The sequence below is a fragment of the Ammodytes marinus genome (genome assembly GCF_949987685.1).
Source record: "Ammodytes marinus genome assembly, chromosome: 2".
Lineage (NCBI taxonomy): Eukaryota > Metazoa > Chordata > Actinopteri > Uranoscopiformes > Ammodytidae > Ammodytes > Ammodytes marinus.
Genome location: NC_137231.1, coordinates 2,368,810 through 2,584,940, shown reverse-complemented (window position 1 = coordinate 2,584,940; position 216,131 = coordinate 2,368,810). Strand labels below are relative to the sequence as shown.

General features: G+C 41.3%; 1 protein-coding gene across 2 annotated transcripts; it reads left to right on the top strand.

The window, feature by feature from the left end:
* Positions 1–90,612: 90,612 nt before the first annotated feature.
* Positions 90,613–196,767, top strand: arid3c (AT rich interactive domain 3C (BRIGHT-like)). Of its 2 annotated transcripts, XM_080049027.1 has the most exons (9): positions 90,613–91,423; positions 91,772–92,329; positions 113,703–113,783; positions 161,223–161,295; positions 184,801–184,984; positions 187,234–187,478; positions 192,266–192,499; positions 195,696–195,785; positions 196,615–196,767. In XM_080049027.1, the coding sequence occupies exons 1-9, from the start codon at positions 91,307–91,309 to the stop codon at positions 196,758–196,760; spliced, it is 1,728 nt and encodes a 575-aa protein (XP_079905153.1). In that variant the 5' UTR covers positions 90,613–91,306; the 3' UTR covers positions 196,761–196,767. The 2 variants fall into 2 exon arrangements, with proteins under 2 accessions (XP_079905153.1, XP_079905154.1); XM_080049028.1 differs by lacking the exon at positions 113,703–113,783.
* The last annotated feature ends 19,364 nt before the right edge of the window (positions 196,768–216,131 follow it).

Here is a 216,131-nt window from a genome sequence, read left to right as displayed (position 1 = left end):
AAACATGAGGTGGCACTGCATTACAAAATGACATGATTTTATAAATGATATCACTACATGGGCCATTAGTCTAGGTGCTGGGAAAGTTTTGTATGCGCTTCATTTAGCGGAGATTATCTCAACTGTTATAGACTAATATGAGCCCAGTGAACAACGTGGGATGTGTGACAAAATCTCTATCCGGGGCGAAAGTCCTGAAATTGACCACAATAGGTGACACTAGTATCACACTAGGGGATGGGACTTTTTTTTCCTTTATAGATATCTTCATACATTTCTACCAGATTAATCTTCATATTAACAGAAATACTTTTTGTATTACACTTTGTCTAAAAGATTTAATAAAATATGCAAATGAGGCAATGTCTCATTAAATATGCGTAGCCTATATAAACCCTTTAGTATAATTCCTGGATACGATTGGTATGCACTTCATTTAGCAAAGAATATCTCAACTGTTATAGACTAATATCACCCCAGTGAACAACATGGGATGTGTGACAAAATCTCTACCCGGGACGAAAGTCCTGAGAATGACAACAGGTTACACTAGTATCACACTACGTGGTGAATGGGACTTTTTTCCTTTATAGATATCCTCATACTTTTTTACCAGATTAATTAATCTTCTTATTATGAGAAATACTTTTTGTCTAAAACATTTAATAAAATATGCAAATGAGGCAATATCTCATTCAATATGCGTACATACAGTATGTAATAGGTTGACTGTTTTTTAGCCATTTTCATTATATATCAAATCAGAATGTTTACACTCTTCTATGACCTTATAGTCATTGTCATTGTGAACATTGTGATCCCCTCAGAAAATCTGTAACTTCAAGGGTTTATATGAACGCATATTCAATGAGATGTTGGCTAATTTGCATATTTTATTACATTTTTTAGACAAATTGTAATACAAAAAGTATTTCTCTTAATATGAAGATTAATCTTGTAGAAAAGTATGAGGATATCTATAAAGAAAAAAAAGTCCCATTCACCACGTAGTGTGATACTAGTGTAACCTGTTGTGGTCATTTTCAGGACTTTCGCCCCGGATATAGATTTTGTCACACATCCCATGTTGTTCACTGGGGTGATATTAATCTACAACAGTTGAGATATTCTCTGCTAAATGAAGTGCATACAAATCGTATCCAGGACCTCTACTAAAGGGTTTATATATAGGCTATGCATATTGAATGTGATATTGCCTCATTTGCATATTTTATTACATTTTTAGACAAAGTGTAATACAAAAAGTATTTCTCTTAATATGAAGATTAATCTGGTATAAATGTATGAAGATATCTATAAAGGAGAAAAAAAGTCCCATTCACCTATTGTGGTCAATTTCAGGACTTTCGCCCCGGATAGAGATTTTGTCACACATCCCACGTTGTTCAATGGTGTCATATTAGTCTATAACAGTTGAGATCATCTTCGCTAAATGAAGCGCATACAAAACTTTCCCAGCACCTCCACTACATTGAACACTTCAGAAAACCATTGCCGGTAAACACAGTTCGTGGCTATATCCACAAATGCAAGATTAGACTCTACCATGCAAAGTGAAAGCCATTTATCAACAACATCCACACATGCAGCAAACAAAGAACAAAAATAGAAATAAAAACTAGTTATAAAAAGGAAACTTAACTTAAACTGAATTAAATTTAACCTTGAAAAAAAATATATACACTGTATATAGCAGGGCTATTCAACCTCCTTAACAAGTGGGCCGAAAAGGAAAACCGCTGGGGGTTCATGGGCCAAACATACGGTAAAACTAGGGCTGTCAAACGATTAAAATTTTGAATCAGATTAATCACAGGATTCTGTGGATTAATCACGATTAATTTTTACCATTTGAAAATATGCCCGAAAAATTTGAATTTTCTCTGTATATTGTTGTATGAACGGAAAGATAAATGACAGAAGGTGGATATGTGCATTTAAAATTAGTATTTTTATTAATTGAAAATCCAAATGATGGTTTTAATACTGAAAATAAATTAAAATCAAACTAAAATATATGCCTACCTACCACACCATAATTCAATTGGTCTGTCTCTTTACTATGTCTTTGGGCAAATATAGGATAGGCTATATAATGGCATTTATTTGGTGAATCTATAGGTTGTGCATTCTTGAAACAACTTGATTACAGTCTGCGGTGTGTGTGTGTGTGTGTGTGTGTGTGTGTGCGTGTGTGTGTGTGTGTTTGTACGCGCGAACACATCCTAGGGACTGTTCATGTGTGCCAGGAAGCCGGCGTTATGTTGATGTCTACTCACACACACCTCTGAAAACTGCAGACGTTTAAAAAAACAAGAAGGGCCGTATTCGGCCCACGGGCCGCTAGTTGAATAGGTCTGTTGTATAGTATACAGTATATATGCGTCCCTTCCAGCACAACATGCTTTGAGAGGTTGGTCAACCACTGCACCACGAGTGCCCCCTGGATTCCCACTGTCTTATTAACGTATACATCAACCTGCTGCCTGAATGAAAGTTCAGGTTTCACATTATGATGTCATTAATAAAACTTTTACACTTGCATTTGGTTTGTCATATCCTGGCATATCATTAAAACATAATCTAACAAATCTATGAGATCATTTTCACAATTATATTTAGATTGTTTTCCCCCCACGCAATGTAAAATATTTTACTGCAATGTTCCAGCCTTTACACTTCATGTGTTTTAGTGTTTCAACAATGATTAAGATGATAAAAAATAACTAAACATATATTTGAAGCAACAACAATAGTTCTTCAGTGACACTCTGAGTGTGTAGTTACATTAAATCAATGCAGTGTGGTGAAGTGCTCACTCTGCCAGCACATCCATTATCTACTGACCTTGAATTTCTAGGCAAACATTTCATTGCAAACTCATCCAGCGTGGGCTGTGATTTAGCCCCTGTCTATGAGTGTGTGTGTGTGCCAATAAACTGACCATCCTTCCGGTCTAAAAACAGTCCCAGTAGCTGCGAGAGCCACCAGTCAGACTCACTGTGAGTGATAGAGAAGCAGCAACATCTAGAGGCCACTGACGGAAATATACCAAGCACAATGAAATCAAAAACTGTTACAAATTCAGTTATTATGAGATTACAGGATTATTATGAATAATTTTGAGTTGCTGGTGAAAAGTTCTTATCAAACTGAAGACATTTTAACTGATAGTCAGACTTGTAGTCACATATAGGGGTGGGGGTGGGGTGGGTGTATGGTTCAGTTGTATGTGCCTTGTATGTTTTCTTTCTTTTTACATATGTATGTGCTTGTATGTGTTTTAATGTGGCTATGTGTTGTTGTTTTTTTACTAGGGACGGGCATTGGAAATAAGCAGTAGCTATAAATGCTGTGATGCTGTACATTGTAGTTTTGTTGTAAAAGGGTCTATATGTTAGCATATGTCCTTATCAAATAAAAATTAAATTAAATGTTTTAGAATACAGTATGAATTTTAATTTGTCTCTGTCTCAGCACTTTTCCTCTGTTGATGCAACCCACTTTTTCATTCATTCATTTATTTTCCCACTTCCCCCGTGCTATATATATTATGCTATTCAAACCTCTTTTTGGGGAGTTGGTTTCCTTTTACCTCTTTGGAATAATGCTAAAGGAACCCTTAACATTTGATTTGGCTGTTCATGTTGAGCTTGATTTTGTTCTGTTCTGTTACTTAAACATTAAAGTGCTTTATCCTAAGGTTTCAAAAAAATATTATATTATATTGTAGTATTATTATTATTATTATTATTATTATTATTATTATTATTATTATTATTATTATTATTATTATTATTATTATTATTATTATTATTATTATAAAAAAAAGAAGCTGCTCAGCCAATCACATTGCAGAAAATCAATGCATTTAGCCATGTAGACGTGGTCAAGACAATGTATTGAAGTCAAACCGAGCATCAAAATGGGGAAGAAAGGGCAGTAAGTGACTTTGAACATGGTTGATTGTACACAGCAGGATGGATCCATGCTTTCATGTTGTTTACGCCACATTCTGAACCTGCCATCTGAATGTTGCAACTGAAATCGAGACTCATCAGACCAAGCATGATTTTCCAATCGTCTATTGTCCAATATTGGTGATCCAGTGAGAATTGTAGCCTCAGTTTCCTGTTCTTAGGTGAAATGAGTGGCACCCGGTGGGGTCTTCTGCTGCTGTAGCTCATCTGCTTCAAGGTTGGTAGTGTTGTGCGTTCAGAGATGGTATTCTGAATACCCTGGTTGTAACAAGTGGTTATTTGAGTTACTGTTGCCTTTCTAAATATAATAAAGAAGATTAAAACTGCGAGCAGTGATGACCGGGCCCTCGCACTCTCGTGCTGGACGCCATCCCGGCCGGCCTCGGCGCTCCGGGCCACCGCGTGAGAGAACGCACCGCAGTCTCCTCCTCTTCGGAGCGCGCGGCACAGTAATACCTGTCACCAGAAGTGCGGAAGTTGCCGCGACGCGCTTGATACGGATGCGAGGACGTCCTCAGGCCTGGGCTCTTACCAGGCGGGTGAAGTTTGGAGCACATGGGACGGTGCAAAGCGAAATTACAGCGACTTCCTGTTTCGTGGCGATGACGCCGAGAAACTACGAAGGCCACGGAGCCGATAGAACCGGCTTCCCGTGTTATCCTTGTCTCTAGACCTCCCTGAGCTGCTTTGAGGTAGCCTGGCATTCCCAGACCTGCCACTAGGCGCTGGCAAATTAAATTTGCTGCGCGTGTTGGTCTGGACACGCTCCGTTGAAGCTTTATCAAGAAGACCAGAAATCTGGGCTCACGTTTCAATTGGATCTATCTAATATGGGCGCGCCAGAGCCCTTTATATGGTACTCTGGGGAGGACGTAACCGGATGACGACAGTGACGTGCATGCGACGTCGAAGCCGTGATAGTAAACATCAGAGATGGCTGCGGATATGTTGTGTGAGTTTGAGACTGCTTTGGCCTCGACCCTTAACGATTTGGAAGACGGCACTCAAATCTTTCATTAGCAAGTAAGTGGAATGTTCTATTTTGCCGACCGACCACGGCAAACGTTTAATTTAACAGTTTAACAGCTGTTCGCTAAACGAAAGGGGCTTACGTCGCCTTGTGCATCGCTCTGATTGGTTGTAGTGCTATCCAACTGCGTGCAGTGGCATTTGAAATGCACGAGTAGGAGCCGCCCCTTGAGTTGGAAATTACAATTGATCGTCGCCAGACCCTCTATCGTTCAAGATATCAGGGTCTGGATTTCCAGGCTAGCTTTGAGGTTGATTTGATCAAAGTTTGTCTGACATCTAGCTAAAGACTTTTATTTAATAAAACAACTAAATAAAATATCAGAAGATGTGTGGCTTATCTCCACTGTTAGAGAAATAAAGTCCCATTGCATTAACCATTACCCAACATAGCATGAAAGGCTAAGAGAAGTCTTCAGTCCCTCTATTTGTAATGCAATTCTGCCATCTGGTGGGCAGCCCTGTAAATAAGGGAGAAGAAAGTAGAAAAAAAGAACACAAAAATAGCTGACTTTCTGTGGGTAGAGGTCAGAACATGATGATGCTTTTCTTTGTAATTGTACAGAATCAATTTGAGAATATTTTGTGTTATAGTATTTTAACTTACTGCAATGCTTCATTATTGAAAAGGTTTAGTTTAAGCTACAGTGTTGCTACAGACGACTGAATATACTGTAATTAAGTTAGAGCTAATTCCTGTTTAGTGGCGTTTCAGCCAATGGAACCAGCTTCCCGTGTTATCATGGTGGCTGTCTAGACCCCTCTGAGCAGCTTTGAGGTTGATTTGATCAAGTGTGTAGGACTTGGAGGTAAATAACCAACATACAATATTTACTTTGCCCAGCGGGTGGCTGGGCACCAGTTTGTAAACGCTGCCATACTGAGAAAGACGGACAGAGTTTTGTGGAGCTGAGAGGCTTAATCAACTTTGTGTCAACTCACTTGGCAATGGCTTAAATGTAACTGAAATGTATTTACAACCCCAATTCCAAAAAAGTTGGGATGTTATGTACAATGTGAATAAAACAGAATGTGATCATTTCCTAATCCTTTTTTGACGTGTATAGTATAAATAGTACAGGTAGAAAATAAATAGTACTGATTGGTAAGTCAGAATTTTCTGACATAGTTAATGAGCTCCAATGGATCGTGTCCAGACCAACACACTGAGTACATTTAAATTGGCCAGCGGCAGGTCTGGATGTCCAGGCTAATTAGTTGCTACATTTTGGGTAAAAAATTATTATGTTTTGGGCTCAGCATTTTGTAATAGTTGTTTTTCGTTTTTTCTTACATTTTCTTTAAACATTACTTTTCCGGTCGTTGTTACATTTCAGGCTCTTACAAGGCTGCCACAAGTGCTTAGACACTCCTGAATTACAATCAACTTGTCTATTTTTTTAAGATATTTTTTGGCATTTTTCATGCTTTATTTGACAGTAAGAAGAGACAGAGGTGAAATGGGGCAGAGAGGGGAGTGACATGCAGAGAACGACCCGGGCGGTTGTCGAACCCGGGTCTGCTGCTGGGCCCGGCCCGGGGGGGCGCCCTACCTACTGAGCTAAGGATAATAATATTTACAAAGTTTTATAGTAGCTATAGTATTCTGTTGTAGCCTGGCTCCGCCCGCCTACCTACTTTCCCCCCAAATTTCATTTTCCCTTCAGTAGTCAGTCTGGGGCTGTGGTGAATTCACGTGTTTGAGCTCAGGAAAATGTTCGACCGTCCAATCAGCGAACAGAGCGAGTGGCTGAGAACGATGACGTCGAAGTCGCGCTCCAGTTTCAGTTGGATGCTGCGACCAAACGTTATGCGATTGGTGGCTGATCCAGAGTGGCACTGGGCAGATCCAATAGTTTTAAACTTCAACAGACACCCGCCTCTTAAGTGAGTGAACGTTTGCCAAATAGAGCAGTTCCAGACCTTCTGTACAAATGAAATGAGCTACGATGGTCTGGTAGGACCAGGCTAATTCTGTTGTGGGTGGTGCTCAAAAATGCCTCTAACATGGTAGGCTCAAATGTGCGCGCAAATGTTGTCCCGTTTGCAAGGCTCCTTGCAAGGCTCCTCATATGCGACCGAGAAATGCAGCCTTCGTTTCACGGTTTTGAAGGCTGCATCAGATGGATCCTTCGTGGCCCAACATATCCCGAGATTCATTGCGTTTTTTTCCGAGATGGCATAAAATAAAATAAAAAATAACAAAATAACAAAACATCTTCTTAACTTTTATCTTCCTTTCTTTTTTTCTTGTCCATCTTTTTTCTTGTACTTTTTTTTCTTTTCGTCTGGTAGGCAACTTCTTTTTCTTTTTTCCTCCGTTGACAAGGCTGTTTCCGTTGGCAGCAATCAGGGATGCTAGGCAGCACAGGAGCGGCGAGTCGTCACGCAAGGTAACGGCTTGTTACGCACACCGGTAATGCTCGTAAACAGACCGTCTCGTTTAATCGGCATTCACAGGCTATAGCCTTCATAGATCTCTGTAATGGGATACTGCTCCCGTCTATGAAGGCCATAGCCCGTGAAGGCCGAACCGAAGGCCGAACGAGAGTTGTCCTGTGCTGCCTAGCAACCCTGATTGCTGCCAACGGAGGCAGCCTTGTCAACGGAGGAAAAAAGAAAAAGAAGTTGCCTACCAGACGAAAAGAAAAAAAAGTACAAGAAAAAAAGAAAGGAAGATAAAAGTTAAGAAGATGGCGCAACACGTTGCTGTTTTGTAAGTTTTTATTTTATTTTATGCCATCTCTGAAAAACCGCAATGAATCTTGGGATTTGCTGGGTCGCGAAGGATAAATCTGTTGGACCCTTCAAAACCGTGAAACGAAGGCTGCATTTCTCGGCCGCATATGAATATGAAAGGAGCCTTCGAAATGGGACAAGCCTTGATGCGCCGCTATGACGCAATCGGTCTTCAAATGCGGCCGCTCGATTGGGACATAGATATCCCATAAATAATATAAAATATATAAAATTTAAGTGCCGACCTTGCTGGACACATCACCGCTGGGCGCATGTGATGTGTCCAGCAAGATCCCTTTTACAGTCTAAGCTAGATACTATTTGCGCTGCAGCTGCACACACACACACACACACACACACACACACACACACACACACACACACACACACACACACACACACACACACACACACACACACACACACACACACACACACACACACACACACACACACACACACTTTCTGTTTCCCATTCTGAGCAGAGGAAGGGGAGGAGTTGTCCCACAGATCCAGTCGGCAGCCCTATGATTGGGTAATCATAAGGTTGCCTGCGTGATCAAAGAGACAACACAGCAGCATGGGGAGAGGAAGGACAAGTTATATATCTATAGCAGGACTTCTTGTTTCAGTTTATGTGGTGGATCATCGAAACAGAGGATCCCTAAATAATATCACAAATAAAAAATAAATATAAAAACAACAACATAAGAAAGTGAAAATAGTGGACATAAAGTGTTGTAGTATTGTGAACTCCTGAACCATGGTGTTTCCTTCATTCTCTCATTAAAGATCTCCTATTATACTACTTTTCTGGTCTTCATTTCTTGTTAAAAACTGCTAGAGCAACCTGACACGAATCACATCACAAAAAACTATGTAGATTTTCGGGAAACTCTTCCTCTCATCTGAGCGAGCACAACAGTCTCTCTACACTCGGCTCTGTGCTTCTCCGCCACCCCCCCCCCCCCCCCCTCCTCCTGCAAACCCCACTCCGTTGTGATTGGTCACCTTCCTTGCGGAACACATTCAGCAGCTCGCGGGGAGATTTGAGAGCAGGAAGGTGGGGGCATGGCCGGAGCTTGCCTGAGCAGCATTACCATACATGGAAACATCCGCTTTCGTGACAACAAGAATATCAGGAAATTCTGAACCACTTTGAACACGTGATTTCTCGACCGGCTGCCCTAGTGTTTAGCGCTCTGCACAGCCACCCCAGACGGTCAGCAGGGAATACGTCTAAATGCATGTACGTCATTATTTGATAAGCTCGTATGGTTACAACGTTTATAGGTCATAAAAGTCAAAAAGTATCATAGGTCCTCTTTAAAGGTCACATATTATGCTAAATGCACTTTTTAAATGTGTTCTAACATATCCATGGGGCCACGGTGTGCCTAGAGACTGCCAAAATATCAAAAAAAATAACAATCTCTCCTTTTCTCACTGTCCCCCTTTCTGAAACCCCCACCTCTCCCCTCCCCTCCCCCCCAATATACTCCAGTCAGAATTCTCGCCGACTATTACGTAATAGTCGGCACAGCCACATCCCCATATTTTCTTTATATGTCCATGCTTCCGATGCTTCCCCCCCACATTAGTAACCAGAAATTTCCACCGTGCAGTGGTCTATGATAACCCCCCCCCCCCCCCCATTTCTTATTGGTCCACGGCCCCGAGATCCCGTGCCCGAGATCCCATGAGATCCTCTTGAAAATTTTCCGAGCGACAGCCATGTTGCTTTCCCCGCTAAGCGACAAGATGCCCATAGCCTACAGCCTGAATGTTACATACACCAACACAGAATGCTTTTGCTCATACTCCAGTAATTTATCTTAACCACAGCAGTATATGCCTACAACGGATAGGAAGCTACTTGTGGGTTTTTGCAAACAGTGAAACTGAAAGAAATGTTTTTATTGGTATTTTGGCCTGACTGGTGTATAGCTATATAGCTTTGGGACAAGCATTCAGCTTTTGCTCATAAAAACATAATTCTATTACCCAGACCAGTCTGGAAATGCCTCGTTTTTAACAGGACAAAGGATTGTAACTTAATAGTGTGGAAGTCAATTTTGAAGATATTTTTTTCACTGATTTGTGAAAAAAATTATTTATTATTTATTATTATGTTTTTAAATCGAGTTTTAATTTTTTTTTTTTTTTTGCTTCTTTTATTCGCTTTTAAATGTTTTATAATGTGTTTTATGTATTCTAATCTTGCCCCTGTAAAGCACTTTGAGTGGCCTTGTGTCTGAATTGTGCTATATAAATAAACTTGCCTTGCCTTGCCTTGCCTTGGTACTTTTAGTTTATTTTATCGTCTGAGTCTTATTTTTAGCGTTAGCGCCCATGTAGCTTCTGTTGTAGCACCAAGTTTTGCTCATAACACGACTCACGTAGTGTCTCTCTAGTATCGCGAGAGCACGGCAGAGACGGTGGGAGAGCCCCATGGCCATATAAAGAAAGCCCGGCAGAGAGGTGGGAGGGGCCAGCCAGATCGCACAAATATAGGTCATCCTGAGACCAGAGGACAATCAGGGTATAGAGGCTTGCTACAATACATGATCTGAACGGGTTTTTCAGCAAACATCTAAAAAATTAAGTATTAGGGACTACTTAGACCATATAAAATTGACAGCAAAGTGCATAATATGTAACCTTTAAGCAGATCAATGACTAATTTCCCCTCATTGCATCATGATGGAGGCAGAAACCTCACATAAAACTCAGGAGTAACAGGATATTGATAGCCAGAGATCATGGATCCCCCCTGCAAAAAAGAAAGTTGTCCTCAACTAAATATGAATTATGTTGGATATTTTTTTGTACGTGACATGTATTGTACATACACAAGATAGATGGGTTGTACTGGAGGTAAAGCTGACAGAAAGTTTGAATGAACCAGGTCAGCTCAATCCCCTACTTTGAAGATTTAGATGAAATCTGACTGCACCACAGTTATGTATGTGTGCCATTAGACATCAGAAGCAGTGGAGTGTGTTGGTGGAATACCTGGTGACGAGTGTGAGTGTGCTGGGAGAGCAGGCACTGTGTGTTTAAGCCATCCCAGCACCTTAGCATAGATAGCTCTGTGCTATACCACTCCCTACAAGGAAACACCAAGGTCAGCATGTCTGACTTAATGCTGCACACACACACACACACACACACACGCACGCACGCACGCACGCACGCACGCACGCACGCACGCACGCACGCACGCACGCACGCACGCACGCACGCACGCACGCACACACACACACACACACACACACACACACACACACACATAGATGGACATTTACATGCATAAAGATGCTTCATCACAGAAACAGTAAATCAATAAATCTATAAATGTAAAATCCTGACACAGGACAGAACGTGCATTAGACAGCTTTATAGAAGATGGGAGTTGTATTTTTGAATGTTGTAAGACAGCAACTATTCCTTGGTAAATTGATTTGTCATGTTGCTTTGCTTGAGTTGAGTTCTAAAATATTGCTTGGTTTGGGCGATGCAGCCTCAGATTTGCCTAGAAAGGGAAGGGTAAATATAAATCCATATTTCCCAGCAGACCTTACCATTGCTTTACTCAGACAGTATTTGAACTAAGTATTAAAGTCTGGTGTTGAATTGACTTACACATTATTACTCCCTAGTTGAATCAGACCTTTGTAATAGACACCAATGAAACTAGCAACATTCTATTTTCTGTTGCAGAGCCAGACATTAAAGATCTCCTATTTTACTACTTTTCTGGTCTTCATTTCTTGTTAAAAACTGCTATAGAATCATATCACAAAAAACTATGTAGATTTTTGGGAAACTCTTCCTCTCATCTGAGCGCGCACAGTAGTCTCTGTCCACACTCGGCTTTGTGCTTCTCCGCCCCCCCCCCCCCCCCCCCACCCCCTCCTGCAAACCCCACTCCGTTGTGATTGGTTACCTTCCTTCCGGAACACTTTCAGCAGCGCGCGGGCAGATTTGAGAGCAGGAAGGTGGGGGCATGGCTGGAGCTTGCCTGAGCAGCACATTGCAGCACAACTGGAACGACAAGTGCAAAACTCTAACAACAGTATGCAGAGCAGCGGTTCATTCGGACCAAACTCTAGATCATTTTTCATTGCTTAAACACAATTTGCAAAACTCTACACACCTATCTCATGGTTTAACCACAGCCTGCACAACACTGTGGATTTCCAGTACTTTTTTCAAATGCTAACACACTGCTGCCACAACTGTAAACCACACATTCAAAACAGAATGAATGCCTTTCAAACATTGCGGATTGCAAGTTCAACTGAAACACTAAGATGTCTTGTTTTAGACTTGTTAGTGAACATATACAGTATAAAGGGAAAGCTCAAAAATATATTTTTTTTTTGGAAATGGACCAAGGAAGACAGGTTGTTGGAGGGAGAAGAGTGGCAGTGAGAGTGTGGATGTGTGGAGGAAGACCTAGAAGACATAGAGCTGTAATGTCTGATGAAATACAGTAAGGGCAACACTGATAGACCCTGTTGTGAATCATGGTCTCGCATTGAGAGAGGCAGGGTTGAGAGTGCAACCCAATCTGCAAAAATCTAAAGTTGCATCTGTAATACGAATTTTCCAGCAAACAAACAGCTTAGGGTTGCATCCTTACAGTAAATGACAACATTACAGGAATTGATTTCTGTATTACAATTATAGAATATTTACACAGATAAATACATTTGGAAATGTTTTCAATAAAATATACAAAATGTGTATCTATTGAAGCAAACTTCTGATTTTCATTTATTTTAGTTTTCCTAAAAAAACTGGTATGTTATAAAATAAACAATTTCATGTGAAAGAATTTCACCCTTTCATCAAAGAAAATATTATGTAATTTGTGTGAAATAACTCAAATTATTCAAACTGTAAAGATTAAAAGTTTGTAATTTGTGTATTGGGGTTTGATGCTAGTGTTTCTACTCTGAGTGTGTTCTGAGTGACAGTGTGTGTTATCTCAATGAGGCTGGTTCATAGTGTTTGCTGCACTGAGCCTATTTTGCAGGTGAAGTGAACTGTTCAGCTCCAGTGACTGTTGGTAGTGCAGACTGTAGTTAGAGATTTGCACATTGAGCTACAGTTGTGCCCATTGTGGTTTAGCGATCGAAAAAAACTGTAATCCCAAACTGCTCCAGGGGCCCTGTACTACGGCCGAACCTGCGCTATGACCCCCTCCGAAGTGTGGTAACTTGAGAGGGGATATGCGAAAAGACAAATTTCAATGTAACCAACCATTGACAAATAAAGTAACTTAACTGAATGTATGATTATTTATATGAGCCTGCCAGAGGGCAGACTCCAGAGAAAAGCAGAGTAGAGGACTCTGAAAGACAAAGGATAATCCTCATTCCTCAGAAGTATTTTTGTTTCTGTTCTGTCTGCATCTATATCTTAAGATAGATATACTGAAAGCAAACCAAGTCTGGTGCAATACAGTGGTTGTGTAAATGTGGATAGAACTGAAACAGGCTAGAACATCTATCATACCACACCATGGTTTAATGTAAAAACTGCATTGTTTCTTGTGTTAGCAACTGATGTCTGATCCGACTCCATAATAGTTACAATTGTGCAAGTAAATGTAATTTGAGGAAATTGGCAAATGATAAGTCAACTGAAAATACTATGACAGGGCAAATACATCAATCACTTTTAGTTAGGACGAAATAACCTCCCTTCACAAAAAAAAAACCCAACAAAAAACAACAATTATTATAAATACAATTAATGTATTTTCATGCACATGTCATTGTGTGCATTTGTATATGCCAATTCAAAAACCTTTCAGGCTAAAAAGAAAACATCCCAAATCCATCATGTTTTCAAAACGTTGTTCCATCATTTGAGCTTTGACTGGAGTTCTTTTTATTAAATAGATAAGTCCTATTCTTCATTAATTGTTTACTGGGATCCATGTAAAGTGTAAGTTTCTTTTAATTTGTCAAATAATACACACACACACACACACATGTTACTGAAATTTTTGTTTTTGCATAACGCATATGGGGTCTGCCACCACTTGTGTGACAACTAACACCTTCTTGTCTGTGCGTGTGCGTGTGCGTGTGTGTGTGTGTGTGTTAACAGATAGCTTTATCTATCTTAAGAGATGGACAACATTTAAAATTATTGGGCTGACGTGTGTGGGGGGAGACGGACGGTCACTACCACTGACAACTGACTGATCCCCGTTAGAACATCTACATACAGAAAGACGGCAAGTAAGAAGAGCAAGAATGAAATAGGTGGCACCGATAAATAGAAGTAAGATTAGAGAAGATTCTAGGAAGAGAGGAAGAGGACAACGTGACGCAATAAAAAGAGTAAGAACGCCCTGAGAAAAAACACAATCACACATCTCACTAGTCTATGTGATCAGACAGCCAACTCAAGCATAACTAAAGCTAGGCTGAGGCCACCCAGGACTAACAAAAGGCACAGCAGCCCATGGGATGGACAGAATAATGGAAACACCGGGTCAAAAGGGACTTTATAGCTAAAGCACAGTTAGAAAAAGCAGCAGGCTGTGAGAGGTCTGACAAACGCTTTCATGTATGAGATCAATTACATATTGTGCAATTAACAAGGTTTATACTGTGGCTAGATGTTGGGTAGAAAAGGGTAGCTTTTGTAAAGTAAAGGATGCATACTAAACTTGACAACGTGGGACAATATAGAAGGTAAAGCTCATTTGTGCAAAATTTGAAGAAAATCTGAGTTCTAGATGTATTGCATTCACATTATGTGAGGTCACAGTGAGCTGGACCTTTGATCTTCTAAATGTAATCAATTCATATTCTAATCAAAGTGTGAGTTTCTGCCAAATTTGAAGAAAAATCCCTCAGAGTGTTCTTGAGATATTGCGTTCATGAAGCATGAGGTCAAAGTAACCTCGACCCATGACTTCAAAATCTATTCAGTTCATCTTTGAGTCAGAGTGGACATTTTTGCAAAGTTTGAAGAAAATCCCTGGAAGAGTTCATGAGATATTGCACTCACAGAAATGGCCCAGACGGACAACAAGAAAAAACATAATGCCTTTGGCCTTCGACTATCAACCGGCGCAGAGGCATAACATAATAACAATAAAAGAGGCTGTGGGCAGGGAATGAAAGAGCTGTAATAATGAAGAACTGAACCAATGGAGGTGAAGCTAGGCACGGGAGGAGTTCTCACAGTCCAGTACCTGGTGGTCAGTACCTGGTGGTCATGTCTAGACACCAACCTATGCCCAACACCAGGCCAATCAACTGCCTGATTTTAACCCCACAAATATGTTATTGTTTGACTTCAGTTAACTGAGTCACCAACTGTATGAAACACCATGTCTGATCAGAGGTCATACATTATAACAATAATAATATTAAATGTATTTTATATAGCCTTTTACAAGTTACTCAAAGTCACAAAATCAAATAAGTACACAAGCAAATTAAGGGTGTATTCACACAGGAAAAGTCCGCTAGTTCACTTGCTTTGGTCCAGACCAAATAGAGTTTAGATTTTTTTTGTTTGGTGTGGTCCACTTTCATATTGCCCCTTTTGTAAGTGAACCAGCATTACGAAGCAAAACCACACGTGATCTGAGGTCATTCATTCATTGGACAGACATTCTGGGGTGGAGAGAAGCAGGAAGAACGAAGTAAAAACTGCAAAATATATCATTGATATAATATGGGGTTAAAAATAATAAAAATGCCTACATCTAGCCTATAAATAAAGAAGAACAAAATCAAATTATTGTTGTTTCATATGGTTATAATTAGGGATGCACCGAAATGAAAAGTCTGGGCCGAAACCGAATAAAATTAAACAGTTGGCCGAAAGGCCGAAACCGAATAGGGGAGAACGGGGTAAGTAGGCACACTTTTTACTCTAGTGAGAATTGCTCATCACCAAAACATCTTTCAATAGTCATTCCTACATTAAATTGAAGCTTAAGGTGTTGGCTTGAAATGTGTACCCCTCACTTTTTCTATCTTATTGTAATAAAGAAGAAATTAATCATCAAAGACACCCTTACACATTGTGACAACCAACCCCATCAAGGGGTCGGTTGTCACACACTATGGGGTTGTTTGTCTCAATGTTATCTGGGAATAATCATAAAAAGAAGGAAAGAAAGTAAAACAAAATTTGAACATCTAATTGCATTGTCAAGTTGACAAATAGGCCTACATAACTTACTGTAGCCTTGGCAACTGGTCTAGTTTGGGATGCACTGGGTTGTTTTGATTTTGTTGCCCTTTTTTCTTTTGCATGCTAGCTGCCTTTTCCTGCTCTATTCTTTCCTTCTCTGGGGTGTCAGTGAGGATACAGCTTGCCAATTTCTTTCATTATTGGGTTCCTTTTCTGGCTGTAGCCTTTGGATAACATGTGACAACCAACCCCCCAAAATATGTGACGACCAACTCCAACTTGAATTTCTTGCTAGCATCAAGGCCAACAACCATCTATCTAGGCCGACAACTATTTAGCTTGCTAACCACAATCTAAACTATAATTTACCCTTCACAATTTTTATGGGTAACAACTGTTTTGTTATGAACCCATTGTGTAAAAGCCTAGAAGAAAAATACTGAGGAGCTAAATATTTTCAATTTGACATGAAAAACACAAACAGTCGTCTCACCTCAACTTCAGCAGTCTAACTCCAAGGAAGACTATGTAGGTGACCTCTGATCCCAATTCTGGATATTTACATACCAAAATTTCACAGACAGCGCCTTCTGGTTCCGAGATATAACGATTGTGACAACCAACCCGTGTGACAAATTACCCCGTTCTCCCCTACCGAAAGAGGCTTTTGCAGTTTTGTTTATTATTTAGTCAATTATTTCAACATTGCATACATTAACTCCCACATGTTCTCCTCAAACATAGCCTACAACTAAAAAGCAACCCTAAATAAATAAATAAACAGTAAAACCTTCAAATCTAAGAGTAAAATTAACATTTTACTAGGAATTAATTTGTGAACCACTCACTGATTTTTACCTTGACTTATATGAGGATGTATCTACAACAAGATCGACTTATTGCCCTTTTGAATTTTTTGCAGTGCAGGTTGAGTTGCTCTAAAAAAAACTGCACCAAAGCTCCCACCGTAATGTTCAGACTTCAGAATTTGCATCAAAGCCCTGATCATAACAATGAGAGGCTTTAAACGATGTCCATGCTTAGGAGGTGATTGCAACTTTTTCGGGTGTAGATTGAAACTAACAGGGGGAGGCGGCTCGCTGGACATATATTTAGTCACGCTGTCAGTTTGCCGACATGGCTCTGTGTATTCAAGCTCGAGAAATGCAATCAGATCGTAGGTGCCTTTTCCCCCCAACAGCGCTAACGGACAGGATATCTCCGGTTATCATTTTAGTTGTCAAACTAAAGTTTTTTTTGCACGGCGGCCCTCACCGGCGAGGTGTCACTGTGAATGACACCGTTACCAACTGTCACACTGTCACAGAGTTTCACCGGGTGAATCGCTGCTTCGCTCGTGCAAGGCATTTGTGTTCCTAAGGTGATAAAACATCAGTCTTGGACGAGTGTTTTAACTTTATGCTGCATAAAGCATTGCACTGTCTGCGCCGTGCTTCATCCAGTTTGAAAAAATGCTCCCACACTGGACTCTGACATTTTCATGCACGCACCAAACTGCCCCTGCTGCGCACTCACAAACAGACGTGGACTCGCATACACGGTTACGTCTCTCTTTACTGCCATTTCCTGGTTTACAAGCACGCAGCTCTTTTAAAAACATATTTCCTTAGTGTCATTTAGTTCGCCAATTTTCGGTAATGCTGTTCGGCTTTTTAACTGTTTCGGGCCGAAACCGAAAATGACTTATTTTGCCATTTTCGGCCGAACTTTTTCGGTGGCCGAATGTTGGGTGCATCCCTAGTTATATATGTAGCCCTTTGACAATGCCACGTTATGTGGCTATAGGCTAGCCTACGATGTGAAACATAATTCTTACTGTATTTTTGCTGCTGGACGTGCGGCTCGTGAGAAAAATAGGCTCACGCCGACACTCAGGTGATTAAGCTGTGTGTCAGCTGGGTATCAGTTCGGCGCAGTTCAGCTCCAAACTGACACGGGGATAGTATTGACGTCCCGTACATGGGAAGCAAAATAAAAACACACTCTTCTTGCGCAGCGTGAACCTGTTGGCACTGTGCGGGAGACGCTCCCCTCTCCTTCATCTGATCGCTGAACACATTCAGCATTTTTACGCGTCCTCTTGATCAAATATAGCCTAATATATTGTTCTGGGCTCCCGGTCAAACCACAACTTATCGTCCTAACAATGGCGACAACAACACTTTCCCATAATGTGAAGCTGACGGCAATTTATTAAAAAAGAAAAGGCACAGTGCTTCCTGCATTTGGGTTGGATCGAGTCCGGACAAATTCACACCACAAACGAACTGCAGCAGAGTGCGTTTGGAAACGCACCGAGACTACCTCTTCAGCTGGGTCTCGGAGCGCTTGTTTGGTCCGCCCCCGAGTGCGATTGCTGTATTCTCACCTGCCTGAAAGATGCGCACTGAAGGCAGAAGTGTCAGGAGCTTCTCCCTCTGCCCTGTTAACAGCACTAATTGCTGCCGCTCCACTCTGCTCAGCCACACCTGTATCCACTCCTGCCCTAATTAACCTGCCAGCTGCACTGCATTCCCAGCTCATTACCCTCTGTATATAAACCCTGGCTTTCAGTCACTCCTTGTCGGATCGTCTGCTAACCAGCACCAGTTACTCTGCCTGTTTCCTTACGCTTCTGACTCCTATCTGCAATACCGGACCTGCTCTCCTCGTTCTCTGAACATGCTCATACACTCCCTTTCCCCCAACCCTTTAATAAACTGTTGAACGTGACGCTTTTGTGGTCCTCGCCTTGTTTGGGTCTGACAGAACGATCCGACCAAACATGGACCCAGCGCACGTCTCACCCAGCATGGAACTCGACAACCCTGGACAACCCGCCGCCATGCAGCGCCTGGAACATACAGAGAGTAAGGTTGACCGCATGACAGATGACGTCGCCTCTCTGCTCCAGGTCAGCCAGCAGCAGCAACAACAGATTCAGCAGCAGCAACAACAACTTGCCATGGTTATCCAACTTCTCACCAACCTTACTCCTCCGTCAGCTTCAGCCAGTCTGCCCACCGGCCCAGCCCCCGTGTCCTCTGCCCCGGTCACTGCCGCCGCAGTTGTTGCATTCCCCGAACCCAAGATTGGCAATCCTGAGCGGTTCAATGGTGACCCAACTCAGGTACGAGCATTCCTGACGAGCTGCCGTGTCCAGTTTAGCCTGCAACCCCGAACCTTTGCCACTGAGGGGGCTAAAGTAGGTTATGTGATCACTCACCTGACGGGACGGGCTCGACTGTGGGGAACGGCTGAGTTCGAGCGCCAGACCCCTGCATGTGCTGCCTTCAACCTGTTCGCCGAGGAGATGCTTAAGGTCTTCGACTTGGGATCCACAGCAGCTGAGGCATCACAGACCCTGATGAGTATTCGCCAAGGCAGAAGGACCGTGGCGGATTACTCCATCGATTTTCGTACCGTGGCAAGTCGGAGCCCCTGGAACATGGAGGCGTTGGTGGTTGCGTTCCTCCACAGCCTAGCGGACTACATAAAGGATGAGTTAGTTTCCCATGATCAACCCTCCACCCTCGATGAAGCCATGGCTCTGGCTGTCCGCATCGACCGCAGGATCCAGGCCCGTCGTCGAGAGGGGGGGCGCAGCAGTCCATCCACCAGCACACGGAGCAGCTCGACCGCTCTCCCGTCTTCCTCTGCCACACCATCTTACCAGCCAGATCAGCCTGAACCGATGGAAATCGGCCGCGCCTCACTAACCCCTGCAGAGCGACAGCGACGCATCACCTCTAACCTGTGTCAGTACTGTTGCGGTGATGGGCATCGAGCCGCCACCTGTCCAGTAAAAAGCCGGAGCTCACCGGATGTAGGAGGAATCCGGCTGGGCTCATCGAACATTCGGTCCTCCACCAATAGTAAAACCCTGATCCAAGTCTGTCTTTACCTGTCTGATACAACCCACACTCTGGCAGCCCTGGTGGACTCTGGTGCAGAAGCAAACATTATGGACACAGAACTTGCTCGTCAGCTGGGCTTGGGAAGCCACCGCTTGTCCGCTCCCGTTCCAGCCCGGGCCCTGGACGGTCACATACTTGGCACAGTTACCAGCATCACAGCCCCCATCTCCATGTTGGTGTCAGGCAACCACCAAGAGACCATCCGCTTCCACCTACTCTGCTCCCCGGGCCAACCCTTAATCCTGGGTCATCCATGGCTCCGTCTCCACAATCCTCACCTCGACTGGGCCTCCGGAACTGTCAAAGAGTGGGGAGATGACTGCCACCTGACCTGTTTGCGTGCTGCCTCGCTGCCCACCAGCTCTATACCCCCCAGCACTGCCCCTGACATTTCTAACCTTCCTGAATGCTACCATGGCCTCCGGCAAGTGTTCAATAAGACCAAAGCCACATCTCTGCCCCCACACCGTCCGTACGACTGCGCCATTGACCTTCTTCCGGGATCTACTCCACCTAAGGGTCACCTCTACTCACTGTCTCCTCCAGAAAGAAAGGCCATGGAGGATTACATCAGGGACTCCTTAGCAGCTGGTATCATCCGCCCGTCTTCTTCTCCTGCTGGTGCCGGGTTCTTCTTCGTGGGAAAGAGAGACGGTTCTCTTCGGCCCTGCATTGATTACCGAGGTCTGAACGACATCACTGTGAAGAACCGGTATCCTCTGCCCTTACTCACCTCTGCTTTTGAGCTGCTTCAGGGATCCACAATTTTCACCAAGCTGGACCTTCGTAATGCGTACCACCTAGTGCGCATACGAGAAGGCGACGAGTGGAAAACAGTATTTAACACCCACACCGGCCACTACGAGTATCTGGTCATGCCATTTGGCCTCACCAACGCACCTGCGGTATTCCAGGCTCTGGTGAATGATGTGTTGCGGGACATGCTGAATAAATTCGTCTTTGTGTACCTGGACGACATCTTGATTTTCTCCAGAACCCTGTCTGAACACACTCGTCATGTCCAACTGGTCCTCCGTCGTCTCCTGGAGAACTCCCTCTATGTCAAAGCTGAGAAGTGCGAGTTCCATGTTCAGTCTGTGTCATTCCTGGGATACATCGTGGCTGAGGGAAATATCCAGATGGACCCCGCAAAGGTCTCGGCAGTTTCTTCCTGGCCAGTTCCGGAGAATAGGAAGAAGTTGCAACAATTCCTTGGCTTTGCCAATTTCTACAGGAAATTCATCCGGAACTACAGCACCGTCGCCGCTCCCCTCACCACTCTGACCAGTACCAAACATCCCTTTGTCTGGACCCCAGAGGCTAACAAAACCTTCCAGACCCTCAAGGCCCGCTTCACCACGGCACCCATCCTCCTGATGCCGGATGCAGACCGACAGTTCATCGTCGAGGTGGATGCCTCGGACATGGGAGTCGGGGCCATACTTTCTCAACGGGCAGAGGAGGACAACAAAGTGCACCCCTGTGCATTCTTTTCCCGCCGGCTTTCGCCTACAGAGCGCAATTATGACATTGGAAACCGTGAGCTTTTGGCCGTCAAGCTTGCCCTGGAGGAGTGGCGTCACTGGCTGGAGGGGTCCACGGTGCCGTTCCTGGTCTGGACAGATCACAAAAACCTCGAATACATCCGCACTGCCAAGCGCGTCAACTCCAGACAATCCCGCTGGGCCTTGTTTTTCACCAGGTTCAACTTCACCCTGTCATACCGCCCAGGTTCACGTAATACCAAGCCGGATGCTCTTTCCCGCCAGTTCCAGAAGGAGGACGGCCCTTCCCAGGAACCTGCCCCCATCCTGCCTGATCCCTGTATCATAGCTGCCTTGACTTGGGATGTCGAGGAAGAAGTTCAAGAGGCAATCCGTGACCATCCCGGCCCCAGTGCATGCCCTGATGACCGTCTCTTCGTCCCTGAGAACTTAAGATCCCGGGTCATACAGTGGGGACACAACTCCCGCCTTGCCTGCCATCCGGGTTCAGCCCGCACTTGCCATCTCCTTGCCCAGCGCTTTTGGTGGCCCTCCTTCAGAAGGGACGTCAGAGAATTTGTCCGTGCTTGCCCCACCTGCAACCAGAACAAATCCTCCAATCAGCCACCCGCTGGATTACTCCAGCCTCTGCCGGTGCCCTCACGACCCTGGTCCCACGTCTCCCTGGACTTTGTAACAGGCCTGCCCCCATCGGATGGTATGACTGTCATTCTCACTGTGGTTGACCGGTTCAGCAAGATGGCGCACTTCATTCCCCTCCCGAAACTGCCATCTGCTAGAGAGACAGCCCAGAGTGTTGTAGATCATGTCTTCCGTCTACACGGGCTGCCCAAGGACGTGGTCTCAGACCGAGGCCCACAATTCACCTCTACATTCTGGAAGGAGTTCTGCCATCTTCTAGGGGCCACAGTAAGTCTCACATCTGGGTTTCACCCCCAGTCCAATGGTCAGTCAGAGCGGGCGAACCAGGAACTGGAGAAGGCGCTCCGTTGCATGGCTTCCCGTAAGCCCCAGACTTGGGCGCAACAATTGACATGGGTAGAGTACGCCCACAACTCCCTCACCTGTTCTGCCACCGGTATGTCTCCATTCCAGTGTGTATATGGCTACCAGCCCCCTCTGTTCCCCAGCCAGGAAGGAAAGGTTTCCTGCCCGTCTGCCCTCGCCCATGCTCGCCGGTGCCGCCGCACCTGGTCACAAGCCCGTGCCACACTACTCAAGTCAGTAACCAGCTATGCCACTGGGGCTAACCGTCGGAGGACACCAGCACCCACTTACTGTGTTGGCCAGAAGGTGTGGCTGTCAGCCAAGGACCTGCCGCTGAGGGTGGAATCACGTAAGCTAGCACCTCGGTTCCTCGGCCCATTCCCTATCCAGAGGATCATCAGTCCTACCGCAGTCCGGCTCCAGTTGCCAGCTTCCATGAAGGTGCACCCCACTTTCCATGTTTCAAAAGTCAAACCAGTGCATGTAAGCCCACTGGTCCCAGCGGCCCCTCCTCCCCCTCCTCCTCGCCTCATTGACGGAGGGCTGGTGTACACCGTTCGACGCCTGCTTCAGTCCAGACGGAGGGGTAGGGGCCTCCAGTATCTCGTCGACTGGGAGGGCTATGGGCCTGAAGAGAGAATCTGGGTGCCGTCCAGTCGAATTGTGGACCGGACTCTTATCGTCGACTTCCACCGTCTGCACCCGGACCAGCCTGCCATCCGTCGGGGTCTTCCTAAGGGGTCCCGTCGCTCCTCCTGCCCAGTTCCTGACCCTGCCCTGGCCCCTGATGGCACCTCTCAGGTCCCCTCGGAGGATGAGGCCAGGGAATCTGACCGCTCAGAGGAGTTCTGACCCTCCGCCCGCCCTGTTTGACGTTTTTTGGGGACTTCTGGGGCCGTCCCTTAGGGGGGGGGTTCTGTCAGGAGCTTCTCCCTCTGCCCTGTTAACAGCACTAATTGCTGCCGCTCCACTCTGCTCAGCCACACCTGTATCCACTCCTGCCCTAATTAACCTGCCAGCTGCACTGCATTCCCAGCTCATTACCCTCTGTATATAAACCCTGGCTTTCAGTCACTCCTTGTCGGATCGTCTGCTAACCAGCACCAGTTACTCTGCCTGTTTCCTTACGCTTCTGACTCCTATCTGCAATACCGGACCTGCTCTCCTCGTTCTCTGAACATGCTCATACACTCCCTTTCCCCCAACCCTTTAATAAACTGTTGAACGTGACGCTTTTGTGGTCCTCGCCTTGTTTGGGTCTGACAAGAAGTGCATCTGAGTTCGTTTCAACCGAACTTAATCGTAAAATGAATCGTGATTAATCCACAGAATCCTGTGATTAATCTGATTAAAATGTTTAATAGTTTGACAGCCTTACTTTATTTACTTTAAATAAACCTTAAATAAGTGATTGTCTAATGGATTTGTCTTGCATTACAGTTGATGAGATATATATCAATGGCACAATTTACCCCATGGTATTCTCTCTTGTGGCACAACTTACACCACACTGGGGGCAAGTTGTGCCACAAGACAACTTTTTTTCCGAAAGCTTTACTTCTTAAACAGTTTATTTCGGATACAAAGTTATTGTTGCCGGGGATGCACAGCACCCTGAAATATATGTACATATTTGAGTTGGAGACTTTACTGTCAAGGCCTCACTTTAAAGTCACTTTGTGTAAAAAGTGGCACATCTCACCCCACTCTCCCCTACCCCAGCTTTAATGAATTTAGGGATCTGCTAAAGCATATTGGTGACAGACTAATCTTTATTTGTATATGTTTACCTAAGTTAGCATTAGCCTATTTATTCACTCAATCAGAATGTTAGATCGAGTTATCGTTTAAGGTTCAAACATTTGCTTTCCTCGTTCCAGGCTGACACAGCATCAACCTAACCTGAACCCAGACAAAGCTTCTGTTTGTGAGTAGCTAGCTAACTGTTCGGATAATAACACACACACACACACACACAGACACAGACACACACACACACACACACACACACACACACACACACACACACACACACACACACACACACACACACACACACACACACACACACACACACACACAAAAGGAAGCGTGATGCTGGATACCTCAGGGGTTAGGATGGTATTCTATGCAGCAGATCCACTGTCAGGGGCAGAAAGCTAAATCACCGCTGTGTTATAAGGCAGAGGAGAGTTTCGGATAACACTATGGATTATTTTTAATAAACAGATATTGTTATTTATTGGAGTGGTCTTGTATGAATTGGGAATTGTATTGCAGTAGACACACCCTTTGCTGTGCTGTGTGTCCCTTAGAAGCATAAGTCAGCAGATCTGAGTTAGAATCCCCTGTCCACACTCTCCAAAGCTCATATCTATTCATGAGGCCTTTGACATTTAGGCACTGCCTAGATCTGCAGAAAAGTCATTCAAACTCACTATCCAGTATAGCCCACAAGATATACTGTGAGAAGGACATTCACATGAAGAGAGCCTGATTTCACTAGAAACTAGGCTCTGGCTTCTGTCGCTTTTCTTTGCACGTTAATTCTTTCTCATCTTTAATGACAGTAATGGCTTGCATAGGGGCATTCAGGTAGATTTACGTTATCGGCTGGGCTGTGTGATTCTGTTCTGTGAGCTTTAAAGAGCACCTATTATGCTATTTGTGTGGTTCACACTGGCATTGCAGTATAGCCTCTCTGCAAAAAAGAGCCTAAACAGAACTCTCTTTACAGTTTTTTTCGATTGCTAAACCACAGTGGGCACAACTGGAACGACAAGTGCAAAACTCTAACTACACTATGCACAGCAGCGGTTCATGTGGACCAAACTGTAGCTCGTTTTTCATTGATTAAACACAATTTTCAAAACTCTACACACTTATCACATGACTTAACCACAACCTGCACAACACTGGATTTCTAGCACTTTGTTCAAATGCTAACACACTGCTGTCACAACCGTAGACCACACATTCAAAACAGAATGGATATCAGCCTAGTGCATTTCAAACACTGCGGATTACAATTTCAACTGAAACACTTAGAACGTGTCTTGTTTTGGACTTTTTAGTGAACATATAGGGAAGGCTCAAAAATACTTTTTTTTTTAAATGGACCAATGAATGTTGTTGGTTGTTGGAGGGAGAAGTGTGGCAGTGAGAGTGTGGATGTATGGAGGAAGACCTAGAAGACATTGAGCTGTAATTTCTGATTAAATACAGTAAGGGCTACACTGATAGATAGACCCTGTTGTGAATCATGGTCTCTCATTGAAAGAGGCAGGGTTGAGAGTGCAACCCAATCTGCAAAGATCTAAAGTTGCATCTGTAATACGGATTTTCCAGCAAACAAACAGCTTACAGTTGCATCCTTATAGTAAATGACAACAGGAATTGATTTCTATATTAGAATTATAGAATATTTACACGGATAAATATTACATTTGGAAATGTTTCAAATACGTATCTATCGAAGCAAACTTCTGATTTCTATTTATTTTGTTTATACATAAACATAACTGCTATGTTATATAATAAACAATTTCATGTGAAATAATGTCAGTCTTTCCTCAAAGAAAATATCACGTAATTTGTGTGAAGTAACTCAAATTATTCAAACTGTAAAGATTAAAAGTTTGTAATTTGAGTATTGGGGTTTGATGCTAGTGTTTATACTCTGAGTGTGTTCTGAGTGACAACATGTCTCAATGAAGCTGGTTCATAGTGTTAGCTGCACTAAACCTGTTTTGCAGGTGAAGTGAACTGTTCAGCTCCAGTGACTGTTGGTAGTGCAGACTGTAGTTAGAGTTTTGCACATTGAGCTACAGTTGTGCCCACTGTGGGTTAGCGATCGAAAAAAAACTGTAAGACCCCCCATCTGCCCTCTGTCCCGTCTGCCCTCTGCCTGGAACCTGGCCAATCAGAGCAGACCGGGTCGCAGCATTACCATACATGGAAAATCTGTTTTGTTCAACGTCACGCAATCCAGGATATAAGGCACTAGGGTGCCGCACACGGCATCATAGTTTTGTGCGCTGTGCACATCCACCCCAGACAGTAAGCAGGGAATACGTCTAAATGCATGTACGTCATTATTTGACAATTTGGTATCGTTTAACATGAGTACAAAAATAATAACAACATTTATAGGTCATAAAAGATGAAAAAGCATAATAGGTGCTCTTTAAGCGCTATATAAATCCTATCAATTATTATTATTATACACACAGGAACAGAGGTAAATGAGGTAAAACAAACAATAAATCAAAAGAAATTTGGATTTAGTGTTCTCAAGTTGCAACATTACGCACACATCTTTCATTACTGTACAACAAAATGATTCAGTGCATCAATGTCTTGTATACTAACAGTCAAAGCAGTGCACTTATTATTACTATATTTACACATCATCGTCATGGGTCACTCTGCACATGTAATAACCACTAAACCTGCAGCAGAGGTTCTGTTACCAACAGTATTCCACACTATACTATAACTGCTCCAGATCTAACCTTGCAATTACACTGCTTATGGTAAATACTGCTTACGCTGATTCTGAATCTGTGATTAAGAGTCAAAGAGCAACTTCTGCCTCTAGCATGTGCCATTGCTGTCTGTCAAGGTCACAGTGTCAGTGTGTGTGTGTGTGTGTGTGTGTGTGATTATGCTTATGGGATAGTGGCAACCTGCTGAGAAAGCTGAACAGAGACGTATAGAGAGGAAGAAAGAGAGAAGGAGCGAGAGACTACTGCAGTGCGTCTAAGCAGAGAAAGTAACATCATGAATATTGAAACCTGACTTTACCTCCATGTCCACCTTTCACTCTCTCTCTCTCTCTCTCTCTCTCTCTCTTACTCTCTTTCGCTCTGTTTCTTTCTCCAAATCGGTTTCTTCTTTCTTTTATTTTTGAAGATGTTTGATAAATGGCTCTCTTATAGCTGTGTCACCCTGAGAGCAACTACCAAAATACATTTTACCAAGGTACCAGAAATAGATAAAGAAGTCAAAGAAAGGGACGTCAAAAAAAAACATCTATGCAGTCTAATAATCTGCAGACAGATAGTACAACACTTCACTTTTTGACCAAAAATAGATCTGACTGTAAATAAGGGCACATCTGCACTGCACTGTGTTTGGGTTATGTAAGCCTGTGTGTGTGTGTGTGTGTGTGTGTGTGTGTGTGTGTGTGTGTGTGTGTGTGTGTGTGTGTGTGTGTGTGTGTGTGTGTGTGTGTGTGTGTGTGTGTGTGTGTGTGTGTGTGTGTGTGTGCGTGTGCGTGTGTGTGTGTGTGTGTGTGTGCGTGTGTGTTGGGGAGGCACGTGCTGGATAACAGTGGGAGTGGCGTTGCAGAGGGTATCTAACACGCCATCACCTCATCCATCTGGCCTCTGCTAATTAACATTGCTGCAGGAGACGCACACACATGCACACACACACACACGCACACACACACACACATCTATCTGACTCTGAGAGCATGTGCAGGACAAGAAGCTGAGGATTGGTAGAGAACAGGACAAAAGATAAAGGAACACCATTGGACACCATTGTAAGTTGTAAAAACAGGAGAAAGGTGGCCAGGAGATTTGTGTGTGTATTATGATAACCAATATATACATGTAAAGAAATGACTTAATAGAAAAGGTCGCAATTATTGTATTGCTCATTATGTGCTTGTCTGGTGTAAGGTAAGACGATAAACACAAGTCAAGCTAAGTCAACTGTGTTCACCGATTCAGGATTTATGCTTCACTAAATTATAGTATCACAAACCTTTTTATGACAAAATTAAGGGTTGTGTTGTCGGCAACGTTTTCAACATAAACAAAAGTATTGTTACGTTCTGGCCGTTCATTTATACGGCAACAGTGTTTTGGGAGGCTGCAAACAAAACGTTTTAAAACTGGGTCCCAGGGGTTTTCTATTGAATATAACTCCAGGGTCGCCGAGCAAAACTGGTTGCTGTGAAAATGGCGACTTCACAGCTCCACTTGGCACATGCATATGAGGTCTATCTATTAGACATCAGCTACACATTTCTATAGCCAACAATTGGCCTAGCATGCATACTCCAGCGTTTTAGGTAGAGATCCACTATTTCTCGGTGCGATCCCATTCCGATATCTGGGATTCGGATATCGGCCGATACCGATTCTGTCCGATATCATAATTATTTTACATTTCTCTGTTGATGGTGATGTTATGTGCAAGGTTAGGAAGGCTTAAGCAACACAGCCATTCTAATTTAAAAGAGCAACAAATATATACAAAAATGCAAACCCTTTAACTGCCTGCTCAACCGTTTGGTAGAGCACATTTTGAGTCACTATATTTTATTGAGAGGGGTGCTCGATTTAACTCAACCTGATTGGGCCATCTCTACCATTCGGCTAACGTATGTTATCCTAAAAAAATTCACTAGATGTCACTGTGTCTTTAAATGGTATGCCTCTTAGGTCCCCTAAAACTTGAAAATCGTAAACAGGAAAATCACTCCAAACATGTTGACAGTTTATGGATGAAATTTTGAAAGGTAAGTAGGGGAGAACTAGCCTGGCTCCACCCGCCTACCTACTTCCGGCCAAATTTCATTTTCCCTTCAGTAGTCAGTCTGGGGCTGGGTGGTATTAGTGGAATCTAGCTGGGGAAAATTTCCGGCCGCCCAATCAGCGAACAGAGCGAGTGGCTGAGAATGATGACGTCGAAGTCGCGCTCCAGTTTCAGTTGAATGCTGCATTCCTTTATACTCGGAAGAAGGAGATTTCCGACTTGGTAGTTACGAGTTCCGACCTGTCTGTGTTCCAATGCATCTGCAGTATGGGCGCCGACAACCTTTCTCGTCCAAATAACTAAACGTTAGGCTCTAGCAAGTTACCGTTGCTAGGTACCGGTAGATCCATAGACCACAATATGTAGTGAAGTCAGAAATTTCCGAGTTCCCTGTCCAACTTGAACGCACCGTCAGAAGCCGGCTCATGACACACGTGACGACCAAACGTTATGCGATTGGTTGGCTAATCCAGAGTGGCACTGGGCAGATCCAAGTTTTAAACTTCAACAGACACCCGCCTCCAAGTGAGTGAACGTTTGCCAATTACAGCAGTTCCAGACCTTCTGTACAAATGAAATTAAGTACGATGGTCTGGTTGGACCAGGCTAGGGGAGAACGGGGGAATCTGAGGCATCGGGTAATGTGAGCCACCCCCTGTATCTAGGCAACAGAAAACATTTGTGGTCATGTGAGATATACTGTATGTTTTCAAGGCCCTTTCATTTCCCCATGGCCCTGAAAGAGAGGACCTCATGGTGCTGTGGTAAGCATGTTTTTTTCACCAAAATAGGTATTTTGCATGTAAAAGTAAATTTTCTGGCTGTCAACTTAATCAACTGTTATGCCAAAGCAAATGTATTCACGTAGAAAAACTTCTATCATACGTGTTAATGAACTACCAACATATGAAACCATGTGATGCTGATAACTGAAGATTAGCCTGAAATGCTAAGAGAGGTAGTTTTTTCTCAAATTGTGGTGGTGGGGGAAAGTGAGCCAAATGCTGTGGGGGAAAGTGAGCCACTGTCTCACTTTCCCCCACCATGAGCCACAAGTTAAGTTTAGTCTTAAACATATTTTAATGTAATATTACATGACATATGTTTTATTTTAATGTCATACACATTGCAGAAAAGCCATCATGCCAAGGAAATACACCAGGAAGACGACCTGGGACAACCACACGGAAAGAGCACCTTCTCATCTTTCCCTGTAACCTTCAGGGCTGGAATGTAGAGTAGGCCTAGTTGTAGAGTATGACAGGCTGATGTTATAATCCAGTTGGGTCTTCTCCTGCGTTCTGAGTCCCAGGCTGTTCTCGCTGGTTCTGATTTTCCTATGCTTTGACCCCTAGACTGTGTTTTAATCTAACTGGTTCTATCTTTAATTTGAATCTTATTAAAACCTTTTGAATTATAATATGTTGTATTTGATTTTGTTCAGAGTTACTTTCAAGTGTTTAGAAAATTTGCTTTGCTTAATTGACCAAACCCCATCATTCTTTTACTAGTCCGACATTAGTTCTGGAATGTGTGGCTAGCTTTCAGGATTCTTACTGTTACAATATGTGTTGTAATGGTAGTTTCAGAGTGGAAAAAGTAAGTGGATCAGTTTACCCCACAGCTGGGGTAAAGTGAGCCACATGACAACTTTTTTTAAAACAATCATATTTTCACTGCCCTTTGTCTTAAAGAAATTCTGCTAATGCCCATTTCTAGGAAACATCCTGAATTAATGGGAAATGTGTAAATTTGAGTGATAAATCATTTTAGCTCCCTTATAGGGGAGCAAATGTAAAAAGTGGCTCAGATAACCCCGTTCTCCCCTATATTTTCAACAAGTCATATTGTCCAACGCCCTAATGAACAGAATTATGTAAATTGATACCACAAAAAAGACTTAAATGAACGTATAACATTTTTTTTAGAACTACCTCAACCAAACGGTTGATTTAGCACTATATGGTTAATGTAGCAAAGTGCATCTAATGCCATTATAATTTAATATGTGCAATACAAATCAATACTTCTGATCATTCATTGCTGTAAATATGAAACATGTAATGCTATTTCATCATAAATACGCTAAAATAATTTCTTATTTACGTCGTTTTTGTCACTTTCTGAGATTTTTTCAAAATTCAGCCATTTATACGTTGCCCATCCACTTATCCAGGGTTGGGTCGGTGGGCCAACGGCTCCATCGGACCTCAAACTTCCCTTTCCTTAGCCACATTAACCAGTTCTAACAGGGGGGTCCTGAGGTGTTCACACGCAAGTTAAGAGATTGAATCTCTCAATCTAGTCCTGGGTCTTGGTCGTGCCTGGAACATCTCCATAGGGAGGCGCCCAGGGGGCATCCTTTCCAGATGCCCCAACCATCTCAAATAGTACTTTCTTTGTAAAAGGAGCAGCATCTCTACTCCAAATCTGTCATGGTGACTGAGCTTCTCACTATATCTCTAAGGGAGCAACCAGCCACACTCCTGAAGAAACCCATTTTGGGCACTTGTATCTCGTTCTTTCGGTCATTACCCAGCCTTCATGACCATAGGTGAGAGTAGGAATGAAGATCGATCGGTAGATCAAGAGCTTTGCCTTCTGACTCAGCTCTCTTTTTGTTTCGGTAAAGCGAGTGCAAAACTGCCCCCTGTGCTCCGATTCTCTGGCCATCTCACTCTCATTGTTCCCTCACTCGCAAACAAAACCCCAAGGTAGGCTACTTGAACTCCTTCACTATGGGGTAAGGATTCATTCCATATCTGGAGTTGATCCATCAGTTTCCTACTGAGCACCATGACCTCAGATTTAGAGGTGCTGATCCTCATCCCAACCGCTTCACACTCAGCTGCGAACCGATCCAGTGAGAGCTGAAGGTCACAGACCAATGATGCCATCAGAACCACATCATCTGCAAACAGCAGAGATGAGATCCTCAGCCCACCAAACTGCAACCCCTCCCCACCACGACTATGCCTTGATATCCTGTCCAAGAATATAACAAACAGGATGTTTTCCGATTGAATTTGGTAAATATCTTAAATGAATATGTGGAAATCGTAACTAAATATGTGGAAATCATAACTATCAAACATTATCCGATTTCAACCAAATGACTAATGTTGATAAGACATAAGTCATTGATGCAATTTTTTCCTGTGTTATGCAATGTTTTTTTAAGTATTAGAAAAAGTCAGGAATTCAAGAACCTCTGGGCCTTGTTTGCAAGTGAGCGGGCAATGGAACATGAGACTGCCTGGAGAATCGGAGTAGCCATGGCACTATGGCAATCACTATACTGCAGTATTTTGACGACAAGACAGCTAGCATACAACCAAAAGTGAATTCAAGTGGAGTATATTGGGCTGTTACACCTCAACACAGATGAGGTCAAGATGAAAGTTGGAAATGCAAAGTTTTCTTGCTCGATTCAACATTTTAGTCTTTTAAAATAAAAAAACAGCAATTTTTTGTGGCATACTACAAGAAAAAAAACTTGATCCAATGCCCACAAAACATATTTTGTTGTTTATTTCATTATACATTGGCGTTATAATTTACTTTTTTACTGTTTTTGGTATTTTTAGGAATTTTGGTACTTTAACCATGAATCGACATCTCAACAGCAAAAAAAATATCTGATTGTGTTTATTATTGACCCAAGGGGAGACAAAATGCAAAATAATAATTTTTTCATTGCTTTTTTCCTGGTGCAGCAGTTAAAGGGTTAAAGTTTATCTGAACTGCTTTCAACAGTTTGAACAGAAGAATATCAGAACTCAACTTTCATTGCTTGATTCCTTTTAACGTGTGCTATATCACATAGCTATGGTCTTAAAATTCTCATTTCGTTCATAGTTAAAATTATTTAGATTTCTAATTTTCTTATTTTTTTTCATCGGAGTGGTCAGTCCGATATCCGATAATAGATTGCAGCCATATCGGAGCCCATACCGATATTGGATTGAATCACTAACATACACTGACACCAAACTCACAAGCCCGTTTGTCTGATAACTGACACAAAATAAACACAGGTAGGACACCGATAAATAGTTACTAACAGCTTGAACTTCTGACACTTGATCGAGTATGGTGGACAGAGCATCTTTTAGCAGCAGTTTAATTAGAGGCTTGTCTTCCTACCAACCCATGTTGTCCTGTGTCAAGTGACGTGAACTAACGCACACACAGGTTTTTTCTCTCCCCACTACTGCCTGCTTCTTGGCCCTTTAAGAAGGTTAACTTAAGTTTTGAAAATCGGAGGTTTTGGCAACCTGGAGCCATTCATAGTTATCATCAACCCAACACTAACAAATCAGCAACCAAATAAACAAGATTTGCAGATGGTGTCTGGATTCCCAAGGAGGAGAATGATAAGAAAATCCAGCAGTTCAGAACCATCTTTCTGCTCAGCGTTGAGGGGAAGATTTTCTTGACCATCCTATCACTCAGTTTATCAGAGAGGCAAGGGATAGGAGACCTAGCAGTGCTGTGGCTCGATCTCACCAATGCTTATGGATCCATTCCCCATAAGCTGGTGGAAACAGCACTGGATCGGCCCCATGTTCCAGGTAAAATCAGGGACTTTATATTGCGGGTTGCGTAGAGGTCCAGAAGAGAGGGGAGTGGGGCACCGCTAATCCGTCCAGCAGCCATCACTGTGCGCAGCAGGTTCTTGCGGTTGGCAGCAGTGCAGCTTGCATACTAAACAGTGATGCAGCTGGTCAGGATGCTCTCCATGGTGCCCCTGTAGAAGGAGCACATGATGGATGGGGGTGGTCGTGCTCTCTTCAGCTTGCGGAGGAAGTAGAGGCGCTGCTGGGACTTCTTGGCCAGTGATGTGGTGTTGGTTGTCCAGGAGAGATCCTCACTGATGTGAACCCCCGTGGTGCTGCTCACTCTCTCCACAGCAGCACCGTCGATGCTCAGTGGGGGTTTAGAAGTGGGGACTCTCTGGAAGTGGACAACGACCTCCTTGGTCTTGTCGACGTTCAGGAAGAGGTTGTTCTCTCTGCACCATGTGGCCAGTTGGCTGAACTCCATCCTGTAGTGCGTCTCATTGTTGTTGGATGACCCATCCAACCAAGGGGGGCAGTGGGACTCCTTACAACTGAACCGGACTGGCAGATGAATGCCGACCTGGGGAAGCAGCTCAGATTCCCAGAGCACATAGTGGAAACCATCCTGAGACCATACATAGTTCTGTTCTCAGATTCAATAAAACAGGTGGTCCTACTGGAGCTGACAGTTCCCTGGAAGGTGCGCACGGAAGAGGCCAATGAGAGGAAGCGTGCCATGTACGCCAACTTAGTGGAGGAGTGCGGCAGACGGGGGTGGCGTACCCGGTGTGTGCCTATAGAGTTGGGCTGTAGTGGCTTCGCAGCGCGATCTCTCTGCAAAGCATACAGCTTGCTAGGAATCACAGGTAAACGCCAGAGAAGGCCTCTAGATGGATGTGGATTCAAGAGGGGCGATCCGTGGGTACATGCTATTTACCATTAAACAACTGCATTGTCCCTGTATGTTGTTGTCTAGTTGTTGTGCAGTGCCACACTGCACAACAACATACCAAGCCAAATAATGTTTGTGTGACTGTGGCAGCTAAAAGTGCTATAGACAATTTCCTCTCCGCAGTTATTTACAGCTTCTGATTAGCTTAATGAATACATTATGCTAATCACAATGCACAATGTGGTGTTTGTATTGTATGATAAAGGTTGCTGGGTTGTAGAATGAGACAGCAGAATGCAGAGTGGAGGATTAGATGCTAGGGGAAAGACAGGGTGACCTCCCGAACACCAGGTCAGAGCCATATTGATTTTCACCTTAAACCGTGTCTGTAAGTCTGCGTGGCTGTTGAAAATGTGTCATGATAGCAGAAAATATGCTTGTGTGTGCTTCCATGTACATGTAAAAAGTGGGTGTGGCATTGCCTGCTGTGTGTTTGCAGTCCCTGTGTGTGTTTGCATGTGTATCTGCCTGCTGGAAAAAGATCTGTACGGTGTTGTGAGATGAGTCTGCAGGATTCTCTACTGTAATGCCTTTTTAATGAAATGGAGGAAATAAGATGAGTCAAAATACTGAGCTGCCAAATAGACAGAACTGGACAAAATCTGGCAAAAGTATGTGCTGGTGTGTGCGTGTGTATGTTTAAGTGAAATAGCTACAAACTGCAATCTCCTCATTCAAAATGGCCCTCATTTATCAACTGTGCGTAGACCAGAAAAGTGGGTGAACTCACATTTCCACGCAAACCTCGGCATTTATCAATATGGACGTGAGAAAATCCCACGCCAGCTCTCAGCTTATGTACGCAAGTTTGTTAACAGCATGGATTCGCAGTGCTGGCTGTGCCATGTAGCCGATGACTTTGTTGGACAATTATTAGAAGATAATACAAATGCAGTGTTTGCTCAGACCGAAATAAAGATATTAATCACTTAAAAATGTGCAGCTTATGGTGTGCAACTGAGTAGGAGCTCTGATTCAATAGTGCGCACACCGGTCACTTAGGAGCGCTGCGTGGGACTGCGTAAGGGCAGTTATCTCCGACTTGGAGCAGCTGGGGGGACACTGAGGGGCTGCATTCATTAAAATGTTAGTCTAAGTATTAAATATGTAGGCTATGCAAGTAGGCTAGTAAGCTGCTCTTTATGATAAAAAATACACGGCACAACATTCAGCTTAACATTTTATTTATTTTACGCACTTTTGAGGTTTTAGTTCCTCTTTTAATGTGTCATTGATCGCTAAAGCAAGCGATTAATTTCCACCATTAACCGGCACGTTTCGGCTTGTTTTTCCGATCTGCTGGTGGAGCAGGACGGTGGGCGCTCTCACAGCTGATCGTTGCCGGGTCGGCTTGTGCAGCTGACGGCCGGGCTGACCACTCGTGCCAAGTCAGGGCTGTACGCTTATTTTTTTAGGTGGTAGCACTGGTGCTAGCAAGCAAAAAAATCAGTAGCACAAAAATAAATTCCTAGTGTGTGCAGTAATAATTGTAGAAAAATTAATAGGGGTGCACTGATTGCAATTTAGACAAAAAAATCTAACCTGCCAATTGTAATTTTTTGCTGATTCAGAATTATTTCTCCCCATAAAATTAATATCTATATATTTTCTGTATATATACATATCATTATTATATTCATAATAATATTTTTTTTTGTTAAATGTCCTTCTGTTAATTCAAACCAAACTTTAAAACATTAAACATAGCCTATTAAATAAATAAGTAGGCCTATACATATTGGTACAATTTGGAATAAGTTAAATAGGTTGTTGTGAATGTGTTGGGAGTAGTTCTTCAGTGGCTTATCAGTTATTTCAAACTTTGTTTAAAAAGACTACTGTTGACTGCTCTCTGCAGCTGAAGCAGTTGATTTTCCAGCTAGCGCACTGCAGGGCTGTGAAGCGCTAACTTCTTGTTCTTACCGGCTTCAAAATAAAAGTAAACTCACGTTTGGCTAGTAACAGACTTTTAATGTGAAGGCGCACAGGAAATGTTCTGTTTGCACACGCGCTAACTTAACTGTGTGCCGTCTCCTTCCGGTTATTACCGTTGGTGAAGTGTATTAATCGCCGCACAAGCACAGGTCCCGAGCACACATCTTTCACCAGCCAAAGTGGAGGGTGGACTCAATAACTTACTTGCCTAAGACTACATTTACCCGAATTTGGAGAGTGTTAATGTAGAGCCCTCCAAGCAGTGTTGTGCAGCACTCCTCTGTGTCTCAAACAGACAGCATCTGCTCATTAGCAAGCTGTCGCACTCGTGCGAGTGGAATTGTATTCATCATCGCACGTGATAATTTCAGTAGCAAATGCGATCAAAACTGTCGAACTGTACAGCCCTGCAAGTGCATGCTGTCATACAGTAAAACGCAAAATGTGTTATTTTCAGTTTTTAAAACCCTTTTGAGTAGTGCTATCTAAAAGGGCCAATACATTCTAATCATTAAAATCTCTGCAGACGTGTATTTCTTTCATGGGGACCAATATCGGACAGTTGGTGCGTCTTTTTCTCCTTTACCACTTATATCATGCCCGCACCTCCAGTTGGTTGCATTTCAGAGCATGCAACACACTTTTTTAGTGGCGATTTTTGAGTCAGACCACTTTTTCTTCATCTATGTAAAGAAATGGTGACATATTATTGTATATGCTGTTTTATAGCATTTGAGCGATACTGATGTAAACCTAAAATGCAAAATCCTCAGCTGGAGGTAGTTTGTCAACACCAACGCTGTTGACCGCAGCAGTTATTTCCTTCCTAACTGCTGCCTTCTGGCGTTCTTTGATGCCGCTTGTAATGCTCTGAAATGAAACTCCTTTTTTTAAAACTTTCGCTGTTATTCTGTAAATTTCTACTCCCGAGACGTTCCTCTTCTTTGCCGTAATGCGCATATCCATGTCGTAAAACCTCTGGACGAGGCCTCTAAACTGAGAAAATAAAGGGGCGTGATATTAAAATAACGATTGTTTTCAGCCGCCGAATTTATCAATAATGGCCTGGCGTACGCTGAGATTGGCGAGATACGACTGTTTGATAAATCCCACGCGATACCTGGCGTAGGGAGGTATTTGCGCCAGAATCTGCACCAGTTTCCACGCAAGTTTGATAAATGAGGCCCAATGCACCTGCACAGGCCAATTGAAAGACAAACAGCTAAAGCCCAGTTCAGAGTCTATAGTGTTTTTTTTGGCGGCCTGTTTTAAGTTTAGTTTTAGTCTAGTCTTTGTGTCAAACTGTAATTTTAGTTTTTATTAGTCTTAGTCACGTTTAAACTCTTTTTAGTCTAGTCAAGTTTCAGTTGACTAAAAGTCTTGAGTTTTTAGTCTTCTCTTTGTCAGAATGATCTGTGACTATTTTCGTCTAGTCTTAGTCAACAAAAACTGATGCCGTTTAAGTCTAGTTTTAGTCAATGACATTTGTATTTTAGTCTCTTTTTAGTAATGCAATTATATTTAACCCAGTTAATTTAGTACAAGTACCTTTTTTTTAACCTTTATTTATACAGGTAAATCCCATTGAGACCGAAGACTCTTTTTCAAGGGAGACCTGTTTTCCATTCCCACGTTACCATTCACACACATTCATACACCGATAGCAGGCTAACTATCGACATTCACACGAGGCAAGGTGGGTGAAGTGTCTTGCCCAAGGACACAACAACCATGACACAAGTGGCAGGGCGGGGATCGAACCGCCAACCCTTTGATCATCGGCCGACCCGCTCTACCAACTGAGCCACAGTCGCCCCAAACCTAGTACCTAGTATAGTACAGCCAAAATCAATTCTTTAAGTCCCCCATTTCACAAGTCAAACAAGCTGTGAATGCTGAATATCAATGCTGTGAATGCTGAAAGCATTCACAGCATTGATATTCTGCGTATTTATTCCATATTATTATTCCGCCATATTCATGGCGGGCCATATCTTCAACATGCTTCATTCCACAAACTTCCTTCACATTATTGGATTAATTCAAAATTTTCAAAAAAATTCACAACTTCATAATTAATAAACAATTTAACCAAAATTATGAAAAGTTTCTAATCTCTTCTTCTCCCATTCCAGACAACAATTATTCAATACAGTTTTTTCATAAAGTCCATAACTTCAAAGAAAATCGACTTTTTATGAAATTAATATTTCATACAAATGTATGATTCCTCCTACTCGTTCATACTTCATCGTAGAAACTTCATTCAAAGTTTTTCATGTTCGTCTTGCACAGGAGCTTAAGTATGAGCTTGCTTCTTCTCTGATGTTGCATGAGCGAGTCGAGACTCAGCCAGGTGTGTTTGGTTACCAACGGGGCGTCTTTATTTGCCAATCAACTGCCGAGTTTCTGGCGAGCTTTCCCGTGGGAGTATAATATGATAATGAAAAACGACCAATTTCGTCATCAGTCAGTGTATTTTGGAACAGACCATCAAATCCCCCCTTTTTCGAAATAAGTGTCCCAGAAGAAACTGACATATTTGTCTTTTTGAAGCTTGTGTGTGCTGGTAGGGATAACCTAAAAAGTGTGCCCAAACACCGGAAATGTTTGGTTTTTCATAATATGTCCCCTTTAATATAAGTGTTAAATAGCTCTTTATTTATACAGTGACCACTAGTGTGTGCGTTTCATAAAGCCGATCTCTCAGTCACCCGCTCTGCATGTTATCGGCAAATAAACTTTTCGGGGATCCCACTAGTGATAACCAATCAGAAGAGAGAACGTTACAAACCTGCACCCGTCTCAATGCCGGTGCATGTGCAGAGCGACAGATGGGTGAATGTGTATGAGCCTACAATGGCGGAGCAGGTAAAAATCCTTCCCAATGTCTGTTTTGATGTTTTATCTCACTTAGGGATCTGAGATGATGCTAGATAACTAGCTGCTTGAAGACCGCAGTGCATTAATGTGGTGACGTAGGGACGAGCGAGGGGACTGCTAACTGCAGTCACTGACAGGAAGTTAGCTAAACTGACCATCCCACTTACTGAACCTTTAATTTGTGAGATTTCGACATGTCCCTTACATGAACTGAAAGAAACCTTATAGGCACCATGTCTTTTAAAGCTGTGTTTTTACCCAATGTATTCTGCTAAGTATGATTTTTGTCTGAAATCAATACAACCCGCCGATTGTTTTGTACATTCAAACGTCCTGCCACTATCATGTCTCATGGTGTGCATTGGTAATGTTAACCTTTACTTCACTGTATCTGTTTGCTGTGTTTGGTGCCCTGTCAGGCCAGCACAGCTCACTGCTGATAGTGTGTCGAGAGCAACAGAAGAAAGCTCTGATTGATTGTCAGGTTGCCAGCCACATGGCGGCTCATGTCTGCTAACTCAAGGCTCTTTGTCTAAATAAACCTTCTGATTTCTTAGTTGGAGTTGATGCCTGGAGGGTTTTCTTGAGTTCCTGTTTTTTCTAGGTTGATGTTTTATCTCATGTATTCCTTGTATTTGGTTTTTAGTACCGTTGTTTTATCCATCTGTAACTATTGCTTTGTTTGTTTATGTCCACTCAACCTGCAAACTGGACCCTGCCTCCGTGACACTTATAAGTTGTGTGTTTGTGTACCCCGACCCAAAGTATCTAGGCCATGTTCCAAACCAAAATTCAATAAATATGTAAATAATGTTTTTGTCCTGGCTGAAGTTACAGAAACATTGACCATTTCTGAAAGCATCTGGGTGACATCACCGTCCCGGTATTATATGCGTGTGTTTTTATAAAGTAAATAGCATGAAACAGTGTCTCTCTCTCTCAGACTGTTTAACATACAGCCAACTGCTGATAATCCCTCATGGACCACACTCTGCTACTCTTATGAGTTATACCTGTGTGTGTGTGTGTGTGTGTGTGTGTGTGTGTGTGTGTGTGTGTGTGTGTGTGTGTGTGTGTGTGTGTGTGTGTGTGTGTGTGTGTGTGTGTGGCAGTATTATGGTAGCGAGTCTGAGTGTGCAGCAGTGTGTGAACACAGAATGATAGTGGACACATACTGCAGCCTGTGGGTCACCTTAGGGTGCCATCTATCCACACATAGCCAAATGGATCAATCAATAGAGGAACATTAATCTGTTGGAGCGCTACCCCTATAGCCCCAACAGGACAGCACTGATTAGAATAAGAAATATGGATCCACCCACCCCTGGCTAATGCATGCACTTTGGCACAAGCATGAGAAGGAACACACACACACACACACACACACACACACACACACACACTATAAACAACACCGCTCTCCTCCCATCTCCAGTCTAGGGTGACACTGCTGACACATACAGCCTTCAGCTACAGAGAAACTGTCTCCACTATGAGCTATACTGTCTACCACAAGGTGTGAAGATCTTAACCCTCACACTCTTTTAATAGCTGAATATGTAAGTAATGATGTTGAGAGAACAGCGCATCAATGTTTTTTAGGGTATTGTTTTACCTTAAATAAAAGGCTGCATTTACTGTATGTGATGTTGTTCCTCACGCTGATGCTGTTAAGAGTTTCAATGATCGTTTCCTTTTTGTGCCATGGAATTCTTGTCTAAAGTTATTAAAACACATCACTGTTGCACTGGGTGACATCCCCCTTCATTACCACACACACGCACACACACACACACACACACACACACACACACACACACACACACACACACACACACACACACACACACACACACACACACACACACACACACACACACACACACACACACACACACACACACACACACACACTGTACTTTATTTCAACTCAATCTAACATAATAGAGCTCTTGACTTGCTTAAACCAGTACCTGTGCCCATTCACAACCAACATGACCAAGCCGTACCTTGTACTGCTCAATTTGGGACCAACTCAAAAAGAAGTAAAATAATTGAGCAGACAATGGCAACAGATGTATTAAATAAATCCATAGCATAGGTTGATTGTCACGATATAGGGTGGTTGCAGGTGAACACATGGTTGCCTTTAGCTATCTGTATGTTGGCAGTGTAAGACACAAGGTGACACGGCCACACTTAAGCTTTGGCTGAATGGCCACCTTCTGGCTATGTTACAGCACTGACTAGCAGATAGATTTTGGATGCAGGATTGAGACACATCTCTCCAGCTGTGTGGACAGAGTGTCTGCTGTAGTGTTTGATAGCTTTATCAGCGACAGATCTGCAGCCCCCCCTCCCCCCTCTCCCCCTAGCACTGACGCCCTGCACTGAATCTAATACTGCTCCAGTCCAGGGACCAATCCATTACTCTAACACACACACACACAGACACACACACACAGACACACACACACACACACACACACACACACACACACACACACACACACACACCAGGAGCTCTATCTGAATAACATTGCAAGCAGCAGTGTCTATTGCATTACATCTAAGATTTCATGACTCGCTTTTTATCTCTCTCTCTCTCTCTCTCTCTCTCTCTCTCTCACTAAATCTTAGTCAAAGCCAAACAATGACTGTCAGTGTAGAAAAAAAAACAAGTAATCTCATTATCTTCTTGTCATTGTTATCTTACACACACACACACACACACACACACACACACACACACACACACACACACACACACACACACACACACACACACACACACACACACACACACACACACACACACACACACACACACACACACACACACACACACACACACACACCATCTGTTCTGATACACTCCAATACGGCTGATCGGGCCGAGTCAAGCACAGGTAAAAAAAATTAAATAAAAATGATTTTACAAAGTGTGCACATGAGTGGACCTGAACAACTCCAGTTGGCATTCATGTTTAAACCTAAATGAGAAATGTACCTGACAGTCAAACAAAGCCAATCATCTTCTATTGAAAAGAGGATATATTTCTGCCCCATAAAGTACCACTGACCAAGGTCCTTCTGCACAACAATGTTATATCCTTAAGACAAGTCATTAATAATAAAATATATTGAGAATCTTTCAATTTGTGCAATGATACAATTTCATTTCGTTCTGAATTAGATTGATGTTAACAAAGTGCACAGCCATGCCAGCAGCCATCTGAGGCTGGAAGATCAGCGGGAAGTGCTTTCCATGTTCTCCACCTTAGTTTAGCATGTTAGCATGATCATTTCTTCTTATTAGCAATAAACACAAAGTGAAAGCTAAAAGTAATGGCCTTACAGTGCGTTTTCAGGTTATTCATCATAAACCAAATGGTTATCTACAGGATCATCATAGGTTCACAGCATAATTGAATGGGAATTCATCAAGCAGTTTGTTGACCAACAATGGCTGGATACATTTACTGCATGTATCATAGAGGTTGCCGCGAGTCCAAACCCACCCCAGGACCAAAACCAGGCTATGACCTCTATACAGTTCCTCTCCAGCAAAACTTTTATATTGTAATATATTGTAATTCCACTCTACCAATCCAATAGTAAATACCGGAGCAAGCCAAACTTGATAATAATGACAAATTCCTACACACACACACACACACACACACAGACACACACACACACACACACACACACACACACACACACACACACACACACACACACACACCACTGTGCAGCCCACAGCCAGCAGCCCACTGGAACATCATGTGACCAGCATGTCCCCAGCAGCACCCAGAGGCCCTTGAGCCCCTGGGTGCCTTGCTCCAGAGCACAGCAGCAGGGCGGTGTGTGTGCCCTCCTTTACCTTTTCCTCGTTCCAGCAGAAGCAGATGTTAGTGGATTGGCTCAGGATATCCGTAATGAAAGAGGAGATGCCCAGACGCATGGTGATAGACTGCCACAGCCCAGATCAACACACAGAGAGATATGTACAGATAGAGAAGAGGAGAGATGGAGAGAGAGATGCAGGAGCTGCTGACGGAGCGGACACCGAGCAAGACTGGAGAGAGGGAGAGAGAGAGAGAGAGGGAGAGGGAGAGAGGGAGAGAGGGAGGATGGCTGTGCCGCTACTGCTGCTGCATGCAAGATCTTCTGTGAGTGTTTGCCTGTGTGTGTGTGTGTGTGTGTGTGTGTGTGTGTGTGTGTGTGTGTGTGTGTGTGTGTGTGTGTGTGTGTGTGTGAGAGAGAGAGAGAGAGAGTACCTGTGTGTGTATGTGATGCATCTAAAGCTCAGCCTCGAGATGACAAAGAAGAGCAAGAACACTTTATGTTTTTTTTTTTAATCCCAACACATCTCACTACTTTTCCAGATCTCTTCACACAGAACGCACTACTAAAGTCAACAATACACTGCATGACTTCCCATTGCTTTGTCACAGATTGTAGACAATTATAACACGTCTTTCCAAATGTCTTTTCTCAATAAAAAATGTACTAAAACTATTGTATATTATTGTAAAACTGTTAAATTCAACTTTAGTCCCCACTCTTCACGCCCATTAGAATGTATTCTGCTAACCTCTGCTACCCTTACACCTAAAAGGTTAAGTAAAAACGCATGGACTCCTAACCTAACACACTCAGCACCTGTGTTTACTCATTGATAAAGGGATAAAGTGAGGCAAAATCCACAACATTTTGTAACTGTATGAGATATCTATAACTCTAACTAATTTTAAGTGTGTATAGCAATCTGTGTAGGTTTTAATGAACTATATTGTGTTGAGTTCAACTCTGGTGAACTGTGAAATGCACCTGAACAAGGGCATGGGCCAGTTACTCCTATTCTAAAACCATCTCTCAATTAACTTTACAGGTCTGTGCGACGATGCAAGGCAAGCAGTCTGAGCAGTCTGTCCTCCAATGCGTCCCATGGTACCATGACATATGACATGTAATCCCTCCAGTGTATTTATAATCTGTCCCATCATTGTCTCCTCCCAGTTGGAGGTGCCTGGAACACCTCCACAGGGAGATACTGTCTGCTGATCCAATGCATGTATCACCTCAACTGGCTGCTATCTTCAAGAAGAAGTCTTGATTCTAAGGTATGTGACTGTCTGAGGTGTGTTCACTCTCTACATGTGAGCCCAGTTACCTTTGGAAAGAAAGTCATTTTTGAGCCATAAGTCAATAACTGATCTCATGGCCTTAGCTGAGGGTTGGAACACAGATTGGCTAAATCGTAATAACAGTCCGGTACAATGTTACTGCACCAAATCAGACTCCATCTTACCCTCATTTGTGAATGAGACACTAATGCCTCGTTTCCACCGAGTAGAGCGGGTCGGATCGGAGCGGCTCAGAGCGGGACAGCTCACTTTTAAGAATCTCTGTGGTGTTTCCACCGCTGACCCTACCCTTACTGGTAGGGCGGGGTTTAGGCTGGACTGCGATAGCCGCCGCCAAAATATGGGTCAAACTATCGGGCTGTGGAACAACTGTGGTCAAGCCAGAGGTATCTCGTTTTTGCTAGGCCAAACCGGCCGCTTATATATTTATCCCCTCCGTGTTGATGTGAGCGTATTACGCCGGTAAATTTATGCACAGAGACGGCTTGGTGCAAGCCGACAGAGACAGCAAGGTGAGCGAACAGTGCTGGCCGCGGCATACAGGCTGAAGGCCTAATTCCACCGGCTGCCTGTCCGGTCCTTCTCCGCTCCAGCACGGCATCGGAGTGGGTGAGCGTCCACCACGTTCGCTGCTCCAGCTGTCCGGTGAAATACGCACTGCTTCTATTTCTGCCGGATGCCTGAGCTTATCGCATCATAAAATCATATAGGAGAATCATATTATCAAGAGCGATCGCCCGTCACTTTTATTACCGCGGGAACTACAGCTGTTCAGCAGAGCTGGCCGTGCCTGCTTTGAAAACGGAGCCGGTGGGTGTTGATGGGCGTGGGCGCACGGAGCAAAACCGTTGGACAACGCACGCGCAGCCAGTGGAATTCCGGGGTAAGTGGTGACATTGTAGCAGGGGGACACAGTGTAGCTTTTATAGGTCTGTGACTGTAGCCCACTGATTAATTTAATGAAGAGGAAAAGACTCTCCTCACTCTTGCCGAGGTGAATACACCATGGACCTATAAAGGAATACACACAGCGATTTAATGCGGAAATTATTCTTTCGACCAATCAGCAGACGGCAGTGTGTAGCTCCACCTTTTCGGCACCCTTTCAGACGGCTGGTACTCCAACCGAGGAGGACCGAAAATAGGAGCGGCTTAGAGCGGTTTTGCAAATGAAAAGCCAAAATAAGTGAACTGAACCGTTCCGAGCCCGACCCGCTCTGCTCGGTGGAAACGAGGCAGTAAGCCGCGTTTCCACCACAAGAACTAGTTCTAGAATTCTGATTGGTCGCTGCCTGCTCGCAGCGTTTCACCCGCCATGTTTAAATCTCCGCATAGCGAGCGTCTCATTTCCTGGTTTGACTTTAATCCATTTGCGATCGTTTGCGATGTAATAAAAAGCTACCAGCAACAGCACAACATAAGCGTCCTCTGTACTATCACCCGGGCCATACGTCATGCATCTGCTGGACTTGCGTCTGCCTTTTCGGATTAGATCAGCCTTTTAGTCTGTGGAGCCGAAACACAGAGCACATCGGCAGCGATACAACACTTCAGCTGAGGTCATTGGCCCTTTAATTTTTCTTCCATTATTCCCCGCCAGACGGCTGCAGTTCTCCGTATTAAGTATACAGAGAAATAATCTTTCCGGTGCCTGTGTCAAAAGATCAGATCAGAGCAGCCACACAGCGCCCATCTGCAGTGACACTATTTAGCTCACTAGTCAGGTCTTTTATCTTTTTTCCACCAGATGTTGATAGAGAGATAATCTGTTTATCCCCTGATCATATACAATCAGACAGGCCAAGTGATTCTGCGAAACTCAACATTAATTAAGTGTGTCATAAAATGGCGTGCAGTGCAGTTACTTTTACTGCTTGTCACTGAATTGCATAACCTCCCCGGGACTCCAGACGGCTGTGGAAACACAGACAACAACGGTCACGATTGACGTCAGGACCGCTGTCCATGCGCGTGCTTGTGTCGGCTCATTAGCATCTGTACCGTGCCCAAGCTCACCTCTCCCAGCTGTGACGGAGCCGAGGAAGTGTGTTGTGCCGGAGTGCAGAATGGAGACTCACACTGGTCAAACCAACTGGTCAAACCAACTGGTCAAACCAACCTTTAGGGGGCAAACGTAATTAAGCCTGGTACGAATGGCCTAGTGTGAGGTCGCCCTAATACACTGGAACTCCTTCAGTTGGTATAGTGACTAACTCCAACCACTATCACCCATTTTCCTGCCAACAAGTCCTCAAATCAGACGACAAAATGCATTGTTTGTGAAAGCCCATTTAGAAGTACATATAGCAGTGTTCTCTGATGTGACACATCTATAAACAGAACAACATATATGTTGTCCAAACCTGTTTTAAATTACCTTTGAAAATAAATGTAAAGATGTATATGATGGGCTTTGTCACCCTATTACTATCTCACATGAATTCCTCTTTTGCTTCTGCCATAATTCTTCTTTGTCACTTGAAAGTAGACATAGGCTACAGCATGTTGTTTGAAACTTACTGAAATGATTTTTGAAAATCAACAGTTAGCACTGCCCTCATACTTCCATGCGTCCTTTAGGTTGGAATGGACATTACACAAAACATCCGTGAGAGGGCAGTGGTGCAGCTCCAAGTCAAAAGTCAGTCCAATAAGAAGAGTCAAACAGCGATGATATAGCTTTAGCGATAGTGCCATGGCGAGGACATTAAAGATCTCCTATTATATGGCCGGAGCGTGCCTGAGCACTTTGCAGCATTACCATACATGGAAAAATCCGGATTTTCTACGTAATAAATCCCGGAAATTTGAACAAGTGAATCGCGACCGGCTGCCCTAGTGTTTAGCGCTCTGCACAGCCACCCCAGACGGTCAGCAGGGAATACGTCTAAATGCATGTGTCATTACTTGACACTTAAGTATGGTAAAACATGACTATAAATCAGGGCGCCTTTAGCTCAGTTGGTAAGGCGTCCCCCTCCCGGGCCGGGCCCAGCAGCAGACCCGGGTTCGATTCCCGCCCGCGGTCGTTCTCTGCATGTCAGTCCCCTCTCTGTCCCATTTCCCCTCTGTCTCTCTGCACTATCAATAAAGCATAAAAAAAATGCCCAAATAATATCTTAAAAAGAAAAACATGACTATAAATCATTATAACAACGTGTATAGGTCATACAAGTTGAAAAAGCATAATAGGGCCTCTTTAATTACATTCCGACATGTGGAACAAACTATTCTCACACGGACCTCCACTTCTCTTTGGCTGCGGTCCATCTGACATTCAAATCCCCGCCCAGCTGTTCTGTCCCTGTGCCCAGGCCACATCATAAATATGCATATCATTTAATACCCATTCAAACCACCTCTCCTCAAAATGTTCTGCCATTTTTAAAAGTATTCTTGTGTTTAGTGTGTGTTCTTGAGCTTATATACAGTCTATGCTGAAAGCTCTGTTTGTACTGTTGGCTACACTGCGCCCATGATTTTCGTTGGTACTGCAACGTCAGGTCCGCACGTTCATAAGGCTCGGTCTGTTTCCATATTTGTATATAACGTAAAGGATAAATGTGCTTTTGATAAGTTGTGGTAGAAATGACTGATGCTGATGTTTTTCCAGAGTAGCACAGCCTCAGACTTAAAGATGTAACCACAAAAATAATCCATTACAAGGAACAACCATGGTAAATGTAATGCCCCTTGAGAATGGGCTTGACTTCCTGCAGAGTATGCAGACACAGCTCCATCCTTGATCATGCCTTAATGGCCCATATATCAATATTAATATCCATGTCAATATACCAAATAGAACACACTTACTTGCAAAGATAGGTTATTTCAATAGCAACGTTAAGGTACTAGACCTTCAGGCAATGTCTGTATGTTTGCCTGATGAAGGTCCAGTACTGATACGTCGCTACTGAATGAATCTATTCTTTACAGTAAAGACAGTGTGCGGGAATACACCTTTTTGGGGGTATTTACTCATCCCTCTGCCATGCACCTGCCTTAAGTTAAGGATGTGCAAAGTACTCGTCTGTTTTTTGTTTTAATGCACCAAATAGCAAATGATCATGCTTCCTCTAATTGTGCCAGGAAAAATTGCAGCATTGCTAATGAACTAACATGATAACTTAATTACGACATGTTACTTAAAATGTAGTAAGTGTTTCCTCACAATCTCCAGTGTAAATAATAATGCCCAACAAACAAGAATTCAGCCCTTTGAATCTATTGATTATTCATATGTTTACTACTCTGAATTAGTAATGTCATGTGAAACAACTCGCGCACGCACACACACACACACACACACACACACACACACACACACACACACACACACACACACACACACACAAATGCACACACACATGCATGCATGCACGCACACACACACACACACACACACACAGGGGCTCGTCTTAACTCAATGTTTGCCCTCTGGTCGCAGAAAACATTTGCTATTCTTATGCTAGGACAACCCAACAGCAACAGCAAACCAATACAAACCTGTGACAAAATGCCTCAGGTCCATACCTTGCATCGTATTAAACCGGAAATAAAGCCATACGCATTGGCAAATAAAGCATATGGGGTTGGGATTATATCAGATCAGATTAGAAATATATAGAGATAGAGATAGAATCAGAAATACAATTTCAAGTAGATTTGGAACATTTGTCTTGGCTGCATTGGCCCTTTAACCCAGTATTTATATTGGGATTTTCTTGAATATTTTGCTATATGGTTTTGAAATGGCGTGTATGGATTTGTGGTGCGCTAATCAGAAAACTATTGGCACTTTTGTCACACTGGTCACTATGGCAATGGGTCAACAAATGACTTAGGCTATCTATTTGACCAGCTGATATCACTCTCTATAACTTCATTCCAATAGTAGTTGCACTTCCCCTCGTTCATTTACCCTCAGCCCTTGGTATGACGTAACAGCATACGTTGCACGGAGGGAACTTGGAGAGCGGAGGGAGACTGGGCGGGGGAGGAGCGGAGGATTTAAATGGAACCCACTTGCCCTTGTAGTCGCAATGGACCATAGGTAAATCTGAATGCAAATAATACAGAATTATAACATTCTGCTAAGGTAGCCTATGTTGCAGAAAGCCATTTCCATAGCATAACAAACATTGAATTTCGACACGGTAACTCAGATTATCAAGATATTGTTACTTACACATGTAAATAGTTTGCTCCGACATATTTTCTTATTTATGTTAGTTTCAACCAAAAACATTTGTTTTAAATAGTCCTCTAATTGGCAGCCATCGGTGTTATAGCAGCAATGTGTAAACTGCAATACATTCACTGGATTGTTCGTATAGAAATAGGATAGCCTAATTGAGGCGTTTTGGAATATATTTATATATATATATTTGTCCTGCGGGTGGCCGCGATGTCCCTAAAAGCATACAGTCTACCGGAAAATAAAAGGAGAAGAAGAAGAAGACAAACTGCAATGCACTGTGGGTGATATCCACCTCGGAGTGACCATGGATGTTCACTTGATCACTCAGCCCTCCGAGGGTCTATATCACGAAGTTCACTTCAGTTTCCAGACAATTGGAACGACACTTAAGATGGTGGCGGGGATTCCCCCGAGGGCAAGTGAACGAGGGCATGTTGAACGAGTAATGGAACGCAGGGCCAAACTCCACTACTGCCTAGAACAATACAAGTTGAAGAGGACACATCAGTAAGCAGAGCGGAAAGAAAAGAGGAAAGAACATTTCAACTGCTTCCCCCCTATCTGGGGCCTCATTTATACAACTTTGCGTGGGATTCACGTGGAAGCTGGCGTACGGAAGAAACTCAGGATGCATGTGTGAACAAAAATATTCTGATTTATAAAACAGTGCGCACTCACGTCCTACGCCTGTTTCCCTTTATAAATCACAATCAACTCTAAATGTGGCGCTGCCTTTGCAGACTTCACGTAACGCCCATATTTACCCATACATCATTGAAACGCCCGAATTAATATAATTTACTGAGTGCAAAAAGGCGATCGTAGAAAACGCCGATGGAAAGGGAAATGAAAAAATAGACTCCACACAGTGTGGATCACCGCGGCCACGCCGAAGTTCCCGTTGGGGTGGTTGCCACCAGGCAAAATTTACCCTGTGTTCTGAATCGCATACTTTCTACTATTTAGTATGGTAGAATAAAGATTTAGGAAGTCCCGATTTTTGTGGCCAGATTTAGGATGACGTGCCCTCTTCTGCTCGTACGCCACGTTTATAAAGCAACAATCAGCAGGAGGAGTACAGTGGCTGGCTCCGCCCGCCTACCTACTTCCGCTCAATTTTCATTTCACTTCAGTAGTCAGTCTGGGGGTGGGGTGTGGTGTGTTAGTGGGATTCTGCTCGTCCAAATTTTTGGCGGTCCAATCAGCGATCAGAGCGAGTGGCTGAGAACGAGGACGTCGAAGTCGCGCTCCAGTTTCAGTTGAATGCTGCGTTCCTTTATACTCGGAACTCGGACATTTTCAAATTGGTAGTTCCGAGTTCCGACCTGTCTGTGTTCCAGTGCATCTGCTCGCGAAAGTATGGACGCCTACAACCTTTCTCATCCAAATAACTAAACGTTAGGCTCTAGCAAGTTACCGTTGCCAGGTACGGTAGATCCATAGACTACAATATAGTGAAGTCGGAAAGTCGGGAGAAATAGGAAAGACTGATCGAGCTTGCATAATGTATTTATTTATTTATTGCTACACACTTTATTAAACTGCTAACATCTGCTGCTGCTGCTGCTTCTTTTTAAAATGTAACTATTTATAAATATAAATCTGTACTTACTTTTTTACCATGTCTATTGGTGCATTTTAGCTTGTGTTTTTCTTACTTATTTATGTATCTTGTCTGTACTACCGCTGCTGGAATTTTGAATTTCCCTGAAGGAACATTCCCAAGGAATCAATAAAGTATCTATCTATCTATCTATCTATCTATCTATCTATCTATCTATCTATCTATCTATCTATCTATCTATCTATCTATCTATCTATCTATCTATCTATCTATCTATCTATCCATCCATCCATCCATCCATCCATCCATCCATCCATCCATCCATCCATCCATCCATCCATCCATCCATCCATCCATCTAAATGAGGCCCCTGGTGATGACAATGTGGAGGTCCCTGGGGAAGGAGAGCTGTGGGCTCTGATGAGGACTGCAGTATCAGGGATGCACTTCACCATGTTGAACAGAGACATGACAGACACTGCAGGCAGAGTGTGAAGGAGAACGGTGGAGGAATTGTCAACATGGCTAACACTAATAACACAATAATGGACTGGAGGAGAGCCTCTGCAGGCTGGCAGTGGACTCTGAGTTTTCAGAGTGGAGGGTTGACATGTGCTATCCTTTCTGCTGTTTACATCCCTCCATCAGCTGTTACAGTGTGACATGACCGGCTCATCAACAGAGACACTTCAAACACAACACACAAATGCCTTCACAGCTGTCTCTGGAGGGCCAACATTTCAAAAATTACTCATTTGCCTCACCAGAGAAAATAAAATGCTGAATCAAATATACAGTAAGGGATGCATACAGCTCCAATCCTCGTCAACATCTCCACCCGAGTCAGCCTACACTGAGCACCCCTCTCACTCCCTCACCAGCCGTATTTTTTAGGTCACTCTGTACTTGTCTTACTCCTCTTCATCCCCTATGGGACACTTGGCTTCAATGAGCTCTCTCCCTGGGCTGGGACCTGGGCCCGGTGGAGAGGCTTGCACACTTCTAAGACCCTGAGAAATACGCTGGTTCCAGGGTGAGAAGCCAGACCAAAGTGAGCACACTGGCACTCCAATTAGGGGTGAATCTGAATGTGTGTGTGTGTGTGTGTGTGTGTGTGTGTGTGTGTGTGTGTGTGTGTGTGTGTGTGTGTGTGTGTGTGTGTGAAAATAAAGCAAAGGATAAATGTGTATGACAGAATGGTCTGCATCATTTAGTCTAATATAGCACTGCACCAATTGAACAAAGGTTACATGTAAAACAAAATATCTTTATCAAATCAAAGATCAGTCATTCTTATATAATAATATAAGCAGAACATCTGAAAGTACTTACATATCTTCTAGAACGCACACTTTAAAACATAAAGAGGAAAAAAAGGTAAGTCCACTCCACTGCCATTACTAAAGTGAAAGACAAATGTTTGCTATGGTAAATGTGGGGTTACATACAAGAAGCAACATGATATAACCAAGCATCTCTGTTTTGAAGATAATATTTAAGAATTTATGAGGCAGATATTCGAGTAGTTTTTAAGAATTGCACTTAAGACAGATCTTACAAAATTCTTCAATAATTATTGAGGATTACTTTCATGATTGCGCCCCTTGGAGCCCTTAGAGTTGGTTGTGGAGAGAAGGATGTAGCACAAGCTGCTAAAGATATTTATCTATCTATCTATCTATCTATCTATCTATCTATCTATCTATCTATCTATCTATCTATCTATCTATCTATCTATCTATCTATCTATCTATCTATCTATCATCTTATCCACCAGGCAAATGTCCCTAGACCTTCAAGAACCCAGAAAGCCCTTAATTTAATTTAAAATAATTTACTAACAAGTGCGTACACACAGATTTGTGCCTAAACTGTGCATACAAAGTTTCACTCACACATCGGTGATTTATCAATATTTTTGTACCCGAATTTCTTCGTATTCTGACATTTTTCTTTAGAACTTCCTCAGACCATGCGTACAAACAAATTATACATGTTTGACTGTCTTAGAAAATGTAAATACAAACTTTAACTAAATGTATAGCATATTAAAACCACATTAATTAAAAAAAACGCTTATAGAATATGTTTTTAACTGTTCATTTAATGGCCAAATGTCATCGTCCTTAAATGATTGTATTACTATTTGTCATTATTAAAATATTCAAATAATAGCTGAGGTCCCAGTCCAAGACTTGCATTGCAGCATGATTAGAATTTCCACATTAAAATAATACAGTTTAGTTTAGTTTTTTTATTGTTTGCATCGCAACAAATAAAGTGACAGTCCTTGCTGGAATTCATCCCTCTCTCCCTCATTGGCAAAATGCAACTGATGGAGGTTTGAATAATGATTCCAGTCATTCTTTCATTATGGACTGACAGATCCCTGTCCTCCACTGGTTTGACTTGTGTGCTTTGATATCAGACCATCTATTTTTCACCTGAGCCATGTATCTCAGGCGACACAACGTTGAAAGGAGAAGTAAATTAAATTTTTTTGTCTCGCAGTCAATTAGCTTTGCAGTAATTGCCAGTTAAAATTTTGAGTATCCCGCTTGTTTATCCTATCAGGAGACAGAGTGCTATAAAGAGGCGGGTCTCTGTGCCTGTGAACAAGGACTCGCTGCTCTCCATCGCGGCACTAGCGACTTTAAGCAGCGGTGTTTTGGCGACGGCTACGGCGTCGGGGAAAGATTCCAACGGGCTCCACTATCACCTAGCAACACTTAGAACGGCTACTTGCTGCAGTTGGTGTAGCGCTCACAATGTCAAAAACCCGTTCTGCCGTTGTAAACAGACGGACTACGGCTCTGACTACAGCGATAGGAGGTGATGACATAAATTCACGAATGCTAAAAATTCTACTCGACCGCCGTAGCCGTCCTCTCAACCGTCGTTGCTTAAAGTCCCTACTACTATCTGATGAAGACGGCTGTGTGTTCATGTGGTGGTGACGTAGGGATGAGGGAGGGGACTGCTAACTGCTAGTCACTGAGAGGAAGTTATAGCTAAAAGGACCGTATCACTTACTGCTCCTTTAACGTTTACCACCTCTGTTATTAATCCTCAATATTTTTTGCGGCAAGTAAGAACGTTTCCACGCACATATTAGTAAATGAGCGCGATTGTGATGCAACAATAAAAAGGCCTAAGAGGATAGCCCTGCACTTTCTCCTCTTGTTGGTTCGCTCTTGTTTTGTTCCTTTTTAGTAAAGAGTAAAAACCTTTATTATAATACTTTATTTTATACATTGGAATCATTTGTATTTTTAAATTAATCTGTATTTAATGGAATCATAAAAAACTGGGAGTGACCTTTTCTATAGTAAAAGTTTCACTTTGACACAAAATGTATATCAATATCTCATTCTATTATCTTTCCAATAATTACACATACTTAATTGTGAGTATTCAAAACATACAACTATTATTCACTCATATTTTGTCAAAATAAAATATGCTTAAAGCATCTATGTAAATTCCTTTTATATTTTATTTCTTATGTTATTATATTACAATATCATACTGCAATGCAACATTCAGCGACAAACGCTTTGCTGAAAATGTATCAAATCATTTAATGAAATAAATTGGTAAGCCTGCAGGGAAATGAGGCATCATTATCATAAACAGATTTTCTTTGATTTTACATTGATTTCTTAAGCATCCCTCTCTGGCCTGTTTCCCATGCACTCCCACACATTCATAATTGAAATATTCCTACGAATAACACATATGCACACACACAACAACAACAACTCACCTTGCATGTTTCCAGAGTTTGCGTGGCGCTGGGATCAGGTCTCCCTTGTTGAGAGGGATGACTCCGATAGCTGCCTGCATGATGGTGATGAACTTTTTATACCTCATTTTATCGACACTCTCGCAACACCTGTCAGTCAATCTGTTGCCTTGACAACACCTGTGCTTGCCTACAGCTGACCCACCCTTCCTATCAGTGGGTGTTTTCTGCAGACAGTGCTGAGGAATGGAGTGCTGAAGAGAGGAGACAGAGCAGCAGTGGGCAAAGCCAAAGACTAAATACCCGTGTACTGATTGGTTTGGAAGCATTGCCGTTACATAATTCAGACAGAAAATCCCACCACAGGAGGATGACAGTGGCACTAAGCCTCTGGGTGCTTAAAGTGGTAATCCACATCCATCCCCCATTTCTTTTTTTTTTTTTGCTTTTCTTTTAAAATTGGCTTGCAGGAATAACTGTTTAGTGTTTTCATTGAAAAATGTGTGATGGTGAGATTGTTTGAAAAGTAAATGTGAAGATGGAAGCAACTGGACGCTAAGAGTGGTGAGTTTGCCTTATGCAACAGAAATCCCTGGTCTGGGATCATTTAGATTCAGAGATGATACATTCCCAGTTTGCGCATAATGTTGTTAGCAAGCTACTGATTTTGGGGTGAAATGTAAAAACATGTTCAAATCTGCTTGAATGAAGCAAGGTAAATTGCCCTTATTGAATGGATTATCCTCAGTTGACATTCATTGCAAAGGTATCATTATATTTGTGCTAGCCAACAGTTTCAAATTATTGTAAATTATCGGTTGTAATAATTCTTAGTGGCTGTAGCTTTTGCAAGGATTTCTCATCAAGAATCTGTGGGAATCATACAAGTTTGCCGGTGTCAACACACTGGCCAAATTCCAATCCCCCCTACACCCTATCCCTATCCACTATCCCTCCGTCTGTGCGTTTGCGTGGAGGGCCCAACATATTGAGTGCCTAGAATTGTGTAACTCAGATTACTCTCCTTCTACATTTCAGGGATCTCTGTACAAGGCTGGGCCCGTGGCGACACATGTCTAAGCTTTCTGTGGTGGGACTGCACGGTTTGACACTTTATGTATTGCTAAATGCACATTTTATTATTTATTTCTTGTGTTACATATTTAGTAGATACTGCATGCGTTTTCCTATTGTTTGGTGTTGGCTTTTGGTTCTTAAGTTTCTTTTGTCCTCCACAGCGGCTATTCAGCGTGCACGTGTGGACCAGACCTTTTTATACCTTAAAGAGAGTAAACTGTAATCCAAGACTGCTGCTATTGCATCCGTCTTTTAAAATGTTTTTAATCTAGTCATCTTCAATAAATAAGATATATTTTTGCACCAATTCATGCCTCGTCATTGTTCATGTTAAGGGAAGACACATCGGTAAAAACGACACACTCATAACTAATGTAAACGGGTTCCTCCTGCCCATCACATTGGAGGTGGCGTTGTCAGGCCTAGAACGTAATATCTTACCTATGGTTACCACAAATATTTTTTCTTCATTTGATGTATATGGATAATTTTTTTTTCCCTCAAGGTTTATTAATACAATCCACTCGTGGATGGACCATTACATTCCAGAACAAAGTGTATATTTGCTGAATGGTTTCAGCAATAGGTATATTTATAAAGCAAATCTGGTGGGATATATACTGTATATTGTTGAGCAGGAGCACTGTTCTGTTACCTCTGCCAAATATATGAAAAAAGTGATATCACTGTAATAATCATATGTGTAAACATGAAGACAGTGGCACATTTTAAGCATGGCCTAATGCTTACAACTCAGGTAATTTGGACCAATAAAGTGAATCTGCTTCTGAGAGCTTTTAGCACTGCTAAGAAACAGTAGAGGAACAAGGTTGAGCCTAACTACCAGGGCGTATGTGGTCTGGCCTAAGAACCATAACAGACTACTATTAGGAAACCAACACTGCTGAGAAAATGTCTGCAGCTCTGCTAGATGAATGAAACGCTTTTGATGCACACGTTGAGATGACCATGACGATGGAGTTACTATGGAGTCAGTTCAGTCTCAATAATAATGAATGCACAGAGAAGAATTTACAAATGTATTTTGTGATTTATAAATGAATTACTCTCTTCTCACAAATACATTTCGATGCACACACAAATGGATATCGTTATGTATTAATGTAAAATAAATCCGTTAATTAAAAGAAAATCACAAACACATTTCCATGCCACACACAAAAGTTTCTTGTTTTAAAATAAATAGAATTTAAATTTAAATCCATAAATATATGAATTTAAAAAATATTTGCAATTTTCATCAAAAAAGTATTAGGATGTTGATACATTTATATACAAACTAAGACTTGAATTTACAAAAAGCTTTTCAATTGTGAACTTGTTTACATTTGTGAGTGAACTGGTCTGCATTTATCCTCAATCCTGCAGTATGACTGCTAGGGATGAGCCCGGATAAGCACGGATAATGAGTTAGATACTGATACGGATAATTTCCAAATAGTCCCGTTATTATTCGGGGATTGAATTTTTTTTATACTATGCGCCTAATTGACGCAGCGCGTTCCGCCACAATGACGCTACTGGTAGAATGACATTAACAGCTGTTCTGCGGTGGACACGAGAGGATTGGGCGTGTCCCGTGACCCGCGGTCTCTCTCTTTTTATCCACTGATAAATGCAGCGCGTTCGCCCTATCCCTTGAATAGAGGGTTCTACCGGTCGCATTCGCTGCAGTTTTTATTTGAGTTTCCTCAAGTTGGTGGAGAAGAGACGAACCGATGGAATATGCTGCACCCCGAGTCACCGTCAGCCCTTCCCCGATGTATTTACATTCACTAGGCCTACTGCTTAAACTCTATCAAACACCACAACGTTTCCATCAAACTGATGTTTAGGACCTGTACTTTTTCAGCTGTCAATCAATGCGTATACGCCTAGGCCTACTTCAGGACCCATACAATAAAATCGGAAACTGCAAACTTGACACATTAAAATCACATATGGCTTTGTGGAAAGGCTAAGATATTATTTAGGGTTTATGAGATTGGCACGTACGTTGATACAGATTGTTCCTAAATCTTAGTTTAGTAAAACAAATGTAAAAAAAGAGGGAGAGGGAGAGATAGAGATAAAAAGAAATCATGAAATACAGCTGTATTTCCCCCAGTTAAAGGGGGATCTTAGTTTAGTTAAAAGTAAAACACTGGCCCTCATTTACTAACAGTGAGTAGCCTATGCGCAGATTTGGGCTGTTATTTATCAATATTTTCATTCCCTGAATTTCTTCGTATTCTGAGAACAAAGAAGAGAGAGAGAGAGAGAGAGATGAAAAGGTAAAAATATATCTGACTTTTTGACTTATATGTCAACATTACATCAATGTGATGCTTTGAAGGGACAACAATTGCATTAACAATGAATATTAGTTTAGAAAATCAATTTAGGTGTGACTTCCTTTAATGTAGGCTAATGTAAAAGAAACTTCCGGTATACGCCACGCCCACTTCTTGTTGTGTATCCGGATACAGATACAGATACAGATAATTTTGTTGGTTGAACAGATACAGATACAGATAATGACGTCTCCGCACACCCCTAATGACTGCTCTGATCCTCTCTGAGATGGCATCTAATCACAATGGCCGCGTTTCCCAGATTCGTTAAGAGCCTCTTTGGGCTAAGTACTTCTTTGGAGCGCTGATAGAACGCTGTGAAAGAAGAATGTGTTTCCCAGAGTCTTTCTTAGCGAAAGATGGAACTGTGAGATGGAGCTGACCCACTCTTACAACCTTCTTAGCGACCAAATCGTCAGTGATCATGCCGCGTCAGGGAAATTTAGTTTTTAGGAACATATCAACCTCTTCTGAGGTCCAACAACCCCAGCCCCTACCTCTTCACCACCAGTCACCAAGCACTGAGCACTAAACCATAAACCCCCATCACCCATATCAACTCTCAGGCCTGAAGGCTGAAATAAATAAACAGAACTAGCAGATGTAGGCTACATGTAACGTCCTGCACACTATGATTATTGCTGCAGTGTCCGGGTGCTTTACCTGAAAGTCTGGCACTGGAATGTTAAGGAAGTATTGTTGCATACAGTAGCCTATGTGGGAGTATAGTGTCCACGTTTCTGAGGTGACCATGTAACAAGTGGGAAATTAGCGGAAAAACATGCTGTGCTGAAAGGGCGCACAATGCGCACACGTTTTGATCCTATACGCTTAGATAAATTACAAATTGCCTGGGACTTTTTGTTGCTAGGTTTGACACCCTCATTTCAATGCAAAATGATCCACACAATACATGGTTGAAAAGGAAACCAAAGTAGTTTATTGAAACCATATGGGGGAGGGGTTACTCCGCGCTGTCTTTACTGGGCGTCTGCATCACCTGCAACAAAGGGAGATTGATTAGTGAAACCTTCGCACTCTTCCTTTTTGTTTGGTTCTGGAACTCCTGCCACTTCTTCCTCACAGCACGCCAGTCACGCAGGCCACATGTGCTGGAGGGGGACATCTTTTCGGCTATGGCCTGCCTAACACGGTTCTTCACCGTGATGTTCTTTTTGCCCCTTGTTCCCCCGAATAAAACATCCCGGTGCGCATACCCGTCGCTATGGGCGGGCCATAGGGGGCCGGGCCCGCCCCCAGAAATGCTTGTGCCCCCCTTTTGCACAAAAAAAAAAATACTTTAATTTTTATTTTATACTATCATAGCTAATTTTGTGTTGATAAATACTAATGTTGCATTCTTTATCATCAAAACATTTAAAATATAAATAAACAATGGTGTGATTTTGCTTGATTGATGGGAGTCTATCTACACTGCAACAGCCTATCACGGCCTTACTGAAAAGAAAGTAAGGCTACGTAACTACGTCAATGCAGCCGCTCAACAGTTACCGCGCATTTTTTAAAGTGAAGCTGGATGAGTTTTCGCCGGCTTACTATTTCATTTCTAGTTCATCATAATCGATATTCGGTAACGGTTGAAAAGCCCACCAACAGTCTCCTCTGCCAAATCGGATCGTCAAACTGTTGTCACTTTTCGAGCCGCACAACAGACTACTACAAGCCGAAATTATGGACTTGTTCAGTGCGGTGACACTTCTGATTGCGTGAAGCCACAGTTTTGCACTGTGGGAACTCTGCGCTCCTCCAGCCACGGCCATCGAGGGCGAGGCTGTGTCGGAGACCGGCCGAGAAGACGCACAATTTACAAGAACCTCCGCGGATTTGCAGTTGAGGAAACAGTTGGTCCGTCACAAAGTGACATAGACGAAAAGACTGAGTTCAAGAGTATTTTACAGTGTTATTGATGCTGTGCAAGGAGAGATGGATGCGCGTTTTGGAGAGCGCAGTAGCGAGCTCATTGGCGCACTGGCTGCTTTGAACCCGGAGGCCGAAAGATATGTTGATGAGGAGGTTGAGCTCGGAGAAACGCCGCCTCCCGCTGTACTGATAGAAGGGACTGGAGAGAGCACAGCCCTGCCTCCACTCAAAGTAGGCTACCGTGTGTGTGTGTGTAATGGCAATGCATATCCCTCTGTTGACTGCTTTAAAATGTAATGTTTGAGATATGCGTCTGGTGTTAGGCTACATCTAATATGTTGAATAGTAAGTGTTTTATGGATATTCATAACATTGCTTCTATGTAATGTATTGCTTTAAATTATGAGGACTGATGTTGTAGGCTATAGGCTACCGCTGTTGGTTAGTTTAACGTGATGATTACGTGCTGCGCGAATAGAGTATAGGACTATTAAAAATATACGTACTGTAGGCTAATAATAATTGTGCCCCCCTATGCATTTCATATGCCCCCCTTAAGACTGAGGTCTGGCGACGGGTCTGCCGGTGCGGCCAGTCCTCGCCCACTTAGACGCCCATCTCCTCCACAGTAAACACCTGTTTATTTTGCTGCCGGTTTCTTCCATTCTCACATGTGTGTGCCTTTATCCACGGGGGTATATATGCGCTAATGGGCTTGATTACTACTTGTTGCCACACACACACAGACACACACACACACACACACACACACACACACACACACACACACACACACACACACACACACGATACATGCGTAGTCTAATTCCACCTGTGTGGGAGGGACAACGGGGCACTGTGTGTGACTTATGCGCTGATAAAGAGGTGGGTGATCGATTTGCCTGGCATCGATTTATTCAGTTTCAGCACCACCGCGGTGGACAGCTTCGACTAAGAACCTTCTTTCGCTTCATTTTACGGCTCTCCAAAGAAGGGACTTAAGAAGCCATCTGGGAAACACCCGTATCTTAGCGCTCCTTCCTAGGCGATCCCTTCTTTCGAGCCTTCTTTGGTCCCAAAGAACGATCGAATCTGGGAAACGCGGCCATTGTGATCACTTTATTGACTGAAAATATAAATAATTAAAAGTTCTGTTTGGCAGCACTGTTGAACATGTGTTCAAGCTGTTATACCTCCTGCTTTATGCTGCATCCAAGTACATCTCCCTACCTGATGTCTGACAGATCAGATATTAACTAGACCAGATGCTAAATCATTATGAACCTCAGCCTTTGCTTCCTCTCATGTGGCAGTGGTAGTTAAGTAACTGCTTTCAGCTTATGGTCATGCTCTTCAATGGAACCGCATCCCAAACAAGCCAGTCATTAATCATATCTACAACACAATCCAGACCTTCACTCACTTGTTCCATGGCCTTTCAAAGCACAGATGAAATCCCAGATGGCGAGCAAAGGAGTCTTAGGGCGTATTCACACGTCCCAGTTTGGTTGAAACAAACTCAGGTTGGTTTCCGCCCTAGGTGCACATCTCCTGCAGAGTGCAGACAGGTTAACACTATGTGCTTAATGAGGCGTGCATGTTTTTATTTAGCTTCCCATGTGGACTCAGCCTGCTCAGCAATTACTTCCATTTTTTCCATGCCCTGTTCATCAACTACTCTGTCACTAAACCTCCCTGGAGCATGCACAACAAATGTAGCTTTGTGGTCAATCTGTATGTAATGCCGACTGGGTGAGTAGCCTAGTCCATTGGAGAAATCATCATAGTCTTAAAGAAAGACCTTTTGCTTTTTAACATCATGCACCTTTTCATTAAGCCTAGTAGTTTCAGACTATTTTATCTCTCTTGCCATCTTCAGAGTCTCAAGTGTTGTATAGTTACATTGATGGCCTCCTCTTCGGCAAAATTAAGGTGCAACGAGGAACTTTTTAATTTTTCGGAAACAGACAAATTTTTTTTTTTTGATGATCCTTAAAGCGACTCTTACCTTTGGTGCATTTTTACACTTTTTTTGGATTAGGTTAAAATGGTATTAATAAGGTAATTACACTCTAAAATATAAAACAGACCCACCAGGAGTAAAAACAAACAATGATTTCAATCTCATAATATTATGAAAAATATATATAAAATTCAACCAATCAAATCGTTCGGACCGAAACATTTGATTGGCCGACAGACCTGTCTGTTTGCGGTCTGCTTCTGTATTGCGCATTCTCAACTAGAGGGTTTGTTTTGATTCCACAGCAGACAGTAGCGAGTAGCGACCATTGTAGAAAAGGCCCCAATGTTCATAAGTTACAGTGTTGTTATTTCTTACAGTGTGTTAAAATGTGTTTTGTTCAGTGTGGATAGCAGTCAGTTAGCGCCGTGACGTCAGTCGGCCAGAGAGCCTGTTTAGTTTCCGTTCTCTTCTCCCTCGGTCAGATGTGTGAGCGTTGCCGCAGTAAGCGATCATTCCACATGGAAACGTGTTTATCTGAGTTTAAATGTGAATCACCCGTGAGTGAGAATGTACATGCAGTCCCGATCGCTGTTATAATATAGTTTGCATGCGATTCGCGGGTCGCAACAGCTGTTGTAACGTCTCCTCACGAGCGGAGTTTAAACCTTTGTTCTTTTCCCGCGATCTATAAGCGACTGTGCCTGTGAAAGAAGGAAAATAAAGAGCGGATAAAACCCTACTCCTCCTCTTCTAGTCTCATGCTTATAGTCTGACGCCTTTGGCCATAAGTGGTATTCTGGCCGACACCTCTGAAGTGAAACCAGTGATAAAAGCATGGAACGAGGGTGTGGGGGCATTGGAGGGAGGCGGGATGGTATGATAGTGCTGTAATTCTCAATTGCACGATGGGTATGAGTCCCTTTAATGACATGTAACAGCAAACTAGACCATCAGTGCAAAGAATGCCATTTTTATACAGTTTTTCTTGATGCCTTTGTCATGGGTACGCTCACCCAGGAACAATATCTTGCGTCGTAAAAACACTACCCCTTTTGTCCAAAGGGGGTGCTAGAATTAACACAAACTGATTGATCATCGGGGCACCTTTAAAGAACACTGTTCCCTACACCTGATTTTTCTGCAGTGTTCAATCCAGTTTCTAGAATTTCTACAAGATTGGCTGGCAGACTGAAACCCAGGGAGGCAGAAACTGTGCCATACTCTTCTCCTGCCTAAACTTCCAACACCATGTTATATAAATCTATGGTTCATTGTCAACCTAACTTTATGCTTTACGGCCACCGACAATGGCCGCGTTTCCCAGATTCGATCGTTCTTTGGGACCAAAGAAGGGTCGAAAGAAGGGTTTGCCTAAGAAGGAGCGCTAAGATACGGGTGTTTCCCAGATGGCTTCTTAAGTGCCATCTTTGGAGAAGCCGTAAGATGAAGCGAAAGAAGCTCTTTAGTGGGAGCTGTCCACCGCAGTAGTGCTGAAACTGAATAAATCGATGCCAGGCGAATCGATCACCCACCTCTTTATCAGCGCATAAGTCACACACAGCGCCCCGTGGTCTCCCCCACACAGGTGGAATCAGGCTACGCATGTATCGTGTGTGTGTGGGGGTGTGTGGGTGCGGGTGTGTGTGTGGCAACAAGTGTATCCAAGAAGTTATCAAGCCCATTAGCGCATATACCCCGTGGATATAGGCACACACATGTGAGAATGGAAGAAAGCGGCAGCAAAAGAAACAAGCGGGCACCGTCGTATACCGCGAGGTCTGGCAGCACCGGGGAGTTTTATTCGGGGGAACAAGGGGCAAAAAGAACATCACGGTGAAGAACCGTGTTAGGCAGGCCATAGCCGAAAATATGTCCCCCTCCAGCCCATGTGCCCTGCGTGACTGGCGTGCTGTGAGCAGTGTTAATTTTGGCAGCAAATTCTGATTTAGTCTTAGGTTGCGTTCCGAATCGCATACTTTCTACTATATAGTATGTAGAAAAAAGATTTAGGATGTCCCGATTCTTGTGGACAGATTTAGGATGGTTAGAAGTACCCGGATGTCCTACTTTTATTACGTAACATCGACGAAGCCTCCATATGAAAACAAATGGGGATGCGACGGATAGAAAAGCAAGAGGCAAGATCAAAGCGCAATGTTATGATGAAATAAGAGAGAAAAGTATGTCCCAATAGTATGCCTACTGCATCCTAACTAGATTATTTTTATCGTCGGATGTAGTATGTAGAATATAAAAAAGAAAGATTATGCGATTCGGAACGCAACCTTAGTCTTAGTCTTTTGAATATCACACCATTTAGTCTTAAGGCTCATTTATGCTCTACGTTAGATAAGCATACGGATACAGACGGAGCCTTCTGTCCGTACTCTGCGTACATTACGTGCGTATTTCTGCACGTATCCTGCAAGCTTGCGGATGCGTACCAAACGGACAGAACGGAGCATTACTACAGAAGATCACGGGGGGCGCATAGCCAACAGTTCACTTTCACTTACTGTACATTTGTTTACAAACACAAACGAAAGACATAATACTTTAGAAAATGTCTTAACTTTTGAGGAGAGGTTTGTGTGAGTTAGTACGAAATTACATACACATTTATATATCTATGAAGTTACACGGCCGGGGCACAGGGACAGACAACTACAACAGAGCAGCATGAGCGGGGATCGCACGGGGAAGAATGTCAGCTAGACGGGAGGCTGACGGCAGCAGTAGAGAAGTACCGGAGGTCCGTGCGAGACTAGTTTGTTTGACATGTCGTGATTGATGTCCTCAGACCCCGCTGTCTATAATACAGCCTCTAGTTAAGCCTCTTCCATTGCTACGGTAGTATATCGCTAAAGCTGTTTCTTCCATGGACCTATTATAAAATATGTATTCCAGTTAATTCACTGTTTGACTCTTCTTCTTCCTATTTGAGTAACTTTTTACTCTGAGCGGCGATGCTGCCCACTAGTGGTTGATTTGCTTAATGTTCATTCCAACATAAAGGACGCATGGAAGTATGAGGGCAGTGACGGATATAACGTTGTAAACGTACGTCTCTATTTACGCACGGAATTGGAGCATAGAGTAGCCTTAAGTCCTATTCTAGTCATCTGACATATTTTAGTCTTAGTCTAGTCTTAGTCAACTAAATATAAGCAGATTTCGTTGACTAAGTGTTTATTTCTTAATTGAACGGTATTAAGTTTTGAATATGCAATACAGAGACAGATTTAATGGTTGTAATACAAAACATGTATTCTATTTCATTCGTAATAATCTCACATACAATCAGTGTACCTGACTGGATGGGGGGAGGGGGGGCTTTAAGAGCCTGTGCCCCGGGGCCCATTATCTCATGATCTGTCTATGAACCAACTGGATTCCACAATATTTTTTCTTTTTGCGGGGAGCATGCACAAGGATTAGGGGAGAACGGGGTAAGTAGGCACACTTTTTACTCTAGTGAGAATTGCTTATCACCTTAACATCTTTTAATAGTCATTCCTACATTAAATTGAAGCTTAAGGTGTTGGCTTGAAATGTGTACCCCTCACTTTTTCTATCTCATTGTAATAAAGAAGAAATTAATCATCAAAGACACCCTTACACATTGTGACAACCAACCCCATCAAGGGGTCGGTTGTCAAACACTATGGGGTTGTTTGTCACAATGTAATCTTAATGGGAATAATCTTAAATTTAAGGCAAGAAAGTAGAACTAAAGTTGAAAGTTTAATTGCATTGTCAAGTTGACAAATAGGCCTACATAACTTAATGTAGCCTTGGCAGATGGTCTAGTTTGGGATGCAATGGGTTGTTTTGATTTTGTTGCCCTTTTTTCTTTTGCATGCTAGCTGCCTTTTCCTGCTCTATTATTTCCTTCTCTGGGGTGTCAGTGAGGATACAGCTTGACAATTTCTTTCATTATTGGGTTCCTTTTCTGGCTGCAGCCTTGAGATAACATGTGACAACCAACCCCCCAAAAAATGTGACGACCAACCCCAACTTGAATTTCTTGCTAGCATCAAGGCCAACAACCATCTGACAACTAATTAGCTTGCTAACCACAATCTAAACTATAGTTTACCCTTCACACTTTGTATGGGTAACACGTGTTTTGTTATAAACCCATTGTGTAAAAGCCTAGAAGAAAAATACTGAGGAACTAAATATTTTCAATTTGACATGAAAAACACAAACAGTGGGGGGCCCCACACTAGGTCTTGAAACGGGCCCCGAGATCGTTAAGGCCGCCCCTGGGCAGCAGCAGCACGCAGTTGAGGTGCTGATAAAACTGAGCAACTGAAAAAAATACCAAAACCATACTTAAAAATAAAGCAGTTTATTCATAGCCAGTGAAATGGAAATATAAAGTGTACATATCAAACAGAAGCAAAGCCATAACTTGTATGTAACTGTCCAGTTGTTGCTGGTGGGCCCTGCAGAAGACCACCTGTCCCACCCAGTGAACAGTCTCCTCTGATGGAACAGATAGTGTGACGGTCCTTGTGGGTCAACGCTCCGTCAGGTCACTCATATCTGTAAAACATGACACATCCTAGCCTAGCTGACATATACATCATACATCTGTAGTTATGGCAAAGCTACAAACTAATGAAAATATATATTTTCTTCGATTATTAAATAAGATAGGCTACTAATAAGTTCAGTATAGCCCTTGCTCAAGAAGCAACGAGTTCTGAGTGATACTGAGTGCTTTTTGAAATATAATTGACTGGAAACAAACAGCAGCAGAGGCAACTTACAGTAGGCTATTCCTATCTATTATATTGTACATAAACTGTGATGGATTAGTCCAAAGGCTGTTGTGAACAGATGGGTTTTTAGGATTAATGTATAGTGATGTCTGAATGCAATATAACATACAAAATAAGTATAAAATGTATTGTAATTGCTGATGTGTGACCTCTGTGGTCAGTCTCTCGCACAATAACGTGTTAGGACCAGGTTTTGGCAACAGCAGTTTTTAATGGCTCTGCATCTGCATATTTTATGGAAACAACAGCGTAGAGAATCATCAACGTGGGCACGGACATGTAGTGTGTTCACTCGTGGAATTCTCTTAATGTCTTTTTAACTTTTACAGTGTGATCGTGTAGTGGTATTTGGTTCAAAATAAATAAAGCATTACAGAAGTCTCACTCTTCTTTTAAACAATAAAGAAATAAAAGTTGTCCTATATAAAAACAAAAAATACATTCTTAATTTCACAGACCTCACCCTCTTGATCCAAGCCTCCTCAGGCTTCACTGTGCTCCAGTCTGAGAGTGTGAGGCTGGACCCACACACTCTGCAGGGGAACACTGCTGTCTAGTGGCCGGTCACCCATCATGCACCATAGTCAAAAGAAAGGCACTGGATTCATAATCATCCCATGTCATTTATAACGACTCATGCCTAATATAGCTATAATGAGTTGAACATTTGGCTTCTACAACAACTGAAGGGAATATTTGACATGCCTGGTGTGGATTTTATAAAAAAAAAACATGGACAAGTTACAGTTTATTGTTCTTGACAGTTGAATCTGAAATTACAATACATATTATTGAATTGTCTATTATTTGTTTCATATGTGAAATCAATCTGCAACACACCTATTACTTGTCAAACTAATGCTGTAAAGTGCAATATATTCCTTTTTTAGATGTTGCGGAGTCAAAGAGAAAGTTGAAGAACTAATCTGTTGTATGACGTCATATCACTGTGGTTAAGGTTTGGTTTGATTTAATCAAGGTGCAGGGTTTTTGTGGTCATTATTGAAAATACTTCACTTGTCACCTGAATTCTTCCTCCGCTTTGGTCATAATCACTGAGGCCACTAGGGGTGCACATGACCATAAAGCACTGATTCTGCCAGTGTAGAAAGTTAAGTCTCTTGCCATTGCACATCATTTGGAGTTCTGCAGCAAAGTCAAATATTGACACTGTATGAGCCTAAATGCATATTTGCTTTATTTAAGTAATTTTTTTATGATAATGTTTGAATTTTTACAAGTGGATTAATATAATAGTTAATTGTGGTCATTTTTGAATAGGGGAGAGTGGCCTGAGTTGTGCCAGTGGGGAAGTTGTGCCACCCCTTGTTTCTAGAAAACCGTGGAAGAAATTGGAAATGTGACAATATATTTAAAAAGAGCCATCCATTTGACTCATCCTGTAAAGAAGGGAGACACAAGGAATAACATATAAGCACATCTAAGCTCAAAAAACGGTGTTTTGCCTTTCAAAGTAAAATTTCCATGATCAAGGTTTTTTGATTATTGTGTCTGAACAATTATCAGTGGCGTGGCATGGGGATTTTTTTTGAGGAAGCCAATTGAGACACCACCTTTAATCTACATGTTTATTGGAAGGTGGGGGAAAGAAAAGAGTAGGCTACGTCGCAGCTTGTATTTAATGTAACTACAAGAGCTATTTTAGCGCCTGGTCACTTTACCAGGATTTACACACGCCTGTAATCTGTCCGACACCGCTCGTTCGCTCTCTCTCTCTCTCTCTCTCTCACTCACTCACTCACTCACTCACTCTCTCACTCACACACCTCCTAATTGTCTTATTAAATTATAATTTTTATTATAAATGCACCCCCCACCCCGACCGGAATGCACAACTAGCCGCTTAATGCCCAATACAGATTCGAATTCATTCACAATATAATTGGGGGACGTTTTAGGCTATTTTAAGTTTCACGTTCACGTGAGACACGACTCACACAATCAGTTTTATGTGCTTGGCATACACACATACTTTCTATACATCCTTTTCATTTAAGAACTAGGCCAAATATTCATTATACAACACTACTTAAAACAACCCAGAACAACTTCAGTGGATACCAATGCAACTTAATCCAGGCAATCAAGGCACATTAAGCAATAAAATAACACAAAACATAACACACATAGCTACACGGACAGTTAAGGGAACAGTTAACCTGCGCCGGGCGAGAAATGCAGCCTTCGTTTCACGGTTTTGAAGGCTGCATCAGATGTATCCTTCGCGGCCCAACATATCCCAAGATTCATAGCGTTTTTTTCAGAGATGGCATAAAATAAAATAACAAAACAGTAACGTGTTGCTCCATCTTCTTAACTTGTATCTTCCTTTCTTTTTTTCTTGTACTTTTTTTTCTTTTCGTTTGGTAGACAACTTCTTTTTCTTTTTTCCTCCGTTGACAAGGCTGTTTCCGTTGGCAGCAATCAGGGTTGCTAGGCAGCACAGGAGCGTCACGAAAGGTAACGGCTTGTTACGCAAACCGGAAATGCTCGTAAACAGAGCGAAACGGAGACCTGCGGAGACCGTCTTGTTTAACAACGCTCGTTGGCCTTGGAATCGGCCTTGGAATCGGCCTTCACAGGCTATGGCCTTCATAGACCGCAAGACCGCGTCCTTCCAAGGATGCGGTCTCTGTAATGGGATACAGCTTATTTGTAGAGGAAGGCCATTAGCTGAAGATTGCCGCTACCAGCTAGCCACTCGGTGCGGCCATAGTTCTCCTCACTGAAAGTGCGATAAACTTTCTTTCTCTCCACACGCATTGGCCTGCCGTCAGATTCGATTTTTAATGGCTCCTCAATTGGCAGTTTGGTCAAATAATTGTTTACTAAATACTCAAAATCTCCACTCTCATAACTGTTCTTGCTAATATGATAACAATGCAAACATGCTAATCTCCCGCTATTGTTATTGTTGTTAAATTTCAGTGACGTTGATAATGATGCTTTGATTTGAGTGGCTTCCCTTGGCACCCTCATGACACCCTCCTGACCAATCACAGGAGGGCAGTGTCAAGACAATAGCCTCACCTGATTGGTCAATCCTTCTTTCTTTTTTTCACTAAGGGATGCCAGCTTGGGCTGGCTTCCTCGCGGACATACAGTGTGCTGTAGGGCTGCTCGATTATGGCAAAAATTATAATCACGATTATTTTGATTGATATTGTAATCACGGTATTAAAGACGATTATTCATTGTAGGGATGCACCAAAATGAAAATTCAGCCAATTCTTTCAACATTACATAAACAAAACTCCCAATTGTGCTCCTCAAACATAGCCTACAACTAAAAAGCCACACAAAATAAATAATCAGTAAAACCTTCGAATCTAAGAGTAAAATTAATATTTTACTAGGGATGTGATTGTGAACCATTCATTGATTTGTACTTCGACTTATAAGAGGAGGTAGGCTATGAATCTACAAAAAGATCAACTTATTGCCTTCTTTTTTTGCAGTGCACGTTGAGTTGCTGTAAAAAAAACTACACCACAGCTGACACCGTAATGTTCAGACTTCAGAATCTGATCATAAAAATTAGACGCTTTATTTAAACGAAGTCCATGCTTAGGTGCTGGTTGTAACTTTTCGTCTGTAGACTGCAACTAACGGAGGGGGTGCGTCTCACTGTATATTTGCTCTTGTTGCGCAGATAGTTTGCCGACATGGCACAATATATTCAGGCTCGAGAAATGCAATCAGAAAGCGGAAGCCTTTCCCCTCAACAACGTTAACGTGCAGGAATCCCCGACTATCATTTTACCCGTAAAGCCACAGAGCTTTTCTGCGCGGCGGCTCACACCGGCAAGTTCTCATGGTGAATGACACCGTTACCCACCGCCATCACAGTGTCTCACTCACACCATGTTTCACCGAGTGAAACGCTGCTTCAATCACGCAAGGCTTTTGCGTTTCGGTGTAACATCCTGGACGAGCGTTTTAACTTTATGATGAATAAACAATTGCACTGGAATCGCTGAAAGCGACAGTGTTCGGGCGGGGCGGAGCGCAGGTGGAGACAGAAGGGTGCGCTGCATTTACTACACATGACCCGGCGTGCCGCGCAATAACCGTTTTATTACGATTATCTTGTTTTCATGATCGAGGGAAGCCAAAATTGTAACCGAAATCGAAATTCAATTAATCGCCCAGCCCTAGTGTGCAGTATCTTGTTTCGCCGCGTCTTCAGAATGTAACTGTAAAGGGTCGCTGTTTCGCGCATTGTGAAATGCTCAATGAGAGGAGAAAAATGGGGAAGAAATGACAGCAACACAGCACCAAAGAATTACCGAAACTGTTAATAAAAATATTTTTATTGGATGACAACTACAGCCTAAAAAACAGGGAAGCCTGGCTTCCCTTGGCCTCCGGGAGAAAACGCCACTGACAATTATAGACAACTTTGAAAACATTTGACACATGTTTTAGTGCTTTAGTATGCTACACTTTGAGTCTATACAGTTAGCACAATGTCAGCCCTAAACTGCTGCATCATGCTAATTAGCCAAAATTCTGGGATTGGGGTGATTTGTGCCAAAGGGCCTAGGTGAGTTATAAGTAAGTAAGTAAGTAAAATGTATTTATAAAAGCACATTTATAACAGTTTGCACTGTCCAAAGTGCTGTACAGTGCATTCAGTAGGTAAAAAATGAAGGTAAAATAACAATAACAAAAATAAAAGACAGTTGGTAGGGCGTCCCCCCCATTGGGCCTCGGCCAGAAGCGGACCAGGGTTCGATTCCAGCCCGCGGTCGTTCTCTGCATGTCACTCCCCTCTCTGCCCCATTTCAACTCTGTCTCTACACTATCAATAAAGCATAAAAATGCCAAAAAATATATAATTGAAAAAATAAAAGACATAAAGCCCAGACATACACATATAAACAAAGATAGTAGTGCAGAGGTAAGATAGTTAATGGGGAGGAAAAGCCAGGGTGTACATATGGGTTTTGAGCCTTGATTTAAAGGCAGAAACGGAGGGGGAATTACATTTGTCAGGTGGCAGTTGGTTCCACAAGCACGGAGCAACTAGTGCAAAGTACATTTCTGAGAGTTGTGCCAGTGGCATGGCTGTATACTCTGGTCACCAAAAAGAAATTGATCGTCTACAGTAGCTCAGAAGAGACTGACATCTCCATTCCACTGAACACCACCACTGACAAGAGTTCAGATGGCCAGAAAGATGATGATGGTGACGTTGTCATTGTGAGCTTTGCAGGTAAAACCATTAGATCTGCTAGGCCTTGTTTAAGAAAACTGACCTTCAATCTTTGTAAAATATTTACTTTATTTACTTTAAATAAACCTTAAACAAGTAATTGTCTTATGGATTTGTCTTGCATTACAGTTTATGAGATATATATCAATGGCACAATTTACCCCATGGTATTCTCTCTTGTGGCACAACTTACACCACACCGGGGGCAAGTTGTGCCACAAGACAACTTTTTTTCCGAAAGCTATATTTCTTAAACAGTTTATTCCAGATCCAAAGTTTTTATTGCCAGGGATGCACAACATCCTGAAATATATGTACATATTTGAGTTGGAGACATATCTGTCAAGGCCTCACTTTAAAATAACTTTGAGTAAAAAGTGGCACATCTCACCCCACTCTCCCTTATATTGTATTTTATTCTAAATTAATTTGCATTATTTTTGGTGTAACTGACATTTAATTACTTTATTTTGAAGTGTTAGAGGAAGCTTTATTGTGCTAAATACCTGTAACAGACAGTCAGGATTAACAAGCGTGGAGCCACATAGTTTTTTGACCTCTCTCTTTATTTCTTTATCCATATCTCTCCTTTAACCCATTTAATCCCATCGGTCACAAAAGTGACCGTAAAAAACATTTCCAGTTTAAAGGTCCTAAAAATGTTACTGAATGGAGAATCAACCTATTTCCAGAAAATACTGATGTTAAAAAAACTCCCAAACACATTTGTGCAGTTTCATATGTTTAGTGTAAATTGTCACATGATCAGAGCTGATTACTTCCTGGTTGCACCATCCGAGGAGGATGGCTGCATCAAAGCACCAACAAAAGAGGTCAGTAAAGAGGGTTAACATAAAGATGAGACAAATATTTTTGGTACACATCATCTTCAAGGTGTCTAGTATTGACAGGTCTATTTACCTTAACTCAACTATGTTCAGTATGGTCACAGCATGAGTAAAGTTGTTGATGGCAACAATAGTGACCGGTGGGATAACACAGTGTAGCTAGCTAGCTAACTTTCTACTCTGTTCTTCCTTTTAGCTTAACTTTGAATGAAATTCTCTGTATGTTGGACCTTGTGGACCCTTCAGACAAGGCATGCAACATTACAGTTGTCCCTCAAAGTGAGAAAGACGCTGTCGTCAGTGACTGTGACAGTGATGGGTCAGACATGGACTTTGAGGGTGAGACAGGCCATTTGCCCGCTAGGCTGCTAAACGCAAGTGCTGAACTTATGCAAAGAAATTATGAAACAGATGTTATCAGTGATGATAACTCCCTCCTCACCACTACCCCACTTCCACCTCCTGTTGATTCTGAAGAGCCATGTTCATCTACCCACCAGACAGACAGGGTGCAGACAGACGAGCCAAGGACCAAGTTGCAAGTGGTCAAAAATAAAAACCGAACCTTCAAACGATCTAAGAGGCCTGTCACAGCAGGTATTCCAAAACACACAGTATACAGCCCAAATGCTGCAGAATGTGTTAAACAAAACTGCCCCAGCCCAATGGATGTTTTCCTACTAATGTATCCACCCACCCTTAGAGAGCTAACCCTTGAAATGTCCAACCTCTACTCCACCCAGACCAAGGGCAAGCAACTGAGTCTAACAATGGATGAACTCTTAACATTCTATGGAATACTGATCACATCTGGGTACAGCTCTGTCCCAAGAAGACACATGTACTGGTCACTTGACAATGATGTACACAATGAAAGCATTTCCGATACAATGCGAAGAAATCGCTTTGATGAAATAATGGCATCAGTTCATGTGGTTGATAACACTCAAATCACTGATGATCCATTTTTTAAAGTCAGGCCCATCTTTGCTGAGCTCAATCAGTCATATAAAATCATGCCATTTCAGGAATGGCTGTCAGTGGATGAAAGTATGGTCCCATACTATGGCCGACATGGATGTAAGCAATTCATAAAAGGTAAACCAATCCGTTTTGGTTACAAGCTATGGAGCCTTGCCTCATCGAGTGGTTACATGCATCACATGGAGCCATATGGTGGTTCCCACACCCTCCTTCCTGAGACTGGGTTAGGTCAGGGACCCAGCGTAGTTCTTGGCCTTGCAGAGCAGGCTGAATTGCCTCAAGGTTGCAAATTCTTCCATGACAACCTCTTCACTTCGCTTGCACTCCTCGGTGAAATGACAAAAAGAGGGTATGGGAGCTGTGGAACAATGAGACAAAATCGTCTGTTTGATGTCCCATTCACATCACAGAAAAAATTCATGAAATTCCCCCGGGGAACATCTGAAGTCCTGACTGAGGAAGAGAAGCTGTTGGTCCGTTGGAAAGACAACAACATTGTCACAGTGGGGACAAACATGGAAGATAAATACAGTGAGACCTCTGTAAAGAGATGGAACAAGCAGCGGCGTGCATTTGACACAGTCAAACAGCCAAAATACATCAACCAATACAATGAGCATATGGGTGGTGTTGACCTTCACGATCTACAGGTTTCAAGATACCACATCTCGATCAGGTCCAAAAAATGGTGGTGGCCCATCTTTGCATGGTCCCTCAGCAGTGCACTAACAAACAGCCATCTCTTTTACAGAGATGTCATAGGAGGGACCATTGACCTGCTCACCTTCTCACGTACAGTGGCACAGTCTCTTATGCAAAGGTTTGGCAGAAAACCACTGAGCCACGGAAGGAAGTCTCTACTGGCTGCTTCTGTAGAAAATCAGGGAAGATTTGACAAAACTTCTCACTGGCCAATCAACACCATGCATCGATTCCAGAGATGTCGTCATTGTGACAAACGCACTACTTATGCATGTGAAAAATGCACAGCACCACTGCACATTGAATGTTTCAAGGCCTACCATGGGCAGTAGAAAAAGAGATCGGGATAGATAAAAAAAGGGCTAGAAAAGCCAATAAAAGAAAAATAGAAAAGTCTGCAAGAAATAAGGAGTAAAACATACTATAGGATGAAATGTTGACAAAAAAGAGGTTTTTGAAAAGGTCAGTTCATATCAGTCAAGCAATGACCATAGTTGTGATGCACATGCACTTAGTTCTGAGGCCTTTATGTACAGTAAGTAAAGTTTTGTTTAGTGCAGGCTTCTACTTGAATGCAAGTTACCTCTATTCTGAGTGGTCCGTTTAGTTTTAAAGACGCATATGACTACTCCATAGTGTTCAGTGAATGTTGCACTAAAATGTTACAATTACAATGTTAAAATGAATTATGCACTAAAATACTACTAGTATTAAACAAAAGTGCAAGGTCAAATGTTACAACAAAGTTACCATATGAATGTTTTAATAAATGTTAAGATAATAATGTTAATGCTGATGGGTGTCTTTTCGTTTTTGCTTTCATTTGTCGTATTCATGTTTTTCATATGTGAAACAGTCACACTAACATGTGATAAAGAACACTAGCATATTTTAATACATGCTGATACTGGTACTGCCAGTAACAAAGCTCTATATTCCAACCCAGATATAATTGAGCTGAACTATGAGAAATTTGATGACTGGAAACAAGAAAAACATAAAATCAGTATATACATTATCCCACCGGTCACAATTGTGGCCGACAATAAAACACACTTTTTAACCTATTTTTCCATGAAAATTTCCCAAAATAATGATAGACTATTTCAAAGGGTTACCAATAGCACATGATTTGGATATTTTCATGTCTGGAAAAAATTTGGGATTAAATGGGTTAATTGTAATATTGTGGAAAAAGATTTTTGTTTGTTGCTTTTCACAAGTAACCTTTTAAACGTCACGTCTTGGTCCCGTGGATTTCTTTTGGATAGTGGATGAGGTATGTGTTCAGGGGAAAATGGAGCGTCATGCTGGAGCTTCACTATTTAGACCAATTGATCCTACAGACACGTCAAAGTCAAATTCTGGAGCCTTTCATGTGAAACATACGAGCCAAGACATCAGCTCCCTAACCAAGAGAGCATAATAGAGAATGTACTGTCATCCTGCCAAGGTAATTGTTGGATTCATAACACGTCATATCAATGTTAGTATCCACATACTGTATGTCTTGATCAATGAAATGAACACACATCTCTCTGACTTTTTTTAAAGTCATCATACTACAGTATGAACCATTGCAAATATAATTTGGTGCCCAGGCTCTCTCGAACAAAATGCATAAAGAAAATCACACAAGTGAGAAAAATTATCTAATTGTCACTGGTTGTGCTGGTGATTTGATTTAGCCTATGGCCAGCCTCTTGAGGTGTGAGTGCAAAAATTAAGTATAAAAATAGAAAAACAAATAATGTTTTATAAGAGTTATAACAGGGTTAAAGTCAGAGTTTGTAAACCCTGCTTCCTGAAACACCCCCAGGGTTTTCCTTTTGCTGTGGTGTAGACTTGAATACAGACAGGCGAACAGAAACAATAGTGAGGCCACAATTATCCACACACCCAAGAAGATCCCTTCTGAACCACAGGACAAAGTCATTATACTTCTAAGAAACAGAAGAAATGCTAAATAAATGATTGAGTTGCATTGAGAAGCAACTAATTAGCTTGTTATCATTAGTGGAAGTGGTCAGTGGGTGACAGTGGTGAAGCGATTGATTGCACCCGGTGTGTGGCCCATCCCTAGAGGGTAATCATTGACAGGATGGAGGGGTCAACCTCTCCACGGCTCAGGGCACACGCAGTCACTCAATAACACTTGGTCTGCAACTCACATGGAATTTGTCTTAAGAGCCACTGCTCCTCAAATCACCAATATCTCCCAACTTCATGAGGAGATTACAAACAGCAATGGTCTAGAATGAAGAGGGAGAGGGGGCAGGTGAGCAACACCTGCATGTCTGAAAACTATAGAGACAAAAGAGTACATATTAATACGTAGAAAACATCACATTCAAGGCGAGATTTAGAAGGGAAAAACTCATTTTTTCAAGTACTGGTACAATTTTGAGATTTTTGTCTATTTTGCTTCAATAACATGTCTTCTTTTATACTAGTACAAATCAAAAGGTCCAAAATGTACATTCATGTGTTTTTCCGACTAAACATTGTCTGTTTGCATATATTTCACTGCCATTTAGGTTTTTTTTCCAATATTAGTCTGAACCAGAAATCTCAACTACAAAAGCACCTAAATCTACTAAACTTTCCATAATAATTCTTAGCACTATTCTGAAGGTTATTACAGAAGGTTATGTTCATATGTTGTTCATTCTTTGATCTACCTCACCTATCTCCTTATCTCAGTCAGAGATTTCTGGTTCAGTGTATTGAGAAAAAGTAAATGGCTTTATTTAATGTTGGTTGTATAGGAGAAATATACATATGCAAACATAGTCATAAACACCTAAATGTAAATTTTGGACCTTTGATTTATACTAGTATGAAAGAAGACATGTTAATGTTATGGAAGCAAAATATACAAACATCTCAAAATGGACCATTTTCTTGAAAAACATTTTTTTACTTGCTATATCTCACCTTAATTGTGATGTTCTTTATGCAATAATAGTATTATTTTGTGAGGCAGGGAAGGCTAGCTAACTGAGGGAGTTGATAAGGGAAGTGGAAATTTGGCGAAAATGGGTGGGTCATTCAGGTGATGGGGAAAGGTAGGAATGTCCCATAATGGATGGGACACTGCATATAGGAGACCTGGGGACAGAGAGACACACTGTGACAGCTCCCGCACAATGAGCTCCATGGTGTTGCCTTCACGTCTACAGTATATGTGTAAGAAAACATTTCTGATTGACTGTTCGAACCTGTGACATACGCCAAGGCCCAGTGTTTTTCTATGTTTCCATGTCAAAAGAAGTCAGTCAATATCACTGATCATTATTGACATCTGCCTCTGCCTTTTCTCTGCCTTCTATACGTCTTCCCTTCTCCCTCAATAAATCCATTCATGTGAAGCCATGAGTTCAAAATCACCTATCCTCATCCCAATATCCTTTAAAAAAAATTTAAACAGACTCTTTGTTCTTAGTTTTACTTCCTGTTCCAAATCATTCCACAAAGTCAGCCCACAGATTGTTATGCACATACTTGTTCTGGAATTGAGTTTTGTTTTAATTAGGTTCCCCTCTCAAATGATACCATCTTTCCATAAACAGTTTCAATGTTTTTGTATATTTCCTAGATTATTTCTTGCTTTGTACATGATTTGATTTAATGATTGATTAAATTAAATAATTAATAAGTCTTGGAATAAATGAAGGTCCTCACAGGTATAGGAAGCCATGTGTGTTAGTTTGAGTGTGTATTTTAGAACTTACACACACACACACACACACACACACACACACACACACACACACACACACACACACACACACACACACACACACACACACACACACACACACACACAACAACCAAAAAGTAATGGACATTTTAAAACATAACACATAGACACACACACACACACACCCACACAGACACAGACAAAGAGACACACACACACACACACCCACACACACACACACACACCTAACTACATTTACTTGTAGTTAGGTGTGAACTTATATACTTTTACTGTGGAAGTTCAATTTTGTGACTACATTGAATAGAAGAGGGTTATAATATTATGCTTTTTTATTGCATTGCATTGATTTTACAGCTACAGTTGTTATTTTCAAAATAAGGTTTTACACTCAAAATAATATTACATTTTAGAAAATAATTTATTTTCATAGACATAGTGTTATATAACCTCAGAAAAATCTCTAAGTTCTTGTACTTTATTTGACTAGAAGAGAAAGTGTGTTCCAGAACTATAAGAAGCATGCTGTAGCTCAGTTTGGCTCCTTTTAAATACCTTTCAATTTAGTGACAATATAATTGGTTAAAGGGGCACTGTGACATCATTAAGAAAGTTCTAGAATGCAACGCTCCCTGGGTAACCCCACCTCTTTTGAATAATAACAGAAGCTACAGTGGCCTTCAAGGACAAGAACAATTCAAAATTTTAAACAATGCACCTGATGACATTCCAAAAACATGGATGCCTCCATAAGACTTGCCTGCTCAATGTACAAAATTTAATAATAATAATTGTAATTCTCCGCTCAGGAGGATTATTCAGATTATTGGCAGAGGTGATTTTACACCAATGCGGACATATTTATGAATGAGGATATTGATTTTAGCTAATAAATTACTTAAAATGTTACACAGTGCCCCTTTAAATATTTGGGATAAAACTTGATAAATAGATGTATGCATATGTGTAGAAGATAATTACCAAACGCCATCCAAAATGGTTGAGTATTTTTTCAGATTAAAGTCTGTGATTTGACAAATAGCAGAGCCATTTAAAAGATGGATAACAGGTCTATATGTCTCTTCTCAATCTTCTTTAAAGGTGGAGTGTGTAATATGACATCATCAAGAAAGTTCTAGAAAGTTCAAGAATGCAACACTCCCTGGGTAACCCCAACCCTTTTGAATAATAACAGAAGCTACAGTGGCCTTCAAGGACAAGAACAATTCTAAATTTTAAACAATGCACCTGATGACATTCCAACTATGACACTTTCAAGATGGCGGCACTAGGCCTTGGTCCAAAATATGCCGAAATATGGACATATATGAGACCCTTTCTAAGGGAAAAAATTATAATTAAAAAAAAAATCAGCTGTTATGCACTAAATTAAATTTACTTGTGGATATTATAATTACTTTTTACAAAATCTGCTAGGAAATAAAACCCAAAATTCTACACACTGCAGGTTTAAAAGTGAGACTGACATCTTCTGTATTTAAAGAATTTTTTTACATGTATTGATGAATCACAACTTTAGCTAATAACATTATTTTCATGAGTTTTTACATGAATAATGTATGATTATTATTATAAAAGCATTATAATTATTTAAAACAGCATTTTCTAAAATTGTTATTTATAAACCAAAGTATGTTACCATGGTAATCAGGATATGAACCAACAATTGTAAACATTCTAAATATTTTAAGAACAAAACAAAAACAGAATCATATCACTATGATGAAAATGATGATCCATGATCAAAAAAATATAAATTATATAAAAGGGAAAAAAAGATATCACAAATAAAATACAAAATATAATAATGTGAAAGCTGCTGCTTGCTGGGAGTTCCACATACACACACACACACACACACACACACACACACACACACACACACACACACACACACACACACACACACACACACACACACTCACACTCACTCTTACACACACACACACACACACACTCTCTCTTTCTCTCTCTCTTGGTTGTCCATCGACTTCGAGGATGACGTACACTTTTAACCTTTTTGTAAAAAACATTTTAAATAAACAAAAACATACTTCTTCACTTACTTACTTTACTTTTCCTATCCTATCATATGGCTACCACAGCCCAACCAGCACAGCCACCTTCAACAGACCCAGGCTCCGTACAAACAAGCTCCAGGTAGTGTCAATGCTGATTCTACCTATCCTATCCTACTACAAGGCTATCACAGCCTAAAAACAGCAACGCACCTTCAACAGACCCAGGCTCCGTACAAGCAAGCTCCAGGTAGTGACAATGCCCATACTACCCATCCCCATTTTTCCACATCTATCTATGAGATTTAATGTGGCTATACAACCCAATCCTAGACCTACATAACTTCTGACAAGTAGGATATGTAAATGTGTCTGTAGACACTGTGGCCTCCACAGGAGTTTTCCTCCTGTCCCTCTTCTGCTGTCTCCTGGCTGTCCTGTCCTCCTCCAGCCTACGGGTCCCCTCCTTACACACCTGCCGCCATGTGGTGCGGTCAGCAGCAGTAACTTCCAGGTCTTCAGGGCTGATGTTACATTTCTTCAATGTGGTCTTCATCTGGTCCTTGTAGCGCTTTTTCTGCCCCCCAGCCGAGCGTTGGCCATGACTTAACTTGCCGTACAACACTCTGCGGGGCAGTTGGTCCTGGGTCATTCTCACCACATGCCCAAGCCATCTAGGCTGGTGCTGGGTGACCAGAACCTCAATACTTCTACAGTTGGTCTTCACGAAGATTTCAGAATGAGGAATATGATCACGCCAAGTGATGCCAAGGATACGCTGCAGACAGCGCATGTGAAAGTTCTCCAGGGACCTGAGGTGGCGGCTGTAAGTGACCCAAGCCCCACAGCCGTACAGCAGAGTGCTGATACAGACAGCATGGTACACAGACACCTTGGTGTGGAGGTTTAAGTCCTTGTTTTGAAAGACCCGGTGTCGCAGTCTACCAAAGGCAGCAGACGCTTGCCTGATGCGGTTCTGGACCTCTTCATCAATGCTGCAGTCATCGGAGAGCATACTCCCCAGGTATTTAAATGACGGTACCACTGATAGCTGTTCATCAGCAACAGTAAAGACAGGCATAGTGGAAGGGGGGCTGGCACTCCATTGAAAAATTACCTCTGTTTTGGTGGTGTTGATGGTTAAACCCATCCTGCTGTATGCTCTGGCTGCAGCATTAAGGACAGACTGGAGCTCTTCTGGAGAGTTAGCAACAAATGTGCAATCATCTGTATATTGCAGTTCAAGGACCCTTTCATCAAGCAGTTTGGTGGTAGCTTGGAATCTCCTGATATTAAAGAGGTTTCCATCCAGTGTGAAGTCTACATGCACACCACTGCTATTCTCAATCTCCTTATGGAGAAGCTGAGTAACACAGAGAAGGAATATGTTAAAGAGCACAGGTGGCAGCACACAGCCCTGCTTGACGCCTGTACAAACAGGGAAAGGAGCGGACTCTTTTCCTCCCATGGTCACCCTAGCAGTCATATCATCAGTGAACTGACGGAGGATGTTAACACATTTTTAGGGACAGCCAAACTTTAGGAGGATGTCCCACAAAAGTTCTTTCTGAACAGAGTCAAATGCTTTGGAGAGGTCGACAAAAGCTATAAAAACATCCTGATGTTGTTCCCGACACTTATCCTGAAGTTGCCGTGCTGTAAAGATCATGTCGACCAGTAGTGAAATACCCCTATTGCCACAGATAGCCTCATCACCCTTGTTCTTATACATTGTGACAATGTTGGCATCTTTCCATTGTTGTCCTCAACAATTTTCTCTTCAGTCCAGACTTCAGTGATATATTGATAAAGAGTTTTCGTACATTGGAATCCTCTCTGCTTAAGGAGCTCAGCTGGGATCTTGTCATTTCCAGGAGACTTGTTGTTCCTGAGGGAACAGATAGCTGACTGAACCTCCGAAAAGCTTGGTGGCTGATTAAGAGTGTCAATTTGGGGGCAATCAGGCAATTCTTCTAAAACAGTGAGGTCCACATCAGACTCCTGATTAAGGAGACAATCAAAATGATCGGCCCACCTCAACAGAATGTCATTTTGATCTTTCAAAAGTGTCAGACCGTCTGCTGACTTCAAAGGAGTAATAGAGCGATTTGTTGGGCCATATATAGTTTTTAAAGCATTGTAAAAATGATGCATGTCATTTATATTGGCATAATACTGCATTTCTTCAGCCTTTTTCACCCACCACTCGTTCTTTGCGATCCGAGTGGTCCTCTGAACTTCCTGCCTTGTTTTCTTCCATTGCTCCCTTGCAATACTGCAGGATGGATTTCTGAGGGCTTAACGATGCAATCTATGCATATTCTCATGCATGTCATGGATGGTGTCAGAGTTTTCATCAAACCAATCTTGGTGATTCTTACTCTTAAAGCCGACGGTTTGGGCTGCTGCGTCATAGAGAGCAGAGCTAATGGAGGTCCACTTCTGCTCCAAAGTTTCAAACTTTACTGACAACTCCATGTCCTGCAGCTTCCCAGCAACAGAGCTACAGAAATCATTTCTGACATGTTCGTTCTGAAGGCGGGTGCAATTCAGCTGCCTCCTGTTACTTCCTTTTCGCCGCATGGGAGGGCGAACTGTCATGCGTATCTTAGCCACAATCATACGATGATCTGTCCAGCAGTCTGCACCCCTCATGGCACGGGTGATGATTACATCACTGATGTCACATCGTTTAACAATGAAATCAATCAGGTGCCAGTGTTTTGAGCGGGGGTGCATCCAAGAACACACACTCACTCACTCACTCACTCACTCACTCACTCACTCACTCACTCACTCACTCACTCACTCACTCACTCACTCACTCACTCACTCACTCACTCACTCACTCACTCACTCACTCACTCACTCACTCACTCACTCACTCACTCACTCACACTCATACAGACACACACACACCCTGCTATAGATATATTTCCACTGCATTGTGCGTCAGCCTCTTTACAAACCCTGACAGAAAAGCAGTGTCCAGACTGGTCTCTTATTTTTTTTCCTGGAGCTGTAATAGTTAAACAACAGAAAATGTTTTAATGGTTTTAACCATAGATAGTATAACCAATCTTTTTCCCCCACAGAATGACTATCTGTCCCCGATGGAGGCTTGGGCAGAGACAGTGAGAGACTCGGAGCCCACGACCGTCCGTAAGAGGTGTAAGACTAAGGCTACGAAGGCCCAGGCATACCTCACTGCCATGCTGGGGGTTTTTGACCCGAATATTAAATATTCAACACAAAGAGGCTCAACCATCCAAGAAGAGGAAGAACAACTAGAGAGGTAGGGGAATTTGTACCCTGTGTGTGTGTGTGTGTGTGTGTGTGTGTGTGTGTGTGTGTGTGTGTGTGTGTGTGTGTGTGTGTGTGTGTGTGTGTGTGTGTGTGTGTGTGTGTGTGCGCGCGCGAGTGAGTGAGTGAGTGAGTGAGTGAGTGTTTGTGCGTGCGTGCGTTCATGTGTGTGTGTGTGTGTGTGTGTGTGTGTGTGTATGTGATACTTTGCCATGTATGATGCCAGTGCAATATTTCTGAGTATAACTTCTGTATAGAAAATGCAGGTTGTAATTATTTCTATATATTTATATACATTGTTTTATTTATTATTATTTGCTTGTGTGTGTATTGTATCTTGTACAGCACTTTGGTCAACTGATACTGTTTTTAAATGTGATATAGAAATTATTTTTGAATTTGAATTTGAAATGGAAAGTGAGGAATTTTTTCGAATTCTCTTCTAGACCCTGGAGTTGTGGTAGTATTGAGTCTGTGTGCTACTCATCGGACTGGGACACAGAGAGTGAGGATGAGAGGGAGGCAATGGAGCCAGCACACTGTGTACATGAGATGGACCCACCATACACAGTAGCATATCATTCAATCAATCAATATCCTTTATTTAACCAGGTAAAATTCATTGAGATTAAAATCTCTTTTTCAAGAATGACCTTTAGCCAAGAAGGCAGCACCATGATACAATAAGAACAATCAACCACAATTCTCATACACCACATTCAACGTCAGGTAAAGTACAATACAAGATCAGGGACAAGACTATATGAAGATTGAAATGAGTACAGTTAAAAATTAAATAAATAAACTGGTGACAAATGGATGAATAAACCCGGCCGTTATCAGAAAATAGCTTTACAAACAATTGCATTGACCAAGAGAACTATCTTCTCTGTCCTTCAGGATTCCTTTGAATTCTCTGAAGGTGACCAGCTCCGGCAGCTTCAGCTGCTTTTGCACAGTGTTCCAGGCAGAAGGCGCAGCATATTTAAAGGCCTTTTTCCCTAACTCAGTTCTAGCTCTGGGTACCAACATCTGTAACACATCCCTGAACGCAAACCATAGCTACATTTGTTTGTGGACATGTAAACACATAGATATGAAGGGACCAGCCCAATAAGACACTTGTAAACAAAAAACAACCAATGTGAGAGTCTGCGTACAGATAGCGATGGACATTTTGCAGTGGCATACAGGGTACAATGGTGGACACGATTTCCACAGCCAGTTAAAAATCGCAGCGCACAGTGGTAGACGTTATCCAATTTCTTGAGGTACTGGTCAGGGGCGTTTATGAACAGCAGGTCACCGTAATCTAACAACGGTAAAAAGGTTGCAGTGAACAGACATTTCCTGGCCTGCCATGAGAAGCATGATTTATTTCTAAAAAAGAAACCTAATTTAATTTTTAATTTGGAGACCAGTTTTTCAATATGAAGTTTAAAAGACAATTTTTCATCAATAATGAAACCCAGGTATTTGTACGAATTGACCCTTTCAATTTCGGTCCCATGACTAGTTAAAAGCTTTGGCAAATGGTGAGTAATCCTGTTGTATTTTGTATTTTAATTTTAAAAGATTCTTTTTAGGCATTTTTTTATGCTTTTTATTAGACATTGTGGAGAAAGAGAGATGAAATTGGTCAGTTTAAAAGGTGCTACGAGGAATTTTTTAATATTTCTGAAACAGTCAAATTTTTTTCTCTGATGATCATAAATTACATATAACAGCAAACGAGACCATCATTGCAAAAACTGCTATTTTTATATAGTTTGTCTTAATGCCTTTGTCATGGGGCATACTATACTCTCACCCAGGAACAACAGCTGGCGTAGCAAAAAACACAACCGCCTTTGTCCAAACGGGGGTCGCTAGAATTAACACAAGCTGAAAGTTCCTCTGTGTACCTTTTTTAATTCAGTGATAAATTGTTGATATCATAAAAACATTTGTTAACCATTGTTAATTCATTCTTTCCCACTTTATACACAAACAGACGCACTTCCCAACCGGCACTACACACATCCGGGTCAAAAGCCGAGAGAGTGTCAACGAAGTGGAAGATTTGAGTGATGAAAAATCTGCAGTGTCAGTCAGCAGCACAGAGTCAACGTGGGATGTTGACTACGGTGGATTAAAGGTTCAGTAAGTGATACGGTCCTTTTAGCTATAACTTCCTCTCAGTGACTAGCAGTTAGCAGTCCCCTCCCTCGTCCCTACGTCACCACCACATGAACACACAGGCGTCTTCATCAGATAGTGCCGCGATGGAGAGCAGCGATGGCCTTGTGTCTGAACTGTGCTATAGAGATAAACTTGTCTTGCATTGCCTTACGCAGTGACACAACCAAATCCTGGTGGAGAGGGCTGAGAAAGTTCCTCCTCAGACGGACGATAAGGCCAGTATCCGAGGAGGAGATGAGAGATGCTGTAAGCAGGTTGTCCTCTGAGCGTAAATGCTCCCTATCACCGATCCAAATACCATCCAACAAAGTGAGCCCATTCTGTAGCAAGGTAATGGAAAAGCAAATCTATAACGTTTAACTACATACAGCGCCGGAAAAAAATTAAGAGAACTAGTCTGGATTTGTCTTAAAGGTGCAGTGTCGGGCGCTCCGGTGGCGTGGTGGATGGAGCGCGTACCATGTTGGCTCCGGCCTTCATTGCAGTGGTTCCGGGTTCGAGTCCGACCCAGGACCTTTACTGCAGGTCATCCCCCCTCTCTCTCTGTCTCCCCATTTCAACGCTGTACTGTCAAATAAAGCTTGGAAATGCCAAAACATCTTTAAAAAAAAAAAAAAAAAAAAAAAAAAGTGCAGTGTACTGTGTAATATGAAATCATCACAACAGTTCGTCTCTATGGCTCCCGTCAGAGAAGCAACAGAAAGAACATTCCAACTGGTAGTTCTGATGGACACAGTGGCCCTCATTTATCAAACTTGCGTGGAAACTGGTGCAGATTCTGGCGCAAATACCTCCCTACGCCAGGTATCGCGTGGGATTTATCAAACAGTCGTATCTCGCCAATCTCGGCGTACGCCAGGCCATTATTGATAAATGCGGCGGCTGAAAACCATCGTATCACGCCCCTATATTTTCTCAGTTTAGAGGCCTCGCCCAGAGATTTTACGACATGGATATGCGCATTACGGCAAAGAAGAGGAACTTCTCTGAAGTAGAAATGGACAAAATAACAGCGAAAGAAGAACAAAAAAAAGAGTTTCATTTCGGAGCATTACAAGCGGCATCAAAGAACGACAGAAGGCAGCAGTTAGGAAGGAAATAACTGCTGCAGTCAACAGCGTTGATGTTGACAACAAACGATCTCCAGCGCTCATATGCTATAAAACAGAATATACAATTATGTGTCGCCATTTCTTTACATAGATGAAGAAAAAGTGGTCTGACTCAAAAATCGCCACTAAAAAAAGCATGTTGCTGTTCTGAAATGCAACCAACTTGCGGGCATAATATAAGTAGGCCTAGTAGAGGAGAAAAAGACGCACCAACTGTTCGATAATGGTCCCCATAAAAGAAATACACGTCTGCAGAGATTTGAATGATTAAAATGTATTGGCCCTTTTAGATAGCACTGCTCAAAAGCATTTTACTGTATGACAGCATGCGCTTGGCACGAGTGGTAAGCCCGGCCGTCAGCTGCACAAGCCGACCCGGCAACGATCAGCTGTGAGAGCACCCACTGTCCTGCTGAGCTGCTCCACTAGCAGATCGGAAAAACGTGCCGGTTAACGGTGGAAATAAATCGCTCGCTTGAGCGATCAATGACACATTAAAAGAGGAACTAACATCTAAAAAGTGCGTCAAATAAATAAAATGTTAAGTTGAATGTTGTGCCGTGTATTTTTTATCATAAAGAGCAGTGTAGGCCTACTACATATTTAATACTTAGGCTAACATTTTGAATGAATGCAGCCCCCGTGCCTCAGTGTCCCCCCAGCTGCTCCAAGTCGAAGATAACTGCCCTTACGCAGTCCCATGCAGCGCTCCTAAGTGGCCGGTGTGCGCACTATTGAATCAGCTCTCCTACTCAGTTGCACACCATAAGCTGCACAATTTTAAGTGATTAATATCTTTATTTCGGTCTGAGCAAACACTGCATTTGTATTACCTTCTAATAATTGTCCAACAAAGTCATCGGCTACCCGGCACAGCCTGCACATTTTTTTTTCAGCTATTATACACTAAATTAAAGGTACTAATGGATATTATAATTTTATATTATTATATTTTCTATAAAGTCTGCTATGAAAAAAAACACAAAATTCTACACTGCAGGTTTAAATCTTTATCCCTACATTACTTAATGGAAATACTCAATAAAAATGACAATATTTTTGAAGTGAATTTGGTAGAAATGTTGTCAGTAGTTTATATTGTAAAAACCAAAATGTTCATTCTACTCAAACATATGCCTCTAAGAGTATAACAAGAGACACTGAACATTTGGAGTGGTCTCTTCATTTTTTTCCGGAGCTGAATGTGTGTGTGAATGGGTGGATGGACTGCGGTATATAGCAATTTGAGTGGTAGCGTAGGACTAGCAAAGCGCTATATACTTTTATATGTAAATTAGTCCATTCACCGTTAAGTTAAGGTGGGTTCATTTGTATTTCTTGTCTCTGTGCATATCCCCTCTCAAGTACTTAGCACACTTGGGAGGGGGTCAGAGCACGGGGTCAGCCATAGCACAGCGCTGGCCCTGACACAGTGCCTTGCTCAGGGACACAATGGTAGAGATGGTGGGGGGATCCAACCAGCGACCTCATGGTTACTGGGAGTACCCCTTTATCCTCTATAGCAGGGACATCCTACCATTGCTTACCACCTTAACCTAACTGTGTGAATGTGTGTGTGAATGCGACTGCCATATACAGCAATTTGAGTAGTCCAGTAGGACTAGCAAAGAGCTATATATGTGCAATAAATGTGTTATGTTTTTATCCCCTAACCCCCTCACAATCGTTTCCCCATTGAATTCCTGTGTTGTCGTCCTTTTGGTCTATGATAAAAACACAGTGTGAGTGTGTGTGTGTGTGTGTGTGTGTGTGCGTGTGTGTGCGTGCGTGCGTGCGTGCGTGTGTGTGTGCGTGCGTGCGTGCGTGTGTGTGTGTGTGTGTGTGTGTGTGACACCCAGCCTGCAGTACCAATCTGTCCTGTCAGCTCGAGTCTTCAGTCCTCTGCAGGTCCACTAGGTGGCCCTATTCTACAGCACACTGTGTTAGGCCTCTGCAGCTTGTGCCTGCCTGCACTCCACAGATGGCAGAAACTTTCAAGTTAAATATGAATAAATAGAAGTGTTAAACAGTCCTGCATTAAACCAGCTATAGGGCATTCATGTGGAGCTGTATGTGAAGGTTTTAAAAAGTCAAATAGGTTTACTGAGGACTAACACAGCAAACAAACAAGTCATTCAAAACATCCAAGCACTGATTTCATGATTAACCGGTTTAAAGGTAACTAAATGAATTATTTATGAAAGATTAATAGCTGTCCGGAATAGTTCTCTTTTATTGTAAACTACAAAAAATTAAGAAACCGTTCCCAGAATCCAACATTTCTTAGATAACGATCCGAATAAAGAATTTATCATAAAAAGATCCAAAATAAGCCCTACAGTTTGGCTTATGTTTAAGCAAATGTCTCTTAAAAAAAATAAAGACTGAAGACATTTTTCAGAGACTGAAGGAAACCGTATTTGTTCATGTGAAGAAGAGCACTGCAACTTGGTAAAAACTAATATGTGAATATTATTAGTGGCCGATAGTTTTCTCTTATGAGTAGCCTAGTAGTCACTCACACAGTGGCATTCATTGGTATCTTACATGATTCCATTAAAACATATAGGTGCAAGCATGTAAAAAGGTGAACCAATGGCACAAAATGGCGCCTTTGGCAGTGCAGAAGTAGCACGGCTGAAGATATTTTATTTCTATATAATGAATAGCTTCCTTGGGCTGTGCTGAGTTACAAGTAGCAGCCGCTATACTTTCTGAGCATGGATGACCCTGCTGATGATATTGATTTACTTCAGCCAAATAACACATCCTACATCTGACTGACAGCCAATTGCAGGTTTCACAAAGAAAAATGTACAGTATGACACAGATATGTAATTAAATAGTCCTATACTTCAAACAGCATTTTGATAAATGAATCTATCATTTAAAGTTAATGATTTGATGTTGTTTTACATATTTTGTATATGTGTTTGTTAAAATAAAAAAAGTTAATGATTTGCCTTGAACAGCTACAGGGAAACAAGGCAAGGCAAGTTTATTTCTATAGCACAACTCAGACACAAGGCCATTCAAAGTGCTTTACAGGGGCATGACATACATCAATATTAAAAATACATCAAGTAGGTAACAGTGTGGCTGACGTGTCATTCTCTGAATCCAGACTAGTAATATCTGATAATAAAGGTTTTCAGAATATTAATATTTCTACTGTTTAGTAGCGGTCACTGATGCAAATCAATGAGCATGTGAGGAATATTTGGATTTTGATATGGCCGTAAGTTTTGCATCATCGTATCGAAGCACTTTAGTCTAGTAGGAATAAAAACACGCAAGAGTAATAGCATTTTAACAATATCATGTATAAATGAATACATATATGGAGCCTATATTTGTTTTGTTATGCCTAAGTCTTATTATTATGAGAGAAAAAAAACCTCTGCCTAGCCTATTGCTAGGCTAACATGATGGAACCTTACAGATGTTAAAAAAAAGTTTTTACACAATATTTTATTGATTTTATTTTTATTTAACCTTTATTTATACTCGAGATATCATTGAGGGGTGACCATCATTTGCAATGATGTCGAGAAACAAAAACAACAATACATACACAATATACAATGCAAATAGACCTACACAATAAGCTGGTAAAGAGAAACATTTTAGACAGAGGTGTAGAGTGGCTGAAAATCAAATGTAAGCGGAAAAAGTACAATATGGCCTAATTAAAACAGTTACAGTTAGAGTTTGGTAGATTGAAGATAGTATGTTTAAATTGGTTAAAGGATATCATGGTATTCATTTTAATTTGTTGCTGTAAGCTGTTCCAGGAGTCAGGGGCACTGAAGCTTAAAGCTGTCTTTCCCAGCTCAGACCGGGCTTGTGGGACATAAAGCATAAGCATGTCAGTGATATGATATGTTAGCCTACATGGTAGGCCTACTACAGGACAACTGCTGTCAAACAATATAAAAAGTAATCATTTCTCATTCATTTGACATGTGGCGATGTCAGCAGCTTGATGAGGTCAGTTGTATATTCCCCTCGCGCCGGACTGACGTGTTGTTACCATGGAGCAGGAGGGCTGATCTCTGCCTCCAGAGGTCATTCTTACTACCCTACAGTTGCCACTTGTTGCCAAAAGCAGCTCGGGGCTCCACCATTCAACACCAAACACAGTTGAAGTATTTATACAGCGAGCCTACCGACTACGAGACATCAGGTCTGCATATCTGGATGTTGAATGCGGAAAGTTACCAGGACTGAGAGAGGGCTCTGCTATCCGGTTGATCATATTTCGGCGCATCTGACGGAGAGAAGCATGGTTGATAACACAAGTATCGCAACTAAATCTGCTTTGGTAAGCGTCCAGGTTTCTTGTATGTTACATTATTAGATTGAACTAGGCTACTGTAGGCTACAGTTGATTTTTATTTTAACTTAAAAAAAGAAAGAAAATAAAGTCAAAGTATTTTAACAACACTTAAAAACTTTGTGGGCTATTTGGCTCGTGTAACAATCAGCCACTAAGTGCAAGTTTATGTTCGCTTAATGTGAGGTTAATCCTAGCCTACACTTACAAGTCTTAAAGCCAAACGGCGTCAGTGTGTGTTAAGAAGCACATTGGTTGAGCTTGTGTTTTAATCCTATAAAGTGCCGCTGATATGCCTAATTAAACGCCGAACATCACTCTATCGTCCCCTCGCAGCAAAGCTCCTTCTCCTCCGCCAGCAGCGCGCAGCCCGGCGGCATGAAGCTAGAGGCGGTCATGGAGAACCTGCAGCGGCAGCAGGCTGCCCGGCTCGCCCTGGAGGAGAAGCTCCGGCAGGCGGAGACAGAGAAAGACCTCCGGTCCATGGTGGAGTCCCAGATCCACCAACAGGCGCTGGCTTTCCGACACTACCAGGCGGCGATGCGGGGCGCGCTGGTCGCCGGAGTGGACACCTCTACCGCTGGAGTCAAGCTGTCTTCACACATGGAAGTCCTCCGCAGAGCCGAGCAGGAGGAAGGGGACTCGGACCGGGAGGAAGAGGACATGGAGCAGGATGTGATGGACGAAGAGGAGGAGGACGATGCGGGCTTGAGCCTGTACCAACAGCGGCAGTCCTCGCTGCATGGAGCGGCTCTGCCTCCGCACAGTGTACCGCTTCTCATGGCCAGAGTCCCGGCGGCCTTCGCCCCGGGTCGCCTCGCCCCATCTCCGTCGGCTCAGCCCCAGTGCCAGCAGCAGCAGCACGAGTGGACCTATGAGGAGCAGTTCAAACAGGTAAGCGGCACCGTAGCCTTACTCAACACGAATCGTTCTTCAACGCGCTTCTGGGTTTGTGGCTCGTCCAGTGATAATTGTGGGCTCCTTGATAGAATCTGAGAGTATTTGAAGATAAGCTTTTTTGATCTTAGAATAAGCATTCTTTGATGTAAGAGTCGGTAAGTCATTTTAGTTAGAAGGAATGACTTATTTACAGTCATTTTCAACTTTTTTGATCCACCGTCTAGACATTCTAGTTTATCTCCTGTTTGTGCGCCATCATCATAACATAACATGGCCTGGTTAACTTCACTTGATATAACTGAACTTAAAGAACACACGGTCATGAAGGTTCCGTTCATAAACGCTATTCCCCTGTGTCTCTGTGTCAGTGAGCACATAGGCTACATGTAGCCTATTTAAAGAAATTGGATTTTGACTAAGTTGATTTGAAATAGTCATTTCCTTTTGGACTGAGACCTGAACCAGGCCTATTCAAGGGACAGGTTCGAGGTTTTCTAACAAGGCATCATTTAAAAAAAAATGGTAGCCTATTAGATGTAGCCTAACTGATTGATTTTATATAGGCCTGTATATTATATCTTTATTTTATTTTTTGGATCCAATGGATCGTATATGTAATTATTAAGAACAATATTTTAATTTGTCAGTTTGTGGAAAAATCCCTTTGACGGACTGGACAATACTACCACTTTCCTTTCTGAAAAGAGCTGCAGGCGATCTGGTCCAAATCCAATTTGTTAACAACATATTGAACATTTTGATGGGTTAAAAAAACATTCATAAATGATCACCAACTATAAAAGTATATTTCCCCAGTTCTATAACATTAATAGGAACACATTTCATGTTTCTAGGTTAGAAGGTAAATGGTCGTGGTTATATCAATCCAAGGGATTTTTTTTACAACTTGGTCTTTTCAATGGCTTATAACTGATCTAAAAAAGCCTTAGTTCATTATTTGTTAACATTAATATAGCCATCATTTATTAAAGATTCCTTGTTGTTATATGTGTTACGTGCTCAGGCTATATGCTTCATTGTATGGGACACATCTGGAAGTTATTTCTCCTACACAGCTCTTTTGTGTTGTAAGCAGCTAGTTAATGACACTAAGTTATTGGGTTGATATACAGTTGTGTGTGTATATGTCCAGCCTTGCAGCAGGCAGATCTATACTCTCTGAGCGCTCATGGATGCTCCATGTCATCTTTTATTTACGACGGATCATTTGCAGACTTCCCTAAATGTGATGTGTACATTAGTGACTGCATTAGTGCTGCACATTAAAGCAAGTCAATGCATGGAAATGCAGTTTAAATAGCATGGGCTAAAACCAGTAGCCTCAATATAAAGAGACAATTATGTGTGGAGGATGGTAATGTAAGCCTGTGGAGGGAACGCAAGCAGCCCAAGTCTCTGTCTTCTATAATCCAGTAATTCTGACTTCAAATGATTGTTGTTATGGATTGTGTGTATCAACTTCATAATCCTTTGAGTGGTATGCTTACTTGACTTTTTCCCACATATCATATGATATGAGTCTTTTCTAACTTTATGTATTAGATGTGTTGAACAAGGGAAAAGCTTAAAATGAATTTACCTATTTTAAAGCCTAGATTTTTTAGCTGAAAATGATTTAACTTTTTGTTCATCAAGAGCAGTTTCCTGTGGCTGTCCATGAGTGCTCCATGTAAACCAGGCCTACACGCTTCAAAGATTCCTCAGGATGTGCAGTTATTGTGGGGGTCATTTGTATGTAGTCATTCAGTGTAATGGTCATGGGACAATAAAAGGATGCTTACGGCTGCTAGGCAGACAGAGCGGAGCCAGCATACTAAGCGTGCTCAGAGCTGCAAAACAAAACCACATTTGAAGGCAGTAAATGCATCTTTGGAAATAGGAACAAGATGTGGGCTAAATATAAAAAGCCCCCACAGAGGGGTGGAGAAGTTTTAATCTGATCTGAACAAAAAGAGACCAGCCGCTGTCTACAGTGGCTCCAAATCACTTCTGTAACCAGATGGAACAGCATGCCAGTCAATGCTGACATAAATATGCCATATATATATATAAATATATATCTGTATGTATACAATATATATAGATATATATATAAATATATATCTGTGTATATAGATATATAGATATAGATTATGTACAGTGCATTGTCATGAAGATGACGCGATAGAGAAGTGAGACACAGACACAGAGACACTGAGAGGAGCTGTTGCGTATAGTTTTGGCAGCGGCTCAGGAAATGTAGGAAACTGGACCTGGTAGTATTCCAGTCTGGCTCACACCCAAAAATGCTGGGATCACCCTGGCAGTGTGTGTGTGTGTGTGTGTGTGTGTGTGTGTAGCTGGGAGTCGGCTCGGTGCCAAACTATTACGAAACAGCAGCAGAGTTGTGTGCCGTCACACACTCGGCCATGCTTCCTCTGTAGTGATTTACACTCATGTTGGCGTGGTTACATGAGCCTGCAGGCATTTGCATTAACAGACACAGTGAACTGGGAGAGAGTAAACTGTTGTTCTTAGCTGTTTAATATGGACTTAACATATTCACTCAGTACAAGAACCAAATCACAGTGTGCACTGCTTTACCACAACACAAACATTAAACTTAACATCTAGAGCAGACATGACGTTCACTGTGGTCAAATACTCACTGGTTACCAATATCTGCAGAAATGCTGTCTGGAAGGAATGAAAAAAAGATTTCAAAAAGATCCAAAACTTATGTTATGCTTCAAATAATGTCCAGCAGCAATCCAACATCAATTGTTGCAGAACGTCTGCTAAAACATGCACACACTGTGGTGTGGTTCTTTAGGAGCTGTTGAAGTGTTTCTCCTGAAGTATGAAAGGATGTTTTAGTGAAGTAGGAAGCACATAATAACTCAAAAAGGTTCATTTAGTCTAACTTTGTAAATTAACTTGTATGTTCATGTAAACAGACTAGTAGTAGGAAGCACTTGGCTGAACAATCTCTAACCCCAACCCATCCATATATTGAAAAACGAACATTAAGAGAAATGAGTTCCCAAATCCCAAAGTGCATCACAAACCAACCTTAAACTTAAGCTAGACTACTGTACATTTCCCAGAGTGATCTTTTTTTCTTGTTTGTTGGTGCAGTCTTTGTCAGCCTGCAGTTCCCTTGCTTTGCTCCAAATCTTAAACAATGTCGATGGTAAAGCATTCATTCTCCTGACATCTTCCCTTAGTGAATAATGCCATGTAATAAACATGTCAGGTTATGGGTTTGGGTTTGGGTTTCGTCGAGCCACTCGTCTTTGGGGATTCTACCTGCTTGTTTTTTTCAACAACTATACAACATCGTTTGGGGAGGGGGGAGGGGGGTTTTGTTCAGCTGTACTGGTGTATGATTTCACTCCCCTCCCCCTGCCACTCAAATCATCCACACTGCAAAATATCCATCTTCATACTTCATGTGGTTTTACCAGCAGCAATATAGCGATTTCTAAATGTGTTTTTATTGTATTGTGATATTCCTGACCAAATGTATCATGTCTTGTGTGAAAATTACGGCGCTGGTGTCTAGTCAATTCCTTCAAACAAATTGAGTTGAGATAAAATCATGAATATAAAGCTCACTGCAGATCTATTCAGATGGTTCAATACAGTCCCATTTCAAGAGCTGAATGACAGACAATCAGTTGTGCAAATCAAACAGTCCAAAAATGTGTGCTGAAGTTGGTGTCTTCTTTGTCCCTCTTGATTAATGGACTCACCTGTTAGTGATTTATCTAAAACAATAATGATAATAAATATATTGGCTTTAATTCATTTTAAACACACAAACAAATAACATTAAAAATATTTTTTAATATGAGTGTGTGTTTACTGTTTAGCCAATATTGGCTGATAGATTGGCCTCAGACAATTTATTGGGGGCTCTAGTTTTGAGAAGCGGTTTGGATTCATGACCTGAAAGCAATAATGCATAGTGCTTGAATCAAATTTACAAGCCAAAATGTAAAAGAAATTGCATATGGATTTTACTTGTGAACAATGCAGACTTAAGAGAACATTGTACACTTAATTGATAATAATAATTGATTGGATTTATATAGCGCTTTATTTCTCTGTGACTCAAAGCGCTTTACAGGGTTCCAGGTTCAATTCATTCACACACAGTCATACCGGTGGTGGTAAACTACGATAGTAGCCACAGCTGCCCTGGGGCAGACTGACTTTACCCTACTCTATAACCCTTAAAATATGACTTAGGCAATTATGCTATTAGGCTAACGAAAAGTAGAGTAGATGTAGAATAGAATAGATGTAGAGTAAAAGTAGAATAGTAATAGAGTAAACAGTGGCGTTTCTAGGTGTAAAAAACAGGTGGGGCTCACAAAAAAAAAGGAAACATTTGAGCTTCAAAGACACTGTTTCTCACATTCTGGCGATTTTATAAACACAAAATGAGTTGTTCACATCATTGTGCACTTTCACATTTTAGCCAAAGAAGGAAAGGATTGCTCCCTTCGTCTTTACTAACAGTTAAGTAAAAAGTAGACAGGAGAAAATTCAATGTGCCGCTACAGTCTTTGGCCTCTGACAGCCAGATACAGAAATTTCAAGGTGGAGTTTTCCTTCATGTTGAGGTGATAGCTGACTATTATCGCTTCTCTTGCGTGACATAACCTACACAGTACACTTGAATGAGGACTGGATCTTGAACGATCAAAAAATGTATATAAATTTAAAATAGATTATGCAAACTGCAAATATTCCATTTTTCTCAAGTGGAGCAAAAACTCCTGGTGGCTCCAGCAGCAGCTGTGTGGAGCGTGAACCTCAAACTGCATCTTAACTAACTGAGTCAAGTGACAACACGGCATCGGACTAACTTAGTAAAGCCTCATTCACGCAGCCTTTGTGACGTTATGGTCGAGTGGACTCAATGTGGCTACACATCACAGACAACCTGCTGAAGTACTTCTTCATTTTCTGACGACAAAACAGCTCAATAATTCCTAATAAAAATAAGAGGCTTTATTTAAACGCTTTCCATGCGCAGGTGGTGGTTATATTAGCATTGTAGGCTGTATACTGAAACTAACGAGGGAGGCGGCTGTTTCACTGTACAGACTATCGCGCAGTCAGTTCGGGGACATGTCTCTGTGTATCCAAGGTTAGGGACAAGCAATCGGATCGCGATTTTCAGAGAGAAGCTTTCGTTTCAGCACTGCTATATGATTAACTATGAGCATAAGATAAATGCTGCGTCTCAAATGCCTTGGACAGCAGCGAGGATGAGCCACTCGTGATCGCTCACTTTCTGACTAAACAGCTTCATGGAAATAATATTCTAAAATTCTTCACGTTATATTCTAACGAAATTCGTTAAAGCAAGTCATTTGATGCTTTTAATGCCGTGATTTTAAACAGACAGATTCCGTTCAGTAGGTAGGTTGCGCGCTGCAGGCTGCTGCGGTGTCAGATAAAGGCAGGCAAGCATAGCTACCACTCCACATTATAGGCTATTGTCCGGTGGATCATGCGTACCAAACGGTTTTACTAGCCTACCAATTTCTCTTCCAGACTAAGGGTCTCAAACCTGTGCTCCAAAAATGATCTACTTCATTCATGTTGTCGACTTGTTTTTGTTTGTGTGCCTCTGACATCTTTGTGTTAGCAACGTTATCCTTCTCCGTCCTTCTCTTCTTCCGGCTACATGACTTTTCGCGGCGCTACTGTCACAGTAGTGGAACGAACCCAATGACCATGTATGTCCTTTCCAGTGCTGGAGGGACAGTGCCCGTTGGGGTAAAATAATCTCTGTCCACTATAACAGAGAAACACTACGAGCACGCGCATTCGCAGTTGTTCACGTGCAATACACATTGCATTGCGTTTAGGGGCAAAAGGCGAACGAGCCCTTAGCCCTTCGGCCCAAATCTGACTGGCTCACACGGCTGCCGTAGTCTGACTGCAGAGACCATGGACATGGCACATGACATGGCAGAGACACAAATCAGATAAACGCAATCTGAAGAAGCAAGCTAGTGTCGGCTAAAAATGAACTAAAAGCGCCAAACTTTTTTTTTTTATAAAGAGAGAGAGAGAGAGAGAGAACGGGGTAATCTGAGCCACTTGTTACATTTGCTCCCCTCTAAGCGAGCTAAAATGATTTATCACTCAAATGTACACATTTCCCATTAATTCAGGATGTTTCCTAGAAATTGGCATTGGCAGAATTTTTTCAAGACAAAGGCAGTGAAAATATAATTGTTTAAAAAAAAGTTGTCATGTGGCTCACTTTACCCCAGCTGTGGGGTAAACTGAGACAGACCAGAAAAATCAAAGGGGTAAAGTGAACCACTTACTTTTTCCACTCTGAAACTTCCATAACAACACATATTGTAACAGTTAGAATCCTGAAAGCTAGCCACACATTCCAGAACTAATGTCGGACTAGTAAAAGAATGATGGGGTTTGGTCAATTAAGCAAAGCAAATTTTCTAAACACTTGAAAGTAACTCTGAACAAAATCAAATACAACACATTATAATTCAAAAGGTTTTAATAAGGTTCAAATGAAAGATAGAACCAGTTAGATTAGAACACAGTCTGGGGGTCAGAACACAGGACCCTTAGAGCCAGCTTGTGTCTGGGGGTCAAAGCATAGGAAAATCAGAACCAGCGAGAACAGCCTGGGACTCAGAACACAGGAGAAGACCCAACTGGATTATAACATCAGCCTGTCATACTCTACAACTAGGCCTACTCTACATTCCAGCCCTGAAGGTTACAGGGAAAGATGAGAAGGTGCTCTTTCCGTGTGGTTGCCCCAAGTCATCTTCCTGGTGTATTTCCTTGGCATGATGGCTTTTCTACAATGTGTATGACATTAAAATAAAACATATGTCATGTAATATTACATTAAAATATGTTTAAGACTAAACTTAACTTGTGCCTCATGGTGGGGGACAGTGAGACAGTGTCTCACTGTCCCCCACAGCATTTGGCTCACTTTCCCCCACCACCACAATTTGAGAAAAAAACTACCTTAGCATTTCAGGCTAATCTTTAGCTAATATCATCACATGGTTTTTATGTGTTGGTAGTTCATCAACACGTATGATAAAAGTTTTTCTACGTGAATACATTTGCTTTGGCACAACAGTTGATTAAGTTGACAGCAAGAGAATTTACTTTTACATGCAAAATACCTATTTTGGTGAAAAAAAACATGCTTACCACAGCACCATGAGGTCCTCTCTTTCAGGGCCAAGGGGAAATGAGAGGGGCTTGAAAACATATATCTCACATGACCATACATAATGTTTTCCGTTGCCTAGATACAGGGGGTGGCTCACATTACCCGATGCCTCAGATTCCCCCGATCTCCCCTATATATATATATATATTTTTTTTTTTTGTGAGAGTAGGTGGGGCTTCGCTCCACGTGCCCCTAATGACCAGTCGCCACTGAGAGTAAATATGATTTAGGCAATTATGCTTTGAGGCTAACGTCAATCTTAATATGAGTGAAAAGGAGTTCTGTCTGTCCTCCATGTTTCTCTGACAGCATTTAAAAGCTGATTACTCCAGACGTGTTCCAATAAGCTGTTGGTTACCATTCATTTTCTATCCGCTGTAAAAAATGAATTGGCATACTCTTGAAACAGGTTGTAGTTGTGTAATGCTTCAGAGTGAACATCAGCATGGATGTAACATCATGTGACATCACAATTTATCATCCCCTCCGATCTACGGTAATAATAATTCCCTCTCCAAAATAAAAGCATTTGTGACTTGAAACATGGCGGGGAAGTCTCAAAGAACCCTCACACAAATGCAGTAATGTCTATTTGTGTCAAGCAGTTTGTGAATTCAAGTCAAACTGTCTTTTACATTTGTTTTGTTTTAAATACATATTTTGTGCATCAGAAAATGTTCAAGGTTTTAACATAGGCCTACAATGATAACTATTTATGTGTTAATTAAAATATATTATGGTTGAACAGATTCAGGAAATACAATTCTGGATTCCTCTGTGCATATTTATCAATACCAAGACCCGTCTGATTCCAGTCTGCATGAGGCAAGTTGTAAGACTCTGTTTGCTGTATTTGAATATTTAACAGAAATAAAATGTTTGGAATTTAAAAAGTACATTCACATTTCTACATGGGCATCGCATGCCATACGGATGACTGTTCATAACATACAGTGAAATGTAGCAAGCGGCCTAACATTTGCAAAGCTGGTATGTTTAGTTATAATACTTTTTTAGTTTTGGTATTTATGAAGGGCTTGTCTTGAAAAACAATCAGCCCTCCAATCTGGCCCCTCCCCCCAACCCTAAACACTTTAATGTGACCGTAAAAGAACCAGCAAGAAGACCGGCTTTGAAAGGGACACATGCTGCCGCACAGTAACTCCTGTGTCAACATTCTGTCAGGGACGTGAGAAACTCAGCCCAGTCTCATGAAGTCACTGTAAAACATATTACTTAAAACGAACCTTATGCTAACCATATACAGTACTGTGCAAAAGGTTTAGACAGGTGTGAAAAAATGCTGAAAACTAAGAATGCTTTCAAAAATATAAATAATATAGGCTATAGGGGAGAACGGGGGAATCTGAGGCATCGGGTAATGTGAGCCACACCCTGTATCTAGGCAACGGAAAACATTTATGGTCATGTGAGATATGTTTTCAAGCCCCTCTCATTTCCCCATGGCCCTGAAAGAGAGGACCTCATGGTGTATGGTAAGCATGTTTTTTTCACCAAAATAGGTATTTTGCATGTAAAAGTAAGTTTTCTTGCTGTCAACTTAATCAACTGTTGTGCAAAATCAAATGTATTCACGTAGAAAAACTTATATCATACGTGTTGATGAACTACCAACATATGAAACCATGTGATGCTGATAACTGAAGATTAGCCTGAAATGCTAAGAGAGGTAGTTTTTTCTCAAATTGTGGTGGTGGGGGAAAGTGAGCCAAAAGCTGTGGGGGAAAGTGAGCCACTGTCTCACTTTTCCCCACCATGAGGCAGCACAAGTTAAGTTTAGTCTTAAACATATTTTAATATAATATTACATGACGTGTTTTATTTTAATGTCATACACATTGTAGAAAAGCCATCATGCCAAGGAAATACACCAGGAAGACGACCTGGGGCAACCACAGGGAAAGAGCACCTTCTCATCTTTCCCTGTAACCTTCAGGGCTGGAATGTAGAGTAGGCCTAGTTGTAGAGTATGACATGCTGATGTTATAATCCAGTTCGGTCTTCTCCTGTGTTCTGAGTCCCAGGCTGTTCTCGCTGGTTCTGATTTTCCTATGCTTTGACCCCCAGACACTAGCTGGCTCTAAGGGTCCTGTGTTGTGACCCCCAGACTGTGTTTTAATCTAACTGGTTCTATCTTTCATTGGAATCTTATTAAAACCTTTTTAATTATAATATGTTGTATTTGATTTTGTTCAGAGTTACTTTCAAGTGTTTAGAAAATTTGCTTTGCTTAATTGACCAAACCTCATCATTATTTTACTAGTCCGACATTAGTTCTGGAATGTGTGTCTAGCTTTCAGGATTCTTTACAATATGTGTTGTTATGGTAGCTTCAGAGTGGAAAAAGTAAATGGATCAGTTTACCCCACAGCTGGGGTAAAGTGAGCCACATGACAACTTTTTTTAAAACAATCATATTTTCACTGCCCTTTGTCTTGAAAAAAATCTGCTAATGCCCATTTCTAGGAAACACCCGGAATTAATAGGAAATGTGTCAATTTGAGTGATAAATCATTTTAGCTCGCTTAGAGAGGAGCTAATGTAAACAGTGGCTCAGATTACCCCGTTCTCCCCTATATATTTTTTTTTATCAAATTCAAAAAATTCTAATTCATGGAACAATGTAGTTCTACTGGATAAGCAAGGATTCAGAGCAGACTTGGGTTTCTGCTCTTTAGACAAAGCACAGAGAAACAAGCAACGTTGAGGATCGTAGCAGTGGTCGGCCCAGAAACTTAGTGCACCAGGTGAAAAACTCATCAAGCTTATTTCCCTTCATAATCTGAATATGACCATCAGTTCAGAACTGGCAAAAACCAGTGGGACCAAGGTACACCCATCTACTGTCCGGACAAGTCTGGACAGAAGGGGTCGTCATGGAGGGTTGCAGCCTAAAAGCACATACCTCCAACATGGAAACAAGGTCAAGCAACTCAACTATGCACGAAAACATAGGAACTGGGACTCAGAAAAATGGCAGTAGGTGCTCTGGACAGATGAGTCAAAATTTGAATTATTTGGCTGTAGCAGAAGGCAGGTTTTTGGCTGAAGGGCTGGAGAGCGGTACAATAATGGGTGTCTGCAGGAAACAGTGAAGCATGGTGGAGGTTTCTTACAAGTTTCTGCAAATGGAGTTGAAGATTTGGTCAGGATTAATGGTGTACATTGCAGTAGATGGATGTACCTGGGTCCCACTGGATTCTGCCAGTTTTGAGCTGATGGCACTGATGGATTTAGTTCATTCACTGCATTTTTTTCATTTATAAAAAATAAACTATTAAAACTTCTGTTTTTAAAAAGCATTCTTCGTTTACAGCATTGTTCACACCTGCCTAAAACTTCTGCACAGTACTGTATATATTTTTAAATCAAACAGTACAGTCAATAGGACGAGTGCTTGGGACCCCTGCCAGGATCTTCGTCTTCACATTCATCTAACAGCTGTAGCTGACTTTAAAAGTGCTCCGTCACTGGAAATGCTTTAATAGCATTCCTGGATTCTTCTAGCGTATGTCATTGCAGTTATATGGTTGGAACCACATGGATGGGAGGAGGGAGGGGGGCCGTAAAGGGATCACAAAAGAAGTGATAAGAGTAGGAAAGCAGGATCTGAGGGGTATACTACGAAGCCAGATTAAGGGCTGAGCGAGGTCTGTTGAGTCTAGAGCCAGCGTTTTCAGTATCACGAAAGGTGGCTCTCTTTTTACCTGGCTAGATCACCGTGGTAACAGAGGCTGCACGGCAAACCTGCTCAGACCAGTTTTTGTTCCAGAGTTTGAGCTTAAATTCGGCTCTTAGAGCGCTGCCCTTTAAGGGAACTTTAAGGGAACACCTTTGTAAATCCCGCGGACGTGACAATATTGTCTGAACAATACATTCTCACTGAGTAAACTAGTTAAATCAGTATTGATCAGTAAGTGAATGAACTGAACGAAGCCGTGACATAAGGCTTACAGCAGAGTGAACTGTAACATTGCGCTGCGACTTTTTGCCACATACAGTTATTGATGCAGAAAATGTAAAATAGCCTACGCCTACTGTATGCAGTGCCACTCTATGCTCTCACCTCAAATGAGTTGACCTGGTGATCTACACACACTGGCTCTTAATGAAGCGTTCTATAAAATCACAGGTTGCAACATTATTTCACTGTGGGCTTCTTTCTCTTCATCAGTAGCGTATAACGTTTACCATATGAAAGACGCTATAGCCTACAATCCTTCAGTTTCTCTTTATGGGTAGGCCTACAGTAGCCGACATCACATCCAAATATCACTGGAACATCAGGGGAAGATGAGTGCGATGAAATTAATAAACTGTTTGGGATGTGACAGGTGACAGCTGTCACATAAGGACATCGCTGCAGACTCACAGGTTAAGCTTCTCACAGTTGATTCACATACTATACAATGTATTTAAGCTTTTTAATGTATTGGTATTTGTAAGATGCAAATATTTACAATCATTGTGCAGATCAATGAGGCTAAATGGTGCAGTGTTTAAATCCGCCGAGTTCAACGTTTAATTGCTTTATAATGTCACGTTACGCACTGCAAGAACGATCTGTAAAATAAATGAATCAATTCAGTAATTTTCTGACAGCATTCCACTCTCTCCTTATTTGCAGAAAGAGTTTTTTTCAGCTCTCTGTTTTCTGCTGTTCTGTGATCATTCAGACTGACAAACTCTTCCTCTTGAGTAAAGTCAGCAACGCACTTTTTTATTTTTTTTCTACTCAGCTGCTCTCAATCAGTCCGTTTGTGTAAAGTTAGCGGCACAAGATCAGTCCAGTCTGTGCGGAAGCAGAGTCAAATGACGCATTTAACGCCCCCTTTCATGGGGACGCGCACAGAGCCTGAAGTTGAAACCCTCAGCTCTGAGCGAGAGTATGTGTTATGTTGAACCAGATCAAGAAAAGAGAGCCATGCTGTGTTGAGTTTGCTTCGTAGTATATCCCTCTAAAGTGTGTGTGATTGTGTGTATGTTTTAGCCTATCACTGAATCACTGAAAGGCTTGGGCTTGACAAGTCTTCAGTGTGGCTATACTTATACCAGAGCTTGAGGCAGTTAATCAAGGCCATAGCCTTGATTAACTGCCCTAAAGGCCTCAGAGTCAATGTTTTTGGAAATTCCTTTAATAACAACATCATCACAAATGTTTTATATTTGAACCATTTGAATTCTGGCTCAACTAAACCTGGTTTTGGTCCTCTGACCCTGTTTTGTAGATGGCCACTGTGTCAGAATCTATTTTAATACCATTATAAATTGAGTTTATTTTGTGCTCACATGGTCCATATTCCTGAATGAATCAATCAAATGACCAAATCTAATAAATGTTCACAAAAAACCTGGGCTTTGGTAGTTTTGATACCACATAGAACTTTGCATTCAAACACACACACACACACACACACACACACACACACACACACACACACACACACACACACACACACACAGAACCTGATTCATTTGTGGAGCCTCCACTGTGCCAGGGATGACATTATTTCCCTACCACAGTGTGAAGCGAACAAGTATAGTGGCCACATAATGAGAGGGCTTGGCACAATGCACCATTGATATTTGTTTTAACTGCAAATGGCTCCTCTTTTCATTAAAACAGAGGGGCCGGGTTAGCTTGTTCAAACAGCCTCCCCCTCCCTCAATGTGGGTGTTACTTTTTAATCGCAGCAGCCTGGAATTTCTGCAGCTGCTTGCAAAAGCCCCCTTCCCTGTTTACGAGATGTGAATGTTGGGCAAACATTGCCTCACTGCTGCGTCTCCGACTCACTTTTTCCATCCTGCCATTGTTGGAGGGGGGTGGGGTGTTACCATGGCAGCGTGTTATCTTTTGATTGACTACATGTATGTATCAGTTTTCATGTTATTTGAGAAATGTAGTGTAACGCCATACATTGGTGCACTGCTTGAGGTGGTTAGCTATGGAGCCCTGAGAGGCCCTTACAGGTTGAATGATTGGGTGTGGAGAAGGCTTTCTATGAACCGAACGGTGGTACAAAAATTAGAGGGCAAATATAAATGTGATGAAGAGCTTAGGAAGTGAAACTGCGACTTATAAAAACAAAAGCATCATCAGGCGTAAACATGGTCAGTTTCTAATTTATTTAGCAGGACAGACAGCCTGCATCTTTGGATGTGTGTGTGTGTGTGTGTGTGTGTGTGTGTGTGTGTGTGTGTGTGTGTGTGTGTGTGTGTGTGTGATAACACCCACTACTGCGTCAACCCTACTTTTAAAGCAGGAAGTTTAAATTTCCCTACAGCAATGAGTAAGTCTGTACTGAGAAACACACTAATATGTATCAAAGAAGAATGTTATTTTGTAGGTATGTTAGTTTTGTGTGTTACTTGGATATAAAAGAAACTCCAGCATGCACACATACAAACCAGGCCCTACCTGCATAGGCCATAAATAACACATCCAGGGCTGAAAATATACTGATTCTTCAATATACGTGACCTTCAGCCTCATTTGCATTCACTAGAATGGCCCTTCAGCATTTTTATCAACCCAGTCTATGTAATCAAAAGCTTGTATAGTCAATGGCTGGAGAGTTGCATATGCCACCTATAGATAGTCAAACGCCAAGCTAGCAGATTAGCTGCCATAAAAAGTGTGTGTGTGTGTGTGTGTGTGTGTGTGTGTGTGTGTGTGTGTGTGTGTGTGTGTGTGTGTGTGTGTGTGTGTGTGTGTGTGTCAAGGTCTCTGTGGTGCAATGAGGAGGATCTGTGGTTGCTGCTGAATGGCTTCTTGTATGATGAGTCCTTTGAGGTGTCCGCTCATGTCATGTCACTGCCCAATTATTTCATTAAATTTACCTTTAAGTACCTCCAACATCAGCAACAATACTTTATGGTAGTTTTACACACACACACACACACACACACACACACACACACACACACACACACACACACACACACACACACACACACACACACACACACACACACACGGATCCATGTAGTGACACATGCATGTGTTTACTGTTTAGGTGATTAAATTAACTATGGCTGGATTTATTATTATCAGTGTTATAAAACATTTAAAGTGTTGTTGCTTACATTGGGTGAAATCATGTATCCTGCCTTTTAGTCTTGTTAGCTTTACTGTATTCATTTGTATATTAAGTATTTCCTCCTTTCTCTTCATCCAGACAACCAGAGTAGAATAGAGAGTATTTTAAGAGCAAAAGGACCCCTGGTTAATGAATATCTGCTATAGTGCTGGATGGACAAAACTTTGGAGGTGAATTTTTTCTTTAGTTCATTTGAAACCCTGGAAGGTCTGACTTTTGAACTGGTCCAACATGTATTCTGGAGGGGGTGGGTGAGGCTGAATGCTGACTAGCTGACGGACACAGAAAGAGATATACACACCGGCTGCATGTGTTGTACCTCCTGTCATAGATGGATATGTTTGTGCAGGTGTGTGTGTGCACATAATGCATGCCATTACATTCCTATTGAAAGCCTGAGGGGCCCCTCTCTGTATCAGTGCTCTCTCCTGTATACTGCTCTGTCAGATAGTGAAGCAGACGTGTGTGTACAGTTTAGCAGCCTGCTCTCACTGGCTCCAGATTGAGGCTAATCTGGACCTGTCAGCTCTGCTCTGTTCATTAAGACCAGGTGTAATCTAAGTCAATTAACCTCCCTATAATGCTGTTACATGCTGCTGAACTTGATTTATCATAATGCCTTAATGCCACACAGCTCAGCAGACAATGATTGCCTTGATGCCAATGGAAAATGGGAACACAAAGGAAAGAAAAATCTGTGTGGAAAATGACCATGAGAACACTTTTCTATTATTAGTTTTCTCAGGACAAATCTGTTGGAGCCCCGCCCCCTTATTGTAGCTAACCATTGGCCCAGCCAATGAGCTGGAGCTGCAGAGTGACAAGTCTCAGATCATATTTAGAATAAGCCATAACCGGGTTAAACCATGTGGAGTATTCCTATCTTTATCACAATAATGTTGCATGTGTACACCTTGATCAGAATAAATATTCCGACCGGTGCTTTTGCTGCCTTTTTCGGCGTTTGCTGCTGTTTGTGACACATGTCCTAGTTTATGGCTGTTATCTAGAGTGTGTACACATGCAGCAAAGCTCCTTAAAAAAGTGTTGTCATTGTTGGCGTATGAAACACAATGCCAGACAACGCTTAGACGTAAAGTGAGTTCATTTTCCATGGTTGGGACAGGAATTATTCCCAGTAAAAAATCACTGACTTTAGGCATCATGACGCTTCTACCACGTCACTGGTTTATTCAGATATATGCTGATTGACATGTAAACAGGAATATCCCCGTAGCTGCTGAACATGTAAACACCTTATTTAGAATATTGTCTTAACCGGAGTATGGACCTTAATCAGAATATGGTGTGCGTGTAAACGTTTTCAATGTGTTATAGACAGGAGTGTAGAAATACTGAGGTCATGAGGTCATTTTATAAAAACATTTTTTAAATATAAATTCTATACTAAAATTGCTCAACTAAATACCCACCTTGTTGATTTTAATGTAAATTGTAAACTTCCCTTGTGTTGCTGAAACTGCAAATTCTCCTGACAAAATACAGAGGACATGACCATAGTGTCCTCCTCATTGATAGCTACTGTTTTACCCTGGTTAGAGATGCTCTCAATGACTAATGTTCCATATTTGGCACTCTTAAATTTGTACAAGTTCTAGCAAGTATTATTTTATAATAGGACTGGGTTTGATCCAGACCAAAAAATCAGAGAACGGTCAAATACCACAATTGTACACCACAACTTTCTCAAATATGATGCTGATATGATCAAAATCAAATTGATCACAAAGTATTGGGGGAACGAGCTACAGATGTCCTTAAAAGATTAGTAGGATAGCTTTAAAAAAAATGGCCGCCATTGACCAAACTGTTTACACAGGGGCGGGGCTTAGCAGCTAATTGGCCATAACTCATTGACCATAGGTCCTATCATCATAAAACTTGCTGGATATGTGCAGAAGAAGTGGTAGCATGTTCCTCAAGGCTTTCTGAGCCGTAACCATAGGGAGCGCCACAAATGCGAAAACCATTTAGCTCAAAAATGCAATTTTTGACAGGCCACGCCCCTCGCCCCCTGACTCTGATTGACTTGTAATGTCTTACACATGTAGGGCTACAGCTCATGGTGCTCCACAAAAAAGCCTCTTGGCCAATAGGGGTCAGCCATGATAGATTGTACCTGATTTGCATAAACTGAAATACAGTCATGTGACATCTACTTTATGGTTTTCCAACCTCATCACCAAATTTTGTACACAGCCTAAGGGGTCCGACATACAAATGTGTATAAAGTTTAAGCGAAGTAGCTCAAGAAACATGGCTGCCGTTGACAAAAACGCCTTCACAAGAGCGGCCTTTGCTGCATATTTGCCATGACGGGGGTTCGGAAAAGCGTTTTGAGCCGGACCGACGGGGGGCCTCCGCGAATGCTGGGCTGGCGGTCGGCACCGGGCGACCTGCACTTTTAAAATTTTGACAGAATTTTCTAGTTATATTGGCCCTCATTTATCAAACTTGCGTGGAAACTGGTGGAGATTCTGGCGCAAATACCTCCCTACGCCAGGTATCGCGTGGGATTTATCAAACAGTCGTATCTCGCCAATCTCAGCGTACGCCAGGCCATTATTGATAAATGCGGCGGCTGAAAACAATCGTATCACGCCCCTATATATTCTCATTTTAGAGGCCTCGCCCAGAGTAGAAATTGACAGAATAACAATGAAAGTAGAAAAAAAATTCATTTCGGAGCATTACAAGCGGCATCAAAGAACGACAGAAGGCAGCGGTTAGGAAGGAAATAGCAACAGCGTTGGTGTTGACAACAAACGATCTCCAGCTGAGGATTTTGCATTTGAGGTTTACATCAGTACTATCGCTCAAATGCTATAAAACAGCATACACAATTATATGTCACCATTTCTTTACATAGATGAAGAAAAGTGACTCAAAAATCGCCACTAAAAAAAGCAAGTTGCTGTTCTGAAATGCAACCAATCCCCATAAAATAAATACACTTCTGCAGAGATTTGAATGATTAGAATTAGGGCTGTCAAGCGATTAAAAAAAATAATCTAATTAATTACAGGCTCTGTGATTAATTAATCTAAATTAATCGCATACTTATATGACACTTTTATACCTGTTTGTAAACAGCTGTATAGCCTACTACAGTTTGTTTCTCTCTCTCTCTGTCTCTCTCTGTCTCTCTCTCGCGCGCGCTCGCTCTCTCGTAACTTCTGTCTCCTCCCCTCAGCCAGCTTTATACATGAACTAGCGCCGAATTTTCTCAAAAAAACAAGCAGACAAAATTACGACTTTCCATCTCCCACAACAGACAGCGCTGCACTGCCACCATTTCGTAGCCTACTCATAGGCAAAAATATTGACACACACACACACACACACACACACACACACACACGGGGCGGGTGCTAAACAGCTAGCAAACAAAATTGGAGGAAGATTGAGAGATATGGCCTACTCACTGTTTTGAACCTAGCCTACATTGTTGCACCCACTAAATAAATAATGCACGGACACTGCGGAGAATTAAGTAAGATGTCTTCCTACCTTCATGCATCCCATAAACCGTCCATAGAGCCCTCGAGTCGGCGAGCTACAGGTGCAGCTCCGCACCACTTTTGCACCGGGTCAAAAGGCATTATAGAAGTGCGATTAATCTGCGTTAATTTTTTTAATCGCGTTAATTTTTCTGTGATTAATTAATCAAAATTAATGCGTTAATTTGACAGCCCTAATTAGAATGTATTGGCCCTTTTAGATAGCACTACTCAAAAGGGTTTTAAAAACAAAAAATAACACATTTTGCGTTTTACTGTATGACAGCATGCGCTTGGCACGAGTGGTCAGCCCGGCCGTCAGCTGCACAAGCCGACCCGGCCAGTGGCGTGCACAGACATTTTGGGGGGCAGGTGCTCAGTGCAAAAAAAGGGCACAATATATTCTATCGATGAATGACCAAATCATTTTAAGGGTACTTGTACAAAATTCCCCCCCTGGCCTAATGACTGTTAATACCCGGCCACACAGAGTGTTTCTCACAGGAATTTAGGACCCTGGACCTTCTAGGCGGGTCCGGGGGAATGCTCCCCCGGAAGAAAAATGTGAACCTTTTAAAGTAAAATTCATCAATCTGGTGCATTTTGAGAAGAAAACTAAGGCTAAATCACCTGTGTCAATGTGGGCTATTTAGTACTATTTTCTGGAATAATTTGGAGACACAGAATTACCAAAAAGCAGAAAGAAAAAAATTACATGTTTGAAAAAAAACAGTTAGCTTCGGATTTTTTAAAATCCCTTATCCCGAAGCTCCTAATCTCTTTGAAGTCTTCGTTAGGCCCCTGATCTCCGTACTAATAATATCCTATTAAGGTAAATACAAGATTACTGCAAGTCTTGTAACATAGAAATAACTTATGGCTGGGACAAATAATATAATTAGTTTATATAGCTTCATGACTAATTTACTACCATCAACCCACTTTGTGTAGTTAAAATAAAATGTGTGGACAGCTTTTAAGATATTTCAATAACATTTGAGGAACAGTTCAACATTCAAATCTGAGCTTTAAAAGGCCCTGAACAGTTAACATGACTCTGACCTTTCATCTTCATCTTCCTCCTTGCTGCTGGTGGATGCTTTCATCCAGGAGAGCAGAGAGCTGCTCCCCTTGGCTGCCTGCTGTAGCTCCCTTTCTTTTTCCTTTTTAACTTCTCCTTTCTAGGCATTATACTGCAATTTGTAAATAAAAAGAGACCAACCATATAAAATAAGACTGCTTGGTTACATTACAACCAGGCACAAGGCTACTTTTTCTGCAGGCAATTGGGAATTGCCTGTTTGTCATTTAGCAAATAAATTACTGCATGTGTTAATTATGTTGCCTAAAGTAAAACTAAACAACACTAAATATTCAGCATACTGATAGATTCACATGCTGTACCAATGACAAACTCCGCCGACATTAGTTGTGTTCATCACGTCATATCAATTTTTGTTTTGGGCTAGCTTGTTAAGCAGGACAGTCGGCTAATTTATGCTCAGCTGTGTGGCGCTGCATGATAGAGGCTACTTTATAACAGAGACAAATAAATGCAAGTTATATCTTGGCAACTGAGGCTTAGATGGCAAACAATACACTCTTAACTCAATTCATGTATGTGTTACCTCGCTGGTGGGGCAGGGCAGGCCGGGGAGTAGGTGTGTGTGTGCAGCTGTGAACTGCTGCTGCAACGCACCTCCGTTTGTGTCCACTCTGCGCGTTCACGTTAACAAAGGAAGTGTGTGCGGAGGAGGAGGAGGGGGGGCATATTTATTGGGGCATTATTGTCAAACGTTTTTAATCGTTGAGCATTTATAGATGATAATGTCGGCATCGGCCACATACACTGTAAAAAAAAAAAAAAAAAAAAAAAAAAAAAGAACTTTCAGATTTGTATTTATTATTATTTTTTCAAAAGGGCACTTGATTGGGCCAGGGGAAAAGGGCAGGTGCTACACCACTTTGGGTCAACCTGTGCACGCCACTGGACCCGGCAACGATCAGCTGTGAGAGCGCCCACCGTCCTGCTCCACCAGCAGATCGGAAAAACGTGCCGGTTAACGGTGGAAATAAATCGCTCGCTTAAGCGATCAATGACACATTAAAAGAGGAACTAACATCTCAAAAATGTTAAGCTGAATGTTGTGCCGTGTATTTTTTATCATAGAGAGCAGTGTAGGCCTACTACTTGCATAGCCTATACATTTAATAGCCTACTATATGCTAACATTTTGAATGAATGCAGCCCCCGTGCCTCGGGTTTCCCCCAGCTGCTCCAAGTCGGAGATAACTGCCCTTACGCAGTCCCATGCAGCGCTCCTAAGTGGCCGGTGTGCGCACTATTGAATCAGCTCTCCTACTCAGTTGCACACCATAAGCTGCACATTTTTAAGTGATTAATATCTTTATTTCGGTCTGAGCAAACACTGCATTTATATTATCTTCTAATAATTGTCCAACAAAGTCATCGGCTACCCGGCACAGCCTGCACTGTGAGTCCATGCTGTTTACAAACTTGCGTACACGAGCTGAGAGCTGGCGTGGGATTTGAGCCTAATCTCAAGTACTGTTTTGACGTTGTCAATGATACCCAACTCAGCCCAACATACAAAAATGCAATTTTTGCAATTGGCAAACTTTACAAAGATAATAGTTTAAGAGATGTCTAACATTACTCTATCTGATGGACTGCAGCCCTGAAATTGGGTCAACTAATTGAAGTGTCATGTAGCCCTACTAACACCAACACAAGAATTTGCGGAGAATAAATAGTCAAGCTTATTAAATAGCTGATCATATAATGCAGACTGATATTTTCATATCCATGTGTTTTTCTTCAATAGTTTATATGGCTTGTGTCTCCAAATTATTCCAGAAAATTGTTTTAGGCAGGACATATATGACAGCTGTTTACAGAGCAAAAAAAGTAAAATCAGATTTAGCTTCTCAAAGTGCACCAGATTGATGCATTTAACTTTAAAAAGTTAAATTTTTTCTTACGCAGGGGCATGCCCCAAGACCCCACTAGAAGGTCCATTCTCCCCCAACAGTCTCAGAAAATCCTGAGGGAAACACAAAATGTACAAACGTACCGAATGACCCTGTGCCCTAATTTGTAGCAGGCTGTCAAAAGAGGCTCCTCCATAATACGGTTACTTTTGGTCAATTTCTACTAGAAATTTGGTACGCATGCCGCGCGCATACTCTTTATCGGCTTTTACCACCGGGCCTAGGGGAAACACTGCTGATACCCTTAACATACACTTGAACATTTGTGAATTGATCATCATTTTATCATAGTCCAGTCTGATAGATTTGCATAATTGTCTTCTATTTTCTGATTTTCTCCCAGTACATTTATCTGAGAGAACCAAAGCCATCATTGTTGATTTGTGCTGCTGCAGTGTGAGAGCTGCTCCCCACTATCACAGAGAGATAATAAAGTGTTTCCCTTTTAAAAATGTCTTCAGTCGGACAGAGGCAGCGGGCTGGCACAGAGGAAGCTGGGAAACTCAAGTGGCGCTGGCCGTTCAGAGCCTCTGATTCAGGAGGTCAGTAACTCCATCACTAATCATTATCTATCTCCCCCACACACACAGAGCTGATATCTCAGATGCTACCATAGCATTGTCAAGCCCCCCCCCCACACACACACACGCACACACACACACACACACACACACACACACACACACACACACACACACACACACACATATACACTCATTTGCTGTGAGTGACAAGGCGACATCAGCCTAACAATAGCTGCTGGTCATGTTTCCTGCCGTACCCCTCGCGCACCACTGCAGCCCTGTGGAAAGACGATCCCCTCTCTGGCTGATAGAGAGGTGTGAGGTGACATTCTACTGAGGGAGCTTCCCTCAGCTCAGCTCACTTAACAGGAGAAACCATACGCACAGTGTCAGGTTACATTGGCACTTACAAAGGTGCCGGAGAGCTACCTCTACAGTACTGCATAGCATTTGAATGGAAAGACATTTGCGTTATGCTGTTACTACATACATGGCATATTTGATAGTGAGCAGCAAACAGCAGACCTACAGTTAGGTGCCAGCTGGTTAAAAGTATATCACGTATTTATCAGCTATGGACACATCTTTTTCTCTGCTGTTGGTGGAGAGCAAACCTAAAATGAGTGTGAGTGCTGTATATACTACTTGTCATTTTGGTCTGGCTTTGCGAGACTATACTAACCCTAACCCTTGCACCATTGCTCTGTAATGGCTAGTGTTTATCTGTTTTGAGGCGTTTTACTCCCTGCCAGTTGGCATCATCTATCAAAGCTGCTTCAAAGTTTTCACAAACCCTTTTTATAATCAGTCCTCAAATGTCATCAAATGTCTGGATGACTGTGTGAAAATGCAACTATGAACTTCTCCAGTGAGCCGGGATTTAGGGGAGCTGTCAAGTTTTCTTTTAAAACTAAGATAAGGGTTCATTACAGTGTGGTAGATATTAAAGGCACACATTATTTTTTAAATCGCGTTCAATCACAGAATTCCTGTAGTTAATTGCGATGAATCACATTGTTTATCTCAGGTTTACAGTTTGTATGTCCATATTAAAAATGTAAAGCAATTCTTAGCAGTGTTTCCAAACATGGACAAGCCAAAGAGGACAGATGTACAGTAGTTGGTGCTGTGAGGTGAAAGTGTTGAACAGGAAAGTGTTGGTCCAGCTCTGGCTTTATAAAACCTTCCAGGGACTGCTACTGTTTGTTTACATTCTTGTTCCTGAAGGTGGGACCCTAGCAACGCCTTCCCCGATGACATCATGCACACTGTGGACCAATGATTGTTCGGGGACTACTAGCTGTAGTTTGGTCTGGCTGTGCGACTACCCAGGGACCAACAAGTAGTCTTTCATGTCTCTGGGTCAAAATGACTGCAATAACTTATTAAGCATTATAAAGCAGTTAGTTCTGAGTAATTTGATTTGACGAGAGAGATTCCATGAGTGCTGATATAGGAGTCCAATGTCACTTGATGAATCCTTCTGCTTTACAGCTGCTTCACTCTGGATGCTGCAGGTTGGGGTTTGGACTGAGCAGTAGCTTGATTAAGAGCCACTGTCTCTTTTCTTTAGTCATGTTTACAGTGCAGCGGGGTGATAGTTACCAGACAAAACACTATATTCACTCATAGACAGGTTCACTTCCTGTTTATACGTTGCTTGGCGACACTCAGCTCTTGCTGCTGTTGCAGAACTATTTGTGTCGGCGGAAGCAAAGCAATTATGAAATGATCAAACAAATGGTGTTTTAACTTGTATAACTGCTGCAGGAGGGGCACGGATAAATAGTGCCAAATTAGCTGGCTTTAATCAAATTAACATTACATTTGTGTGTGCATTTGAATGTGTAATAGTGGGGATCTGTTACCAACAATAGATGAATGAAGCACGGTGTTTCAATGTACAGGAGGTACTCATGGTGTGTTTGTGCGCCTCCTGCAACTAAAGCTACATCAACAATGCATCTGCATTCTCTTCAATGTGTACGGGCCAAAGTATGGGGTTAAATGTGGAGAAAAGGAATGGTGACCTTTCTAGTGGTATTAGTTTGGCCAGTTTAAGGAAGTGAGACAGTCTGAAAGAGTTCTTGTTGAAAGTGTCAAAGTTAGTGGATAGAATACAGAACTGATGTACTGTATGGAAGGAGAACCTGCAGCGGTGTGGCCATTGACAGCTCCTGATTGAGAACCGTTGTGCTAAATGAAGTTTGGGTGGAAGTCAGATGCTAAATAATTAGCGGTAGGTGTTACTGTAAGCCTGTGGTCAATGATATGCTCTGTCGGTCATATGGGCTTTTATCTCAGACAGTCAAGTGGACTGTCGGGCTTGAGAATACAGGTTGAAACTGCTTATTACTAGGGCTGAGCGATGTGGCAAAAATATTATCACGATTATTTTTTCTGTATTGATCAATATCGATATAAATCACGATATATAATGTGATACTGCTGAAGCCTGAAGAAACCAGAGTGTTCATCAGTTAAACTACACAATGTTGTTTATTAGCATATTTGTGATAAGAGAACATTGAATCACATTTAAATAGAAACATTCAACTTCACAAACATGTTTTATCTGCCCCTAACAAAAAAACATAAGATAGCTTGCCTTGTAACCTATTGAAAATAAAAGCTCTAACTTCTATCTAAAACTCCTTTGGCAGGGCTGCAGCAAACATCTTAAATCTTGTAGAACCTACATAAAAACTAAACAAGTGGATCAACAAAGGCCCTGGCACATTTAAGTAGCCTACTGAACTTTAAGATATAAAATATGAATGACTGGTTTTACATGTCAGCTATTTTAAAGCAGGGTTTAGGCTGGACTGCGATAGCTGCTGCCAGAATATGGGTCAATGTATCGGTCCGTGGAACGACTTGGCCAAACCAGCCTGTTCTATATTAATTCCACAGTGTTGTGAGCGTATTACTCCGGTGAATGCACAGAGACGACTCGGTGCAAACCGACAGGGACAGTGAGCGAACAGCACTGGTAGAATGTATTCAAGACAAAGGGCAGTGAAAATATGATTGTTTTAAAAAAAGTTGTCATGTGTCTCTCTTTACCCCAGCTGTGGGGTAAACTGAGACAGACCAGAAAAATCAAGGGGGTAAACTGATCCACTTACTTTTTCCACTCTGAAACTACCATAACAACACAAATTGTAACAGTTAGAATCCTGACAGCTAGCTTGAAAACCAAATATTACAAAACTAATGTCTTACCAGTAACAGAATCATGGGGTTTGGTCAATTAAGCAAAACCTTTTTCTAAACACTTGAAAGTAACTCTTATCAAATACAACATATAATTCATATTCAATAATTAACATTCAAATGACAGATAGAACTAGTTAGATTAAAACACAGTCTGGGGGTCAGAACACAGGACCCTTAGAGCCAGCGAGTGTCTGGGGGTCAGAGCAAAGAACAATCAGAACCGGCTAGAACAGCCTGGGACTCAGAACACAAGACTAGACCCAGCTGTCTTTTTCTTTATCCTTTGAGTCTTGTTTTCTGCATTTGTTTTATTGAAATCATTCATTGAATAAAGACATATTTCTACAGAGTCTAGTGATGTTAAAGGCTCCTGTCCCCCACATACATACGTGCCAAACCATGCCCTTGCTGACACCCCTTCTGCCCACATTGTCTTTTGTCTTTTCAAACTAGTCTCCTTGCTACCTAAAATATAATGGATTCCTTAAAAGGGGGCATAGACACTGTCTCACTTTACCCCACAACATTTGTCTCACTTTACCCCACTGCCACAATTTGAGAAAAAACTACCTCTCTCTAGCTTGGAAATCCAGACCCTGATATCTTGAACGATAGAGGGTCTGGCCACGATCAATAGTAATTTCCAACTCAAGGGGCGGCTCCTACTCGTGCATTTCAAATGCCACTGCACGCAGTTGGATAGCACTACAACCAATCAGAGCGATGCACAAGGTGACGTAAGCCCCGTTCGTTTAGCGAACAGCTGTTAAACTGTTAAATTAAACGTTTGCCGTGGTTATGGTTGCTAATGAAATATTTGAGTGCCATCTTCCAAATCGTAAAGGGTCGAGGCCAAAGCAGTCTCAAACTCGCACAACATATCCGCAGCCATCTTTGATGTTTACTATCACGGCTTCGACGTCGTATGCACGTCACTGTCGTCATCCGGTTACGTCCTCCCCAGAGTACCATACAAAGGGCTCTGGCCCGCCCATATTAGATAGAACCAATTGAAACGTGAGCCCAGATTTCTGGTCTTTTTGAAAAAGCTTCAACGGAGAGTTTCCAGACCAACAGGCGCAAATTTAATCGAATGATTGCCCTACTTATGACACATATGACCATATTTCTGTCTTGTCTTGATTTTAAGTTTCAAGTGGGTTGACGACAGGTTGAGAAAAGTTCCATTTTGATCTATCATCAGCCGTGGCAACATGTAATGATTATGTAAGAAGACCTTCATACAACAATTAGCTGAAACCAGTGTCAGCATTGAAACGCAGAGCTGCACTGTGCTTACTTATAGTGTTCTTTACCTGCACTTGAATGTGATCATCGTACCATCGCTCTGAGCTGTCTTTATCCAAACAGCAGTCCTCTTTGTACAATGTGCTCTCTTTACCATATTTCCTATTTTATTCACTATTATGACTTCAGGACATAACAGCAATTCATTTATTCAGAAACATTTAATTGAAACAACAACAACAAATAGTCCTTTCATTAAAATTATTTTTTGTGTCAATTATGTTGAATGTGTTACCAGGGATTCAGACAGAAAACAGCTTTGGAAAGTATATGCTTAGTTTGTTGGACCTTGGGGGAGTTAGTTTTAAGTTGGACATTCATGTCTGGGACTCGGAGCTCCCTGATATGGAAGGTAGTGAAAATAACTGCCAATATTCTTATCAAAATATTTCATATGTAAAACTGAAATGACACATTAGAAATAAAAAAAGCTGTGCTACGTAACAATATTTTAGTATGATTATATTTAATAATAGACGACAAATAATTTTCATTAATATAGGCATTTCAGCATGAAGACAGCATACATGCAAACACTGGTGAGTGTTAAGAGTCATTTATCAGTGTGATGGCTAGGAAAGCTACAAGTGCTCCTGCAGTCAACACAGAAGATGCCACTGGACCTAGAGTAAGGTGACATTCTCATCATCTGGAACTTATGCGCCTTCAAGCTCACCAACTGTGAAACATATCTGTGAATATGTCTGCTATCAAAAGCAGTAGTGTTGGGCCATGTTGCCAATAGCTACATCGTCCTATTGGCACCTTGTCTGGATGCCCGATCCCAACCGACGTGAGCTAGCCTACTGTACTGATGCAATTCACATTAGCAATCATGTGTTATAATTAGGGCTGTCAAGCGATTACAAAAAGTTATCTAATTAATTACAGGCTCTGTGATTAATTAATCTAAATTAATCGCATACTGTTATGACACTTTTATACCTGTTTGTAAACAGCTGTATAGCCTACGACAGTTTGTTTCTCTCTCTCTCTCTCTCTCTCGCGCGCGCGCGCTCGCTCTCCGTCTCTCGCAACTTCTGTCTCCTCCACTCAGCCAGCTTTATACATGAACTTTTTTAATCGCGTAAATTTTTCTGTGATTAATTAATCGAAATTAACGCGTTAATTTGACAGCCCTAGTTATAAGCAATAACACGTGATTTGTGTTTGGTTACAATATTTATTAATTTATATTTAACTTAGCTCCAGTTGGAGTTTTTGTCAAACAGCTGATGGGCTCAAGCAGACAGCATAACCATCAGTCAGTCAGTCAGAGTACTTAAAAGTCAGAAAGCTAAATTATGAATAAAGCTCTCTTTCTCTCTCCCTCTCTCTCTCTCTTTCTGTCTGCCTGTCTTTCTCTCTTTCTCTCATCGGCAAAACAAATGGTAGACAGCTCTGTGCATGTGCGTACAATTTGATTATACTGTGTGTCCTTTGGTTTATGGGCAGGTCCCTGAGGAGGGCCACAGCTTATTGGCACAGGGACATTCCTTGAATGCTTCTTTGTCCAGGCTTCCTTCAAACACCTTAATGCAAACTCAGAGTGTTTCCAAAGACTGGGATGAAAGTTGGACAATGGCACCAAAGAAAGAGAATGGACGGCATGGACTACTCTGGCTGATAAATAACACAAAAAGACATTTTCCGTATCGTTTTAATTTGAACAAAGAGAAATAGAAAGTTGTTCTTGGTTCACAGGGTTAGGGAAACAATCAGTAAAATCAAGCTGAAGTGTAGCCCTATAGTTGAAATCTATACAAACTAGATAGAGTTCCTATTTGCTTATGGATTCCTCAGTGCCAAAAAAGGAAACAGTTGCGCTTCCTCCCTTTGTTTCCCTCAGTGGAGAATTCTTGAGAAAATGTGTTGTCCAAACAAAGGGAAGGCTAGCAAGCAGTGCTGCAAGAAGAGCTTTTATTTATGGTGAGCTTGGCGGGGGAGCATGGGGAAATAAGTGGCTTACTTTGATTCACCCACAACTAGGATGCTAATGGACATTGTGATCCTTAGCTATAATGTGTTACATGAATCCAGGTTCAATCTTCAAGAAAATATTCGACACAAGCATATTGTATTCACAGCACTTCTAAGACAGTCAGCACATGACATGATCCTATGCTTCTGGATAGATTGTTCATAAGGAGTAGTTGTAGCATTGAAGTTAATGTATGGCTACTTGCCTGATTCTTGCTGTTCTGAGTTTGTACCTTTATGGTTGAATTACTGGAAGTCGCTTTGGAAAAAAGCGTCAGCGAAATTAAATGTAATGAGATAGGTCTGTTTGACTTAGCAATGTTATCTGCCATGCTATCCCTGCTCCTGACAAATGTCTCAGGATAGTGAGAAATGGGACATGGAAAAGATTATTCAGCGCTTCTCACATCGGGGACTGAAAAGTCTATATTGACCTGATTGGAAAATAGTCAAGGGAGACCTATATAATTTGTGAGGGGGTCGACAGTAGGAAAAAAGTGGGCTTGTTTGTTTAGGTCAGGCAGGCCCAAGATGATTGTGTGAGGAAGGATGTTAGTGGACAGTGGCCTTCTGCAGGGAGCCATCACTGAAACATGCTAAGTAACAACCACAGATAAGAACAACAGTTACTTTTAACTTCTATTTAACCTCCACACTCTGTGTTGAGTCATAGGGTGAGATGTCAGTTTACATTGCTTTGACGAAGCAAAGCATATCCATAGATATCCATCATAAACAAACATTTTCAAGGCTACATGGGATCATCTCCTTTTATTATTTCATCATAAAATGGAATCTAAAAAAGAAAATATTGCCGAAGCAGTTAGTTAATTTACGTGAGAGAAAATGATTTAATAATATTGATATATATCTTAAATTTATGATTCATGAAAGTAAACATACTACAGTAATGTGTATGTTAGACTCACTGTCCATTCCCCATAATAACACATGGAATCGTGTGTGTGTGTGTGTGTGTGTGTGTGTGTGTGTGTGTGTGTGTGTGTACTCTCTTCTTGTGTGAACACAATAGTGGTGTGAACAGCCAGAGAAACTCTGTGTAACTTTAGGAATGTGGCCCTGCCATGTAATGTGATCCTCTTGAATCGACATGTACTCCTGTGGAATCTAGCATGAGCTTGCTAACACTTGGTTCCTGTTTGGCATAAGCACTATTTGATGGCCTCTGACCTAGTTGCCATCAGAACGCTGCTTAATGCTCCTACATAGCTAAGTGTGTCAGGGATCACTGAGGGGATCAACATCAGATTAAAACAACAGATTAGCTCATGAGGCTGTAGCCATTTAAACTACGGGTGTGGTGGACACACGTTAGCTTCAGAACATTTACCAGAAACATCTTCTCATAAGTTGCAGAGGGCTTTATATCCAGTCCTTAAAAGTTGAGTTTTGATGAAGCTTGGACCATGTTGTAGGCATAGGCCGGTATGATATTCTGACGGTATGATAAAACATACCACAGGACCACCGTAGCAATCCGCTGTATACTTTGAAACCAGTTATCGGCCCGACCATGCTGTCCGTATATTTATCATTACCTTATGTCAGTTTCTCAGCTTGCCATACTAATCTTACATGTCAAAGCCCCATAGGCTGGCTTCATTAAGGGAGTATTCACACATGGCGTGTTTAGTTCGGTTGAGACGAACTCAGATGCACTTCTGCCTTCGGTGCGCATCTTTCAGACAGGTGTGAATACAGCAATCGCACTCGGGGGCGGACCAAACAAGCGCTCCGAGACCCAGCTGAAGAGGTGGTCTCAGTGCGCTTCCATACGCACTCTGCTACAGTTCGTTTGTGGTGTGAATTTGTCCGGACTCGATCCGACCCAAATGCAGGAGGCAATGTGCCTTTTCTTTCTTTTTCTTTTTTAATAAATTGCCGTCCGCTTCACATTATGGGAAAGTGTTGTTGTCGCCATTGTTAGGACGATAAGTTGTGGTTTGACCGGGAGCCCAGAACAATATATTACATTTGATAGAGGACGCGTAAAAATGCTGAATGTGTTCAGCGATCAGATGAAGGAGAGTGGAGCGTCTCCCGCACAGTGCCAACAGGTTCACGCTGCTTAAGAAGTGTGTTTTTATTTTGCTTCCCATGTACGGGACGTTAATACTATCCCCGTGTCAGTTTGGAGCTGAACTGCGCCAAACTGACACCCAGCTGATACACAGCTTAATCACCTGAGTGTCAGCTTGAGCCTATTCTTCTCGCGAGCCGCACGTCCAGCAGCAAAAATACAGTAAAAATGATGCTTCACATCGTAGGCTACACATAACATGGCATTGTCATAGGGCTACATATTATAACTATATGTAACAACAACAATATGTAAACTTTATTTATGGCTAGATGTAGTCCTTTTTATTATTTTTAACCCCATATTATATCAATATGATATATTTCGCAGTTTTTACTTCGTTCTTCCTGCTTCTCTCCACCCCAGAATGTCTGTCCAATGAATGAATGACCTCAGATCACGTGTGGTTTTGCTTCGTAATGCTGGTTCACTTACAAAAGGGGCAATATGAAAGTGGACCACACCAAACAAAAAAAATCTAAATTCTATTTGGTCTGGACCAAAGCAAGTGAACTAGCGGACTTTCCCAGTGTGAATACACCCTAAGAGTAACAGAATATATTCACTTCATAGCTCGAGAGAAATTTACTTTGTTTTATTGGATGAACTCATACTATACTTAAGTTGCGTTGCTTTATTGGTCAATTAACACAAGGCAGACATTCACAAAGTACACTCACATTAGGCTACACACATGGCTTCATATTAATTGCATAGATAGTAAATAATATGGATGTAGCATCCGGGCTGACCTCAGTTATTCACACGGCATCCAATAATCCTGGTTTGTGCGCGTCGCCATTTTGTGAGATTTTTACTCCGCCTCACGTCGGGGGGAGGGAGATAGCTGACGTATACCTCCGAGGCAAAGTGAGGGACAACGGGCGTAGAGCTGTCACTCAAGAGATCGCGCCAATACATTTTAACTTCCAAAAGAATAAAAACTAGCGTGGTCCAAAAAAATTCACCCCCCTCAGTGTTGTCATGGAGATATGACCTAAACATACAGACTAGAATGTTTTTTTAATCCAGGCCTGAAATAGGTTTAATAATGCTGTGAAAACGGCATGTTTAACATTGGAGTCAATGAGAAATGGCTGTCTTCTGCATCCAGCCCCCAGTGGCACTTCCGGGTTACTACAGTTGTGGTCACTTCCTTATTGGAAGCTGGTAAAAATCGCTGAGGTTGGGGCTTGATTAATTGCTTGCAACCCTGACTATAGATTTATTTATTTTTATAGAATTGTCTTCTTTTTTACTTATGACATTTGAAATGTACTAAAATAGATAACAACAAAAAAAAGATGTCCTTGTTAAAATATATAACAGACTCATCGGTTGAGCATTAATCGTCATATGTATATACTAGTAATACAAAGTATACACTTTGTGTAACGTTGCCAGTCCACTAATCAATCCATTTTACCAATTTGACAGACAGGAGATGATACAAGTTAGAAAATGTAAAGAAAATGTAAGTAAAATGTATCAAAACATGTTAATAGTTGAAATACTCAGAGGTTTAAAAGGCAGTTAAAAGGGCTGAAAAACAATTAAGTTCTACGTTTCTTGTAAGCACTGAATAAAGTTGAAGTGTAATTTAGACAAAATGCTGATCAGTGTTGAATTATCACTATGAAGTTTTAAAGGGTTTACAATTGTTGAATGTAAGTGATAAACAACATGAAAGATAATTAAGTTTACACTGAAATATAATAGTGAATGAATACTTAGCTGGTAGTCTTTGTTGATTTTAATGGAAGTAAACGTCATTAATATTCTGACCTGTATTGTGTAGTTATTTCCTTAAAACTTGCTAGGAAATGATCATGAATAAGAACAAAATGATTAGAAAATGATCTCTGATGCGCCCAAGTTAAAAACTATTTAAAGTTTTTCCCATGCAGCTGTGTCCATCAACACAAACTCAACATTAAGTATGCCTATGGCATTTGATTAGCATATTACCATTTATTGATCCCTTTATAACACTCAAAACATAGTTATAGCTGCGTACACACCGCACTGGCCCCCTGCGGTGGTTGGCCGTGTGAACGCAAGAGGCTCGCCGCTTGATCATATTGGGCCATATATTCCTGACGCCGACGCCGTTTCTGAGATCAGACCCGTCACACTTATGGTGCAACAACAACAACAACATGGTCCAGCTGTGCCAAAAAATACAGATGTAGGTACACTATGTAACCAGCAGCAGTCATGTCACAAATAGCATTAAAACAGCATGAAGACGCACCCCGATCGCAAATACACACACATTAACAGCAATTCAGCAACATACTAAACACAATAACAACAGCAGTGTGTGCTCAACTGCAAAAATAAAGCCTACCTGAAAGTGAAAGTCTGGCGGAGGACAACACCAGTGCTTCGCTGTACTATATTTGAATTCCACACGGACACTCCCGTCAAGTTTGGGTTCATGTTATCCTCCAGAACAGCACACAGCTGGGTGAGTTTCACTATGCTAACCGGCGCTACCTTGGCTAAAGTACAACCAACAGCTAAACAGATGCAAAACACACATATTTGCAGAATGTATCAAGAAGCCCAATGTCGTCACTCCACACGCCCACCTCGGGTTGCAGACCACCGGGCAATCTCAACGCTGATTGGCTATCGCGGCGCGGCGACGCCAAAAAAAAAAATATTTTCATCTTCTGCATTCGCCGCATATGTTGGCCGCGCCGCAAATGGTAGCGCCTTCGATTCACACGCTTCGCTGAGGCGCGGCCACGCGCCGCGGAAATGCCCTCCGCTGGACGCCGATTCTTGGGTGGACACACGGCCACACGCTAGTACATTGACTTTGTAGGTAATCTCGCCGCGCGGCCAGTGCGGTGTGTTCGCAGCTTTAAGCATGCACCTGGGACACAAGATGGACTCAGCGTACACTTCTGGTGAAGTGACCCATGTTGCTCCTTTACATAATATCAAATTACAAGTCAAGGCCGATACTTATCAGAACTCAAGATTCAGATCCTGTCTATTGATTGGCTAAAAGAACACATTTATCCCAATACATGACTGCTGTCTTCATTTCACTACGCCGAGCCACAGCTCTTCTGCTGGTCAGACTTTAATGTGATTACCATAACCTAATTCATGGAATAATAGATGGATGCCAAGCAGACCATACATCAGCAGACACAAAGCAGAACTACATGGCAGGAAACAACAAGAAAAACATCTGAAATTCATACGCAACATGTACATCGTTAAAAGGTCAAAACATTGTGGCTTTACTTTACTTGAGATGAGTACAGAATAAGACGTAAGCTTGGCACACTCAAATATGAGAGAGAAGGTGAAGTAAGCAGGCTAGGGGGGATGGGGTGAGCTGACCAGGGGAGGAAGGGGAAGGGGGAGGGGGAGGGGACATTTATGGCTCAAAGTGCCACATCATCACACAGAGCTGATATTTCCTCCCAGGACTCTCCAGGCAGAGTGGAGTTGAGTTAGCAGATGGCCAAGATACTAGCAGTTCTACCTGGACAAGACACGGACTGACACACAAAGTCATGCTATTTTAAGAGTGAGTCTCACCTCCACTCTTATACAATGAAAGCTTATGGAATTCTTCTTTTTTTAAACTCAACAGTATCATTTGTTCTCAGACACTTTTTGAAAGATTGATCGTTAGACCTTGGTACGACCTACTCTGAGTTTGTTTTCACTTTACGCTGCAGCTCCGACTGAAGAAAGAGTGTGACTGTCACAACGCGTCCCTGTACAGTTTGAAGCAAAATCACTCCATAGAAATCTCCATCGGGATGTTTTTATCATTTCCTGATGATTTTACGTTTGATCGATCATTTATCTGATCAGTAGCATAGTTCTCAGCCCTCGTGTCGTTCATATAGGCGGCCACCTTATACATTGTGAACATGTTCTACATTCAGATTAATAAACCTATTTGTATTGTATGTACGTATATCATTATTTTTTTTTAATAACAGGATTTTTTTAACGTCTGTGCCACTGAACAGATTTCTGTCAGGTTGAAATGTAATCCTCGTTAAATAGCCTAATATGAATATAGAAATAATATAATCATTTAAACTGTGATCACTTGAGGACAAGGGATCTGGTAATAAATAAATCAGGCTCTACAATGGAAACTGTCACCTAATTTGTCTTATGTTAATGTCTTTCACTCCCCATTTAAAAGGAACGACAGTCTGTTTACTGCACAGTATTAGCTTGCCTACATATTATACACCCTACACCAGACTTAGGCATTTTAGTTTTTCTTGTTAAAGCAACCAAATTGTTGTCACTGCATCCAACTGCCACTGAGACAGCCTTTGAACACTTTTCATATTAGTGAACATATGGTCAATACAGGTTGAAATATTACCACCACCAATAGTTGAAGAAATTCTTGTGGGTTAATTTACAACCTGGGTGAGATTGCAAGCATCAGCTATAGAAATCAACTTCTTGCGTAATGGACAATTTTCAGAAAACCAATCAATATTTGGTTTGTTTACGGTTAGTAATATGGCGCTCTGTCTCCTGATTGGATAAAACGAGCGGGATACTTGAAATTTTAACTGGCAATTACTGCAAAGCTGAATGACTGGGAGACCTGTGTTATGAACCGCACATACTGTTTAAGTGATTGCTGTATGAATATAGAGTGATTTAACACGTATATTAACAAACTATCACTTATTTCTCCTTTAACTAAAAGTAAATATATGCTTCGTTAATGCTTAATAAGCATACACTTATATGGTCAGAATTTAGTATTCAGGAGCACAGACACAAAAGCACATGCAATGTTGATTTTCTCATCAAGTCTGTGTTTCTTCAATTTCAACAAATTGTGCATATGCATGTGCATAATTTGTGAAATACACCATTGTAACTGGGCCACTGCTGTGGTGTTATAAAGATGTTTGCACCTATAGATAGCTTGGTATTTACATATTGTGACACATCCGGCATCTGCAAAGCTAACAGTCCTGACAGTCCTGACCAAATGTGTACAAAGGAAGATTAGCTTTGGAAAAGAATTAACAATGTCATGTCATAAATTGTAAATGAAATGCTAACCCAGCATAATGAAGCGGTAGTGGAATAAGTGAGGAAGTGGTCTCCTTGCTAGTGAGGCTCCTGTGTGCTCAACACTGGTGATGTTTGTTGACTGCCCTATAAAAACAAAGGTCTCCTGGGAATGGCAGCCATTTTGCGTTGGCTTGTCAGGCCTTATAAAAGGCCAGCACACACAGGGATGAGCTGTTGATACGGTAAAGCTCCCCTTCTCTACTGCTGAGCTTAATGAGACACTCACAAACACACAGCAGGCTGAGTCAGGCAGGATGGGGGGAGTAAAGAGTTATCACAATGGTCATTCTTCAATTCAACTGTGTAGTTTTTGTAACACTGGGATGTGGCAAGCGTCAATATGGAGAAGTTGGGTTTGCATAGATGTCCTTTATAATAGGATGTATAGAAGAGTTCTAGACAAATGACGGTTATCTCTGCAGTGTCTCCAACCATCCCCCTGATAAATATTTCTGTTGACATACTGGGCTTTTATCTGACCTTACTTTACTTTTCCAGTCAGGAAAACAGTGATGTTTGTCATGTTTATTATTATTCCTAAACTATGCATCACATTTTTATAAAATACCTTTTGCAGCTGCAAAATCTCTGGGGCATAAATGAGTCTTGACGCTCCATTGTTTGTTAATCATTTTGTAAAACTCATTCATTTTAGAACAGGGTGTCCCTTCAACAAAGTTGGTCATGTTCCTCATGGACTGAGTTGATATTGTGTTGTAGTTGTGCCTATTCCAGAACAAATATCACAGTCTCATGGTCATGGACAAAATACACAATGAATGTGAGGTCTGCAGGGGCCCAATACTTGTTACAGCACAGGTCAACTTTGCTTACTTTCTGTCTGGCTTGTGTCTGGCTTTAAGGATGTCCCACGAGGACAACTATTCATTATTAGTTATCCTCTAAAGTTTTATTTAGCACCATCCATAATATTTCCACTTTTACTTCTCATATAAATTTGACTTCAGATTATACAATTAATGCATGCACAAACATTGATAGGAGTAAATCTTGAGTAAAGGAGGCCCATTGCCAGATGTGTGTGGGCGGGCCTGCATGTATCTACCATCTACTACAACAGTGTACTATTTAAGAAAAAATATATATACTGGATATACAGTATATACTATAGGCCTGTAGGGTATACGTATAAAAAAATGATCAGGTAATAACAATGTTTCAGTGTTCATAATTTAGTTTGTTGTCACTAACAAGGGCCGCGTTTCCCAGATTCGATCGTTCTTTGGGACCAAAGAAGGGTCGAAAGAAGGGTTTGCCTAAGAAGGAGCGCTAAGATACGGGTGTTTCCCAGATGGCTTCTTAAGTGCCATCTTTGGAGAACGCGTAAGTTGAAGCGAAAGAAGCTCTTTAGTGGGAGCTGTCCACCGCGGTCGTGCTGAAACTGAATAAATCGATGCCAGGCGAATCGATCACCCACCTCTTTATCAGCGCATAAGTCATACACAGCGCCCCGTGGTCTCCGTGGTCAGGTGGAATTAGGCTACGCATGTATCGTGTGTGTGGGGGGGGTGTGTGGGTGCGGGTGTGTGTGTCAACAAGTGTATCAAAGTAGTAATCAAGCCCATTAGCGCATATATACCCCGTGGATATAGGCACACACATGTGATGTGAGAATGGAAGAAAGCGGCAGCAAAAGAAACAAGCAGGCACCGTCGTTTACCGCGGAGGAGATGGGCGTCTTAGTGGACGAGGTCTGGCAGCACCGGGGAGTTTTATTCGGGGGAACAAGGGGCAAAAAGAACATCACGGTGAAGAACCATGTTAGGCAGGCCATAGCCGAAAAGATGTCCCCCTCCAGCCCATGTGGCCTGCGTGACTGGCGTGCTGTGAGGAAGAAGTGGCAGGAGTTCCAGAACCAAACAAAAAGGAAGAGTGCGAAGGTTTCACTAATCAATCTCCCTTCGTTGCAGGTGATGCAGACGCCCAGTAAAGACAGCGCGGAGTAACCCCTCCCCCATATGGTTTCAATAAACTATTTTGGTTTCTTTTCAACCATGTATTGTGTGGATAATTTTGCATTGAAATGAGGGTGTCAAATCTAGCAACAAAAAGTCCCAGGCAATTTGTAATGTATCTAAGCGTAGGTTAATGACGTGTGCGTATTGTGTGCCCTTTCAACAGCATTCCAGTGCCAGACTTTCAGGTAAAGCACCCGGACACTGCAGCAATAATCATAGTGTGCAAGACGTTACATGTAGCCTACATCTGCTGGTTCTGTTTATTTATTTCAGCCTTCAGGCCTCAGAGTTGATATGGGTGATGTGGTGGTTGTGGGTTTATGGTTTAGTGCTTGGTGACTGGTGGTGAAGAGGTAGGGGCTGCGGGTTGTTGGACCGGGCTGAAGGCAAAATTGCAGCGGGTTGCTCTGGATGTGTGGAGACACCAGAGTGATCAGCCGTTGGATTTCCGCACGGGGCAGCCGGTACTTTGCCTGGACGGCCCGGTCTGATAGCACGTCCAGTGGGGAGAAGTGCCGACGCACGTATGCATTTATGTAAACCGTCTGGCTTCGCGCACGGCGAGGCTGTTGGTTCGCAGCGAGAAGGTGTTGTATTACAGCCATGGTTTCTCACACGCGCGGACTTTGGCAACGCCTTTAGCAGGTGGGGCCGCTCTGAATGAGGTTCAGCTGAGTTCAATTAAATCTGTTTCTTTGATATCTGTGAAATGCCACAGGGTTGTTGATGTTTTTTTTTGTATGTGTAGTAGTACTATAAACTCACATGTGTGTGGAAAACGTAAACGTCTAATTCATTAAAAAAAAAATTCTCTACTATTAGTCTATGTTTCTTGCGCCAGTGGTCCGCATTGAGCATTGTTTTATTATTTCGAAAAGTGGAGGAAATAAATTTCCCTGACGCGGCATGATCACTGACGATTTGGTCGCTAAGAAGGTTGTAGGAGTGGGTCAGCTCCATCGCACAGTTCCATCTTAGTGAAAGAACTTCTTTCGCTAAGAACGAATCTGGGAAACACATTCTTCTTTCACAGCGTTCTTAAGAGCGCTCCAAAGAAGTACTTAGCCCAAAGTGGCTCTTAACGAATCTGGGAAACGCGGCCAAGGTCTCTTCAGGGATGAAAACTCCCATTTGTCTTCAGCTGATTAAGCTCACCTGGGTCCGTAGGCTTACTCTCTACCATGCTGCAGCCTATCATCATATTTTATTTGATTGATATACTGTGCATACATTATTTTATTTATTTGGACCCCACTTCTTCCTTGTTCTTATTAGATTATAACTGGACCTCCGGTTTACCTACTGTACTGGTTATCCAGCCAACCAAGCTAAATTTAGCTGATATATTCAAGCTATTGTTGTTGCACCATATGACAATGACCTCTCTGTCAGACCCTACATTTCCATGGTTGATGAATTCAATAATCAGAGACCCTGCTGTCTACCCTGATATACTTGGGGTTGTTGAGGTAGTCCATGATTCAGGATCGGTGTGAGGGTACAAATGGATTGCCAGAAGCATTTCTCTGGAAGACAAGCCTGGATGGTGTTGAAAGAACTGAAGAAGTCAGAGAACAGTAGTTGTACTTCTCCCAGGTGCCATGTCCTTGTGTGTGAGGAAGATGATAGCATCCTACAACTTAATGTGTGGCGGGATTTAACTGGATGGGTACAGGAAAGCAGTTAGAAGGTTCCTCAAGAAGAAGACACAATACCACAAGCCTGTAGTCATTGATAGTGCTGCTATGTCCTTTCGTTTGCACTGAAGACATGTGTCCATCTAAATGTGAAGCAAATTTCAAAAGGTGCACAAAAGCAAAGGTGCACAATTTTTGGACACTTTTACCAGGCAGACTAGGCTGAAGAACCAAGCTGACAACTGTGGATAGGGGATGAGGTCGGTAAAATAAAGCTGGTTAAATAAGTAGTAAAGGCGGATTTTGACATGTCACTAGCATGTTATCCATCCATCTGTTATCAGTCATGTGTGTTCCAGTTCGCTACATCACAACTTATTTGAAAAATGTGTTTCCAAAAAAAATTAAAAATTCTCCTCAGTTAAAAAACACCTCAAGCGAACACAAAAACTTTTTTGCATTTTGGCATTTCCATCAGCGTTTTCTGATGCGATTAAAATCCGGGTGATGGAAACCCAGCTTGTGACACTGGACTGGATCTCTTCCATAGTTTAGGCAACTTCCTCAACCTCAAGGAAAGGTTGGAAAGGTGCTAGGAGATTGCTCCAAGCTGTCCAGCACATGCTTTTAGCATCCTTGGGTTTCCATTGTCAGGCCCGCTGGCTCTGTGTGGAGCCTGGTGGTGTCTCTCTACCTGGGTGATGGGCTGGGGAGGGCGTGAGGTGCCCTGAGCTGGGATCCAGCATGCTGTTGAGGGGGATGGGGCATGGGATGCAGCAACATGCAGTGCAATTGGAATGTTGGGTTATGGACAAATGGATGGTAAAAAGGGGCTGTCCTCTGAAGTTTGTGTTTTTGCCGAGAGAGGGGAAGGTAGTCATCTTCTTAAAGTTTTCCATTGTGGGGAATATTGCTGAGGGATTTAAGCACATTATATAATCAGGATTTCTAAGATATTTATATTGCTATTAGATAAAAAAGTAAATAATAAATATGAGCAAAATAGATGTCAAGTGTCAGATATGCTCAGCCCTTTGATATGTAGTTACAGTCGCAAATGACTGACATAGAAGTGTGTTTACTAGACTACAGCATTGCTACTTTCACTTGACTGTTTGGCCTTACACTCGTCAGCTGAGGCCATTTTTACAGCACCACAAATATAAGGTTTTCCTTGCCCATCACGTGCTTGTTGGTGGATGTTTACCTAGTCTCTTTAGCTTCTGCTTGATGTTTAATGTCTTGATGTTACAATGTTGTCCTCATAGTCAGAGTGCCACAGGTGGCTTTATTTACCATGTCAGATAAAGACGTGACAAGTCAACCTCTTTGGAATGAAAGCTACATTTCAGATGAAATCTACTGAGCGTATTCTAACTGGCCCGAGGATGTACCCTCTCTCCCCTCATGTCACTCTCACCATAATTCATTGCTGTGTCTAAAGGGTGAGGAATACCACAAAGTTCGTATTTCATGGCAGGGAAGGGAAAACACTGTACAGCTTTAACTTGCTGCAGTGCTGTGGCATCAGCTGTGGCCCGCTTGGCGTGTGCCTTTGCAATCTCCTGCTCCTGTATGTGTGCCAGTACTGACGTCACAACACACTGTATGTGACCCTTCTTACAGCACTTACACTGCTGACTGCTTTGCCAGAGCTTGCTTTGGCCCTCGTCCAGCTGGCTGAGTTCCACACACGCCTGGGAAGCATGACAGAGTGAGATTTAGACACTCCACAACTACGGCTGGCCTGAATACCATTTTACAGGCTTCCAATACTGATTGGATTTTCCGAGTGAGTATTTGAATACTCGTTCTAAAAAAACACACCATCAAAACCAACATTAATAATCCCAATGTACTCACTGAAACCGAGTGTGTGAGCCGAGACAGCAAGCTGCGTAGTTTGTTGATGCTTTAATAACTTTCAAAGGGTAATAAAGTCGGAGTTCCTTACTTTTTCCCCGTGGAAGCGAACAGCTGTTGTTCCGTTCCAAATCAGCTGTCCTCTGTCTCTGTGCCATCGTAACGCTTTTCAATTCATCCCGGAACATGCATCTTTTCAGGGATTTTTAAATCCATACAAAGATCCAATATTGATAGTCTTTTGTTTCCATATTATATCCATTATTGGTCGCATATTCTCATGATGCAAGCAAGTCGCTGTTGATGATGGCCAATAGCAGCGCTGCATAGCTAAGTCAAAGTTAAATTAATTCGATAATATATTTTAAATGAACGTCTAATTTGTATTTTACAATTGTTTTATAACTTGTGTATATAAATATTATTTGCTGACAAAATATGTTGCAGTTTGAGCTACTTTCGCAAAAAAAAAGAAAATATATATAGGGTAATCTGAGCCACTTTTTACATTTGCTCCCCTCTAAGCGAGCTAAAATGATTTATCACTCAAATTTACACATTTCCCATTAATTCAGGATGTTTCCTAGAAATGGGCATTAGCAGAATTTCCAATTTTGAATATATTCCCAAAATTCCCGACCTTAACTTCCCATGGAAATTTACTGGAACGTTTCCGGAAATTTACCGGAAACTTTCCACCCCTTTGCAACCCTTATGACAGTGTAATGTATAATGCTGCAACAGTACAGGTATTTGTTTAGAGTTCCTGTTGGTACAGTCAGGTGCATTAAATTAGTTAATGTGCTTTCTATTATCATATTTGAATAAATTAATAATATTCCTGTTGATAAATACAGATAGATAGATAGATAGATAGATAGATAGATAGATAGATAGATAGATAGATAGATAGATAGATAGATAGATAGATAGATAGATAGATAGATAGATAGATAGATAGATAGATAGATAGATAGATAGATATATTCAGATGATCGCCTTGCTGCACATCTGGATTTTAAAAGCTGGGCCATCAGAGGAAATTGTTTAGAGATATCGTAGTGTTGACATCACACTATGCTTGGAAAGGTGGAAGGGAGGTAAGCATTAGGTTAGGAGGTTGTGCTAAGAAAGTGAAGACATAGCATGCTTGCTTGTCCAGGATAAAGTCTCAACGTTGTTGAACTGCTACACATTCTCCAACCATGTTAATCTTTAGAAATCAAGCGTACCATTCAGTCATTGGTAGGGTCATTGATGGAGAAAAGGAGTGAGGGCCTCATCATAACCACCCCATCTGAATGAGGATGGGTGGTGTCTTTTTTCTCTCATTTTGAAAGGTTTCTTCAGGTTCAGTTGAAGTGGCTTCATGTGCACACAGGGCACCTAGTGAAAACATGCTGTTGCTTGTTAGCAGGCAGAGTGAGGAGGTGTTGGCAGCAGAGTTGAGGTGAGCTGTGTATCAAATCCAACTGCTGATTGATTCTCGTTCTTATCAAATGGCTGTTAACCATGCAGCCCTACTGAAATAATACAATGATCCTACAAACCACGTCTGAGTGGAGCAAGAGATACATACCTGTTTTACACAAACACAAAGGTTTGTAGTTGATCGGTATTTTTGCTGCTGGGGGCTACTGAGTTGCAGCAGTAACCCTATATTAGTTGACATGCTGGTTTTGATAGTTCCATTGGTTTTCTATTGTGTATTGAACTGAAAGCCACGTCAGACAAGTGGTGGAGGCAGTATAAAAAGGCGGTAACACTTTACAATAAGGGTACATTAATTAACTGTTAGTTAATGCTAATGTTAATAGCTTATTGCTATTAATGGTTAGTGAATGCGTAGTTGATGCCGATTAGGCATTAAGTAAGTGTTAATTATTAGTTATTATGGGTTACTTAATGCTTCGTTAACTAATGCTTAGTTAAGCATATAAACTAAGCAAAACAGTTGCATTTATTTATAAGCATTTATTAACAGTTAGGTATTGCTTAGTAAATACTAATTAAACCCTTATTGTAAAGTGTTACCAAAAAGGCTTATCTGCTGTGTGGAAGAGGGTGGACTAGACTGTTTGTTATTCTCCTCCTGTGAGCACTGTGAAACCTAAGTGAAGTATAACCAAGCATGCAAAAGGCAAGTTTGTGCAGCTCATTGAAGCAGCAGAGGATTTGGGTGTTGGCCTTTGGTCTGGCTGTCTAGGTGTGGTTCTCAGGGTGGGGGGTTGATGCCGTAGACTGGTCCACATTGATGATGGGCTCCAGATTAGCACTTGTGGTTTTATGGCCACACAATAACCCCATCCTCTCAGTCTAAGAGCCTCAGTTTGAGCTAGCCATTTGGCTGATGAAGGCAATAACACACACACAAAACTCTTCCCATACATTGCAGACCCTTTAATTAGCTTCCCATGTGTAATTCTTTGAAGTGGATTGCTCTGGAATATCGTCCAAAGCCAAAGGAGTGTTTTAAGCTCTCTTCATTTAGGTTGAAATGTGACTCTTCTGACTTAAAGCTAAGGAAACAATGAGTTTTAAAGCTGACTTGTCTAAGATTCTTGGACGGTAGCCTCATGGATGGCTAATTACCCCCTCACCATGCATGCCTCTGCTTGTCACATGACCAGGAGGTATGCACACATTGGAACAGAAGCACAGGATTCACAGTGTCCACCAGCATGTGTACTTCAGTCAGACTAGTCATGTTGAAATGCTTGATTGAGCAAAATATATTTAGAGTTTGGAGTCTAGGCTCTGGCCTCATCCTACAGATCTGTGCACATATTTATAATGTTAACCAATCATAAGTCATCATTTACATCTGTTTATATCGCTTATACATTTTTTTAAATTTTGTTTAACATTTTTCTATTACATTTACAGTATCCTATTTCACTACATTTATGATTGAAATGTCAGTATTCTATTTAATCTACATTTAATTTCATTTTATTGTGCATTCCATATTCTACTTTATTTTTATATGGCTCACCTTATCGCTACACATTTTATCTGCACTGTGTCCTTGCTCTACTGTTGTGTTTATCTGTGTCTCAGGTGTTGCTCTCTTCACTTGTGTGTAATTTTCTTCTTCTATATTGCATTGTTGAGAGGAGCCTGGAACTTGAGAATTGCATTGCCAATGACTGCTGCTGTAATTGTTATAGCAAATGAACCATCTTCAATCTTGAATCTTGATCATATATAGGGGAGAGTGGCCTAAGTTGTGCATTTTGGAAGTTGTGCCACCCCTTGTTTCTAGAAAACCGTGGAAGAAATTGGAAATGTGACCACATATTTAAGAAGAGCCATCCATTTGACTCATCCTGTAAAGAAGGGAGACACAAGGAATAAGATATAAGCACATTTAAGCTCAAAAAACGGTGTTTTGCCTTTCAAAGTAAAATTTCCATGATCAAGGTTTTTTGATTATTGTGTCTGAACACTTATAGACAAGTTTGAAAACATTTGACACATGTTTTAGTGCTTTGGTATGCTACATTGTGAGTCTATACAGTTAGCACGATGTCAGCCTTAAATTGCTGCATCATGCTTATTATCCAAATTTCTGGGATTGGGGTGATTTGTGCCAAAGGGCCTAGGTGAGTTATAAGTAAGTAAGCACGTAAATGTATTTATAAAAGCACATGTATGACAGTTTGCACTGTCCAAAGTGCTGTACATAGTGCATTCAGTAGGTAAACAATGAAGGTAAAATAACAATAACCAAAATAAAAGACGTAAAGCCCATACATCCACATAAACACAGATAGTAGTGCAGAGGTAAAATAGTTAATGGGGAGGAAACACCAGGGTGTACATATGGGTTTTGAGCCTTGATTTAAAGGCAGAAATGTAGAGGGAATCACATTTGTCAGGTGGCAGTTGGTTCCACAAGCACGGAGCAACTAGTGCAAAGTACATTTCTGAGAGTTGTGCCAGTGGCATGGCTGTATACGCTGGTCACCAAAAGAAAGTGATTGTCTACAGTAGCTCAGAAGAGAGTGACATCTTAATTCCACTTAACGACACCACCGATGAGAGTTCAGATGGCCAGAAAGATGATGATGGTGACGTTGTCATTGTGAGCTTTGCAGGTAAAACCATTAGATCTGCTAGGCCTTGTTTAAGAAAATTGTCCTTCAATCTTTGTCAACTATTTACTTTATTTACTTTAAATACACCTTAAATAAGTGATTGTCTAATGGATTTGTCTTGCATTACAGTTTATGAGATATATAGCAATGGCACAATTTACCCCATGGTATTCTCTCCAACCACACAACTTACACCACACCGGGGGCAAGTTGTGCAACTAGACAACTTTTTTTCCGAAAGCTATATTTCTTCAACAGTTTATTCCAGATCCAAAGTTTTTATTGCCAGGGATGCACAACACCCTGAAATATATGTACATATTTGAGATGGAGACTTTACTGTCAAGGCCTTACTTTAAAGTCACTTTGAGTGAAAAGTTGCACAACTTAGGCCACTCTCCCCTACTGTATTTACATGCAGCATTGCGGAGTGATGATAAGGGAGCCTACAGGTGGATGCTGGCTGCTGATGGAGCCATGTAGATGATACAAGGAGAGGGAGAGAAGGGAAAGCCTGCAGCTTAAACAGTGCGCCACACTGGGAGAATGTGTTTGGTTGCTGGTATAAAGGGCTATGGCATGCCTGAACTAGCTCACAGGCTTAGCTCCATTATTGTGATACACCTAACATCTGTCCTACTTCAAGCTGCTATTCCACCACATATCAGGAATAGTATGAACATAAAATATGTTTACTACCACCAGTCTCTCAGCTCTATTCACCCAAAATCAAGAAACACTGGTGAAAGGAAAGAAATGTTGGAACCCAAAGACACCAAAACAGTCCTAAGAAATGACCTACAGGTGGAAGGTTGGTTCCTTGTCCATTTCCCGGACAAATCTAGATTTCAGTTTTGGATATTCATACATTGAGTGTCTTTGTAACAACAACTGAGAGCTGGTTATGGTGACTCCATGGAACTAGGTTTCCGTTCCCAACTCCAGTTACTATGGAGAAATAAGAGAAACTGTGCCAATTTACAATACACAGGACCGTCTCCTGAAATAACGGGGTGAGCCCCTTACTAACCAATACCCTCTTCAACCGATGGACACCTGGTTGGTTTACTCCAATCTGTCATCAGGCTGAACTGTGTCCAGTCAGGTAGATTAAAGGGCTGGGTGGCTAATGAGGTCTGATGGGCGGTATACACTCACCGGCCACTTTATTAGGTACAGCGGTTCAATTTCTTGTTAACACATATAACTAATCAGCCAATCACATGGCAGAAACTCAATGCATTTAGGCACGTAGACCTGGACGGGACAACTTATTGAAGTTAAAACCGAGCAACAGAATGGGGAAGAAAGGGGTTTTAAGTGACTTGGAACATAGCAATGTTGAGGGTGCCAGAAGGGCTGGTCTGAGTATTTCAGAAACTGCTGTTCTACTGGGATTTTCACTCTAAACCATCTCTAGAGTTTACAGAGAATGGCCCGAAAAAGAAAAAAATACCCAGTGAGCGGCCTTTGTGTGGACGTAAAATGCCTTGTTGAAGTCAGAGGTCAGTGGAAGATGGGCAGGCTAGTTTGAGATGATAGAAAGGCAACAGTAACTCAAATAACCACTTGTTACAACCAGGGTATGCAGAATACCATCTCTGAACGCAAAACACGACCAACCTTGAAGCAGATGGGCTACAGCAACAGAAGACCCCACCGGGTGCCACTCCTGTCAGCTAAAAACAGGAAACTGAGGCTACAATTCTCATAGGATCACCAATATTGGACAATAGCGGATTGAAAAAGCATGCCTGGTCTGATGATGAGTCTCGATTTCAGTTGCGACATTCAGATGGCAGGTTCAGAATTTGGAGTAAACAACGTGAAAGTATGGATCCATCCTGGCCGATATCCAGAACCTAGATATTGGAATCGGAATATACTGAAAAATAGTAGATCAAGGGGGCGCCCTTAGCTCAGTTGGCAGGGCCATCGGAAAAAAGAAAATAGTAGATCAGTGCATGTCTAATTTCAATGCAGAGTTCAGTGTGGTAATGGCTGATGCAGTTCCACAAGATTTAGGATGTCCCAATACATGCAGGGCAATTGTAGTATGCTGAAAATACATAAATGCCCCACTAACTCCAATAGCATTTTGGAGTATTTGTCATTATTCTTGACTTTTCTCGACAAAATCTTCCTTTTCAGATTTTTTTTTCGCTCCTGTGGCCCTAAAACTCTTCAGTATATAGTGTAGTACAAATAAAGAGTATGTGATTTGGAACGCAGGGTATGAATCCCACCTGGGTCAGCGTCATTCAGCCAGAGTTAATGTTTGATTGGACCAGAAGGTGATGACAGAGGTCAGTCAGGCAGGAGGGCAGAGTGTCCACGGGAGGCTGTTCATTACAAGTAGAATGATTAATGCTTTCACTGTATATTAAACCAAGCATTTCTCAACAGTTAAACATTACACAATTAATGAGTCTTTGTAGAGATTTTGCCCTTTTGTTTTATCTTATATAGAGAACACACACACTCACACACACACACATAGGAATTTTCAGAACAGTTTTTTCAAAGATTATGATTTCTACATTTAGCACTTTAAGGCTGAGAAGGTGAAATAAAGAGGCAGAGTTGAGGCAATGTTTTGTCTTTGGTGGGGTGCTGCCCCTTCATGTATCTTCCCAGTGCTCACATTATTTGCATTGGTCAAGCACTCCCTCACGTCCGTAGTTTGACAGACAGATCGCTAATTATGTCAAACGTTTCTTTGATCGGCGCTGGATTTCTTCTTGTGAATGTCAAAGAGGCTGACGATGAGGCAGCGGCAGCCTGCACGCACTGTGTGGTAACGTCATTACTCTTTTAGAGCTGTTCAAAATCCATACCGTAGCCTAAAGTCCTACCGGTGTACTTTCTATACTGTTTCTACCGCACACCCCTAAGCAACTGCAAATGAGGATGAGCATTTCCTGAAGTATTGGAGTGGTATTTTGTTTTGTTGACGTATCAATGTTTTTTTAATCAAATGTTTCAACTATCACACATTAATTGTGTCCACATACTTTGTTTGGGTGTTAACATATTGTTGGCTATGGAGTAAATACAAAGGTTTTATTTTGTGTTTCAGTGAGTACATGTTTAACTATATAGTATAGGTGTCTGGATTGTTGATGCAGATTCAAACAATATTGAAATGGTTCCGTTCTTTCTCTCCTAGAAGTTAACCCTTCCATGTACAGTATTTGGGCTTCAGCTGTACTTACATTGTTGTTCTCTAAATGTCCTGTCACTGGTCCACAAACACTGCCTCTGATAGTCACACAGAGTTTTGCAATCATTATGGAATTTATTTAAAGGCTAAGCCCGGGGTTTATAAAGGTGTTGTTAAAGGTGACTCAGCATGATGGATCTGTCTCTGTATCCACAGGTTATAGTGCAGATAGCGGACGCCTTAGGTAGACATTTGTGAGCCAATACAAAATGTCTCCGTTGAGCAACATTTCACTAAGTGAGTATCGGATGGTGAAACAGCAATTACACAGTAGTGACTCATTATCAAACTATAAGAGGACAAATGGTAAAGATTAGCCCAATCAGGAGTGTGCAGTGTCTCAGGTCACATATTCATTTCTACATCTACAACAACGCTTTATTTTATGTTTTTTTTTATGGCCATCATCATGTATGATTGGAATATTTACACCACATGTGTCCAGAATTATGATATAATATTAATTTAATGTAATGTTTTGTACAGAAACTTCAGCAACTGAAAATGAAATTTGACATTTTGACCCATGTATTCATCCTGAGGTTAGACATAAGGCAGGGTGAAAGGATGTGGTGACAATAATTGGTACTTGTGTGTCTCAAAGGGTGCAGCCCCGCATTAGTTGGACAGTATGAGGGATAAGTGGCATTTACAGATATCAATGACAGCCAATACAATCAGCTCCTGTATTTGTTCTGACGTCTATATGTTCCCCGTGACCCAACACGTTCATGCCTCCAACGGACATTTAAAGAAAATGTTGCAGAATGGTTTGCGTTGGTCTGATATCTTTTCTGCAACATTGGGTATAGTGTGAGTGCGCCATTCAGTCACATGTTACCTGGAGAAGAAGGTGTGTTTTACTAGTGTCTATATACTATTAAGATTCATGCAATTTATCCATTAAAAAAATGATTGTGCAGATCTTTTCTCATGAAATATATTTCACACTTGTGATAATTAGTTTAATTTGATATGTTTATGTTAATCTTACATTTTCCATAAACCCATTATAATTATACTGTAACTACACATTAAATGACTAATGGAGTGTATCAAATGTAGCCAAAGCAATCAATCATCATTCTCTTCTAAACACTGTCCTTATTGCAAAAACTTTGCGGAAAGTGTTGCAAGAAATTTATACACACAGAAGAAGTGGGTGAAGATATGGAAACAGGACTATTGTGGACAGACAGTGCTTGGTAATATGGGGTTTGCATTGCAAAACATGGAGTTCATGTAGTTACTTTATTACTCTCTGGTGTGGAAACACATTCACATTTGAATTTATCTGCAGATGTAGATAACTTGTTGAGAAAGGGACACTGGGATTGCTGTAGCTAATCAGAGGACAATGAGTTATGCTACTGTAATATAGTCCTTTAAGATTATTGTTTGACCTTCACTAGTCAGTTCTGAAGCAGTAAAGTGAAGTCAGTCACTTGGCTGACCTTATTATACCATATACCATGTTATACTATTGGTTTGTTTGGTAAATAAGATGGCTTTAAATAACACTTTTTACAATGAATGTTTTATTTCTTGAGATATATTCTTCAAGCAGCCCAGGTAGCAGATTTGATCTGGCCCTTGTGACTGCTGCTGCTCTTTGAATCCTAATAAGTTAGAATTAACAGCAGCTAATGTTTGAATGACCTACTACAGTATCACATGCCTCTTCAATGAATGAGTCTGAAAAAGAAAAACAGGTATATAAACAGAACATTAAGCTCCCGCTCATCTGACAAAGCACGGAGCAGCTATTAGCATTTAATATCAGATGTCTAACTGACTGCTTGTCTGACATTGATTAACACCTTGTCTCTGGTTGCATTCCAGCTCCTTCAACAGGTCCATTTAAGAGTGCTGGGAGCAGGACTGGCTCTGCTGGAACTCTGGAAATAGTTTAAGACAAGAGACCAGTGCCTGTGCTCTAGTGAGCAGTAAGGAGTCAATGCTTTATTCTAGTAAATATTGCAACTTCGGGCATGCCATCTTTTCCACACTGCAGTACAGATGGGTAGTTTTAGGACAGTACGACATTTGGAAAAAAAAAAATATTTGTTTGTCATCAAAGCCAGACGATGATGACAATCTGATCTCTCAATCTCTAGGCATGCTGGTTAGAAAAAGGCCCAATATGGACTTAACCACACTGCATGGAAGTTATTGGAATAACACTACGTAAAGTAGCATAAGGGCAGAGATTGCTGTGTCAATAAAGACTGGTCTGAGTTATTCTGTGGTTCTACTGAGGGCTGAACTCAGTTATCTCCCCCTTTAGGACAGACTGTTGTGAGCACTTCTCCAGTAGCCTACTTTCAAGCAGTTTCACATAAAATGTCTAGCAGCAGAGCTAACGTTAGCATCCTCGTCTCATGCACATAAATTAAATAAATACAATAAGTGTTTCAATTATTTAATAAAAAAACACTTGCTATACTGAAGAGACCATAGATAGGTGACTTCTGTTGGTATTTCACAAAAAAATGGCGCACATTTTTTTAGAGGGGGCGGGAGGTGCCGTTGGCCCTACAATGGTAGGGGAAACACTGCACATAGGTCGGCTGTTACACACTGATCACAGGTTTATACATGTAAAGTATTTGTAATGAAGCAGCCCTTATTAGAGAATCCTGAGCTCCATCAGAACAGTTTTTTCACACAGTAAACAACCCTCTTCACCCTGCCTGTAGATTTCCCCCATAATAAAACATAATATTAATTCAATATAATTAAAAGCTCACAATCTTTGAAGAGAGAGAGAAATAGAGAGAGAGAGAAAGAAAGAGAGAAATAGCGTTGGGATAAAACACGGTTGAATACGGCGGTAGATTGCAACACTATAACTGCCTATGGCAACTAGCGCTGGTCTCTGTGAATTAGGTCTTCTTTACAACAAGGCTTATTTGTATAGAAAAGGGGTTAATTTTGCACAGCATTTTGGAAAATTACATTATTTACATTCATGCAAAAGGGGATATGCGCACTGAGCGTGCTTTGTGAATTGGACTCTAACATTTTCTCTCATTTGCACAGGTTTTTGCAGCCACAAGAGCAGCACAATCCTTCGGTGGATTTGGCCCATATTCTTGTTGATGCTTTGTTTACTATATTTCATAATATCTTGCGTTTTTAAAATGTATAGATCAAGAAGGTTTTTATTTCCGTGGCATCAGCATAACATCCAGGATCAAGGACATAAACTGACACACAGGAAGTGATACTTTTGACATATTTAGTTTGTTTGAATGAACAGACGTTCTGTTGTTGGCTAATCTACATGGACATGTAAAAGAACAGAGCAACATCTGCAATAACTTAAATGTCATTGAAATAAAATACATACCCAAAATCAAAAGCTAACAATTAAATATGTTAACAATTGATATACATTGATAGAATTGGAGGGTTGCATTGTGGGCTGTTTGCAGCATGGTACAGTGGCAGTAGCGGAGAGGGAGGGAGCCAGTGATTAGAGGATGGAGATCCAGTGAATTGAGCGAGACCTCAGTGTGTCAGCAGATCATCTAACATGGAGCAGCTTCCAGCCGGCCTGTGTTGTATTGTGTTGGACACACTGCATGCTGCTCATTGACTCTTCATGCTGAGGCTGCAGTTACACTCTGAGCTCTGTCTCTTTCATTGTGATCATCTTTATCCCCACCACCCCAATTATTCTCATTGTCTATTTAGACAATTTCCCCTAGTCTGTTAATAAATTCACTCTAGTTTTACATTTTAGTCATAATTTACAGTTCTGGTTTCAATCTACACTTTTTGTGAAAATCAGCTAATATCTACTCACCATCCGCTACCTTGTTCGTAATGTGTGCCCACTGAGACAATGTCTGGTGTTTACACCCAGCCCAGGCTCTGTAAATAGCTATCTAAACACAGTGGCTCTGTGCGAGCCACACAGTCTCACTCCCAGTGCTTCAGGGATGGACGGCTGGAGCCCTCACTCTGGGCTTACATGTAATCAGCAGGAATGATTGAGTTTCAATGACAGTAGCTTAGGACTAAAAAAAGAAAAAAGACAAACAAGAAGTGATTATTAATAGTGAAATGAATGAGCACTGAGCTGTGAAATGGAAGAGGAAAGGGCTGAGGTAGTGTGTGTGTGTGTGTGTGTGTGTGGGGGGGGGGGGGTCAGAATATAGCACACCTGTTTTAGTTCGGACTTTGACTAAGGACTATTTTAATGACAATGCAGGACATGGTTTCTTTCATGTGGGGATAATTAGAACAACGGCCCCATGGGAACTCAAGTATAAACACACTATTTGTGAAGGACAAGGTCCAGGAAGACACAGCTCATCTGTCCTGAAACTGTTCACAATCGATATTAGAGCTGATTTGCAACACCAACTCAATATTAGTAGTTTTCTATTATTTTCATGTTAATTATAAGATATTTTGAATCCATCTGAATAGCTGTGGAGAATGTAGTTGTGTGTGTAATTCTTTGGTTGATTGTGGCCCTTGTCGTGTTGGTAGCCCAGTGGCTCATTGAACCCAAATGGTTTTGACTCCAAATGGAGACCATTGATGCATGATGTCATCATTCCCCCTCTCTCTCCCTCCCCACATTTTATGTCCACTTCCCCATCTATAGGTGTCCTTTAAGGGCAAAAATGCCCCAAAAATATCTTTAAAAAACCACACATAGGTGACTGCTGTGTTGAATGAGTAAAATACTTTTCACATCATTGTTCTTAAAAGTAATCTGTTCATTGATGTTCATGGATATTACCTTTAATATTTGGGACACCAAACAAGGATTGAATAAAATGCTGTAGATACATTTAGCAAAATGGGGATATAATATATAATTATTTCAATGCTCCAGAAGTATGCAGCACATTCATGCACAGAGGATAAACCCTTTTTATATGAGGCCATGACCTTTCCTCTGGCGCCCCCCTCAGGACAGAATTAACATTGTTAGCCCAATGTAAGGCTTAAAAAATTAAACAATTATCATTATGTTAAATTTGGATAATAAGCATGATGCAGCAATTTAGGGCCGACATCGTGCTAACTTTATAGACTCAAAATGTAGCATACCAAAGCACTAAAACATGTGTCAAATGTTTTCAAACTTGTCTATAATTGTTCAGACACAATAATCAAAAAACCTTGATCATGGAAATTTTACTTTGAAAGGCAAAACACAGTTTTTTTTAGCTTAAATGTGCTTATATCTTATCCCTTGTGTCTCCCTTCTTTACAGGATGAGTCAAATGGATGGCTCTTCTTAAATATGTGGTGACATTTCCAATTTCTTCCACGGTTTTCTAGAAACAAGGGGTGGCACAACTTCCAAAATGCACAACTTAGGCCACTCTCCCCTATATGTATTAGGTACTTTTATTTTATTTTTTCAGTCCGTAGTTGTGCATTCTGTACTACTAATCACATTGCAAGGTGGAATAACACACCTTTATAGTGGGCAGCATTAGCGTGGTTGATGCATTTTGAGTAGAGAAAGCAGATGCACTGTTGCATATTGATATTACCGCAGAAGAATAGATCACAAGTAAGATAAAAGGATGGGAGGGATTTGGTGTATGCAGTGATTTACTATGTCTTGTATGTGTGTGTTTGGCTGGAGGCCACGTTGGCCTTTGAAGTGTCCCAGATGAAGGGAGCAGAGTGAGTCAAACATGCCAAAGCCTCTATAATGGCTGTGGTCATTGTGTTACAGTGCAGAGGCAGAGGTGGATATGTTGGCTCTATTACCGCCAACTCTACACCTGCAGGTGTTCCTCATTTACAGCCATATACACACAGAGAGACATGCATAAAAAACACCTAACCTTGATTTAAAACATTTCACATTTTGGTTATTTGATTGTCAGATTGTTTGTAGTCTAAAACTAACAACATTGTATTGTAGTTTTCGTTAGCAAATCTTTTGCAGTTCATTTATTATTATGCTTTTTTAAGCATTGTGAGTATACAGCTGTGGCCATATTTGATGTGTACTGTTACCGTGGTTACAGGGGTCATGCTTATCGATCCCGAGGTTAGTGAAAAGGCACTGTTGACTTGTTTAAAGCAGACTGTAAGCGCTCACAGACAGTGCTGTCCAGGTCTGCTCTCATAGATACAGTGCTGTGTGAAAGTTTGTGAACCCCTTGAGCCTTTTGGAATTTTATTTATTTTAACCATTATTAATTCATTTTTATCAATACCAGTATTTTTTATATGAAATAACAGATGTTTGTTTATCAATTCAACATTTTTCTTTTACAGAAATCAACTGTTAAAACAGATAAAACAAATTATTTGAAAAATGTTGTATCTGCAAAAGTTTGTGAACCCTGAGCTGCATTGCTTAAATGGAGCAGGTAAACACAATCAGATGGGCCAAATTGAGTGATGAAATGGACCAATGTAGTGAGAGATCTTTAGGGAAGAAATTGGGCGGCACTAGATAAAACAGAGATAAAACCAGGTCAGTTTAGGCTCACCAAAGTGAACCCATACAGGTCAGACATGCTAAAAGCGAAAAAAATCTCAGAGGATCTCAGGAATAGAGTTGTGATGCTGCACATTTGTCTGGGGACAGCTATAAATTAATTTTAAAAAATGTTTGAGCTCCATCGGTCCACCGTGAGGCAAATCATCTACAAATGGAGAGCTTTTAGAGTGACTGAACATCTGCCTAGAAGTAGACTTCCGTCAAAAATATCCATAAGCACCACAAAAAAAGTTATTTTTCAGTTAAAAGCCAACCCAAACATTACATCTAGTGATTTGCAGACCTCTCTTGCAGCATCTGGGGCAGATGTGCATGGTTCCACAATAAAAATAAGAATAAGTCAACATGGCTTTCAAGGGAGGGTTGCTGAAGAAGCCTCTACTCTCAAAAAAGAACAAAAGTGCTTGTCACAACTTTGCCAGAGAGCACCTGGAGATACCTGAAGTCTTTTCTGTGGACAGATTTGTCCAAAATTGAACTGTTTGGTCATAACCAAAACCGCCATGTTTGGGCAAAAGCGCAACTCTGCCTACCACCAAGAGAACCTTCTCCCAAGTGAAGAACGGTGGGGGCAAATGGTCTGCAGAACTCCAGATGTAATGTTTGGGTTGGCTTTTACCTGAAAAATCCCTTTTTTGTGGCGCTTGAGGATATTGTTGAAGGAAGTCCACTTCTAGGCAGATGTTGAGTCACTCTTAAAGCTCTCCATTTGTAGATGATTTGCCTCACGGTGGACCGATGGAGCTCAAACTTTTTTATATGAATTTATAGCTGTCCCCAGATAAATGTGCAACATCAAAACTCTATTCCTGAGATCCTCTGAGATTTTTTCCCCTTTGAGCATGTCTGACCTGTATGGGTTCAGTTTGGTGGGCCTAAACTGACCTGGTTTTATCTTTGTTTTATCTAGTGCCACCCAATTTCTTCCCTGAAGATCTCACATTACATTGGTCTATTTCATCACTCGATTTGGCCCACCTGATTGTGTTTACCTTGCTCGATTTAAGCAATGCAGCTCAGGGTTCACAAACTTTTGCACATACAACATTTGTCAAATAATTTGTTTTATCTGTTTGAACAGTTGATTTCTGGAAAAGAAATTTTTTGAATTGATAAACAAACATCTGTTATTTCATATAAAAAATACTGGTATTGATAAAAATGAATTAATAATGGTTAAAATAAATAAAATTCCAAAAGGCTCACAAACTTTCACACTACACTGTATAAAATGGATGTAGCATCTGGGCAGATCTCAGTTAATTCAACTACATCCAATCGTCCTGGCCTATGCGCGTCGCCATCTTGTCAGAGTTTGACTCCACCTCATTTCCTCTTACCAAAAAAGGGCATAGATGTGACGTTGGGAGGAGGGAGATACGCCCATCTAGCTGACGTATACCTCCGGGGCGAAGTGAGGGCCGGCGGCTAGCTGTCACTCAAGAGACCACGCCCATAATGATTCATAACCTCCAATTTTAACCTCCAATAGAATAAAAACTAGTCTGGTACAACAACATTCACCCCCCTCAGTGTTGTCATGGAGATATGACCTAAACATACAGACTAGAATGTTTTTTTGTTCAGGTTTAATAATGCTGTGAAAACGGCCTATTTAACATGAGAGTCAATGAGACATTGCTCTATCATGAAACCTGCCCCTAGTGGCCACACAGCGAACTGCATTGTTTTGTCACTTCCGCATTGGATGCTGGTAGAATTCACTGTGGTTGGGGCTAGTGTGCTCTGCAATAATACAACAGACTGACTCTCCCCACTGAATATTATATTATACAGGTCCTTCTCATATAATTAGCATATTGTGATAAAGTTCAATATTTTCTGTAATGTACTGATAAACATTAGACTTTCTATCTTTCTTTCATTTGAATCTTATTAAAACCGTTTGAATTATAATATGTTGTATTTGATTTTGTTCTGAATTACTTTCAAGTGTTTAGAAAATTTGCTTTGCTTAATTGACCAAACCCCATCATTCTTTTACTAGTCCGACATTAGTTCTGGAATGTGTGGCTAGCTTTCAGGATTCTTACTGTTACAATATGTGTTGTTATGGTAGTTTCAGAATGGAAAAAGTAAGTGGATCAGTTTACCCCACAGCTGGGGTAAAGTGAGCCACATGACAACTTTTTTTTTAAATAATCATATTTTCACTGTCTTGAAAAAATTCTGCTAATGCCCATTTCTAGGAAACATTCTGAATTAATGGGAAATGTGTAAATTTGAGGGATAAATAATTTTAGCTCCCTTAGAGGTGAGCAAATGTAAAAAGTGGCTCAGATTACCAAAGGAAATGTTTTCACGTAGAAAAACTTCTATCATACGTGTTGATGAACTACCAACATATAAAAACAATGTGATGGTATTAGCTAAAGATTAGCCTGAAATGCTAAGAGAGGTAGTTCTTTCTCAAATTGTGGTGGTGGGGGAAAGTGAGCCAAATGCTGTGGGGTAAAGTGAGCCACTGTCTCACTTTCCCCCACCATGAGGCACAAGTTAAGTTTAGTCTTAAACATATTTTAATGTAATATTACGTGACATATGTTTTATTTTAATGTCATACACATTGTAGAAAAGCCATCATGCCAAGGAAATACACCAGGAAGACGACCTGGGGCAACCACACGGAAAGAGCACCTTCTCATCTTTCCCTGTAACCTTCAGGGCTGGAATGTAGAGTAGGCCTAGTTGTAGAGTATGACAGGCTGATGTTATAATCCAGTTGGGTCTTCTCCTGTGTTCTGAGTCCCAGGCTGTTCTCGCTGGTTCTGATTTTCCTATGCTTTGACCCCCAGACACAAGCTGGCTTTAAGGGTCCTGTGTTCTGACCCCCAGACTGTGTACTAATCTAACTAGTTCTATCTTTCATTTGAATCTTATTAAAACCTTTTGAATTATAATGTGTTGTATTTGATTTTGTTCAGAGTTACTTTCAAGTGTTTAGAAAATTTGCTTTGCTTAAAGCGGCTACGAGTAACATTTAAATATCTTTTAAACAGCCTCATGTTTCCTCTGATAATCATAAATTACCTTTAACAGCAAACGGGACCATCAGTGCAAAGAAAGACGTTTTTATATAGTTTTTATTACTGCTTTTGGTCTGGTCGCACACCCAGTCCGATTTTCGGTTCGCTCGTGCAGGCTCTATGGTCACATATCCGTATTGGTTGCAGATTTCAGTGTGGCGCTGCAGCGTGATTTGAGAAGCCTATCCCTCTAGGTGAGGGAAGGGGAGCGGGAGCCTTGTTTGAGACAGTTATTTGTCGTCACAATGACTGGTAACGAGGCTGAACCATCAAAGAAAAAAAGAGAATGCAATGAAGAAAAGCGAAAAGAGAGAGTGACTACGGGCGGGACGAGGACGTTGCCAAGCAACGTGTATACAATTTCACGAGAGCGAAACTAGACTGTGTTTACTCCTAAATGAATGAGCGGTTGGTACTAACACAACGTTTGCTTTGCTTCACCATCATCAGATAACCATTATCTGAAATAGTCATTATTTACATCAACAACACAAACACATTACCTCATCGTGATCCATACAAACTGCCGTCTCTCTTTCATTCGCTTTCTGTGAGGACACAGCTCCGTGAGAGAGGGTAGTTAGGTGACGCTGCTGCATCAACTCATTGCAATCAGGTGTGTACTGACTGGCATTAGTTGATGCAGTGTCAAAACCACTCTCACGGAGCCGAAAAGAGTCCTCACACTTTCAACACACGTACATGCACTATATTGCGCCCTTCTCAGTTCACACTCGCGCGCCTGGCACGAGCATTTGCGACAGCGGGCGTCGTAAAAATACTACCGCTTTTGTCCAAAGGGGACGCCAACGTGCCATCTTACTCGTAGTGCCTTTAATTGACCAAACCCCATCATTCTTTTACTGGTCCGACATTAGTTCTGGAATGTGTGGCTAGCTTTCAGGATTCTTACTGTTACAATATGTGTTGTTATGGTAGTTTCAGAGTGGAAAAAGTAAGTGGATCAGTTTACCCCACAGCTGGGGTAAAGTGAGCCACATGACAACTTTTTTTAAAACAATCATATTTTCACTGCCCTTTGTCTTGAAATTTGAGTGATAAATCATTTTAGCTCGCTTAGAGGGGAGCAAATGTAAAAAGTGGCTCAGATTACCCCGTTCTCCCCTATATATATACACTACCGTTCAAAAGTTTGGGGTCACCCAAACAATTTTGTGTTTTCCATGAAAAGTCACACTTATTCACTACCATATGTTGTGAAATGAATAGAAAATAGAGTCAAGACATTGACAAGGTTAGAAATAATGATTTGTATTTGAAATAAGATTTTTTTTACATCAAACTTTGCTTTCGTCAAAGAATCCTCCATTTGCAGCAATTACAGCATTGCAGACCTTTGGCATTCTAGCTGTTAATTTGTTGAGGTAATCTGGAGAAATTGCACCCCACGCTTCCAGAAGCAGCTCCCACAAGTTGGATTGGTTGGATGGGCACTTCTTGCGTACCATCCGGTCAAGCTGCTCCCACAACAGCTCAATGGGGTTCAGATCTGGTGACTGCGCTGGCCACTCCATTACCGATAGAATACCAGCTGCCTGCTTCTGCTCTAAATAGTTCTTGCACAATTTGGAGGTGTGTTTAGGGTCATTGTCCTGTTGTAGGATGAAATTGGCTCCAATCATGCGCTGTCCACTGGGTATGGCATGGCGTTGCAAAATGGAGTGATAGCCTTCCTTATTCAGAATCCCTTTTACCCTGTACAAATCTCCCACCTTACCAGCACCAAAGCAACCCCAGACCATCACATTACCTCCGCCATGCTTAACAGATGGCGTCAGGCATTCTTCCAGCATCTTTTCATTTGTTCTGCGTCTCACAAACGTTCTTCTTTGTGATCCAAACACCTCAAACTTGGATTCATCCGTCCACAACACTTTTTTCCAGTCTTCCTCTGTCCAATGTCTGTGTTCTTTTGCCCATCTTAATCTTTTTCTTTTATTGGCCAGTCTCAGATATGGCTTTTTCTTTGCCACTCTGCCCTGAAGCCCAGAATCCCGCAGCCGCCTCTTCACTGTAGATGTTGACACTGGTGTTTTGCGGGTACTATTTAATGAAGATACCAGTTGGGGACCTGTGAGGCGTCTGTTTCTCAAACTAGAGACTCTAATGTACTTATCTTCTTGTTTAGTTGTGCAACGCGGCCTCCCACTTCTTTTTCTACTCTGGTTAGAGCCTGTTTGTGCTGTCCTCTGAAGGGAGTAGTACACACCGTTGTAGGAAATCTTCAATTTCTTAGCAATTTCTCGCATGGAATAGCCTTCATTTCTAAGAACAAGAATAGACTGTCGAGTTTCAGATGAAAGTTCTCTTTTTCTGGCCATTTTGAGCGTTTAATTGACCCCACAAATGTGATGCTCCAGAAACTCAATCTGCTCAAAGGAAGGTCAGTTTTGTAGCTTCTGTAAGGAGCTAAACTGTTTTCAGATGTGTGAACATGATTGCACAAGGGTTTTCTAATCATCAATTAGCCTTCTGAGCCAATGAGCAAACACATTGTACCATTAGAACACTGGAGTGATAGTTGCAGGAAATGGGCCTCTATACACCTATGTAGATATTGCACCAAAAACCAGACATTTGCAGCTAGAATAGTCATTTACCACATTAGCAGTGTATTTCTTTAAAGTTAAGACTAGTTTAAAGTTATCTTCATTGAAAAGTACAGTGCTTTTCCTTAAAAAATAAGGACATTTCAATGTGACCCTAAACTTTTGAACGGTAGTGTATATATTTTATTTTTTTATTATTGTGAGAGTAGGTGGGGCTTCGCCCCACGTGCCCCTAATGACCAGTCGCCACTGTATATAGGCATGGGCCGGTATGATATTCTGAAGGTATGATAACCTTAAGCAAAAATACCACGGTTACAGCTTACAAATGTGTTATTTGAAATGTCTGGGTAAAATACCTCTGAACAGTATGATGGAAAATATAGGCTTTTAAACCTTGACTTCTACGTACAAACAGTGGTATACCTTGAAATCGGTTATCGGCATGCATCGGATTTGAAATTAAATTGTTCTGTTGGAGCTATTTAATAAGGGCTCTTTATAACTAACAGTTTCACCACATAAACCAGTGATCTGTGTGTAACAGTCGACCTGTGTGGATGTGATATAGATTATAGAACCATCAAATCCTGCTCTATCGTCTTAATGAAGCATCTGTGTGTTAAAGGCACAGAGCTGCCTGAAACACTGAGAAGGGATCTGCTATCTCACTTAAAGCAAAATGAGGGCAAATTGCGCTCAGCGTCCAAACTTTGTGGGTGTCTTTGCACCGGCCTATATGTAGTGCAAATTATCTTGTGGATACAGTACTAAAAGGGTCAGATTACAGCACTTTAACTACAGTTTTTGAGTTGAATACAATTTTTCAAATTAGTTCACAAATAAGAAAACTAAAAAAAAACAACATAAATTCGATAAACCAGCATTGACATGCCTGAAAAGGAGTAGGCACAAGTATAAATGTATATAATCCTACCCCTCTTAAATTGTAATTTCAGTAATTCTTGAGAACCGGGACAAAAGGCCGTCTTCATGTAACTGCTGTTATCTTTAAAAATATTTTTTTTTAATTGTAGATGTTATTAGGGATTAAGAATAGAATGTCTGGAGCACAATTATCCCCTTAAATTTAATTTTATCATTATTATGTCAAATATATGACACTTGTTATCTTCTCACGACATCCTAAACAGTGTGTCCACAGAGAGGGTTTCAATCTTTTCATATGCAATAAAACTAATAATTTTTATAATTTTAATAAAATTAAAAATGTACTTTAATGATTAAAAAGTGTTTTTTTCATCAAAAGCAACACTAACTAATCTCTCGTATCAATAAAAACTGTTCTTCTTAAACACATTCATGTTTTATATGGTTTCAAAGTGGTGGGACACTTTTTGTCAACACCATCAGACAATCCATTAAAATGTAAGAAAATCTGCCAAAATAAGGGGCAGCTGTGAAGGACCTCTTGTCACATTCTACCTCTGCAGAGTACATTAGAGTCAGACAGGCTCTGATAAGTGTTGTAGTTATAGAATATTTTACATTCCAAGTCTTGAAAGTCCTGCGTCACAACCATGATACGTCAACACCAACTTACAATTTCTGAAGAAGTTATTTGAAATGTTTCGATAATTTTATTTTCCTGAAGTAGTTCATACTAGCACCAATCATCAACAGAAAAACCAAACTGCTACTAGATAAAATCCATTTGTTATGTTTAAGAAACGTTAAATATGTCAATATATACATTTTGAAAAAAAAATGTGTGGCCTCTGTCAGTCTTGGTGAATATTTGTGATCACTATCACTATCACTATTTTGCCTAAACATAGGGTTTGTATTTTTTCAACATTGCACATGTTTTATCCCACTTCTCAAGAATCACTGATTTATTAGTAAAAAAATAACTATGAAGTCATCAGAGTTTAAACTTAAAATATGTAAATATACATGAAACAAGCCTTAAAATAAGCAGCAGCAGCTTCACCCAGCTGAAAAGGCCAGAAGGCATTTTCCAAGTTTAATGTCAGCCTGCCTCCCTGTGCTGACCCTGCTGAGTGACGGCCGGAGAGCCTCCAGGTTGAGCTGAACCCAGTTCCCCTCTGCCTGCCCAGGCCTGTTTGTCTGTCGGTCTGTGGGCTTGTCTGTCTGTCTGTCTGTCTGTCTGTCTGTCTGTCTGTCTGTCTGTCTGTCTGTCGGCTCACACGCCTGTCTCTCGTCAGCTCACACCATGGACATATAAAGAAAGGCTCACACACACAGGGGCAAACAACAACACAGCTAGTCAACTAGTCTGTGAGTTTGTCTCCTCAACTCCATTCTCTTTGCCTCTAATGTCCAAGAAAACTGTGAATATGAACGATTAAATATGAATGATTGAAGCCAATGGTAGCAGAATGTAGATTCAATGTCTGGGGCTAAATCTCACTGCCAATTGCATAGATGTTCAATATATCACCTTGTGTGTTAGGTTCTTAATGTTTTAGTCTGATTAATGAGAAAGCATGTGTAGCTAGCATGTAAAGGAACAATCTAATATGTTGAGAGTCCCTCTTCTTTATTATCCCTCTTCTCGACCCTGTATATTCTGTAGAAATACATTTAGCCTGCTAAGCTTATCAGCTCTGAAATATATCTGAATGCATAAAAGATACAACTGTTTTTCTCATTTAGACCTAAGCTCTGGGTAATGTAATGTAATATAGAGGGTTTCACTTGAACTTCTTCACAATACCAATCAACTTGGTACAGTCCCACGCAGGCTATCAATATTGTATTTCTATTTTCTAATAATGGTTGTTGTAGCACATTTTTTAAATGCCCTCAGTATTGAATAATTATCCTTTTTTAGGAATTTATTACTAAAATGTGGTGGTCATAATCACAATGTAAAAATGGTGAGGCTGAAACAGTGTTTAATTCAGATCACTGCCACTATTGGATGCATTTTGGTACAGAAGATACATGTTAATGAAGGCAGGCAGCTTAATGTTTCAATGCCATATGTTTTTGCCCTAGAATTATGGGGTTTATAAAAAATAAATAGCTATAGTATGCTCATTTTACTGAATGTGCGTTTTTGTCGTGATTGTAGTGCATGCTAACATGTGTTTTATTGTTGGCCTCTATGAGAACATGCCCATCATTGTATCTGCATACGTATATGCCTTTCCACTCCATGGGCTTCACAATTGATCCTGTGGCATTGTCATCCGCTGTGCATTTGTGCACTTAACATTTTTGCAATGGCTTGCTGTTCCTTTACCTTTCAATACTCCCTCTGCCATGGACCACCTGCAGTGCAGCACTCACAATACACTCACAACCCCCCCTTCCCCAGCACACACGCGCACACATACGCGCACACACACACACACACACACACACGCACCCACACACACACACACACACGCACCCACACACACACACACATACAGTACACAGCACCTCCGGAGCCCTTCTCCATAACGAACCCTCCTCCAGCCCCCCATGGTTTCCTCCTGAGTGCTGACCTGCACTGGTCCTTTAATATTGGTGACAGCTAATACACTTCTAAATGATCAGTTATTATCTGTGGGCTGTGGTCCACAGGGCCCCACTCATTCCAAAGGTCATCCCTCTGTCTTCCACTATTGATTAAGTTGGCCTGTTAACGTGGCTCTGGGCCTTACTGAAAGTGAACATTGCCACTAACATATTTCCATCAGCTGTGTCTGGCTAGAGAGGCCCATTTAAAAGCCTCTTTGACTGTGTCGCCGCCCCAGTGAATAGGGCAGGATGAGCACGAGCATAATGGATATGCCAATAAGCAAACTAGTGCTACTAAAATATATCCAGGGCCACAAGCAAGGCAGACACAAAGAGATATCCTGCTGAGATATTATACAGTGCATTCAAAAAGTATTCAAACCCTTGACTTTTTTCTCATTTTGTTATTTTTCAGCCTTATGATAGGCTACCCCATAATACTAATTTACAAATGTGTTGAATAGGAAAAAAAGTGAAACATCTGATCTGGTTTTAAGACTCATTGCCATGACACAAAACCTCAACATCTCAAGTTTTAAATAAAGCAGCTAAAGGACTGATTAAACTGTCGCTCCTCAATAAAGAAACAGAGTTATTATATGAATTATAACCTGACAAAGAGCGCTTAGGACCTCAGACTGGACAAAAGGAGACTGAAGTGGCTGAAGGCCTCTCCTCTGTCAATGTCCTAGCCCAGTGATTTTCAACCAGTGTGCCGTGAGAGATCGTCAGGTGTGCCGTGGGAAATTATTTAATATCACCTAATTCACCATTGTCGGGTGTCTTGTCTTTGTGTGAGGAAATGGGAGCAGAACATAAAGTCTTATTGCTCCACACGGAGGTCCGGTGGCTGTCGCGCGGTAAAGTGCTGGCCCGTGTGTATGAGCTGCGAGAGGAACTTAAAGTTTTTCTGACAAACGAGAGGTCCGATTACTCAAAGCTGCTTGCAAGTGATGAGTGGTGTGCAAAGCTGCAGGGCTCCAGACAGAGACCAAATGCTCGCAGTTTGCGACCATTTTTGAGGCAGTGCGAGTAGCCTACTATTTTCAACTAGGGGCACGCGCGCGACCAGGAAATTCGCCGAGATATGTTTTCATTATCATTATTACATCCATTATTACAACTTTCCGCCATAGCGCTAAGGCAAGTTGACCAGAGACACATCTTGCAACTTTTTTTTAATACCGCGCTCACCAGAGCCGAGTACTAGCAACGGCTGCTGTCTGCTCCTCCTCACCGCTGACAGCCCTCACTCACACGGTTGTGTGTGTGTGTGTGTGTGTGTGTGTGTGTGTGTGTGTGTGTGTGTGTGTGTGTGTGTGTGTGTGTGTCTGATAACAGCCCCCTGCTACCTGCAGCAGCCAGCAGACAACCCCGTGTCGCTCTGAGCAAGAGCTGCCAGGTGACGTTTGTAAACGTGTAAATAGTTTTATAGGTCCACATTCAATTGGCGACTGCATATCTAACAAAAGCTAACCTTGTAGTTATAGCAACTAACACAGTTTTTAAAGTTAGTTTGTAAATATGTAAAGAGGCCTAGGTAATTTGTATAGGCCTACTACCTGGTCAGCATTTTCTATTCATTTAGCCTCTTTCAGAATTGCATATTATGCAAATTAGTTGATTATGTCATCCAGCTACTACTAGTTCATTTTGGGCCAATAACTATTTTCCTTATAGAGGAGTCAGCAGAGATAGAGAAGGAAAAATCACAGGGCTCAGGTGTAGAAGGGGTTGTGGTGAAAATGGGTCAAAATCCCGGTCTTTTTTGTGTTAATCGAAACAGGCCCAGGTTTCACACTAAGTGATTATAAATACATTTAGAAACTATATTATTAACTATTTATATGTACTGTGTTAGAGTGTAATTTTGTGTCATTTTGGTTGGTGGTGTGTCCCAGGATTTTGTAAATGTAAAAAATGTGCCACGGCTCAAAAAAGGTTGAAAATCACTGTCCTAGCCACAGCTCCCACCCAACCAGATGAAGTTTGAGGATTTACAGAGAAGACTAGCAGATAATCCCTAAATCCAGTTGTGCAAAGCTTGTCCTGTCAAACCCAAAGAGACTTGAGGCGCTTAATTGCTGCCAAAGGTGAATCAACTAAGAACTGGCTTCATGCTCTGAATACCTACTTTGCTTTTTTATAAATGAGCAAATAATTCGTTATCGTTTTCATTTTGTCATTATGAAGTATTAGGCGTAGGTTTATGAGTAAAATGGGAAAATAGTCTGAAATGTCTGAATACATTCTGAATGCACTGTAGGTTAAATCAACAAAATACCACTGCAGTGGCCAAAAAATTCACCACTTTGACAACACATAAATTATTGCATTTAATATTATATATATAATTATAATGCAAAATATCAGCTTTCTGATACCTGGCATGGACAGGAAATAAAAAGGAAATCCAAAAAGCAGTTTTAGAATAATCGCATGAATCATTATTTAATTTCAAACTGAATTCATACCTACACAATAGGTATTTTATTTATTTTTTTATTAGTTTTATTTGATTAGGACAGTGCATATTAATCAACATGTCAGCAGAGCATCAATGTAAATATGCCGGAGTTAGCATAAATGCTAATTCGCATCCGTAGTCCTAAGGCAAGTCATAATACAATACATTAATATACAACTACATGAAACAATTTTACACAGTTAATTCACAACTAGCTAAAATACAGTTTTACACTGACACCCAATCAGTATAGGCGATTAGAAAAGACAAAAGAAACAAAACAACATCAGGAAGAAAAGAAGAGAAAGTTATGCATGAGAACAGGTCTGGCTTGCTACTAACCACTCTTTGAGGGTCTTTTTAAAGGTAGTGTAGGTGGTACAGTCTCTGACTTGAGCTGGTAATTCATTCCAGGACTGTGTTCCTCTGATGGACAGGACCATTTGGCCAAATTTGGTTCTTTATATTTATTTATATACACATACACATATTCCAATATGTACATACAGGGCCGTAGCCTGAAAACATTTCCAATCAAGGTTCAGCAACACCAGTGGTAGCTGGGGAGAGATTATTTGTCTGATGTTCTGCTTGTCTGCCACACCAAAGCTGTTTGGGCAGAGAAGATGCTTTTTTCTCTCCCCCCTCACACGAAATCCAGACCTGCTACTGGCAAATTTAAATTTGCTCAGCCTGTTGGTCTGGACATGATCCATTGGAGCTCATTAACAATGTCGGAAAATTCGGAGTTGCCAATCAAATCGTACTATCTGATATGGGCGGGCCAGAGACCTATGTATGGTGCTTTGGGGCGGACATAGCCGGATGACAACAGTGTCATCCGGCCTTCGAAGCCGTGATAGTAAACAACAGAGATGGCTGTGGGTATGTTGTTTGCGTTTGAGACGGCTTTGGCCTTAATGATAGCACTTAACACTTAACGATTTGGAAGACGGCACACAAATTAGCAAGTAAGAGGAATGTTCTGTTTTGCCGACCGACCATGGCAAAAGTTTAATTTAACAGTTAGCCCCACTGTTCGCTAAACAAACGGGACTGAATACGTCACCTTGTTCATTGCTCTGATTGGTCATAGTACTATCCAGTTGCATGCAGTGGCATTTGAAATGCATGGGTTGGTGCCGCCCCTTGAGTTGGGAAGGTCTATTGAACGTGGCCAGACCATCTATCATTCTAGATGTGGGTCTGGATTTCCAGGCTAATGCTGAGAGGTTTTGACTTCAAAACAAACAATGTGGTCAAATACAGTACATGCTAAACATATATCACGGTAAATTGTATTAAATTAGTCATGTTCAAAGTGTATTTGAAGAGTTTAAGCCTTCTTCAATAATAAAGGCAGGTTATCGGACGGTATTACAGTATGAGATTATTCATTGTGATGTGCCAGTGCTGGACGATTTGATTGTCTTAGTGTTTGGCTGAGTTAAATCTCTGGCTCATACAGATTTAAAATGATGATTTTAACTAGAACCAGAGAGGATAAGGTTAGCATTGCATTGCTTGAGGTATCAGATTGGGGTGGCATTATTTTCTAATTATATGAAACAATGTTATATGATATGTTTTTAATGTCAGTTTGTTATAATGGCTACTTGCTTATTAATGCAAGATGAAATAACCTGTTGGGAATATCCTACGTATTTACCTATACCACCACATCTATTACATGATTGTCTGATGCTGCTTACTCGTTGAAATGATTTCTTCTTTGTCATGGATTAGCATGCCTGCATGTGTTAGCCTTGTACTGTTGCTAAGGGGGCCAGCAGAAGAAAGGTTATTCGACGCAAACATAAATTCTTACCTAAAAAATGTATACAGTCATATCAAAAAGTTTGGGAACCCCTCTCAGCCGGCATTATAATTGACTCTGCTTTCACAAAACAGATATAAAAGTGGTATGTCTTTAATTTACCAGGAACAGCTAAGTACTGGGATGTTTTCCAAACAAAGATTTTTTTAAAAGCAGTATTTGGTTGTATGAAATAAAATAAAATTTGAAAAACTGTCTGTGCAAAAATATGGGTACCCTTGTGGTATTGTTGATTTTAATTCCTGTAACAGCATGTAAAACTGACATACCACTTTTATCTTTTTTGTGTGAAAGCAGAGTCAATTATAATGCCGGCTGAGAGGGGTTCCCAAACTTTTTCATATGACTGTATCTGTTCTAGATTGTATGCTAAATGTAAGATTATTTCACTGCTGATTTGCGGAGTGATACGCTGCACTGCACTGGCACAAGTTGGTGTAGTAATACATGGCTGAACTACAGCATGATATAAAGGAAACAGAGGGATTTGCATTTGTGTTAGTGCTTGTTGACAGTCACTGAAAAACTGCGTGTATGCCTTGATTGAATTTTATTGGAAGGCGTCTCTAATTGTGACAATCTTTAGAAAAAAACTCCTTGCACAGAGCTTCAAACTATTACATTTCACCATACTGTAGGCTTGTGCTTGGTGACTGTCAGCAAGGCTTCTTTAACAGGGTTGACTATAGAGAGCTGACGTTATGGTCAGGTGTTTAGAGCTGCCCTAAGAAACGGTAGATGTGTCAAAGCTAATCATGGCCCAAAAGCATTTTCCTTCTGATATCAGCAGTGTGTGTGTGTGTGTGTGTGTGTGTGTGTGTGTGTGTGTGTGTGTGTGTGTGTGTGTGTGTGTGTGTGTGTGTGTGTGTGTGTGTAATCCTGCACCACGCTGGTCAGGAGCTGCTGTGCTCAAGGTTACTCACAGACTGATTTTTATGAACTCTTTGTTGACTCGGCGGCCTTCCCACTGATCAAACATGTTCTGTCATTCTTATATGAACAAGTTGAATACATAATTAATGGATTTTTCTTTCTTTCTTTTTTTAGTTGTATGAATTGGATGATGATGAAAAGCGTAAAGAGTTTCTGGATGACCTTTTCAGTTTCATGCAGAAACGAGGTAAGTGATTTGTACTTCAGTCAGAGAGTTCACTTATTCCCATACAAGACCTTAAGATTCCTTTAAAGCAGTGTTACTCATTGGGCGGCTCGCCAAGCTTCTCTTGGCGGCTCGCATGGCAGTAAAAAAATACTGTGACATGATCATGCAGTTAATACAGATATTTCATAAAACCATTAAAAACAAACATATCTATAACATTAAACCTGTTAAACTAACGTGGCTGCTCTCTTACAAATACTTATTAAAATAATAAGTCAACAGCGGCATTCAGAGTATGCAGACACTTAGCAGGCGCCCCCCCACTAATTACAGACTTCCATTTTAAGTTACATATTAGAGCAGATGATCGGCTCAACCATGTCATGTCTGCCTGCACTGATTAAAAGTAAAGGACACAGTGAAGAATTGGTCAGCAGAAATTAAAACCATACTGGGCATTTAGGTTGTTGTGGCCTCACTAGTGTCAGGCATGCATACTCGTGAGACATGAAAAAGGTGATATGTCCGAAAAACAAACCCCTGTAGGGTTTTTTTGTGATTTGAACATGTAAAATAAGCAATTTGAAGAATTAAATTAATAGTAAAATGAGCCAAACAAGTTAGTCAGCCAACCTTCTTGACTTTACCCATACAACGTGTGAAGGTATTTACTAAGAAAAACGGTTAAATGGGAAAAACCAGCTTGTTGATAAAACTTTTTTTTCAAGTGAATGAGAGAGAAAAGGCATTCAATAAGACAGAAAATAACTTAGAGCCTCACATCCATCGCACCAAATTCCCTTACAATAAACTATTAAGATTGTGGCAAACAGGATTTTCATTATCATTGCTACACAACCATCAATCAAAAACACATACTGTATATCTCTCTGTCTCTATCTCTCTGTCTCTATCTCTCTCTCTCCCTCTCCCTCTCACACACACACAACTCAGTCTTGCGCTGGAACGGTGCAAAGTATGATATTAGTGGGAAACAGGTGAGTGTGTTGTTTGGGCGCTGACCTGCTATATTCACTACACTACCATTCAAAAACTGTGAAAACAGTAGGTCTAATAGTCAAACATTTTGAGTGACACGTTAATCTGCAGTGAAAATCCACAAGTCGCGGCCGATTATCAGTGTGCATTAATCAATACAATCGGCCACATAAAACAAAGGTTGGCAAACTCTGTGTACGGTGTATTTATTCATTCAACCACTTTGAAAAGCTTTTTTTCCTCCATGCAATCTTTCTCCTTCTCAATCTTCCCGTTTTCTGCCCCGCGAGAGCTTGCTCGAGGGGGCGCGCACTTGATCGCTTATAGGCTGTGTCTTGATTCAGGGGTCGCCGCCTACCTAGGCTGCATTTGAAGACCGATTGCGTCATAGCGGCGCGCACAGGCTGTCCCGTTTGCAAGGCTCCTTGCAAGGCTCCTCATATGCGGCCAAGAAATGCAGCCTTCGTTTCACGGTTTTGAAGGCTGCATCAGATGTATCCTTCGTGGCCCAACATATCCCAAGATTCATTGCGTTTTTTTCAGAGATGGCATAAAATAAAATAAAAAATAACAAAACAGCAACGTGTTGCTCCATCTTCTTAACTTTTATCTTCCTTTCTTTTTTTCTTGTACTTTTTTTTCTTTTCGTCTGGTAGGCAACTTCTTTTTCTTTTTTCCTCCATTGACAGGGCTGTCTCCGTTGGCAGCAATCAGGGTTGCTAGGCAGCACAGGAGCGGCGAGTCGTCACGCAAGGTAACGGCTTGTTACGTAAACCGGAAATGCTCATAAACCGAGACCTGCGGAGACCGTCTCATTTAACAAGGCTCGTTGGCCTTAAAACCGGCCTTAAAATTGGCCTTCATAGGCTATAGCCTTCATAGACCGCGAGACTGCGTCCTACGTAGGCTGCAACCCCTGAATCAAGACACAGCCATAGTGTGGGGAGGAGGAGGCGAAGGAGCGGGGGGCGCCTAATCAGTGACGTGCCTCTGTTATTGATCATGGTTGCGTTCCGAATCGCATACTTCCTACTATATAGTATGTAGAAAAAAGATTTAGGATGTCCCGATTCTTGTGGCCAGATTTAGGATGGTTAGAAGTACCCGGATGTCCTACTTCATGCGGCCAAGATTGTTAGTGTTGAAAAGTGCATCCTATTTGGGCGATTCTGACCCACAATCCAGTGCGCACGTGAAGTGACGTAACATCGACGAAGCCTCCATATGAAAACAAACGGGGATGCGACGGATATAAAAGCAAGAGGCAAGATCAAGGCGCAATGTTATGATGAAATAAGAGAGAAAAGTATGTCCCAATAGTATGCCTACTGCATCCTAACTAGATTATTTTTATCGTCGGATGTACTATGTAGAATAGAAAAAAGAAAGAGTATGCGATTCGGAACGCAACCAAAATCATTTACACAAACGCTGTTGAATACAGAAAAATTCCGACTCCAAATAATTTTCCCCCGATCGCTTTGGCGCCCCTCTAGTGCGGCGCCCCTATGCTCCGCAAATAGTGTATACCCACTTTTTGCGCCACTGGCGGCATTACAAGGTGGAAATACAGACTAGAAAATATATTTAAACTTGCTCAGCCCTACGCAGACTGACAGCGGGGTTGCCAGATTTTCGGTTTTCATGCATTACAAGGGAGAACGTGCTCTTGGATGGATTGGGCTACTGTCGGCAAAAAAAATAATAACTCACGGACAATAAAAATATCTCATGCATACCGTCTATCACAAGCATGCTCACGAATATGGAGTATATTAAATCATTTGCAAAAAATAGATCTCGTTTTATATCGCTAAATTGGACATTTAAATTGGAGGATACTAACAATCTGGCAACCATACGCACGGTACCGCAACAACGCTAGCTTGGATGCGATTTCAACATTTCATGCTGGCTATTTAACTGGTGTTATAAGGACTAAGATTGACTGAACATGTGCTGATAATTTATAGATTTCTAGTCATTACCAGTTGGGCACCAGGTGGACAGATACAAAGCTCCACAAACGAGGGAAATTAAGTGTTTTGGCTAAACTGCATATTGTATGTTCACTTTGATCAGGCAGGGTTCCCAATTATTCCAGAAAAATAATAGGCTGCTAAATAGCTCACATAGGACACAGTTGAATTAGCCTCTTAACTTTCCTCTCATAGTGCACCAGATTGATGCATTTACCTTTGAAAGGTAAAAAAAAAATATTCTGGGGGGGGGGGGTATTATATGAACACACCCATTTTGATTGATTATATGTAATTCATTTTTTTTTTTTTACAAATAAAAAGTAGGATAATCATGTATCTTTCAATAGATTCCATGTTATGTGACCCAGTGTCTCCAAATTATTCCAGATAATAGTACACAGTCACACAGTTCCTCATTTTCCTCCAAAAGTGCACTAGATTGATGCATTCTGGGTTCAAAAGTACCAAATTTTCTTCCGGGGGGAGCATGCCCCCGGACCCCCCTAAGGACTGTGTTCCCTATGTCTCACAAAATTCTGTGGGAAACACTGGTTCATGAATTACATATTAATTAGCAGGCGTTCTTATGTATGACTGGATGTATAGCTTTTGATACTCGATAAAAATGGCTCTCCTGTTGACTTTGTCCTGTCAGTGTGGCTCTCCTGAAAAAAATAGTGAATACCACTGCCTTAAAGGAATACTTCACCCATACTGAACCGGCATTCTATCATTACAAAATCGCTATTATAATATAATGAATGAGTTTTTTTCCCCCTCAGTCTTCCCTTGGCCCAGCTGTCCTGTTAATCCTAATCCTACATTTTTACTAGTGTATGAGTTAGATTTTATTGACAGTCTAAAGTTTAAAAACACATGCAATGTTTTTTGTGGGGACAAATCCATTCTATTCTGTCCCCATGACCCGTCGCAATACATCTAGTGAATATAATGGAAAACCAATATAATAATAATAATAATACATTTTATTTAAAGGCGCCTTTCACGACTCTCAAGGACACCGTACAATCAGAGAAATATACAGTACATTCAATTGAATTAAAAACAGTTAAAAAAAGTGCATTTCCGAGCAGGGGAGCAGAGCGGCTGAACTCTACTCCCCATCGTGGTGAGACGGGCAGAGGGGACAGTGAGGTGAACAGAGGAGGAGGAGCGGAGTGCACGGGAGGGAGTGGCAATTTGAATGAGGTCTGTTAGGTATGGGGGGGCAAGGTTATGGATGGCTTTGAAGATGTAGAGGATTTAAAATTGAATACGGAAATGAACCGGGAGCCAATGAAGCTGGTGAAGGACAGGGGTGATGTGGTGAGAGGAGAGTGTTCTGGAGATGATCCTTGCTGCAGAGTTTTGAACCAGTTGGAGTGTATGGAGGGTTTTTTGGGGCAGACCGAAGAGGAGGGAGTTGCAGTAGTCGAGCCTTGATGTGACCAGACTGTGGACAAGGATGGTTGATTGATAACATTATACTAAAGTAAGTGCTATATCTGTGGTTTTGATTTGTCTTTCTCTATTTGTCAAAATGTTGATATACTCTACATCTCATTACCATGACTATACTATCAGTAAAAGCTGTTAATAAGCTCTAAACCATATAAGAATCTCACAGTCCCCAAAAGCGCATTGTCTTTGTCCTCCTCACCTGCATGTCCCTGCCCTACAGTGCTATGATTTGGAATAGGGGAGTTTTTCCATTCTGTGATATTATTTGAAGTTTTAAAACAAGAATAACCAAACAATTGTGATCATACGAGGATGCTGTCAACTTTAACAAGAGTTTAAAAGTTTAATACACAAGGGATTTGTCAGGTCATAGGCCACATGTTACTCCCTCATTCAAATCAGATGTTGCAGCTTTTGTAGCTGGGGATAGTTTGGATCTTTGTGATGTCCACACTCTTGTGAAACCGATACCGCTGGTATTTTTATTTTTTCGACATTTGTAGTAACTGACAAACTTACTTATGTGCAGTGTATTGTGATTGCCTTTGATTTGTAAGTGGGAGTCACTAATGAAAAGAGAATATTGGGCTACCAAATAAGGACTTCCAGACCTTTAAAAAAACTGTTATGAAAAAGTTGAAGCATGTCAATGGAGAATTAAGGGGGCTGCAGGGCTGAGCTATCCCCACCCTCTTTCTCTCTTCTCTCCTCCTCTCTATTCCTCCTCCTACTCTCTCTCTCTCTCTCTCTCTTGCTCGCTCACCCAATATAGCTGTAAAAAGCCATGTTTTTTTTTGTACCAGAACCAAGGCAAGTAGCTAATCTGAAGCATCCCCGTCACCATGGAAGCATCCACCAGAAAACTTGGAAAATAGGTTAGAGGTTTTTTTGGAAGGGAAGAAATACTTAAACTTTTGAAAAACTTATACATTTTTGTGTTTTCATACTTACACTTTTACAGAACTTATACATTTTTCTGCTTCCATAAAACTTCTGGAAAGAAAAGAATTGGTAAGAATCGCTTGAGTTTGGTTTGTTCCTGAATACTTGGTTGGTTCCACTTGAGGTAAAATAACGGTGCTTTAGTCCAGCGTAGGGCTGGGGTAGGCCCAATAGGTAACTTATAGGTTCGGAGTCTTACGGCCTCCACACACATAGGGGAGAACGGGGGAATCTGAGGCATCGGGTAATGTGAGCTACCCCCTGTATCGAGGCAACGGAAAACATTTTTGGTCATGTGGGATATATGTTTTCAAGCCCCTCTCATTTCCCCATGGCCCTGAAAGAGAGGACCTCATGGTGCTGTGGTAAGCATGTTTTTTTCACCAAAATAGGTATTTTGCATGTAAAAGTAAATTTTATTGCTGTCAACTCAATCAACTGTTGTGCCAAAGCAAATGTATTCACATAGAAAAACTTCTAACATATAAAAAACAAACTGTGTGATGATATTAGCTAAAGATTAGCCTGAAATGCTAAGAGAGGTAGTTTTTTCTCAAATTGTGGTGGTGGGGGAAAGTGAGCCAAATGCTGTGGGGGAAAGTGAGGCACTGTCTCACTTTCCCCCACCATGACAGGGTTTTTCCTGCATAGAGAAAATTTTGGCGCCCGCCAAAGCGGATTTATCCAGCGCCAAAGGAAAATCAGGAGCGCCAAAATGATAAAGATTGAGAATAAATATAGCTATTGAAAACCTCTCCAAATTCAGCCCAAGTTAAGTAATCCTTCTTGAGGGGTTGGACAATAACTTGAATTTCATTTTCGATTACTATTACGGCTTCCCTCAATCATGAAAACAAAATAATCGTTATTAAACTATCATTGTTCCGCACGCCGGGGCATGCAGGCTGTTAAATGCAGCGAACCCTTTCAGCCGAGCGGTGCGCTCGCTCGGCCCCTCCCTCACCTGATAATTTTGCTATCGGCTGATCCAGAGAGTAGGAGGGAAATGTTGCGCATTGCCGGGTGTTTTGAAAAACTTCTAGATGACGAGAATAAAGGATAAACTAATTGTGTAGTCTGAAAACACTTCAGACTCACAACAAACTAAAATAATGTGCAAGATTTGTCACGCGCGGACATGCGAGTAACGTTACATACGCGACCGCGAGACAGAGACAGAGAGAGAGAGAGAGAGAAAAAAAAAGGTATACGACCTGATCTGCACCTCTAAACATCCCGACCAATTTGTTTATTCAATTTAAGTCGAATCATAGTGGTCTATGACCAAGCAATCACTGAATAAAAAACACAGGAAGTTTAAAGCTCCTTGACTCCTGCCACCACAACTGTCAACACTACAATGCAACTGCCTATCCACCCTGCTCCTTGACATAAATAAATCATGCCCTTACATTTAATGCTATCAAAAGACGTGCCCTATCAACACCATTTACAACGGGTTATTTGTATTTTGACATATTATAATTACAATTACAATACAATTATTAAAAATATGTTTCACTTATTTAGCCTATTTCTATTATCCCTGTTTTCAGTTCAATTAGGCCTTTGTTTAAAGACCAAAGTCATGGTGTTATTAGAAAAAAACCTTGTTAAAAGTAATGTAAATGCATAATGATTAACTGTCTTTAATAATCGTGATAACACAATGTGATTACTCAAAATAATCATGATTATGATTGTTTCTTTCTTCTTGCAATTGCTATGGTTTAGATCAATTAGAAACAATTAGGGCCAGTTTCACAGACATGAATTAAGCTTAGTCCTGGACTAAATGGAATTTTGAATGGAGATTGTCTATTGAAGGTACAATTTAGTCCAGAACTACGCTTAATCCATGTCTGTGAAACCGGCCCATAGGTAGGCCTAGTCATTATTAGTATTTTGACTTCATATCTACAGGTTGTTTATTGTGATTTCATAAGCGTCAGTGAGCTCCATGGTTACGTAGTGATTGACAGGCTGACTGAAATGCTCTTGAGCTGGACAGAAACTCTCCTTAACCCCACACCCTCTTAAAATACATAAATTGTTTGCCTTTACTGTTGCACATAGTCGCGACTCCAAAAAAAGTCGGTCGCGTACTGACCCCCCAAAGGCCCATTCTGAGCCAGGAAAAACCCTGCATGAGGCACATGTTAAGTTTAGTCTTAAACATATTTTAATGTAATATTACATAACATATGTTTTATTTTAATGTCATACACATTGTAGAAAAGCCATCATGCCAAGGAAATACACCAGGAAGACGACCTGGGGCAGCCACACGGAAAGAGCACCTTCTCATCTTTCCCTGTAACCTTCAGGGCTGGAATGTAGAGTAGGCCTAGTTGTAGAGTATGACAGGCTGATGTTATAATCCAGTTGGGTCTTCTCCTGTGTTCTGAGTCCCAGGCTGTTCTCGCTGGTTCTGATTTTCCTATGCTTTGACCCCCAGACACAAGCTGGCTCTAAGGGTCCTGTATTCTGACCCCCAGACTGTGTTCTAATCTAACTGGTTCTATCTTTCATTTGAATCTTATTAAAACCCTTTGAATTATAATATGTTGTATTTGATATTGTTCAGAGTTACTTTCAAGTGTTTAGAAAATTTGCTTTGCTTAATTGACCAAACCCCATCATTCTTTTACTAGTCTGACATTAGTTCTGGAATGTGTGGCTAGCTTTCAGGATTCTAACTGTTACAATATGTGTTGTTATGGTAGTTTCAGAGTGGAAAAAGTAAGTGGATCAGTTTACCCCCAGCTGGTTCACTTTACCCCCTTGATTTTTCTTGTCTGTCTCTTTACCCCACAGCTGGGGTAAAGTGAGCCACATGATTTTTTTTTTTAAACAATCATATTTTCACTGCCCTTTGTCTTGAAAAAATTCTGCTAATGCCCATTTCTAGGAAACATCCTGAATTAATGGGAAATGTGTAAATTTGAGTGATAAATCATTTTAGCTCCCTTAGAGGGGAGCAAATGTAAAAAGTGGCTCAGATTACCCCGTTCTCCCCTATATATTCTCGTAAGAAAGACAAACCCCCACTTTTACTTTCGTAAATATTCAGGTTCAGGTTCTTTAACATTTTGGATTGACCGAGAGCACTGTAGTTGTTCAATAATAAAATGAATACTCAAAAATACAACTTGCCTAAAAAATTTGCACACAGTGTAGAGCAGCCACACATCCAACCTCAGACGCGCTGCCGATGCCCGTCGGATTACTGTCCAGACTCAATATTAGACTCAATATAAATCATATGCATCATAAATGACATGAAAGAACTTAATTTGTAATGGGAACTATCTATGAAAACTCTATGTAGAAAGATAGGGCTTTTAGAAGCAGCGCTGCAGCAGCAGCAGCAGCAGCTGCTGAGACGTTCCATGTGTGGCCGAGAAAAGTCCGATAGACGCAGCAGTAACGGAACGCGACACACTCCAGAGGTAGATGCAGGATGTGTGTGCAGGCCGTTAGGCTGATAGTGGAATCAATGCAAGGATCTTGAACCAAACCCTGTTGATAAGTCGAGCAGTTCTGAAGGTCGAAAAACACCACAATGTGTGCGTTTGCATGTGTGTCATCAAAGCTGGATTCTAGAATCACATTTTAGAATCTATGGCTCATCAAATGCACACTGTCCTAAACATTCTGGATTAGATTTCACTCAAGAAACTGAACTGATGTAGCCTTTTGAAAACTAGTGAGTTTCTAAGAAGACTGAGGAATCACAAACAAAGTGCCATATTTTAAAGATACAACAGAGACGATCTTTAAAAAAGGGAAAATATAATCTACTATGAGGATAAAAAGTGAGGACCAGCTCCGGTTGTTTGTCACCTTGCTAACAGTGAGAGTGTTGACCAAGTGTCACGCTTTCCAAAAGCGCAGCCCGGAGGAGTGGGCGGCCCGCACCAAACGCCTGGTTAACTGTACCATGGAAGGTCTAGTCATCAAAGAAGGCTTATGCCTCGACCCAAAGAGCACCAAGAAAATCTCCAAGGCCGTGTTGCGAGACCTGGAGAAGAAGTTCTTTGGGAGGAGGCTGCTGCAGTCCGTTATATTGTTTCAGGATCCAGCTGTGGAGGAAGCCATCGTCCAGTGTTTACAGGAGAACATCAAAGACCTACCTACTAAACTGGTGGAGAAAGCCGGATCCAGTTTCTTGAAAGATCTGCTGCAGTTTGTGGCTTGTGTTGCGGGTTTACTCGCTGCATTTTTTTTAATTGCACTGGTATAGAGCAGTACACTGGCCGTTGCAGTAGTTTGATTACCACGAAAATGTGGGACCATCGGGCTGTGGGAACATAGACACGCTCCCAGTGACTCCCTAACTGTTTCCCTCTGTGGCCACGCGGGGTTTTTCTCCAGGTACTCCGGTTTCCTCCCATATTCCCAATTCGGACAATTAAATTTTTTAATGATATTTCTAATGCCTGTAGCATTAGATACATTTCAATTTCATATAATAATTAAATAGTACCCATAGCAGGTATATTAGCTTATGCATGCTTTCATGTATCCTGTCTATGAAAGTGGGACACAGAAACAGATGAGTCACACAGTCATTGACATGTCAGTCGTATCGCTTGTGAAGTCACTTTTGGTCTGTAATAAGCTGGATGGATGCATTGTTGGCAAGGAGAATGGATTATGTATATATTTGCCAGCTACAGAAGAAGTTTGGATAATTGTCAAATAACGTTAACATGTTATGTGTGTGTGTGTGTGTGTGTGTGTGTGTGTGTGTGTGTGTGTGTGTGTGTGTGTGTGTGTGTGTGTGTGTGTGTGTGTGTGTGTGTGTGTGTGTGTGTCATGGCCAAGCAGGCTTTGGGTGTAGATCGTTTAGCTATTGTCACGCTAACTGAAATTAGTATCACTGTCGCGGTAGTGTTTAATTATACATTAACTGTATTACAGTGAAAATAGCGTAACGTGCAATCTTTAACACTAAAGCGGACAGGTTTGAGGTGTTGGTGATGTCTGTGGAAAGGTTTAAGGACGTTTTGTTTAGGAAGTTATCGCGGCAGTCCCAGTTGAGGGTGAACAAATGAGGAAGTAACAATAGGTCTAATGGTTATTGGTCCCGCTCGTCAATGTAAGTTTTGATCGAAGCAGCCAATCAAATCAGAAGGAGGCGGGTTTCACTCTGGGATTACTTCATGCCCGTCCTCACTGCAGCCTTGAGTGTGCGCAGGTATTCACCACCAGCATGATATAAATATGATAACTTCTACATATTTCAAAATCAAGGATGCACACTCTTGTGCCGTCCAAGCCACATCCAGAAGCTCAGGCCGATCTGACTAAAAGTCCGAGAGATATATGTGAGCCACACACACACAGACAGACAGACAAACAGACATTTCTTGCTTTATAGATGGAGCGATTATAGATAGATAGATAGATAGATAGATAGATAGATAGATAGATAGATAGATAGATAGATAGATAGATAGATAGATAGATAGATAGATAGATAGATAGATAGATAGATAGATAGATAGATAGATAGATAGATAGATAGATAGATAGATTGTGTATTGTTTGAATAAAATCCCATAAACGTGAAAAGCCTCACACTGTTCTGATTATTACTGGAACAACAACAACCTTAAGAGTAGGTTTTTTTCAAAGAGATCGCGTCACCCCCGGGAGGTAAGACAATAGAATTCCACACTACTGCTACATTACTTTTTTTTTGTTTTATAATTCACATATTTATAAAATTTTTCACAGGCGGTACTTGCTTGGTTACTAGGTGACACAGTCAAATCACTAGGTGACACAGTCAAATCAAATACAGTAATATCATAAAACTGATGATAATCAAAGCTACAACATCACATGCAAAAACAGATTAAAGATGGGTCAATATAGCTTCTTTTCATATGTTTACAAATGTGATTTTTTTTACCATTACTTTCAGTGTGTTTGTTACAAATAATCATGTTTTAGGTGGCATGTTCCTATTAATGTATTCGTATTTATGAAGATTGTGGGAATATCCACCCCAAAAAAAGAAAGTCCATTTGAGTCCAGCTGTGTTTTGTGACAGCTGTAGGAAAAGACATGTTGATGAAATAATGATGTCGCTGGCTGCTCACTTGGGTTTAGAGAAGGTATGGATTGTTGTTGGAGCGTTCAATTAGAGATTGATTTTGGACTTAGTGTAGGGAGACATTGTCAGTGCAGAGCAGATCAGCAGCAGCCTATCTCCACTGACAACTGGGATCAGAGTGGACCGCTCCAAATATCCCCAATCAATGTTCCTTCAAATCATCACTGTCATTCCACACAGACAAAGAAATGTCAGCCATGCTGGCTGTGCTAAGCAGAGTTAACCCAGTGAAAGGGCTTGAGGTCTCCTGATGTTGTTCACTTACTGGCTGTCTCAATCCAAACCACATGCAGGGAAACTGAATGACACCTTCTTAAACTTTTAACAATCACAATGATGAAAAATGCATTTGGAACCTGTAGACCACTATGATTAGTTAGGTCCAGACACACAATATACGTACTTGGATGCAACCATTCTGATCCAATATCAGTATCAGGTCCGATATGGCTTTAATCTATTTATCAGATATTGGACTGACAACTCCAATCCACGTACGGATCCAGATTCCATGGTCTGTTTTTTTTTATCCAAGTTATTTTAACCATGCACTAAATTTAAATTTTAAGACCATAGCTACGTGGTATTAGCACCGCCCGCCTACGTTCTTCCGCCTCGTTTCTACATACGTATGTCACTCGTGTCCGTTTTACGGATGGTTATTCTGGTGTCCGAAGGTCTGTGGGGTCTGTGTCTGCAGCGATCGCAGGCACTCTCACTTGTGTCATTAAACTAATAAATCTGACTGTATTTCATATCAAGTACTTTTAAATCATCTAACTGACTTGACAATCAACATTAACTGAATGGAAAGACGTCGCCTGTTAGCTAACCTAGCAAAACTTCCATACGGTCTCTCCATAATCCACGTAAAAAGTAGGGCTGTCAAATTAACTCGTTAATTTTGATTAATTAATCACAGAAAAATTAACGCGATTAAAAAAATGAACGCAGATTAATCGCACTTCTATAATGCCCTTTGACCCGGTGCAAAAGTGGTGCGCAGCTGCACCGAGCTGAACCTGTAGCTTGCATACACGGCCCGCACGGGTGAAAGGGATAAAAGTGAAGAGAGAAGCAGGGGGAAAGGGCGGGGCCGAGGGCTCTATGGACGGTTTATGGGATGCTTCGGGCAAATAAGCATGAAGGTAGGAAGACATCTTACTTTATTCTCCGCACTGTCTGCGCATTATTGATTTAGTGGGTGCAACAATGTAGGTTCAAAAGTATCTCTCAATCTTCCTCCGTGTGTACAATTTTGTTTGCTAGCTGTCTCGTCTCCCGCGTAAACGGACACCCGCCCTGTGTGTGTGTGTGTGTGTGTGTGTGTGTGTGTGTGTGTGTGTGTCAATATTTTTGCCTATGAGTACGACGATGGGGAATTAATCGGCATAGGCATCTGTGGCAGTGCAGCGCTGTCTGTTGTGGAGACAGAAGTTACAAGAGACGGAGAGAGAGAGCCAGAGAGAGAGCCAGAGAGAGAGAGAGAGAAACAAACTGTAGCAGGCTGTACAGCTGTTTATAAACAGGTATAAAAGTGTCATAAAAGTATGCGATTAATTTAGATTAATTAATCACAGAGCCTGTAATTAATTAGATTTTTTTTTTTAATCGCTTGACAGCCCTAGTAAAAAATTAAACTTTTTGAACTTTTAGTACGGACATACCGGACAGAAATATTACGGAGGGGAGGAGTTTCGGAGGCAAAACGGACATTACGGAGAATCACTTAGGAATGAATGTATTTTCGGTCGGATCCGGTTGAAACGCATACAAGAATGTAAGTATGTGGAAACGAGGAGTTCCACTCAATTTACAGTTTTTTTCGATCGCTAACCCACAGTGGGCACAACTGTAGCTCAATGTCCAATACTCTAACTACAGTCTGCACTACCAACAGTCACTGGAGCTGAACAGTTCACTTCACCTGCAAAATAGGCTCAGTGCAGCAAACACTATGAACAATCCTCATTGAGATAACACACACTGTCACTCAGAACACACTCAGAGTATAAACACTAGCATCAAACCCCAATACACAAATTACAAACTTTAAATATTTACAGTTTTGAATAATTTGAGTTACTTAACACAAATAACGTAATATTTTCTTTGATGAAAGGGTGAAATTATTTCACATGACATTGTTTATTTTATAACATATCAGTTATGTTTAGGTAAACAAAAATAAATGAAAATCAGACATTTGCTTCAATAGATACGTCTTTTTATTTTACAGTTTTTTTCGATCGCTAAACCACAGTGGGCACAACTGGAACGACAAGTGCAAAACTCTAACTACACTATGCACAGCAGCGGTTCATGTGGACCAAACTCTAGATCGTTTTTCATTGCTTAAACACAAATTTCAAAACTTTACACACTTTTCTCATGGCTTAACCTCAGCCTGCACAACACTGTGGATTTATAGCATTTTGTTCAAATGCTAACACACTGCTGTCACAACTGTAGACCACACATTCAAAACAGAATGAACATGCTGTATATACAGTATAGGGAAAGCTCAAAAATAGGAAGACAGGTTGTTGGAGGGAGAAGAGAAGCAGTGAGACTGGATGTGTGTAGGAAGACCTAGAAGACATTGAGCTGTAATTTATGATGAAATACAGTAAGGGCAACACTGATAGATCCTGTGGTGAATCATGGTCTCTCATTGAGAGAGGCATGGTTGAGGGTGCAACGCAATCTGCAAAGATCTAAAGTTGAATCTGTATTACGAATTTTCAAGCAAACAACAATGTAAGAGTTGCACCCTTACAGTAAATGACAACATTACAGGAATTGATTTCTGTATTACAATTATATAATATTTACACAGATACATACTACATTTGGAAATGCTATCAATAAAATATAAAATAAAAAGATGTATCTATTGATGCAAACTTCTGATCTTAATTTATTTTTGTTTACCTAAACATAACTGGTATGTTATAAAATAAACAATTTCATGTGAACTAATTTCACTCTTTCCTCAAATAATGTTTACTTTATTTGTGTGAAGTAACTCAAATTATTCAAAACTGTAAAAATTCAAAGTTTGTAATTTGTGTATTGGGGTTTGATGCACTGAGCCTATTTTGCAGGTGAAGTGAACTGTTCAGCTCCAATGACTGTTGGTAGTGCAGACTGTAGTTGGAGTTTTGCACTTTTCGCTCCAGTTGTGCCCACTGTGGTTTAGCAATCAAAAAAACAACAGTTCATTTCCCTTTAGTAGTCAGTCTGGGCCTGCGGTATATTCTTAGGGTTTCTCAGACAGATTTTTGCCGGTCCAATCAGCGAACAGAGGGAGTGGCTCAGAAGCCGGCGCATGACATAAGTCCATGTCCAAGTATCTGGAATGAGGCAAGGACAATCAGACATGTCCCAGGAAATAGAGTGAATGGAGAGGACTGGAAGAGAAAACTATGGTTGGTTATGGAGGAAACACTATGGTGTGTGTGTGAGAGAGAGAGAGTGGTTTGCAGGTTTGATAAAACCATCTTTATAAAGCTACTACAGTATAGCCTACTTATTGAATAGTGTGTTCATGATTCTGTAAAACAGGTTGTAGTTTTTTTTCTCCTGCTAGAAGGACATGCGTGCCATATTTCCTCTTGTCAGAAGAACCTGAATCATGCAGCAGATGGTGTGAAAACCTTTTGTTTGAGCTCTGCAGTCTTGGAAGCAGAGACATGGAATCCTCTTTGAGAAGATCCCATCAAAAGTAAAGCAGAACAATGGCTCTGATGGCTGCCTTTGTGTGTTGAGAAATACCCCGGGTGATTTACTCCTGCCGGTTGGTTATTAATTGATTATTATCTCTCAGGACTACCATCAGCACTTTTTACTCGTATAAGTCAACTTTTGTCCTCCACCTAATTAAGAATAATATGTGGCAGAAGAAAAGGCTACTTAAGAGTCGCCTTTAAATAGCAGTCTTCGATCACGCTGACACTACATTTTCCTCTTTACCTTGCTGCGGCATCCTGCGCTCACCTTTCAATACATTTCTCCGTTTGAATGTTTGTCTGTGTCTTTCTATGGAGTCTTCACATAAATAGCACAGGGAAAAAACAAGGTGGCTGTGTGCAATGGTTTGTGCATTTTCTGTCATGACTACAATATGAATTTGTAAGTTGTTTTTGTTTCTGTATTTGAAGTTCCCACACAGTTTAAGGCTGCATTCTATTCAGGCAATGTTCTTGGGTGGCTGTTGTATTTAGATACCAATATGTGAGACCTTTTGGTTTTGTAAAAACCGGTTTAAATTTTTCACAGTAAAACACTGTTAAAAAGTTTTATTTAAATGAGTAGCATATGTACAGTGTTGTATCTGAACAAAAAATTAAATGCTAACTACATCGCTTATATAAATGTTTTTTCACATCATGTTTTACATAATTGTATCATTGTTCATTGCTCATTTTCACATTTCAGCAAATCATTAAACTATTGAACATTCTTCTGTTCAACGTGACAAGGACATTATGTCACCATGTTGTATTTCAGTATCACATACTAGGGCTGCACGATTATGGCCAAAACGATTATCATGATTATTTTGGTCAATATTGATATTTTACCACGATTATTCAGTAATTTTAGTGAGTCAAATATTTGTATTGGATTGTCACGTAAAAACAACACTGCTTTCATATCCATGTGATTGACAATGCAATATTCCTGCTAATGTACACATTTTTGCATAAAGAAATGTATCCTCAAGTGCTAACCTGAAATCAATGCATTTCCACAAAGAAAAATATAAATCAAAATATTGTACCAAAACTTTGCACAAAATCAAATCCACAGAGCACTGCTTTAACTTTTCCTTGTTTTACATTTCTGTTAAATAACACATCTTTGCAGACAAATAAGGTTTTTTGTCACCTGACCTCATTGCTTCTCCTAGAAGCAAACTATAAACTATTTTACTCCACTCATTGTACCTGCATGATGGATGTGTATAAAACTTGATTTTAAACTAAATAAAATTGTGGCCAAAATGTATAACTAAAATATTTATACTAGGAGCTGTGCCTTATCAAAATGAATCACAACCTATATGGCTCTACCATGCCAGAATTTAATTTGAAAGGATGGACACAGGAATGGGCAGGTAACACTCAGCAGCACAGGTTGTGTGAACGCCGGTGAAACAGAGGCACTGACTGTAGAAAAGGCCCCAAAGTTTATAGGTTACAGTGTTTGTTATTTTCTTATAGTGTTTTAAGATGTGTTTTATTTAGTGCGGATGACATTATGACTGCCAGTTATCGGCGGTGACGTCAGTCAGCCGGAGCGTCTGTTGTGTGAGCGTGCAAGTTGCCGCAGTAATCTATCATTCCACGGTTGAAACGTGCTTTTTCTGAATTTGTTTTGCATCACCTGATTGAGTAAGTGCATAGAGTTTCACGATCGCTGTAATACAGTGGCGAACTTAGCCATTTTGGGGCTCCAGGCGAACAGTCATTTGGGGGCCCTTGCATCTAATGTACCTCGCGCACACTGAGATACTCCATACAAGGGATGAACAAAAGTCACTAGCTTTTTTTCATTTTGGATGAGACTACTCAGGTACGTCGTGTCAGAGGCTTTCTTAGCTTGGATTGGTCTAAGAGGATCCCACATCACAGGGTCAAACTGAGCCATTAACTGAACCTGACCCATGACATGTCTATTGCCTAGTCCTAGTTCATTAAGTGTGTCAGAGGGGCCACGCAGAGGAAGCTTTCTCTCTGACAGGAAGTTGATGATTGCCACTAACCTGGATACAATTCTAGAGACCAATATGACTTTGCTTTCAATTAAATGTGTTGTTTTATTTTTTAAATACACAGTGAATTACAAAATAGCCTGTGTCCACAGTCTAGGCCTATTTGAAATAAAATCTTCAAATATTAAAAAAATAAAATTAGGTTATAACCCTGCCTTCTTTAAGCATGGATAGTAGTGACTAAGTGTGCAGGGGAGAGAGAAATATACACAGATAGAGGGAGGAAGAGATAGCTTTATTTTGCTTTTTTACTTAAATTGATCATTGATGGCTTTAGACTGACTCCTGCTGTCGCAAGCCTATCAGCTGTTGTTCTGAACAGCTGTTACACACGAAGGTGAAAACGAAATTGAAACTTAACTATCGCCTGGCTGGGCTGACTTAAAGTGGAGCAGCCAAATATAGCCTAAACTAATAGGCCTAAATATTGTTACAAAAATACAGGCAATGTGTTGTGTGATTTTTGTCAGTAGCCTACAGTAGACCTAGAGGCTGGCCCCGATCGCCACTAACTGTTCTGTAATACACGATCGCCGATCACGTGAACACACAGGCGTCTTTTTTTTTTTAGCATATATGCATCCAATCCGCGGTTCACATGGGTCCCAAACCGTGAGGGTTGGTCCGAATGGACCACGGATCAACCGTGATCCGTTGCACCATTAATTATCTCCATCAGTTTGTTGACACACATTCACGTCATTAGCATAGCTGCTGGCTGAGCCAGAGCCACCTGTTGGATTGACAGCTGTTCTTCTGTCTAAGGTTCCGCTGCCACCGCGCTGGGTGCTGTAAAAAAGCTTAATAGCTTCGGCAGCTTTGATATTAAGTCCTGACTTTGGTCCTTCTTCTGTTTGTTTTGTGAGCCGCTCTCGTATGTTCGCTTCATTTTGGTATAGGTAGGTTAGGTTTATCTCGTCTCTCTCTTCTCCCGCTATTTACTTTTTTGGATTTACGCGTGAACGTCTGCACTACATGGAATAGTCCATGTAGTGCAGACTGAAGGGGGGTGCACGGTTGGCAGAAAGGCCGTCAAAACGCGAGTAATTAGACATCCCGATTATACTATTGTGAAGAGATGTTTTATAAAAAACAATAGATATGGGGCAAAATATAAAGAGGGCATTTTGGGGGCCCCGGGGCTCCAGGCAATTGCATGGTTTACCTCAATGGACGGCCCGCCCCTGCTGTAATAGGTTATAATTCATGCACGTTATTAAATGGCCGCGATTCGCCGGTAGCAACAGCTGTTTAACGTGTCATCACGAGCGGAGTGTAAGCCATTGTTCTATTCCCGGGATCTGTATGCTGCTGTGCATGTCAAAGAAGAAACCAGTGATATTAGTAGCCTGGCTCCGCCCGCCCGCCTACTTCCGGCCAAATTTCATTTTCCCTTCAGTAGTCAGTCTGGGTGTACAGTGCATTTCCCAGCTTTCGCCGGAGAATCTACAGTCGTCCAATCAGCGATCAGAGCGAGTGGCTGAGAACGATGACGTCGAAGTCGCTCTCCAGTTTCAGTTGAATGCTGCGTTCCTTTATACTCGGAAGAAGGAGATTTCCGACTTGGTAGTTCCGAGTTCCGACCTGTCTGTGTTCCAGTGCATCTGCTCGCGAAAGTATGGACGCCTAAAACCTTTCTCGTCCAAATAACTAAACGTTAGGCTCTAACAAGTTACTGTTGCCAGGTACCAGTAGATTCATAGACTACAATATGTAGTGAAGTCGGAAATTTCCGAGTTCCCTGTCCAACTGGAAGGCACCGTCAAAAGCCGGCTCATGACACACGTGACGACCAAACGTGATGCGATTGGTTGGCTAATGCAGAGTGACACTGGGCAGATCCAATAGTTCTAAACTTCGACAGACACCCGCCTCCAAGTGAGTGAACGTTTGCCAATTACAGCACTTCCAGACCTTCTGTACAAATGAAATGAAGTACGTTGGTCTGGTTGGACCAGGCTATGATATTAGCAGATCAGTTTACTCTTCTACACTGACTGTATGGAGTTAGTATTGGGTTATAAATCCGGCACACACAAAAAAGAGACACCAGGGGATTTACTGTATGTGATTTCACACGCGCAGATATCTGCTTTCGCTCGCACAATAGGCAGCAGCTTCCGCTCGCTCGTGGAGTGCTTTCTATCTATGCGGGCGGAAAGTTATTCACCCTTTGGGGGCAGAGCCACTGGACTTTGATTGACAGCTCTCTGGAGCATGGACAGGCACATGATCAGCGAGTGGTTTCGGGAGTGATTGATTTGCTTCGCAGCGGAGCACACGCCCACAAATATCGCACATTCCTGTACACGTCATCGTGGGAAGCCAATATCGTCATTGTGATAAAAATTTGATATATTGTGCAGCCCTAATCACACATCAGGTAAAAATGTCAGTTTCTCCAATAGGCCTACTTTGGTTTATGACCAATACCTTCAAAAGCTCCAGCATCAGACTCAGCTGTTTGTGTTAGTTGCTAATGTTAGCATGCTAAAACATTAGTCAGGTCAAATCAGTCACTTCACCAAAAAGTATTAAAGATCTAAGAAAAAACTTCTGGACTTCAACCTTTAGACATCTTAGTTAGTTTTTTTATTTTTGAATGAGAATGACACCAATGTGTGTGTAACCCTAACCCTCACCAAGCTGCTAGTGTGGCATTAGACTCTCCTTCCCTGGATTATCTTCTTCAAGGTTAAGTAAATAATTGTTGTACTATTTAAATGTCAAAAAATGTTAAAAAACCTAATATCAACCATGTCCCTTTGTACACTGACTTTCCTGCCTTGTCCGTGGTTCTCAGGACCCAGCCCATTGGTTCCTACTGAATATGGATATCTCAATTGTCTGGGACTATTTTCAGGAGCGGATTAATCCACCTTTGGTGCTCTTGTGAGTATTTGAATGAGAGAAACATCTCACCCTGGCTCATTGGTTAATATTATTAGACAACAATTGAGCTCTACAGCACATAGGAAGAAGATATATCATGCTGTGATTTGCATTTCATACACACAATACTCAACACAATATTATTCATTATTGCCTATTGATTTGTAGACAAGAAAAAAATATACGATATCTACGACATAACCTACTTATAGAGGCCAAGACCAAGCTTTAGGCCCCGAGATGCTTTGGATATATTCTTGATGACCTTTGTCCGGTATTGATGAATGAAAGTCCGAGTCTTTCTTGCTGTTTAAAACATTTGTTTTGTTTATTTCCACTGTATTTAGCTACACGCTCTAAAACCAACATACAAAAATAGACCTTGATGTAACTTGGGTTGTGTGTAGTCAAAAAGTGTTTCAATGTCCAGGTAGCAACTGTGGAACCAAAGATTGGTTCCTACTTTATACAAGAGCGCTTATTGGCTCTTTCACTACTGTTTGAGTTGGGAGGGCCAATTGAATTGTGCTTCGGTCCCCATAACATTGTGTTGTTCATATATCCTGGTGATGTTTGACAGTGTGTGCGTTCCACCCTCTCCATTGAGTGAGTGGAGCAGCAGTAGATAAACTGTTGGGTTGTCCTGCGTCGCTGCATTAATCCTTCAGCTGACGGGTTCAAAGAGCAGGGTAGATTCTCCTCCCATTATCCATTAACACATCAGCCATGAAGCCAAGCAGAAAGATGATTAATGCATTACTACAGCCCTGATGCTTACACATTCTACCAGTAACACACTGCACTTCTTTTAGTATAGCTGAAGAGATGAACTGAATAGCACTGTGGCAAAGTGGATGTCCTCCTTCTTCCTTGTCCACCAATGGCTTATTGTCATAATGATACATGGCCTGATGAGATAGTTTATGCTGACAAAAGGCCCTCCACGCTCCACTCTTTATTCCTCATATCTCTTTCAGGGAATCACAGAGACAAATACATCACCCTCAGTATTGAAAGCACATAACTCTTCTTTTAAGAGGCCTGTCTCTTCTCAGACAAAGGCTGAGTCTTTTATTTATTACCTCAATCCTTGTTTGGTTGGCTATTGTGTCTTCACCAAAAATAATAGTTTTATAGATCAGCACAGATACAAATTATATTCAGTGGCAGGAGAGAGAAAAAGCTGTGTGTGGAAGGTGGAGGCTGGGGGTGTCTCACTTGTTCTCTGTATAGTTCAATGTTCCTGGTCTTTCACTACAGTTCATACTAGTGTTGCCACCTGTCCCGTTTTTCCCGAAATTGTTCTCTTTTTTCACCAGCTGTCCCAGGAAAAGAAAAATCTCTCCTGGGACACAATTTGTCCTGTTTTTTGGGGAAAATGCCAGAACCTCATTTGATTTTATTGGTTCAGTAGTTAAGGCCGTTTCACACGGGCCGAGGCGTTTGTTGCGCCCACTAATGCATTCTCAATGGCGAGGCGAGCGGGCAGAGAGAAAGCGCAGCGTTTCGTCAAGCGGCACGACAAGCGTGCAGGGGCGGTCTTAACGATCGCGGGGCCCGTTTCAAGACCCTGTGTGGGGCCCCCCACATTTTTTTTTCTATAAATAATGCTTGTGCGTGCTCCCCGCAAAAATAAAAAAGATTGTGTAAACCAGTTGGTTCATAGACGGATTATGAGATAATAGGCCCAGACTCTTAAAATTTAGATTTTTAGGCATTTTCAAGCTTTATTAGATAGTACAGAGTTGAAATGGGGAGACAGAGAGAGAGGGGGGATGACCTGCAGTAAAGGTCCACGGATCAGACTCGAACCCGCGACCACTGCAACAAAGGCCCGAGCCAATATGGTACGCGCTCCATCCACTACGCCACCGGAGCGCCCTTAAAATTTAGATTTAAATCAAATCTTGAGATGCAGAAGGAACATTATTTTTCAGGCAGCACTCTTTACTCTGCAACTGTAAAAACATTTCAGTGGATTGGTCTGCAGACCCATGTTATATGATGGAGGGGTCCATTGCAACAGATACAAGGTGGAAAGCTACTTTTTATGAACAGTATAGAATTTACACGTAGAAAACTTATTCCTGTATGTGTGTCCATAAGACAGAGCTAATAATGCTTTTGTTTTGCACTTGCTTTTCTATTTTTCACCTGCTAGTTGAGGGGCCATGATGATTTATTTCCTTATATTTAGGCTATTCAGTGAAGCACTGTAGGTGTGTATGGTTATTAAAGGTCATTACACTGGGCAGTCTGAACTGGTAGCCTAATAATGGCCGAGCCCCCCGCCCCAAACATCAAGTGTCCCTTTTTTTCTCCATCAACTTTTTTAATTCCTCTGAATTCTATTGTTTCATTTGTTTCAGATCAACTCACAAAGCCTTTGCCTGTTGAGAATGTCTGTTCATTACTTGCCACAATATATTTTTCTTCAGTCTAAATCCAGCTCCTCTCCCGTACTGCCTCCTCCTAAGAGCAATGCAGCTTCACACTCACTGCTGGTATTGTCTTGTGAGCAAAGGGAAACATCAATCTCTTGTTTTAATAGTGTCTCATACGTTCACATGTCAGCACTGCCAAATGAAGCCGTAATTACTGGCCTTAATTGATGTGGTTTTACCACCTCAGACGATACTTCAGAGCTCTCCCTCCCCCCTCACTGTATGGGCCCCAGTGCTGTTGTTTGCACTATATATCTGCGGCTATCGATCGCTATTATGGTAAATCCAATGGGCACACTGGAACTCTATCAGCAAAATGCAGGTTAATTATCTCAGGGTCAACCACTTTGGAATCTTCACAAAGAGCAGCCGCTCTCTCTTTATTGCCTCACATTAAATTGCAAATACAAATTATTAACCCAGCCCAATTATTTTGCTAATAAGGGAGAGGGTTGGCAGTTATTAATAGAGAAGATGACCTCCCATTTTTCTTCTGATTTTATTTGTGTTTTAAACAAGTCAAGATGGATTTATTTGTGGTTTTGTTGTTACCCTTGTTACCTAGGCCCTACTATTTTATTTCATGCCGGATATGTACATTTTGTTGAATTGTCGTGCACAAGGAACAGCTTTTAGGTTTGCCGTCTTACATAGTGAAGTGGGATGAGTTTGTTTTTTAGTTTCTTAGGAACATTTTGGAAAGTTATAATTCCTAATGTGAACAGAGCTGTCAAGACATTTAACTGGCTCCAGAGAGAGAGAGAGAGAGAGAGAGAGAGAGAGAGAGAGAGAGAGAGAGAGATTGGCCTTATAAGATGGTGCGGGGGCCTATTGATGCGAGGAAGCAAAGTTAATGGAATTGATTGTGGATATTGTGGTTTTTTTGCTTTTCTGCAGGGACTCCGGTGAATCGGATTCCTATCATGGCCAAGCAGGTGTTGGATCTCTACACGCTCTACAAGCTGGTCACAGAGAAAGGCGGCTTAGTGGAAGTCATCAATAAGAAAATATGGCGTGAGATCACCAAAGGCCTTAACCTCCCTACCTCTATTACCAGTGCAGCTTTCACTCTCCGAACACAGTGAGTATATACGGCACATGACTGATAAACCTCAACGCGCACTTTTTTTTTTTTTTTAAGTCAAAGTCTTTTATTGTATGTTCTGATATATGCAAGACATACATCAGTATGGAAAATGGCATTTATCTCTGGCCCACAGTGAAGTTGGAACAATAAAATCAAATAAAATAAAAATATAGAGTTAAATAAGATAAACAAGATAAACATAAACAATATTTGCATAAGATAAATTCTAAATACTAAGTAGTGCAAAGGAATTTTCTGTGCAATATAAAACAGTATATATAAAATAGAATAGAAAGTAAAAAGTAGATAAGTTCAATTGAAATGTGCAATGTGACACTCCTAACAGCAAGACAGACACAAGTGTTAGAAGGAGATACTTTGTTTTTTATATTGTAAATACGGTGTTATCTGTTGCTTAACTTCGTCTGCTATGATTAGAATATGATCAGATGCTTATTTGATAAGACGTGTCTAGACATGTTAAAAAGCACAGTCTTTATTTCCTGCAGCAGTGGTATGTGTCTCTACCTGCCAATCCTGCTGCTGTGATTCATGCTAATTATAGTATTTGACATGGCTTGGCACTTAATCTACAGTCTCAGGGCCTGATACACTAAACATCTGTGTGTATAAAAACTGTTAGAATGTGCACACAATTAAGCACTCTATATTTGGGCTCTTAGTACATCAGACTCTTAGGGGCCCTTTACACAGTGAAAACGTGACAGTTTTCCCGTTTTTGGTTTCAAAAGTTAAACCGTTCTGACTCAATTCATTTGAAATCTTCACTCGTACATGTTTTCAGAGGAAACGGGACGAAATCGCTGTTGTAAGCATGCCAAGCCAATAGTCAGCCGTGACACTTAGCCTAGTAGATACAGTAGCTCTTCCGGTACAATTTGATGCATAAAACCTTACTGTAACCGAAAATTAATGCCACTAACGTTTATAAAGCCTTTGGTGTAAGCTTAGGGTTACAATTATTGTCAATGACAAGCTTTCTGTCCTTTTATTTCACCGCATTGAACTTGTGAAAACAGAAGACTTGCTGATAGTGAAGGGGCTTTGTGAGCGGCTACTTTCCTGTTAGGCGTACTTCAAAATAAAAGTCAACTCACGTTTGTCCAGTGAAATGCTATTAATGTTTAGCCAGTGAAATGCTTTTACTGTGAAGCCGTAGCCTTAATGCTCCTTTTGTGTGAACAGTAACTTAACCGCTGCACGCTGATAGTGTTTTTTTAATGAAGAGAGAGCCGTGTCCCTGGCATATAGGGGGTGAGACACGTTTATTTTGCTAGAGAAACCGGCAGAGCACAAATCTTTCTCCAGCCAAAGTGGCGGGTGGTCTCAATAACTTACTAATCGCTTAGACTAAATTGGTGAGTGTTATATTTGAGCCCTGCACGACACTCTCCGCTGATCACTGATGGTGTCGCGGAGACACTGTGCATGTTATCTTCTAACTTTATAACTCGTGTGTGGGTATTTTGACATATATAAACACAGGCTTTTCGAGTCTGCCTGCTGTAAATCGTTTGGTCTGAGTTGGCGGGGAATTCTGACCCGAGCAAAAGCATTAATAATAACTATATAAAAATAGCAATCTTTTCACTGATGGTCTCGATTGCTGTTACAGGTCATTTATGATCATCAGAGGAAGAATAAGATGGTTTCACAAACATTAAGTCCATGGTAGGAGGTTTAAGCATCATTGATTGTTCATGACAGAATCATCATTTGCTGTGTTGTATTGACCCACGCTAGATGTTACACTCAGATATCTCAGTGGGTTGAGATATCTGGTCAAGACAGCTTCAGAATAGAAATGCCCCTACTCTACATATACTGTGCTTAATGTGTATAGGTTTTTAATTGGTCATATTCGGTAATACATTGTGTTAAATTGCTGAAACAATATGAGTTTATAAACAGTCAGTGTTTTTATACGCACTTCAGTACCCAGGTAACTTTGGGAAACCTGACTTGTTTGTCATGACTTTTTATTTCTTTATATTTGTGTGTGTGTGTGTGTGTGTGTGTGTGTGTGTGTGTGTGTGTGTGTGTGTGTGTGTGTGTGTGTGTGTGTGTGTGTGTGTGTGTGTGTGTGTGTGTGTTTCAGTGCAAATGACCAGAGCACATGACAGGAGGACAGGCAGACAGAAGTGTGTGTCTGAATTCATGAAGTACATGACACACAGTGTTACAGACAGAGTGAGTGAGTGAATTGTTCCTCTTCCCTGCAGGTATATGAAGTACCTCTACCCGTATGAATGTGAGAAGCGGGGCCTCAGCTCCCCCGGCGAGCTCCAGGCAGCTATTGACAGCAACCGGCGCGAAGGCCGTCGGCAAAGCTACGGTTCAGCCATCTTTAACTACTCTCCTGTAGGGACGCCCAGCCTCCTGTCCTCACCAAAGATACACATGTCCCACCTGTCTATGCCCACGTACACCACTGGCCATATGTCCCAGGTGCCTGTCATCAAGAAAGGTAACATTTTAGGACAACTACTTTTTACCTCAACTGTAGAGAGAAGTGTATTTCTTTGTTTAGTTTGAAGCCTCCCATGTTTCCTGACATGCTCCTGTTTTGGCTAATATTGGCTAATAACACAACCCCATGTTTGTCTTCAGCATAATGTACATTTCCAGTAATTCAAATACATTCATGTCAAACTCAGCACTCTGCTGCTCTGTTTTATTTTTTATTTAAAAAAAGATTTTCATTGACCAATTGCAGCTGGTTAAACTTTGACTGTTTTTTTCAGAGCTTTAAGCCACTGTCTATAAAACTCTACCACCCTTTCTGCACACATTTTTCACATTAATAACCTTAAAGGTGAAGTGAGCGATTTATTTATGTTAATATACGTGTTAAATCGCTCTTTATTCATACAGTGATCACTTATATAGTGTGCGCATTTCATAAAGCCGATCTCTCAGTCACTCGCTCCATGTAATCGGCAAATAAACTTTTCTGGGATCCCACTACTACACAGTAAATTTTGAAGTGTTAAAATAACACTAAAAGAGTTAAATTTAACACCATTTCCGAGTGTATTTGGTCCCACTCAGAATTGGAGTTAAATTAACTCTCTTCAAAGTGTTACAATTTTAGAGTTAAATTAACTCAAAATAGAGTTAAAAATACACTGTATAGTGTTATTTAAAGCCTTATAGAGTACTTTCTACACCCCGTCTTTTAACTACCGAAATTGACACCAACACTAGGAGGCATTCTACTCCAGCTGTTGTTATATTAACTCAGATAGAGTTAATGGAGTTTGACACTGCATATTTAACACTGGGGAATTTACTGTGTAGTATCCAATCAGAAGAGAGAACGCTACTAACCAGCACCCGTCTCACTGCCGGTGCACGCGCAGAGCGACAGATGGGCGAATGTGTATGCGCCTACAATGGCGGAGCAGATAAAAATCCTCCCCAATGTCTGTTTTGATGGTTTTTATCATATTTTATCACACTTACGGATCTGAGATGATGCTAGATAACTCGCTGCTGGAAGACCGCAGTGCATTAATGTGGTGACGTGGGGACGAGGGAGGGGACTGCTAACTGCAGTAACTGACAGGAAGTTTGCTAAACTGACCTTTCCGCTTACTGAACCTTTATAGTAGTTAACACTAGAACCGCCAGCATTCTATTTATACCTAGAACCGCCAGGCGGGTCAAATTGACCCGTGCATTTCTAGTGTGGTATAAAGTCATAAATTAGTTTGTTTAATAATCATCTGTGTTTTGGACCTCTTGTTTTATAATCTAAGTATCTTTAAGAACACTAATCACGTTTCGTGGCGACTCAGTAATGAAACTGAAAGTAGATATAATATCGCAAGTATAGTAGTGAAAACAGAAGGTCAAAACAGCGCCCAAATGAGCTAAAATCCTAAATACAATAAACAGTAACATGGCAAACTTATTTTTAGGTAAGCTCTAATTGATTATTCATTCATTTTTCCCCACGTTGACATGTTTTGAGGCGGAGGATCCCTCCGTCGCTCTCTGTCCGGCTCACAGACAGCACTCAGCTGTCTGTCAGTTGAGCTGCGAGCCACGGTGTGTGGAAGACAGCGCTCAGTTCTGATCTCTCGCTATCAGACTGGCATCACTCATTTCACTTAGTAATTCTAATGTTGTTAGGTATGTATCTTCATCTCTAATTTATTGTAAGTGTTTATGAATGACTGCACGTACAGTTGTCAGATCGCGGACCCCAAACAATGCCGTTGCCTAGCAACCTGCTCGAAAATATTTCATTTTCCTGTGCGGGTCAAATTGACCCAGTGTGGCAGTTCTAGGTATAAATGCCTGTTTTTTTAATCCAGTTTAATTGTGACTTTATTTAACCATAGGGAGAGCATCACAACACCATTTTAGGAAAAGTCAAAGAGTGGGGGGCTTCAATATTTCGTAAAAGTATAGTTATGGGCAGTTGAAAAACCGCCACGGGTCAAATTGACCCCGTGGCGGTTCTAGTGTTAAATTGGTATAATGGCTTAATATCTGACAAAGTAATAGTAGATCTGTTAAAAAGAAAATCTTTGAATTACCATAGTAACATTACTATGACATGACTCCGTTGAGGTGCTTAGGGAATAATGCTGCGTGAATGTGCATTGTACTGAATTTATCAGGCCATTATATGGCTAGAATGTTTGGCATATGACAAGATAACATCTGACAAGCATGGCCTAGGCAGAGTACACCATTTTGGATTACTTGTGTACCTTTTCACAAACAAAACTCTTGCACACCAGCATGGCTTTGGTCTGAAGAAACATAGTGGAAGAGCTTAATAATAGTAAGGTAAGTAAGTTCATTTTGGTCATGATGCAATCAGCTGGACCAGTCCTAAATACACATAGCATTTTCTGTCACGGTGAAGGATGATTCATTTCCTCCTGATGAATCCTTTGTCAAAGGAAATATTGCACACATTATTTTGAAAAAGGGGGTTGCATGATTACTTGGCCAACTAAGAAGAAGTCAGTGTGCTTGCATGTCAGAAATTCATTTCAAAATAGTGCCCCATTCCTGTACATTCATACTCATGCAACTTGTGGCCAGTATGGTCACTCCCCCCAAAGAGGAAACATCTTGCAGGACTTCCTCATATCAGCAATGTCAATTTCCGAGACACACCAATGCACCAGTAATATCATGGGAGCTCTTTGATTACAGGTCCTTTATGGAAGAACGCATCGGCATAATAGTGTTCTGCATAATCTGCAGACGATACAGAGAGGATTGGGCGATACCCATACACAGGTAGTTGCAGTAGTCTAGCCTTGAGGAGATTAGAGCATTGGTAACAGTCTGCATGTCTTTAAGCGAGGGATGGGCTTCAGTTTAGTAATATGTCTGAAGTGATAGTAGCCTTGGTAACACTTACCGTTTGTAAATGATTGTTCATCATTATATATATATATATATATATATACATTAGATAATGATGAAACAATCATTTACAAAACAGTAATATATATTTGTAAATGATTAATAAGTGCTATATTAACATTATACAAATGTATTTTAAGTCATCCATAGGGCTTTAAGTAAATCATGAAATTCCCATTAACAAATCATTGGTAAATTATTCTTATATCACTCTTAGACAATCCTTAGTCATATGTTGACACTGCTAAAGAATAGATTACAAACCCAGCTATCGAAATTAGTTCACCACTTTAAAATTGATTTATTTAATGGTCTCCACAAAACTTTGAACATGATCTGTAGGAGTTCCATTTTTACTTCTATATTTCCTTTTTAACAGGTGAGGAACAGTGGAAATCAAGACAAACTATGGGTGTATTCACACATGCTGTGTTTAGTTCGGTTGAAACGAACTCAGGTGCACTTCCACCTTCGGTGCGCATCTTTCAGACAGGTGTGAATACAGCAATCGCACTCGGGGGCGGACCAAACAAACGCTCCGAGACCCAGCTGAAGAGGTAGTCTCGATGCGCTTCAAAACGCACTCTGCTGCAGTTCGTTTGTGGTGTGAATTTGGCCGGACTCGATCCGACCCAATTGCAGGAAGCACTGCGCCTTTTCTTTCTTTTCTTTTTTAATAAATCGCCATCAGCTTCACATTATGGGAAAGTGTTGTTGTCGCCATTGTTAGGAAGATTAGTTGTGGTTTGACCGGGAGCCCCGAGCGAAAATATTACATTTGATAATGATGCGTGCGGATCAGCGATCAGATGGAGAGGAGCGTCTCCCGTAGCCTACAGTGCCAACAGGTTCACGCTGCGCTTTGCATGAAGTGTGTGTTTTTATTGTTCTTCCCAACGGGACCGTCAATACTGTCCCCGTGTCAGTTTGGTGCTGAACTGCGCCGAACTGACACCCAGCTGATACACAGCTTAATCAGCTGTGTTTCAGTTTGAGCCTATTCTTCACGCGAGTCGCGCGTCCAGCAGCAAAAATACAGTAAAAATGATGTTTCACATCGTAGGCTAGAAGCCACATAACGTGGCATTGTCATAGGGCTACATATTATAAACATATGAAACAACAATAATTAGATTTTTTTCTTCTTTATTTATAGGCTAGATGTAGGCATTTTTATTATTTTTAACTCCATATTATATCAATGATAAATTCGCAGTTTTTACTTCGTTCTTCCTGCTTCTCTCCACCCCAGAATGTCTGTCCAATGAATGAATGACCTTAGATCACGTGTGGTTTTGCTTCGTAATGCTGGTTCACTTGCAAAAGGGGCAATATGAAAGTGGACCACACCAAACAAAAAAATCCAAATTCTATTTGGTCTGGACCAAAGCAAGTGAACTAACGGACTTTCCATGTGTGAATACACCCTAAAGTTGGGTCTTTTAGCCCCTTTACGGGTTTGGGGGGGAAATGTGGCAAATGAGAATATGGATCAAAAAATAGCTTGAGTATGTCAATCACTTCTGTCTGGTTGTCATTCATCTTAAGACAGTTCTTTACCATCCAGCCGTATTATGCTGTCTGAAGATAGAGCCTGAGGGGAGCATTTAAAGCACAAATATGGCCCCTAAAAATCGATCCTTGAGGTACGCCACAGGTTACTGGGTGATACTGTACTGTACGCTATGTTTTTATAGAACAATATGAGCAGAGACTAAATACATGATGTGGGTACTGCTTACATTATCAGGCGCCTTTTTGGAAAGGATACAGCCACACACAGCCTATTTACAAGACATCAGGCATTCAGATGTGTGTTTAGAGACCTTTACCTTCTAAATAGTCATTGTGTCTCTCCAGAGGACTCCATGATGTCGAGCTGCCTGCCTGGCCGAGTGGCCCCCAGTGGGCATGGCTCAGCCCAGGCAGCGGCCCTGGAGCAGCTCAGAGAGAAGCTGGAGGCTGGAGAAGCACCAGAGAAGAGGCTGCTGAGGATGGCAGAGGAGCAGCAGAGGGTGATGCAGCACGCCCTGCAGCAAAACCTGCTGGCAATGGCCACACAGCTGCCCCTCAACATCAAGCTCAACAACAGAGGTCAGACACTCACCAGCAGTTTGAGGATGCTCACGAGTATGCTTCAAATGTTCTTTGGGGATTTAGCATTTGACAAAACTCTGTAATATCCATGTGTGCTTCAAAATGTCTTCATTTCATTTTTGAAGATATTCCCTGCGTTCCGAATCGCATACTCTTTCTTTCTTTCTTCTATTCTACATACTACATCTGACGATAAAACAAATCTAGTTAGGATGCAGTAGGCATACTATAGGGACATACTTTTACTTATTTATTTCATCATAACATTGCACCTTTATCTTGCCTCTTGCTTTTATATCCGTCACATCCCCGTTTGTTTTCATATGGATGCTCCGTTGATGTGACGTAACTTCAGTTTCGCACTGGATTATGGGTCAGAATCGCCCAAATAGGATGCTATTTTCAACACTAAAAATCTTGGCCTCTTGGTCTTTCTAACCATCCTAAATCTGCCCACAATAATCGGAACATTCTAAATCTTTTTCCTAGGCAAGGCAAGGCAAGTTTATTTCTAAAGCACATTTCGGACACAAGGCCATTCAAGGTGCTTTACAGATGCAAAAACAAAATACATCAAGTATAGAGTACACATAAAAAAAAGTACCATACTAAATAGTAGAAAGTATGCGATTCGGAAAGCAGGGTTAGTAACTTCTCTGGTTGTTAAACCCCCTGAAACAATCCAGAGGACAGGACCTCTGTGTCCTCAATGCTATTTAAAGTATAGTCCTTCTGACCACATAGGGAGCCTGCATGGTGTTGGCAATGGAAAATGAAATGTCAGACATTCTATAATAGGCTTACTGTAAGAGAAGTTAGGTTGACAGTTATTATGTTGTCTTTATGTTGTGATGTCATCTGTGTGGCCTTCCTTACACTCTACACACTTGATATTGCAATATATCCTACAAAGTCAAGGTATTAGACCGATAATGGTCAATGGTATGTATGATTATCAACAAAACTACTGAAAAGACCCAAACCAACAATATATGTTTCTTTTTTTTTTAAAGATATTTTTTGGGCATTTTTATGCTTTATTGATAGTGCAGAGAGACAGAAGTGAAATGGTGTGTGTGTGTGTGTGTGCGTGTGTGTGTGTGTGTGTGTGTGTGTGTGTGTGTGTGTGTGTGTGTGTGTGTGTGTGTGTGTGTGTGTGTGTGTGTGTGTGTGTGTGTGTGTGTGTGTGTGTGTGTGTGTGTGTGTGTGTGTGTGTATGAAAGTCTGATATATCGAGGGCTTGGCGCAAAAAGGGCGTAAGTGACATTTTCAGAATTTTACAGGAGAGCAAAAACAAACTTTTTATTGATCATACATATTTAATAAAAAACAGCATATGGAAGCAATCTCTACTTTAATAGAGATCAGGCTTCAAGGAATTCATATTTTAGAAACAATCTAAAAATTAAAAAATATATATTTATTAAAATAAAATAAAAAATAAAGTGTTTATTTTAGTGTCCATATTGTCTCCATCATATGTGGGTATATCAGGTTCTCCAAACATATTCAAAAACACCTTTTCTGTAGTATAAGTGTTGGTCTTTTCTGCAATCCCTCCATATTGTCAGCTCTTTAGCCTATCTATGATACACTTACGCCTTTTTTGCTCCAAACTCAACTGAAGGTTTTCACTTACGCCTTTATGTTTTCAGCCTTTATTTCAAAAAGTAAAATGTTTAGTGACGTTATTCTTTTACCATTTGATAGAATTTATCAAGACCTTTAAAATGATAAGTCATTTTCGCCAAATATGTCACTTACGCCCCTTTTGCTCCAAGCCCTCGATATCTTCTATCTAAAAACACATCAGTGAGTCACTGTGACATGTTCCTTCATCAGCATGAACACACAGGCTGCAGTTTATTTTACTTCATCCCACGGACACCGTCTTGTTGCCAAATACTCACCGGAGGACTACATTTGGAATCATCCGCCCCTGAAAATAGTCCCCAACTAATGCACTACTTCCTCCTGTTTGTTTCTGAACATACTGAGCCTAACTATATTGGTGAGGACTTTTAAAGATGTACGTCTTCGAGTGGGCTACAGAAAGTAGAAAGAGTTGGTTCAACATGTTGGTTTTGGTCTTTTCGTGGGCTTTGTTCAAATCTAGAATAATGCCAGCCACATCTTATCATTGTAACTGACTGAACGTCCTTTTATTTTAAATGATGACATTGAAACATGCTTATAATAAGAAGTGAAAGCCTGATTTTAATGTATACTTTTAAACTGTTTGTTTCTGTCATTTGGAGTAAATAGATGCCTCCAATCAGACTTAAATGACAGTGTCTCTACCACAGTGGGTGGGTGGATCTTAAAGCCTGTCAAACACAGACTATTTGGCACCGTCACCAGTTGTATTTCACAGACTCTAACGTCCAGCTGTGAGACGCCTGCACCACTAATGTGCACATAGATCATGATATAACATGTCATTTGAAGCTCAACCTCATACAATGGGATGAATAAATAGTCATTCTTGACCACAGGCAGAATGCAGCTTGTCATGAGCACAGATGCTTGTATTTCTGGGCTTTGGCTGCAGCCAGCAAGACAAGCCATAAGTCACATATGACTTAATGATAGAGGCTAAAGGAAGAAGAAGGGGCCTATCTGCTCAAGTGTGATATCATTTCTGTCTGCATGGCTGCTTCTCTCATATTAGTCATAATAGCAGGCTTTAACACTTGATACCTGATGGAGAAATGAGTGAGAATCTTTTCTCAGGTTAATTCCCGTGCTGGTCGTCTGGCCCTCACATAAAACACTGTTATTCAAAGATTATATCCAAAGACTGTTATTTGTCTCCACCCAGACGACGGATACATTTTGCTTTACAGATGGTTTAGATATGTCAGCAGTCTCTTCACTAAGACCACTCCATGTGTAGTGTTGCTATGTCTAATTCAGACATTTCTATTATTTCACAACCAGTCCCATTTATTCAGCCAGGATTTCCAACTGTGTTCTGCTATAGGATTTATCCATGACTGACATGTACAAATGACTGTAACCTCTTTAGACAGTTCTTTCTCCCCCAGAACTCTTTAATACAGCTCTCCTTATCCTGTCACTCTCTGAATTATCACCAATATTCCGCCAGGCGCTCCCTCGCTTCTTCTGTTCCCTTTCTAAATGCTCATATTGAGTTTTTCTCTCTCTCGCTCTCTGCCTCCTCTCTTGACAGATGATAGACAAGAGACCGCATTGAACCTGTCTACCAACGGCATTAGCAGCATCAACATGTCAATAGAAATAAATGGAGTTGTCTACACAGGTAAATAGAAGGGCCGTTTGCTGATGTAATTGCAGGAAGGAAATTCAATAAGTTATAGCAGCACCCTGGTGCTTAGTCCTCCTCGCAATTTGATGTCTTTGCTATAAAATCCATCGTAATGAAGTGGCAGTCCAATAGAGTTAAAAAAGTTAAACATCTCAAGATTGGGCCTGTGGATTTGAAGTTGATGGGGCTTATTGTCTTATGTGTCTGCCTAGAGTGTGTGTGTGTGTGTGTGTGCGTGTGTGTGTGTGTGTGTGTGCGTGCGTGCGTGCGTGCGTGTGTGTGTGTGAATCACTGAATTACTCCCCTCTCTCCACCTGAGTGTGAAGGTTGTGTGTTCAGTTGAAAACAAGTTGTGATGATGATCTGGAAGTAGATGACAAATTATTTTTAAAAAGTCTGAAAGTAGGTTTTTATTAGGACATTATATTGAATTGAATTGAATTGAATTGAATTGAATTGAATTGAATTGAATTGAATTGAATTGAATTGAATTGAATTGAATTGAATTGAAGTGAAGTGAAGTGAAGTGAAGTGAAGTGAAGTGAAAGGTATGTTTGATGAACAAGTAGAAGTAATGAAAAAGAAAGTAATTATCAAACAAATGGACAGATTAAAAAGTCATATTAACAAACATGTTGAAATGGGCTGATGGTTAATGGCTACTAATAAGGTTTTAAAAAGACAATGGTGCTTGAGTATGTTATGTCGTTTGTTATAATCAGACTATAAAAATACATGAAACGCTGGCACGGTCCTTTAAGAACTGATGCCAGAACAGTGTGGAGTGTGAGGCTGACTTAAAGAGCTGCTGTGTTATCCTCAGGCGTCCTGTTCTCCAGACAGTCGGCCATAGCAGCGATGACTGGACACCATCACAGCCAGGGGAAGAGCAGCAGTCCCTCACAGTTCCAGCCCTCCTCCTCTTCCTCATCCTCCTCTTCCTCACTCCACAGAGGCCCCTCCCCCTGAGCCCCCCCTCCCCCACACACACACACGCACCACCAGAGGGGAGGCGGCTTCTCCTTCTCAAAGACACCAAGCAGCTGGATATACAGTACATGGTCATCACATAAGCTACACTTGGCTTTTCTCTCTATCCACTCCCATCAGGGTTTTTGTTGGTCAGCACCAAACTTGACCTAATACTAACAGGCACGAGATCCGCCCTGCCTCCATTATGCCCACTCCTCCTGCTCTGAGTAGCGGTGTGTATCTCCAGGACATTTAACCCTCTGTGTGTGTTACCATTGTGTTTCACCTCCTCAAAGATGTGTGTTTAGTGTGGAGTAGTTCAGGTTGAACCCCTGGATGATGCCAAGTGAAGACTCCCTCTAAACAAGAGATGAGGGCCTCAGACCTCAGACACCCGATGCATACAGCTTATACCAAAGAAGAAACTGATATGTGCCGGGTCAACACTCCCAGCATTCACACTATGGTTTGGTACCAGTTACCAAACCTTCATGTTACTAAAATTCTTTCATAAGTGTTCTGTAGTGAGTTTGTCTAGACTGCTTAACAGTCCAGTCTCATCAGAGCCTTGGGACAAACCATTAGCAAGGTGTTCCATTGGACAGTTAGTTTGTAAAGTACACTCTTAGCCTATGGCCACTCATGTCTGGGAACCAAGCAAGTTTAAATTTACACATACAGTAGTTCTATCTACTAGCATGTTCCGATCCCATATTTTATATAAGTGAATTATCTTATTAACCTGTTAGGGGGCCCAATCTGTATTAGAATTTCATTTTGATGCAGTGTCCCTCCATAGGGCACTAGCATTTAACCAAAATAATAAAAATGGTAATCCAGCCCTGTATATTACACCGGCTACAAGTCAACACAGTTAACAATAAAATAAAGGGAATGAGGGAATGCACATTGGCATAATCACAACACCAGTGGAAATTTCAGATGAGAAAAATTCACCAAAGATTTGTTATCCTTAAAAATGCTAGTTGATGGTGATCAACTAGCATTTTTCCACATTGTTCTAGACATTATATATGTTATAGGAAAAGTCACACTCAACTCTATCATACAGTTAGGAGGATTGTATTGAATGGCACACAGTTATTATTAGCTGTTTAGTATTTAAGTTGTACTAATCAGATGGATTGTCAACATCACAATACTTAGCTGACCAGATTATTGGCTAAACAGAGAGTCATTTGGGGGAAAGCAAGGAGCTGTTCAAAGCTTCTGTTTATGGAAGTCCAACATGGCCACTATAAAACAGTATCACTTTGAAGCCCTTTTAACTGTGGAAGGCTTCTAACGACATTTAGTCAAGTCCTTTTCTCCAATGTTTTCTTTTGCTGGGATCACAAAATAAGTGTTACTTCACTTTATTTTATGACAATATACAGTAGGGGAGAACGGGGTAATTTGTCACATGGGTTGGATGTCACATTCGTTATATCTCGCCACCAGAGCGCGCTAGCTCTGAAATGTTGATATAAAAAAGGTCCAGAATTGGGATCAGAGGTCACATACATAGACTTCCTTGGAGGAAGACAGCTGCATTTCAGGTGAGAGGATGTTTTGTGTTTCTCATGTCAAATTCAAAATATTTTGCTTCTCAGTATTTTTCTTCTAGGCTTTTACACAATGGGTTTATAACAAAACACTTGTTACCCTCAGAAAGTGTGAAGGGTAAACTATAGTTTAGATTGTGGTTAGCAAGCTAATTAGTTGTCAGATGGTTGTTGGCCTTGATGCTAGCAAGAAATTCAAGTTGGGGTTGGTCGTCAAATTTTTTGGGGGGTTGGTTGTCACATGTTATCTCAAGGCTGCAGCCAGAAAAGGAACCCAATAACGAAAGAAATTGTCAAGCTGTATCCTCACTGACACCCCAGAGAAGGAATGAATAGAGCAGGAAAAGGCAGCTAGCAAGCAAAAGAAAAAAGGGCAACAAAATCAAAACAACCCAGTGCATCCCAAACTAGACCAGCTGCCAAGGCTACAGAACGTTATGTAGGCCTATTTGTCAACTTGACAATGCAATTAAACATTCAAATTTGGTTCTGCCTCCTTGCCTTCTTTTTAAGATTTTTCCCATTAAGATAACATTGTGACAAACAACCCCATAGTGTGTGACAACCGACCCCTTGATGGGGTTGGTTGTCACAATGTGTCAGAGTGTCTTTGATGGTAAATTACTTCTTCATTACAATAAGTTGGAAAAAAAGAGAGACACACATTTCTAGCCAACACCTTAAGCTTCAATTTAATGTAGGAATGGCTATTGACAGATGTTTTGGTGATGAGCAATTCTCACTAGAGTAAAAAGTGTGCCTACTTACCCCGTTCTCCCCTACCTAATCACAAGACCCTGTGTTTTGATCATAGAATAAATTGTTAATATAAAACAAACAAGCTTTGTTAGTCAAGATCACAGAATATATGTCTGGTGACGTCCAAGAAAAATACATCATAAAGCTTTAAATGATGAAATGACAAGTTGATCCGTTTTCAATGCTTTCCTCATTCAATGGTTGAAACATTGCAATCAACATCATTGCTCCACTGGTTGTGTACAGAAGTACTTTCAAAATCTCTGCTGAGTGTGGTAGAGCTGCAGCACATGAGATTGCATTGTTGTCTTTGAAGAAATGTTCTGTAATAATGCACATTGACTAAAGCTAGGACCACTAGCGTGTAGGAAGTATCATAATAAGTATGAATATAATACAGAAGCACAAAGCTGGCGTGGTGTTGGTGGAGAGAAGTGGCCGTACAGAGCCTTTTGGCCTTGAGCGCCATGGGGAAGAGGAGAGCACTTCAGTCAACAGAGAGCGAGGAGGTGACAGCAGGACATACAAACACATGTAGCTCTATATTGTGAATAGTATCCAGGTTTATTTGTATTAGTAATGCACTTGTGTTTAACATCAGAATGCTTCTTCCTCTTTCTTTCTCTATTACTTTCTTGATTTTTCCTCTGCTTTTCAAAAATATATAACATGTTCTTTATTGTGAAGGGAAATGGGTTTTAGTATGAAGATATATGGGTTTTTATTTGCATATTTTATTTATTATGTTTGATATCCAATCCAGCGAACCTTGCATTCAGCTCCACCACTTGGTTTTGCGAACCCTTTTTGAGTCTTCTTTAAGATACCTCACCGATCTACCTGTATATAGTCATAGTAAAGTATGAATACAACATATACCTCATAAATTTCATTTTATTATTGTTGTACAGCTACATGAAAATCAATGTTTTACTTCAATAGATCACTGGATTTCTTTTTCATATTTTGTATGATTATACCAAAGAAGGGAATATTTTATTGACAAACATCTACCTCATTTGTTATATACAGTGCCAACAAGCATGTCCACAATTTTAATTGCCAGAGTATTAATAGTGTTCCATATCAGTGTATTTGTGTGAGCACAACATGCTGTTGAGTCAAAGATAAAACATTAGATTATACTAGAGAATGAAGCATATTCAAAGTGCTTTTTGCATTACGTGTTGTGCCGGCACAACAAAACAGCCTTTTGTGAGACACGGTAGGGACGCCTCTCAAAACAAATCCAATATGCATGAAAACGTGCTCCTGAAGAGGAAGACAGCACCGTGGAACCATGGTGATCACAGCTTTTATATTTGTCCTGTCTCCCAAATCTCCTCTTTCATGACTGAGAATCACATTTAAGGATTCTTAAATGATTTCACAATGCACAGCTAAAAAGTTCATATTTGATTTTTTTGAACACAGACTCAATAGCACAACCCTCTGTTCCAAATACCACTGGTCAGAGTTGCTTTACATTTGCAGTCAATGTCCATGGTCCCCTGGGGGAGATTCTATGAGATTTGGCTCACTCCCCAAACCTTTACAGCTTCCTCTTTTGCTTTAGGAGTAGCTGTCTTCCTCAGCGTGCAGGCCTTTTAGGAGTAGCTGTCTTCCTCAGCGTGCAGGCCTTTTCATGCAGATTGTTGACAGTTTTTGATTTAAGATGTTTATGACTAGTTGAGTTTTATGATGACAGTGTAACGCTCCAGGATACTTCCTGGAGATGGAGTTAATAATATATTGTATGACTGTGTGTATAGCTGCTGATGTTGAACTTGTTCAAACACAATGGTGCAGCAGAGGACAATCCTCAGACAATAAGATGAGCTGACTCATCAACGGTCAGTTAAGCTGTTGAAGGTGGTTTTTAGCTTTATAATTCTTGTGTTTACTTGAAACGTGTTCTTTAGCAGTCTGGCAATTCTGCAGATAGATAGGTATAGCAATGGTCCAAGAAAATAATTATTCCTCAAATGGTGTGGCATCCTTGAACACTGAATCGACGACATCAGCTCAATATTAATGGACTTTTTCTCAAAGCATCGAGACTACACACATCTCCCAAATCTGGACAATGTGGACGGTTATTTCAACCACGGCCATATTGTCCTACTAGACCTCAGATAACTTCATTATTAACAGTCTCAAGCATACATGCTATGTCCACCTTATGTCCACTCTTAAAAGTGGAAATTGACCTGTTTGTAGTTGATTATTTTTTTTGCAAAGACTATGATGGGTGACTCACAGCTGAAGCTTTTCAATGCTTATTATTAATATTTTTTGATAAAGAGTCTAAATTACAAGCCTGTGGACTCGGGGAGAGACTTCAATTACAATCCCAAAGGGCTTTTCTCTGAGAAATATATATAAAATATGGCTTTATTTAAAACGTGTTTTACCATGGCTACTAACCACCAACCTTTACCAAGATATTCTCATTTTAACGATAACCGTAATTGTTCCAATAACTTACCATTTTGTAATTGTTATTTTCAACGGTTGTGGAAGGCATTGACAACCCCCTCTTCCCCCCCCCCCCCCCCCCCCCCCCTCCCGTCGGGGCATCAGGGACAATGTAAACCAAAGAAAAAATACTTACGGCAGACAATGACAACGGACCTATTTTTTTTGACCTGGTTAAACAATTATTTTTGCATGTCTGACAACCGCAGCTGCCCTCTAGGGCCATCATAGTCCTAGCATCCATCTGCCTAACCAGACTATTGACATCAGAGAGTCTATTGACAAATATATTCTAATCATAATTTGAACTCATGGCCATAACATCAACCTGAAGGATGTGTAAATTGTGGCGGGGACTCATGTCCAATGTGTTCTCATCATTAAAAGAGAACAGAGGATATACAGACATCCAGAAGCAGCTGTTTCTCCTATCAACAGCTATATAGCACACTTTCATTACAAGTCACCAGACTGCTGTCTTGATTCTGGAATCTTGTCCAGCCAGCAAATGATCATTTGCGATTATAAATTATATTCAAGAATGCCACCCTGGGTCAGAACCTCAATTATCACTCAAGGCTCAAAATACTGAAAATATATCCTCATTGGATGTTGGGGAATTCTAGGTGTGTCTCTCTTTGGCTACGCCCACTCCTCTTACACACTGCTGTATGATGCCAATCACTGAACACCTCAGATGACTGTGAGGCCACAGCACTGAATCTCTTGCATTCTTCTCACCAAAGAGTTTTTCAAGCTGTGACCATGCTTACTTGATTTTTTTTTATAGTTCATAACCAAAAGCAGAGCAGACAAGCAAAGAGAAAGGGACAGCTCTGCATGTAGAAAAATAATATTGACTTATGTAATCAAATAACATGTTGTTTACTTTGTATTTAGCTATGCTATGCTGGTAGTTTTTAGAATCGAATCGCTTTATTAGCTGTGTATGGAGTTTTAAATGTTTATTTTTATTTCCCTTTCGTTCATCTTGGATGAATACAGTGCATTATGGGAATGCTGGATTGTGATGCTCAGGGGTTAAAAATCAACAAAACAGAGAGCTGAAAAAGATTTTCTTGTTTTGCCATTTAACTTGTAGTGTATGTAGAAATAAAATCATGCTTTCAACGACGGTGAAATGCTTTCTGTGTTATTGCTGTTCTTGTTATTATAGTACTGTGACTGAATTGAAAAATACCTAATTTTCTCTTAAGGGTGGACAGAATTCTGTCTGAATTCTTGAAAGATATTTTTCATAGAACGTAGAAGTAACTGTTTAACACTCTTTCACTAAAGGCCCCAGGATTAAAAAGCTAATAGGTCCAAGAAGTAAAGCCAAGAATACCTTCAACAGGTAGGAATGACGGGGTCATCCCAATGTTCCCAGGTTTATATAGCACATTGCAGCTTGTTCCTGTAATTTGCCGATTAGGTTCAGGCATCACAGCTGGGTGGTTAGGGTTAGGGGAGAGGGAGAGGGAGAAGTTAGAATAGGAGTGAGACACACCCAATCACACACACACACATATAGACATACTATCCTGAAATATTACCCCATTGATTCTGGGAACATCTAGCCCTGGAACTATGAGCCCTGGGAAAATGTTCATCGTACGTTTTAGTGCAAACTGGGCTCTGTGCAAACCAATGGCAGAAAATCACCTGCATTTCCACTTTCCTGTGGCACCAGACAGGGTTGACCCCTTACCCACTATCAACTGTGATGGAGACCATAGCCATGTGGCTAATGCTAAAGCTGGAGGTAACTTCCCTACTTTCTTTCTTCTTGGTTTTATTCATATATCTCTTTCAACACGTCCCAATTCTGCCACGGAACTGGCAACGTAGACCACTTTTAAGGGAGCAGGCAATATCCAAAACAAGGCATAGTCAAAATCCAGGGGGTCTGACAGGGTCAGGGTTATCAGTAAGGGGCAAGCTAAAGTCCAAACCCCAATTTTTTTTTTTTTTTTTTTTTTAATTCCCGGTAAAGGGTTTTTACTGGGAGTTTTTTCTCAGCCGAGCTAAGGGTGTAAGGGCAGGGTGTCATATTGTATCATATTGTATCATATATCATATTGTATGAAATGTAAAGCCCACTGAGACAAATGTGTTTGTGATTTTGGGCTATACAAATAAAACTCATTTGATTTGATTTGATTTGAATAGGTCAGGCAGAGGGGCAGGGGTACAGGCACGGGCTAGGCAAAAATCCTAGTCTGAAAAAAGCAGAACAAAAGTCAAAAACCAGGAAAACGCTACTTGAATTGGGGCTTGAGAGCTTGGCAAAAAAACACAAGACAATCTGTCAGGGGTTAGGGTTAGAGGGAAACTGAGGCTTTTTATAAGGCACCTGATTATGGCTTGATGTTTGCAGGGGATAATTTTGAGAAAGGCAGCTCCAGAACACACACCAACAAATATCAGAGTGACTGGAGAGCCGCACAACCTGCTCAGGATGTGACAAATACCTCATCAATAGAAAACTTTTCGGTAACACTTTACCATAAGCTACACAAAATTGTATTACCTACTAGTTACCTACTACATAGGTGAAGTAGGTAACATATGTAGTAGGTAACTAGTAGCTAATACAATTGTGTGTAGCTTATTGCTTGTAGCTTTTATTCTAAAGAAAAGCTCAGTATCAGTGGCTACCTTCCTGTTACTTCAAAATAAAAGTCAACTCACGTTTTTCCAGTGAAATGCTATTAATGTGAAGCCAGTGAAATGCTTTTAAAATGAAGCCGCAGCCTTAATGCTCTGTTTGTATTAACAGTAACTTAACTGCTACGAGCTGGTCTATAGACAGTGTTTTTTAATATAGAAAGCCGTCCCTGGCATTACCGTAGGTGACACAGGTTTATTTTGCTAGAAAAACCGGCAGATCACACATCTTTCACCAGCCAAAGTGGCAGGTGGTCTAACTTGTAAAAAATACATTTGTGTTTGTGCCGTTATCGTTACCATGTGAAGCCTCAGTAAGCCCTCTGCTGTTAGTCAATATAAACTCAAGTTGTGGAGACACTCATCATGTGTGGCCCTAATCCTCTTCCATATAATTGAGATCAACAGAGCTTCATCTAAATTCTGCTGGACATCCCCAAACATTTAAGTCAGGCTGAAGTCAGGCAGACTTTGCTGAAAACATGTCTCAATGATGCCAGAGACATCCAAACATTCCCTTTTTTTTAAAAGATATTTTTTGGGAATTGTTTTGCTTTATTAGACCGATTGTAGAGACAGAGTTGAAATGGGGCATGAGAACTGACCCGTGCGGGATTCGAACCCGGATCTGCTGCAGGGCCTGGTCCGTTTTAAGAGAATGGTGGGGTTTAACATGGTGTCACTGTTTAAAAAGTTGACTGGATGTAAACACAGAAAACATCAATAATATTGAAAAATAAAATTGTATATAGGCCTATTTTATTTAGTAGGCTATATTTGTGCATGTGTCTTTGTTTCGTTTTTTCTCGCTGACCGCTATGAACCACAAACCCTTAGAAAATCAAGAGCTTTATTTTCTGCCATGTTTTTTTAAATTTTTTTTAGATTTTTTTTTTGCATTTGTCATGCTTTATTGACAGTTTTGAAGATACAGAGGTGAAATGGGGCAGAGAGGGGAGTGACATGCAGAGAACGACCGCGGGCGGGAATCGAACCCGGGTCTGCTGCTGGGGGGGACGCCCTACCAACTGAGCTAAGGGCGCCCCCATTTTCTGCCATGCTTAATAATATAATAAGATTTAAGAAATGCATTTAAAAAACGTATATCTATAAATGAATAGATAGTGAATAGGTTTTTTGTATGCAGCCTATACAATTGAAGCTTTCTGTAGGGGAGAACTGGAAACTTCTATTCAGCAAATCGCAGGCAGTTAAACTAATGCAGTTTGGTTGAGTGCAGCATTAAGCAGGTAAAATGGGGTAAAGATTGGTTAATTAAGGCCATGTAATTAGGAGCAGCAAAGATTAGTGGCCGCTGATGCTGCGACAAGGATTTGCAGGTAATAGACTTATTATTGGGGCCGGCTGAATGCTACGTTATACTACTGAATAAACAAAAACAAATTAGAAGCGGTCATCCAATAATGGGTTATCTTGTCAAAGGCTGACAGAAATCCATGCCCCTATAACACAGTGTTAATTTTATGCACCACTGACAAGCACAGTGCTAATCAATAACACTACTATAAAATACGGAGGAGCATCAATCTGCGGTGAAGAGAAAAACATTGCTCTACACATAATGAAAGCCTGTGCACAATGTGTTACATCTAAAAGATTGACACAGCCGAAAGGGGAGCGGTGAGAAGTGAGTGTTGAGCTGCTGAGATCAGCATCACCTTTCTTCAATAGAGTCCTGTTCTGTCAGTGTCATCACATTCTATTCTCTGCAGACATTTCCTAACAGTCGCATTATATATACACTGTGTATTGGGAGTCCAAACTAATTGTGTACAGCCCATATTCTATGGCCCATGAGTCATTTCAACATTTCATTTATATTTGTGTTTCTTTTGTGAAAGGCACCAGAGCCAGCTGGATCATGTGTTGGAGGTGGAGCTGGTTGGCAAATCTCACTTTTTTTTACTTGATCTCACTGTCCAACTGGACAGACGCTTGCAAGAAAAAATTATGAGCTTCAGTTGCAAATGTATGATCACATGATTCATAAGTTGTCAATCTTTGACTGATTGAGGGATAACGCTGCACATATCGCAACTCTGCAAGAAATGATCTCCAGTTTCCCAAATGTTGCTCTCATCATTCATCAAAGAATGTATACGGCACTTTTAAAGGTTGCACTGCCAAAGAGAAGGACATGAACCAGTTCTCAAACCCTTTCTCTATTGATGTGGAAGGAGTACAGCAGTGAGAGCTTATTTAAATGCGACGTGATGACCATTTCCAAAGTCTCCATAAGTAGCTTCTATGAGGATTTGGAAAAGTCAAAATTTCCCCAGATACCAAAAGGATGCTTAGTTTATTTTAGTCCAATTCAGTATGTCCAAAAAAAGGATACGTACGAATTTTTTGGGGGATTTGGAAAACTTTTTATTTTTGTAAACTTCATAAAGAAACAAAAATCACACAGAAAATGCATGATTCCATTTTCACGGACGCCAATATGGTGGCCATCTTGGCTTTTCAAAAATGGTGACCTTCAAACGCTGGTTTCTTAATTAATGTCTTGCCTCCTAAATTACCTAGAATCATGATTCCAGTGGCTAAACATTTTATGTCTTTATCCTGAGCCAAATACAATAGTAGGTATATTACACATAACCATATACAATTGTAAACATCTTCAATTTTCTGACGTTAAAAAAAATAGATGTCGATGGTGACATTTAGGGAAAAAACTATATTGCTTGGTGTGGAAACGAGATAACTATGTTGTGGACACACATTTCTTTTAAGGGGACAAACGGTACGATTACCTCCTCAATAGCATGTCAACTTTACCGTACAGAGCTCGGATGGTTCAGCGTTTACCCCTCCTGAGGTGCCAAATGTATTTCTAGAAACTCTTTGGTGCTGACCAAAATCTCTACTCCATGTCTTCTCCCACACCCACTGCTTTGCCTCTTTCACAGCAGCAAATTTAACAGTTTTTTAAATGTTAAATGAGAATCCAAAATGATGCCAAGGTATTTGATATGATCCACAAAGGTTATTTGTTTCCCAATAGTGTATGGTACGTTTGGACCTCTGAGAAAAATGCATGAAGACAGTTTTACTAGTGTTGAGATGCAAACAACTGTCAGAGTTTATGTTTCTGAGCGATTTCTGACTTGCTTTTGCTGTGAACAAACAAAACTGTAACTGTATGTAAACTAGATATAAACAAATGGGCAACCATGGCAACTACAAGGATATGGGATAGTCTTTGACTTTGACTAAAGACTATCTGACTCCTTTTTTTATTTAATGGATGAATTATTTAATATGAATTTGTATGCATGTATGTAACAATAAACAAAAATAATAATAAAAAACTGTATCATCTGCATACATTTGAGTATCCACTTGTGGAAAAACAAGCAGCAGATTCTTAATGGAGATGCTGAACAGATTTTTTTTTAAATAATGGATAGGATTTATATAGCGCTTTATTGCCTAGGCACTCAAAGCGCTTTACAGGGTTCCAGGTTCCATTCATTCACACATAGTCAGTGGTAACCTACGATAGTAGCCACAGCTGCCCTGGGGGAGACTGACGCAAGCGTGGCTGCCATTCAGCGCCTACGGCCCCTCCGACCACCACCTCAAACATACAGCAGTCAAACACATTCACACAAGGCAAGGTGGGTGATGTGTCTTGCCCAAGGACACAACAACCATGACACAGGTGGCAGGGTGGGAATCGAACCGCCAACCCGCTCTACCAACTGAGCCACGGTCGCCCCAAATTGTTATTATTATTATTATTATTATTATTATTATTATTATTATTATTATTATTATTATTATTATTATTATTATTATTATTATTAATTTTATTAATGGTTTGTGTTAGAATAATAGTAAAATGCCTTTAACTTAATTTTTTCCTTAACTGTATGTTATTTAACGAGTTATTGTCTGATATGTGTTATATGATAAATTTGAATGTACCTTTCAATTGGACTCCGGCTAAGTGACTACAGATGCAAATAAGCTTTCACCGCTCACCCTGGCATATTTACATCTGCTGAATAATAACTTCTATCAGAAACACAGAGGGACAGCCTCTCCTATCTGCTGTCTCCATGGCCATTGATTGTGATGGTGACCTTTAACCCGGGCTGTGGAATCCTCGCTAAATAAAATTACCTCATCTGTCAGGGAGGGATTTGCACTGGTGATCTGAACGACTGGATGCCCGCTCCATCAATACCAATTAGCAACTACGGCACATACTTGCCGATGCACGGATCTTGACAAATGTCTTAGCCTAGCTTAGCACAATATTTGGAGGCAGGGGAAATTGTTGGTTTAAACACCGGTTTTGCAAATATCTGCATATTTGTGAGATGGTTATTCTCCAAATCTACCAATAAAGGCTGTTAGATGCATGTTGACATGTGTAAGTATATGCCATCCATTGTCACAATAAGTTGTGTTTACTTTGTGATACCTAATATGCTGTATGCAGTGTTGTGTGTACAGCGGCAGCCAATAGGATGTCCCTGAATAGACATGTGACCTAGGAGAGGTCAAGTGAGCATGCGTTAATAAACGACTGCCAGTTCCTGTCAAACAGCACTGATGCCCTATTGTGTGTTATTTCTACTTTTATTATTTTCAGGTGAAAGTGAAGCGTGACTGAATATGTTATACGTGCAGAGACCACCATCACAGCGTTGGTCCAACGGACTGTTGGTGGCAATGATTTTGAAGGGCATGCCAGAGTCTTTTAGACTGTTCACTGTTCATGTTACAGTGATGTGGTGTGGATACGTCTTTTGCGGAATTCAAAACTAAGCTACTGAGCTACGAGGATACTGAGAAAATGCTCACCACAGCGTCGGACGACAACGTGATGAAGGCGCTAATGCAACCTGCGTCAGCCAGTACAAGTGACCGTGGAGCCGAGAGTGCGGACATTGTATGTTACAGATGTGGCCTGAAAGGACACAAAGCTAGATTGTGTCAACGCAAGCACTGGTGTAGTTACTGCATACAGGTGAAGATCACTTAATTGTGATGTTTGCGGGATTTGACATTGAGATGTCAGCACAAAAGGTAATTGACGCCCTCTTTGAGGATAGCAAGGGGACAGAAGCACATGTACAAGCTGGAGTTGCTACTGCTGGGACAATAGATCCCTTTCTGAAAGTCTCCAAAGTGACACGTACCTGCCATCAGGTCACAGCCAGCCTCCTATATCTTCTCCTGCAGCAGAACTACACTGACACATCAATGACCTGGAGGAGGGAGCCATCATACATCCATAGACAGGTGCACTGAAAGAGCTGTGTCATGTCCCAAGTTTCACTTCTGATCCATCACCCTGCAGCTGGAAATAGTTGATGAACAATGTTAGATCTCTTCTTCTCAGCCAATGCCATTGACTAGGCCCACAAGCAGATTATTGCCTCAACCCTGCAGCAATGCTAGCAAGAGAGGGAAGGGAGTTAGTAAATGCAATGAGCCATCCTGTTCCATTCTTGAAAACTGGCCAAAGTTTTGCACTGAACTGTTCTCCTTCCTGGCAACTGGTGTGACAGCCCTCAACACTAAAAAACACCCCACTGCACCTAGGAGATGATGTGAAGGAAGGGTATACCAATGGGTCTATGCACAGTTGACACAGATGTGCCATTACTGGCAGTGACAGCAGCCAAATCCCTTAACATAAATGAGTTCTGTGTTCTGGGAAGAGTTTTTGGTGTTTAGATGCTCATGAGATGGTGAGGGCACTAGGTCCAGATCAATGTGTAGCCTGACCAGGGTTCAAAGCACGTACTGGTTGTTACACCGTCATCTTTTGGTGGCAGGGACTAGGACAGCATGGAGGAGCTTTGATGACATCAAGAGACCCTTCTGTGTCTTGGCTTACTCCACAGACAACTGGATGGAGCCTCTAGAGTGATTTGTGTTATTGCTGTATGACTGCACTAGCAGCCAGGAATCAGTTAATCAGGCGCACGAGCAGCTCTTCACCCAGAAAGGTATAACCATTAAGGGACCCCCCCCAACAAAAGCAGCACTGATGCAACACAGAAGGGGGCTGCCAGTGCCTACCAAGCTGGCCAATGATTGGGACAGATGATGCTTGCAGCCCCTCAATGTCACCAGGTGAATGGGGGTGGAAGTGGAAGGCCACAGGTGGATGGGAAGTTCACTGGGCCGCACTACCAGGATCGATACAGGCCTGTTGTGAACTCCTCTGCTGTGGATGCAAAAGGGGTGCAGTGGACAGTGCAATGCCCTCTGCCACTGTCGTGGGCTGTTTTTTCTGAAATAATTATAAATGTGTTAATTATTTTATAGTTATTGAATTCCCTGAATGCCAGATGCACATTTCAGAGTGGCCTTTTATTGTGGACAGTCTAAGGCACACCTGTGCACTAATCATGATGTCAGATCAGCATCTTGATGTGGCACACCTGTGAGGTGGGATGGATTATCTCAGCAAAGCAGAAGTGCTCACTATCACACATTTAGACAGATTTGTGAACAAAGTGTTGCGTTTATATTTTTGTTGAGTGTAGTAGAATGTTGTCAATAGTACCTCTGCATTTCTCATTGCTGTAAAAGTAGGATTAGGTCATTTTTTTTATTTTCAATTGATGTTTATGCAAATGTATTTAGGGTGTTTCATACAACTTGATGTGAGGAAAAGTTACTGCTGGCAATTTACCTTGCCTGGTACTGGAAAATATGTAAAATTCTGCTAATATTCAATGGTTTTGCCTTAATTTTGTTCCCTGAATGCCAGGTATATATACTTAAGTAGTTTCCAGAATCTTTTAAATAGCGCCACTGTCTTCCTCATCCTTGAAAATGTAGGATTAGCCACCAGAACCAAGATCCTAGGTGGTCTAGAACCCAAGCTACATGTAAAATAACGACCGTCGGCTGCCATTTTTTAAATGGCCGCCACTGGTGCCATAGGAAAAATTGGCGATGGCCCTTTAGCCAAAAGCAATATCAAAGGTCAATATTATCTTCCACCATCTTCTGAATCGCTGATAATTGTGAATTTAGTTTGTTGGGTTTAGTATAATTCCACTTTTATACTCAAAAACATCTATAGAGGATGCATTGTGTATTACCTTACCTCTTACTGCCCATCTTGGACGCCATCTTGAAAATTACCCCTTTCTAGTGGTCAAATTTTGGTAAACTAGTATGTTAGTATGTTATTAAGGACACCTAATACTGCAAAAAACTGCTGAGAAACCTTTTGTTAGAATTTTTTTAGGGTTAGGTGTTTTTTTTCATATATGCAGCCGCCTATTAACAGAAGAAATAATTCAGATATCATACTCAGAGAAGAAATGGCACATATATTAGTGGTCCATGTGCAAATTTGCTCACGGAAATATGTTTGCTCTAATCTGGGACAGTCTGTATTATGCATAAAAAAACAATATCCCCTTAAAGGGGACATATTATGCAAAAACAAGGGGTTTAAATGTGTATTTCCGAGGTCTACTAGAAAAGGTTTTAATGGTCTATTGTTCAAAAAACCCAATAGTTTTCTACCATTACCCATTTATTCATCGCCTTTTCCAGGCGATGGCACACGCCCAGCTGTCAGTTTTGTTTACTTTTGGCCAATGCAGCATGGAGATCAATGTTACCATGTTTAGCTTCATTTCTACAGCAAATGTCAGCACACTTACCACTTCTAAACCAAAAGCTTTACAACTGAACCTGGTCAGGCAAGAGTCTGAGCTGAAAACTGTGAAAATTGCATCAAGATTTCTGGTTTCCCTGACATTATCCTCAGGTAAATACAGTTTAAATATGTCACAGTCAATAACAGAATATGAGCTAAGTATTTATGCAAAAACCTCCTAACTTGTAACATACAACGTTTTATGTTTGTCTCTACAGGTTAAACTGGGGAAAGATCTACAACCCAGTGGAGTGAAAAAGCTTTGGTTGTGAAGCCATGCTGAGGTAACATGTAAACATGTACAGTAACGAGGCAGGAAAGGAATGTATCAAGTCAAGATTCACTGGAAACACGATCAAGCGAAAATTCGCTTATGACGTTCATGTGCGTGAGTTGAAAATATTCAACTCAAGCTAATTTTTCGTGTGACGCTTTGACGCGGGGGCCAATCGGCCTTGATATTGACACTGATGTCAGGCTGTTTAAGCTCAGAACAGCGGCTCCTATCGAGCCGAGCTCCATCCAGCTAACAGCTATTTTAACAGAAGTTTCCTTCTCGTTTAGCCGACAGACTCGTCAAAACATTCATCAGGCTTTTTACAAGGCAGCATCACTATGGTGTTATTTTGGCGTAAAGATAGCCCATTTCTTACCGTGAAATCATAGTGAAATGCCTCCTGAAGAAGACGGTGATATTCACACAGCTCTTATCGATCCGAATTCCATCCAGGCAACAAGCATTTTAACAGTAGTTTGCCTGTCGTCTAGCCCAGTGATTTTCAACCAGTGTGCCGCGGCACACTAGTGTGCCGTGAGAGATCGTCAGGTGTGCCGTGGGAAATTATCTAATATCACATTGTCGGGTGTCTTGTCTTTGTGTGAGGAAATGGGAGCGGAACATAAAGTCTTATTGCTCCACACGGAGGTCCGGTGGCTGTCGCGCGGTAAAGTGCTGGCCCGTGTGTATGAGCTGCGAGAGGAACTTAAAGTTTTTCTGACAAACGAGAGGTCCGATTACTCAAAGCTGCTTGCAAGTGATGAGTGGTGTGCAAAGCTGCAGGGCTCCAGACAGAGACCAAATGCTCGCATTTTGCGACAATTTTTTAGACAATGCGAGTACTTTTTTCAACTAGGGGCAAGCGTGCGACCGGGAAATTCGCCGACATATTTTTTTCATTATTATTATTATTACATCCATTATTAGTGCTTTGTGTTTGAGAGAGAGATAGAGCAATCCGCGACTGATCAGTGAAAAGATCAACAGCGTGGATCACATGACCTACTCTCATCTTAGTGTCCCGCTGTCGCCACGTCTTTAATGTTGCCAACTGGCGACTTTTTCCGCTATATTTTCCAACTTTCCGCCATAGCGCTAAGGCTAGTTAATGACCAGAGACACATCTTGCAACTTTTTTTTAATACCGCGCTCACCAGAGCCGAGTACTAGCAACGGCTGCTGTCTCCTCCGAGTCCTCCGCACCGCTGACAGCCCTCACTCACACGGTTTGTGTGTGTGTGTGTGTGTGTGTGTGTGTGTGTGTGTGTGTGTGTGTGTGTGTGTGTGTGTGTGTGTGTGTGTGTGTGTGTGTGTGTGTGTGTGAAAACAGCACCCTGCTACCTGCAGCAGCCAGCAGACAGACTGAGCTGCCAAGTGACGTTTGAAAACACGTAAATAGTTGTATAGGTCCACATTCAATTGGCGATTGCATATCTATGAAAAAAAATCTAACCTTTAGTTATGGCAACTAACAAAGTTTTTAAAGTTAGTTTGTAAATATGTAAAGAGGCCTAGGTAATTTGTATAGGCCTACTACCTGGTCAGTATTTTCTATTCATTTAGCCTCTTTCAGAATTGCATATTATGCAAATTAGTTGATTATGTCATCCAGCTACTACTAGTTCATTTTGGGCCAATAACTATTTTCCTTATAGAGGAGTCAGCAGAGATAGAGAAGGAACAATCACAGGGCTCAGGTGTAGAAGGGGTTGTGGTGAAAATGGGTCAAAATCCCGGTCTTTCTACCATTCCTGCCAGGATATCCATTTTGTGTTCATCGAAACAGGCCCAGGTTTCACACTAAGTGAGTATAAATACATTTAGAAACTATATTATTAACTATATGTATTATATGTACTGTGTTAGAGTGTCATTTTGTGTCATTTTGGTTGGTGGTGTGCCCCAGGATTTTGTAAATGTAAAAAATGTGCCACGGCTCAAAAAAGGTTGAAAATCACTGGTCTAGCCGACACACCCGACAAAGGCCTTTTACAAGGTGGCATTATTTATGATGGTGTTATTTCTGCGTACTTTTCACACATTTATTGCAGCAAGGTCACAGTGAAATCTCTGTCTCCTCCTGGAGAAGACGGGGATATTCACTGAGCTGCACCTCCAGGTGATGGTGTGTTTACTGACATGACGGCGGTGGGTATTCCCACGCATCTAGGGGGACACAACGGGTAGCAGCTATAGTTGAAGTAGTTTCGTCTATGGTTGACAATGGAGGGAGGGATCGGTGGACAGAAAAGTTGTTAAGCCCCTCCCATCATGCGGCGTGAATATTTTCAATCGGCTTTGGTGTGAAATATGTCCCGCGATGATTATTACGCGTTTCACGCAGCGCTGAAAATGTGCGATTAGTGTGGATGCACCTTAAAGCCACTACGAGTAACATTGCACGTTGGCGGCCCCTTTGGACAAAAGCGGTAGTATTTTTACGACGACCGCTGTCGCAAAGCTGTTTTCTAGCTCGTGCCAGGCGTGCGAGTGTGAACTGAGAAGGGCGCAATATAGTGCATGTCCGTGTGTTGAAAGTGTGAAGACTCTTTTCGGCTCCGTGAGAGTGGTTTTGACACTGCATCAACTAATGCCAGTCAGTGCTACACACATCTGATTGCAATGAGTTGATGCAGCAGTGTCACCTAACTACTCTCTCTCACGGAGCTGAAAGATTACGTGTCCTCACAGAAAGCGAATGAACGAGAGATGGCAGTTAGTATGGATCACGATGAGGTAATGTGTTTGTGTTGTTGATGTAAATAATGACTATTTCAGATAATGGTTATCTGATGATGGTGAAGCAAAGTAAACTTTGTGTTAGTACCAACCGCTCATTCATTTAGGAGTAAACACTGCAGTTTAGTTCGCTCTCGTGAAATTGTATACACGTTGCTTGGCAACGCCCTCGTCCCGCCCGTAGCCTATATCACTCTCTCTTTTAGCTTTTCTTCATTGCATTCTCTTTTTTTTCTTTGATGGTTCAGCCCCGTTATCAGTCATTATGACGACAAACAACTGTCTCAAACAAGGCTCCCGCTCCCCTTCCCTCACCTGGAGGGATAGGCTTCTCAAATTGCGTTGGTGCGCCACGCTGAAATCTGCGACCAATACGGATATGTGACCATAGAGCATGCACGCATGAACCAAAAATCAGACTGGGTGTGCGACCAGACCAAACGCAGTAATAAAAACTATATAAAAACTTTTTCTTTGCACTGATGGTCTCGTTTGCTGTTAAAGGTCATTTATGATTATGAGAGGAAACATGAGGCTGTTTAACAGATATTTAAATGTTGCTCGGAGCTGCTTTAACGTGCCACAGAAGAAACACAGAAATACGTCATGAACAGACATGTAACAATGTGCTTCCATCCCTGCGGACCCCTCCTTCCTAATCTTAAACCCTAATCATGAACTCTTACTTTAACCGTCGCCTGATCCAAATTCATTCTTTAGCCAACTCTAAATTCTAAAGAAGTGACAATTGGCAAATATGCAATTAATTTGAACAATAACATCCACAAAAACTTTCAAGTTGAAGTGTAATAATACACAGGGCAGAACTGTGAGCCTTTATGAGTGTGGTGTGTGCTTCTGACTGGCACTGAATGGCAGATAGAGGCAAGATCCCAATTATTGTTGGAATGAAGCATCAGTGAGGTTGCTGGGAGGCTTGTTATGTGTTGAGCTGCTGGAAGGCCTTCTCCTCTGGGAGCTTCCCTTCACATCTGCCTCTAAGCCTAGTTACCTTGTCAGCCTCTGTCCTCAATACTTCTTCAATGAACAATTATGGTTGAAAGTAGTTGGCCAACACTAGACTCGCCAATTAAACTATGCAGTTTGGCGTCGGTGTACTATTATGTAAGTGTTTCTAATTTGATGTTTACTCAGGTATGTGATGACTGGTGTTCTGCACTGTGGTGTAATTGCATCAGTTACAAAAGTTT

Bases quoted from the DNA above. Each gene is read 5' to 3' on its own strand.
- arid3c (XM_080049027.1), top strand. From the start codon at position 91,307: ATGCGGAAAGTTACCAGGACTGAGAGAGGGCTCTGCTATCCGGTTGAT. The intron at 92,330-113,702 runs GTAAGCGGCACC...AAATGTCTTCAG, and splicing joins ATGAGGAGCAGTTCAAACAG to TCGGACAGAGGCAGCGGGCT. The intron at 161,296-184,800 runs GTAAGTGATTTG...GCTTTTCTGCAG, and splicing joins CAGTTTCATGCAGAAACGAG to GGACTCCGGTGAATCGGATT.